The 264554-nt window shown below is 39.2% G+C and overlaps 13 protein-coding genes, 2 long non-coding RNA genes and 1 other non-coding gene across 33 annotated transcripts; 6 read left to right on the top strand and 10 right to left on the bottom strand.

The window, feature by feature from the left end:
• Positions 1 to 1692: 1692 nt before the first annotated feature.
• On the bottom strand, positions 1693 to 2900 carry LOC121648293. Of its 3 annotated transcripts, XR_006011946.1 has the most exons (6): positions 2844 to 2878; positions 2593 to 2653; positions 2446 to 2470; positions 2288 to 2372; positions 2148 to 2201; positions 1693 to 2058 (listed from the first exon to the last, which is right to left on the bottom strand). It is a non-coding gene; the product is annotated as an uncharacterized LOC121648293 (long non-coding RNA). The 3 variants fall into 3 exon arrangements; XR_006011947.1 differs by having other exon boundaries at positions 2288 to 2366; positions 2593 to 2900; XR_006011945.1 differs by lacking the exons at positions 2593 to 2653; positions 2844 to 2878 and having other exon boundaries at positions 2446 to 2574.
• A 998-nt stretch (positions 2901 to 3898) lies between these two features.
• LOC121648294 lies at positions 3899 to 4912 on the bottom strand. Its single transcript, XR_006011948.1, has 3 exons — positions 4888 to 4912; positions 4320 to 4422; positions 3899 to 3960 (listed from the first exon to the last, which is right to left on the bottom strand). It is a non-coding gene; the product is annotated as an uncharacterized LOC121648294 (long non-coding RNA).
• Positions 4913 to 44897: 39985 nt separating this feature from the next.
• Positions 44898 to 51448, bottom strand: unc45b (unc-45 myosin chaperone B). Its single transcript, XM_041999742.1, has 20 exons — positions 51338 to 51448; positions 50463 to 50624; positions 50349 to 50385; positions 50040 to 50215; positions 49823 to 49912; positions 49517 to 49684; positions 49209 to 49374; positions 48835 to 49005; positions 48581 to 48752; positions 48173 to 48473; positions 47949 to 48043; positions 47723 to 47864; positions 47259 to 47399; positions 47033 to 47160; positions 46706 to 46772; positions 46384 to 46497; positions 46117 to 46232; positions 45895 to 46012; positions 45645 to 45800; positions 44898 to 45504 (listed from the first exon to the last, which is right to left on the bottom strand). Exons 2-20 carry the CDS (start codon positions 50622 to 50624, stop codon positions 45232 to 45234), a joined length of 2793 nt encoding a protein of 930 aa, XP_041855676.1. The 5' UTR covers positions 51338 to 51448; the 3' UTR covers positions 44898 to 45231.
• Positions 51449 to 54999: 3551 nt separating this feature from the next.
• Positions 55000 to 74172, top strand: LOC121648622 (kinesin-like protein KIF2A). Of its 5 annotated transcripts, none has more exons than XM_041998840.1 (22): positions 55000 to 55181; positions 62176 to 62270; positions 64369 to 64491; positions 66203 to 66257; positions 66732 to 66848; positions 67140 to 67184; positions 68328 to 68428; positions 68542 to 68637; positions 68729 to 68783; positions 68876 to 69038; positions 69439 to 69529; positions 69673 to 69736; positions 69837 to 69928; positions 70009 to 70151; positions 70400 to 70604; positions 70742 to 70852; positions 70950 to 71017; positions 71309 to 71434; positions 72397 to 72544; positions 72657 to 72758; positions 72906 to 73041; positions 73267 to 74172. In XM_041998840.1, the coding sequence occupies exons 1-22, from the start codon at positions 55121 to 55123 to the stop codon at positions 73350 to 73352; spliced, it is 2283 nt and encodes a 760-aa protein (XP_041854774.1). In that variant the 5' UTR covers positions 55000 to 55120; the 3' UTR covers positions 73353 to 74172. The 5 variants fall into 5 exon arrangements, with proteins under 5 accessions (XP_041854774.1, XP_041854775.1, XP_041854776.1 ...); XM_041998843.1 differs by lacking the exon at positions 55000 to 55181 and adding an exon at positions 62349 to 62551; XM_041998841.1 differs by lacking the exon at positions 67140 to 67184.
• A 598-nt stretch (positions 74173 to 74770) lies between these two features.
• Positions 74771 to 80790, bottom strand: dimt1l (DIM1 dimethyladenosine transferase 1-like (S. cerevisiae)). Its single transcript, XM_041998845.1, has 12 exons — positions 80615 to 80790; positions 80055 to 80128; positions 78635 to 78721; positions 78157 to 78218; positions 77024 to 77117; positions 76892 to 76941; positions 76680 to 76803; positions 75504 to 75596; positions 75351 to 75415; positions 75205 to 75268; positions 75003 to 75109; positions 74771 to 74897 (listed from the first exon to the last, which is right to left on the bottom strand). The coding sequence occupies exons 1-12, from the start codon at positions 80670 to 80672 to the stop codon at positions 74855 to 74857; spliced, it is 921 nt and encodes a 306-aa protein (XP_041854779.1). The 5' UTR covers positions 80673 to 80790; the 3' UTR covers positions 74771 to 74854.
• A 70-nt stretch (positions 80791 to 80860) lies between these two features.
• On the bottom strand, positions 80861 to 84900 carry cenph (centromere protein H). Its single transcript, XM_041998846.1, has 10 exons — positions 84435 to 84900; positions 83830 to 83996; positions 83655 to 83710; positions 83521 to 83566; positions 83342 to 83410; positions 83186 to 83242; positions 83027 to 83090; positions 81427 to 81478; positions 81123 to 81283; positions 80861 to 81021 (listed from the first exon to the last, which is right to left on the bottom strand). Exons 2-10 carry the CDS (start codon positions 83949 to 83951, stop codon positions 80929 to 80931), a joined length of 720 nt encoding a protein of 239 aa, XP_041854780.1. The 5' UTR covers positions 83952 to 83996; positions 84435 to 84900; the 3' UTR covers positions 80861 to 80928.
• Positions 84901 to 87997: 3097 nt separating this feature from the next.
• Positions 87998 to 107496, top strand: LOC121648730 (junction-mediating and -regulatory protein-like). 3 transcript variants are annotated; one of them, XM_041999029.1, is made up of 11 exons: positions 87998 to 88796; positions 88899 to 89335; positions 92564 to 92737; positions 97842 to 97992; positions 98601 to 98770; positions 98892 to 99057; positions 100892 to 101061; positions 101474 to 101557; positions 103567 to 103662; positions 103754 to 104294; positions 104392 to 107496. In XM_041999029.1, the coding sequence occupies exons 1-11, from the start codon at positions 88520 to 88522 to the stop codon at positions 104697 to 104699; spliced, it is 2574 nt and encodes an 857-aa protein (XP_041854963.1). In that variant the 5' UTR covers positions 87998 to 88519; the 3' UTR covers positions 104700 to 107496. The 3 variants fall into 3 exon arrangements, with proteins under 3 accessions (XP_041854963.1, XP_041854962.1, XP_041854961.1); XM_041999028.1 differs by having other exon boundaries at positions 87998 to 89335; positions 104392 to 104484; positions 104561 to 107496; XM_041999027.1 differs by having other exon boundaries at positions 87998 to 89335.
• trnaq-cug lies at positions 96066 to 96137 on the bottom strand. Its single transcript has one exon. It is a non-coding gene; the product is annotated as a tRNA-Gln (tRNA).
• Positions 107497 to 107778: 282 nt separating the features above from the next.
• homer1b (homer scaffold protein 1b) lies at positions 107779 to 130272 on the bottom strand. Of its 4 annotated transcripts, XM_041999033.1 has the most exons (9): positions 129726 to 130268; positions 124332 to 124488; positions 122242 to 122373; positions 118996 to 119088; positions 116720 to 116868; positions 110756 to 110912; positions 110413 to 110523; positions 110249 to 110329; positions 107779 to 110164 (listed from the first exon to the last, which is right to left on the bottom strand). In XM_041999033.1, the coding sequence occupies exons 1-9, from the start codon at positions 129728 to 129730 to the stop codon at positions 109973 to 109975; spliced, it is 1077 nt and encodes a 358-aa protein (XP_041854967.1). In that variant the 5' UTR covers positions 129731 to 130268; the 3' UTR covers positions 107779 to 109972. The 4 variants fall into 4 exon arrangements, 3 of the variants coding, with proteins under 3 accessions (XP_041854967.1, XP_041854966.1, XP_041854968.1); XM_041999032.1 differs by lacking the exon at positions 129726 to 130268 and having other exon boundaries at positions 124332 to 124658; XR_006012023.1 differs by lacking the exon at positions 107779 to 110164 and having other exon boundaries at positions 110306 to 110329; positions 110413 to 110688; positions 129726 to 130271.
• Positions 130273 to 131628: 1356 nt separating this feature from the next.
• Positions 131629 to 137643, top strand: tent2 (terminal nucleotidyltransferase 2). Of its 2 annotated transcripts, XM_041999279.1 has the most exons (15): positions 131629 to 131705; positions 132046 to 132200; positions 132676 to 132783; positions 132911 to 133163; positions 133271 to 133385; positions 133470 to 133558; positions 133654 to 133711; positions 134206 to 134272; positions 134363 to 134439; positions 134604 to 134732; positions 134824 to 134867; positions 135060 to 135196; positions 135833 to 135924; positions 136675 to 136754; positions 136863 to 137643. In XM_041999279.1, exons 2-15 carry the CDS (start codon positions 132082 to 132084, stop codon positions 136947 to 136949), a joined length of 1455 nt encoding a protein of 484 aa, XP_041855213.1. In that variant the 5' UTR covers positions 131629 to 131705; positions 132046 to 132081; the 3' UTR covers positions 136950 to 137643. The 2 variants fall into 2 exon arrangements, with proteins under 2 accessions (XP_041855213.1, XP_041855212.1); XM_041999278.1 differs by lacking the exon at positions 131629 to 131705 and having other exon boundaries at positions 131736 to 132200.
• Positions 137644 to 139149: 1506 nt separating this feature from the next.
• cmya5 (cardiomyopathy associated 5) lies at positions 139150 to 150380 on the top strand. The gene is made up of 14 exons (XM_041999277.1): positions 139150 to 139327; positions 140162 to 140807; positions 140901 to 144053; positions 145763 to 145858; positions 145981 to 146199; positions 146311 to 146333; positions 147684 to 147808; positions 147908 to 148042; positions 148369 to 148515; positions 148696 to 148843; positions 149014 to 149147; positions 149248 to 149365; positions 149447 to 149623; positions 149727 to 150380. Exons 1-14 carry the CDS (start codon positions 139212 to 139214, stop codon positions 149977 to 149979), a joined length of 5490 nt encoding a protein of 1829 aa, XP_041855211.1. The 5' UTR covers positions 139150 to 139211; the 3' UTR covers positions 149980 to 150380.
• Positions 150381 to 152088: 1708 nt separating this feature from the next.
• Positions 152089 to 157297, bottom strand: mtx3 (metaxin 3). 3 transcript variants are annotated; one of them, XM_041999282.1, is made up of 9 exons: positions 157202 to 157297; positions 155733 to 155802; positions 155087 to 155163; positions 154893 to 154985; positions 154622 to 154804; positions 154442 to 154518; positions 154098 to 154255; positions 153756 to 153844; positions 152089 to 153584 (listed from the first exon to the last, which is right to left on the bottom strand). In XM_041999282.1, the coding sequence occupies exons 1-9, from the start codon at positions 157280 to 157282 to the stop codon at positions 153489 to 153491; spliced, it is 924 nt and encodes a 307-aa protein (XP_041855216.1). In that variant the 5' UTR covers positions 157283 to 157297; the 3' UTR covers positions 152089 to 153488. The 3 variants fall into 3 exon arrangements, with proteins under 3 accessions (XP_041855216.1, XP_041855215.1, XP_041855217.1); XM_041999281.1 differs by lacking the exon at positions 157202 to 157297 and adding an exon at positions 157061 to 157193; XM_041999283.1 differs by lacking the exons at positions 153756 to 153844; positions 157202 to 157297 and adding an exon at positions 157061 to 157193.
• Positions 157298 to 158920: 1623 nt separating this feature from the next.
• thbs4a (thrombospondin 4a) lies at positions 158921 to 166312 on the top strand. The gene is made up of 23 exons (XM_041999544.1): positions 158921 to 159127; positions 159856 to 160053; positions 160142 to 160389; positions 160534 to 160636; positions 160763 to 160854; positions 161476 to 161527; positions 161626 to 161828; positions 161906 to 162043; positions 162150 to 162230; positions 162310 to 162462; positions 162563 to 162667; positions 162755 to 162862; positions 162976 to 163135; positions 164049 to 164167; positions 164245 to 164297; positions 164388 to 164472; positions 164571 to 164667; positions 164752 to 164930; positions 165032 to 165080; positions 165190 to 165386; positions 165471 to 165643; positions 165729 to 165868; positions 165949 to 166312. Exons 1-23 carry the CDS (start codon positions 159046 to 159048, stop codon positions 166011 to 166013), a joined length of 2880 nt encoding a protein of 959 aa, XP_041855478.1. The 5' UTR covers positions 158921 to 159045; the 3' UTR covers positions 166014 to 166312.
• Positions 166313 to 166366: 54 nt separating this feature from the next.
• On the bottom strand, positions 166367 to 186911 carry serinc5 (serine incorporator 5). Of its 2 annotated transcripts, XM_041999545.1 has the most exons (13): positions 186752 to 186911; positions 178583 to 178750; positions 175870 to 176048; positions 175473 to 175555; positions 173194 to 173287; positions 172653 to 172667; positions 172316 to 172527; positions 172023 to 172115; positions 170750 to 170876; positions 169311 to 169380; positions 169058 to 169094; positions 168551 to 168692; positions 166367 to 168038 (listed from the first exon to the last, which is right to left on the bottom strand). In XM_041999545.1, the coding sequence occupies exons 1-13, from the start codon at positions 186776 to 186778 to the stop codon at positions 167894 to 167896; spliced, it is 1392 nt and encodes a 463-aa protein (XP_041855479.1). In that variant the 5' UTR covers positions 186779 to 186911; the 3' UTR covers positions 166367 to 167893. The 2 variants fall into 2 exon arrangements, with proteins under 2 accessions (XP_041855479.1, XP_041855480.1); XM_041999546.1 differs by lacking the exon at positions 172653 to 172667.
• Positions 186912 to 191340: 4429 nt separating this feature from the next.
• Positions 191341 to 197314, bottom strand: cdk7 (cyclin-dependent kinase 7). Of its 2 annotated transcripts, none has more exons than XM_042000592.1 (12): positions 197198 to 197314; positions 196905 to 196964; positions 196790 to 196823; positions 196646 to 196713; positions 196468 to 196536; positions 194788 to 194898; positions 194584 to 194702; positions 194222 to 194321; positions 194048 to 194134; positions 193806 to 193955; positions 193306 to 193444; positions 191341 to 191744 (listed from the first exon to the last, which is right to left on the bottom strand). In XM_042000592.1, the coding sequence occupies exons 1-12, from the start codon at positions 197261 to 197263 to the stop codon at positions 191716 to 191718; spliced, it is 1032 nt and encodes a 343-aa protein (XP_041856526.1). In that variant the 5' UTR covers positions 197264 to 197314; the 3' UTR covers positions 191341 to 191715. The 2 variants fall into 2 exon arrangements, with proteins under 2 accessions (XP_041856526.1, XP_041856527.1); XM_042000593.1 differs by having other exon boundaries at positions 197232 to 197251.
• A 10843-nt stretch (positions 197315 to 208157) lies between these two features.
• Positions 208158 to 241867, top strand: setbp1 (SET binding protein 1). 2 transcript variants are annotated; one of them, XM_041999047.1, is made up of 7 exons: positions 208158 to 208230; positions 214974 to 215566; positions 231317 to 231738; positions 231884 to 233812; positions 233928 to 234135; positions 234258 to 235323; positions 240338 to 241867. In XM_041999047.1, exons 2-7 carry the CDS (start codon positions 215132 to 215134, stop codon positions 240841 to 240843), a joined length of 4566 nt encoding a protein of 1521 aa, XP_041854981.1. In that variant the 5' UTR covers positions 208158 to 208230; positions 214974 to 215131; the 3' UTR covers positions 240844 to 241867. The 2 variants fall into 2 exon arrangements, with proteins under 2 accessions (XP_041854981.1, XP_041854980.1); XM_041999046.1 differs by having other exon boundaries at positions 208175 to 208933.
• The last annotated feature ends 22687 nt before the right edge of the window (positions 241868 to 264554 follow it).

Here is a 264554-nt window from a genome sequence, read left to right as displayed (position 1 = left end):
CAACAAAGAACACACCAGAAAAGACATGGTTAACATCACCTCCATTCTTAAGAATTTTTCTCTCATAAATCTTTTAATCCCCAAGGGGGTCCATCAGAATAAGTGTTTTCTCATCCACTTTGACATTCTATTGCAATGTTACAGCATCAGTTGATTAATATAATTAAAATTATATACAGTCCCAAAGGTGTATCAGTATATTATTAATAGAAAATTGATTGTAAATTTAGAATTAAGAAAAGAAGAAGTAGCTACCACTCAAATCCAGTGACCTCTGATGTTTACAGGACAAATCCAAGTTGATGGTGTGGGTAACTTCATCTTGAAATGGCAGAATGTACTTAAAATCCCAACTTCCAAAATTTTTGTGTATATCATTGCATAGTTTGCAATAAATTAAACTTACCTTTTGAACTACTGAACCAGTCAAGATAAAAGACAAAAGATCCAATTACTGCATCCAACCTTTGCATCTGTGATAGTATGGTTCTACTATAAAATATTTCTAAAAATACAGCAGAAACTATCACTGACAGATAAGTGATAAAATGTTATTCAGAAGCTACAGATGTGTTTACCGTGTTAGATTTCAGAATGCAATGTGGGTATGAATCAATGATCTGTGTAAAACAAAGAATAGGTCTTAAATTAATCAGACAGCAGTGAAACAGTAAACTTGCATGTAACAAAGATGAACCTTTAGATCATCTGAAAGAGAACCTTTTCAGACAATGTTTGAAAGGACGTATCATACAGTTTGTATGGTCCCATGATTGCTTCCACTTGTCATGTATCTTTAGAAGACCACATTTTGTGGACTGCAATATAAAACATTTCAAATTAGTCTTGTAAATATTAACAGAGCAAAAAACGCAGTTGTTTCCTTTTCCATAAAGAACACAGACAGACATGACCAAGAACAGGTTATGACACAAACATGCAAATAAATGACCAACCGGTCTGAGCCCATGACCAACAGGTCAGTACCTTGCTCTTGAAAACTACTTGAGGCAGAGGCCTGAAGACTGGACTGCAACCAGAAGACCATATAGTAATGATATATATAGGAATATAGTAATGATCACCACAGACAGTTATCATTTCAAACAGAGCCATTTTATTGTGATTGGGAACTGTTATTTCTAAAAAAAAAAATGGTAAGAAAGAAATTTACTAATTTTGTTGAGTTTTTGCATAAAACACAAATATTGGCTAAAATCTTAATATTGGCATTTGAGTTTAAACATCTGCACTTACTAACCAAATACACTATTTGTTTATAACCGGCAGGTCATGTTGGCATTTTACAGTTGTTTGGTCAAAGAAATGTGGGTAAAAAGTTATGAATGGATGAAACAAATTCAGATCACACGGACGGACAAACAGACAGATAGATAGATAGATAGATAGATAGATAGATAGATAGATAGATAGATAGATAGATAGATAGATAGATAGATAGATAGACAGACAGACAGACATTTGGTACACTTTAAGCGTTACGTTCATCATCTTTTTTCATTATCATTTACAGTAGTATTCCTTTTTTTTCCCAAGATAAACATTCCTGACAGCCAACCTCAGCTAAAAACTACATCTGATCGGCTTTCACCATATGAGCCACTGAGACTTCTAAAATCATCTGAGTCAATTTTGCTTTCCATTCTGTGGTAAAACTTAAAAAAATGCATTTAGGTTTTATGGTCATAATATCTGAAACAAACTACTAGAAAGACAGAAGCATCCTTAAACTTTGCCAGCTGAAACATGTCAGGTATGTTACAACATCCTACTATTGTTTTTAATAGAGGAAAAAAAAACATACCATTTAGAAAAGAAGACAAAATGAACATCTTTGATTTATTAAATCACTTACATCAGTCCAGTCTATTCTAACTGGTCAAGTAAGCCAATTGATCGATGATGATTGTCCTGTTAAGAAAACCAGTGGATTCCTTCAAATCTTCTTTGGTTCAATCCACATCCTAAGCGTGCTCAGGGTTGCGGTCACATTGAGTCAAGGTGCTGTCGTCCAGTCCGTTACCAGTGCGAGTGTCTCTAAAGATATGAAAAGTTATCTTTAAAATCAGTATTATAACATCTGTACAGAACAGTATGTTTATATATTACATCTAATGTTCACTGACTTCTCACTGACTCCAGAGGTTTGGACTTGTTGTAGAGGCACAGCCTCCCCAGAGCTGAAATAAAAGAGTTATTAATATGAAGGATATATATTTTAAATTAGATCATAATATCAAGATGAATGATGATATAGGTCAGTAACCTGGTTTGCTCCTGGCTTTGGTCTCTGTTCCGTCTCTTGTAACAATATATGGCCAGACCTATGGTTACTAGCAATGCAGCTACACCTGAAAAATAAAAAGTTTTTTATTTAAGAGGTGGTGAACGATTACAAAGAAGCACCATAAATTCAGATCTCACCTGCCTTTGAAAGTATATTTTGGCCCTCAGCAAAGCAGGAAGGTAGCAGAAAGACAAGGCAAGTTTATTTGTAAAACACATTTGATGTACAAGACTATTCAAAATGTTTTAGATAAAACAAAAACATTACATTTTCTATAATCTTACTAAGAAAGGGGAGGTTTGATATCGGCCTGTAGACTCGTCATTCATGAGCAGCTAAGTTTTTCTTTCTCAGTGGAGGAAAGCAGACGATAGAAAACAATCAAGGTTAGTAGCAAAAAGCCAGAGTTTCAAAAATCTAACATCACTTAAAACAAAAACAAAAGCAGAGGAGTTAAATTCAACACTGTAATGTTTCTTCAGACAGAGAAAAAACAGTGTTTAACGTGTCCCTCTAGAGAGTTTTCAGAACTTACCAAAGGAAATTATTATAGGTAGATGGTTCCTCACATTTTTCACATCCTTTGTGGTGACTGGTGGCTGCGTGGTAGCTTGAAGCGCGGTAGCTTGAAGAAATGAGTAAATGTCCAGTGAATGGTCAGCGAAAACAGTGATGAGGAAGTTCTAGATGTGTATCACGAGGAAATTGCTTACCAGCAGTAAAATCACAGGTGCCGTTCAGGTCTTTTTTAAGAAATGAGACAAAAGTTACAAAGCATTTGTAGACAGAAAAGCAACAGTTTTTCAACTAAAGTACAGATTGCATATATTAAAATTTGGTTACTCAGCTAGATCCAGTTAAAACACACACACACACAAACACACACACTGTATGCAAAAACAAAAAAAATGCAATCAGCCATCAAAAGAGATTTAAATGAGACATTTCAGTAGAAATAAACATAATTTGATTTAATATAATTGAATTGGATGTTTTGATGTTGTTTTTTTTGTAACTAGCACAATAATTTCAGGATTTAACAGCTTTTTTTGCAGCATTCAGTGATGGAATTTTCCTCTGGCTGTAAATTATTAGAAAACACTGACCCCTTGCTACCAAATCAGCAAATATCATGTGCAATCTGTTTTCTAGGGGTGGCCAAGAAATCTCATCTTAAGTCTAGAAGTTGTTGAGGACAGCCATTCATGATGGCAAGAATTTGGCAGGAATAATAATAAAAATAAATTAAATAAAACAAAAACATACCTGCATATCTTTCTGTTTCTATGTAAACATCTCCCTCAAACTCGCATCTACCACTTGTAGAGGTGGAAACGTATGCACGGCCGTCACACTGACAAACTGTATTTGGTGGAGGTTTGCCTGAGCAATCCATGATGGTACCGTTATCAAGGAGTTTCTCCTCATTGCAAAAGACGCGAGTAACTTTGGCAGCACACCCAGGGCTCTTGCAATAAAAGACCTGAGGGGTTCCACCTATAACATCATACAGAATATGCATAAAATATCTCGTAAAATCATTTTTTCTTTTTTAAATCAGAGCAGCCTAAACAAGAGAAGAAAGTCCTGACCTGTTGTGACTGGAAAGCTGAGAGCATGTCCAACTAACGACAGCAAAAAGATGATCAGCCCTGTAGAAACAAAACATATTAAATTAAAATCAATCAGTTAAATGTTACTAAACCATCAGAAACCTACCATCTGACCACATTAATTCTTGAAAATAAAATGTGATATTTTCTTCATTTAAGTGTTTCATCCATAAATTTACATGTTAAATCACTAAATCCTGTCATACATGAACTAAAAAGCCCAAATGTTATATTCTTAACTATGTAATTCTCATCTCTTTAAATGTCATGTCTTGCTTTAATGTGCTCCTTTGTGTTAGTTTCTTCTCTTTGCTTTTCTGAGGGTCTTTTTTTCTGACTGTTTTGCAGCCTGACTGTCTTCTGCTTTACATCCTGTATGTTGCTCATTAAAGACTTACTGTTCATGTTTGCATTAACTGCTCCTGATGGTTTCTGAGTGACAAGACACAGTCCTTCTCGCTCCACAAGTATTTTCTGGGTATCATATAATTCTCACACCATCTGTAAGGGTTACAGGAATAGAGACACATAAAAATAACTTTTACATTCATTTTAATAAAGCGATTAACTTGTAGCAACGATTCAGATTTGGATCCTGGAATCATTCATTCATAGCGGAGTTTAGCCTTTCTCTATTCAGTAGCTGGAGCCAATTCCAGCTGCTATCAGCTGAAAGACAAGGTATCTGGACAGCTTTTACATATAACTGGCATCAAATTAAAAACATAACATTTGATATGTTGTCTTCATTCAATTTGCAGTTAAATGTAGGATAACAATTACATGAATTACAGGATTATAAATGGATCCCCGAAGTGAATTAAGTGGGTCTGTCTAAACACAAAAACTTCTAAGCTTAAACTTAACCAAACTGTCCTGGAGCTCGTGAACTGTGCTACTTAAATCTGCAACATAAATTGTTTTTAAAGAAGACCCAAAATCTGTAAGTATGAATATGGGTATTACCAGAGCTTGCTGCGGAGCTCTCCTTTACGCGTCTCCTCAATACACAAGGAATACAGTGAGCCGAGGTTTAGAAGTATGGTTATCGTTGTGAAGTCCAAAGGCGAGCCGCCTCCCGAGGGAGTAAAGGCGTTGGTGTGCTGACAGGAAGGGTGTTGTTGCTTCAGGTGATGTGTATGCCCAAGTACTTTTAGACTGAGATTGAGATTATTATGTGTGCATTCTATCGTCCTACCACAGTAATAAACATATATGCTATTTTTACTTTTAGTAGTTGTAAAATGTCTTACGTCCAGCACTTTGTTCCAGGTGTGTTTAATATGCTTTACAAATAAAGATGAGTTCAGTATAATGTCGTGATTTAAATCATTTGACTGTAAGCACTCATTGCAAATTAAATATTTGAAGGCAGTGTCATTTGACCCGTCAGCCGTTTTCTTTTATTAGATGCGTTGGCACAAGCATGCCGGTCGATTATTCGACTCAGCCGCATTTGAACATCTACAAAAAAAGGCCAAAGGAAAAAAAACGTCCAGAATTGTGGCAAAAAGCTGGTGGTAAACAAAGCTTTTTTTTTTTTTTTTTTAACTTTATTTCAAAGTGTGTTGAATAGGTGGTAAACAAAGCGTCATTCCATTTTTATTTCCCACGGTTTAATAGAGGCTAATATTAAAAATGACCAATGGTCAACTGTTTTATTTACCATGTTTAAAACTATTACAAAAAATTATCTAAAGTGGTTGAAGATCTTTTGGAGTGAAGACCGACAAGGATTCAGGACAGTCACGCTTAACACAGGTATTTCCCCCCAGTTTGATTTCATAGGCAAGGCAAGGCAAGGCAGTTTATTTGTATAGCACATTTCATGTTCAGGACAATTCAAAGTGCTTTACATAAAACAAAGACATTACAGATATTAGAATAGTAAAAGGCATCAACACATAATCAACACATAATCACAATAAAATAATAAATTACATTAAAATGATTAAAAGCAAGATAAGTTAAAAAAAGTTACCGTGCAGATTTCATGCATAGGCGCATGAGAAAAGAAAAGTTTTTAACCTGGATTTAAAAATGTCTACATTTGGGGAAAGTTTAATCTTCACTGGCAGTTTGTTCCATTTGTTTGCAGCATAACAGCTAAATGCTGCTTCTCCATGTTTAGTCTGGACTCTGGCCTGGACTAGTTGACCAGAGTCTTTGGATCTAAGAGCTCTGCTAGGTTTATATTCTCTGAACATATCACAGATGTATTCTGGGCCTAAACCATTCTGGGATTTGTAAATGATCAGAAGGGTTTTAAAATCTATTCTGTGACTGACTGGAAGCCAGTGTAAAGATTTTAAAACTGGTGTGATGTGTTCAGATCTCTTAGTCCTGGTTAAAACTCTAGCAGCAGCGTTCTGGATGAGCTGCAGATGTTTAATGTTCTTTTTAGGAAGTCCTGTTAAAAGACCATTACAGTAATCCAGTCTACTGGAGATGAATGCATGGATGAGTTTCTCTTGGTCTTTCTGGGAGACTAAACTTTTAATTCTGTTGATGTTTCTGAGCTGGTAAAAAGCTTCTTATTGAAGCTTTGATGTGGCTGCTGAAAGTCAGATCTGAGTCTATCAACACTCCCAGGTTACGAACTTGGTTGGTAATTTTAAGAGCCCGAGTCTCCAGGTGTTTGCCAATGCTGACCCTCTTCTCTTTGCTACCAAACAGAATAATCTCAGTTTTGTCTTCATTTAATTGTAGGAAATTCTCCCTCATCCAGGTGTTTATTTGCTCCAGACACTGACACATTAAGTCTATTGGACTGCAGTCATCTGGTGACAGAGACACATAAAGTTGTGTATCATCTGCATAACTTTGATAACTAATGCTATAGTTTTGTAATATTTTACCCAAAGGGAGCATATACAAGTTGAACAGAAGAGGTCCAAGGACTGACCCCTGGGGGACTCCACAAGTCATGGCCACTCGCTCGGATTCATAGCTGCCGATCGTAACAAAATAACTCCGGCCTTCTAAATAGGACCTGAACCAGTTAAGGACCGCTCCAGAAAGTCCAACCCAGTTTTCCAGCCTGTGCAACAGGATTCTGTGATCTACAGTATCAAACGCAGCACTGAGATCCAACAGAACCAGGACTGATGTTTTTTAGCCAAAAAATTAAAACAATTAGGCAAAATATTAATTCCACACAGTCAAACAAGAAAATTAGTCTGTGTCTAAAACCCGGAAATAATTCTGATGTCATGTCACAATTTAAAATGGTGAATTTAAAAGTCCTACAAGAAACAGTTTGGCATTTGAAATCAACAACATGCACTCTGGACATGATACCATCCGACTTTTTAAAAACAGTTTTTACCTCAGTAGAAAGTGATCTCCTACTGATAGTTAACAGCTCGCTGGCATCAGGCATTTTTCCCAAGTCACTAAAGATAGCTGCTATTAAGCCACTCCTAAAGAAAAGGACTCTAGACGCCTCTATAATGAACAACTATAGACCTGTCTCTAACCTCTCTTTTATTTCCAAGATTATTGAAAAAGTTGTATTTCACCAGCTTCATGACTTTTTAAATGAAAGTGGAAATCTTGATAAATTTCAGTCCGGCTTCCGACCTCATCACAGCACTGAAACAGCTCTGGTCAAAGTGTTAAATGACATTAGGTTGAATACATGATGCTCCAATATAATCGACGCCTACTATGCCATGCTTAAATTGTATGTAATGCCATTTGTGATGATATACTGTAACTGTTTTATTAGTAGTAATAGTCGTATTTGTAGTAGCAGTGCTAGCAGTGTTACCTATTTTCTTTTAAATACATATTTCATAATATTTAAATTACAGTTTGGACTTATATTTTTGGTTTCGGCAGTACAGGCAGCCAGAGAGACAGATCAGAAAAGATTACTCAAATAGATGGAGAAGAGAATCAGGTCTGCAGTGTACACACAACAGACACACCAGCAAGTTAAGAAGACACAGTAACAAAAACACCGTCCATACGGGTGTTGAACAGCCACAGTCTTTCATAAAAGGACAAAAAAATGAACATAGATAAGACATCTAACAACACAAAATGTCTAAGAATGAAAAAAAATCTTGGTACAAGCAAATACAGGAAAGGAAAACAACAATGCAACAAAAGCAGATGGTTAACAAGAGCAAAGTGGCAAAGCAGGGCCAAAAGTTTTCTAAATTAAAATAAAAAGGAAACATTGGAAAAGTTTTTAGTTAGTTAGTTTTTTTTTTTTTTAACTTGTCCAGCATCATAGCAAGCAGAATGATGGTCTGGTTGCTGTATTGTGCCGAACAAGTTTGCTCTGCCAAGGGGAGGCTTATGGGTATAAGGCTCCTCTTGATAATCTGATTCATTATTTATTTATTTACTTTGAATCATGGAATCTATGTAATCTTGCTGGACCTGACGGGAGGGGACAGAAAAAGAAGGAAGACAGCAAAAAGAAGCAAAAGGCAAAGAAGAAAGAAGAAAGGAGACAAAAACACCACAGATCATGTCTATTTCAGAAGAGCAAGTCCCTCCTGCAGAGGGCAAGAAGGATAACTTTTTAACTCGAGTAAAAAATCAAGCCCAGTCAGGCATTGCAGGCAAAGAAAAGGAGTTTGATTCTTTTTGGTCAGATTGTGTGACTAGAATGCAGACAAGCCAGGTGAATGTTGAAAACCCTGATCCTCGGAAGGTACTGACATGGTTAAAAGGTGCAGAATCTCAGGCAGTAGGACCTAAGGAGGTTGTTAAGAAAGAAATGGAAAACACGGGTAGGATTATTAAGGGTAAGAAGAAGAAAAAATTTGAAGAAGCCGAGAATTGGAGAGCTTTTATTCATCATATATATATTACTGCAACGGCATTGTATGCACTCCAGCAACACCAGCGTAGCAGACACGGGGAGTCGAGCTTTTCTCCCTCCCGCCCTGGTCCACCTCCTTATCAGACCTCTCAAAGCCCTGCTCTTCAGGCTCCAATCCTTAATGTAAAGGGAGGATTTTTGGATTGTGGGGAGGCTCGGGAAGAGCCTTTGACTTCTCATACCAGCTTGTATCCATCACTTAGTTCTGCGGGACTTCTCCATTCTACACCAATGGAACAGGATGAGAGGGACAGTTCTAGCAGAAGGAATGTTACTAGTCAGCTGAAAGACCGACCTCAGGAGACTGAGGACACGTCTTGCTCCCAGACTGGACCACTTTCTGGCTCAGATGGAACATTTTCTATGACTGTGGCAGGAATTTTGAGTACCACTCCTGTCCAGAATTCCTCTAAATGCACTCCAGGGAATGCTCACATTACTACTCCACAAGTTTGCATGCCTGCAGTTGGTCGTTCCTCTTTTGGGCCTGGTCTGGTGGTGCTGATCCGCAGTTTCCTTTCATTATCTGTGAGAGAATCTTACTGTTCTTTCCCACCCTGTTCTGAGTCAGCCCGCTGTACAGAACGGGGTACTGATAACAAAGGACCGTTTGGATGCCTGCAGGCTTGTGTTGCTTGTTTAGGACCTCATCCCCTCCTTCGTATTATTCCTCTGACCCCGGTCCCATTTCAGTGTTTAGTAGAACTACTCTTTTACTCTATACTCTCTCAGAACTGCTCCTCCTGGTCCAATATTTATCCTGAAACTCCAGCCACCACTAAGGGTCCTGTCTTTGATTCTCACATACATAATGCTAATTATACATGTTTCTCTAGATGAGGTGGTTCCAGACCTGTGGGTGACTTTGACCCCTCTAAATGTTTGTCCCACTTTAACCTCACCACTTCTCTGATCAAACTTAGATCTGACATCTGGTGGCTGTGTGGTGGAGAAGGGGTGATGCGGGCCCCTCCTTATAATTGGTCTGGTACATGTGCAATTATCTCCTTTCTCTTGCCCCTCCATCTCTTCTCTGTTTCTGGCCAAGATTTGAGCTCGCCCCATCTTCTGACCCGATCTAAACGTTCTACACAGACTCATACTTTTCCTTGGGGACCACATACATAGATGCTATAGGCATACCTCGTGGGGTCCCAGATGAGTATAAATTAGCAGACCAGGTGGCTGGAGGGTTTGAGAGTTTGGCCTTATTCGTGACCGCTAATAAGAATATTGACAGAATAAATTATATGCATTATAATATCCAGCATTTGGCAAATCACACTGAGGCAGGATTTTCAGCTATTCATGAGCAACTCTCTGCCACCTCTTTGATGGCTTTCCAGAATCTCATAGCTGTAGACATGTTATTGGCAGAAAAGGGAGGAGTCTGTGTTATATTTGGCAATCAATGCTGTACGTTTATTATGGGTGCCAATGCTGTAAGGCATTGGCAACATATTGCTATTGCCTTTTTTTGTCCGCTCAAAACTTTGGCGACTATCTCCTCCTACAGCTTTCACTCTACCCCCACAAAAGTTATATCAAACTGTGCGTCTCGATCGGGACATGTGTGGTATGACTTTTCTTGTACAAAAGTCTGGCGGTTCTCGAGTAAATCGCAATAAACCGCGATTTTCGATCCCATAGGAATGAATGGGATTTGGGTCAGATCAGCCCAAAAACATAGGTCACTTTGGAAGCCTACAGCTCAGCCATACATTCACCTAGAAACGCCATTCAAAGTTTCTGGTCCGAAGGGCATTTTCATATCTCTTACAGTTTGTTCACAATCACTGTTCAAGTTTTAGCAAAAACTGCCAAAATCCTCTCCCTCTGCCTCACTCTAGCTTTTGCTTCAAAAAGACATGCTTAAACAAAGTTCTCTCACGGCCAGAGTTTTTGCTCTACAGACACAATTTTTACATCAAAACGTAGGTTTTTTTGTTGGCTTCAATTTATCATGAGCTCATTTTGGCCTAGGACGTACAGATTTGGAGCTACAGAGCTTGGAAAGACCCAAAGTTTTCTCTCCCCATGCAAAATCTCCATTGACTCTGCTGAGATGCAACCATTTTTAAAACTGCTGCCATTTAAGTTCTGTTTGCAGTACAGTGACAAGACTTATATCCTTGTGTTCCTCAAAGCCTCCTGCACGCAACGGTGAAAGAATTATTTTGATATGTATTACGGTTTGCTTTCAGCAGCAAGAAGTTTTGGAGGCTTGCACACAGTGATTTCACAGTGCTCTGTGTGTATGTGTAACCTGAGCCTGCCTGTCTGCTGATTGGGGGAAAGGGTGGGGGCATGGTTGCCATGGAAGCAGCTGCTGTCATTGCAAAGACCCACTGTTTATCCCTTTCATACCTGTCAATCTGCAGATTTTGCAATCATGCTGAGATTAACCTTTTTTTTTCTCTGTCACTTTTCATCCTGGACACATCTAGTCCCCCCCCCCCCCCGGAAACATGAAGTGACTCTAACTCTGGACTGGGTTGACCAAAGAACTTGAAACTTTCCAGTTTTACTGAAAGTCCCTATCTGAACATGTTTGTACAAGTAAAGTCACTGCAGCGCCACCTAGTGGCCGCCTGATTTCTGCAGATTTTCCGATCACGCTGATGTTTGGCAGTTTTCATCTGACGCCCGATCCGAGCACGCTCGTGCGCGCGTGGCGACTGCGGCGCCACCTAGTGGCCGTACGGGATATTTAATGGCGTCACATTCGCGGACGGGTTTGCCTCCGTCTCACGCCGTCTCCCTCGCGCCGGCTGGTTCCCTCGCGGCGGCAGCACGGCCGGCACGCCAGGGGGGCGGCGGGGCGACCGGCGCATTGGCACCCATCAAAATTTCTTTGAAATTTTCTAGTTACGCTTTCCGTTTCCGCTCCAAACTTTGGCGGCTATCTCCTCCTACAGCTTTCACTCTACCCCCACAAAAGTTATATCAAACTGTGCGTCTCGATCGGGACATGTGTGGTATGACTTTTCTCGTACAAAAGTCTGGGGGTTCTCGAGTAAATCGCAATAAACAGCGGTTTTCGGTCCCATTGGAATGAATGGGATTTGGGTCAGATCAGCCCAAAAACATACACTGTAACAAATTGTTGTAATTTCTACAGTAAAAAAAATACAGTAACCTCTTGTTCTGTCATTTTACAAAGTTTTATTGTATATCGCAATGCATTGTGGGCCATAAATAAATACAACTACTAACAGCAAAATTTTCATGTAAAGTATTGTAAAATTACATTTTAGTTGTCCCCTGACTGTAAAAGAATCGTTTTACAATTAGACGCTGTAATGACCGATTTTGCCGGTTGAATTTGAACGTCGCACTTCAACAGGACGAGGAACAGAGAAGCAGTACGGTTGACGATACCCGCACATCCACAATATCCTTGCAATAAGTTCATTTTTAACCATTGTACTTACATAAAAACGTAATATTATGATGTATATACTGTGCTTGAAAGCCAAATAGCAGCAAGCATGCAGGAAAAAACGCTAACGTCCACAAATGCATGTGTGTGTGTGTGTGTGTTGTTAAGATGCTAATGTTAGTTTGTTTACACTTAGGTTTTGACGACATCCAGTGACCGCGATTGAGGCACCTTGATCAACCAGTCATCAGTTAGGACAATAACAAGGTGAACTCGTTTGTCTTTTATGTGATATGCTAATTTTACAAGTTCGTTCTAGTAAGCTGGTGTATTGACGCCTTACATGAGTTAAATGCTCGCATCGCTCTGCTAGTTCAAATTTTCCCGCTGGAGAGGGGTTTGGTGGGTTGGAAGCTACACGTTTTCTTTTCAACCTCTACCGTTAGCTTGTTAGACTTATTTTGAATGGGCACTTTTCAGGCCAGAAATGTATTACTGCAAACAGTGTTCTCACGAGAGTAAAACTATAAGAAGTTTTACTCATCATATGAAACTTCACAGTAGTGCAGCAAACTGCCCTTTCACCTGCGGTATACCAGACTGTACACGTTCGTTTAAAAAATTTACAGCCTTCAAGTCTCATCTATACGGAGCCCCCCAGGTAACATGGACATTTTTTTTTATTTTGCGTGCCCACGCAATACTTTTGCATTCCCTCGCAATACTTTTGCGTGCCCACGCAATACTTTTGCGTGCTCTCGCACTACTTTTGCGTGCCCACGCAATACTTTTGCGTGCTCTCGCACTACTTTTTGCGTGCCCACGCAATACTTTTGCGTTCCCTCGCAATACTTTTGCGTGCCCATGCAATACGTGTGCTTTTCCTCGCATGCTGCAAGTCAAGTTAGTGTGCTGGATCGTTTGTAGACGGACCCGGAGAGTGTCAGGTAAACATCACAGTATAACAAACCACCGCATCCTAACTGTTTTGCTAATGCGGTTTCATTATTAGCTGCCAAATTTACGGTGTTTTAGGGCTGTTTACAGTTTTATATGTGTAAAGACACACAGTGTTTACAGTCTTATGTGTGTAAAGACACACAGTGTTTACAGTCTTATGTGTAAAGACACAGTTTACAGTTTTATATGTGTAAAGACACTTATGCAGTTTTGTATAGTTGCAATGTGTTTGTTGTATTCTGTCAAATTGTGCCATAAAAATGTTCTACCCTTAACTTGTTGTCATACTGTTATTGTCTTACTGAAAACATGTGGAAAGTGTCCCGTCCATCAGGTTCCTAGGCTCCACTGTCTCTTCAGATCTCTCTTGGTCTACCAACATCAGGGCCCTAGTGAAAAAGGCCCAACAACTGCTGCACTTCTGCCGCATCCTGAGGAAGTTCAGCATTAACCAGAGGCTTCTGGCCTTCTACCACTGCTCTGTGGAGAGTTCCTTCATCTACTCTCAGAGTGTGTGGAATCCAAGCTCCAAGGTTGAGGACAGGAAGGCTGTGCAGAGGGTCATAAAAACAACCCAAAAAATCATTGGCTGCCCCTGGCCTCCCTTCGAGGATATGTCCAGATCCCGCTGCCTAAAGAACATCAAGGCAATCCTGAGGAACCCTACCCACCCAACCTGTTTTACCTGCAGCCCTCAGGACGCTGCTACAGGACAATCAGATCACACACCACCAGATTAACAAACAGCTGCTTCCCCTGGGCCATCCATCCATCCATCCATTATCTTGACCGCTTATTCCATTTCGGGTCGCGGGTGAGCTGGAGCCTATCCCAGCATTTTAACAGGTGAGAGGCAGGGTACACCCTGGACAGGTCACCAGTCTGTCGCAGGGCCATATCGACTGTAAATCACGAGCAAAACATTTAATCCCAGGTACCTAGGTTTATGACGTTTTTAATGCTCTTTGATGATTTTTTTAATGATTTATTTATTTGATTTCTGTACATATTCCATGTTACAGCACACTGGCACTATAAATAAATTAATTATATATATGTATATATATATATATACATATATATATGTATATATATATATACATATATATATATGTATATATATTTATTATTATTATTATTATTATTTAAAAACACAGAAGGTACACAAGGTAAAGTCTTTGAGTCTTACGTTTTTCCCTCCTCGGAATACCTCCAACTATTCAGAGAACTGCACTGATGGCTTCTCTGAGACACATGTACAAGTCAATAGCCTGATATGGATCTGTTGGTGCCATCCGGCGGAACTCAGACATGAACAAATTGCACAGCTCATATACATCAGGATCACATGGTATGGTCAGCCGAAAGACACATTCATTTTTGCATAGTTGCACATGTTCATTTTCAGTAGGTGAAAGAAAATCTCTCGTCCTGTAGAGTTCCGGAAGAGCGTACATCACATTTGGACGGCCGCTGGGAACGTTTATGTTTTTCGATGGCCTGATTTGGTGTGCGTTCCAGACTTGTGCAGTGTCGTCCAGCTCATCCTGTGAGACAAACAGGAGTGAAGAGTATACAAATGTTAACTTTTAATGAGTTGAGATTCATGATATGATGGTTAATTATTTTATCTCACTTCACTCTTCCTGTCCTCTTACCCCCCCACCCCCAACCGACACACACACACACGACCTATAGGGACAAGGCTGCTCCTAATCCCCTATAAATTAATAAATCACTTTTTCGAAACTTTTCTAGCATACAGCATTCTCTAATATTCTTTCTAAATCTGTAAAATAAGCAGTGCCAGACGCATACTATAGTCCATTACATTCCATCGACTTACTTGTATAAGTCCCATACAGCAAAACTGAAGTATGCTTTTGTCCAGAAAACCACCGTCAAAATATCCATTGTCTCTGAGATCAGCAAACAGGGAGATCCAGAACTCCAAGCACTCGCTGCGAAGAAACCGCCACCAATATTCAATTCTTTGATTAGCGGTGCTTGCCCCTTCCAGGAAGCTCTCAGGAGCACCATCAGGAGTGCAGAGGAGACGCTGGAAGTCTCTGACGTGGCCGTTTTCTGTCACGTGATCAGTCCGGACGACTCTGGGGCAGCCTCCTAGGCGTTGCACTGCTTCCATGTAATATCCTCCGATCACCTTTGGATCACTGCTCGTCGTATATACGTTCAGCCAGATGATTTTCCTTGAAAATCCATCGATACTCCCATTTATACAAAGTCCGTATGGCTTAAGTTTATCGTAGGAGTCAACGTGCCAGATAAAGTTTGGGCCTTTACTAAAGTAGTTCCTTCGCCTGAGACGCCTTGCTTGCCTTCTTGAAACTCCTGAGGGATCAAGCTCTTTCAGCACCAGGCGCACATCTTCTTTCCTCACACAAAGTCCATGCTGCCTGCATTTAGCGTACATCCATCGGTACCCGTTAAGCTGTCCTGAATGCTGCAGCTCCCTTCGGATGAACTCGACCAGTACTGCAAGTTCTGAGTAGTCCTTTCGATGACATCCACTTAAATTCAGAAGTCTTTTCAAATGCGTCAAGCTTATATGTAACCCATGTTTTTGGGCAAGCACAGTACAATATCTTTATACTGCAGACCGATCTCAAAATAAAACTTAATAAACTTCTCCAGAGGGTGAGGAAACTCCATTGTGTCCACGGTGACGCAACTAACGAGTGTGTTGTACATCCTGCTTAATATAAAAGTATTGCGAGGGAACGCAAAAGTATTGCGAGGGAACGCAAAAGTATTGCGTGGGCACGCAAAAGTATTGCGAGGGAACGCAAAAGTATTGCGTGGGCACGCAAAATAAAAAAAAATGTCCATGTTACCTGGGGGGCTCCGTACATCTATACAGAGACCATAAAGATTCTAAGTCCCGCAGGAGTGCTGAGAACGAACATATTCTCAATTCTCCTTTGATTTGTGAAATCGAATGTTGTCAGACAAAATGTGAAAATCTGAAGAAGTTTCTTAATCATCTGAAAGGCCATATATTTGAGGGAAGGAAAGTAGCATGTCCATTCAGGGGTTGTGAGAAGACGTTTGGTGTAAAATCGACATTTGCTTCACATATTTCGAGATCACACAAAACCAGTTCAGCTGAACATACTGTATACAGCATCAGCACCAATCCGAAGAAGCACAGTTAGAGAGTCAGCCCTCAACCTCTCTCATTGATAATGACAACCAGCTAGAGACAGATGAACTTGATGATATTATGGATGAAAACCTCTTTCTAAAGAACATGTCAATGTTTTATTTGAAGCTTCAGGCTAAGCTACTTTTACCAGCATCAGTAATTCAGACAATCATTGAAGAGGTCCAAAATATTCATGATGTAGCCCAGTTGCACATTTATTCAAAACTAAAGGAGAAATTGTCTGTGCTTGGTGTGGCTGACATGACTATTGAAGATGTTATCAGGGAACTGACAAAACATGACATGTTAAAAAAGGGCAACAACATGTTAAGGACAGATCAGCGTCGGAAGTCTGTGTTTAAAAACACCTTCCATTACACTGACCATTCCTGTGTATCTTGGCATTAATGAATCAGGGAAAAAATGCTTTGCACACTATGTGCCAATAAAGGAAACTGTGACTTCTCTCTTTGAAAATGAGGATTTCAAACAGCAGTATGAAAAGACCCATTCTCGCATCTCTACACATGATCTGCTTGAGGATATATGGGATGGAAAGAATATCACAGAAAATATCTTACTTAAGACTGAAAAATCAGCCTTGGCCCTGATTCTTTATCAAGATGCTTTTGAGGTGGTCAATCCACTTGGATCAGGCCGAAAAAAACACAAGGTATTGGCAGTGTATCTGACACTTGGCAATATTTTGCCTCACAACAGATCAAATATTGATCAAATGCAGCTCGTTCTTCTCTGCAGGGAACAAGACTTCAAGTTTTTTGGACAGGAAATGACCTTCAGTCCTCTGTTGAAAGATCTCAAGGATCTAGAGGACACTGGTATTGCTTTGAAGGATGGCAAAATGATCAAAGGTTGCTTATATGCTATAGCAGGAGATAATCTTGGTTCTCATGCTATTGGAGGTTTTGTGGAAAACTTCAGTAGGACTACTTTTTTTTGTCGATTTTGTGACATAAATAGGCAAACATTTGAGCACACTCCATTGGCAAGTGGTTCTAAGAGAACAAAACAGTCCTATGAGAACCATGTCCAAGAACTAGGAGCAGGAGACAGAGACTCAGTGGGTGGCATAAAAGCTGATTCTGTGTTCAACCAGCTGCGTTACTTTCATGTTTGCCAGCCTGGTCTTTTTGAGGGAGTTGTTTCTGTTGACCTGGCGTTGTGCATCAACCATTTGGTGAATGAGGAGAAACATTTCAGTTATTTAGATTTGAACAGAAGTCTTAGTCAGTTTACCTTCCTTGGAAACGATGCAAATGACAAACCTCCAGCGTTTAACCCAGGCAGTGCAAAGCTAAGTGGTCATGCGGTCCAGAATTGGTGCCTGTTGAGAGTACTGCCTCTGTTGATTGGAGACAGGATCAAGAATCCTGCTGAAAATGGTGTCTGGAGGTTGATTTTAGTCATGAGAGAAATAGCTGCTCATGTGTGTGCACCAAAAATCACTGCCGACCAGATTGCCTACCTGAATGTTCTCATTGAGGAGTACATCCAGTCCAGGGTGGAGATTTTTCCACACCATCCCCTAAAACCAAAGCACCATTATCTCTGTCATTATCCTGAGCTTATTCTTCAGTTTGGACCTCTCATTCGTCTTTGGACATTGAGATTCGAAAGTAAGCATACTTTCTTCAAAGAGTGTGCCAGAAAACTGCACAACTTTAAGAACCTGTGTGCTACACTGGCGGAGCGACACCAGCTCCTTCAAGCATACTTGGGCGCTGGCAGTTTATTCCCTCCTGCCATTCAACTTGACAAAGGAACAGAATTCTACGCTGGTGATTTTAATGAGGACATCAAGTTAGCAACTGCACCATTCAACTTTGAACATGACACAACTGTAGCCACAAATGCTGTCACTGTCAAAGGGACAAAGTACAAAAAAGGAATGCATGTTGTTCTAGGGCGAGATGAGGAGTGTCTTCACATAGGCGAGATCATGTTGATTTTGATCGAGCAGAGCTGTTCTGTGTACTTTGTTGTGCAGAAGCACCAGGCTGTGGAGCTTGCTGATTTGGGTATATACAGTCTAAAAGCAGTAGTCCAGGAGTCAAACTTGATGTGTGTCAAGCAAGAATGCCTTCACGATTATTTTCCATTAGTGGGGTACAAGCTGAAAGGCATATCTGTTATTGTATTTCATCACTCCTTCCCAGATCTACACTGACATGGCAGTGCTGGAGGAGGATGTAAGACGCTCTGTGATGATGGTACTTCCTAGTTTTCCAGAGGATAAACTGCAGTCCCTACTGGTCAAGCTGGCATAGTATAGTAGTTTGAAACTTATGACAATTATATTGCTATGATGGTTGTATGATATTTTTTTTGTCTTTGTCTTTTAGACATTAGCAACACCAGCTGATGTGGAGAGAACACTGCGGATTCCTGATTCTCCAAGACTAATTGTCCTAGGTAGTATTTACCTTTTTCTTGAGTTAGAGTGTATTTTATCAGCACAAATTGCTCACAAAAAGCAGCATATCAACAAGAAAAGACATGCAGCTTCTTTTCTGTGGTTGTAATTTATGAATACTGTGGTTGTATGAAAGATATGTAACAGTTAAAGCTTTGCAAGAGCAAAAGCAATAATTAAAAATTTGCATGTCTGTTTCTTAAAGGTGAAGTTCTCACTGCCAACGACTGGATGCTGACCATTGAGGGTCAGGTGGTTTTGCCACCAAACACAAACTTTGTGGCTGGAATGGCTGCACTGTTTTCCAGCTACTACAATTTTAATCTGGTGTACCAGGAACAGGCATCATGCACGCTGGAATTCATTCAAAGGTAAGTACTTGCTTTGAGTGGGATTCTGGTGGTTTATCATCTTTTAAAGTTTGCCATCAAGAGCAACATTTTATCATGATTCATCAGATGACTTTGTCATTGCCCGATCTGAATTCCTGCCTGATCTGTATTTGTGTGGACTGCGCATGCGCATCACGTCCGCCATCTTTGACACAGAAATATGGCAACACCAACTATTCAGATCTAGTCGGTAAACGCATTTTCGCTTCTTCCTGTTACTTGTTATCATTTTCACAGTCCTGGCTGCATCAGCACGTGTTCTCCGCCTCTTACCGTTAATAAACTGACGCTGAACATTGATGGAAAAAAAAAACAATAAACTGGAGCTCAAAACATTTCCTTTATCAGACAGATAGATGAGACTAGGAGCCCCTCCATCTTAATATAATGAGATCCTGAAGCCGTGTCACGCTTCCCCGCATAAACACCACTCACAGACGGGCAGCAGATGGAGCTCTTTTAAATGGGAAACGTGTTGACATATTTACACTTTTTTAAGAAAAGTATTAAAAGCATGAGTTACTGACAATTCCAGAACGAAGTAAATGTGTTTACCAAACAGTTTGATCTAGTTGTTTTTGCCGTATTTCTGTGTCCAAGATGGAGAATATGATGCGCATGCACAGTCCACACAAATACAGATCAGGCAGAAATACAGATCAGGCAGCGACAGACTTAACATACAATATCAAGGACATTCTTAACCCTTTGATGCACAGCATGGGTCAAAATTGGCACACATTAATTTCCCATCTTATTTGACAATGGCTGATTTTTTTTTTTTTATTATTTGAAATCAGTTTATGTTATGATTGAGTATTCCAAGTATTCTTTAAATATCCTTTTTTTGAGTACCACAGATCATTGTTTCTATTTTCCTTTCATACTTCATGAACAAAATCAGTTTTTATATTAGTATAGCAAGTTTATTCACATGGGTCAAAAAATGACTCATTCATGCAAGCGTGATTTAAAATGAAACAACTTAATACTATGATAATTCTTTCAAGTCATTACTTGAAGAAGTGAGCGGGACCAAACATTTTTGTATGCAATACCTGTGACATGTTTATTTGTCATTTTGTCACAGAAAAAGAAAATACAGCTGTTGAACTGAGCTATTTCTCTAGTTTAACATCTGTACAGTGGTGAAATATGACCAAACGGAATAAGATTTAACTGTACACATAACTGGACCACAAACTGTCACCTCAGATCTTTTTTAAAAATAATCTGCTTATTGAAGGAAATCTTTTATAAATAGATTATACTAAAGTGAAAGTTCATTTCTTTCTTTTTTAAAAAAAAAAAATAAAAGCAGTATAGAACAACATGTTGTCAGGTTGCCTTTGAATCCAAATTTAGAGCTACAATTTCCTGTGATTTGGAAGGCTTCCTGATTGGGGGTATGTCTGGTTTGGCAAAGAGTGTCTACAATAGATACGGTACTTCAGTCATCTCTCACAACTGTCATGAAATAGGTTCTAAAGTAACAGGACAATGGAAGAACAATACTTACATGTAGTAGTTGCAAAGGGAGCTGAGCTGAGCTCATCCCATAGTTCACGTCAAGTTTGTGTGCATGTAAACTGTATGTGGAAATACAAAGCTGTATTTATTCATAAAGTAAGAAAGAAAAAGAAAAAATTATTTGTGTGAAACAAAAAACAATATTTACTGCAGAATTGGAATATTAAATTATAGGTTTATTCAAAGACCTACAGTATCATTGGAACATTAGATTCCATAGAAAATGAGTGCGGGTCATTTTTTACCCATGTTGTGCATTAGTAGGGTAGTGAATAAAAAGTGTTTTGTTAAAAAGTTAAAAGTAAAAACTAAAATAAGAATGTTTTATGATCAAAAACAAGTTAATTGAGGAATATTTTGAATCCTGAATGATGAAATTAATTTACTCCAAAGGTATAGAAAAGAAAAACTCATTTGGGTCACTTTTTTGGCCCATGTAATGTAATCAAAAGTTTACCCAAGTTTCGAAAGTGTATATTGTCCTCACATTGAACTGTATCTATCCTTGTACTTCATTTCTATGTCATGTTGTCTGGATTGTGCTGTCTTCTGTACACCAGCAGTCATTGCAGGTTTTTCATATTTCTCTTTATGTGATTTCAGATGTTTCTTGGGAATAAATCCAAGTCGTGGCACAAAGACGGAAAGGCAAGTTGGCCAGAAGAGTGGGAAGGTCCAGGAGAAGAGGAACAACACCGTCAATCTGCGGGTATCCTCACTCCTGAGGCGATTAATGGACTTTGAATGGCTTAGTGCCTAGGCCATTTTGGAAATGAGGTCTCCTCTCCTCCCTAATATGTTACATACTGTAACATGCCACTAGGGCGTGAATGTTTTTAGTTTACAAACTTTCTTGTTGATATGAGTTGTAACTCAGGTTCTGCATTTACTCGGAGAGTTCTCAGGTTCTTGCTATAGATGTTGCACTCTTTTACTGTAACTTGGCATACAGTACAGCATTTATCAGACAGCAGTTGAGGGGCTTCTCAGCCAGGGGGACACTCATAAAGAAGTTTGCCATTGTAATTTTGTGACCTACATTAAGTTAGGGGAAAAAAGATCTGAAATTTACTCAACATAGAATTCTGTAATTTCTAAGCCCATGATCTGCCCCATTACATCACTTCACATTTCATTCTGTTCTATGTTCCCTATTGAAATGAAGGACATCATGTAGGTATTGTGCCATTGTGTTTTTCTATATCTTACTGTATATTTACTGTCTGTTTCCACTGCATAATTGTTGGAGAATATTCTCCAAGGTTCCTCTAAATGTCCTCTCCATGCTGTCTAGAGCCTTAAAATTTTGGTGCTTACCAGTGTTTCTGAGGAATGTGCTAATAATGGTCATAATTGCAGATGTGCTGAACGGTATGTAAGGCTCTAATTATAGGAGTTGTTCAGGGAAATTGTTATTGAATAAAAACAAATTTTAAAAATTAGATCAAATGTAGTTTTTTTTTCTTTTTTGGGGGGGTGGGGGCATACTGTAATCTATAAACAACGAAAACCTGTAAAAGGTATTACTGTAATTTTTCAGTTACATATTGTATTAAAATTTTACAAGACTTAATTGGGAACCTTTTTGCCAGGGAGCTACTGTAGATGGGCTTACAGTATGTCACTGTAACTCAATTTTACAATATTTAATTGGCAATTTTTTGCTAAGAATTTACTGTAAAAAAATTACATTATATTGGAGTAATTCATTTTACAGTATATTTTACATGATTTTACTGGCAACTTTTTTGCCAAGTAGTTGCAGTAAATACTACAGGAAATTCGTTACAGTGTAGGTCACTTTGGAAGCCTACAGCTCAGCCATACATTCACCTAGAAACACCATTCAAAGTTTAAACGGGTCACGAAAGATAAATCTATCACTGGTCTGAAGGGCATTTTCATATCTCTTACAGTTTGTTCACAATCACTGTTTAAGTTTTAGCAAAAAGTGCCAAAATCCTCTCCCTCTGCTCCACTCTCCTCCACTCAAGCTTTTGCTTCAAAAAGACTTGCTTAAACAAAGTTCTCTCAGGGCCAGAGTTTTTGCTCTACAGACACAATTTTTACATCAAAACGTAGGTTTTTTTGTTGGCTTCAATTTATCATGAGCTCATTTTGGGCTAGGACGTACAGATTTGGAGCTACAGAGCTGCAAGCAGCAAGAAGTTCGGAGGCTTGCAGACAGTGACTTCCCTGTGCTCTACAGCAGCCTGTCTCTGTGTGAGTATGTGTAACCCGAGCCCCTACATGTGTGGCTGTCTGCTGCCTGTCTGGGGGAAAGGGTGGGGGCTTGGTTACCATGGAAACAATCTCAGCTGCTGTCATTCTGCAGATTGCCACTGTTTATCCCTTTCATACCTATCAATCTGCAGATTTTGCAATCATGCAAAGATTAAACTTTTTTTTTCTCTGTCACTTTTCTATCCTGGACACATCTAGTTTCCTCCTCCTCCCCGGAAACATAAAGTGCCTCTAACTCTGGACTGGGCTGAGCAAACAACTTGAAACTTGCCAGTTTTATTGAAAGTCCCTATGTAAACATTTCTGCACATGAACAATAACTACAGCGCCACCTAGTGGCCGCCTGATTTCTGCAGATTTTCCGATCACGCTGACGTTTGGCAGTTTTCATCTGACACCCGATCCGAGCACGCTCGTGCACGCGCGGCGGCTGTGGCGCCGACTACTGGCCGTACGGGATATTTATTGGCATCACATTCACGGGCGGGTTTGCCTCCGTCTCGCGCCGTCTCCCTCGCGCGGGCTGGCTGCCTCGCAGTGGCCGCACGCCCGGTGTCATGCCGAGAACTGCATGTCTGCCGAGATTTGCATGCCCATCGCGTGAACGCGCACCACTAAGCAAGCGTAATCGTGTCGTTGTTTGAAACATTTCACATCTAGAATCGATGTAGCTTTGATTGTTGTTCTTTTATAAGATAATAATGTATTTGAGAGATGTACTTTAGTAATATTTAGAGCTACACCACTGGGTAAAACATTCTTTATTTGCTTCTTTAACTCATTTAAGAAGTGTAACGTTTTTCTGTCCACAGAGTTTTTGGCAGCGGTTCACCTATGTAAATTTAGCCCGTAACTGGTTAAAAAACACGGCAAAATCTTCCACTCAAATGACCCAGACATTATGTTTTTTTTTTTTCTTCTTCTTCTTCTTTTGGTTTTTCTTTCATTGTCACATGTTTTGGTTGGTCAAAAATAACAACAAGGGAAATTAATAAAGGTGGAAGTACTGGTTACAGGTTTTATAGGGTTTATATGGCTCCCAATATTTAATGGCTAGTATTTCAATCAATCTGGTTTTATTTATACAACTCTAGTCAAAGTGCTGGACAGAGATAAAAACAGGAAAAAACAAAGTACACTTAACAATTATAAATATCACAACTTTCTCAACTGACACCCCTATCACGCATCAAAGGCTGATCTGACAAAATAGATTTTCAGTCTTTCTTAAACAGGGGCAGGGTTCACATATGTAGGTTACATGTAAGAAACACACACTGATCATGCATATTAGACTAGTTATAATGTGGGAAACACCATTTCAACCATACCTGTATGTCTTTAGGCTCGGGGGGGGGGGGGGTGCATATTCTGGCAATGCAGATTCAGTGCTTGCCGAGAAATGCATCCCCTGGTTTATTAGGCTACTGTGTAAGTTACATGTAAGAAACACACACTGATCAGTCATATTAGACTAGTTATAATGTGAGAAACACCATTTCAACCATACCTGTATGTCTTTAGGCTCCAGGGGGGGGTGATGCATATTCTGGCAATGCAGATTCAGTGCTTGCCGAGAAATGCATCCCCTGGTTTATTAGGCTACTGTGTAAGTTACATGTAAGAAACACACACTGATCAGTCATCATAGACTAGTTATAATGTGGGAAACACCATTTCAACCATACCTGTATGTCTTTAGGCTCCAGGGGGGGGGATGCATATTCTGGCAATGCAGATTCAGTGCTTGCCGAGAAATGCATCCCCTGGTTTATTAGGCTACCGTGTAAGTTACATGTAAGAAACACACACTGATCAGTCATCATAGACTAGGTATAATGTGGGAAACACCATTTCAACCATACCTGTATGTCTTTAGGCTCCGGGGGGGGATGCATATTCTGGCAATGCAGATTCAGTGCTTGCCGAGAAATGCATCCCCTGGTTTATTAACGTACCAGACATTAGCTACAACACAGTCTTTATTTTCCTAAAATTTGCGATTCCACTTCAATGTTGTTAGATGTACAATTAAAATGAGCACAGCTCACATAATCAAAAGAAATTGTTATGACAGGTATTACAGGTCTCATTGAAAATAATACTAAAGAGTCTTTCATGTTTAAGTTCCCAAATGTTTAAGTTTTTTATTGCAGACAGAACCAAAACAAATCTGGAGGTGACAGGTTTTATGTTAAATTTACATAAACGAATAAAATAGAAGTAAAAGAAATCCAGTCAAAATTTTAAAGAAAGCAAGGTAATCATGGAAGGCTCAGTTGCAATTCTCTGAGAAAAGAAAAACCTCCAAAATAAATGTTCATTTTTTTTGGGGTGGAAAGCTTTTTACAGACAGAAAGCACAAATGTACTCCACCTCCAGTGCTTGATTTTTGACACAGCCATGGTGGTACCACCTATCACAGCTGTCACAGGCAATCTGAAAATTTGAAAGACATTTGTGAATGTCAACATTCCCTTCCCATAATTCTTTACTTTCACTATGAGGATTACTTCCACTACACAATTAGAAAGCTAAATTCTTTAACCTTTAATGACACACTAACCTGTTAGAAAAATGTCTAATAATAACAGCAGACCCTCACCTATGGTCATGAGCTGTGGGTAATGACCGAAAGAACGAGATCTCGAATACAAGCGGCCGAAATGTGTTTCCTCCGCAGGGTGGCCGGGCTCTCCCGTAGAAATAGGGTGAGAAGCTCGGTGATCCGGGAGGGGCTCAGAGTAGAGCCGCTTCTCCTCCACATCGAGAGGAGCCAGATGAGGTGGCTCGGGCATCTGGTTAGGATGCCTCCTGGACGCCTCCCTGGTGAGGTGTTCCGGGCACGTCCCACCGGAAGGAGGCCCCGGGAATGACCCAGGACACGCTGGATAGACTACATCTCTCGGCTGGCCTGGGAAGTGTTTGTTTATATATATATATGTATATAAGAACAAGTTTTACATATGTTGGTATTCAGATTATGGATTTTTCTCAGCAGTGCCTTCTATTTTCATGTCATGCACTGCAAGTTGGATATTGTGTCACCAATGAGAAATTATTTTCTTTTCTTACAGAAACACTCAAGAACCTCTGCCATTACTGTGGCTTTGAGGAAACTGATGATCCACAATGGGTAATGACATTAAATTTATTAAATTGGGAATTAGAAATAGATATTGCATCTTAACAGACTGGTGTTATTCCATCCATCCATCCATCCATTCTCTTCCGCTTATCCGGAGTCGGGTAGCGGGGCCAGCTGCCTAAGCAGGGAAACCCAGACTTCCCTCTCCCTGGCCACATTCACCAGCTCATCCGAAGGGATCCCGAGGCGTTCCCAGGCCAGCCGAGAGATGTAGTCTATCCAGCGTGTCCTGGGTCATTCCCGGGGCCTCCTTCCGGTGGGACGTGCCCGGAACACCTCACCAGGGAGGCGTCCAGGAGGCATCCTAACCAGATGCCCGAGCCACCTCATCTGGCTCCTCTCGATGTGGAGGAGAAGCGGCTCTACTCTGAGCCCCTCCCGGATCACCGAGCTTCTCACCCTATTTCTACGGGAGAGCCCGGCCACCCTGCGGAGGAAACTCATTTCGGCCGCTTGTATTCGAGATCTCGTTCTTTCGGTCATTACCCACAGCTCATGACCATAGGTGAGGGTCTGCTGTTATTATTAGACATTTTTCTAACAGGTTAGTGTGTCATTAAAGGTTAAAGAATTTAGCTTTCTAATTGTGTAGTGGAAGTAATCCTCATAGTGAAAGTAAAGAATTATGGGAAGGGAATGTTGACATTCACAAATGTCTTTCAAATTTTCAGATTGCCTGTGACAGCTGTGATAGGTGGTACCACCATGGCTGTGTCAAAAATCAAGCACTGGAGGTGGAGTACATTTGTGCTTTCTGTCTGTAAAAAGCTTTCCACCCCAAAAAAAATGAACATTTATTTTGGAGGTTTTTCTTTTCTCAGAGAATTGCAACTGAGCCTTCCATGATTACCTTGCTTTCTTTAAAATTTTGACTGGATTTCTTTTACTTCTATTTTATTCGTTTATGTAAATTTAACATAAAACCTGTCACCTCCAGATTTGTTTTGGTTCTGTCTGCAATAAAAAACTTAAACATTTGGGAACTTAAACATGAAAGACTCTTTAGTATTATTTTCAATGAGACCTGTAATACCTGTCATAACAATTTCTTTTGATTATGTGAGCTGTGCTCATTTTAATTGTACATCTAACAACATTGAAGTGGAATCGCAAATTTTAGGAAAATAAAGACTGTGTTGTAGCTAATGTCTGGTACGTTAATAAACCAGGGGATGCATTTCTCGGCAAGCACTGAATCTGCATTGCCAGAATATGCATCCCCCCCCTGGAGCCTAAAGACATACAGGTATGGTTGAAATGGTGTTTCCCACATTATAACTAGTCTATGATGACTGATCAGTATGTGTTTCTTACATGTAACTTACACAGTAGCCTAATAAACCAGGGGATGCATTTCTCGGCAAGCACTGAATCTGCATTGCCAGAATATGCATCCCCCCCCCTGGAGCCTAAAGACATACAGGTATGGTTGAAATGGTGTTTCCCACATTATAACTAGTCTATGATGACTGATCAGTATGTGTTTCTTACATGTAACTTACACAGTAGCCTAATAAACCAGGGGATGCATTTCTCGGCAAGCACTGAATCTGCATTGCCAGAATATGCATCCCCCCCCCCGGAGCCTAAATACATACAGGTATGGTTGAAATGGTGTTTCCCACATTATAACTAGTCTAATATGACTGATCAGTATGTGTTTCTTACATGTAACTTACACAGTAGCCTAATAAACCAGGGGATGCATTTCTCGGCAAGCACTGAATCTGCATTGCCAGAATATGCATCCCCCCCCTGGAGCCTAAATACATACAGGTATGGTTGAAATGGTGTTTCCCACATTATAACTAGTCTATGATGACTGATCAGTGTGTGTTTCTTACATGTAACTTACACAGTAGCCTAATAAACCAGGGGATGCATTTCTCGGCAAGCACTGAATCTGCATTGCCAGAATATGCATCCCCCCCCGGAGCCTAAAGACATACAGGTATGGTTGAAATGGTGTTTCCCACATTATAACTAGTCTAATATGACTGATCAGTATGTGTTTCTTACATGTAACTTACACAGTAGCCTAATAAACCAGGGGATGCATTTCTCGGCAAGCACTGAATCTGCATTGCCAGAATATGCATCCCCCCCCCTGGAGCCTAAAGACATACAGGTATGGTTGAAATGGTGTTTCTCACATTATAACTAGTCTAATATGACTGATCAGTGTGTGTTTCTTACATGTAACTTACACAGTAGCCTAATAAACCAGGGGATGCATTTCTCGGCAAGCACTGAATCTGCATTGCCAGAATATGCACCCCCCCCCCCCCCCCCCCCCGGAGCCTAAATACATACAGGTATGGTTGAAATGGTGTTTCCCACATTATAACTAGTCTAATATGACTGATCAGTATGTGTTTCTTACATGTAACTTACACAGTAGCCTAATAAACCAGGGGATGCATTTCTCGGCAAGCACTGAATCTGCATTGCCAGAATATGCATCCCCCCCCGGAGCCTAAATACATACAGGTATGGTTGAAATGTTGTTTCCCACGTTATTACTAGTCTAATATGCATGATCAGTGTGTGTTTCTTACATGTAACCTACATATGTGAACCCTGCCCCTGTTTAAGAAAGACTGAAAATCTATTTTGTCAGATCAGCCTTTGATGCGTGATAGGGGTGTCAGTTGAGAAAGTTGTGATATTTATAATTGTTAAGTGTACTTTGTTTTTTCCTGTTTTTATCTCTGTCCAGCACTTTGACTAGAGTTGTATAAATAAAACCAGATTGATTGAAATACTAGCCATTAAATATTGGGAGCCATATAAACCCTATAAAACCTGTAACCAGTACTTCCACCTTTATTAATTTCCCTTGTTGTTATTTTTGACCAACCAAAACATGTGACAATGAAAGAAAAACCAAAAGAAGAAGAAGAAGAAAAAAAAAAAAAACATAATGTCTGGGTCATTTGAGTGGAAGATTTTGCCATGTTTTTTAACCAGTTACGGGCTAAATTTACATAGGTGAACCGCTGCCAAAAACTCTGTGGACAGAAAAACGTTACACTTCTTAAATGAGTTAAAGAAGCAAATAAAGAATGTTTTACCCAGTGGTGTAGCTCTAAATATTACTAAAGTACATCTCTCAAATACATTATTATCTTATAAAAGAACAACAATCAAAGCTACATCGATTCTAGATGTGAAATGTTTCAAACAACGACACGATTACGCTTGCTTAGTGGTGCGCGTTCACGCGATGGGCATGCAAATCTCGGCAGACATGCAGTTCTCGGCATGACACCGGCGCGCCACGGGGGGCGGCGGGGCGACGGGCGCATTGGCACCCATCAAAATTTCTTTGAAATTTTCTAGTTCCCAATAATACTGCCCCGGATGGGAAACTCACACAGGCTATTGGGGGTCTAAAAGCCCTGAATCATAAAATGTTAGATCATTCTGGTGTTAAAAATCCCCTTACTGATATTTTACAGCGTTGGTTTGGACAGTGGTCCACAGTTGTAGATTCTATCATCACTACTTTTCTTGTGGTTATGGCTATTTTCATGTTCTGTGGCTGTTGTTGTATTCCCCTAATCCGTTCTCTCTGTGAGCGCTCTATTCAGGCTGCGGTTGACAAAAAGTATTCTCCTCCACCGCCTTATTCAGCTCAGTTTCCCCTTCTGGATGTCCAGCCCCTGCTGGACTTTGATGACTGAGTCCAACATTCACAAAACTGGGAAAATATCAAGGGACCTTGAAACTGTTCTGGGTGTCCAGCAAGGGAGAAGCTACTGAAGAAGATAATTCAGAAAGTGTGATGGGGAAATATGCATAGGGAGGATCAAAATTGTTTTACAGATCTCACCCAAAGTGGACACCTGACTGTGAAAAAGAAAAAAGGAGCCTGGGAAGAAAAGTGACGGAAGAGGAGCAACACACCTTGCAAAAATACACATTCACATGAATGCACACAACATGCACGCACATAGCCACATGCATTGTACCAGTATAAAAATGAGGAGGATAACTTAGGTAGGCGGGTCTTTCTGGCTGAACCTGAGGACTCTGCACTTCTGTGCTAGAGCTCAGCAGCTAATGCTAAGACGGACCTCCTCTTAAGAGATATGTATTGCTCTCTTTTTGCTGGCTAAACAAAGAATTGTCAATTCTACTCAGTCTCTGGTGGTTTCTGCCTTTCTTTAAAAGTGGATTTTTGAACAAACTCCTTCTGATATAATTTTAACAGGTTGCGGAAAAAATCACAAACTTCATTGGCAACTCTAATTTAAAAAAGAAATAAAAGAAATAAATTTTAGTTTTTTTGCATAAAACACAAATATTTGCTGAAATCCAAATGTTGACATTAAGAATATCTGCAATTACTAACCAAATACACTATTGTTTATAATCAGCATGTCATGTTTGCACTTTACATTTGTTTGGTCAAAGAAATGTGGGTACAAAGTTATGAATGGGTGAAACAAATTCAGATTACAGACAGACAGACACTGAAACATTTGGACTTCAAATGGATATCAAATTCATACATTAGGACTTAGGACGTATAAACCATCAAATCATTCTTAAAGTATTAAATCACAGTTACTGTTCAACACTAAAAGAAACAATATATCTCTCATACCCCACTGCCTAAACCTAACAAGGTTGATCTTAAAAAAAAGAAAAGAAAGAAAAAGGAAATACAGATTTATACTATTAAGGAATTTGAAATCTGCGGCCTGGATAATGAGTCTTTATAAAAGCAATTGAAAAATAAACCTCTATTTAATAGAGGGAGAAACAAAAACGGCCCTTTTCCTGCTGTTTGGTTTGTTTCCAGCCTTTTAGGAAGTGCTGGAGAAAGGTTTGATGACACCGAGATCCATGGCTTTGATGAGACATGTGTGTGCTGCATCAATAGGCTCCTGCCTCTTGGGAGTGTCCTCTGCCTTTCCAATCACTGTGACGATTTCCAGCATTTCACTCTCGATCAGCTTCTTGGCCAGCTCGTTGTTGTCTGAGTTAAGCATGTTGTAAACAATCACAAGACCATGTAGTGGAATTTATTTATCAAAGATCACTCACTGAGTGAGAATCAAACAAAGTATTTAATTAAATTTATGTATTAAATTAAATCTCTGGTGTTTTTGCCTTCTTTTAAAAATGTGGATTTTTTGAACACTCTTCCTTCTGATGATTTATTTACAGGTGATGAACAAATCTTTTCAAAAACCAACAATTAAAAAACTTCAATACACATTATTTTTCTTACAGCACTGAACAGCCAACCGCAGCCAAAAACTACATCTGATCGGCTTTCACCATACGAGCCACTGAGACTTCTAAAATCATCGGAGTCAATTTTGTTTTCCATTCTTAGAGGTAAAACTTAAAAAAATGCATTTAGGTTTTATGCTCATAATATCTGAAACAAACTACTAGAAAGACAGAAGCATCCTTAAACTTTGCCAGCTGAAACATGTCAGGTATGTTAGTTTAGTTTAGTTTAGTTTAGAAAACTTTATTATCCCCTTGAGGGGCAATTTGTTGTGCAGCCAGCAATGACAATGAAAATGACGCCACATTCAATTTAAAAATAAAACAAGCAAACAAAACAAAACAACAACATCACACAGGTTAATTTAAACACCCACTATTCATTAAGCCAATGGAAGCCGGAATAAATGAATTTTTTAGTCTATTTGTCCGGCACCGTGGCATAGCATACCGGCGACCTGAGGGTAACAGCCTGTATTCATGGAACAGGGGATGGGTCGGGTCAGCAGCGACAGCTCTAACTTTCCTAATGACTCTGTTTCTATACAGGACAGAGAGCTCAGTGAAGCTGACCCCTGCTAACTTGCTGCATCTTTTAATGATGCTATTTAATCTATTTTTTTTTTTTTTTTTTTTTTTTACAACATTTGTTACAACATCCTACTATTGTTGTTTTTAATAGAAGAAAAAAAAACTTATATCATTTAGATAAGAAGACAAAATAACCTGGTGTGCTCCTGGCTTTGGCTTTATCTTTAAATCAGTATTATAACATCTGTACAGAACAGTATGTTTATATATTACATCTAATGTTCACTGACTTCTCACTGACTCCAGAGGTTTGGACTTGTTGTAGAGGCACAGCCTCCCCAGAGCTGAAATAAAAGAGTTATTAATATGAAGGATATACATTTTAAATTAGATCATAATATCAAGATGAATGATGATATAGGTCAGTAACCTGGTTTGCTCCTGGCTTTGGTCTCAGTTCAGTCTCTTGTAACAATATATGGCCAGAACTATGGTTACTAGCAATGCAGCTACACCTGAAAAATAAAAAAGATTTATATTTAAGAGGTGGTGAACGATTACAAAGAAGCACCATAAATTCAGATCTCACCTGACTGTCAGCCTTTGAAAGTATATTTTGACCCTCAGCAAAGCAGGAAGGTAGCAGAAAGACAAGGCAAGTTTATTTGTAAAACACATTTGATGTACAAGACTATTCAAAATGTTTTAGATAAAACAAAAACATTACATTTTCTATAATCTTACTAAGAAAGGGGAGGTTTGATATCGGCCTGTAGACTCGTCATTCATGAGCAGCTAAGTTTTTCTTTCTCAGTGGAGGAAAGCAGACGATACAAAACAATCAAGGTTAGTAGCAAAAAGCCAGAGTTTCAAAAATCTAACATCACTTAAAACAAAAACAAAAGCAGAGGAGTTAAATTCAACACTGTAATGTTTCTTCAGACAGAGAAAAAACAGTGTTTAATGTTTCCCTCTAGAGAGTTTTCAGAACTTACCAAAGGAAATTATCATAGATAGATGGTTCCTCACATTTTCCACATCCTTTGTGGTGACTGGTGGCTGCGTGGTAGCTTGAAGCGTGGTAGCTTGAAGAAATGAGTAAATGTCCAGTGAATGGTCAGTGAAAACAGTGATGAGGAAGTTCTAGATGTGTATCACGAGGAAATTGCTTACCAGCAGTAAAATCACAGATGGGGTTCAGCTCTTTTTGAGAAATGAGACAAAAGTTACAAAGCATTTGTAGACAGAAAAGCAACAGTTTTTCAACTAAAGTACAGACTGCATATATTAAAATTTGGTTACTCAGTTATATTCAGTTAAAAAAACACACACACACTGTATTCAAAAACAAAAAAAATGCAATCAGCTAACAAAAGAGATTTAAATGAGACATTTCAGTAGAAATAAACATAATTGGATTTAATATAATTGAATTGGATGTTTTGATGTTGTTGTTTTTTTTGTAACTAGCACAATAATTTCAGGATTTAGCAGCTTTTTTTGCAGCATTCAGTGATGGAATTTTCCTCTGGCTGTAAATTATTAGAAAACACTGACCCCTAGCTACCAAATCAGCAAATATCATGTGTAATCTGTTTTCTAGTGGTGGCCAAGAAATCTCATCTTAAGTCTAGAAGTTGTTGAGGACAGCCATTCATGATGGCAAGAATTTGGCAGGAATAATAATAAAAATAAATTAAATAAAAAAATAAAATAAAACAAAAACATACCTGCACATCTTTCTGTTTCTATGTAAACATCTCCCTCAAACTCGCATCTACCACTTGTAGAGGTGGAAACGTATGCACGGCCGTCACGCTGACAAACTGTATTTGGTGGAGGAGGTTTGCCTGAGCAATCCATGATGGTACCGTTATCAAGAAGTTTCTTGTCATTGCAAAAGACGCGAAAAACTCTGGCAGCACATCCAGGGATCTTGCAATAAAAGACCTGCGGGGTTCCACCTATAAATTCATACAGAATATGCATAAAATATCTTGGAAAAACTTTTTTTCTTTTTTAAATCAGAGCAGCCTAAACAAGAGAAGAAAGTCCTGACCTGTTGTGACTGGAAAGCTGAGAGCATGTCCAACTAACGACAGCAAAAAGATGATCAGCCCTGTAGAAACAAAATATATTAAATTAAAATCAAAATCAATCAGTTAAATGTTACTAAACTATCAGAAACCTACCATTTGACCACATTAATTCTTGAAAATAAAATGTGATATTTTCTTCATTTATGTGTTTCATCCATAAATTTACATGTTAAATCACTAAATCCTGTCATACATGAACTAAAAAGCTCAAATGTTATATTCTTAACTATGTAATTCTCATCTCTTTAAATGTCATGTCTTGCTTTAATGTGCTCCTTTGTGTTAGTTTCTTCTCTTTGCTTTTCTGAGGGTCTTTTTTCTGTTTCCTGCTATTCTTACCTCAATAGATTGACATGGTCTGAAAAAAACACTACTGACTGTTTTGCAGCCTGACTGTCTTCTGCTTTACATCCTGTATGTTGCTCATTAAAGACTTACAGTCCATGTTTGCATTAACTGCTCCTGATGGTTCCTGAGTAACAAGACACAGTCCTTCTCGCTCCACAAGTATTTTCTGGGTATCATATAATTCTCACACCATCTGTAAGAGTTATTAGATTAGAGGATTAGAGACACATAAAATTAACTTTTACATTCATTTTAATAAAGGGATTAACTTGTAGCAACAATTCAGATTTGGATCCTGGAATCATTCATTCATAGCGGAGTTTAGTCTTTCTCTATTCAGTAGCTGGAGCCAATTCCAGCTGCTATCAGCTGAAAGGCAAGGTATCTGGACAGCTTTTACATATAAATGGCATCAAATTAAAAACATAACATTTGATATGTTGTCTTCATTCAATTTGCAGTTAAATGTAGGATTACAACTACAATTACATGATTTACAGGATTAGAAATGGATCACCAAAGTGAATTAGGTGGGTGTATAACATGGATGTGTCTAAACACAAAAACTTCTAACCTTAAACTTAACCAAACTGTCCTGGAGCTCATGAACTCTGCTACTTAAATCTGCAACATAAATTGTTTTTAAACAAGAGTCAAAATCTGTACCTGCATGTTCATTAGAGCACAAAATATTGGCAACTTTATTTGCTTTGATTGTACCATCAAAGCTGAACAGTATCATATTATTATACTATATAACTATTATATTATTATACTATATAACAGTATTATATTATACTATATAATGTAACAGTATTTTATTATAGATTTTTTGGGTAACATAAGCTAACATGCAGATGAAAGAGGAAAATGCGAATAAACGGCAGCGGAAAATGACTAAATTGATGTTCTATTTTGGATACTATGGAGAGAAAACGTCGTTTAGGAAGGTATTGTAATAATAATGCCACCACCTTTGTTAATCTGGTCTGGTCCGGTTTCAGAGGCAAAAGAGCACCCACCACAGACAGGTGGTCAAAAATACTGAAAGTAAACATCTTTATTGAAATTGATTAAACTCATAAATGTCTGATTTAAGATGTCTGGGCAACCAGGTCAAAAAGGGCACTCCAGCAAACTAGGCAGCTACTTCACCATCCTGCACACCAACACTGCAAACAAAAAGAAAGTCACACACCCTAAAAAAGGAACAGCACACAGGTCTTTCTGCACTGCAACTGGTATGCTGCACACTGGGGATTCCCTTTTACACCACCCCTCTAAGGATTACTACATCTGTACATAGGCAAATCAGAACCCACTTGTCACTAGGAGGAAGCAGAGAGCTGCCCAACCAATCAGCTGCCGCTTTACACTTTTTTTCCATTGGTTTGGCTCATTTCTTGAAACAGAAATGACATTCTTATAACTATAAGATCATTTGGCCAAGCTCGCTAGCAAAAGCTCATCTCTCCCAAAACTGTTCACCCATGTGTCAAAACTAATTTCCTTTCTCATATAAATAGTCAATGCCCCCAAAATGTATCATCCCTTTGGCATTGTGTAACTGCAAGTCAAATTGGCTCGATGTCTTGTCACTATGGCAGATGTCTAGCTAACAGAATGCAATTATGTATAAAACTGAAAAAGAAAAAAAGGATTTCAGAGTAAGAGTGAGTACATCACACACACTGCACTCATACTGCCAAGGAAATTGTAATAATTTTTATTCACACACATAAAGTAACTTCCATACATTAGACTACATAAGAAAACATATACAGTATTCTGTACATGTACAAAATATAAACACAAACAAAGACAAAAGAAAAGAAAAATCATATCTAGCCTACAGTGCTGTAAATAAAGTTTCACTTTCACTGGTTGCTGTCGTCACCCTCCCCCTCCAGGCCACCATCCTCATCCTCCTGGCCATCCAGGCGCTGCTCTCTGTTTAGCCATAGATTTTCATGCACATCGCAGCAGATATCGTCCCTTGCGATGCAGCAAGGGAAGAAACGGCGCAAATGTCTCAACATCCCCTATACTGATCCCCTGTGATGTCCTCGCACGCAGCATCCATGACTAATTTTGACAACTGAACTATTTTTAACTTGTGCATATGATGACTTACACAATGAAATCATGCTGACATCTTTTGGAGAGAACACCCATTAGACTGAGAATCAACTAATCAGTTCAGATCAGCTACATTTATTTGGAAAATATGCTAAATGTGGGCTCATTGTGCTAACTGTAGGCTACTTGTACATTGTCCTGGACACTTAAGACATGTACCAAGACATTTGCAATTTGATAAAATCAATGAGAAATGCCATTCTGTTGAGAACAATTGCAAGGTGGTTTGGAGATTTGTCCATGTTATTTTGAGAATATCATTTCTGTTTCAAGAAATGAGCCAAACCAACGGAGAAAAAACTGTAAATGAACACCCGTCACAGATTATGTCATTTAAAAAAAAGTTAAAAGTATCAGGTAAAAAGTTGTTGGCATCCCTGCCTCACTCCACGTTTCCAAGAGAACCTTGAGGAAGTACCATTAGCAAGTTAAAATTAATCTTATTTTATTTGAAATATGACAATTTTACATAAATCCAGATTGGCTCTCATCATTAACTGTATCTAAAAATAGGTTTTACTCTATTTGCAAGAATCAGTGCCAATATTTTATAATCATTGTTCAATAAAGACATTGGTCGCCAATTATCTAAGAGCAAAGGGTCCTTTCTTGGTTTTGGGATCAGGGTGATTAGTTCCTGATTTAAAATAGCAGGAAGTGCTCCCCTATCAATGCTTTCCCTAAAGACCTCTAAAAGAAACGGGGCGAAGCTGTCAGAGAATAGTTTATATAGCTCGGCAGTTAAGAGGAGTCCCAGGACACTTGTTAACTTTTACATGCTTTATATCATCTGTGACTACGTTTGAAGAAATAACCCTGTCACAAGATTCACTATAAGCCTCACTCAGCTGAGTGATATTAACTATGGAGTTATAAAAAAAAGTAAAAGTAGCTTGTGGGCAATATTTGGAAGAATAAAGTTTACTATAGAAATCAGCACAATATTTAGCTGTGGTACTTTTATCAGTGGAAATTGTCCCATTAATATTTATGAACGGTGTTTCTCAGTCTGAAACAATATGCCGAATTCTGCTCGCCTTCCTCAAGCTGCTTTTTACGAGACCGTACAAATGCACCTTCAGCTTTGAGCTTATAAATCGCATCTAATCTGTGCTGCAAATCTATTAGTTCTTAATCTTATCAGATTCACTGAGAGCCTCGATTGGTTTGGAAGTGAAACATGAAATCTTACATATTATTTCTGTTTAGACAGCTCTTCTTCTCTTTGCCAAATCAGAGTTGTATTTTCTTGTTTTTTTTTTTTTTTCTTTAATTTCACAAAGTTCTTATTTCAAAAGCTCCCAGTTGTTACAGAACATATTTTCAGCTAGAGGTTTGTTCCAACAAAGCTTTATTGACATATGAACTTCAATAATCACTTCTTCATGTTCAAGGGTAGTAGCCTACTGTTAAGCTTCCAGTACGATGCTTTAGCACCAGAGGAGGACGACAAAGGGACAGTTAAATTTATTGTTCTGTGATCTGAAAGCGTGTAGGATGAATATCTGTTTTAGCTTCTTTTAGGTCTTTTGCAATAATCCAATAGTCAATGCGTGAGTGACTGGTCTGTGTCTTGTTGCACCAGCTATATGCTTTTTGAGCTGGATGAGAATCCCTCCAAGAATTAGGTAGGTTAAATCTTGTTGCAAACAACCTGACATATGAGTTAGAGGAGTCTAAACTCCTAGATGGCAGCCTATCCATACAGTTGCCAAACAAAACATTAAACTCGCCACCAAAGATTATGAAGGAATTTGGGTATTTGGATAACCAGTGTAGTAAACGTCCTTCCAACCTGTCACAATAGAGATTATTCTCTGTTTGACTGTTGAATCCATTCACAGTGACTAAAATATAGAATGTGCAATCTCAAGTATTAGAAAAATAGAATGACTATCTTTATCACAGTCAGAGGTAAAAATTCTTCCATTAAATCTGCTTTTCAGTATACATACACCAGCAGAACGCTCTACGTACCATGGGACATCCACAAGTCATCTCCCCACTGCGACACCTCCAAAAAGATTTGTCTTGTTCAATAGAGAGGGACTTGTTTAACGTTGTTTCTTACACTTCTCACATTTAAAGAGATAATAGAGAAGGACATAAGGATACAATAAGAACAAAAAAGAATGCCAAATAAATGAAAGCTTAGACCAAATAAGTGAAAAAGTAGCTAAGTTGAAAACCTGTGGTAACTTAAGAGACTACTGTTGAAAATGAGAACTACAAACCTTAAACACAGGACTGTGAACTTAAACTATAACAAAAACAAGTTTAGTAAGAAAATAAGGCCAATCTGGCATATAACCCATCTTATGTATATTCCTTTTTTCCTCTCTCCTCCTTCCTCTCCTCCCTTTCTTCCCCTCTTTTCTCTTTTCTCTCCTTCTTTACTTTCTTCCACTTCCTCTCTCACTTCCCATTCTTCCCTCTCTCCTCCCCTCTTCCTCCTCTCGCTCCCTCCTTTCTTTTTAGAAGAAAAAAAAAAAAAGACTGACAACTTTTTTCCTGAAGTTTACTTTGACATCTAACGACTTCTTGCCTGACACTTTATAACTTTTTCCTTATACCTGATGACTTTTGTCCTGACACTTGACTCTGATGACGAGGATGTCCTAAAATGTACATCGTACCCGCCCCGTGGGGTCTAGGTATTGGAATCTCCCACAGGACAGCAAACTGTCACGTGCTTGTCAAGGCAAAACGCGGAAAGCAGGACCTATCCGCTGTGCAGGCTAAACGGCGTCTCGTGCGGCTGCAACCACCAGGATGATAAAAGAGCTTGAAGACAAGGCACTCACAAAACCCCAGTCCATATAGCCTATAACTACCTAAAGGAGGCATCCAGCCTCCCCTCCTAGCAAGCATGTCGCAGCTCCACCACTCAGCTGTCATCAGCTGCGAACACTTTAGCTACAGCTTCTCCTGTCCGACGGAGGCACCTGCTTCCAGTCCAATCTCTCCTTTCTTTCTCATACCCCATTTATCTCCTCTGATTACAGACCCAGCGCCCACACGCGAACATCAGTCATCAATTTTGGGGAAACACACCCACACTACAATATTACCGTACTTCTTTTCGTTACAAGTGTAAATGCCATCACCCGACGACTTGTTCATCTACCCTCGTTAAATTGTTAGGTTGTGACTATGTCACCACAGATTAGCTTAATAAAACGAATGTATGTTGGTAAGTTTGAATATGGATATTACCAGAGCTTGTTATCCTTTCCCTTGTCGACGCGACGCTGAATTTAGCTTCCGTTTCGGCCAACAGACTCGGCTTTTCTCAACGCATACACAGCAACGTGCGAGCTACAATCGCACTTTCATCTAAACAAGCCGCCCTCTTAACTGGGAGACTTGAATTTGGCTCTATGAGGAACTTACCGGTGTTTGACTGGGCAGGAACCGTCTGCAAATTGTAACACCGAACGTCACACTGCCTTTAATAATTCTACTCACACTTTTTAACTCTTTCCTGGCCACCTGCTCTCTTGTGCCATATAATATTGCACCCGTGGTGTAGTGATTTAATTGGTACAATCGACCAGCAGTATCCTTTGCATTGACAATTACTCTTATATAACCTTCAATAACCTTTAGAAAAAAAAGGTTAGGAAATTAATTGGGACACATGGCAGGTAATTTTGAGAATAAAGACTTATACAGTAATTATTAATATGTTTGAAAATAGATCATATTTTTAAGCAACCATTAGTTTTGATTTAAAGTAAAACTCCAGACTTTCTTACAAGGACATCTAATTTAAAAGCATTGCAGCACAATATTAAAACACAACAGTTTCAACACAAATACAAGCTTACCTCTCCTATGAGCAGTTCAAGAGGCCTCAAACTCTGGAAATCCTTCTTTCTGAGTGTGACCTTTACCCTCTGTTGATCATTTTTCACAACAGCCATGACAACTTCACTTGGCTTACTAGTCCAAATACATTCAACCTGTATGATTAACAAAACTTTTCACCTTATAAAGTATTCACCTAGTCATTTGAAGTAAATTATCAAAACTTTGCTATTTCTTCACTTACCTGTAAGTACTTCAGGCTGTAAAATGACAGCGTATAGAAATTAATCAGCTGCTATAAATCTGCAACGATTACCTCCTTTGTTAGCTTGGTCTCATCACTTGTGGCTGTGTTGCTGCCATTCTTCCCATCCTTGGTCTTCTGTCCTTTGCCAGTGTTTCTGGCTGATTTTGCTGCTTGTGGAACAGGAACAGTTGAAGCCGTCGAGAAATAAAATAAAAGGAGTCGAGCTTCCAGTGCGGCGCTTGTTCCCATCTCTCTTTGCCCAGCTTTCCTGGGATTGTGTGATGTCACTGGAGATCCCATGTTTGAGGAGTAACTTTTCAGAGAGGTTATGACACATGATGTGTTCTCTGTACCTTCCTTGCAAAGTCCCGTACATTTTCCGGATGAAATTAGCTGGTGTCAGCTGTCTCTGCTTTTTTAGTATTGACTGCTTGATGATACCAAACCATCTCTCAACATGGCAGTTTTTGTCCCTTGTTTTCCTCTGTTCAAAGTTCTTTTCACATTTGTCTGATGCATGCCTTTTCAAATCTCCCAACAACAGACCACTCTAAAGTGGAAAAATTCCCAGGTAGCTTTCAAAAAGGTTGTCAACAATCCCAGGGCAGTAATAGGGATTCCCAGTTTGGACATCCTCGTTCTGCTTTCAACACATGTGCAGAGCACATACGCAACACAGTGAATGTCATGTCTTTCATCTTCATCTGTCCCGAACAAATAGCAAAAGCCCAGTCCAGGTAGCTGAAGACACTCACCTTGTTGAAGGACAGAAGAACACCATTTATCAGTGCCCAGCTGTAGTTCATTTTAACCTGATGAACTTTGAACTTTGTGTACTGTGACAGGTATCTGACAGAAACTGCATCAGCCAGAATGTGATGCGTAGTATTGAGTGTTGTGAGCATCTCACAGACTGGAAGGGGAGGTACACTCTTACCATCTCCAGGAAGAACGAGGGAATAATAAAGAAGTCTCCTAGTCTGACCAGGAACTTTGGATGCAACATTACCACTTGCATCTAGGTACAATTTCAGTGGGAATTTCTTTCTCAGATGTTGGACAAGAATGCTGATTCCTGTTTCTGTATACATATGTACACTAAAGGGATCAGTTTGCAGGTGCTGAATGTGTCCAGGAATTCTGTGAAATTGAGTGTCACATTCCTTGATGTTTTTTTGTGTGAGATACATCTCCATGAACGCATCATTATGACGTCTTTTCCTCTTGCTGAATTCTGAGCTGATCACTTTTAATACATTCTTATTCAGACTTCGGGTTATGTACCCAAAAATAAGTTGGCTCACTCCATTGCGTAGAGCCCTTACAATCCTCCCTCTTCTTGTATATGCTGCCCGTTTAAATTGCCTCTCACGTTTCTTGTGTTTTACTTGTCCCTTTTGTTGCACAGATATTTTGATTCTATTGTTCCCTGTTGGCTTTCTTTTCATTCTAAAAAAGTACTTAGCAAGCAAGAGTCCAACAGGGTTATTTTTTTTCCCGGAAGCTGTTGTATAAAATGTTGGTCCAAGGTCTTTTCAGTTTCAGTGACCCTTGAAAGGGGAGAATTTTCTACCATTTATCTGGTTTTATTGTAATGGTGAACTTTTGTGATACCGCTGGCAGCTTTCTCCATTGTTCAATGTTTTGTTTAAGCTTAACTTCAGTTTGTACAGACGTTTTCTTTCGTTTTTCTTCTTTTTCAGTGTTTTGCATGTCTTCAGCTGTGACATCACCCTCTGCTTGAAATTTTCGCTGGTTCGTCTTCTCTTGTATGTCTTCTTTAATATTTTGTATGTATTTATCTGGGCCTTTATTGTCTTTCCTCACTTGTAAATCTTCTTATGCGTTTTAGACATTTTCATCTAGGACATCATCATCTGTCTTGTCTTTTATGTCTTCTTTAGTGTTTTGAAAATTTCCTATTATGATTTCTACCTCTAACTAGTCATTGTCTTCCACTTCTTTTGACTTTTTCTGTTTTGGGCGTATCAAATCCTTGACTCCTCTCTGATTCTTGGTCCATACTACCCAGAGCCAATGACGATTTTTTTTGGATCATCTTCACCAAATAGGGCTAATGAAATTTCTGCCCAGATTTCTGAAGAGTAATCTGTATTTTGGCTTGTAATGCCTTTAATCTTCATTATTTTGACCAGGGCTGCTATTCCACCAGCGTTTGCCCATAAGTCTTTCCTAACAATAAGAAAGAAAAGTATTATGACTTACCAGTGACATCCTGTGGGTATTTCCATTGAATTCAGAGCAAAACACTGAAAAACGTCTTATCTCCTGAGAAAAGTCTCTCTCACTGATTTCTAAAAGATTATTGTACTGCTTAATTGATGGCTGTATATGATTGGCTAGTGCTTTGTTATACTGTGTATCCGTTTTCTGATTGGTTGAGAGACAGTGGACATGAGGCAGTCTTGAGGCAATAACCCAATAACACCCCTTTCTATCCACCATTATTAGATAAGTATCAAAAACACAAACATTATGAAAATACAGTGATAAATAATGACAACTCAACTGCTCAAAGAGAAATGCTAGTAGGCCCAATACTTGGTAACCCTATTACCTACAATAATGGCCTAAAAAAAAAGAATATATATATATATATATATATAAGTTATATCCGTGTGGGAAAAAAATCTATGAAATTAGAAATTTTTTTCCAAGGTATGTGTACTGTGGGTTTGGTGGTACTACAACATGTCATATTGTAGTTATTGCCCATTTATTACTTATTTACCCAAGTAAGAGCTGTAGTATGATCTATATGAGATTGTTTATTTGTACTGTGAGTTTGGGGGCAATAAAACATGTCATATTGTAGTTATTGCCCATTTATTAAATTTTTAAATGAAGAAAAAATCCACAAAATACATGTAATCATATTTTACCAAAGTAAGAGCTGTAGTATGGTCAATATTAGATGTTTTATTAGTGCTGTGAGTTTGGTGGCACTACAACATGTCATATTGTAGTTATTGAATATTTTCCTTTCATATCTTTTCGGTGTTACAATGTGCAGACGGTCCCTGCCTAGTGGAGCACTGACAGGGTCTGCAGCGAGCCTGTCAGTGCTCTACTGGGCTCGAGCTTATTTAAAAAAAAAAAAACTCTCGACGGATGTCTGATTCAAGAAGCATGCCGCTCTTACTAACACAGAAGGAGCGTTGAATTCTGCCTCTGTGTTTTTAAACCAGCTAGTGGAAAAAGTACTGCTTTAAATGGTTGTGAGATAATTTGCCCGACACTATAGTTGTTGGACCAGTATGCTCTGGAACCTGTAGCCTCTGAGTGACCTACCACGTATCTGTACCCTTTAACCTGAAGTCTTTGTGCTGCTAAAGATGGAAAACTTTAATTGTGTCATACATCTACTACTTCACACAGCACAATAGAAATACTCCTTATAAGTGGAAAGATGAGAGTTAATTATGTCGGCTGTTGGGTGGTTTATTTCAAACATGTTTTAACATATATACAATTTACACGATTACGTTTCATTTTCCTGTTTGAAAAGGAAAATGCATGAGTATGTATTTGTTATACACCACCTTTGTTGTATACCATTATATGGAATATACCATCCATTGTTGCGGTTTACAAAATTCTTGACCTTTTCCCCAGTTTTTACCATTTCATGTTCATCCACAAAACAAAAGATCAGAAAAACAGAAACACAAAATATTACATTTTAGGTATCTGATCACTGCATAGAATGAAAAGATTTGACGTTTCACAAATCAGAAACTGTGTTTTAATGAATTTGGATGCTGTTTAGGATATTTCAGTCCAGGTTTGAAGAGTCTAAGCACTGTAGCTTTTTAACAGGACCTGGTCTGCGGGAGTTCAGATGGCAAAATCGTCATAAAATGAGGCTATTTTTCATTTTCACAAATAGAATAGTGGCAGTGGCAGCTACTGCTACAAAAAGAACGAGAAATATCTAACCTGTCCAGATTTGACGAGTCTAAGTATTGTGATCTTTACTTGTTTCAACAAATTTTAAACATTGAAAAACAGACTGTATATGAACCTGGGACCTAAGCAGGTGATGACTTTGTCTATAATTAAAGTTAAGTTCAGTTTAGAGGTTAACAAGACAAGTTATCAGGTCAATGTAACCTGAATTAACGGAAACATGTCTCTAGTGTTGAAGGGCTCTGTTGATGATCACCACAGACACTTAACATTTCAGACAGAACCGTTTTATTGTGATTGTGAACTCTAATTTAAAAAAAAAGAGAAACAAATTTTAGTTGAGTTTTAGCATAAAAAACAAATATTTGCTGAAATCCAAATATTGACATTTGAGTTACAAACATCTGCAATTACTTACTAACCGAATACACTATTGTTTATAATCAGCATGTCATGTTTGCACTTTACATTTGTTTGGTCAAAGTAATGTGGGTACAAAGTTATGAATGGGTGAAACAAATTCAGATCAGACAGACAGACAGATTGAACTTTATCTCAAATTCATACATACATTAGGACTTAGTATAAACCATCAAATCATTCTTAAAATATTAAATCACAGTTACAGTTCAGCACTAACAGAAACAATATATCTCTCATACCCCACTGCCTAAACCTAACAAAGTTGATCTTTAAAAAAAAAAGGGAAAAAAAAGGAAATACAGATTTATACTATGAAGGAATTTGAGATCTGCGGCCTGGATAATGAGTCCTTATAAAATCAATTGGAAAATAAACCTCTATTTAATAGAGGGAGGAACACAAAGTGCCCTTTTCCTGCTGTTTGGTTTGTTTCCAGCCTTTTAGGAAGTGCTGGAGAAAGGTTTGATGAGACCGAGATCCATGGCTTTGATGAGACATGTGCGTGCTGCATCAATAGGCTCCTGCCTCTTGGGATTGTCCTCTGCCTTTCCAATCACTGTGAGGATTTCCAGAATTTCACTCTCGATCAGCTTCTTGGCCAGCTCGTTGTTGTCTGAGTTAAGCATGTTGTAAACAATCACAAGACCACGATGCTGGATTCTAGGGTTGGTGTGGAGACACAACCTCTGCAGGATTTCCAGCCACTGAACCGTCTGTTGGGACAAATCAGTCAGTCAGTGACACTGGTTTGGGATACTATAGATGTAAATTAGGTCCTTTGATGTTATGCTAAGATACATTTTCTGTGACATAAAAAGCACAAGTGTAAATAAACATAATAGTTGTCGCATACCACAACGGTAATTTTGGTGCACAGCTTCTTCTGAGCAGCAGTGAGCATGGCCAGAGCTCCAGCTGCAGCTATCTGAAGACCTTCATCATCTTCTCCACATAGCAACACCAGTAGCTTCAGCTTATCGTTACCATCCTCCAGGTAACGATCTTGGACCTAAAACACATGGAGTCCATCTGATATTCTAAAATCTTATTAAACAGCAATTTGTAAAAATTGACTGTAGTCCATAATACTTAAATGTTCTAACCTCTTTGCATGTCACAAGGTTGCACATGCATTCAGTGGCAGCCAGTCTAATCTTATCATTTTCCTCAAACATGTGGTTTTCAATCTCCGGCACAGCTTTTTCTCTCACAATCTTTGTCCTGTAGGTTGTTAAGATAAGAAACCACAACCACATGTGAAGTTGCTTTAGTGACGTTTTCTATATTAATCATCACTTTGCACTATGACACAGTTATAATGCCACCTTAGTTTTTCACTAAAAGCAGCGAAGTTGGTGAGGCTTCTTAGGGCTTCATAGTTCTGTGCTCCATCTTTGTCTGTGTGAAGGAGGCTGACTAAAGGCCGCACCACCTCATACATCTGTCAAGAAAAAGATTTCAAATGAGAGCTTTGAGTAAGGTGTAAGTATTTGGTAAAGTATAGCAAGAATGCAGGGCTTCTGTGAATTCTGATTCCAGATGGATTAGACTGACACTGAAGTATACAAAATAGCGATAGCTAAATGTCTTACCCTCTCACCGGGGAAGGCAATTTCGGGGTTGGATACAGCTGCTATTTTGGCAAGAGCGTGACTGGCTTTCACCTTACCGACATCTGTGCCTTCCAGGGCAAGTGGTATCAGAGCCTGAGGGCACGAGACAAGATAAAGAACAAATACTGTAGCACACAAAAACTGGTTCATCTCGGTCATCTCAATCTGCTGTCTGCTCTTCATTTTTCTGTTTGGTAAAATGTTTCGGGTGGGATTCAGTGATGTTATATGTTTGATATCATTTTACATTATAACATGTTATTGACTGATATGTATATTGATTTCCAAAACTAGGCCTCACCTTTCCACCACCCTGTGCAACAATAATACCACGATCTTTTGGATCTTCTGACAAAGCCAGGAAAACCCTAAAGGTGAAAGCAGAAAATGTTTTACTTAGTGTTCTAGTCCCCCCCTAAAGGTTGGGAATATTTAAAAATCAGTAAAGAGTCACATAATTATAAAACAAGGTTAAGTGGCATCTAAGCTGGAATGCCACCACAGAATGACACATCAAAAAATGTAAAAAAAAAAATTTAACTTTTCTTCTCTTTTTAAGAGGACGGTTGCATGATATGTAATAAATAATACATTGAAATACCTTCTCATCACATGCTTGCTGTCCTACCTTGCCAGCATCTCTTTGGTTTGGTCAGTCAAGATGGAGTTGTCTGCTTTCACCATGACAGCAAGTGCTGATGTGACTCCTGCCTTTAGCAGCCTTTTTACCCTCCTTTCAATAAAGTCCTTTTTGTCCTAAAAAAGAAAAAAACATAGAAATGTAAATGTGTGTGCATGCTTGCAACAATTCTTACACTATTTATGCCAAAAACTGGCTAGACTTTCCTCTTTACCTTAGGATGTTGTTCAGGGACATGTTGTTTTGAGAACTTAGCCAGCTGCACCAGCTCTGGGATGATTTCCTTCTTATCATAGCAGTTGGTGCAATTAATAAGGGTGCAAGCAACTGCATATAAGATTGTCTTATCCCGCGACTAAAAACACAGAGAGAAAAATAAATAAATGTTAATGTCCAATCAAATATTTTGCATGCAAAGGCATAACCAGCTAGTTGTACTGAGGCCCACAACAGTTTGAGACCCACAACTTTTTATTTATTGAACAAAAAACAAACAAAAGATGATAGAAATACACTAGAGATTTTTGTGGTCTATTGGATAATGGTTAATATGTGTGCTACTGTGTTGCAAAATCCACATTTTGCAACACAGCAAGCAGATGTATTTTAGGTTGACTCTGAACATCCTTTACGTGGGTGACTCATTGTGGTTCATTGTATGCTTCTTCCTGTTTGTACCTTAGCCAGTTCAAACATGGCTTTCATTGCAGGTTCATCCTCCACAAAGTCATCTTTCACATCAGCATCATTGGTCAGATATGCAAGACCCTCAATAGCCCACTTTTTTGTTTTGGTATCAATCTGGGGATTACAAAGCCACCTAAAAAGTAGAAAATAAGACATTTAACAGTGTTTATAGTGATAGTAGCCTTGTTGAATTGAATTGAATCATGTGAGCACTCACTTTCTGCACTGCTTGGCCAGCTTCTCTGTGGATCCCTCAGCAAACTGCCTTAAACTGTAATCATCACCTCCAGCTGAACCCAGTTTACATAGACCCTGGTGAAGAAGAGGAGACAATTTACATGCAGATCACCACTTTAACAGTAAAGTTTTTATCATGCTTTGTGTGGTTTATAATGTGTGGCTCATAGTGCTGAACATTAAAGTCCCTTCTAGCACACTCACCACAAGTGCACGGATTTTAATCTTCTCATTCTTTGTCTTCTTGTAGATGTCTTTGAGCAGTGACACACCGTTGGTTATAATAAAACTGGCCCGGCTCATCTTTGTGGAGGCATGGATCAGTGCCTCCACGGCAACCATCTGGTCCACCTCACGTTCAGAACTACACAGCGCTACCATCATCTCCATGATGCCTTGCTGTCCCACCAGGGCATTACCAACATCAAAGGGACCCTGTAAGAGCCCCGAGATAGTGTTGATCGCATGAAGGGTCTTGTCCATGTTGTTAGGGTCAATTTTGGATCTGTGGAAAAGGAAATATGCCATTTATTTACAAGTTTATTTGAGTGCCCAAGTACACTGTCTATATTCCAGTATTTGTCAGCTGGGGTCTCTTTTTTATGGACATACTTGATATATTCATCACAGATGTCCTTAAAGTTTGTCCTCTCTGGGTCACATTTAAGGTCATCATGAAGCTTATTAAGGAGCACACTAGCAATCAGCTGTGTGTTCTCTGTCATGGGCAACTGATCTGGCAGTTCAGACACCTGACCACATACTTTGAGGATCTTCTTCAGACCTGAAAAACAAATACATATATTATATTGATTCTGAGTTGGAGCAACAGACTTAAAATCACCCAGTGGAGCTTTCTTGCTAACCATGATCAATAGTGAAGAGAGTTCTTGAGTGATCTTTCTCTTTTTTGTCTTTGCGAGGTACATTCTTGGTTAGGAGGTTCAGTGCCTGATCTCTGCCATAACCAGACACCTTTGCATTGGCAATCATCTCCAGAAGAGCAAGAAGAATAGTTTTCAGGTCTTTAGATGCATCTGTAGAGGAACATCAAATGATAGAACATCAGTGTAAGTCTATGGTAATGTTAAAAGATTATCAACAGTAGCACAGTTGTCATTCATTTCCAAATATGTCTGGGTTATGTGGGATTTTGTCAAGGATTAAAAACTAAATGTTGCACAGTGTCCATGGTCAAATAAATCTTTTTTTTTTTTCAGAGATTGTTATTCTTTCTCACCCAAAACCAAGGATGCTTCTTTCCCATAATCCCTGGTATCTGCACCAGTGAGGGAGTCATTGATGCATTGAAACAGGTTGCAGGTTGCCAGTGCAATTTCTTCATTATCAATTGCCATGATGCTGCAAATCTTATCAACACCAACCATGTTAACAATAGCCATGGCCTGTTCAGAGGAAGTGAAAAAAAGATCATATGAATCTTATGATAGAAATTAAATGGACTTTAAATAAGTAGAAGCCTGTTTTTTTAAAGACTATTTGTTGAAACAAATTTTATTATTTCCCTTTGCCTGCATCTTGACTTACCCGAGCTTTGTGCCCTGTGCACATTCCTGACAGAGTACGGACAGCAGCCAGGATCATTTCTGGCTTGCCTGTCTCTATCATGTTAAGGAGCAGAGGCACGCCGTTATTCTGGAAGATTCTCTCTGATCCTGCATCCTCTCTTGACAGCACAATCAAGTTATTGGCAGCCTAGAAATTAAAGAAGATGCTTAGCTGCATCAAAACCTTAAGTTACTGTAACTTCTCATCCACAAGCTGACAAATGATAAATAAAAAAAAGGGAAGTAGTTCAAGACATTTCTGCCACAAATGGTTAATTATGCCCACTTTTTCCTTTTTGTCCTTCTCCATTTCTTCATCGAGAAGAATATCAAACATATTTTGTACCCTTGAATCAATGGAGAATGTTGTCTTGAGCTGAGAAGACAAAAGAATCAAGTTATATGTCCCAATCAGCAAACTTAATTCAGTTGAATATATATCCAGGAGGGCTAATTTCACATAGGTATAAGCTGTGTTAATATATCTGCTGCTCAATGCTGACCTTGGCCTGGATTTCAGCTCCCAGCCTGCGGAGAGTCTCAAGAAAGGTTTTATTCTTTGGTTCAAGGGTGGCGCACCTCTGCACATCTTTAAAGGCCATATCCAGTTTTCCTAGCTTCTCCAGAGCTTGGCAGCGACGATACAAAGCTTTAATATCTGCTGCATCCACATCGATTGCTATGAAAAAATGAAGAAAGGAATCGTAATGAACTTCAGGTAGTTGGTTTATGCTCATATTTATTTGTGTGGCATACATGAGTCCTGATACTGAATGTTAACAAGTGTTTGAATGCTTAATTTATTATTTCACCTTTGGATGCATCAGACACTGCATTGGCATAGCTTTCCTGTAAATAACAGACATTTTTTTTATTTGTGCATCATTTATTTATTTATTTAATTTGTATTTTTTTGAGATACTTACCTTTTTTAGGTAGCATGCAGCTCTGTTCCTGTGAATCACAGCCAGCACTTTTTTGTCGTTGCACACCTTAATGGCATTGGTGTAACATTCGATGGCCTTGTCAATATCTCCTGCCTGAAAGTGGTTGTTCCCCTCATCTTTTAACTGGATCGGGTCTCCCATCTGACAAAAAATTGTATTCTGCGTTAGGACGTGTGGAATTTAAAGATCACATAGTATTTGTTAGCAGTCAGACCTTTGTTTCATCACTTTTTATGTTTAACCGCATCCTTTCACCAATAGCTATTTAATTAATCAAAGGTAACGACAGTATCTTAAGAAATCAAGTCAAAGCCACAACTTTCATTTATGTAGTAAGATATCTAAACTAGAACAATGTTTCAAAAAGCGAAAGGTTAACCAACTGAACATGTGTTAAACTTCTGTCATTTAAAATGAGAAGACTGTTACAACAAAAGAATAGAGGCTGCATAAAACCTTTAAAGTTAAATGGTCTGGGCCATCATTTAAAATTCATATCGGAGCCTAGTGATCACTCTCTGTCATAAGAGGAATATCAATTAATACTATAGTCCAAAATTAAATTTAACTTAATTAAATTTTTGCTTAATTCTCACCGTTGCAAAGCACTTTCCCACTGTCCTACTGTCTCCTGGAGCAAATGGCCATCCACGTGTTATCTCTAACTTTAAATGGCCTCCTCTCAAACCTTATTTGGGCATGGTCTTGTACCTCAGTCTGAGCCTCACAACAAATGCCACTTTGCCAAATGACAAATGAACTCCTGCCTCTCTGAAAGGTATTGTCATGCTTCCCTACCCTAAGTATCCTAAACATAGCTGTTAACAAACATGTTTATGGAGGCTGCACTGTACCTTGATGTTGTGTCTTGTTTTATCCCCTTTTTCTTTCTTTGTGTCAAGTTGTCGTCCTGCGTGGATGATCTGGACCTTCAGTCTCACTGGTGCTTTCAACAGACTTTTGCTTTCTTTTGTAACCTTCCCCCACTAATGCTTCAGTTTATATTTATAGTGGATTTCAATGAGGTGGGACACGACTAAGGTGGATCATCCATGACATGAAGGGGTTCCTTCTAAAAAACATAAAATCCCCAAAGAATAACAGTATATTAAAGATTATCAGGAATAATGACCACTCATCCTACAGACAATTTAATTTTAGCATTGGTGTATGATTCAGGACTTAATGAATGAAACATTATTCTTTAAAAGCAGTATGTTAATTTTGAGTGACCCCCTCAGAGATGGTCTGCTCCTGATAAGGTCTATTTAGGGCACAGACAGCTGAGAACTCACCAGCAAATGCATGATGGGCAGGGAGGGGGGTTTAAAGGGTGGGTGTGAAGGCACACTGGTGGTAGTGCTGACAACTGTGGGACCACAAGAAACTAGTAGCTTCTGGAAAGAAACTGATCTCACACCTCATGAGCTGGTGTAGCTGTTTATTTACCTAAACATTAAGAAAAAAAAGGAAGTGGTTGGAGAATGGATTATTTGTGTCGAGACCCCACATACAGTGTGCACAATAAAAATTACAAAACTATGGAGAGACATTTGAATGTTTGACTCCATTCTGTTCAGTGCATAATGAGATGCCACTCTGATAATACACTTTGCCCGTTTTATTAATTTAGAAATGCACATGTTTAAATACTGTTAGCAATATAATTATGTTTTGATTCCTAAATAACCTAAAAATTTGGACTTTCCTCAACCCTACCTGTTTTAACCTCAGAGGGGACTTTCTCTGGTTAAAATGACCAGACAATAAAGTGAAAAATCAAGACTAATGAATGTCTTCTATAAGACAATTGTGTGACATTTGGAATGGAAGACAATGGAAAACAATAGGAGAAAGCGTTAGAAAGAAAAGAGTATGCAGAACATTTTGCTTTCCTTCAAGTTAGGGGTAATAGCACAATTTCAGCATGACCTTTCTCCCTTTAAGTTCTGTTTCCCACAATTAAGAGTATCTTTTTAAATAAATCTGTTTAGTCCTTCTTATTATTTAGTAAATCATTAATTGTGTTAAAATAACAGTTATTAAATAGTGACATGTGCATAACAAAATTATGCTTGTGATTATCTTTCATTGTTTCAATAAGTCATCATCTGTTGAAAATGGTTGAAGTGATTTTAATGACCTTATTTGATTTCCAAAGCCTTGCCTTGGTTTAGCTCTCCCTCTAGAAGTGTAAGGTTTTAGCTGCAACTGAAAAGGTAAAATAGCTTTCACTGGAGCTTGTTATAATGCTGCTGCTTTTAATGTTATTTGTTTATGTTTTTTATTCACATATGTTGGATATAATTTTATATATATTTGGAAATTTGTTGGATATCTTGGGCTTCATTTTGCTAGTCTGGTACAAGTGGAAGCCCCTTCCTTAAAAGGACGTTTTTCCTCTCTGTTGTCACTTGCTGCCTCTTGTATGCTCACTGAAGTGAACATTTAACACCATCTATTGAATTTCTAAGCTGGGCAAATTTTACAAATGTGCATGTGCTGTTTTGACTTCAACTAACTGAACTTGACAGATTTAAATTAAACTGGATTTAACTGGATTTAATTTAACTCATTCAATAAACTGAAGTACAGTGAAATGAAATTGGCTTGAGATAAATTTGATAATAAGGAAGGAGGAAACTATTGTTGGGCTTTAGGATGCAGCAAAGCTGGATTAGTTAAGTCTGCCACCAGGTGGTGTTATCCAGCTGTGTAGCGAATGGATGGCTGGATGATACAACCGGGTGGTATCATAAGGTTGGAGTAGCTGAGAATCTACTGCGGGCATGTCATTATAGCATCATCCATCCATTATATTTGAAGTCACAATGAAAGATTCTATTAAGTGAGGTAAAACACAATGTAAACACTTCATTATAAGAAAATCTTACATTTCAAGCAAAACACATTATTGGCATATGTATTTGAATAAAAGTGCCCAAATTGCACAATAATTGACTATTTGGCCATAAATTAACATTTATTATTACATTATTACGACAGATTTTAACCATGTGATTAGGACTGATGGGGCTGATACTAGTTATTTTACATACAGTAGAGTAGTTTATACCATTGATGGTAGTATGCTCTGGTTGGGTGGTCTGTTTTATCCTCCAGTGGACCCACACATTGTTGTATTCATGTTTATAAATTCCTTCTTTGTTTGCTCATATCTTCAAACCTGCAGTGCATCCTTCAAAAAGTATTCTACATTATTTTAATTTGGTTTGCGTTTGCTTTATTTGCTTGGATTCAATTGCAAAACCACCCAATTATGTGCAGCTAGTTTCATTCTTACTTTATGTACATATAGTTACTGTGTGACATTATAATGTGTATAAGGTGTATGGTTTGATGACTAATGATGAGCTGCTGTCTGTCTTGACCAGGAAATTCACACAAACAAAATTTTAAATCTTAACAGGCCTGTTTTCCTGATAGTATGTTGGTTAAATGAAGTGGAAGAAAATAAGTCAATTTGTGTTGGAGAGTACATCACCAATTCCATCACACTGTATAAATGATGTCAGGACTATGTGATCAGTCCATTGCTTATACATGACTGTGTTTCCAGACATGAGGAGAACCTGTTGGTCAAGTTTGCAGATGACACTACAATGGTGAGACTGATACGCAAAGATGATGAAACAATGTACAGGGAGTATGTTGAACAAACTGAAGGCTGGTGAAGGGTCAACAACATGGTACTCAGCGTGGACAAAACAAAAGCAATCATCAACTTTAAGAAGCTATGACCTAAGCACAGAGCCCTCGGCATCAGTGGAGAGAATGAAGAACATCAAGTTCTTAGAGGATCTCTGATAATCTGACATGGTCATAGAATATCTCTGTAGTGATGAAAAGGACCAAGCTGAGGATGAATGCCTGAGAAAACTGAAACAAGTATCACCTCTCACCAGCATCCTTAAAGTATTAAATTGAGGTGTGGTTGAGAGCGTGCTGACATATTACATTTCAGCCTGGTACTCCTGCTGCAGCATAGCAGAAAAGAAGGCTCTGTAAAGGGCAGTGAGGAGCTGAAAAAATTCATAGTTGTCTCCCATCCCTCTGTCTATAATCTTTTCTAGAGTCACTGTAGAAACAGGGTACTATGCAAAACATTGTGAGGGACCCCTCACATACTTTTTGTATTGCTACAACCAGGCAAAGATTTAGAAGCATTACATGCAAGACAACGAGATGCTACAATGCTTAACAGCTTTCTGCCACATGCTGTCAGGATACTGAACTCTAAACTTGAAGTTTATCTATCTCGGGAATGTTTGTAATAATTTGTGCTCACTGTGAACATAATATGTGTTTTTAAGTATTTTTTTTTATCGTGTTTATAAATTTTTTATTTTTTATTTTGCTGCTTGTGCTTCCAGGGAGAAAAGCTATTTCTTTTTTGTCTCTGTTACATTGTGGTTACAGAGAAAATAATTAAGTTTGGGTCTGATTCAGTTTTCTTTTGAAAATACCGGACCGGAAGTACTTCCTTATTCGTAGCGTTACCTCATTCTGTCCCTGTACCTTCCTCCCAAACCAAAGACTGACGAAGAAGCTGTATTTACCCGGCTTATAATAAGTCCATAGTCCTGTGTTTATTTTTCTTTTTAAGTGATGTAGTAATGGCGTCTGGTTTTGGGAAGATAGTCGTGGGTACTTATGTGGAGATAAAACGGAGTGATGGTAAGTTTCATCCTGTCTGCTCATTTTTCCGTCGCACTGTCTAAGTTGTGTAGGGATCTTTGTTGCTGCACTGCTGTTCAATATAGCAACCGTTGTTCCTGGCTGCAGAATGTATCGTTGATGTTAGCGTTAGCTTCACCAAGACTCAGGGCGGAGAGTACCACCATGGCCTTAGCGTTTGAATGGGTGCTTACCTTTGTTAGCAAACGTCAATGTGAATTAAAGCATTTTTTTAAATGTTGCTGTAAATTGACATTGTTTATATAATTTTGCTAATAGCATATGCTGTCAGTAGAAATTTAACAAGGCACAGTAGTACATTAACTGTACTACCTTATCATTATCTCAATTGTGTTTTTAACAAGAAATTAATCTCTTAGATTTATCAGGCTAGCTAGCTAAGCAAGTTAGCATTAGCGTATGGTTAGCTTAAACGGCTAACATGACTATTTCCCGGCTTTGTAACAGCAGTCAGCCGGGCTGGAACTTAACCATCATTATTCTGCTTAACTTGTTCATTGACTGTATTTTTATTTATTTGTTTTATTAACAGTCAAAGAGTTATAAAATATTTACAGAGTTAACACATGAGTTCCTGTTAAAACCATTAACAGGTCGAATATCTAGACTATTTTCAAACGTTGTTTTCCCATGTTATGCTGTGATAAAACCAAAGACAGGCGTGTCCCAAGATCTTTCTCACACTGGCTTTGTAGATGTGGATTATGCGTGAGGTTAAAGCTTTGTTGGATAAGATCTAAGAGAGAACATATTATACATAACATAAAGAAATAGTGAGATAGCGACTGAATGAAGATAAAGTGAGTAGAGCACCTTTTCCAGCGTTTTACTTATTAAAGCAGTACTGTTAAATGTAGTGGTTCAGGAAGAAAATTGGATTGAGCTTCAGTTTGATTTTAAAGATTAACAATTGAGTTGACAGAAATGAAGAGACTGCTTCTTCATTACTTTTCTAATGTGTGCCAGTCCATCAAAGACAAAGCCTTTAAAAGTTTATGTTTCTGGATATGTTTTGATTTCACCCACTTTTGTTTTGTTATAAACCCATATGATAATATTCATTATCAGAATACTTAAAATATAACCTTTTAGAAGCTACTGTTGGAGGTGTTTTCACCATTGTACTAGCAGTAAGTGATAGTAATAACTGGAGGTCCCCATCATCTGAGACTTTGTTATGAGCCTGAGATCAAGGATGAGATGTGAATTAAATGCACAGCAGGCCCAGAGAGGAAAGCTGTTTTGTTTGTCAGTTTTATGCTAGTTACTGTTGTATCCAGATCAGGGATTGCCCTGTCTCTGGGGGTTGGTGACAAGCTGGTCCAGATTCAGGCTATTAGCCACTACCCCATCTGTTGCAGCCAGCTCCCTGGATTTTGCCAGGACTCTCACTTGCTTCCACTGCTTCCATTTTCCTCCAGTTTCATAGCCATGCTTGTTGAGAGCAGGATCTTATACTGAATCTTTTTGAGCCATTTAATATACTATTTTTTCTTATTTATCAACTCTAACATAATAACTTGTTTATACTCTTCCTACTTGTGAAGATAAATTCCTTGTTTTATCTTTGGAGGGTATTTTGTGTTTGCATAATAGTTGTCAGTCTGTGATATGTTGATGTGCTTTTCAACTTTTTTAGTGTGTTTGGCTTTGTGTGTTTGGCTTGAAGGGCTTAGTAGAGCACCACATCTTAAGCCCCTTCAACTACTGGGAGGTGTGGGCATGCCCACTCAGCTCGATTTTGTATAAAAGTAGGACACTATCGATGGTGTATTCAGTTACAGAAAGTCAGCTATCAGCAGCTGTAAGACAAGCTAGTCTGTGTCTGACTTTGTATGTCAGCTTGTGAAAAAGCAACTAACCACTCATTGAATTCATAGCCAACTCCTACCCAACAGTGTATCTGGAACTTTTAGGTATACAATGTCAGCCACAGAACATATGCTGTGCCCTTGAAACCTGAGGCTCTGTGTTTTCGGTCAAAGGATTAATGAAAAGATAAATGAGATGATCAGCTGACAGAAAGATGAACAAATTAGATTACTGGTTAATGGTTGGTCTGTTGAAACACCAAATATCTATCTTGAGTTTTCAAAGTAAGTATATGTGTGCAATATGGACGCACACACACACACACATATATATATATATATATATATATATATATGTGTGTGTGTATATGTATGTATGTATGTGTGTATATGTATGTATGTATGTATAGATATATATATATATATATATATATATATTTAAAGTTGAAATGGTTAGTTCAATTATTTATCGAAAAAGACCAGTCTTCTGTTCTTATTGTTGCCACATTAAGGAGACAATGGCCTTCTGAGTTCTGTTTTAGCCTTTTAAAGATGTATTAATAACTCGTGCTTTCATTACCAATATTTGTACGTGTTGTCACACATTTTTAATTGAAAATCTTTGGAAATATGCACTGGAGGTTTTTGGAAGATATTAGATATGAAGGGTAGTCAGCATACATAAAGTGGCCACTTCTTGCAGGTTGATAAAATCATGTTGCTATGTGAGAATTCAGAGTTTTTGTTATTCTAGTTAAGCAATTTGGTTGCTTTGTCATTTTATGTAATTTCTGCTACGATGGAAGTAGGAGTGTTTTCATGAACGTTAATAATTAGTCTTTGTTGAAAAGTGTGATGGCCAACAAAACTTGACTCAAACCATTGATGTAAAACTGGTCCTCTAGGGCCACTGTCTTTCAGATTTTAGATATTTCCTTGCTTCAACACACCTAATTCAAATAAAATATATCCAAAGGCCCGTTGTCAAAGTTCTGCACAATGACCCATTAATTTGAGTCAGGTGTGTTGACACAGGGAAACATCTAAAAACATCTAAAACTTGCAGTGGGCCTTGAGGACCAAAGTTTACCATCCCTGGCCTAAACATATTGATTCTTAAGGTGGAGATGCATGGCTTGAAAATTTCTTGGCCTGTTTAGATTTTTATTTATTTATTTTTTTAAGTTTCGGCCAATACTAAGATTCTCAAGAAAAAATTTATAAAAAAAAAAAAACGAATGTGCATTGCACTTGATATTATTAATTAAAGTAGACAGTTTATATGCTATACTTACATATTGATAATACATTTGAAATTTGGGCTGTGCCCTTGAAAATCTTTTTCCTACTTGCTGGCTCACGTCCAGTATCTGAAAGAGGTCCTGTAATCTGCTGCCATTTTGAAGAAACTTGTAGTTGTAGTTGATCATTTCATGTGAACACACAGGTGAAATTTTAATTAAGATATATATAACTATGAAAAAGAAACAATAGAAAAAAATATTATTTTGTATGCCATTACTATAGTTCTTAGAAAATTCTAATTGGTCCAAATTGAATTTGGCAGTTCACAAAAACTGCAAGTTAAAATTGGCCTGCCACCTACAGAATTGCATCTGTTGTTTGCACAGACTGCATCTTCTGAAGACGCTGATGTACCATGCTTTTACACCCTTCACCCTTCAATACAGACACTTATTGCTGGTTTGTAATGGATGTTTCATGTGCATATCTGAAATCGAGTATAAATTTGCAGAAAGGAGATGTAATTATCATATTACATACTTTTTAAATTGCCAATTGCACTACAATTCTATATTTATGTAATTCTAAACTTGCAAGTTGTTTAGCAAGGTCTTTGAACACAAATCATTTCCAGGAAGTTGGTTTCTGCTTGGTTGCTGTTACGTATGCAATATTTAATTGAAGGAATCCTATGACTGAACCCACAGGAAGGCTGTGGTCTCTAACTTAACTGCTGAGATCAGTCAAACCACCACCCACACTTGCTTTTTCTTTTGTCTATTCTATACTGGTGGCTAATACCTATTATCAGCATGGAGACATGATTTGGGGGGACTCACTTGACAATAAGTACCACATGTTAAAAATCCTGTGAATGCTGCAGTGACTATTACAGAATGGCATGTTTTTGATACTCTTCAAGTAGAGGTGTAAAACCAAGACCTAATCCTTATTTACGTCCTTGGCCTTATATTTTAGCCCTTCTGTCCCGTTTTGTGGGGATTATATTATCTTTTTTTTTTTTTTTTTTTTTTTTTTTTGCAGTGCTTTTCTATTACACAGTACCTTATGGTACAGTATGACTAAGCTTTCCATCACATATTGTACCATCTCACTGTAGGTGAGACCAACTGTCTTATCAGCACAGCACATGTAAAGCTGTTTCACTATATGTGTATTTATTACATTACATTGATACTACAGATGCTTCTATCCAGTGTGACTTACAAGTAAGGAATACAGAGAAGTACAGAGTGGTTGTCGCTCTGAATTAATTTACTACTAGCTTTAAGTGTAAGTGTCTGCTATGAGTGATATTAACAGAGCTGGACTCTTGTCATTGAAGAAACGAAAATCAGTCTGTAAATCCAAACTCGCGCTTGATAAACATGGTCATATTCATTAGGTTTGCTGTCAGTATTTGATGGTGCACACCAATATTTATGTAATTTGTGTTAAAAATTGTGTGCTGGACTTTCAAACAACTTCATGGAAGTTGCTCTTATTTGTTTCCACTGTGTAGTCCTTGTAATGCTGTAACTCTGTAGAAGGAAAACTTGAGTTTAAAAAAAGAAAAAAATCAGACATTTCCATACGCTGCACAATGAATGACTGATGTTAGTATAAAAATTATGCCAATCTCTTTCTTATTTTTGGTTCGATCACTGAATTTGGATTCTAGGATCTGCTGATCCTGGATCATTCTTACACTGTTGTTAGATGTGAACATGTGTATACTATGCTGTTTTATTTTATAATACAGTTAAATTTAGATAATACACGTTAAGATTAGAAGAGATGGACTGATCTTTTCTCAATAATACACAAAGATGAATCTTCTTAAAAAGTTAGAAAGCTGCACTGTGTCCTGTACTTTGCTACTAACTGAACAACAGTCCAGTTGGCTGTTGCATAGATAATTAGTTGCACTTAAATGGGTAATACTTGCTATATTTCAGGTCATTTAGGTTGTGTAGACTGTGGTGAATACCTGCAGTTTGCTATGTGCTTTGTTGTTTCTGAGCATGATCATGTATTATTTGGGTTTGTGTGCACTGAGTGGCAGCCTGACAAATAGTTAAGCCTTCCCTTTGTCAGCTTGATAGCTAGTGTGTGCTGTGTAGAATATAGTCTTTAGTTGTTATTATTTTATTATGCAAAACAGCATGCACCTCTATATATCTAAATTAACAAAGAGTATTTATTATAACTATAAAGTCGACTATCAATACATCAGTTTATGATGTATCAGAACCTGATACAAGTGTTGGATAGGCCCCAACTCTAATACGTAAAAAAATAATCAAAACAAGTAAATACTGGAATTGTAGTTAATTGAGGATATGATCCTATCATGCTTATTAAAAACAAAAAGTTTATGAGAATTGATAAATAATTAGGTGGAGGATGGATCAAGACATAGTCCAGATATGTTTCATAATGAACACCTGCAGTCAACTTTGGACTGGTTCTCTCCACCGCAAAGCTAAATGATAGGGTTTTCTGAAAATATCTATGTTGTTCATTTGCTCAACAGTTATAGAGACATGAAAAATTAATCTTTTAGGTCTGTTGAAGCAGCTACACTTTTAATATGTTGCCCATCTGGCTTTGCACCAGTTTAACTAATGATAGAAACATTGTGCCTCAGAAAAAGCGGTATAATGAAGCGGTGATTGGCACTCCTTTGCCTTGCTATGTTTCTTCTGCACTGGTCATCCTAGACAGACCTATGGCTAGTCTTCTATAGGTCAGTAAGCCTTCATATCGTCCAGATTTGAGAAATATTTAATTTAGTTCATTTTACAGCATGAAACCAGTCAATTATTAGACACAGCCAAAGTTTAGTTAACAAACTAAAGCAAATTATTAATGCAGAGGTGAAGAATTTATCAGTTAATTTACTAATGCATTTGTTTCAGGTGCATATATATATTCACATATTATATTAATATTTCAATCATGGCAGTAAAATACCCCTCAAATGTTCGTAATAATCAGAGTACACAGTAGGGGTAGTGTTATTCTCCCACTGTTTAAAGACGACGACTCCACTTTTCCTGTGCTGTAAAATATCTGTGTAAAACCACTGCAGGCCAAATCAGTCAAATGTTCAGCAGTTAAGAACACTGAAAGCATCTTTTACTTGCTTGCTCCCAGTGTGTCACTAAATAATGGATACTGGAACACGGTCTTTCCTTAGAACTGTGAAGGGAACTAGCAGTGTGCAGTCAAATCCACACAGGCAAAAATGGGAGGACTTAACAGGCCTTTTACAGCTGCCGTCATTACACTGTAGAGAGAGTCCTGAAGGTTAACATCAGCCGTTGTTGACCACTCGTCATTATTACACCTAGTTTTGGAATTTACTAAGGGTAGCTCCTACATATCTCATTGTTCTCACATAATATTTACAGGAATTGTCACCTAATTCATTTTGCAAAATAAAACCAAATTAAACATTTTTTTATGTGAATGTTTATTATTATTTGGACAGGATTTTTCTTTTTTGTGTCATTCAAACTCTGTTTGGATTATCTGAAACCAAAATTCACATGATCACAAACTGAAAAGAATCACAGATGACTATTTTTACAACTTGGAAATGATGTTGAACAAAATTATTTTGTACAGGTGCAGTTTATTTTTTTGTACTTTTGTACCAATAAAATGTATTTAATACATTTAATTTCTCTGCTGTGTCATTACGATTTCAACATTTTAGATAACAGTAACATAGAACCATGGTCATCAAATAAAAACAGCAGTGTTATTGTTTTTAACAGTTAAATAAATAAATAAATAAAATACCAGTATTGTTAGTTCAAAAGTTGTTCTTTTTCTAAAAGTGTTCTTTTTTGTTGTTGTTATTCTGATTATATGATATTTGAGTTTTCTTGTCCCTGCTACTTTCACAGGACGTATACATCAGGCAATGGTGACCTCACTAAATGACGACAACGAGAGCGTCACCGTCGAGTGGATAGAAAACGGAGACACAAAAGGGAAAGAGGTAAATGACTATTTACCACCTTTTATTTCCTCTAAAAGCACCCTAACCAGCAGCTTCATTTGCTTTTTTTTTCCACAGTTGTGAATAATTCATCCAGACATTCCAGAAGTGCTGTGATTATGCAACTAGCCTACATGTCCTACAGTCACACTTAAGGCTGTTACATACTCCGCGAGAAGCCAGAGCTTTTTCTTGTTCTCGAGGCCACAAGAACAAAATGACATGATTTGTTTTCGCGGACGTGGTTGAGGACATCTTGCAGAGTGCTCTTGATGCATCAGGCGAGCAGAAATTTCTTCTTGTAGAGCTCTGAGAAATATTGTGTGATTTTTTGGACATTTGAGGTGGGCATGGTTAACACAGAAAAGCGGGAAGTGAAAAGTTGTCACTTACGCATTTCCAATGGTGCAAGATTGAACGGTTAGTTTTGATCAAGGTACGAAAATGATAAAGACACGGACACTGCTGCGTGCACAATCCTGTCCCGTCGTGGACGAAGCTTCTCGTGGAGTATGAATTGACCGCACCAAAACAAACTTTTTTTCTTGTTCTTGCGGCCTCGAGAATCAAGTTCTCGCGTAGTATGTAACAAGCTTTAGTCTTCTCCACACTAATGTGCATGAGCTTACACAGGTTGTTACTCTGATCAAGTCCCAAAATGTGAGTTGAACAATATATTTCAACATCCGCATTAAAAAAATAATCTTGATGAATATTATAAAAATTCCAAAGATTAAAAATGGTGAACTGATAAGTAATTTCAGTATTTCATCTGCATTCAGCCTTTCACTGTCATCCTCTTGGGTTCATATAAGACAGTTTATACATGCATACAAGCTAATAAAAAAAAAAACAATGATTAAAAAAAATAATTGCAACATTTAAAGTTTTAACAGCCCTTTGACTTTAAAATCAGCATTGAATTTGTTGGCCTAATCGAGGTTCTTTCTTGTATCAGCACAGGGAGCCTTTAAAGTTGGGACAAACCATCAAAGGGTAATTTATTGTTCTGGGGGCGGTTTCAAACCAGAAAACAAGTAATCCAAGATAAGACAAAAAAAGGGCTTGACAGGATATTGTCAGAGAATACTGGCTTAACTGGTTTCAAATACGTCAAGGTAGGCAAAAGAGGATTGACTAAAGTTTGGCAGACTAAAGGAAGCTTATGCATTTAATAATATTTACAAACACCAACAGAATATTTGTACAAGAAGTTAAAGGTTCCATATTATGCAAATCTCACTTTCTAAAGGTTTTCTACTTGTCATATGTGTCCAACAATGAGAAAATTCTGTCACCTTTCTCACTTGAAGACTTTTTAGTGAATGTGTGTTCAAACGTGTGAGTCTGAGACCTTTCCCTTTGTGACCTCATGAAGGGAAATAACCACTCTCCTCTGTAATGGATACTGCCATTGACCCACCTCCCTGGATAGCTTCCCTCTAAAATCACCAAGGAGGCGCCAGCGAAAGCTGGATCCTCTCCAAGATAGGGGTGTGGAGTGGGTGTGGTCAGGCACCACTCATTAACATTTAAAGGTTCAGACACAGAAAGAGGCTGTTATTGGTAGAGCTACTAAAGCCAGTTTTAGAATGGCTGAAATTAAGGACCAAGGTTGAGTTTGGGGTAATACATTTTGAGAACATTGTTGTTGGACCTTTGACACCCATATGAAGCTGTTGAAAATATTTATAATATGAGACCTTTAAGCATCTTCTACTTCATTCAAAAACATACATCTACAGAGGCAACATATCCCAGGCCCTGACAGTTGGTACCACTCATGCAGGTTGCTGTCTGAAAAAGCCAGGAAGCTAGAACACTCAGATAGCCCTTTTCAATATGTGTACTTTGTCATCAATCACGTCATCTGAAAATGGGTATGCCATTGTGAAGAGAGAAATCTCAACAACTGCAGTGATGCATGCCAGAGCTATTTGCATATATGGCATGTCAGTATAAACACAGACTTTATATAACTACATTGCTGTGACCTTACTAATTTACTACTAATTATTATTTTTTTACTCTAGCCCTGTCTAATGTTGTAGATCACAGTTTCATATATGTGAAATAACACTATCCTGTTTCTGGACAGATTGATTTGGAGAGCATATTTGCACTAAATCCTGATGTAGCTCCAGATGAAGAGATTGCCCCTAGTCCAGAGACCCCACCCCCTCCTACACCCACATCTGTAAAGGTCAACAAAATTGCAAAGGTAAGTACTGCTATGCCACCTTGTCAATTCAGCTTTATTTATATAGCACCAATTCACAACAAAGCCATCTCAAGGCACTTTACAATCAATTCAAGCCGATTCATTGTGGTCCAATTAAAACAATTCCACAATAGTCCATTTTATAATTACTGTCTTCATAGATGCTAATTCATAAAAAAATAATTGCTTAGCTAAGGGAAACTAACATGGCTGATATAGGTACATGGTATGATTTAGATTTTCTAAATAATAAAACATTTTGTTTCTCAGTATAAAATTCTGATTTAACATTATGGTCAGGGTGCTGTCTTGTGCAGAGTGTTAAATTGTGGCTCAGTCTGCTGGGCCTTATTATAGAGTCTGGATAATTCTGGGTAACCAGCTAATCAGTCTTGTTAAGTTCAATGTGTGCATTAGTGCTGGGATTGGGATATGCCAGAACTATCAGATCATTACACCAAATTTCACCATAACTTTGTCTTTATCATTTACATTAAGTAGTACATTTCATCTTTACTTACCAATCACTTGAGACCAAGCTGTCCATCCATTAACACACAGAAAGCCCCCCATTAACCCTTAATAATAATTAACCTAATGGAGTGTAATGACTAGTATCATACTTACCACAGACTGTTTCATACATTGTGAAAATGTTCATGTTGGCTTTACCTAAAAGTTTGTACTGGCCTTCATTTCTTTGTGTTTTTTGAGTTCCACACACACAAAAGTGTTTGTCTTTAACTATTAGCATCTAAGCTCACAGTATCCCAGATTGTACCGAAGCCTGACAGAGATCATTAACTCTTCTATTTTTTCATGGCAGTTGGCAAAGAGCTTGGTACATTACTGTCATCTTGTGGTGATAACAATGCATTACTGCTAGCGGATGGTTCAATCAATAATGGTTCCATAACAAGATGAGTATATAATCCATTCAGTGTCTAATATTTTTATGACTATTTAAAATTTTGGAACTAATTTCTTATCCCTAGTTCCAGTTTGTCCGGTTCGCCCAAGATAAACAGAAGAATGGAATAAATTGACCAATTGTCAGCTCTCAAGCTGTGTCCAGAGTCCACTAAAAAAATATTTTATATTAAGGGACCCAAAGAATCAGTCAGCTTGTTGGAGTGATCGGGTTTAAAGGTCTGGAGTGGTGCAACAACTGGGATTGTTTAGTTGAATATTGTTGTGATGCATTGTTTTAGCACATTGCTCTGTTTTGTTTTTTAAAACCAAAACTCTAATGTGAGTTGTGGTGTAATTCAGAATAGGCTTTTGTTGCTTAAAGTTTATTCTTTGAACAAAGGGTTTTTTTTTTATGTCATTCACAAGCTGTGGACTGACTGGTAAAATGCAGTGTTCCAGTTGAATGCCTGCACCTGGCACTCTTACATGATACTGTAATTTAACACCCGGAAGAATTCTGTGATGCTTTAATGTGAAGTATATGGAGGAGCTGCTTGCATTCATTTTCTTTGAAGTGTTCGTGTACCAGCAGCATGACCTAAGACATTTATAATAAGAAAAGAGACTTTTGTAATCTATAATCTCCACTAATCAGATTGTTAGGAATAGTCTATTTCTGTATCTCTAAGGAAAGACATAAACTCCCTCAGGGGTCACCATTAAGTGTAAAAACAGCATTTAGAATAGCACTGGTTGATTCAACATCTTACTTTTTTCTTTCTTCTTCATCTTCCTTTAGAACCGACGGACAATAGCACCTAATAAAATTGATGCGCCATCCAAAGACAATAGAGGTTTGTTCTATATGGTTTTAAATGTCATTTTGCACTTTTTTATGGAATAATCACTTCAGTGACCTGTTATTGGTTAGTTGTGTTTGTTTTTAATCTCTAGAAATGTCCATTCAGCTTGTTTCACACATTTTTGACCTGTTAGATCAGAAATATTGATCATAGGTTGTCCTGAGATGTATAGGGAAAAGAATTAGAGGAAGATGTTAATAATTTAGTACTGGGTCGAAATCGCTCGTGATTTTCGCTTAATATTAGGCAAACCTTTGGATGAAGATTTAAAAAACGGATTCTATTTTACAATGAATTATCAGAATTATAGTTATATTAGTTATTATAATATTTTTTTTGATTTCCCTCAGGGGTTTGATAAAGCAAATTTCATTATTCAGTTTACTATCACACTCAAATATTGTTTCTCAGTGACATCTGGACCAACACGTCTTTGTCTTAATATTTGTGGTTTTGTGTTCTCAGCAATTCCAACCCGGGCCAGACCACCTCAGCCTCAGCAGCCAGAACCTGCCCCACCTCCTCCAGTACCGCAGCCTGTACAGCCCACTCAGGCCCAGACACAACAGCAACTACAGAATGGTATAGTAACTAAGACTATTGTGTTTTCTTTTATAAATAGCTTGTAATTTTTCAGGAAAATATTGTCAGAGAGCTAGTTTCATTCATTCAAGCAACTGTCTCAAGATTAAATGCACTCTAATTAAATACAATACTCATGTTACATTTTTTTAATATGTTGTCAAATGAATGTTTGGAAAAACGCTAACGCTTTTTTTTTTTTGTGGTTGCAACATTTTTATTTATGGACACAATAACGCTGTCAAAATGTCTTTAATATTTCATGTTTTGTTGATCACGTATTTATCACAGAATCCCCACATCACCTGATATCCAGAAAGGAGTTTGGACAGCTTTGTATGTATCATCTGCATGTTACCCCTGCCCTCAGTGCTTTATGGTGATTCTGATAGGTTTCCCAATAGCCTGTGCGAGTCTTAGTCTTACAGGAAGATTGTACATTCAGATGTCTACTATCTGTTCAGTTTGCAAAAACGAGGCAGCACAAACAAAATCCATCCAGTAGGCATGCTTTCAGGGTATTAGGGAATTAAAACAAATGGAAAAAAGTGCTGCTGTTTGGCTGCTTCGTCTTTTCCAGATCTGATTTCTGCTGACTCACACACAAGTACACACATGAAACAGTGCACTGTGTGTTACTCAGACAGCATCAATAACCTTAAAGTGCTCACTGTCATTTGATGTCTAAGAGGAAGACAGAAACCTCCCTGTTCCCCCTCCTTCCCCATCAGGTGCTCCACTGAGTCCCTGTCAGACAGGACAACCCTCACGTATTGATGGTACTAGATTCCTCTTATACTTACTTTTCCTGGTGCTGACCCAGCTCATCATCTTCTCCCAGATTAGAGCAGATTATAAATCCCTCTGCTCTGATAGTCTGGGCTGTCTGGGTCTGGAGCCAGCAGGAGACTGGGACTGTATTACAGGGTTTTGGACAGGCTTTGCAGAGGGAAGCTGGGGCTGCAGGAGCAAGCCAGAGCTGCCAGGAATCAGAAGTGGCTTTCACTTACATTTTTCTATCTTGTGAATTACTGTGGTTACTAATTGTGTGATTGTGTGATTGAAACAACACTAATCAGTGGGTGTGCTGTGTTGGGAGCTTTTGGATAACTGGTTGATTGCTGGTTTATTAAGACTGTTTTATTAATTTAGAACAGCCCTCAAATAAGTACAATAATAAAAACAAGACTCCTCCATTGTAAATGACATGCTTTGATGTTCTTCAGTTCTTTTGTGATTGATGAAGCTGATAAAAGACGTTTTGAGCACACTAAAAATGTTTTTGTTAATGAAGAGAAAGCCGCCATTGTTATGCTGGAAACTCTGTGTGCCAGCCACTGCATCCTAGTCTGTGTTTCCATTATCAATGTTCTGCTTTGTTACAAGTATCCTGAAGTTTGTTTCTGTTTTGGCTGAATACCAGAGGCAATAAGGAAGCTTTGAAAAGTAGAGGAATTACTGTTCTTTTCTCAATGGCAGCGAGAAGGAAGTCGAATTGTGTGAAGGAGGTGGAGAAGCTGCAGGAGAAAAGAGAAAGACGCCGGCTTCAGCAGCAGGAGCTCAGGGAGAAGAGAGCCCAGGTACAGCAATGATATTCAGTTTTTCTTTATAATTAAATACATTTATTGGCTCTTAATTTCCAAAGAAATTTATGTTGAAATTACTCACCTTATCTCTTCTTTTTTCTTTTAAGGAGGTAGACACCACTATCCCCAACTATGAGATCATGTACATGATCCGAGATTTCCGAGCAAGTCTCGACTACCGGCCCCTGACTACCGCAGATGTAGTGAGTAAAGTGAAAATTCTCTTTCCATCTTGTTGTTAAAGCAGATTCTTAATAATAATATGAAAATGTACTCCTCTAATGCACTGACAAGATTGAAGAGCACAGAATATGCGTTTGTGTGAGGAAGCGTCCACTTAACAAAAAAGGTAAGGAAATTTATCTTCTTGTTTTTGGAAATGCTGCACTAATTTTCCACCAAAGTTGTTTTATAATTGGAGAGCTTCCTTCTTTGTTCCAGAGTTGTCCATGAAGGATCTAGATGTGATCACCATTCCTAGTAAAGATGTGGTGATGGTTCATGAACCTAAACAGAAAGTTGACCTGACCCGTTACCTGGAAAACCAGACCTTCCGCTTTGACTACGCCTTTGATGAGAGCACAACCAATGAGATGGTTTACAGGTTGGCAACATAAGAAAAAAAAACAACAACACACAGTTTTCTATGTCTTATTTTTTTTACAGTTGGTAGAAGTTCAATGCAACTTCTTTTTTTTACACCATCAGTTCATAGCATGTTTCATGTCAAGGTAATACACATAGTACATTTAAAACATTACAATATTCTAGAGACAAACTTGGCAATTTCCTGCATGAGCCAGTTCTTGACAACAATAGGGAACAAATATTTAGCAAGAGTTAACATTAATTGCAGGCTGTGCTTGTTAAATTTATTGTGATATCATTGTTCATAGCTTATATTTTTTATTACTGTTATGAAAGTGTGAATGCATGGCCATACAGAACTGTAGGTACTAACCAGTTTGTTCTACATGTGATAATTTTTATATCTTATTCTGCAGGTTCACTGCTAGACCTCTCGTGGAGACCATTTTTGAGAGGGGCATGGCCACCTGCTTTGCCTATGGACAGACAGGCAGTGGCAAAACGCATGTATGTTTCATGTGACTGAGAAAATCCAAACAACACTTGAAATAAATCAAACCTAATTGTTTGTGTTGAGAGTTGTGCAGCCTTTGAATACAGTTAGAAAATGATACATATTCATCTACACTGTGTTGTGTATTGTATTTTAGACTATGGGTGGAGACTTCTCTGGGAAGAACCAAGACTGCTCTAAAGGAATTTATGCATTAGCTGGTAAGTTAATGAGATAACATTTCCACCTTTTTTTTAACATGCTCTTTTGATTTAATAAAACTTTTCTAAGTTTTTAAAATCTCATCTTGTTTTTCTGCAGCTCGGGATGTATTTCTCATGTTGAAGAAACCCAACTACAAGAAGTTAGATTTGCAAGTGTATGCAACCTTCTTTGAAATCTACAGTGGAAAGGCAAGTGATAAATATGTTTATTATTTGTGCACTCAAACACAGCACTCTTCATTGCTGACTGTATATTTTCTGTTTAAAAGGTGTTTGACCTGCTGAATCGCAAGGCTAAACTGAGGGTGTTGGAAGATGGGAAACAGCAAGTGCAGGTTGTTGGGCTTCAGGAGAAAGAGGTTAAGTGCACAGAGGATGTCCTGAAACTTATTGAAGTGGGCAACAGCTGCAGGTAAGACAGTAGGGTCTTGTTGTTCAGGTTGTTTATTGTTTAGTTACAAATCCTTAAATTTGCTCAGTCCATGTACAAATATCTTGTTAGATTGTGTCACAGCTTTTGAACCACCTCATATTCCTTGTACGTTGTATTCTTACCAAATACAGAAAAACTTGTCATCTACTGCAGTTTTTTTTTTTTTCTTTTTTCTATTCTCCGGATTTGTGTGTTGCGTATAGTTATATCACTTTTATCTCTCCTAGAACATCTGGGCAGACATCGGCCAACGCTCACTCATCTCGCAGCCATGCTGTGTTCCAAATCATTATTCGGAGAAGGGGGAAAATGCATGGCAAGTTCTCCCTCATCGACCTTGCAGGGAATGAGAGGGGGGCGGACACGTCGAGTGCAGACAGGCAAACCCGTCTGGAAGGAGCTGAGATTAACAAAAGCCTGTTAGCCCTCAAGGTATTGTGGCTCTGTATTTGGTGTTTAAGCTATTTTATTCTTTTTTTTATATTGTTTTTGCTAAAAGACAAACATGCTGCAATTGCATTATTTTTCCATTTACCACATTCTGTGTCTTTCTCCTCATTTTGCTTCAGGAATGTATCCGAGCTCTTGGTCGTAACAAGCCCCACACTCCATTCAGGGCCAGTAAGCTGACTCAGGTCCTCAGAGACTCCTTCATTGGGGAGAATTCACGCACATGCATGGTCTGTTTTATTTCTAATTGCATTTGTACTTTTTGTTCATGTTGTTAAATCTCTACCATACATAATGGCCTAAAAGGTTTTGCCTTTCTCCCTATAGATTGCAACAATCTCTCCTGGCATGACGTCCTGTGAGAACACACTCAACACACTACGCTATGCCAACAGGTAGGGTTGACCTTCTTCTGTCTCTTTGAGAGTGTTCATGTGATAAAAGAATTAAAAATAAATTAGAATCTGCTAAGAAACTGTAGCTTCTTTATTTCCACTATAATGTTTAGTGACTTTAGTTTAGATGAACTTTAGCTATCAGAATGGTACTGTCAGTTTCTCTGCTTGCTCTCATTAGTTCTCTCTGACATTTTGTACCTTCCTCTTTCCTCTCCTTTCCTGCTGTTTCCTACTTCTTTCCAACCCTTTGCCCTTCTGTGCGCTGGTGTGACTGGTGCTGCCATGCAGAGTGAAAGAATTTGGGATTAGTCCATCAGACATCCCCTTCTCCCAGGGCAGTCAGGAAAGTCGCCCTGAGCACTCACCCACCAATACCTTTGAGTACGATGACTTTGCTGCCACCTCTCCCAGCAGGTTGAGCAATGCTTGTAGTATAACATTGCATGCACTGTCTTACATTAAAAACACCAATCTGTAAGCTCATTTTCTTTCATTTCATGCGCCATTCACTGTGGAAGTCTGTTCTTTATTTCTTTTTTCCTTTATTCATTTGTACGGTGTGCAAAGTTTCATCCTCTTGGAAAAATAGTACCTCCATCTGTCTGTGTTTGTGTGTGTTTTCAAATGCATGGTGGTTCAAAACGTGCCTTAGCTGTCCGTATTCGCATCCAGGATGAGCGTTTGTTTGAGCCAACTCACAGCAGGTAATCCCTCTTACAGTCCAAGTCTCAATTAATAAGCGCTGTACTTGGAGGTTGGCAGTACATGGCAGTAATCCCTCATCAGCTCTGTGACGCCTTGTTAAACACAAGCTCTGATCGTACAGACTCCAGCTAGCATGACAACCGATGTTGACAGATTGTAGAGCTAGAGGGATTCATTTATCTCCTTAAATGATGTCACTGCTGTCATGATGCTATAATAATGTACATGTTTTATAAACAATTGTACAAGGGAGTATCGAGGTCTCGGAGGAGGATTAAAATGACCTGTGAAATTTCAACAAAATAAACTGGTGGCATTGTTTCTTAAGAAAAGCAAAATGGATTCTTAGGATAAGTTTAGGTCGTATTACACTGCCATCATTTTTATTATGTGGATGGTAGCCCACTGTTGCATTATTTTCTCAACTCATTTTCACGTCCTGTGGATGTCCAGCTAGATTATTGTAGTAATATTTTAATTTTATCCTCAATATTTCAACTTTACTCTTTCTTCTTACCATGGCTTTATTCTTCAAATCATTCATTTAAAAAATATCCTTTTTTCCCCTCATTGACCACAATACTCTAATTTTTACTCCATACACCAGATGAAGCTGCGGTCGCGTTCATTCTGCCTGGTTGTCACCAGTTTAGTGTTCTTGTGGTCTGCAGGGTGAAGGAGCTGACAGTGGACCCCAACCAAGTGATGGAAGGAGGGCGACCTAACATTCATGCTGTCAACCAGCTGGATCTTTTGGATGAGGATTGGCTGAGTATCTCGCCTCAGAGAGATGACCTGAAACTGCTCTGTGAGCAGAATGTAAGGACAGGAACATGTGCTCCTTTCAACCAAAAATTTACTTTAAAATGTTTGTTTTTTGCATGGCGTATAATATTTACTGTTCTTTGCTGATTGTATTCATGTTTCCCAGGAGGAGGAAGTGTCCCCCCAGCTCTTCACCTTCCATGAGGCGGTGTCTCAGCTAGTTGAGATGGAGGAACAGGTCCTGGAAGACCACAGAGCTGTTTTCCAGGTTAAACAAATAAAAACACATCTTTCTGAAACCACTCCGGCTCTTTTATTATGTCCACGTAATGACAAATGCAAGTATAACACTGAGTTTGGAGAGATTTTATGTGAAAGCTACTTTGACAGTTATTTCTGCTGCTTTTCTGAGCAGGAGTCCATCCGGTGGCTGGAAGATGAGAAGGTGCTGCTAGAGATGACGGAGGAGGTGGACTATGATGTGGAGTCTTACGCCACTCAGCTGGAGCAGATACTAGACCAGAAAATAGAAATCCTTACTGAGCTCCGGGGTATGATTAAAACACAGACATGCATCACTGATAAAATATTACTTTTTTTTTATATATATATTCATTTTTATAAACACTTTTGGTAAAGCTGAAGCACATACTTTTTTTTTTTCATCTTTATTTTGTCATTATAGCTTTGATTTAGTTTTCTGATTGATACTTGGCTGTTCCACTTTGTGCATCAAACACTGATTGGTGGCATCTTTGGTTTTTCTTCTCAAACAGATAAAGTGAAGTCATTCCGTTCTGCACTTCAGGAGGAGGAACAAGCCAGTAAGCAGATCAATCCCAAGAGGCCACGTGCTCTTTAGAGACGGGAGGCTGAAGAAGTTTAAATGAAACATACATTAACATAACTACTAGATGTTTGGCACAAATCTAGCTGTCATTAGCAGCTGTGAAAACACAAATAAAATGACTGTCTAACATACCAACAGGCTCAAGGAAATGTATTATGATCACCCTTCTAACGGGCTCTTCATTCACTATGATCTTATTAGAAAAAAAAGGAAGGGAAATAGTCTTTCCTTCCATTTTAGGTTGTTTTTTTATGGCGAATGTTTAGTTTTCTTTTCCTGTTAAATTATTTTTGTTTTCTTTTATACTTGTTTATACCTCTTTTAGCTGAGTATTTTTGACCTGGTTTGACTATATCTCAATTTATCATGTCTCAGATTTTACCAGTATTTTGATTTCTGGTTGCTCTGGCCGACATTCTGCATGTGCACTCCAAATAGCTTATGTGTACCACTGTCTAAGAGTTCCCAGTTGGTATTGTGAGGCATATTTCATTGTGAGTTGATCTCTTTTCCTCTGAGTTTTAACCAGTCTGGAAGAAATCTTTTAACTCCACTGTTCTTTGTGTTTCTTTAATCATCACCCTGACAGGTTTTTACATGTAGTTTGTTTCCATTTGTGCCATGACATTTCATATGGCAACCAACTTATAAACTTTTACTTCATGCAAAACATGTTTCCACCCATTTATGTTCTTTATGAACAGAAACTAGAAAGAAAACTATTAATAAATGTATAGTGAAGACCACTGACCTACTGTTGGTTATGTTTCTCAGTGTTTGCACCAGATGTAATGTTGAAGTAATAAAAAAAAATTGTGTTTCATTAAAATGACCTCTGACTATTTTTTAAAATAAATGGATTAACCTCCATCACCTCAAACCTCACAAGTAGAAAAGGTCTCTAGAACTCAGTTTTTACATCCCATCAGCTTTAGTTTTATTATATTCTGACATTTTGACCAAAAGTGTGAAGTAATTTTTCTTTTAAATGAAGGGAACTGATTTTTTCTCAATTACGGAAACTGCTTATTAAATCAAGTAGATGCATCCTTCCGAAGTTTTTGGGGAATCTGAGTCATCCAACTTGTCAAATTACTTTTGAAAAAGTCGTCCATGACCTTCCTGCCAAGCTAGGACACAAGACAAAATAATTTGGGGAATATTACTTATTAAGCATTAATCCATAGATGTGATCATTACTCTATTAAGTAAATAAAGTGGCATTCCAAATATAGACAGGTGTAATTGTGGAATATACTTTAAATACAATAGATTTTTCTGTTGATTAAAATAACATTTTCCATGTCAAACTCACAATTTGTAGCTGGTAAGAGTCCATTGGTCAAAAAGCACTCAATATGAGCCGTTTAAAACAATTTAACACTGATTCAAACATTTCACTTGTAAAAATGTTCATTCAAGCAGAAGAGGAAGGATCAGTCTAACGTTTTTTAACATCTGACATCATGAAGGCAGGAGCCATACGGCTGAGTCTTGTTAGCTTCCTCTGCTACTTATGAAAAGTGGATTCCTGCTGAGTTGAAAGCATGCAGCAATCTGGAGGTGAGGAAAATACCCAAAGTTAAACGTGTACATTTTATAGCATTTAAGTATTCTTTCTCAATGATGAAATCACGCTTCAGTTCTCGATGTTCAACTTACACCATGAAGTCATCAATGTCCATGGACCTGGCCCTCTTTTCACTGAACTCAGCCTCTTTCAAAATGGACTCAATTTTCTTGCTGATACTGAAATCAGCTGGAACATCCTGTCCAGGTGGAGTAAAAAGTTAACATAAAGGGGGATTCCTTCTCTTTCTGATTGGATGGGAAATTAAAATTGTTCAAAGGAATATTCACTCACCACATTGTGCACAGAACAGTGAATTCTGTAGTTCTTTTCCAGCAGCTGCTCTACTGCAGTGGACCTGGAAATCGGAAACATGCATTAAATTTTCTACTTAAAACAGAACAATTTGAGGTTTGTGTTTACAGCAAGAAGTTTCTCACTTGAAAGCCGCACTGAGTGTTTTGTTCTTCCGAACAAAGGCTATTCTGACCAGGCCATCCCACTCCTATTAAAAAAATAAAAAAAAAAAAGACAAAGTTTATGACCAAACATTTTTCTTTCCTAAGCATGAATCATTAACAGTCAAACCTCACCTGGAAATTGACTGGAGGAGGAGGATTTTTTGGTTCTATCCTCACAACACTTGACTCCACTTTAGGAGGAGGACGGAAATTATTCTTCCCAACCTGGTAGAAGAAACATCATTACAGACACTGCTGTTGCAACGTAGAAAAACACTTAATATATATGAACCATCTGAAGATGGCACCGTCAGCTCTTATACACCAAACCGATGTGAAGAAAAAATGCACACTTCAAAGACGGCTTCCAACTGCCAGCCAGGACATAAAATCTGCACTTGTGGAAAAAAAACGATGCAGCTTACCAGTGCAAGTGGCAGTAAAACATACATCATACAATAAGGGAAACTAGAACATAATGTTTTTTGGTAAAGCCAAAAAGAGTTTGCCCATCTCATATCATGATTATCAGTTGGTCCGGTGTGTGCAAAGTTGAAGTAGCTGTTAGCTTTCTGTCCTCGCTGTCGCCTACCTTCTTGTGCACTCAACTACTACACTGTTAATGAACTCAAAATGAGCTTTCTCACCAACAGCTTCTGCACCTATCCTGCAAGGTGATTCAGCAAAATTACCAAACAGGCAAATGTTCACAGACATGCTTGATGGGCAAATGCCTGCTTGGTGTATAAGATCCTGAAAGGTGAAAACACACCAGGGGGCCTGCTTCTTGCACACGCAGGAAGCATCACACTGCAGCCCACATTCGACTGCACACACAGAAAACAGTCTGTGGTGAAGCTACCCTGATGTCAGTTCTTAAAAAGTTGTGATCAGTGATTTGTCCTAAAAATAAACAATGATAGCTGGTTGGTTATCATACATCAGCTGTTTTAAGCCACATCAATTTTAGGTGTATGTGACATACCAGAAGAGGAATGTTTCACATAGTTATTTCTCAAAGCCATTATTTAAAATCTCCTCATCAATCTTCTATCTTATTTGATGTATTGCGTTATAATAGCTGGATAAGAAAGAAAACACTAAAACCAAAGCTGCTGTGCAGTGGAGGCCTGGATGCAACAGCATGGAGCAGGTACAGCTGATTTTAAAAATGGCTTCTTTTTTATGTTTGTTAAGGTGCATCAATGCTTGAAATTAGACCAGTTTTGAAAGAGTGATGTGGGTTAAAGCATCATAAATCACCACTGTGCCACCGGGTGTTTTTTATAATAGAAAGTAAAGGGACACCTTCATTAGATGGTCAACACGAGCCAGTAGCTGTGTGTTGATGGACAGTCTGCAGTACAGCTTATCCCCAGGTTTGGCAACCAGTCGCATAGCAAACTCTCTCTGGAACATCAGCACAGCGCATCTGAACAAACGTGAAACACAAAGAGGCATTTAACCCTAAACGTAGACATGAGAACACAACTACAGATCATCAATGATCCATTTCTAACCTGAAGAAAGGTCGGTGCAACAGGAGCTTGAAAACAAATGGTGACGAAATCTGCACAAGTAGGAAAAATCAGCTTTGAGATTAAAATAACACAACGTTAAGTTAACTGTGTACAGCATGAAGAAGTCTTTACCTGGTAAGGTAAGTTAGCCACGCAGACATCAAAGAAAGGCAGATCTGTTTTTAATACATCACCAACTAATATCTGAAGTTTTGTCTGCAAGGGTCTGTTGAGGGAAAAAAGGTTCACATTAGGTCACATATTCACTCTTAGACCATTTTCACACACAAACTGGAATCCTGAAAAAGTTTTAGCAACGTTCCATAGTAATACCAAATGTCCACAACATTTCCACCCCAGCCCCTGGTAAAATCTCTGGATCCTCAGCAGATGAGATCATGTATGAAGCAAATATTTTCCGCTGCAGTGCACACGAACATGTCCTCGCTACTGACCTGGATGCTGTTATTTATGTGTTTCCTGCTATTGTGAATTTGTACAGATCATAGACTGTATATAAAAGATAAACAGAGCATCCGTGACGTCACCCGTAGGTTTCTGAAGAGCAAAAGTAAAGCTTGTTGGGTGTTCCTACTGTCGCCATCTTGGTAGTGTCACGCCTGCCGTCGCTCCCGGACAATGCAAAAATAGACAAAGTGGCGGAGCTGAGAGGGGGCTGTGAGCGTGGGGGTGGATGATTGACGTCCACCAAACTCCAAGCTGCCTGTGGCTAAGAGCTAACTGAGCCAACTGGGATCTAACGTGAGCTAACCTGCTAATGAAGGTAGAACGGACTCAAGCTAAGGCGAACTGTTAGCTGGCTAAAAACCGCGTTTGTGCAACACTCTCCCTCCTTGCTACAATACTGAATACATGTCAATCAAAAGGACACACCCATAATTATGCTGAATTTTAAGATTAAATAACATCCAAACAGAGGAGTTATAAAAATATTCACCCCCCTCACAGTAGTAATGAAGGTAAACTTCACCTTTTAATCCTAAAATGGATTTTTGTACCAGGCTTTAAACATGTTTATTTCTGCTGTGAAGTTTTGGAGCCAGCCCCTAGTGGATGAGGGGTGAACTGCAGTTTTTTGCACTTCCGCATAGGCTTCACATTTTACCGCCGAACGTTGCCGCTTGGTACAGATATAAGTTACTCAGATGCGTCTCACACTTTCATGAGTGAAAGTGGCTTTAGTTCGCTTATCACTATTATACATGAGGAGCTTAAAGCAACATGGCACTGCCGTCTTCACTCACGTGCATTGTACTCTTTTCTGAAGTTCGGCCACCAATCTACAGTCCAACTCACAAGCCACCACCTGCAAAAATAGAAAGGATTGTTTAGATGTAAGCAGGTAAAAATCTGTATTTACATGAACCTTTCACAAATGCAAAAAAAAAAAATGCAATAAACTCAATAAAAACAAAATACAAACACATTTATGACATAGTTTCCTATAAATGTATGATTTTAAATAACAAAAATAAGGGTTTTAGATGGTGAAGAGTGAGGACAGACTGCAACATCAGATGAGTATTACTATGACCCATCTGAGTAAATAACACTAACATGGTGGTTCACAAGTGAAACATCAGAGAGAGATCACAAACTTCAAACTCTGGTTGGCAGTGTTTATAGATATTTACAAAATAATTCATACAGCTTTTAATGCCTTCCAATACTTGAACTGACTCCAAGCTCTGGAAGCAAAACTACACTACACAAAAAGCTCACCTTCTTGGCTTTTTCCAGCAGTTTTACTGTCATATTACCAGTACCAGGTCCAACCTCCAGAACCACATCTGTTGGCCTCAGAGCAGCCTGAAAAAAACAACAACAAAAGAAAAAGATAAAACATTAAATATCAGATGCAAACACTATAAGAAAGCCTGTGTATCATGACTTTACATTTTTCTTTAGGATACAGTGGTGGAAAAAATATTTATTCTTTTTTTGTTTAGGGAAATTAGGAAAAAAAAATAGGAAAAATTTATTTTATACATTAAAGAGCGTGAGGATGAGGAACGTGTAGACCATCTCACAAACTCTTTATGTTGCTCCAGTCAGCTGGCCATGTCAAACAATAAAGCACCATCGCTTCAAATAAGCCATCAAAATAACATTCCCACTCCAGCTGCTATACGTCTGTGAAACACCGTGACTGTAAATGCAGATATACAATTAGACTGATAATCCAGTTTATAGACTGATCCCTCTCTAGTTTATTTGGCTCTGCTTGACTGAGATGATTTGTGGTCTCCCACAAGTCTGTGTACAGTCTCTGTGTAAACTTGTAAAAATAAAAATGACTTGCTACAGATCTGTATGAGAAGCAACTTTTTTAACCTTCTTTTCTGTGACCACTACTTTAATCTCTAATGTTTTTCTTCTTTGCAACTGGATTTGCCAGATGTTGACTGACCATGTGACAGGAGAGGTGTGTTAGCTTGCATAGTCATTTTTTAAAGAAACCAAGCCAGCGTTACTGGTTCATGCATCTGTGCTCAATTTCAATTCACAATCATATTTCTTTTTAAAGAAAGGTGACTGGGATCAGGTGGTGCACCATTGAGTACATGTTGATATTTCTTGGTATAAGTACTTTTACGGATTTCTGACTATTTTGCAAAGTTAACAGTAGGTTTCATTTTATTCTGAGGCCAATATCCTATTATTAGTGAAAAGCTTTTTTGATCTCATATGGGTTCACTGCAACAATTAAGCTTCCTAAAGCAAACCCAACACTAAAAAGAAAAAAAAAAACTCTAGATGAATTAAAACAGTGGAATATTTCATAGCGACAGATGTCTTGCCACCCTTTTTAAATAGTTACATATGATCTTATTTCTTTTTTTTGTTTTTTTAACAATAATTTTGTGTATTTTTTCATCCCTTTGCAGTGTTTTTATTTCAAGCACTTTTTAAGAAGGGTCAGTTTGAGTAATTTTTTCTTTCTCTCCACTTTAGTGTTTCTTATTTGGTGATTTAATTGGGTAGTCTGGTTTGGTGAATGTTTGTTTTTGTTTGATGTTGTAATGTCTTCCTTGAGGACTTCTCTGTAAACCAAGTTTCCCATTAGGGTGACGCTGACGGTGCATATTAACTTTTACTTCTCAGAGAACCAGAGTGCGCCAGTACTTCCAGTTCATCCCACCTTTTCGATTATTCCATTGACAACCAAAGGATTCTTCAGGATGTGCTGACCAATGCCAGTGTTAAACATGATGCCTGCAACAAAAAGCAAACACAGCACTGCATGCTGGACTTATCTCATCTAACAAGAGCAATTAATGGCAGAACTGACTGATTTTAACAGCCATATTGCCTTTTTTCTCTCCCCCTCCAACCATTTTTCTGGTGTAATTGTTTCTGAAACTAAAACCACAATTAAAACATTTTTCTGGACAATTCTTGTCTAATCTATGTGACATCAGTCTGTAAGGAGAAAACCCTGGGCTAACTTTTCAGATAATGGTTGTGTACATCAGAATTTCAATAAAATGGAGTGACATTTAAGCTTATTTATCTCAGTAAAATTAAACATGCTTCACTGGTAACAGTTTCAAGATGAGCTAGTAATTTGTTAACGTTATAGTTACGTTTATAGTGTTGGTGCTGCAGCTACATGATGACCCTTTTTTAACCCACTTCTCTCAACAGCTGACGGTGATAAAGCTAACATGCTAAAGCTAAACCCTCCTTGTAGAAGCATACCTTGGTTTTTAACCTCTTGGTGCTGCCTGCTTTTCTTCTCAGTCTTTACTTTCGGCATTTTTACTTGGTTTTAATCCACTTGTATAGATAGAAATTCAGATTTGTAACGAGAATCCAAAGTGTCTGACTGTAAACACGTGTAGATTTTTCTTCTTCACTAACAGGATGTGAAGTAGATTTTATATCTTTACCTCAGCTCCGTGGCGCCCTCTTGTGGTGTATAAAAGAAGAAATAAAAACAGGACATTTTTAAAACAGATTCTTTATTAGACAGCACGGGACAGACACAAATAAAAATGAGATAAAGGAATTCTCTAGTCAGAGATAGGAAACTCTTCCAGTGTCATGGCAATGTCTCGAAGTTTGGGATCATCCAGCCAGTTGACTTTACAGGCCAAGAGGATGCCCTGATGAGGAAAACACACACTAGTTGCAATGTATTTCATGTTATCAGACACTGTATGGTAATACATTCTACATGTTTTCTGTCAGTTTATGCTTAATTTACCCTGAGGACATTCTGAGTCATGATGGCCATCTTTTTATACTTCTCCAAGTTTGCTTGTCCTTTTTCCAATGCAGCTTTATACTTTTCTGCATCTGGATGCTCCTTCTTGGACATTAAGTCTTCCATTTCTTTCATTTTCTCATGCGTAAGTCGCTTCATCTCTGCACACAAAAGTAATTTAGTGACTGATTTACTCATATGTCAAAACAATAAGTTGACATAAATGCAAAGATGAACACTTGATAAAAAGTTTAAGTTCTACAAAGGGTGAGAGAAAAAAAAAATAAATCACCAAAAATCTTACCAAGTCTGCTCTTCTGTATTTCTGTAATTTCATCCTGTAGGCATTTGGTTTCCTGTTAAACAAAAATACAACAAGGACTTGCATCAGTTTCTGAAAGTCGGGGATAAGCTCCTCTTTCCAAATGCAATGAATAAATTCACAAAATTGTATTAAATCAAGTCCACCTAGTGCCCTAAATTCTGTCACTTCTATTATTTATAATTTTGCCAATCTTTTTGATATTGATCCCCAAAATGCTCAAAACCTGGAACAATATTTCATTCTGACCTTGGTTTTGATGCTCAGATGAAACATGAAGGTCAGTCTGTTTTTTTCCAGCAACAATCATGAACTTTCTTTCAGCTGCTGACATACTAAAGGTCATGCATGCTTTGTCTTTCCTCGACTTGATTACTGTAAATCATTGTACTCAGGTATCAGTCAGGGCTCCCTGTGCTGACAAATTTTTTTTCAAAATGCTGCAGTTAGACTCATTACTGACTTTAAAAAAAGGATGTGCACATCGGCCCTGTGCCTGCTTTTCCTCACTGTTTTTTGCTCACCTTTAAAGCCTTGAATGGCATTGTCCCGTGAGACCTCCTGACCACTGAGATCCACAGATAATACATTTTTACAATCCCCAGATCACAGCTTGTGACAAAAAGAGATCATACTTGTTTCATCAGAGCCTCCACCAAAAGGAACTCTTTGCACTCAGACACACAACATCTCTTAACACCTTAAATTCCTCCTTAAAACTTGTTGGAAGGGTTGTTGCTGTTGTCTGATGAATATATTACATATTTTATTGCTACTAATCTGGCTGTGTTGTCCTTTCCCCCCCCTGGGTTACGGTTATATACAAAACACCATGTTACTATTGTTGTTACTATATTTATTATTATTATTATTGTTGTTGTTGTTATAGAGCAGTAGGACAAAAAAAACAGGTCCACTTTTCTGTATGTTATTGTTACTTTTATGTCATTGCCTTTTTTAATAGTTTTTTTTATTCTGTGCTATGTAAAGCATTTGTAAAATTCTTTAGAAAAGAGCTAAATAATAAGGTTTTATTATTATTATTATTGTTGTTACAAAGCACTGTTCAATCTGATTTGCAAATACAAAAACCTTTCAGCAATGTATGACTGCTGTGTGTTCTTATATAAAATCTATTTAACAGTAAGTGGCCATGGCAGTCAGACTCAGTATGCGTCCCACTGCAAAGATTTTTGCTCTTATGAATCAGAGACAAGAACAATAGGACCCACATTATTAAAAATCATAACATTTTGCTTTTAGTTACTTTCGACAGTTCATTGATGTTTGTCATAATTTACATTTAGCAAATTTATTATTATTATTAGTCTTTAGTTAATAATACTCACAGTCCAACCAAGTTAGATTGCACATAATACTATACATTTTTATGTTTACACAACAACAACTGCAGATAAGAGTGTAAACATTAAAAGCACACACAGCATAACAATTAACCTAATGTAAGTGCTGGCTAAAACAAGCCTTTCAAATACAAAAAAACAGTATACCGAACACTTGGAATGATGGTTAGACGTTTTTTTTTTAGGGGGGGGGGGGGGGGGGGGGTGAGAGCACTTACTTGCTGAAGTTGTTTTATACGTGAACACAGAGACATGCAGCGATCACTCACAGCTTTCAGGGCACTAAAAGGAAAAACACAAAACCAAACAAATATTTGGCATATCAATTATCAGGAAAATAAATTATTGTTATTTTAATGTGTTGTGAACTAACTTACACCGCCTCTGGATCACTCTGTTTCATCTTCTCTCCCATTGCCTGCCAGATCTGCATCCTAACAAAGACACCAGCTGCATCAATAAACTTCTAGATTTTCTCAACCGTCAACTCCATTTTTTCTAGATACACTGATACTTTGCAAGGTGGCAATTACCTTTGCAGTGCCAGTGTGCTGTTAAAATGGACTGCCTTGACCCTTTCAAGCTCATTTATATAGTCAGGCCTGCAACATTAAAGATACAGTTATGTGTTAAATTAATTAATTTTGACATTTATTCAAAGATATATTAGATTTCATCTCCAGAGCCATAAACAGGAATTTCAAATACTCACAAGTTTCTCTCTGCTTCCGATGTACTGCAAGACCTTTTATTTTTCCCTGTAATGGCAAATTTTAAAAAATTGTTTTATTCTTTTTACTGTGTAGTTAAGTAAAGTATAATTTATTTATATCAATATACTGTTACCCGCATTGAGCTGTACTGTCATCTCAAAGCACTGGTTGGACATCTGCTGCTTTATTCTGAGAGGACAATAATGACATTCAATTATATGCACGATGGAGCTTTATTAACCTTAAATGCTGGTTTTGGGGATAAGATAAATCAAGACTTGGACATGTTATAGATGTGGTGGAAGAACCTCAGCATGTCTGCAGGCAAGGTATCCTTCTGTCCAGCGGAGCTCTCAGGACCAGGACCATCATTCAAGGCCACAGCCTCTACCATGTGATTTAGGCTCCCCATGTTATCAGATGGGTCCATGAGCGGAAAACACACCAACACCAACTAGAGTTAATGTGAGATCGCCTGTATTTGATCCAAAGTACAGAATTACTTCATTTTAATTGTTTCACAAACCTTTTGGTGACAATAATCTAAAACATGTTTTAAACTGTATAAATACAAAAGTCCTATAAACAATAATAACTGCTGCATTAACTGAAAGTGTTTGCATATAAGAAACCTCATATATATGCCTATTAATAATATAATAGTCGGCTATAAAGCAAGCTATTTGCTTCTACTTGAGCTGTAACACATAATAAAGAAAACACCGTGTTTCTCTAATCTGAGCGCAACTCCGCGGATTTACTGTATAATCCCCTCTGACGCTGCGCAACGCAAACGATCGTGTTGCTAAATCTACGTTAACATCACAGAAGGTCATTGTGTGAGATATTAACCTGAATTACTAACTTGAGTTGGCAACACTTAAACAAACGCGGATGATCTAAAACATCTTACCTTCTTATTACAGATGCGTTCAGCAGCGAAAATGTCCCGATTAATTTTTGTTCCAGGTTAACAGAATGTTTCTGTCATGCTAGCTAAAATCGCATTACTCGGTTAATATAACAACTCATTAAAACCCAAGAACCGGCTAAAATAAATTATTGTTGGCTGCAACATGTTCTTTATCACTAGTTAATGACGGCGCTCTTGTCAATTTTATCACAGATGTATGTAGGTCGCTAAATTTGTTTACATAATGATTCCTTCATGTGCCTCGGACCTATCAAAATAAACTGCGTAAATATTTTATTCACAACCTCCAAACCATGGCTGGCTCTGGTTTTGAGCCATCTATGCTGATTAACTGGTTAGAGAACGACAAACACTCTTTTACATATATGTAGCTCTTAAAACAAAAGTCCTGTACTGACTTTTTTAATTTGTTCCAATAATTTAAACTCAGAAATCCTATATTCCTAGTGTTATTAAATGTAACATAAGCTTTCAGATCCCGCCAGGAAATGACGTATTTTGTCCTTGTCATGGATAGTCTCCAAGAAATCTGCCAGCGCCCTCTATAGTCCAACATAGTATAGTACAAGTACGCTCCTGCACAAAATGACACTTGGGCTGAAGAAAGAAAGAAAGTAAGAAAGATAGAAAGTAAGAAAGAAAGAAAGAAAGAAAGAAAGAAAGAAAGAAAGAAAGAAAGAAAGAAAGAAAGAAAGAAAGAAAGAAAGAAAGAAAGAAAGAAAGAAAGAAAGAAAGAAAGAAAGAAAGAAAAGTAATATAATACTACCTAAATATTTGATTAGTTAGACTGTCTGGAAAAGTGGTAAAAATTATTGTTAATATTAACATTATTATTATTATTAATACGTACAACGTGCGTTCAGGTTACACCCTGGACAGGTCGCCAGTCCATCCATTGCATGGCCAACAAAGAGAGACAAACATTCACTCACTCCTACGAAGAATTTAGAGCAATTTAATGATGATTTAAACATCACATCTTAAACTTTTCACCCTGACAAAAACTCAAATAAATACAAAAATATGAACAGAAAAGCCAATCAAATAACAAAAAAGAGCAAGTAAAGAAACAGAGAGAATAAATGACAAGGCGGAGGGTTAGTTCAGTTTGACTGGGAAGCCAGAGATCGCCCTAAAACCAGCACACTGCTCCATAGATCATAGTCTAATTAAAACAGAGTAAGTGGGTAAGTAAAACAAACCCACACTTTGATCTGATTATCCAAGAAGACTAATTAGTAGTGAAGTGTGGATCAATACTAAAATATATATTCCTCATATACCAACATTTATAAAACTAAACTTTCAGGACAGGAAATACTTCTGCTTCTGCCTGACACTGGCAAATGCAAACCAAGGCACAGAGTAGCGTGGTAGTGTGGTTCACTCACTGCTCAGTGATCAGTCTTGCACGCAGTGATGAGTGGAGATATTTCAGCTGCAAAAAAAAAAAAAAAAAAAATGCACTGTTTGATGTGTGTGTAAAGACTTCTGGCGCTGCAGGCAGGTACTATCAGGTACTATCAAGGTACAGAAAGAGAAAATGTGGAGCTGTTGGCTATGTGTTTAACTGTCACTGGACACTGGGGAAGTGCTTTACATCTCACTGCTGCTAGGTTTAAATTTTTGAGCTGATGTTTAAACAGAAGTTCCCTGCACTTCTAAAACTAAGTTATCCTGTTTGGTTCAAATGTGCATTAAGTAATTAATAAAAATAAGTAATAAGTAATGCAATAAATGTTACAATAAATAGCTGCATGCATTCCTTGCAGTAAAATGTCCCAGAGGTTGCCTCACCTTAATTCAACAGGCCCAGATTTAGTCAGGTAAGATTACACACAGAGTAGACCATTACTTAGACCAGGTGTCATTAAAATATTCAGTTCTGGGAATAAAACAACCACTGTGACCTTTTAAAAGAAATAAATAGACTGAAAAATATTTAGTAGATATGATGGAAAATGACATCAATATGTCTAATTTGTTTTGTTTTTTTTGATAGTTAAACTGAATATTTTTAAATTTAGGGATAACTAGATGAGCTGAGGTGTATGTCTCTGTGTTGTTCAAAACAAACTAAACTGACCACCCAGTGTAGCTACCGACCACAGAGAAATCTGTTTAGTTATTCCAGAGGTATCTATAGGCAACATTTATGTGTGTGTTACTGAATAAATCCAATTTTCTTTATATTTCTTTTATCTTTATATACTAAAATGAACTCAGACATGAAGATGAACTAAAAAAGGTGTAGAAAACCTTACTATAAATATTTTCAGAGCCTTTTGATAGAAGAGACAGGCAGGGAGACAGGAAGGATGGAAGAAGATCGTTAAGAGGAGAGTGGAGGACAAAGAGAAGAGGACATGTGTGGTTTGTGAGAAACATAGGTTGCTTCTTTTTTAGATAAATTTTGGTCTTTATTTTTGTCTCTTGATATGTGTGAGTAATAACAGTCTCTTCATCGCTCTGTGTATTTAGCTTTTGTACCTGCTGCAAGTATTGGCCTTTTCATAATATGTTTAGCCAGTGTTTTTATAATCTGGTAAATTAAGGAAATAATGGTTTTAATGTCTTTCTTTTCACAATAAAAAACTACAGTTGTGGTCATGTTAGTAATAAAATCTACAGGATTGTAAATAGTCAGCAGATGTTTCATTTATCCAGTTTCCTCCACCTCAAAATGACGTGGACTGGTCATTACCTGACCCTGATTACACATCACCTTAGCTTCATTGGAAACAATTTAGCCTTATGAGGGATTCACTTTTATGTTTCGAAGCTGTCGAAAATGTCATTTATTCAGCGAATGTTAATTAAAATTACACTAGCTCTTACGTCAACCTGATGGCTAAAGGTCTCAACACACTCACTTTCGGTGTTTATTCACTTTATGGCTTTTAAATCCTCCGACGGTACAAACTCTTGCAGATTAGGGAAAGGGTATTTTGAGACAAGAATAACTGGGAGCACCATTTCTGCTATTAAACAACGCAAAAGCCCTAGATTTAATACATGTTACTTATTGTGACTGTGTCTGTTATTTTGTCATTTACTAATTTTTAAAATGTTTTAATTTGCATTTCTTTCAAGTAAATGTTTTATGGAGAATATTTGTATTTTCACCCCGCTTTTCTTATTGTTCTTGATGCCGCATCTGAAGTTATACTACTTGGAAAACACCGCAGACTGGACCAGAAACGTCACCGCGTCCTTACGTGCCCTGCTCACGTCGAGATTTTATTGTTGCATTCAAGTACTTTCGGAGAAGACGGTTTTCATTAAGCTTTTTACCTTTTTATACTTGATCGTGGCTCAGATCTACTTATATATTCTTACAACGTTTAATATAAACAATGTAAGTCAGTTTTATGTTTAGACAAATAAACAACAGAACCACGTTTATATTTGATTTAGTATTTTATATTGCCAGACTGTGTTTCTTTTTGTTTCTGACAAGTCGTACAGCACATGAAGGCAGCATTATTTTGCGTATGTGGTCATGTTCGGGTAAATCGTCAGAAAAACACGGTAATGTTGTGAGTCTGCAGACGATGCTGATCTTTCCGACAACAAAACCGTGGACAAAATCATATGTGTCGTCTGTGCCTTTACTGATTGTGTTGTACTTGAATGATGTACACCGCTGCTTTAGGGTCCCGCTGTTACTTTATGATAAGAAATGATGTTTGGAATAGAGGGATAGGGAATAACGGAACACAGCCGACCGGCGGATCGACTGGTAAACACACAGTCGCCTGTTGTGTGTCAGAGGCAAGTCTTGTGCAGTACGGAGGCTAATAACAAAGCTAACGGCTGCAAGAGGGATAGGCGAGGAGACGTCCGAGTTGGAGGCAGGTGGGCCAGAGATGGAAAATGACACCGCACTGCTCCACATTCATCCGCTCGAGCGAATGATAGCCCCGCAGGCGAAGTATCCTCGGAGAGAAAACGGTTTGGTTAATGTGGTTATAACACTGTAACGAACACCGTGAAACTACGCTGCATTTAGCTGTCTAGTTTTTACTGTCCGGTGATTATTTTTGTTTAATCACTTTGCAGAAATGTCCTTCACAATGGAGGATAATTTGGAGTCGGGATGGGTAGCCGTCCGCCCAAATGCGTTTGAGGAAAAGGAAAAGCATAAATTTGTTTTTATAGTCGCCTGGAATGAAGTTGAGGGTAAATTTGCCATTACGTGTCACAACCGGACGGTTCAAAGAAGAAGCTTTGGTAGGGATCCTCCGCTGGAGGTGACAAGCTTAGATGGGGACAAAACAAAATGGCCTGAAAGTCCCGTCAGGGATAAAGTATCTCGTAAAGGAGCCTCAGAGGCTGCGGGTAAAGGATGTAACACTACATCCAATTCCATGTTAGCATCAAAAACAAGTCCGGTCAGAATCCAGACAACTATGAAATCAGTTGCTTTTCCCATTGGTACAGATACTGAGATATTAGTAGAGAACCAGCTGTCTCCCTCACTGGACTGTCTGGACCTGGAGGAGGTGGAGAGTCTCAGCAGAGAAGACTGTAGCTGGGCTGGGCTCTTCTCCTTTCAGGACCTCCGGGCAATTCACCAGCAGCTTTGCTCGGTAAACTCAGTCCTGGAGCCCTGCCTCCCGGTGTTTCCAGAGGAGCCAGCCGGGATGTGGACGGTTCTGTTCGGCTCAACAGAAGTATCAGAGACAGAAATGGACGAGCTGTGCTACAGCTTACAGGTGTACCTCGGTCACGCGCTCGATACCTGTGGATGGAAGATCCTTTCGCAGGTTCTTTTTACGGAAAATGACGATCCGGATGAGTACTATGAGAGCCTGAGTGAGCTGAGGCAGTCCGGATACGAAGAGTCCCTGAGCCGTGCAACAAAACATCTACAAGAGGTGATTCATTTTATGATTTCACACCGATTCTGTAGTTTCTTGTAGACGTGTTCTGTGCATAATTAGCACATCTTGAAATATTAAGACTGCACCCCCCTCCATTGCTGCACTAACTAGACAACATGAACTGCACTAATAAATGCATATGATAAAATACTGTTTTGGAAAGTTATGACCAGTCGAAGAAAGATCATTATTTAAAAGGCAGAATGCCAGAATATCATCCAAATAAACCGAAAATTATGCTTTATACTCGTACAAAAAGTTGGACAATGTTTTTAACATGACATGGTATTGAAGATCTTTAAGCGTCTGTATGTTTATGAAATAATGGGATTTAAAAAAAAAAATAAAAAGTCCATATATGATATAAAAGCATTAAGGAGATTAAACTGTGACGAAATTAACAGTCACCCAGTTCCAGTAGAAAACAGACAGAAAATTGCTTCCATTTGTGAGACAGTGGAGGCAGCAATTCTACTGGTTAGTTAGTGAGAGAAGATTTTATAAAATTGGGTTGGAACTTTAAGCAAGTTCTCTTTGGAGTATTATAGACTCAGCATGGATGCTGTCTATTGCTTACACAGCTGAGAGATTAAAGTGCCAACTCACAAACACTGTTCAAGTGCTTCTTACTGTTTAGAGTTAGCTTGTTAAAATAATGTGCAAAGTCAAACTCCGATGTCTTCATCTGATGCCCTGACTTTACCTACTGGTAGCAATTACTTGCAGTGTCATTCAGATTATGATCCCCCACCTATAAACATATTGACATATTAAGTGAATAACATTGATCATCTCTTGTGTCCTGACATTCATGTGGGTTTTAGTTGATATGTGCTCCTCACCTTAACATTGCTGCACGAAGAGTTCAAGGTGCTGGCTCACAAAACTCCAGCCTCCACTGGCTGTGCTGGAAAAAGCCTAATCCACAGAGACTAGCTTATAAGAACCAAAAAGATCTGCAGTCAGCTTCCTGGCCCCAGATACCTCAGAGCCAGCTTAACATTCATGTGTCCAATATTTTTCAATTGTGCATCCAAGTTATATGTCAGACATTCCTGCCTCTTTTGTTATAAACATAAAATACCAGTCAAAGTTTGTGTCCAAACATCAGACTGGTTCTGTATATTATTCTAACACATTTAACTTTTGGTTAAAAATGATCTGGTTGTGACGAGTTAAATAAGTTGACAATGAATTACAAGTAAAAACATTCTGTTCTACTGTTGAACAAAGTTGGTGTATAGTTGTTGTTTTCATAAAAAAAAAAAAGGAAAAGGAGCAGCATAAAATTTTAAATGCACATACATGTTGCAAGTGATCTGACGTCTTAGGTTTATATCTTTTATTCTAGTCTTGTTTGTAGAATCAGCAGCCATGGGCACTTTCAAGCAGTTGCTTACAACTCTAAAAATTCAAATAATTGATGCCCTCATAGTAAAACTTAAGGCAGCAGATTCCTCTGTTTCTAGTAGATAATAAAAAGCAGATAGAGGAGTAGATTTTACTATAACATGGCATCTAATGCTAAAGTTTCAGTTAAACTGTATACCCCATTCTTCTTGTTGTATTTACAGAGGTTGTATAGGCTTTTTTGGGGGACATTTGACCTCTCTGTGCTACTGCAGTGGGCAGATCAACATGATGGAGAACACGTGATTTAAATAAATGGGCGATTCTATGGTCAAAAACACTATTTTTCTTTTGAGAAGATTTTGAATATGTGATCATTGTCTTACATTTTTACCCGCAAATGAATATAATGTGTTCTACATACGAACAGAGGAGGTCCAGTTCAGCCATTGAGTCAAAACCTCCCATTTTAGCTGCAAAAGACCTCAGGAAGATGATCAGAGTGGAGTAGCATGCTGTAGTAAGGGGCGTGTTCTGTCCTGCTGCACAGCAGCACCTGCATAAATAGTTTTTTTGTGGTTATGATTACAATGAATAGATGCATATATACACAGTCTGCATAGCTGCTTGCTTTATTGCATCTTTACCATAAAATTCTGTCTCACAAATTGTGAAAGAAAACATTACTTATTAAGATAAAAAGAGGATGGTTTCTGCACTATGATACTCTTCATTAATAGACTTCGGAATCCATAATGGATTAGTTGAAGAGGTGCAAGCTGAATGCTTTTCCATGACTCAAGATAATTTTTATCAATTTAGGTGTTTTGAACCGTTAAAGATACTAGGCTAAAGTTTCCAAACTAAAGGCATTAAATAAATGTGTCATTTTAGCATCTTAAAAAAGGCTGGAGGTGTTTCTTTGACACTCTCTTACGGTGGAGACTAACAGTGCTCCAGACAACACAGACATCAGGCCTGCTTGTGTTACATCCCAGCAGCAGTTAATGATTGATTTACTGCTCCTAATATAAACAGGCATTACACTGAAGCTCATTGGCTCTCACATTGTCCTTCTAATCAATGGCAGCAGATTAATGCATCCTCAACTCATGGAGGCAGACAGTGAAAGAGGTCCCCTGAGAGATAAGGCGAGAGTTGCTCAGTTGAGCATCACAAAGCATTACCCTACTGAGACCCCTTGTGTAAAAAATATGTTTTAGATATCTTGTACCACAGCCTGAGCTCTTCTTTCTAAAGTGGTAGTTCATTCAGAGACAGTTGCTCATCATTGTGTGGTTGGATTTCACACACATGCCCGGTACCATTGATCCTCCCACTCCATTTGAGGACTAAATTAATGGATATTTTAGAGTTTGCTGGTAGCCAGCTTGACAAAATGTGAGCGTATTGATCTTATTCCCAGTGTCAGATATGACTGCTTATTGAACCATGGAATGTACACAGAAAGACTGCACTGTACTTATATAGTATAGTATATATAGTTGCATAAAGCATCCCTGTAGTCACACAGTGAGTTGCAGGTTTTCTCTTAGTGCTGATTGACACTATAAGATGTATTATGTTCCTGGTGTACGCTCAGTTGATGTTGAAAAACATGTTACATCTACAGATTATATTTCAGTATGTTTGCCTTTTGCCTGTGTTGCTTTTTTGATTTGTTAATGTCAGATTGTTTAGTTAATATACTACCAGCTGTTTCAGTCCATTTCCCGCCACATTTCATGTGTATAATTGAAAGTATGTCATTAACAGGTGTTATTCAGTTGTTCTGATATAAAAAATGTTTTGAATTTGACAGCACTAAAGAATAGGTAGATGAGAAATATGTTGTTTGTGTCTGTGATGCAGCTGCTGGACAAGCACAAAAGCATGGAGAGCATGGTGGAGCTGCTGGAGCTGTATGAGGAGGAGGACCAGGCTTATGGGGGTCTGCTGGAGGCCTCCACACAGCTGTATCAGTACCTGCTGCAGCCCTTCAGAGACATGAGGGAACTAGCAATGCTACGCAGACAGCAGATAAAGGTAAGGAGCTTAAGTTTGCCATTTAAGTTCACAAGAAAAAGAAGGGCATCTTTGACTTTTCTTTTGTGGAAAGTTGTACCTAACCGGGGTTAGACCAAAATCCAGTTAGAACTAGTGAGTCACTGTGATCTTTAGGCATTTTGCCCTGCTGAGAACTAGAAATAAAAAAAGATATTTTTAAAAAATCCAGAACTTTGTCATATGTGGACGTAGCATAGGTTTAAATTTAAACAAATAGGGAAATGGTGTATTTCTCTATTTTCCTTAAGAGCACTGACCTGAGGGTCATAAAACACAATTGACAATCACAGGAAATTCTCATGTGACTTAAAATTGGTCGTCAGATTCACGTTGAGTGAGTGTGTCAGTGTGTGTGTACGTGCGACCACAGTTTATGTCAGACAAATAGTCTTTTATATTCTGATAAGAAGGAACACAGTAGGTGGAAGATGAGACTGAACTAATTACAAAGGGAAGAGGGAGGCTATTGAGTTGATGAATGGTGGAAAGCTTTGTTCAATCATTGCAGTACCAATGACATGTTTATATTTAGCTTCCTAACTCACACACAGCACATTTTTAGTCGGAAGACTACAGTGATACATGACCATCTAAAATCCATCAACAAAGAAAGCACACAATGGTTCACAACCTTTGTTATGAACAACCTCCTCACAGTTTTGTCCATTTTCCACAGTTTCTGAAACACTAATGTGGTGTGGTATGTGGCGTGAAATACTGCCACCTGGAATGAATCTCCGATTTCCCATAGTCTCAAAGAAACATGAATAAAATATGCTGTGTGCGGTCCTATAGGTTTACTGCAGGTGCAGGCCGATGCTAACATACATACTGACTTTAGCAGGCATGGCAGAAAAATAATAAGAAAATACTAATAAAATAAGAAATACTATATTTTATAAAGTTAGACTCTCCAGTTTAGGTGCAGACAGTGAAAGCTTGTAATGACATGGCATCACAGAGATGATGTCTTTTTTTCTAGAATAGGAGTGTACACACACACAACAAAACCACGAAAAAAAAATTACAGTAACTAAACCAACAAGCAAAAAAAACAAAACAAAGCAAAAAAACTAAAGAGTAACATGTGATTGTTGTAAAACCACCCAGGGCAGGACATATTCATGGTTTGCGTGTCCAAAAACGTGTATCAAAGGTGCAAAATAGCGCGTCTGCATCCAGTTCGTAAGTTGCCGCAATAATTTGCAATATGGGGCGTTCACACACAATTTTGCATGTGTTGGGAGGAGAAAATGTACATTTATGAATTTAGCCTCTGCAAAGTGATCTATCAAACCTGAGAGCAATTTTGCTAACAGAACCTGCGCCGGTATTTATCAGGTTACAAAGAGAGGTGCAAACAGTCTGTATGCGTAATTGCACACACATGCTGCGGTTATTGCTGCAGGAAGGGGGCATCGAAATGAAGCAAGGAGATGCAGAGAATGCATTTTTCACCCTTGTGTGAATATTTTTGGGATGAAAGGGGAAACATTGCCATTTTGAAGTTGTTGGAGGAGTTCAGGATGGATTTGGAGCCAGTCATGAGGAGGAGTCACGAAATACTTGCAATGACAAAACTCCTTGCAAGTCTGCACTTGTTTGCATTTGGGTCATTCCAGCGTACGGTAGCTGTCACAGCTGAGATCTCCCAATCCTGTTTTTAGCTGTCCGAAATACTATGTGTCACTGGATGGCCATGGTTATGACGTTTCTACAAGGCTATTTTGAAGTAGCTGGACTTCTCAGAGTAACAGGAGCAATTGATTGCACTGATTTGCCCTCACAGACACTGAGCATGTGTACAGAATAAGTATTATTAGTAGATCCTGCCCTCAGTGTATTATCTAACATTGTGAGGTAGTATGTAGTTTCTCGACTGTATTACTTCCAATGTGAAACAAACAGATCCCTCTTGTAATTCACATCTGCTGTTATTCTCTCCATCATGTAAACATTCATTGTGACGTCCATCCACATGTTCAAAGTTGGACTCTCCTGTGAAATGGGAGCGTTTTTGCTGTCACTCTTTGGCCTAACTCATTCATTAGGCATGAGTATAAAAACAATGTAATTTTATCTTCCAGTGGTAGGTTACTCCCAAATATTTCTTATATTGCATTATGTGTTCCCCTCTATTAACTTTGGATAACAGGACAGTCCAAAAAAACATGGTAATGATTTGCATTTCCACAATTTCTCCCGCAGGTCGGGGAGTTACCTTTAAAGGGAGATTTTTTACAAGGGTGCAATGAAATTATTTTTTTAGACTTTTCCAGCCAAATTCCTTCAATCTCTGTGAAGTGCGACACTTCCATTGATAAGCCCATATTGTTATCCACTTCCTTCCTTTTCCCATTTTGTTTTAACATATAGAGGTAAATGTTTTTCATGTTTATCTTTATACATTATAGACCTGAGATCATGCTTCTATCTTTGCAATGTCTCATCTGTAAGTAACTCTAAAAAGTCCTCTGCTTCCCGTGAGTATTTTTCCATAATCCTTTCAAAACTAAGTAGTATACGTTCCTTCATTGTCTTGCAAAAAAAACTTTATATGTCTCATCATTGAATCCACTATCTAATTTCTAAAATGTGTATCATATGCACACAATTACTATATCTGCCTCTAAATTGTATTCTGTTATTACTGTTCCCAGATTTTAAAGTCAACTTGATCCATGAGTTTTTAGTAGTTTTTAAAAGGTCTTGCCAGCTACAATCTGCTATTATTGCTAGTATGGAAATGGAGTTTAGACCCTGTCCACTGCTTTTCCCCTGAGCATCATATGAGGGATTACACTAGCATAACATTGACCTTAATTGTGCAGCCCAGTAGTAATCCCTGAGAGAAGGGAGGCCCCATCCTCCTTTTCCATAGGAGGTCAGTTTATGCTCTTTCCAATGAATATCAATGCCTTTTTATGTTTTGTTTCTTTTTTTTTGTCTTACATATTGGGGATAGTTCCACATACAAAAGTATTGTAATGTTAACTGTGTGTTAGGCTTTTGGTTCATTTAACAATTCCTTTGTTTCCTGGGGAATTTCCCATAGACTGAATTTTTGTGAAAAAGAGAGTAAGTCTGTCAAGGTCAGTGATGCAGATCCATGTCCACCGACAGCTCTTTCTAAGCAAGGAGCTGTTCCCAGACTTGACTGTTGTTTCTAGTTTGACAATAAGCTGCTTTTGTTCTCACTTAGTAGCTTCTTTATTAGTGATGTTTGCCAGAGCAGTTCATCATGATCTGAGTGGGGTTCACAGGTGGTCCAACAGGAGGAAGGGGGATAGTGGAGCCTGAAAACTGAAGGTCCCACCGAGATTTGAACTCAGATCGCTGGATTCAGAGTCCAGAGTGCTAACCATTACACCATGGAACCCCTCTGAACTGTGGGGCTGTGTCCATGTAGTATGTACTGCTGCATCTATTTTTGGTCTGCAGCATACTAGTATGCATATCATATTTACTGCTAGTCATCGTAGTGATTTCTGTAGTCTTTCTTAGGAGATTTTAATATTGGTTATTACATCTTTTTAGACAACAATTAATATCCAGCTTAAGCTAATATACATTTATATAAAACATATGTTTTGAACCTTAATGTCTAATTGTTTGACTTTCCTCCTTTCAAATCCAGAATTTCACAGATTTCGTTGACAAGTTATCAAAAAGAAGATGTAATAGTTTAATTTCAGTTTGCCTTATTTATTCTGACTAAGTTTTACAAGTGAGAGCAAGTAGCTATAATGTAAGGACCGTCAGTAAACATTATGTCTTTAACACAAATTCATTTCTTAGCTCATTAGGATGAGCTTAGAATTACTGGTACTTGCACTTTCTGAATGTTACATTGACCATAAATTATTTGTTGAAGTTTAAACCTAAGTTTACTCACTACAATCACTAGCTGTTTTGGGGACTTGACGGTCAAATTAAAAGCTCATTTACTGAGCAGGTAAAATCATTGGTACAGCAGTACCGCTAACTCCACAGGATCTGTTCCAACATACCACCCTTAGACAGACTGAGATTATCCTATCCGACACCTCACATATACTCAATACATTCTGAATACCACCACCTGTACTAAGGTAGAAACTACAGGGTGCCTTTTGTAAACATAATCAGTACAAACATTCATTCATCCGTCAGACGAAAGCGGATATGTCGGGAAGAACAGGTGAACAGGAAATCCTTGAAGCTAGGTAGATAACTGTAAGCCTAACTACTAAGCGAGCCCTGAAGTGGTCCTCTTTTAGTCCTTTTTTTAAAAATTATATATACATATATATATATATATATATATATATATATATATATATATATATATATATATATATATATATATATATATATATATATATATATATATTATACTTTTTAAAAAATGAAACAGTGTTTGGGGAGTGCAAATAATAAACTAAACTATCAAAAATAAAGATAAACGTTAAGATTAAACTTTCATCCTGACATCAGTAAATTGCAAAGTTAATTAGACAAATATACTTGTATAAAGAGCAAGTAAGGGCACTTACCATCGGTGGTTTTCACTACTGCTCTTTGTTATTCCTTTTTCTCTTTATTTAGCTGCTGCTAATTTTCTCTGAAGACAGTCATTCAAGGTTTCCTTCAGACCACATTTCATTCTTGAATAAGATGATTCACCACCATCCTTTCATGTTTTAACATTGCATTGGACAGTTCTGACAACTGTCCACTAATAAAACTGTGTTAGCACAGTTTTATTATTTTCTGCAATCTCTTTAGTTGCTGAGTTTCTTAATTTTCCTCTTTTTTTTAAACAGATAAACATCTACTCCACAACTACAGGATGCGTCTTCACACATTTAAAAAATGAGAAGTTATTCACTTTGAGATATTCATATAGGGAAATTTGCCTGGTTAGATCCAAATTCTGCCCCTTTTTTGTTGTTTTTTGTGCATTTGTATGAAATGGGAAAACCAAATTAACTTGTTAGCCTTTTATTTAAACTTAAGTTTTCACTGAATACACATTTTAAATTTATCAGAATTTAAATTTATTTCTGCATTTCTGACAAAAATGTTAATCCTCTCCCATCAGATTTCTATGGAAAATGACTACATGGGCCCCAGGAGGATTGAATCTCTAAAAAAAGAGGACTCTGACTGGCAGAGGAAAGCTCAGGAGGCGGTACTCAACATCCAGGAGTTTACTGTAAAATACTTTGAGATCACTGCCAGAGCACAGAAAGGTACTTCATGCCGTAACTGTGGTTGTCAATGTCAAGTCATTCAAAGTGGTAGAGGAATGACTTTGGCAGATCTCTCTCTCTCTCTCTCACACACGTACACATAGTAGTAATGTTAGCATGTTATTGACCTGTGTGTGGTTCTGAATCCCAGGGCTAGTGTGATTTTATATCAATGAGGCTCTGCAGGCAGGCATGCTTTGAACAAACAGGAGGCACAAGGACAAAACATTGATCAGTTCTGCCAGCATATTTTGTCTGTCAGGGTTATTCCTCTATGTGCCTATTTTTATCACAGTTTCCCTCCTCTACTGACTGATTCATGTATTTTTTTGACAACTCTAAGATAAAAAAATATAAAATTATTAAATTCAGCTGCACATCTGAAAGAAAGAAGCTGTAATATCCCAGTGTGGCCAGTAGATGCCTCTATGTGTTGTTGTAAGAAGCCTCAGCCCCCTGTGATGACTTCAGTTGCAACATCATAGGGAAAAGTAAGGGTGGGTGACATGCCCACTCACCGTAACAGTTTGTGACTCACCACATTGTGTTTAACAAGTTGTGTGAAGTTTTACTCTTTCTACTGCCTCACGCTTTGTTTGTTTATGTAGGAGTCTATGAGCGTATGAAACTGGACCAGCGAAAATTTGGTAAATCTTCATGGACCACAGCGGTGGAGCGCATGGAGCGACTACGCTACTGTGTCGCCAAGGAAACCCTACAGCTTCAGAGAGCCAGGGAGATCAGTCTGGAGCAGAGGAAACATACACTTCGAGAAGAGGTGTGGCGGTACACTTAACACCATATGAAACAAAAATGTTTAACCTACACTCAGAGACACAAGTGCATGTTTGCTTTTACCATTTTTTTTTACTTTCTTTTTTTTAAATCTATTCCCCCAGATGCAGGGTCTATGTAGCAGTGAGGACGCGATGGCCCTCTTAGACCACATGGAAACACAATACTATGAGCTCCAGCTCCAACTGTATGACATACAAGCTGAGATACTACAGTGTGAGGAGCTGCTTCTCACAGCACAACTTGACAGCATTCGCAGACAGATGACAGGTATTTTCAGTTAAGTGACTAAAGAAATATTACGTGGAAAGTTTTCTGATCCTTTTGCTTCTAGCATTTAGTTATGCTTCCTTTTTAAAATACTTTTGACTATTTTATTTTCTTCTCAGTTTGCTCACACTTCTCCACAATGACAAAAGACAGGTATTTCAAGTGCTGAAAGCCTGAAATTTCCCACTTACACTAATAATCCAACCCTCTATTGACATTACCATATTAACATTCACATTAATTCTGATTCAGTTCTGATTCAATACAGATTTATTTAAAGCTTCTCCATCATAACTACAAGTGTCTTCTGTTTGGCTTTCATGTTAATCCGACTGCCCACTGAGACAACCTGCATGTGCATTTCCATGTCATTTGTATAAAAACATCTTGCTTGAAAGACCACTGAGGAGATTAGATTAAGACAAATCTGTGGATGACATTTAGCTACCCAGGACAGCAAAACATTTCTCAGGCAGAATTTATTAAGAAAGACAAAAGAAAATGTTTAATTGGTTATTTTATTGGCTGTTTTATTGACTTTATATTGCAGTGTTTTAGTATTGCATACTAGATAAAATTTGATATAAGCATCCCTAATAATATTGCAAGGCCACATACCAGAAATATAGTAGATTTGGGAACACATGCTGATGTGACACAAATCAGATAAAAGTGGATTTGACATTAAGATTCCTGTATCCAAGCAAAAAAATAATCGCATTTGCATTACTTCAGCCTGGTAATGTGAGTGTAGCCTTACTTATGATTCTTTGAGCTGAATTTTGATGCATTACACTTCTATCAGTAGTTCATAACATTTATCTGCACTCAAATTATTTTATACAAATAGAAAAACACACATCTGTCACAAAAAGGTCTCACAGTTGAATGGGAATGTGAGAGTAAAAACAAGGTCATGCTGTTTAGATAATTGTCCAAAGACCCGTGAGGCAGTTTAAAAATTCAAAATCACCTGCAGACTTCCTCCATCTGCCTGCAGAGCCAGAGTAATTGGAGATGACAGCTTTTGATCAGGCAACTAACCAACAATCGGTACATGATAAATGCTAGAAGTACAGGACTTCACCAGTCAGGCCGTAATGGTAGAGAAGTCACACAACAGCAGCCCCACACCTGACAGCCAAAAGGTATCTGATTCGAAATAAATAAATACATAGTTGAATAATATTTACAGAAAATACAGAGCAATGAAAGTTCTAAAGTGACCCACCTAGAATCTGGAAACTGAGAATGTTTCTGGACATACCTCACATCCTCCACCCATCCTGTTTGATATTGAGTCATTCTGCCAAAAATAACAAAAAAATATTTTAAAGATCATCCCAAGACTATTTGAGGCTGCAATTACTGACAGTGGTGCTGTAAAGAAGAATATTATCATGGATCACTCTGTCCGAAAGGAAGAGAGAATAAGACAACATGAGCGTTTAACCAGAACTTGTTAATGTGAGCATGGGTTGAGGCAGAACAGATTCATGATAGCCATCGGTTTGTATCTAGTGGTTCATGTAAACAAACTTACTGACTTGTATAGTGTATTGAAATGTCTCTGTGATTCCCCAAATGGTCACAGTTTTGTATGTTGTTGATCTAAGCATTTCAGTGCTAATTTAGCTACAGAAAGATATTCCCTTATATACTCTTCTAACATTTCAAAACCCTGTTTCTGATTTGCTTTAGTGGACAATGTTTGATGAATGGTGGACTAAAAAAAACATTTTAAGATGAGTCAGAAAAAAAGAGAAAACTGTGGGCCACTGACAGCTACCCTGTGTCCATACAAACCTGAATGTTTATGGATTTGTACTTTCAGAGCGCCAGGATGAGGTGGTGTACTATGACACCTTTGAAACTGCAGATGATATAACAGAGGTTGATACTTCAGAGAGAGATGAGCTGCGCAGACTTCAGCTCAGCGCTCGGCAGCTTGAGGCAAGAAGAGGGCGTATCACTGCCAAGCGCTCCTACCTGAGGAACAAAAAGGTGTGTATCCTGTATGCACTCTGATTATTGTTTTTGAAGTATACCCTATATTCTACAATAGTTTGTGGAGGCTGTTCAGTACCTGGAAATGAAACACATTCTGGGGTTTGTAGAATCAAGATAAAGCTAAAAGATGCTATATAAGTCTGACCACCTAAAACTTCAATTTGTTTTGATGAGCCTAAAATCCAAACACAAGTGACCGTTAATAATCTGTTTCTGATCCTTCTCAATGTTGCTGCCATACCAAAATGCTGAATATTGTTTATGACAGAATTAAAAATGCACAAGTAATTATATGAACCCAATGAATTACATTGCATATAATGATTATGCAATATGACACAGATGTTTACCTTATGCATGATTCTGTGTAGATTGATTTGTTGATGTTTGCCCCCCCCCCATGCAGGAGATCTGTGTATCCAGCCACACTGAAAAACAACAGAGACACCAAGCCACTCTCAAGGACTCTTCTCCCCACCATGCCTTACAGGTACAAATATTTTATAATGATTTGGTGCTTTCAGACTGGGTCAAGGTGCACAGTGAAGGCAATTGGGACTGTAAAACTCCAGGATGGATGACAGAATTTCAAGGGCTTTCTCTGTTTTCATTTAAACAAAAGTCCCTTTGAGATTAAGTACCAGGTTTACAAAGGAGTACTGGCCCAAGACAGGCAGAAGCAAATACAGAAACACAGTCATATAAGTTACCCAGTTAAAACACACAAAAGATAAGTAAACCTTTACAAGCAAATTATGAAAAACAAGTGCATGTTGTGGAGTCGGGTCTCAAGAGTTCTTCGTTTGTATTTAAAAGTGCTTCATACAATCAATTCAGTTAGTTTCCAGTCCTACCCCAAGTGGAGGAGTTCACTTATCTCGATTAGAGATAGAGTGAGAAGCTCAGTAACCTGGGAGGGGCTCAGAGTAGAGCCGCTGCTCCTCCACATCGAGAGGAGCCAGATGAGGTGGCTCGGGCATCTGGTCAGGATGCCTCCTGGACACCTCCCTGGTGAGAGAGGCCCCGGGGAAGACCCAGGACACGCTGGGATCCCCCCGGATGAGCTGGTGAATGTGGCTGGGTAGAGAGAAGTCTGGGTTTCCCTGCTTAGGCAGCTGCCCCCGCAACCCGACTTCGGATGGATGGATAGATGGATGTTTTCCAGTCTTTTCCAAACAGAAGGTGCAGAGTGAACAAAAACGTTTTTACCAAATTCATATCAAGCATATGGAACAGGAAGCAACAACTGATCGTGTGATCTGGGAGAGAGAGTAAGAATCACAGTTTCTCTGAGCAATTACAGTACATGTGTCAATAGGCAGAAATCCAATGAGTGCCTTATAAATGAAAGTGTACCAGTGTCCGATCCTTCACCTGTCACAGTGGTGTGTCAACATTTTACATATTGTAAAAAAAAAAAAAATTCAGAGGCATTATAAACAGTGTCAATCATTCAAAGACATAAAGCTGATGTGTTCAAATACAGCAAATCTCCATAATCCAGCACAGACAAGAAAGTTGCAGCAGCACGCTGCTTTTTTTGCATTACAAGAAAAACACAACTTATTTTGAAAGTAAAAACCCAGTTTTAGCTGTAGCTTCTTCACAAGATTTTCAACATGTAAGGGAGTCACCAATCCAAATACCCAGGTATTTGTAGCTGTGAACCCCATCCATTTAATGTCTAGGGTGGACACTGACAAAATTATTTGTGGCTTCTTCCTCATATTGGAGAACAATATTAGTTTAGTCTTTTCTGCATTGTGAATAAGTGTGAGGTGAAGTAAAGAGTGCTGGAGAGCAACTTAGGCTTTCTGCAGAAATTCAATGGTCTGTATGAGTGTTGATTCAAAACAGTAAATAACTGTGTCATCAGCATAAAGGTGCAAATTAGCATTTGATACATTAACACTCAGACCGATGATATAAATTATAAATAAAAGGGACCTAAAACAGAACCCTGCGGCACCTCCTTGTGGACAGTAACAAATTTAGAACATGTACTATCATATTCAATGCACTGGGTCCTAAAACTGAGATATTTCGTGAACCAAGCAACTGTATGATCAGAGTCCCGATTCAAGGAGTCTACATTTTTAATGTCATGGTCCACAGTATCAAATTTTTTTGACAAATCAATCAAAAATTATGCACAATATATTAATAAACTATATATGGATGTTTTTTTCTGTAATGGCATTTGCCTGTGTTTTTTCAACCTGTAGCTGTACAGTTTTGTCAAGTCATCATATATGAGTCACAGATGGTAACCCTCATACAGGGAAAGTGCTTACTCAAAGTAGAAAATTACCTTACAAATAAAGCTTATAAACTAATATAATCTGTACATTCAGCAGTGTGAGCACAAAGAGAAGGGGGTACTTTAGTAGTTAAAAGGACTATGAAAGAGTTCTTGTGATCCAAAAGTATCTAATTTACAGTATAGACGTAAAACATATTTGGTAACTGTAACACTTTGTTAACATAAAACTTTTCCAGCTGAAAAATGAAGCGGAGGAAGATGAGGAAATGAAGAACAGCAGAGTGAGTCAGGAGAGGCAAAGAACGCTGGACAGACTACGTAGTTTTAAACAGGTATGCTCCCTCGTATATAATGAAAGAATCGTAACTTAGTTAATCGTTTTCATACTAAATGCTTCCTGTTTATCTTTGTGTCTCTGTCTAGCGGTACCCAGGTCAGGTCATCCTAAAGTCCACTCGGCTACGCTCCGCTCACACCAGAAGAAAAGAGCGAGGTAGAAGCATGGAAATGAGCGACATAAGTGAGCGGGAGGAGTGTGTGGACTCTGTCAGTGTCCAGACACAAGGCCAGCCACTGTGCCTCAGCACCAGTGTGCAGACAGATCCCAGCACCACTCTCACCACTCAACCCGTTGCAACATTCAGAACATCAGCTCCTCCTTTGCCTGTACCCAGTCCTGCAGACTCCTCCTGCTCCCCCTGCTCCTTCTCCTCACTGCTGGTGTCCCCGATCTCTCCTCCTCCCCCACCACCTCCACCACCTCCACCTCCAGCAAAAGAGGAGGTGTCACCTTCTGGGACCCCAAGCAAGCATGAACAAAAGGCTGAGGGGAAGACCTCAGAAGAAGAGCTCACGGTCTCCCCACTTGGCCCGTTTATTCCTCGCTTTTTTGACAGCAGCCAACTGGTGAGCGCACGAAAGAAGCTGAGAAAGACTCCAGAGTTTGACGCCCACAACAGAAGAGGTACAGAGGCCGTTAATTCCCATGACATCTTTCCATGTCTCTTTATATTACCTATTAACCAATCGTTTTCTTTATTCTTCTCCCCTCCTCCACACAGTGAGTTCACCCATGGATGAGGTGCTTGCCTCCCTGAAGAGAGGTAGCTTCCATTTGAAGAAGGTCGACCAGCGTTCTTTGCCTCCTACTAAAGGTGACGATGATCCCAACAGCATTTTGGCACAGATTCGCAAAGGGGTCAAGCTTAGACGTGTCCCCTGTAAAGACAGAAAAGACCAGAGAGAGCTTCCTGCATCCACTGACCCTCTCACCAGGAGCATCCACGAGGCACTGCGTCGCATCAAGGAGGCCTCACCAGAGTCTGACTCAGATGATGACGGGCTGGCAGGCCCCGACTGGGAAAGCTAGGGCTCCGTGTTCATCAGATAACATCACATAGATCACTGCACTCTCTGACACTACATGCACTGTACTGCACTGTGGATTGCTGCGCTGTACTGTAAAAACACAATTACTCACTCATACAAGTGCACACAGCCCAGTTACACATATATATGATGAATATAACATGACCAGGGTCATACCAATTGTCCCTGAATGCTACAGTTTGTTGCTTACTTTGTTAATTTGTTTTTCACATTACATTTACCATCAAGAACATTGTCTTTGTTATTTCTATTGTACATCACTGTGGTTCTATTCCTATAACCACACTGTAGTGATGCCATGTTTACTTTTTATGTTTGATCAATTGTACTGTTGAAGCTCTGCACTTAACATTGAGTAACCATGACTGACACAAGGCTGAAACCTTTCTGCTGAAAATTATTAGAGCTGATAGGTGTGCGATCATTTCCTTCAGTCGAGAGCATTACAAATAAGAAACTGCAGCAAAAGTATGCAACAAATACAGCTGATAGTATGGGGTCTTATGGGAGATTAAAAAAATCATTTGAAGATTACACATAGATTTAAACTGGGATCATTGGATTTACAGTCCAGATTGTAAATCATTACACCATTAAGCATAACCACCTCTCTTTTTATAAACCAGTCATTTAACTATGCCTCATTTTTGTCCCATCTCGTTCTCCTCCTGTCTTGTGGTTGTGTCACAGTTAAATGGACAGCTGCATGTCTAATCAGACAAATACCTATTTTCATTTAGTGTGTGACTTCAGATTTATGCCCCTCCCCCACTCCTGTTATCTTCTGGGTTGTACCACCCCCAGCTATCACCATCCTCTCTGGGTGAGGGAATATGTATCGACCCATCTGTTCACCCACAACTTATATTGAAGCTAGTAGCGGATATTGTGTCCAGTAGGTTTATCATTGTCTGCTACATCTCTAATTTAAAGCTGGTCATAGTTCGAGAGCTCAGAGTTACTGGAGTGCTTCAGTAGTCTGAGTCAAGTGTGGGCAGATTTGGTTGGTGATTCCCAATCTTCAAATGTGGGATGGTCACAGAAAGTTGACACTAGCTGTTAAAACTAGTCACGTTTCTTCGAATGATGGATGTTTTGTGGGAGGCTAGATTTTCTCAGTGCCGACGGGAGTGACTGTAGGCTGCAGAGCAGGCGGTCGTGATTGATGCGGTTCCTCCTGCCATCTTATTCCCTTTCCCTCCTCTCCTATATTGCATCTCTTCTCTGCACTCAGTGGGCAGAAGCACACAGAAGGAGGTCTGTTGCTCACAGTGCTGAAAACGTGCATATGCACACACCAACTCGCACACTGAATTCACAGCCAGTATGAGCAGAGGTAAAATGACTCCTCTCACAGCCTCCTTTTCTTTTTTTTTTTTCAAAGAATGCTTGAGCACTTTCTTAATATATACTTTCTGAATCACTTTATCTGTACTGTAACAAGTTTGCTGTTTAAATCACTGGTGAAACATAAAACTGTAGTAGTTCAATCTTTAAAAGCACTGAAGAGCTGAATGAGATGACAAGTGGGGAGCTGAGCAGCATAAGAATTCACAAACATGACTTGAAGCAAAAAAAATATGGATTCACTGTGTTTAACAGCTCCTCCTATGTATTCTTCCATGTTTGTATTTAAAATCATTCATGGATTAATTTATAGTCAGACACAAATGTACACACAGGTAACAAACAAACAAAACTTTAAAGTGAGGGGATTTGCTGTACTGTGGCTTGCTTTGGTGAAACGTTTCAACACATCCATACAAGTTTCACTGCATGGTTTGCTGAGTATAAAAATAATATGGTTCATAGTCCGTGGCCTTGCAGTCATCACTCCTCATCATCAAAACATCAAATAAGGAAATATTTTTGGAAGAACAGTGCTCAACCCTCCAGTAGACATTTGCAGATGCCAGAGAACATAGAGGCTAATCTGATAGCACATGAAGTTCCCTCACCAACAACCCTTTTGTTTTTTCTTTTAATTAGTCACTTTTCTTTAAAAAGATTAGGCACAGGCATATGATATGACACCGCTTGAGTCAGCTCAGTGCTTGAGAGAATTAATTTCTCTTCCTGGAGCAAACCTGTGGCACTGGTACATTCTACTTTAACTATCATTACAATGCTCTTCCATGGTTCACTTATCATGTAGCATGAGACACTGATCTAACCCTGACCTGACTCTCAACTTAAACCAAACAAAGACCATACCAGACTTAACTTTGCTGTAACTGACCAGAAAAACCTTAACCAAAAGATTTTGAATCCAGGGTTTTGCTCAAAACTTATAGGGAAGTGGGCTCAGAAGGTGGCACCTTTCCTCACCAGTTACTTACCTGTACCTGTATGTTACATTGACACATTGTTTGTCAGCTGACTGTTAATTTGCAGTGCATTTTATTTCTTTGCATATATTCTGTTTTATTTCTCCAAAGCCTTTCCAGCCAAATCTTTTTTTTTTTTTTTGTGTGAAGAATTTGCTTTTATCTGGGCAAACTGACTATGTGATCCTTTGTGTGAATACCAGTCGGCCTTTAAGACAATGTGCAATATCAAATTAGAGAAATACAAGAAAAGGGATGAAAACATTTCCTCTGATTGCTGAAACCAGTGGACTTAGTAAACATTACAATTGTTTTCACACCATAGTGTGCTGACAAACTGTTCCAAGAATACCCTTTTGCCTTTTGTCCTATCATTTTCATTTATTCTGAGCTTTCTTTTTTATTTTACAACCTCACACTTAAGATTGAATAAAACCTTGTAAAGCAGCAGTGGTTGTCTGTGAATAATTTAGTCATTAATGCATGTTTAAGGGTAAAAAAGACAAAACAAAAGTAATATGCAAACACTGAATTCTGTGGTCACTGTATTTGAAAAAAAAACATAGTATTTCTCAGTTCACAGAATTGTGTTTTCAGCCTAATGGAGCTGTTTATGAATTCAACAGAGGATTTATTTCAGCTGAAGCACCAACAGGTGTGTCTCCTGATCGTCTTTCATCAGCATTTGGCAAATCTTTGCACTTGCTAACACACACCAGTCTACAAACATTGTTAGCCTGAGGTACCTCTTTAATGTCATGAGTTCAAAATTACTTTAAATAGTCAAAAATATTGCCAGTCTTCTCATACCTCTAAATACAATAATAATACCTACATTGAAGTACCATAAGTTACAAAACAGGAGAATGAAAAGCTTCTTATTCACTACTGTACAAAGGCATTCATTAACAATAGCATTAATATTAAGGTATTTCGTCTCTGTCACGCGACTGTTTAAAGTTACACCAGACAGAAAAATAGGTAACATTCCCTTTCACATGAGTCTTATTCCAGTGTATTAACCTGTGTTACCAACTACAGAAAGTAATTTAACTACATAATTATACTGTGCTAATACTAAATGCAAATCTGTTGACATAAAATGGCGTTACAACAGTGTAATAACAGTGCAAACAGGGCGCTCTGTTGAAATATAAGATAGCAGCACCTTGTGAAGATATAGCTTCTTAGAAATTTAGAGGATTGAAGATTTTACCAGCGGAAGAGCTGCTTTATACAGCGAGAGTATATTTTGGTACAAAATGAATAAGACTACTGGATGTGTTTACATTGTGTCCTTATGCTTTTCAAATATACAGAAGAGGCTTTCAGTGTTTACCTACAGATGAGATACTCATGGGTTAATACACAACAATAAGCCACTGCAGGGTGTTACTGCATTTGATTTATCCATCCATCCATTCATTTACAATGCCGGCATGAGTAGAAAGTTGTCTCATACAATTCTATAATTATATTGTCACTATTATATATCCTGTGTAAAAAAGAATATAAACTGATTACAGTTCTGTATTCACCTGTGAAGAGTGACAATCTGTGGCCAGTTTCACTGAGGGTGGAGATTTACAAACATGAAGATGACACTCTGTAAGCCCTTCAGGATGCACTACTTTGACCACACAGGGCTGCCACACAGTTTTGCGGTCAACAGCGGTACACTTTCTTTTGGAAGGGAGGGAGGGGGTGGATTAGCTTAATTGCGTTTCACCTATCTGCATGAGTCCACTGAGTTGAGTACCTGATAGAGTTGGATAGAGGTGTTGTATAGAGCCTGTCTGGTTAACACTCAATGTGTATGTGTGGCCCTTGTTGTTGCAAAAACAAGGTCTCCTCTGTCTTACAGCATAAACATGTATTAAATACAAGCATGCCCATTTATGTGTGCCAGATAGGTATCCCAGACCTTATTTGGACACATGCCACACTGAGTATGGCAGGAAGACAGGTCAGTTGTCTGTGATGGTGGAAGAAGTCTGAGTACAGGAATTCTCATCTCAAATATAGTAATAAAATTTTCTGCCTCTGGAAGAATCAATACTCATCTATCATGTAGGATTTTTAATGGACAGTCCTTCATTTTCACCTAAGAAGTATTCCAGATGTCATTCACCAGCAGCCCTGTGAATCCAGGCTGGGAAGAGTGATGCCACAGCAGGCCAAAATAGCTAAGACTGACTAGTTTTTTGGAGCCATCCTATAATTCTCTGTTCCTAGTTACATTCTTCTGGCAGCCCGAGCTTAAACATGAGTTCTTCTGTTCAAATCTTCTCTGTACAGTAAGTCACTTTGGATCAAAGCATCTGCTAGTTAGAGGACAATATTTTCAGGAGATTTGGCAGCTTTGGCGCAGTTCTCTGAGTCTTAACAGCAATTATTTCCACATGACTTTCAACATTCCCCTGGTGGGGTAGTTTAGCGAGGGACGGAAAAGTGTGTGATTGTGTGCCTGTGCATGAGCGTGATGCTGCAAGTCGAGTGCAGCTCTCCTGGTTAAACAGTAGATGGCACTGAGGCACAGTTCTCAAGAGAATGTGTGTCTGTGTGAGGAGGGTGGAGGGTGGGGAGTTGCAGCTAAGCCACCACAGGCATCTCTACAACTGGAGTAACCAGTTCAACCAAGATTATGCCTATACCAGCCAATGAAAGCTCAAGCTGAGGTAGTCCCTGCGTCTTCTTGAACCACGGGAGTGCTTGTGGTTGATAGGAACTCAATGCCTGCAAGGTAAAAACGGGGAACCAGCTGCCCTTTTTGAGCAAAATATGAATGGGGGCAGTGCAATGTCTCATTTTGAATGTGTGTTGGGTGTATGAGGAAGGGAGGCATGAAGAGAAGGATTGAAGTGGGTTCATCGGGGGTGTAAGTAAATTATCATATGGCTCATATGAAGCTTAGGAACCTCTGTCTCTAGCTGGCCTCCTCTATGAGCCGAGCCAAGGTGTCTCTGAGCTCTGTCAGCTCAAAGATCTTGCCGTCGAGCAGCTCCAGTAGTGTCCGCAGGGTCTTTCTAAAATTCTCCTGTTCCTCTTGGTTCTCCTCCAGCCGTTGCTCAGCTCCTGCTAGCTGCTCCTCAAGCACCCGACTACGCAGCTCTGTCTCCTGTAGACAGTGAGATGAAGCTGTCAGTGTGTTGATGCCAAAACGTGGACATTTACTGTTCTTTTCAGGAGATATGTGGCTCACCTCAAGCTTCTGAGTAAGAGTGTCTTTCTGCTCCATCAGGTCATTCATGTTTTCTAGTTCTTCTTTCAATTTTTCCATTTCCTAAAGAGCATTAAAAGTTTTAAAGGGTGTTAAATAACTCCAAACAAGTCATTTCCATACTTTCTTATACACACACAACACACCTCTTCCTTATCTCGTAGTGTATTCTCCAGCTCCTCTATGGTTTGGTTGAGTTCAGTCTTCTGGGATTTGATCACCGGAGTTTGGTTGCTCTGACACTCAAGTTCCGTCACCTACAACACAAAATGGGCATCTTTATTTAGACTGGCACAACAGAATCCTGATCGCAATCTCATTCCCAACCTGCCTTGTCTTTACTCTCCCTTTACTCTCTCCTCAGTTTTTTTCCTCCCATCCTTTCATCCTGACTTCACAGCGTCCCTTCCAAATGAGTGCTCCTGTTTGATCAGAATGATTTAATCACACATGAAAACAAACAAGCACTCCTGTGCTCGCTTTGCTCACCCGTTTGTGTAATCTCTCTGCCTCCTCCTGGTAGGCAGCCAGTTGCTGTTTCCACTGTTTGACGTTGGCTGTGGATTCCAGCAGAGCCGCCGTTAGCTTGGCATTGTTCCCCTTTAGAGCCTCCAGCTCAGCTTCCCAGTGTTTAGTCATGGCCGGGCTGCAGAACCAAAAAAAAATAAATAAAATATACAGTACGTGCTGTCAGTTTGCCAGCAAAAGATGCTGATTTTAGGGATGTAAGTTGTAAACAGGGAATCAACAGAAACTGTAGGGGTTCTGGTGTAAATCCTCTTAATTTAGGTGCAACTAAACAAGTGTAAATATATTGAGTTTACAAGAGGCTAGATTAGGATAGAAGTGTAGAGTGGGCAGTCTTACAGTCAGAAGAAAGAGACTATACCAAAGTCTGGTGATGAAAAAGCAGAGGGTGACAAGCTGGGGCTCACATGCTCTAACCTCACAGATACCTGGTAAAAAGGCAACTGGGTGGTTTTAACCAAACTCTGCAGAGTCTTCCTCTTTTGTGGGGTGCAAATCCCATGCCACTTCAATTCAGCTTCATAGAGGTGATTATGCTAAACATTGGGTAGTAATCAACACACAGCATTCTGATGTAAGAGACGGAGTGGAGGGCAGGGGAGAACCTCTTTGGATCTGTTGGTTCTAAATGCAAACTGAAGGTCCAGGGATGCCAGTGCCACTGGAGGGCAAACTCATCATTGTTGGTGTAGAATCAGTTGAATTCTGTTCAGTTCAGTCTGGTTTGATTAAAAAGACTAAGGAGGGCATTCTGCTGTGCCTTAGGGACATTAAGGAGTGGCTGGCCTCCAACTTAGTTTTAATGAGAAGAAGACTGAGGTCATTTTGTTAGAAACTTAGTGGTCCCTCGACTGCTCTCCCTGCATATCTGGATTCTTTTGTCACCCTTTGTTAAGCCCATTGTTACTAGTCTGGTTGCAAATGTTGACTCTGAGTTAAAACTGGACAAACAGATTAATGATGTAGTCAAGTCCAGTTTCTTTCAATTCAGGCAGCTAGCCAAAATAAAGCTGCTTTAATTAAAAAACAGATTTTGAGAGACTCGTTCATGCTTTTATAACAAAAAGGTTGGACATATTGCTCTCTCTTGCCTGCAGATGGTCCAAAATGCTGCTGCTCGTTTGTTGACGGGCACCTGCAAGTCAGAGCTCATCTGATCTGTTCTGGCTTTACTTCACTGGCTTTCTGTTGGTTTTAGAGTCTACTTTAAAGTTCTTCTTTTAAAGTAGACTCACTCTTTGAATGATCAAGCACCACCCTATTTATCTGACCGGCTTCTGCCCTACACTCCATCACGACTTTTAAGGTCTGCCGACCAGCAGCTCCTGGTCATTCCTGAGATTAGGCTGAAGCTTAAAGGGGATCGGGCTTTCACTGTGGCAGCACCAAAGCTGCCCTCAAACATAAAACAGGCCTCCTTGCTGTCTGTTTTTAAAACTCTCCTTAAAACCCACTTATTTTCTTTGGCTTTTAACATTAGTCGAGGTGATGCATTTATGTTTTTGTATAATTTAATTGTTTTTGGTCATTTTATAATTTCTTGACTGTTACCTGGCCTATGTTTTAGTGTATTTATAGGTATACATGTTTTTTAAATGAGTTGTAGTTTTTCGGCACTTTGGTTAACAGAGTTGTGTTTAAAGTGCTCTATAAATAAATTGGACTGGATTGGATTAGATTGGATTCTGTTTGTTTGGCACCAAGTCATGACAAAATCACCTCAAGCCCCTTTGAGGATATAGTCCACTCCAATTACAATCCAATTCAGTCCAATTAGCTATCATCCAGTTATAATCTAATTAAATAAAATCTATTATACAATCAACATTAGTCCAATAGATAATAAATTTATTCACTTCAAAAATTACAAAACCAATGGACTATATTGAATCTTCTCTTTAATAAAGTCCTCTGTCCTGAGCATGCGTAGGGCAGCGGGTGACAGTGGAATGAAAAAAACCTCTAGCAGATTCTGGAGGAGCAGCTATCTGCCTCAATTGGTTGATCTTGCTTTGTTGTCAAATACATTGGATTTAAAAAGCATCGTAAATAATAGCTGTTATATTTTGTGGTTCTATATAGTATACTAAAATGCATATACTGCTACTTTATGAATAAATACAACTGTCTGGAGGGAAGTATTTAAATTGTGCACCTCATCTGTCAGATATATGCACAACATGGCATCATTTTAGATTTACATAATGTCCATTCCATGCCTCTCAGATAATGTCTAAGTTTGGCAGGAGACTGCATGAAACCTAATCTTTTTAGAGTACCAACACTGAATCAAATATCTCTGATAAGGAGTTCCAACTCCCACATCCTGCTCAGTAACGCTTCACAGCAGTGCAAACGCATACAAAAAAATCACAAAAGGAACTTAGCTCACTCAAGAGGTGCTGAGGGTCTCTCTGACCCATGCAGTCATAAAGTTATGTTCCACCCACTCACTGACACACACACACACACACACACACACATACTGTACTGTATATCCTCACACATTGCAGCAGCACTCCACTATGCCATAACGCCCACTCTGTGAAGTGTGAAAGAGAGAAAGCCCAGATAAAATTCATGCTGGACTCCCACGGCACCTTCAGTTCTTACACAACAGCCACCCCCTCTGTGAGTGCAAGTGTGTCTGCATGTGTGACGCATAGGAGGGAGACGACACTTCATCCTACACATGCACATATCAACTGACACACAACCACACACAGGCGTAGTCATACGGAAAGAGGAACGCTGCCACCAAGGCATGCATTGCCGCCCCACCAATGTATAAACCCTACACACCAGCTCAGAGAGCCAGAGTGCAAGCAAGACGTCAAGATGTGAAGATGGAGGCAGACAGAGAGAATAAGGAAGAGCGACGGAGGGAGAATGAGAAGAAAGAGAAGAGTGCAAGATGGTTTGACACTGGTGTTTGTCTTCATTAAATGAGTCTGGCTGAGAGGTTTCAGGGGGACACCTGAGCACAATTCTTGCTGAGGACAGCAGAGCAGAGACAAAGACACATGGAGGGTAAGTTAGTTGCTGCGGTGTTACTGAACTACTCATTGTGGAAATGATGTTATTATAAAAACAACATATATGTTTTATTCTAAGGATTTTATAGAGACAGAATCAGATAGTGACGTGGAATAAATAGTTTTTGCATTTTCCATTTTATTTATATTTGTAAAAATTTATATCTTTCATGTTTTTCACTCTACAATGTAATTGTCATGCCAATGCAGAAACAGAATTTTTAAAATTTCATTTATTTTTTCTGTGTGTGTATTAAATGATTTTTTTTTTGTTGTTCTTGTTGGAACATAACTTGTACATACTGCCAGTGCATCATAAGTCTTGAATAAAATATCAACACTCTATTTTGTGTTTTACTACTTTAAAATGTCAGGCATAATTTTTCTCCCATACTCAATAAAACCATCAAACGCAATGTGTAAACATGTGCGATACACAAAGGTTTTTCTACAGCTCTCCTATCTGCCTGGTGTGTCCTGACCGCTGTTCACTGTCAGGTAGGTTCTTCCTCCCCACACAATCCTTCAAGAACTAGGGAGGCACAGCAGTTGCCATGGCAGCACTGGAGGAACGGAGGAGACTTCGCCACAGTTTCCCATATCACACAAGCCTACTACAAACCCACAGACTTGACGCCTACATCCTCCAACACAAGAAGACCATTCACACACAACCGTGGCTGTCCCAACAAAAGGTCTTACAATATTCAGAAAACCATTCAAAATAAGTCCAGTGAAGATCTGCCAAACACACCTACACTTGGTGTAAGAAATTCACTCACTGCAATGTTGTCTTTCATCCTCCTCTCTTCTCATGTCCTCTGCACCCACACATGCCTGCCTACATAAACCTGCTAAGCAGCAGTGTGGTATATATTCTATGGCTACGAGTCATTGTCTAATTAAAGACAAATGGCCAAGAGACATGGCAAAATCACTGGGAATGTCTGTTAAAAAAAAAAAAAAAAAAAAAAAAACAGCAGGTGTTTGCTGTCTTATTAAATGTGGGTATAAATCTTTCTAAAATACACATACATATTCAAAATACTCTCCAAACATTTTATTCTCTCCTTTTGGTTTATGTTGTTTAACAAATAGTTAAATAGTCTAAGTCTGATGGTTCTTCTGTAAACGATACATGTGAGAGAATGTGGGTCATAGAGCAGAAGAAACCAAAAAAAAAGAGGGTTGTGTGGTAAAATATCAGGATGATCCTGCATCTACTGCCATCGCATATGCCTCTAAAAAAATGTGTCAGGTTTTGCTCATTATGTACACACTTGCCATTTGAATGCCAAGAGTCGACCCCATCTCCCACGCATGCAGCATTAATAGACACATCAGCAGCAGGGCTGCAGCAGGCAGTGGGTGTCCTCTCTATATATCACTCTTTCTGCACAAATCTGTGCAGCCCTACCAAGTTCATCATGTAGCGGTAAGTATTTCCAAGCACATACTCTGCAGATCTTTCTATAATACCATAAAATATCTCTGAAGATCTCCAAATAATCATTTATAATTATAAAAGAAGACAAAAAGATGAAGCTTCTTCACTCAGACACCAGCAAAAGAATAATACGTTTAGCCATAGATTGATATCTTTAATTAAAATGAATCTCAGCCAGGAAAAATAGTAAAATAAGCACAAGTTACAGTTATTTTACAAAGAAACAAACAACAACAAAAAAACTGTGTACAATCTACTACTAGAGAGCACTTATTTTAACAGCCCAAACTGATTCATTCCCTTCTTTTCAGTTTATTTACTGCAGTGATAGCGTGTGCTGTTTGTGGATGTTTAGGTATCAGTGACTCATGTACAGACTTTATACAATGCACGTCGCTCTCTGACACACACACTCTGTGTCTGTCTTGCTCTTTCTATGCCTCCCACTACCCACATTGAGTTACATAAGTCTTATATAAACGCTTCGTCGACACCTTTTTGGCAAAGAACCTCACAACCGCAACTTTTCAGTAAGCCATTTTACACAGATTTTTTAATCTACACACAGACTGCTGTATATAAATCAGATTTATAAATCACAAGGGACACAAATGATCCATTTTAATACTGAGTCTGCAAACTAGACACAAAGAGGAATGTATACAACAATAGTGGTGCATGCACAGAGGTGACACTAGCACCTACTCAGACAAGAGATTTAAATTTGCATTTATATTATTGCATTGCAGTAGGCATACATATAACTAGAAATGTGGGAGGTCCCTCACAGAGCATGCTCAGATTGAACAAAATGACTTGAATAGATCATCAATCCTGAGAAACACTCCAAGTTACATCTCTTCTGGTCCACATGAAGTAACAGTGTGAGAATACCACAAACAATCCCAGAAAAAAGTCCTATGCACCCATTTTATTGTATTCCTCCTCACTGGAGTTTCACTGTGCTTACTTTTTTTTTCTTATCCAACTTAGTGATTAGTTTCTAAACAGGTAGAACATTAAGCACCCTTCCTGTTGCTGATCTGCAACCAGGCACTTATTTTTGGGAAACTTTGTGCCCGAAAATATTTTTATTTTTGTAGTCATGGTGTTGCAGTACTCTGGACTTGCACTGACATTCCTATCAGAAAGAGCAGACTCGACAAGTCTTAAGCTGCTCCCTAGAGGGAAAAAAGCATGAGAGAGCAGCGATGAATAGAGGGCGATCACTAACATGCCGACATGCAACGTTTATAAAGGTGAACGCAGACAAAAAGAAAGACAGAGGAGAAGAGCGACCAATATGTCTGTACTGCAGATGAACAGCAGACAAGAATCAGTGTATATCCATTTATTGTTGTATTGCTTGTGTGGAATATCAAACTGTAACATTGTACTGTAATAATAGCAGGGACAGTGAACACAGCACAGTAAGGGATGTACCTGTGTGCGAAGGCCAGGGCATTCTGGGCAGGCTCTGTACGGGTGTCTGAGTTAGGAGTTGCGTCGCAGATCTCATCTGTGCCGTTAATATTTTCCATGGGCGGAGTCACAGGGGTCAGAGGTGAAGAGAGCTCACCTGCTGGAGACTCCTGCATGAGGAACACAATTTTACAGTGTTAATGTCAGGCCTATCAATTAAATAGGGCTTGATTATGCAGCACAATTTTAAGTTTGAATTTGGTTTTCCTTAAAATAAATAGTGTCAATTTATTGTTTAGCCAGTTAATAATAAATATAACTTTATTCCCATAAAAGAGATTATACATTGAAGTATTTGAGTATTTGGTGATTTTGCAGAATGTCAAGAAATGACAAAACCGATGCTGCTGTGCTGCTACAGATTTGTACATCTTAGTGAGTAATTCTACATTCCCATAGGCCATTAACTAGCTTGCTTTGGCACTGGGAAATTACAGAAGTACAGATTAATTCTTATCTTTATATCCCATACAACCACAGAATCATTCGAGAGACAAATCATTTAGTTGCTGCACTCACATAAAACAAAGCTATTAAGACTCTGGATTTTAGCACAATACAGTCGCACAATGACACTGCCTGTACTCTCCTAATGGGTAAGAAGGGAGAGAAAGATAAGAGGAAGATTATAGCTGGTTTTACATTCTGTATTCCACATCCATTAGTATATTATTTAATATCTATTCATGATGCGTTTCCACTGGGGCTTGGCCTGTTGGGACCAGCATATTGCATTTAGCTCTGTGTCTTCTCATCTTGTTTTAGAGAAATAATTTACCTCTAATAATATTTCTGTTCATTTGGAGGAGAGAAAAGTGACGATCTGGAGGTTAGAAGAAAGCCAGCTGGCATGTGGGTGAAACCCTGACTATCAGTGATGGAACAGAGTAGACAGCTTTAACAGTCCACTGCAGCCTTGTGTCAGCAAGGCTGTAGCCTTCACAGTTACAGCCTGTCTCTGCTTTCACCATCTCACACTATCATGGGGCGAGTGCGCATGCCCCCCCCACCTCACCCCCTCACAGCTCCTGGAGAGAACGAAGCTGTCCTCTTGGCTTCACTTAAAGACAACTTCTCATGGGAAAGTCCTGCAGCATTTCAGCCCAGATTGCAGTACAGTATGGGGGGGATGTTAACAGCCCTTAGATTAAAGAACACATTTCTCTGGGGATTATCCACTGAAACTGAAATTTGTCTCTCAGAGACAAAGTTAATTATACCCCAAAACACTCTTATATCTACATCCTTTGCGCAGAAGTACCCACAAACAGGTCAGGTATGTTCTCCAATTGATGGCAACTCAACAGCAATCTTATTTTTCTAATCTGTATAGTGGATACATTCAAAGAAAATAACCAAACTAGTTTAATATGACTACGATTTATAAATTAAAATTTACGGACTGAAACACATTACAGAAACCACCTGCACTTCACTTAAAAAAAATGAATACATAAATAAATAAATTAAGTTAGTAGTAGAAGTATTTTGATTTTTTTATTATATGTTTCAAAGAAAACAATGAAATGAAACAGGTAGTTTTTAGACATTACATTTAGAATCTTTAATGTTTAGACTTGTCAATCAATCATTACCTATTTAAGGTATTACTACACAGAAAACATTTAGTCACAGAAAACTTATTTAAACTTAAAAGTGACTTATCATCATTACCATTATTATTATTATTATTATTATTATTATTAATAATAATAATAATAATAATAATAATAATAATAATTTATTTTTAACTTACAACTTCGAACTGGAAGAGCCTAAAATAAAGGTTGGAAATGACCATATTATTAAGCTCTTTAGAGTACTGAAGCTTATACTTAAGCTTCATCAGCGAAAAACATACTAATATAAATTAGCCTTAGCAATATGACAGTGCTATGATAATTATGATAATCTAATTTTTACATCAAGGAGTCAAACGTAGTGAGTGAAAGTGTATAAATTAAACTTTCACATTCATTGAGGCTGAAGGATGTCTACTTTAAATGGAGCATTTTTGCAGTAAACCTGGTTAAACTTGGTACTGAAAGGATGTTGCTGTTATTTTCCTGCCAATAAAATCAATGTTTTTGAGTATTTTTTTGTTTGTTTGTTTATTTGTTTGTTTTTCTATCTTGTCTTTCCTTTTCCTGAATTTGCCTGTCTGGTCTGTTAAACATCTGTCCACAGCACAAGCCATTATTAGGAATGGTGATGCTACAGTAAACATTGTGAAGTACCTGAGAAGGAGATGTGGCCATCTCCATCTTCTCTTGACTCTTCTCCTTAGCAAGCCGTGCTGCCTCTTTGTACTCTGCAAACTTCTCTGCAAACTGGACACAGAAGAACTATCAGTGTGGACTGTAAATCCCACAGTAGTGGGGGTTAATCTGCTCAGTAAAGCCATGTGTGCGATATGGGTAAAGATCAGTATGTAATAGGTCAGCCATCAAACATAGGAAGAAGCTGTTGCCAATGACGACCCGCAGCTGAACTTAGAAGGATTACTCATAATTCTTCACAACCCAACAAGGTTTTCAGTGGTAAACTTTCCATTGCAAATATCCACCACCCACTTCACGCACACATATACAGTGCAAACTCCAGGGTATAATTGTGCGTTCCTATAATCAGAAGCTGTCAGTGTCTGCAGTTGATCTCCAGGGTTATTTTAGTCTGGCACATAGATACAGCCAACCATTTTATAGCTCAGCCCCCTCAGCTGGGTGGGGGTGTTGAGCAAATATAAACACTCACAAACTGTCACAGGAACCCAGTAGCACACATCCCTGCTTCCCTTTAGGGTGGGGTTCATCAATCACGCTTCTCCCACACTTTTACAGAGTAATTCAGTATACAATACTGCAGAGGGTTGAGAAGAGAGGAAATCTAATTGACGACTCCGCTGGAGCCAGTCTTGTGTCCGCCATTAGTGGAGTTGCAAAAAGTAACTCAATATCATTTCACTTCAGTGCAATAAAATAGCTCACCGACGGTGATTTAAATGCGGTAGCTCTGAATTTAAGTGCTGCAGGGTGTGGCCCAGTCGTTATCTGAGAAGTGAATTAGATTATTAAAACTTTCAGACAGAGAAAATACTTTAATTGGCGGGCAGGTGTTTGCCAAACTGCATCTCAATCCCCTTTAGACAGTTCCTGTGATCATTATTAATTGCCTAAATAAGCCTCCTACATTTTAAAGTTTTTCATTCATTTTGAATATTGCTTTTTTTCCTCTCTATTTTGTGGGCATGTTGTAAACATATGATAAACTGAACTTTAAATGGATACTTTAAATTACTACTTACTTAAGGCCAACTGTAAACTAAACTAAACTAAACTAAACTAAACTAAACTAAACTAAACTAAAATAAACTAAAATAAAATTAACTTGGAACTCATCACATTATAATGTGATAGTTTACTGTAAAAACGTGAAACTTATTACGTAATAACGTAATTCGTTTTGTGGTGAAAACATGGACTATAAACCGTGTTTGTCATTGTATGGGGAAACTGTGCATGCTATGGTGAGAGAAATGTCTAATTTACCAAATAGGATTAAGTTATACTTCAGTGGAGAGATTTGGTGAAGCCTAGAGGACACTGTGATATTGTTGATGTTGCACCTTTAAAGCAGACAGGAGTATGTCTTTATGTCGGCAACTTAACTGTCCCATTCCCGGCAGTGCATATAGCCTTTTTATTTTTATTTTCAGAAAACAGCCATAGGCGTAATCACTGGTACATGTTATTAACCAAAAGCAGCACACACACTATGGTAGGGCTGAGCGATATGGCCTAAAAGTAAAATCTCCGATTTTTTATAACCAAATCCGATTTCCGATTTTAATCGATTTTTTTTCCTTTTCTTTTACAAAACATAAATAAACTTATTAAAACATTCATTTGTTTATATAGATGAATGCTATCAAAAATAAAGCATATAATGTCATAGCTCTTCCACCATATAAACGACTTCATATCTTACATTGAAATATGCGACACAATGCATCCGTGATCTCTTTCCATCTGGATCCTTATCGTACAGGATCCACTGCAGGAATAATTCCCCTGATGAAGGTTGTCTCTTAACAAGGGTTTGCAGCATTTCTCACTGCAGTTATACGTACAGCTAAATCCCAGGCGCGAGTGAAGGGTCACTTTACTGAAAATCTGTCAGACAAACAACGTTCTGGTGTGGAGGGAGGGCTAAGTCTGCTGCTAACTAACTATGGAAAAAAATCCCGATTTTCAAAAAAATTAATCTCCAGAAATGAAAAATTCGATTTATCGATTTTATCGATTAATCGCCCAGCCCTACACTATGGCAACTCAAACACATGTATGCACTCAGGCAGGTGAGTGACATACCTGTCCCACATTTCTGTGTATACAACAGGAATCAGAGTAGAACAATAAATTCTTGACAAAAAGAGCTGAAATGTTTCTGCTTGATGAGAATAATTTCCATAAAATGTATTTTGCGCCAATATTTCTAGGTTGCAACATCAGCATACAGTACAGGCTACTTTGATTCATGTTCTTACAACAGAATTTATCACGTTTATGGTACGTTTCCTCGTTTTTAAAATAAACTATATATATATATATATATATATATATATATTTTATGGGCGACAACGCGCACATAGAGCAGAGACTACTTAGCAACACCTGATTTTTATGGTATCTCTACTTAATGAGCCCTTAATTCAAATAGGAAATAAGAAAAGATTGAGATATCTTTTTTGTTTTGTTTTGTTTTTTGTAACGTAAAATGAATCAATCACCAAAACCAAGCTAAAACTCAGACATTTTTTGTGCAATGATGAGGGGAGATTATCCCACTGTGTTTACAGGTTTGAGCTTCTTACAATCGGTAAACTATGGTAAATCAAAGTGAAATGCTTGGAAGGCCAGTTCAGCTTTGAAGCAGAACCACTAGGTCTCATATTTGTGCTTCAGGGAATTTGCATGAATTTCACGCTTAGGAAAAAAACTATGTTAATGTCAAGCACAAAATATGATTAACAGGTCTTTAATATGAAGAAATGTAAACATTGTTTTGCTGTTCAGTTGACACAAAGGATGAATCTGTAATGTTGAGTTTGGTTGTATTGTGTGTGTGCTGTTCCGACAGTTGGGATACCGTGAGCCTCTCCTGTTCACTGCAGGGCTTAATCACACTTCAGAGGTTAGAAATCCCCACATCACAAAGTGAGCACACTTGTGTACACAACTTTTATCAACACGCAGACACACACTGAAAAATGCCCCATCAGATGAGCTGTCAAGCCAGCCACTACACTTTGGGGAAAGCAGCTGGAGAGAGAAGAGAGCGGAAATGAATTTCTCTCACAGGGATTCAGGGGCAGAGGAAAACAGAAACTGCCCTGGGACTGATGCAAGGGAAGTGTACAGTAAATGTGGTTTGTGTGGGGGTGTTTAAACGTGTGTTGTTGGGCAGGTGAATGGGGTTTGTACCTTAGACAGATGATGCTCAGTGGAGAATCCCAGTCCGTAGACAGTGTTTGCTCGACTGTCTGCCCACTGGCCAAACTTCTGAGACGTTTTTGTGAACGTCATGTTGGGACTGATGGTGCTGTTGATTATTGCCTGAAAGAGAGCCAAGCCATTTAATATGTCACCTTAATCACTGATGTGTGTGCAACATTCTTATGTGTAATCAGACTGAGAGAGTATATTTATGTATGTGTGTAACAAGCAGTCTACACAATAGATAACAGGTTAGTTATTATAACTGTAGTTCTATCTTATAACCAGTGTGCTATTTCAGGCGTTTATTAATTGAAACTGCAAAGCATGGCAGCTCTTTAAATGCAGGAGCTTCCTGTTTTATCAGTTCTGCTAAGTTCTGGATGTTTGCTTAAATAAATACAGCTTCTGAATGTGTTAGCTATAGTTAATTATGGCTTTTTGAATGTTGTATTAACACTGGTACCATGTGGCACCATCATAAGACAGAATGATAGATAGATAGATAGATAGATAGATAGATAGATAGATAGATAGATAGATAGATAGATAGATAGATAGATAGATAGATAGATAGATAGATAGATAGATAGATAGATAGATAGATAGATAGATAGTAAGCTACATGTTTGCAGTGGATGACATGTTTCTTCATTCCTGAACACAGTTAGTTTATTTATTTAGTTTATTGTAAACGCCTTCCTGTAAATATTCACTACAGCACCAACGCTGCCAATTGACTGGCTTTCAACACACTATTTATAGACTGTTTGAGTAACACTTGTAATGTGTTCAACGGCTTTGGAATATTAGTGAACATGTGAGTTTAGGCAATCAGAGGATGATGAGAGGTAATTGCAATCATTTTTTTCTGCTCAACAGATTTATTGAAACAAAATAAAGAAAGAAAGAATTTGTTTTACAAAATTTTTATAATTCATAATTTACATAATTCAGCTTTGTTAATAATACTAATGCAAAAAAAAAAAAAAAAAAACATAATAGCTGATCAATTATCAGTGTTGTATGATGGGTGATATTCCTCTTGGCATCTGTACATGGGTTTGAAGAGGGAAACAATCAGTGAGTGTGTTTGCTGCACAACACAGTGATCAACTATTTGTTGCGTGCTGCATGATATGAGACGTTAACTCAGCTGACTGTCAAAGCTCAACAACACTGGACCAAACACAAAGACAGCAAATTTTTTGCAATAACAATGCAGAAAACACAAAGGCCAAATAGATTACACAACTATATTTTACATAGAATAAAAAAACATAACAAAACAGAAAACAACATTTCAGACAGGCAGAAATTTCACAAAACCCAGTGATGTTAAGGAACATCTACATTTCATTTAGAAAAATTATAGCTCAGAAAACACAAGTTTGTACAATTTGTTTTCTTTGTTTTTGTTGCGGTTTTTTTAAAACATAGGCAAGGTTTTTCTGAGATGTCATGTTTCTGAAATTCTGTTGTGTTTTGATATCGCAGAAACGATCCACACAATCACTAATTGCACAAACCCTGACCCTGTTGTTCACTGACTCCACACTTCTGCTGCTCACTAGTAATTTCCTCAGCCTCACATTCTTCTCACAGTTATCTGTTTTACAAGTGAACTTCGCCTCTTCTTTTTCCAAAACTAACAGACAGCATGTATGAGTGGAAGCAATTGGTCTTTAATGTGCCTTTAGTCATGCTAAGCTTCCTTAATCACCACCATACCTAGCAGGAATGCACCCCTGGGTCTCTAATAAGACATCCCTTCATATGTGTAGAGTCTCAATACAGATAGACACACAAATGCAGCAGTTGTATACACGAAATGAAACATGAGCCCTGAATCTTCAGGCATCCTGCAAATCTGAGCTCTTTTATGATGTGTCTGCTCATTAGTTTCAAGTGCAGAGCTTATTAACTGCATTAACACACAGTGGATCACAGTGACACTAAAATCTCCTGGAAGGCAGTGATGAAATGTGATGAGATCATTACGCTGAAACATACCCTAATAAAACCACCTCTGATGGCAAAGTTAAAACTGATTGCACAAGGTGTACAGTAACACTCACCTTGGTGCCATCCAGGCTTATGATGCGGTAGACATTGCGCGTGCTGTCGTAGAAGTAGGAGACAGTGACAGCATGTTTGCTGGTAGGCAGCCAGTTCTTCTTGGTGTTGGGGTCAATCTGGAAGACGTGGGCCCGCGTGCTGTAGATGGGCTGCTCCCTGAAGGGAACAAAGAAGAAGTTGTGAACTTCTTTGTGCCGCAACACCAGCGTCTCGCCAAAACCACCACCAGAACTGTTGCCTACAGGAGAGTCAGATCGCCCTGGCAACCTAATTACTAACTCGCCATCCTCCATTGTTAAGCCACTGATGCAGTTCACTGCAGTTTGCTAAATAAACTCATTGTCTTGTATACTTGGATAACAAGCTGACTTAACTTTAAAATGGCACCTTGAGCTTATTCTCATACATTTACCCTTTACTTGAAAACCAGCACACTAAATGCATGCAGCTACCAACAGAAACTCTCCCTGTCTGTGTTCAGATATGGGAGTGCCTGCAGCTCTGAGTGAGGGTCACACAGGGGAACACAGAGAAGGAGAGGGTTTCAGGCTAAATATAGACAGTAGGCCACGGTTAACTACTGTAGACACACCCCACAGAGCTGCAGTTTCTTATACACTGACACACACCATGCATAAACACAGTAACATGAATGTGTTGGAAAGCTGTAGAGAAAGCTGCACTGATGTGTGTTTAAGTAGATTTGCAGCTGTATAGCTTATATCTGTGGATGATAGAAGTCCAGTTGATCCATTTGCAATGGATTAATTCCTTATTGACCTCTGTGTGACACAAACTAGTGTTCATATTTATTGCCATTTGTGTTGGTTACTTTTTTATGCCCATTCACCCTTCACTAATACCCCACCTTTAAGGTTTCACCACCTCTCAGTTTGCTCTTCCAATGCCCTCATATATTGCAGCATTGTTGGGGTTTCTTGGGTAATATCTACAGTCAATACACACACACACATATACACACACATACACTCAAAAAGCAGGGTGCTGAGGGAGATATTCTGGGCTGGCAGTGCTGGCAGAACACGAGATAGAGAAATGCTTACACTGCACTGTGGGGGTGATGGGGGACATCAAAGGCTTGCTGTATAAATGAATATTAAAATTCAACAGCAGCACCCCTCCTGTGGGTGATTAGCCAAGACTGGAAAAGAAAGAAAAAACATGAAGACAAGGAGACAGAGAGGAATTTTAGACAGGAAGAGAAAGAAAATGATGGGGAATGGGGAATATAGCAAGTCAGAGAGTGAATCTAGGATGATTAATGCTGCTCCACAAAGCTGCTTGTGGAGTGCTGCGCGCGAATTATCATAATCATCGACAGCAGTGTAAGTGGTGGTACTGTGAGTCATTTTGACTCTTTCCCAGCACACATCATGCAAGCACAGCCTGTCTGTATGATCTGTGGAATAGCCGCTTGGCAACTGGCAGCGTTTTCATTGCATAATTTTCATGGAACTGTGGAAAATATTGCTGTTCTTGTTGCTTGATTGTGTTTGTATCAAACAGAGTGTTCTTGAGCTTTCATTTTTACATGAATGCCTGTGCCAATGAGTTTTCTTCCAAAACGACACCCACCAGTTGTCAAAAAAAGCAGCACTTACTCCTACAACTGAACTTTTAAAAAAGCCAGTAAAATAAATGAGGAGCTGCTGCAATTAAAGTTCAATACTGCTCTTCATTTACAATTTAATGTTGCTTCCTTAAAATAGAGGTACATCAATAACATTATAGTAAAGGTATCAGATACATCATATAAGGGTATCATTTAGTTTGCAGTTATGGGATTGCATAAAGGTCGGTTCAACATGTGGTAACCCTCTGGTGGCAAAGGGAAAGGTGTGTCAAAGAAGTGTGTATGAACTGTAAAAAGATTGCATAGTCACAGGAAATGGAATAAAAAGGATTTCAAGCAAAGCAGAAAACAGAATGGGGGAGGAGGGGATGGACGAGGAAGACTGAGGAAGAGGAGCAGGAGGTGTTTGGCATTCAGAGTGCACGGCGTGACACAAGGGCAGCTGATGGAACGTGAATGTTAAAAAAGAGAGAGGCAGAATGAGAGGAATAGTGATAGAAAAGTGAGAAAGGAGGGATGAGGAAAATGTGGAGGAGGTGATGAATGTAGGAGAAGCTGGAGTGCTGATTTATCCACCCATCTTCCAGGAGAAGAAGAAGGGAGTGGGAAGCTTCAAACTGCAACGCAGTGTGGTACAAGCAATTCTGTGAGCTACAGCTTTGTGCTGCTCCAACCTGCATGCTAAGGAGCACATGAGCAGCTACATGAGTAGGATGTCAGATACTTTAATGACTTCTGTAAGCAGATAATGATGATGATGATTATAGTGGACAAATGACTTATTAAGAGATATGTAAGGTTTTGATTATTAATTTAAAATGGTGTTTTTAAAGAAATGAAAATGAAAATTTTACTTTTGTTAATGTTTTGATTATTGATTTCAAGACACTCCTTCAATTTTACTGATGCACAGAACAACTTATATGATGAGGACATGGACTGAAACAGTTCATCTTACTCTGTACATGTCACAACGGAGTTACAGATTTTCAAGATTTACTGTGCTTGATACAATCACAGTAATTTCCTTTAAGCAGATTTTAATAAAGCTGTCTGTGGCAGATGATCTAAAAAGGACATATTGGCTTCCATGAGGCAGCGGTATTATGATTTAAAGGCTCAATAAAATCAGTGTAAAGTGGAAGTAGGTGGCAGCAGGCATGAAAAATTACAAAGAGCAAATCCAAAACCTATGGGTCGTTACTGTGTTTTGCATGTGTTTTGGACTTTAATTGACCTGCTGACACAGTGTAAGGTTCATAGGAGAAAACATTTAGAAACTCTGTTTGCAGTGTGACACATGGGTTAGAAAAGCAGTACTTTTAGCTTGTGAAGTTGGTGTCCATCTACATCTTCACATCAAGTGGTTGTACATGTTATTTCAAAAAGAAGAGAAGGGAGAATGTGATGTTGACTTGGCAAGATTTAGACTTGTATTTTCTTTTCTTTTTTTTTTTTACATATTAATTAAGATATATTTTTATGGACAGTTTTTTTTCCCCCACCACCTCACCAACGTGTATGTGGACTATAGGATTAAGTTAAAAGAAGGTGGTTTGTGTAAGGAGCTTATTCCAGCTGACAATGGTTGAGAGGTACCACAGGAAAAACTCTGGTCAGGTCATCAGCCCATTACAAAGACAGGCACCAGTGAAGTGCATGCTCACACTTATGGACAAGTTAGAAAAGTTATTTAACCCAATATACATGTCTGGAATGTGAAGGGAAGCTAGCTCACCTGGAGAAAAACAACACAGGAATAGGAACAACATGCAAACTCAAAGAATAAGTCCCTGGCCAACAACAAGGTTGCGACAACAGTGCTAGCCACTGCACCAAAGTGACACCTTTTATGGTTCATTGTTTCAAATTATCAATTGTGCAAAAGTTGTGGATAAGGCCACAACGTTGTACTTAGTTTGAAACAGTTGATGCAGATGTGAACACACTATAGAGCCACAGTATGTAACCAAACAGCTTGCCCCTGTGCCTCATTTTAGACCTTAAAAGGACATATTATATTTTCAACTTCAATGTGGTCCCTTTAACTGTGCAGTTCTCTCTGCAAATGCTGACAATGAAACAGAAGTATAATGAAACAGTGAGTCTCCTGAGATCTCACTTTCCCTCTTGCCTCTTCCACCATATCTCTCTTTTGAAATGTTGCTCTTATTTCCAGACACTTTCATTAACTAATCTGAGTAGTTCTAGAAGCAGGTCTTATTTAAGGTAGAGTGAGGTCAATAATGAGAAAGCTCCCTGTTGCTCCATCTGCTGGGAGTGGTTGGATGACCTAAGCTGTGGTGGTGCACACTTCCTCTTACACACACAATCAAGCAGAGACAAAGGGAAGAGGAAGAGATAGGACTGAAAGTATTGATAGGCATCTCCAGTTTTTTTGTCCACTATTCTCTGTGGCATTACCATTTGAACTGCAACAGACTTGACACTGAGCCAAAAGGCCGGAAGTGAAATATGACTCTGTCTGTGCCATTACTGCTAAACAGGCAGCCAGACAATAGAGCTGCACTTATATATCCTTTTTTATTTTATCCACAGCAGCACATATTCAGACTTTGTTACAAAAACTATAAGCAGGATAGTGCATTGTATCACAGTTAACAAAATATTCCACTGTGGATCAATTGAGTCATTGAATCTGTTGCATAACAGAAACTTAGTCACCACTGTGGTGGAGTCCAGTAGATAGCTGAAGCTGAGTGGGGCATGACTGAATGATGTGCTGCCCACAGAGTAGGAGGGCAAAGTGGGCGACTTGGAGGCCTCCAGAGGATTGTAAATAGTTAATGCAAGAGTTTTGGCTGATGCCTTGAAATAATGTCATGCCTGTGCCATAATGTTAAGATCCTGCCGAGTAATTAATCACAATGAACCACAGGCGACAGCTGTTAATGAACGGCAGGCTTGGTGAGGGAAACAGACTGCTGAGCTTAGGGTTAGGGGACATGCAAATGGGGAGTGCTGCGTGCACACTTGGCTTATGGGTGATTCACTTATGGGTGCCTGTGGTTGGGGATGTGTAAGGTAGCGGCTGCTCTGCTGCCATAGCGACAGAAAACTGCTTTCTGTCACTGGAGCCTGGTGCAGCTTTACAGACATTCCACCAAGTACTGTACAGTTCTCAACCCTGTAGAGCAGGATGAGGAACAGAGTGTACAGTTCATCAAACAGCTATCAGTGAGTGACAATATTTCAGACCAAATGTTGCACATGTACTCTGTCAGTGTTACATAACTGAAAGTATTTGTGGTGCACCTTGAAAAACCTGCATTTGTCTCTGTCTTCTGTGGCAGAAATTAAGATGGGGAGCCACAGAGACTTTAAAACTGGCTTCATTTTGATGAGCAAATCCAAAACCCATGGGTAGTTGGAAGTCAAAGCAGATTAATTGAATGCTTTGATTGAGAAAGTTTGATAATGAACTTTTGCCCCAACATTTGTGTCCACACGAAGCACTCTGGGCCAAAAGTGCAGGCCTTTTTTTTTAGAAAAACTAATCATCTATTTTAAGAGAGGATAATCAGTTGATTGTTTCATTATTGATTTCTCTGTTTTATAGTCCAGTACATCACTGCTTTGATGTGACAAAACACTTCATACAGTCATTCTTAACATGGAGCCATTTTCATATAAAACATAAATCTACTGTTAAGCCAGGTCATCATACCTGGCGCTCTTTCTGTAGAAGGGAAGTTCTACTATGAGGCAGCAAATATGTATGAAAAAAAGATGGGGGAATAACTCAGTTAGCCTGTGGAATAATATTAACCACACTTACCCCATTGTTGTGGTTGAAATAAAGCGACACCTGACCACAGATCCCTTTCCGCTGGCAATAAAAAATAATTTGATGGATTGGCTGCTGCGTATTTGAAGGTCTTCTCTCTACACGACAGCCTCCAATTTATCACCGTTTGTGCGTTTGCAGGAATATGCTGACAATGTCCCCCTGTCCATTCCCCCTCCTCTGTCACCGCTTGAATTCACACATATGTCGTTCTGCACATGGCACGATAATGAGCTCTTCTCCTTTGGCGCTTAGCGTTAGGTGCTGGAACAGCTCTGTGGTAGATCCAGCGCAGATGATGGAGAACCGACAGACGCCCTGCTGTTGTCGTGTAAATTACAGATCCTCGCTAGAAGGGTGGAGAAGCCCTGCTGCCTGAACTGGGAAAGACAACCCTCATTTAGTGAGCAGATAACGCGCAGCATCACTGTCCACGTCTCTCCCTCTCTGCCTCATAGCCTATTACCACAGGCTCACAGGCTACACCCCCACTCTTTCGTCCAGTCTCCAGCTTTTCCACACACTCTTTATTAGCTGTGCATTTCCTAATAAAGTAATCTCTTGTGCTTCTGCAACATCAACTAATGCATTTTTCCCTCCTCCACATAATCACGTGACAATGTCCAGGTATCCTTATCCATACTTTATGTTGAGACATTTGCACAAATTATTCTGCAGTGTGTGCCTTATTGATCCAATTCTTTCTATGCATAGACCCCTATTTGCACCCCGCCCACCAAAGCTCCACATCTGGATGTTGGATCCGCTTCCCTCCTACTCAGCTCGTCAGAACGCCAACGTCACATACCGTCCTCCGCAGTGACGTCACTGGGTGCTCAGGGGAATTATGCCATTTGATGCTTTTGTTGTTTTAAAATAAGTTTGTCGGAAAACATATTCACGAGGTCTTCCAAACAGACTGCAAAAATTTGACGAACAACACGAGCAAAAATCATTCTCCTAGAGTTATCTGGCCATTTGTCTTACAAGGAATTAGGCTATTTTACCCTTTTGTTAAGACAGCGCTCTCGGCACTTATCTTTAATTCGTCAATCACAGTATGATTTTTTTAACCTATTTGTGATTTATTTCGTATTCTCTGCTCGTGTATTGGGTCAGGCTCAGTTTTTATTACTACATAATCTAACAAGAGGGTCATATAATTATTAAGCTTATGGGTGCGAACAAATTGAACATCTTTAATAACCCCATTTGCTTAAAATTAAATGAATAAATAAAAGAGCCATCTCAGGCAAATATCAATTTGTAGAGAACAGATGAATTAATCGTTTTGGGTAACACATGATGCGAGCTAAAGAAAATAGTCCATTTAAAAGCTTGGTTCACAAAAATAGTCCTCTATTTCTTGTCTATGAATTTAGTGTCTGGGCGTAGATATGATGGACATTCTCGCCATTTACTACCTGTTAATCACTGGTGGGAAATAGAAATTGAATGCACCATGTAAAAAATAAATAAATAAATTAATTAATTAAAAAATGGAAAAAATAAAAAGACTCTTTCTGATTACAGAAAGAGTCTTTGTCATGTTCAGAACAACAGAAAAACTTAAGTGACAATGCCATTCCAATAGCCAAAAGCTTCTCAGGAAGACAATGGACTAAAGAAAAGGCGACAATAGCCGTGGTGATTTTCCTGAACTTATCTGATTAATAGCCTACATTCAAATTAAACTGATTTGGATACACAGTACAGCGGTCTATTATCTTTTAGAAACAAAAATGCAATTATGCACAGATACTCGCTTAGATTTGTATCTATTATACTGATCCAGTATCACGAACAAAGCACCCTTTAGCCACATTTATATTGCTTTTAGGTTATTTTTTTTCTTTAAAGCGCGCAAGTGCACGTCCCCTTTAAACCGAGTTCAATCGCCGTTGCCTCAATGCGGAAGTTCGTGTACAGGAAGTCAGTCCCCTGTTTTGTTTACATGTGACTTCCAATTTGGTAAGTATTGTGTCTTGTGTAAGGTCATTTTGCCAGTAAACATTTTCAAAAATTAATTACCCGTTAAAATGCGCGCCAATTCTTTTATTTAAACAGAGAGAAACGCCTTTAATTGAACAATGTAACGAGAGCTATAAAAGTTAACTAGCCAAGCGCTGCTAGCCAGCTAAACGTTAGCTTGGTAATGATAAGTTTTGTCAACGGCACTGAGTTTCGATTTCCCAGTAATTTATGTAGCTGTCATCACTCGTTTGGGAAATTGAGAACAGAACTAAATTCGTCACTGTTCCCCTTCAGTGATTAATTAGAACGTCTGTAATGTTTTCTCTTGCAATATCAGTAAAGTTGATGGTGAAGCTTCTTGAAGTACTACACCATGTTTCACCGCAACGCGGCTCCGGGAGTATGGAGAGCCCCAAGGGATGGCCTCTACCCGCCACCACAAGTATCTCGACATTATGAATACAACCATAAAAGACTGGAATGTGCTAACAGGTGAGTCTTACGAAAGGAAAGCTGCGATGATGTGCTAGACTTTATTTCAACGTTACATCTACCGTTGCCTTTAGTTATATATATTTATAGCAAAATTCAACCCAGTTTTTAGCTAAAGCGGTTTAATTCTCATAAAAACTTTACATAACTCACAAACAACTGTATATAATACTATATTAATATATAATATACATATTGTAATATACACAACCGAAGTCTGCAAATCATTATAAAATCACAACCGCTATCTTGGAATTCAACGGTTAAATTAGTTTAAATATTGTTTGAATCGGGGGGTGTTTAACTAAGGAACTTATGATTCTTTATGCATGCACTTTTCTGGCACCAGAATAAGAGAAGGTATTTTATAAGACAGTGGAGATCGGGAAGTTAGATTTTATTTGTCACTTACAAAATCTTACATGTTGGACATATGGTGTTAAGAACAGTAATATGTACATGTCTCTTTTGTAAGCTTCCAGCCTCTTGAACTTGAGAGGTTGTCTCAATATAAATGGAACTCTCCACCGTTTACTGCTACACCTGTCCCTCCTCCCAGACTGCCTATGACCAATGGACGCAAGTATGTAGTTTTAGCATTTATTAATGACTGAAGAAGTTATTTCTCATGGATCTTAACTTATCTTTATTTGATAAGCATTTACCTTTACATGTCCTCATATCTTTCTTTGTCATTCTTATTCCTTCAGGAGGCAGAATAACGAATACAGCCCTCATGCAGTGAAGAGACAACGCATCGACTCTTCCCACCCACAAGTCGTTTCTCCTTTACCATGGACTCCTCCTCATCCTCCTCGTCCCAACAAAGTGGTGGCAGAGTCTTCCAGATCATCGCTTGTTGATTTTGATCATTCTTCCCCCGGTCCATTCTTCCATTGTCACTCACAGGTGCTTGTTGTCCCAGAAAGCCCCAACAGTCTTCAGACCTTCGCCAAAGACAAGGTATTTTCCTGACTACATTAACCTGCAGCTGATATGTATTTACCATTAACATGTTTATGTACGGATGTGGTTGGTTCAGTCAGTGTTGCATATGTTTGTGCACTCAGCTGAGTAGTCAGATGGTGGAGCTATTTGAAGCATGCCAGCAGCAGCCTTTAGATTTGGAGCGGAAAGAGTTGTGCCGAGCTCAGCTGCAACAAGACATACAACGTGTCTATGCAGGTACATAGTAAGTACGCTGTCACTGTTTGTTCACAGCTTCATGTTGTGCTTATTCTTTCAACAAGTGTTTTTCTCTTGTCACAGTGGGGCGACTTTATTTGACCGGATCATCTATTAATGGATTGGGTTGTCGGACCAGTGATGCAGATCTTTGCCTTGTCATCCAGGGAAATGTAAGTATGCATTGCTATGTGTCGCACATTTCATTCAAATGTGCAACCATACACGCTCATTTCCTCCTAAACAGCTGTGTCTGTTTTCATTTCAGAAAAGACCGGATCCTATATCTGTCCTGTCTCGACTCAAAAATGTTTTCAGATCACTCTGTAAGTAATGTTGTCTACTATTAACTTTCACTTAGTGTTGCTCATAGACAGAATACTTTATTATTATCTGATTTGCTCACTTCTTGCCAAAAAAAGATCAACCACAACATTAAAACCACCTGTCTAATACAGATGAGGTGCCTCTTGTGCAGATAAACAGCTCTAAGCAGTTGGGGCAGGATGTTTCGGTGGCCATTTCTGTAGGTAGTGTTTAGGTGGGTTGTATTTCAGCTCCCATCTCATTCAGTGGATTTAATGTTGTGGTTGAATGTTGTATAATTTGTTTGATCACCTGAAAAAAGAAGCCAAAAAAAAATAAAAAATACCCCAAAAACTGTGGTTTATGGGCTCCCTGTTAGTGGATTGTGTTCCATGTATTCTTAATGCTCTTGTCAGCCTCCACTAGATGGAGCTGTTTACCCAGGTGAACATACCTACAGTTTTATGCAAATTGAACCATCAATAAATGTTATAATGTATATTTTAATTTCTAGCATATGTAGAACGGATTCAGCTGATAAGAGCCAAAGTACCAATCCTAAGATTCAGAGAGAAAGGCAGGTAGGAGCCAAGCAGTTGTTAGAGTCTGTTTGTACAACATCATCAAGTTATAGAAGTGTTATATTTGTGTAACTGTTTGACTTTTCTCAGTGAACTGGAGTTTGATCTGAATATCAACAACACAGTGGGCATCAGAAACACATTCCTTCTGAGGAGTTATGCCTATGGTGAGCGAATAGTCAATAAAACCTGAATTTTAAATCCAGAATAATGCCAGATGTTTTCTTTCTAATCTGAAATCAGCTTTGATTGTGACTTTTCTCTCTTTGTATAAATTCAGCTGTAAGCAGTAATTCATTTAGACCTGCTGTGTCTGTGTTGTCTCTCTCAGCTGATCTCAGGATAAGACCCATGATTCTTGTTGTGAAGAAATGGGCAAGGCAACATCAAATCAATGATGCCAGCAAAGGAACATTAAGCAGCTACACGCTGGTGCTTATGGTTCTTCACTACCTCCAGAGTTAGTATAATCACACATGCAAAAGAATTTTTCGTTTCTGTTTCTACTGACTTGGCAGTTTCAGTTTATTTGTGACATGTTTTGTTATCAGCTCGCAAGGAACCTGTCCTCCCATCTCTACAAAGGGATTACCCAGTAAGTATCTTGTTGCTTTTGCAGTCTCTTAATCTGTTGTTAACTATATATATATATATATATATATAATGTGTAAAAGGAAATTATTATTCACTTTTGAAATCATGGTAAACTATTTCAGATATATAGAAATGGCGATGTTACTCACTTTTAAATCTTTATACTTTTGTCTCGTGTTTTGATTTTTTTTAGGAGTGTTTTAATCCCTTCATGGAGGTAGACATGGTTCCAGAAGGACCCAAAAACATTCCTCCCTACATTTCAAGAAACCAGTCCTCTCTAGGACAGCTGCTGTTGGGCTTTCTGAAATACTACGCCACAGAGTTCAGGTATCTCCCAAAAACTTGACACTATGATTCATAGCAGTTCTGTTCATGGCTCTTTTCCCTTCTTATTTTCGTGATCTGTCCCTCAATCTTCACTCTCCCTGCCAATTTCATCTCCCCATCCAGTCCTCCATCTGTCCTCACCTTCCACTGTCCTGCATCCTCCTCTGGTTTCATGTTTCTGGCAGAGGAGCAGGAGCAGGTGGGACCTTTGGCCTTACACAGCACTAACATGACATACCTGTGTTTGCAGTACGTGTAATGCAGACCATGCCATGTTAAATTTAAACATGTAACATGGACATGCAAAGATTACTGCTTAATACAGTAATACTCAAACCAGGATATACCCACGCCAAGTGATTTTTGCTCATGGTTTTCACAGCGATGAGCATATTTTTCTAAGTGTTTTCACAGTGAGTTTACAGAACTGCTCCCACATAATTCCACAACAGTCATGTCCTGAAGGTGTCTGCTCATGTTGTCCCAATTTAAACTAAAAGGAACCTGGAAGGAATCATCTCTGTTTGCAAAACTTCTTGACTTGTAAATTATGTTGGATTTGCACTTCATCAGCTGAAATGTGTGAACAAGGAGGTGCTAAAAGCCTGTCTTGTTTTTTTTCTGTGTGTCTTTCAGGTGGGATAAACAGGTGATATCTGTGCGGGAGGCCACAGCTTTGCCCAAGACCAATTCTAATGAGTGGAAAAACAAATTCATTTGTGTGGAAGGTAAACATTTTAGGGGGCATAACATGGCACAGTCTGTAAAATACCTGTAATTTGTTTTTATTTTCACTCTTTTTCCTTCTTCTTCTTTTGTTAAAATAAAAAAATGAGCGTTTGGAAAAACAGAGCTCACATGTCCAAAGTTTGATTTTAGATTTGGGGATTTAAAACTGGTTTCTCTTATATTGCCACTTGGAAAATTTAAGAAACAAAAGATAAAAAGAAAGTTTGAACACTACTGCATTTTAAAAATAAATAAAAAATACCTGGTCAGATTCCCGAGACTGGTTGCTTTCAAATTTTAGTGAAATCAGTGATTCATGTCACACAGTGCAAGATACTCAGTATTATTTACCATCCTAAATGGGATTGTTTTCTGTGGATTCATTATTTTTCTGAATTATTATAATTTATTTTGCAATTAAACTGGATTATTGAGAAATGCACAAGACTGGGCATGATGTCTACTGAGTCAGTTCTAGTAGCCCACCAATCAGGAAATCCTTTGTCGCCTCCAATATTCTGATCCTGGGATTGAAAACTGACTCTTGGATAAACATTTCAAAACCCCAACGTTTTCATTTGAGAACACATAAATAATCAACTGGATATTTTAACTAAATGTTTGGTTTTTCCAAATGTTAGTTATTTGATAATTAAATTGATAAGAGTAACAGGATCCTGGACCACAAACACGTACAGTAACAACAGCTGAGTCATCCACAACACGCTTAGTGATTCTTTGTGTTTCAGAGCCATTTGAAAGAAACAACGTTGCCAGGGCAGTCCATGAGAAGATCAAGTTTGATGCCATTAAAGCCCAGTTTGCTGAGGTATATTACAGTCTTTATATACATTCCCTCCATGTTTCTCTCCTTCCTGAAGCCATGCAGGTCTGGCATGAGCTAATCTTAATCCCACTGCTTCTCGTGTCTGCACAGTCGTTCCGGATACTGAAGTTGAACATGGACCTGAACTCGATCCTCCCGATCAGAGCCATCATCAATAAAGAGTCATCCAGGAGATAAGCTGTTCCTTGGCTTAGATGAGCCGAGTTGCATCTTCTACCTCAAGATGAACCTGTCCTGATTCACGACCTGATCGAAGGATGAAAGATGTGGGGGAGAGAAGCTTCAACACTTGACAGCCAGAGGGGATCTGGTACTGAATGATCAGTGACCTGTGAGGCACAGTCTGTGTTTCCTGTGGCAGATTTATTTAGTGTTGCACTCATCATCCATTTCTTTCCTGCCTCTGCTATATATGTGCAATTGTTTTTTTTTTTTTTTTTTCTGTTTTTGTTTTTTTTTTTTATCAGTCAATAAGTAAGGATGACAAGTATTTGTGGAGTAAAACCAGAGGGCTTTGAAAGCAATATCCTGTCACTGAAAATGGTGACAGAGAGATGCTGCAATGAAGCAGGATAATAGTTTTTTTTTTTTTTTTTTTTGTTAATAAATGCTATTTGTATTGCTGCTACATGGCCATCTTTCCCAATCCACCTAGAAAATATCTAGGCTTAAATGAATTACATTTTGGTGTAAAAAAGGAAGTCTCAGCCTCTCGATCTCCTTCATTCTGTTTTAGTTACATCCTTGTTGCAATTGTACTGCACTGTTATCATCTAAAGATGCCAATTTTTTCCTGCACACATGTACATTGTATTTATATTGACTGTTTGTATCAAACTTGTGACATTAAAGCCCTGTTTCTATTTTTATAGGTCAGCATTGACAATATTGTGGTTTGGAGAGTGTAACCCCCCACCCCCCCTTTCCATTTTTGTTTTTTTGTTTGTTTTTTTTTTTTGTTTTTTGTTTTGTTTTTTTTTTTTATATATGTTGCAGCTGCATTGAAGACCCTCTGCTGTTTTTCAGTTTCAAAGCTTTTCTGTAAGTTGGGCTTGTGATGTTTAAGTGAGCATGAGGTTACCACTGAAAGCGCTGCAACTCTGGAAATTGTCAATTCTTCAAGTTATTGCTCCTCACTTTCAGCATTATTTCTTATTAACTGGTGTCAAAGATATCCATTTCCTGGCTTTATTTTGGGCAAAAACTGATTTTTAGTTAATACAATGGAAAATATATCTTTCTGAGTTTTTTTTCATCTATTTCCCATATTTTTTATGTTTCCTACATAACTGAACTTTAATGTTTATTTAAAAAAATAAACCTACAAATGTATGAGCATTTTCACTGTTTTTGAGCTCTGTATGAAGTCACCTGAAGTCTGGCTATGCTAATAGAAGTGCCAAAATCCAATTAAATTGTAATTTTGTCTGCATTTTTTCATATACTTTCATTTATCTTACAAATGCGATGAGAGTTGGTTACTAGTTTTTTTTGTTTTTTGTTGTTTTTGATTTTTTTGTAAAAAGAAGTTGGGTCGATTAGTCTAAATCAATTCAGGGGTATGTGTAGGTTCTCTCCAGGTGCTCTGGCTTCCTCCCACCGTCCAAAGACATACAAGGCAGGTCAAATGGTCACTAAATTCTCCCTAGGAGTGAGTGGTTGTCTCCCTGTTTTGGCCTTTATGATAGACTGGCAACCTGCCTGCTAGGATAGGCAGCTGTTAAATCTACAAATACAAACAATGTTGTTTCCTGGATACTGTCTTTCCATTTTCATCAGGAGTCTTAATTATTCAGTGTCCTTCACAGATACTGAAAAAAACAAACTAAAAATGACTGTAACAGCCTCACCTTGTATTTAAATACTACCTGCAGCTAGTTCTTGCACAAAGTGTGCTGATTACTTTTTGTTCTGTGGTTTGACGGATTATTACACCTAGTTTTATGACTTCTGCATAGTGCCAGCTCTTCTAGGCGTGTGTGTTACAAGAAGTGTGTCTGGCTTTGGTTAGTGTTACCACCAGCAGCAGAGAGCCAGGGGTACTGTTTCAGCAGAAGGTCTATATTTAACTGGGCAAAGGGGATTTTGCACTTAAAGCCACATCGCCTCAATCAGTGATTGACCACTGGAACAAATAAAGATACAATGTGATAAAAAAAAATCTTTTTACAGAAATCTAAAGAAAGACTGCAGTTAGCTGCTGGCATCTTTATTTCAATAGCTGGTAAAATTTACCTTTTCTGCTGTGTCCCTCTCTGTCTACAATGTCCTCTTTTCATTCCTCTCTATTTCTGTCCCTCGCTGAGTCAGATGGACAGCTCCCAACTTAGAATGACACAAACAGGCAGACCAACTCCCAATTCAGAGTGACTGAACTCTAAAACACTTAAAAAACAACACGGGGGGCTTTAAAGAGAAAATCTGGAGGAAATTAACAAGATGGATGAATGTGAGAGCCTGGATTCTGAGATGACTGAACTGCAGGAGTGTCAATATGAAGCCTCCGATGTCATGAGCCAGGATGATGAAGACGAAGTAGAAGAGCTACAAAACAGGTAGATTTGAAACCAGATCTTACTGGCTGAATCTCAACATGGCTCACTTTGTATGAAGAAAGGTTTATTTTCTGTTTTGAAACCAATCAGTTTTGATGTTGCTGTTGGTGTTTTGGGCTTCTCAATGCAAATACATGTAGTTTTAAAGAAGGAAAAGTGTGAATGGAGAAGAGTATCCGAGTATTACAAAGAAGACAGTTTTTTAAGAAGTACAAGTGTGCCATTGGAAACAGCTCTTTAATAATATTTCATATTATTCACCATTCCATATTTTACATCTCATTTATCATTCTTGTAACTGAGTGTTCTACCATTACTTGCAATGTCACAAATAGTAGAAGACACTGATATGTTGGCTGTATCAGAGAAGGCCAAGCATGTCTTCTCTAATATTACATGAATGACGCTTTAGGACATCACCTTGTTGTAACCCAGAAGGGGCTGAGATGTATTCATAGCCTGGGAGAGAGCTTAGAGTGCATTCGATCATAATTTTTTTGCAGATCATCGCTCACATTGGCATCCTGGCACCAGACACCTGGTCCAATATTGGAGGTCTACACTGCTCAAGTAATCCTCTTAAGAAATTAAGCTATGTGTTACCTTGTTTTCAGCTCACATTTGTTAAGTTGTAAAACATGAATGTAGGTAGATGTTGGTCAAACATGTTTTGATTTGATTCATTGGTTTGTCCTCTGCTTACATTTCCATGAACTGCGCCAAAAGGATCTCCTCTTGCAGTCAGACTGTTTAGTTATGCCCTTCTTCTTCTTAGGAGCGACACAAACAGCCTGCTTTCCTTCGTTTAACTTTGTCCATTCCTCTCTCCTTCAGTCTGCGAGAAGTAGTCCAGGACCAGTCAGTGAAGCCTAAACTCCAGTGCTTGATGGTAGATCCATCATTCTCTATGGTAACAGTCCAGAGTGAGGACAGCGGTATTGTTTGGGAGACGGCCTCTAGCCGCTGCTCTACTCCTTGGGCCTCTGAGACCAGCTCCACTTCTGAGGCTTATAGCATGGAGGGCTCTGGAGGTGCAGGAAAGATCACTATTGTCTTTGATGAAGAGAAAGTAGTTCGCAGGAGGACGAGGTCTGGAGGAAGAAGCAGCAGGCTGGGGGACAGGTTTAGCCGACCTGGTAGTTCCAGATCGGCTTCAGCTTTGGGAGTAGAGAGACCAGAGATGACAGAGGTTTCTCTTCCTAATGTCAAACAGGAGAAAACCAAACCAGAGACAGACTTGGAGGAAATAAAAACAAAGGATCAGCAGTTGTTTAGTTTAATTTCAGAAGGTTATGAGATTCTCAACATCAGAGTCCCCTCCAAGCTTCCCACTGTCGATGAGGAGGAAAGTACAGAGCTGCAGGACAATTTGTGTTATCTGGACCAGACTCCCAAGATCAGGTCCCATATCTACCAGGATTGGGCACAGCAACAGAGCCATAACCTGCCAGAGGAAGAGGAAATACCAGATCACACAGAGGTATTTACCTGAGATGTTTCATCTTCATTTCCATTTATTTTATTTGTTTAAATATTATAAAAGTTTGAGTTGCTGGCCTTAATATCTCCACAGACCTCGAAACAAGATTCTTCACAGCCATCAGCAGAAAGAAAGCATGGAGACACACCCACTCAGAAAGAGGACACTGGTGACATTGACTACTTTGAGAAGTTTACCCTTTTGGATGTGGTGGTTCCTGCAGAACAAACATCAGAGCTACAAGAGGAGGCAGAAAAGCCTGTAGCAAAACCCCAAACTGAGGAGCCAAAGCCTGCAAAGGAGGTAGCCACAGACAGTCCCTCTGCATCCGAAGATTCATTTGTGTTCGTTACAGATGTGGAGATAGTAGGGGAACACTTGGACGAGGTCTTCTATGGAGAGGGACCTCCTGCTGATGCACTGCAGCAAAGAGAAGAGGACAGGGAGGCAGCTGAAGCCAGGATGAGAGGAAGACGTGAGAGCCAGAGATCAACTAAGGAAAGCGGCGCAGTGTTGTTTGAGAGTGAGGAGACCACTCTTACTCCAATCTTTATCTCCCCTGGACCTCCTAAGATCATCGACCCCATTTTGCTGGAGGAGCCCACTGCCATGTCCTTCATGTACTCAGACCTCTATGAGGATGCTGTAGGTGAGAGGAGAAGGAGTGACGATGATTCAGAGGCCGAGAGCATGGCCTTTGAAAAGTCTTACAAGAGGCGTTTGTCAGATTCTGAGGAGGCAGACGGGTACTTGGAGAAGTTCATTTTAAAAGATGAAACACAAACAGTGGATGTTCAAGATGAGTCAGTGAAGGATAAGAGTGAAGGGAGAATGATGTGGCCACAGAGTAAGTTTGAAACGACAGGTTGTCTGATAAGAGTTGCAGAAGAAGACAACAAGGAACTAAAGATGCAGGAGGCTGGTACTGAAGAAGATTGTCACTCTGCAATAACTGAAGAGAAAAAGGACATTGTGACAGAAACAGAAGAAGAGAAGGGGGAAATACAACTCTCTGCTATGGCTTTTGAGCAGGCTGCAAGAGAAGTCTCAGACGATTTGATTCAGGAGCCTAAATTGATGAAGAAACTGATGGAGGCTGAACAAGAAAAACATGAGGTTAAAACAGATCAGTTGGAGCCACCTGAAGTAAACCTAGAAATGGCGAAAACAAAGACAGGCAAACCAAAGATGCTGGAGGCTGGTGTCGAAAAAGATTTTCACTCTGCAAAAACTCAAAGGGAAAAGGAAATTGTAACAGGAACAGAGGAAGAGAAAGAAGAAATACAACTTCCAAGGGTGTCTGATGAGCAGACTGCAAGAGAAGCTTCAGAAAATTTGACCCAAGAGACTAAATTGGTGGAGGAACAGATGGAAATTCAACAAGTACAACATGAGGTTGAAAGAGACCAGACGGAGTCTCTTGAGCCAAGCCCAGAAAAGCCACCTGAAGCTCAACAGATGGACATTAAAGCAGAGGAAACACATGAGATCATGGATCATCAGAGAGACGATAAAAACATTTGTGAAATGAGCTGTGTTGACACAGAGCAGCCGTGTGAACCACAAATGGTGGCTGAAAAAATGTCTGAAGTGCTTGTAGGGACTACAGACACAAAAGCTTTGATAGTACCTGTAAGTACAGAGAGGCTTCCAGAAAGCTCCAAATCTGATACAAAAACAGAAAACACTGAGAGGATTTTGTCTGAAGAGGATGCTGCTGACTCAAAGGTGGTGGCTGCTGATGAGAAACTAGTAACCGAAGCCGAAACAGAGGCCTCAGCTCAAGCGAAAGCACCTGAGACTGTAAAGCTCAGCTCAACTGAACCCCTTGGTGAGATGGAAAAACCAGCTGAAGCTCCTCTGAGTGAGGTAAAAGAAGCAGCACCTGAAGATGTTACACCTGTTGAGGTTTTCACGGACTGTGATTGTTCTGTGCAAACTGTGGTGGAGGTGACTGAAACAGCAGTGAATGAAAAAGAGATTCAAACCCAAGTTAAGATTAATCTTCAGGAGGTAACAAATGTGGAGGCAACAAATGCCCAAACAGATGTTCCTGAAAGAGAAAGAGAAACCAAGTTCCCCACAGAGGAAACTGCTGCTGAGGTCATGCTCCCTAAATATACAACCAAAGCTGAGATTGCTGATCAGGAGTCAGGGGATAAAACACAGATTTCAGCTGAAGTTATCAAATCTGTGATGCCAGAAAAGATAAACACAGAATCAGCCAAAAAACATCAAGAAATCATTGAAACTGAGCAAAAGCAACAAGAGTTGACTGACAAAACAAAGTCTGAATCAAACAAAACAAAGCTGATCCCAGAAGCCAACTCAGAAATGCCTGCAGATGACAACAAGGCCAGCAGTGTTCAGGACATAGTGAATGTAGGAGATGAGTTGATCCTTCTCGTTCCTAAAGGACAAGTGGTCGAGATGGATATAGAGATCAGTAAGTGGTCAGAGAAAACAGGGGAGGACACAGTTCCTGAACCTGATAACACATGTGATTTTAAGGCACTTGAACCTGAAACTGAAGTTGAACCAGAAACTGCAGTAAAGGAGAAAGAACTTCCCATAAACAGTCTTGATGGGGAGTACACATCACCTGTACCTGGAGAGGAGGTCAAGGCTGAGGAGCAGAAGATGGAGCTTGAGGAAGACAAAATCGCCTTGTCTAACCTCAGAAGCTTTACTCCTCTGGAGGATTTAACTGGGCTACACAAAGATGATGTACAGTCACCGGAGATAGATGCAGAACAAAAGGAAATGCAAGAACTAAAAGATGCACCAGAGACTAACATTTACACAGATGATACAGCTACATACATTGTTCTGGACAGGGAAGATGTGGGGAGTAAGAAAGAGCAAGATGAGAAAGTCTTGGAGTCTCCAGAGGTACCTGTTGACAAGCTGGGATATGAAGTGATTTCTAAGCAGGATGCAAAAGATATGCCACAATCTGAAATACAGATAGATGTAACGGAATCTGAGCAGAATCAGGAAGGAGAGATGGAAATTAAGGTAGAAATAGACCAGAAGGTAGAACTTGTTGCAGAAGAAGAGCTCAATGAGGCAGATTATGAAATAATTGATGCAGAGGAGGAAAGCCAAGCCCGGCTGGCTGCTGAGCTGGAAGGGATGGATTGGTTCTGTGTCACCTGTGGATGTCTGCTCTCAGAGGAGTACAAGTCTGCAGAGCATCAGGGCCATGAATTGAATTCTGTGGACAAAGCCTATGAGGAAATCAAGGTAATGAATATGGACAAACACATGTTATGCATTCCACATTATGTCTGGGTTTAACGTCTTTAACAGAAAGCCTGCTGAGTTTAATACAGGAGGTCTGGAGTTTGAAAAATGGGGACATGAAAGAGATAGGAAGTATTCAGATTACAGATGATCTCTTGCAAGTCCTCCAGTGTGATTTAAGTGCAGTGTGAAATCGCTGGGGTAATATGATGAATTGAATTAGATGTGTTTTTTTTTCTTTTTTCTTCTTTCTGTTTCCCAGATGTTTGTTTTTAATAAGCTGTTGCTGAAACAAAAGACAGAGAACCAGTGGAAATCATGCACTTCACCAGCTTCATTACAGTGGGATCATTAGACATATTTACTGCCCTTAGTTTGGGGTCATCAAATGGTCTTAATTTAGTCAGCTATAACTTTTCCATTCATCACAAGAGCTCTCATGCAGCTGGCTGCAGCCAAACACATTGACTTGTTGTGATGCAAAGCTCTGCTTTGATCAGTGGAAAGGTTCAGTGTGACATCAACCAAGCAGAGGCTGATATGTGATCTGCTCACACACACTTTTCCCCTTACTTTCCTTCTTTGTCCGCTCAGAGTGGGTCATCTGCTTTAAAAAAAAAAAAAAACTTGTCTTCTGCTATAAAAAAACATTGATTTACAGATTTCAGTTGTTTTCTTGAGCTTTTGTGGATGTAACATGAGCATTGTAATATATTTCATCATGTGTTGGAGACAATTTCCATAATGTGTCTGACATCTAAAGTAAAGCTGGAACAAACATCCAAAGATTCAAAGTAGCTCCAGATGATTTTAAAACCAGGTCTTGTGGATGGGTAACGTTGTATTTACAGTATGTGAAACACTGACCGCTGTACTGCAAATAAGACAAAGATCAAAGGTCTAATGCAGGTCTGACTTCAGCTCAAGTCAGTGCTGCTACATGGAGCAGAAAATTGATTCTGACAAGATCACCAAAACAACTCAGCAAAATTGCATCTAATTCAGTTCTCTGAGCAGAAACGAGTCATGCACCCCCACACTTTTTAACTGGGTGTGTGCAAGTATGCTCAAACACTCCCTTTCACATGAAACAAATTGGTTGTGACTCTTACTGGAGAGTCAGTCAGGGAGTGCTCAGCAACCATGTTTGACCATATTAAATGTGAGCAGCTGGTGTTTGGGTGGTGACTGCTGCTCCTCCTCCTGGATAATCTGTGCTGGTGGTTTACCTTGATGCTGCAGCAGGTCTTGTGGGTGACATAAACTGAATCTTTAGGGTAGGAGAATAGCTCAGTGTAGAGAGAGAAAGTCAAGAATTTAGATTAATTTACATGAATAATTTTTTTCTCTGTCATGCTGACCAACTAAAAGGAAGAGAGTCTTGGATGGAGTGTTTGTGTATAAAGCAATCAATGTCACGTGACAGAAAATCACTGTAAAAAAATGGTGTTAATTAGTTATTGAACGATAATCATGCCATGTCCTGACAAGTGATGCATTGTTTTCCACCACCTGTGAAAGACAAAACAACCTCTGACGTGAATGTCTAGCATGTTTTAAAACATTTTTTTTATTTAAAACTGTAGCATCCTTTGTGTGATAGTTCAGCAGATTTGAAGTCAACTTTATTATATTTTGTCAATTGCAGTTGTACATTGTTCTTAGAAGATTTACAGGTGATATTTTACCTGCGTCTGTTTATGCAACAGGATGCGCTGGGCGGCTGGATCTCAGAGCTACAAGCGCGATCAGAGAACATTGAGGACTTGGTGTCTGAGCTGGAGTTGGCCTACAATTCTGTAGAGGTACACACTGTCAACACTTGGTAGAGCAATGCATGGACATTAATTCAGTTGATGTTTCAAATCAGCCTTGATGTTTTGTGAAATCAAATGCATCTCTTAGTTGCTGTCCTCCTCTTGTTCAGGATCAGTTCGTGGAGAGTGAAGCTGTCATGCAGGCGCAGAATGAAGAGATGATGGCTCTGGTGATGGAGCAATACCATAACATGTCCGTGAGCATGGAGGAGGAGAAGAAGGCCAAGCTGGAACAGCTCTATGACAAGATTGTCTCCTTCCAGGAGAACATAGACTCTGCCAAAACCACGCTGGAAACCACGGTTAGAGAGGCTGAGACTGATGCACGAGTAAGTACTGAAGAATTGTTTATCTTTAGTCATTATTTTTAGCCAGTGGCTGGTCATTAGGATTTGTGTCAAATGTTTGATAAAATTATCTTTAATCTGCTCTTCCACTAGTCACCTGAAGACATTCATACAAGGTAATTTCCTGTCAGTAACAAGTGTGTGAGCTATTGTGATTTCTTAACAGCTGCATCATGACATGGTTGTGTTAACGAGAACTGCAAGATGATTGGCCTGCAGAAATGTAAAAACATAGAGTATGTCTGATCTTAAACTTTATATACAGTCATGCAAATGAAAAAGTACATAAAAAAATCTTCTGGTCCTTTTCAGTTCTTAAAATGCACCAAATAATTTAGCAACAGTAACAACATGTGCTGCTCAACAACACATGACACATGGCATCAAAGCCAAAATGCAGAAGCAGTGTCAGAAAAAAACACCTGATGATACAATAGTTTGTAGAACTGCATTAACAATAACTTGAATTTGTTGCTGCTTAAGCTGAAGTTGTTTTTGTGCATCACACAGTACTGATTTAGTTCAATGAGGTTTGCCAAGATTAATTTACACACAGCTCTCCAAAGATCTCACAGCATTTTAATCTGCTTTGGGTCTGGACTTAGATTGGGTTACTGCAGCACCTTGGCTCTCTTCTTCCTCTTCTCTGCTGTAGATTCACATCTGCTCTTTGGATCATTGTCCTGTAAAATAAGCCACTTTTGGCCAAACTTCAGTAGTTGCTTCACAGGTGACCCTAAATTACTTTTGTTTACAGAGGAATCATGATAGATTCCGTGAGTGCACATTGTCCAGGTCCTGTGGCTGCAAAATAGCCCAAATCATCAGCCCTCCACCACCGTGTTTGACAGTTGACAGTATGAAGTGTTTGTGTTGGTATGCTGTGTTTCATTTTTCGTAAATGTGGTGAAGTGCATTATGGCCACTTTGGTCATATCTGTCCAAAGAATATTGTTCCAGAAGTGATTTGATTTGTTCAGTTGTGGCTTTGCAAACCTAAGCCATGTTTCAGAGAAGAATCTTTCTCATTGCTGATGTCTTTCCTCCTTGGCATTGTGTTTACGTGCACCACACCCACAAACTGCAAAAAAAACTTTTATAGATATGTTTATTCTTGCTGATAATCAGTTGATCAAGTGCATTTGATCATCAGCATTGGCTGATCCTTATCCTCTCAACTCCTACAGAAGCAGTAAGGATTCCAACAATTTCTCAGACATTGCATTTTCTGCATTTTGGCTTAGTTTTTTATTAAATGAATAATGACACATGAGGATGTATTACCTAATTTTAAGATCTAGTAAGGGCCAGATTTTTTTCTTTTTAATTATTTCCTCATATATAAAACCTGAAAACTTAAAGAAAACTGACCTTTTTCACACAACTGTAGATTTAACAGGAGAAAAGGGTGTGGACATTGGCTTGTGGTCATGGCCAGAAGCTTAATATTGTACTTGTGTGGTTAGACTCAAAGGAGCTCTAGATTCAGCATTGTCTCTGGAACTGGGTCCCAAGGGACTGCTGGTATTTGAGGACTACGCCAAGGCCAACACTTCAAGTTCAAACCTCACACAACGCAAAGGAATCCCTGGTAAGTCTTCTGTGAACGTTCAGGATGCTTGCAGATGAATTTTCTACTCTTGTTTGCATTTATGGCGGTTACAAATCTTGCTGCTGGTGTGCGCTTCAGTGCCCCAGATGCCCACACTGCAGCCCCAGGAGTCAGGCTCAGCCACCAGCACCAGTGTCACCGTTTACTGGAAAGTCAACCCTGGAGATATTATAGACTGCTTTCAGGTCTATTGCATGGAGGATCCCCAAGGAGGTAACTATTTCCAGGAAGTTGCTTGAACCAAAAATGAGTTCTTTATCATCATATGTTTTTGTTTTTGTTTTTATCACCATGCAGGAGGTGCAGGCATTGATGAAAGAGTGATGTCTTAAATTATGCTTGAGAGCATAGAAACAAAAATATTTAGATGAGTCTTTTACAGGTGCTTTATCCTCTAATAGGCTTGGTTCTTGTTGATTAACAATTTATGGAAAAATATTTGAGATTTTTTTAATTATATACTGGATAATTGTACTGATTTGACTGGTTAGCGCAGTCAGCTAAGTGACTGTAATGTAATGTACTCATTTGGTCCACAGCTGTGACAGAGGAGTACCGTGTGACGGTGAAGGAGAGTTACTGCGTCTTGGAAGAACTGGAGCCTGACAAGATGTACAAGGTGTGGGTGATGGCTGTCAACTATACTGGCTGCTCTTTGCCCAGTGAGAGACTTGTCTTCAGAACTGGTTAGTCGACATACTGAAGTGTCAACTATAGAGCAAATTTCTCAGCTAAAGCTGAAAACACTGTTATTTTATCTTTGCTGGAGGGAGTTTAGATTTCAACAGTCAGTGTTCGCTCCTTGTGTTGTTGGCCTCTCAAAACATTTTCTTGTGAAAGCCACCCAATCATTGTTTGTCTGGCAGGTCCATCAGTGCCAGTGATCGACACAGAGCGCTGCACTGTTATGTGGGATTCAGCTACACTGAGGTGGAGCTCAACAAAACAGAGTCCAAGACAGACCTACACTTTGGAGTACTGCCGCCAGTATGAACTAGAGGGAGAAGGACTAAGGTAGGTATTTGCCTGGTCAGCAGCAAGAGAATGATGGAAAGTTATTCACTTCTGATCTGGTCGTTGTGGAAAAACCAAACTGTTATTGAATTTTATTGATACTGGTGTAAAATTTCTAACTGAATTTAAACAGATGTGTTATATATAGTATGTTTGTGGCATACTCCTAGATCTATCTCAGGAATCAAAACCTGTGAACAGAGGGTTTTCCTGCAACCCAAAGAGAATTACCTGTTCTACATCAAAGGTGTGAATGACGCAGGTGCCAGTGAACAAAGCGAGGCTGCACTTATTTCTACTAAAGGTAAAAAGCACTACGCTAACACAACCTCTCCAGTTCTGTATGGCTGAGCATTACCTAAATACAATTTTTTTAAATTTTTTACCTACTTTTTTTTTGGGAGGGACGAGATTCCACCTGTTGAGAAACTCAGCTCACCCTGCTCTGGAGCTATCAGAGGACCAGACCACTCTGCAATGTTCCCAAGATGCTCACAACAGCATTACACCCACAGACAAAGTGTGAGCTTAATGGAGAGCCCCTCTTTCAGAACCTGTTATGAAACCTCTCAGCAGATTTAATCCAGTGTTTGTGTTTTCTAGGTGTCCATCCATCCTGGGTGACTTGTTGCCAGCACGAGGGCTTTACTACTGGGAGACCGTTGTGTCAGGAAGTACAGCCTATAGAGTCGGAGTGGCGTACAACACAGCCAATAAAAACAGCTCACTAGGAGACAACAGCTCTTCATGGTGTTTGCAGTGTGTTCCCACAGAATCAGGGTATGCACAAGAAAAAAAATCCCTCCATTTTTATTTTTTGTTACTTCCTGTTAGTATTTATTCATTTATTTTATCCAAAACCTTTTTCGCTTTGTCTGTCCAGTTGCAGGTATCAGTTACTCCACAATGGCATTCAGTCCTCTATGTGTGTGATTAAGATACCTGAACGAGTGGGCACTCTCCTGGATTACCAGCAGGGCCTTTTATCTTTCTACAATGCCCAAAGTGGTCAGTTGTTAGGTACCTTCAGGCAGCACTTCACCCAGTCCTGCCATCCTGCTCTGGCCCTGGAGCGACCAGGGAGCCTGCAACTCTGCCTGGTGCTGGAGGTGCCAGAGTTTACCAAGGACAGCTAGTTCTGCCTCATCCTTCACTTACTGAGAAGTTTACAGATCAAGATGGACATTTGTTGATTTGAATGTTACATCTTTACACTGATCAAAGTGACCACTATTGAAAAATAAGGCAGAAGACATAAACAGGCACCACTGGACATAGTGACATTATTTATGGATTTCCGTTTTTTTTTTTTTTTTTTTTTTTTTTTGTTTTTAAAGCAAAAGAATGATCAAAGTTCAATTAAGCAACAAATGTCCTCAAGCAAACACAAAGTACATTTAAAGTGTTTTCATTTTTGGATATAGAAACTAAACTTAAATTGTAAATAGTAAAATTACAAGAAGTGAAAACGATGACTGGAATTTAGTACCTTGAATTTACAGGTGAGTTTTCTGTCTTTTTTTTTTTTTTTTTTTTTTTTTTTGCCCAGAGGTGACATGTATCATTTCGTAATTCTGACCATAAGGTATGTTGATGTGAGATTTTTTTTTTTTTTTTTTTTTACTGTTTTATATATGTTTTATTTCCAGCTGTGATTTGACTGATAAATGTTAGTAAATGCTCTGAGAACATATCTAACCCTCTGTGTAATTACCTGCTAAAGAATATTAGTTGAAGTCTCTTGTCTTTCCAAGTTTAAACAATGAGTTTATATCTCCAAACACACACTATAGCACCTTTTGAACCGTGTTTCATAATATGAAAGGGTCTGTTTTTGTGTAAATAGCCTTTTTAAACAAATGTGGTCTGCTCTCTCTTATGTTGTGTGCTAGTGGCTGTTAGCTTGTCCTTGTTTAACTATTTTATCATATGAACTTAAAGAATGTGATTATTTTTCTATTTCCTTACATAGACTGATTTGTTTTGACTCAATTACATTCATCAATTCTCCACCAGGGGGCCTCAGCAGTCCACTGGTTATATCATTGGATATAAAGTCCTTGTTCTCCTAATAAAACCAGCTTTTTGGATCTCACCTATAGAGATAAAAATTCTAGCCAGACTTTATTCTAAACCAGTAAATTTTGGATGTACAGAGCTTACACACATTTCCAGAAAGGTTTTGTTTACCTTATTGCTGACATTAAAAAAAAATCACCTAATAAACTTCTTGCATTATAAAACATTATAATTTATTAACAAAAGTGTAAATACCTAAGCTTACATGCAAAAATGAAATAAATTGTTGCTGCTACTAGTCAGCTCTATTATGTACTCAGCCTTTAACAGTAAACTTGGCTTTGTCATCCTTGCTACATACCTTCCCAGAAGACATGCTATTGCATACTTATTTTCTGGGCACTTGTGCTTTTTTCCTTACTCATATCCAACACCTTTTCTTATTTCTTGGAAAAAAGAGGGGAGGGAGAGTGTGAGGCAGGGCACACACACGCAACCCATAAGGGAACAGTTGCTGGCCTCCATGTGATGTGTTGTACTACTCAGCTGCAGCTCTTTGAAAAGTGTCAGCCTAATTTTTCTGGGACGGATTCTTTTCTGCCATTCTGTGGCTGTCTGAGTTGGGGCGACTTTACTTGCAGCTGAAGCATGGGACAGGATCTGTTGTTTTAAGGCAGTTTGCTAAAGGATACATCTGTAGTGCTGCAGTCAAGATTTTTAACCTTCACAAACAGAAGTCTGTGGCATTTGCCATATTTTTTACATCCTTATAATAGAAAAGGATGTGAGTATTGTCACATTTGCTATAAAAGCAACTGAAATCTGTTAATCAGAACATTGATAACAGATCAAAATGTGCCATTTCCAATTTCTGCAGTGACTTAATAACCCAGTAAGAGTCTCTCTGTCTCACGTTTAATGACTTGGCTATCTGATGTCAAGTATGCATCTTTGCCTCTCACATTAATTTTTTCTGTGTCTGCGGCCAAAACCAGACAGAGTTCTCTATTCTTGCAAGATTCAAACAAATGACTCCACTATCTCTGAGGTACAGTGGATAGTAATGAAATCTTCTGCAACATTAATGGGAAAATCAAGTCACTTAAAAGTATGCCTTAATGCAGTTAGCTGGAAGCTAAACAGTCAGCAAGAGCTACAACAGCTAGCAGATGTGAGGAAGGTCTACAATTTGAAAAATAAGAAAGAAAAACTACAACAGTTATTGCATCTTATTTGTATTTAAATAATGTGAAGACAGTTGTTACCAACCATCAACAGATTATGAACAAAAGCAAAATTGATGACAAAGACAACTTCTGACACATGTATAAAAATGATGTTAGCATTCTGAAACAAAGACACCAGCAGTCATGAAGGCACAGGGCACACATTTATAACAAGCAGCACACACCCCCAAATGAACACAGAAGATGATTCTTTAAGGGAATGTTTCCATGAAGTGATATATTGTTTTAAAGTTTCAAGAGTCAAAGTGTTTTCATACTTTTTAACCAAAACTGAAATACAGGAAAAATATTTCAATAAATAAGGTGGATAAGATCAAGCCTATTAATGCGTGATCTGTGAGGATACGTGAAAACATTTCAGTAATCACACTTTAAAAACAAACAGAAAAAGGCAGCAAATGAGACAGTTCCAGATTAAACAGATTAAACTTAAACACTTTAAACAAAGTGACAAACAGACAGCAAATAATACACAGAAAAAAAATCCAAATAAATGTACAAAAATGGCTATGGAAAATCAAGTCAACAACAGAAGTGATTGGATTATTAATGTCACACAATGTCTTCAACAACAAAATAATCAAAATAAACTCTGGCTTCTGATAGTCACACACTCACGCGCACAAACACACACACAAATTAGTCTCAAATATTAGGCATGAACAATTTAAAACAAAGTGTAAGGCTCTTTCCTTAGTGAATTAAATTAGTTATAATCATGACACTATTTACAACTATACAATTTACACAACAGTGGAGGTTAAACTAAAGCGGGTACATTTAACGGGACATTACTCTGGCCCTTAATGCTTCATATACACTTTACATCACACTAAGGGAAAGAACTTATAGAATATTTTACAGCGAGAAAGAGCATCTTCCATTATTAAATACAGAAATATAATGAAAAGGTTACTAGATACATTTCACCATATATATATCCCTTAAACAAAAATGGTAAAAGGTTAAAGCAAAAATCCAAGTAGCCCATTCAGAGGTTAAACTGCACCACTCAGCTTCTCTGCTGGACTCATTTCCTTTGTCGTCCCTTTAAACTTTCTGCATCTCTCTCATCGAGTACCACTTCACAGCATTCCATCCTCAACCACATACACACTCCTTTTTTCCCCAGAAATACATCACACATGCACTTTTCTTCTCTTTCAGACCAACATCTTAGAAATATATCATCATTACTATAAAATATTCTCTTGTATACATATATATAGTCATGCTCCAATTAAATAGTTTTTTTCCCATTTCAGTCACAGTCCAGCTTTATTCGTTTTTTTTTTTTTTCTTCCAGGATGTTGAGTCAGATTCAGAGCATGTGTTCCTCTGTGATTCATAAGGCAGGATCAGAGACTAAAGGTCAAGTGTTAGGCAGGGGTAGAGTTCTTCGAACTGGACAGACTGGATTTGGGGTCTGGTCTGTGTGGTTTGTGCTGTGGGCTGCTGCGAAGGTTGTCATCCATCTATAGTAAAAGATGCCAAATTTAGCTTGCTCCCATTTGTAAGAAGAAGAAATGTTAATGGCAAGAAGTGAGTAAGAAAAACTACAAACTACTGTGTGTACAACAGTGATGGTACCTGCTGAAAGTAACCATGAACCCATGCAAAAGAAGAGAAAAGGAAAGCAGGAGCACCTTTTCTATCAAGTTGGACTCTTTGTTTACAAGCTGTGTTAGTTTCTGGAGGTTGGCATCCATGGTTTCCTGAACAGGAGTGGGAGAACCTGGAAATAGATGAATGAAAGATGCCCCAAGAGAAGAAGGAAACAGCAGTGGAGCAGAAGCAGTGTTAGGTCATTTAACACCCAAAAGTAAAGCAGATGTAAAGCATTGTTGTAAAATCACGATATGAGAAGAACTGCTGTGCTGGTGATGTTAGTTTTGTTTCATTGCAATTTTTATGCATTCCCCACATGCATGCTGATTATACTAAAGTCTCAAAGGGTGAGTATTTCTAGTCTGTGCAAGAGATCTTACTAGAGTGGTCCAAGTTGAAGTAGACTGTAAGGATGTTGTCACAGAAGTGTGTGAGGTTATCCAGCAGTCTGAGGTGGTTCTGCAGAGAGCTGCTGGGAAGGCTGGCTTTGTAAAGAGGTGCCAAAAAACCAAACACAAAAGCATCCAGGCTGGTTGGCCTACAATCAAATATCCATAATTACATTCAGAAAAAACATAAATACACAAATATGCAATGAAAGGCTGTGATATCAAAACCAGCACATTTATATATCGTGAATTACAATTAATCATTTAAAAAGCTTTTATATTTTGCTTTCTAACCTCTTTTAAATAATTTACATAAGGATACACTAGAAACTCACGAGTTGCCAAAAAAGTGGTTTGCAGTTCCCAGTCTGTACGACAGGAGATTCAGGCACTCTTTAGCATCACTGTAGATCTGAGGGCGAGTGGAAAAACTTATCAGCATTGAAACAGAGAACTCTGCCCCATTAAACACTCACAGCTGACGTGCTTAAAACATACAAACAGAGCAGCATTACCCTTCCCTCAACTTCAGAAATTCTGTGTAATGGTGCCTCTCCTTTGGTCAGAAGGATGCGGGATAGAGCAATATTGGCATGGCGACATGGGACGAGAAAGTTGAGAGGGAATGGTGAGTGTGAAGCAAACCATGGTCGAGTCAAGTTGGCGTAGTTTTCTGCATCGACCCAGAATGTGTGCAGCTGTGGGATATAAACCATCACACTAAATATTAATAATATGCCCAAATAAATATTTGCCAGAAAAAGAGCAGAAGATAGACACAGTTACCAGAGCTGGTCGGAGTTTCTCTTCCAGCAGGGCGATATAAGCCATTGTGTCTGCTCCTTGTCTGGCTGTCAGGTCGTAGTCTGCATTAAACCTCTGCGAAAAAAAAAAAAAAGAAAAAGGGGCTACTGTACTTTACTGTAAATCCATTTAGTACATGGTTTGGAGCACATACTGAGAAAGCAGACAACTCTCACCTGTTTCCTCATAAAGTTGAGAATCTGTGTGGGTTCTTGAACTACAGAATCTCCACAAAGCAACTCTGGGACATTTGCTGTGGATAAATAAGAGAAAGTTACGTAGGCAGCACAAAGGAGAAAATATAGTCGTAGAGGAGGAGGAGGGGGATTGTTTTAACAAGTAAAACCTTGACATAGCCAACATGATCTTGGAACATACTAAGATACATAAAACTAGAGACTATTTTGTGATGGGATCAAACAGCTGTGACGATCATCAATATGCTGTCTTTATCGCCACTGTTATTGATCACATCACAGCCATCTCTAAGCCTTCTTTTTATTCTCAACTACATACCTGTTTATTGTACTGGTGCAATTCTACTAAATGTCTCACAGACAGACATATAAATACTTACATATAAACACAATCTTTGTCTCCAGAGAAACAGTTTGCCATAATGAAACAAACAGAGATAGACTCACAAGGTGAAAACAATACAGGCTATCCCACTGTGGTTAGCAAATGTTTTCCAGTCTGTTACAGCCCTATGTACTGTATATATATTCAAGAAATGTTTCTATTTGGGTCAGAGAATTCTCCTTTTGTGGCAACCGGACCAAAACATTGTAAAAATCTAGTTTATGAGAAACTGCAGCCCACCTGTTATAGTTTTCCATGTCCAGTCTACAGGAGAGATGGTAAGTTTTGCTCCAGAAAACTTGCTGTATGCCTGGAAGAAAACCCACATATTAGTCAGGACAGATAACAACAGAACACATCGGGAGCATTTATGATACAAAAGTCTCGCAAAAATGTTGCGCCACAACCAACAATCTCAAAGAAAACAAAAGTTCTGGGGCAAACAGCTTTCACTGAAAAATACATTAAACTGTTTAAAGCCCCAACAAAAGACTGAATCTTTGCAATGTAACCAAATGCTAGTTTAAATAAAAGTACCACCAGCAGAGACTTGGCACATTTACTTTTTTTAAATCTTTCTGCAATGCTGCTTTTAACAAAATCACAAAACTGGAAATGAAAACAAGTCAATCTGTAATTAAAATGTTCAGAATTGTAGCTGCAGTAAAACTTTACTCATTTCCTATTTTGTCTAAGCAACAAACCCTGGTCAATTTACAGCAGGGATGCCCAATTCTGATCCTCAAAGCCCATTATCCTGCAAGTTACAGTTGTTTTCCTGGTCCAACACATCTGATGTAAATTAAATGAATTTCTCAAACAACTTGTCAAGTTCTGCACCAGCTGAATCAGGGAAACATAAAACCAGCAGGACAGTGATGACCAGCACAGGATATCCCTAATTTACCACTAAATAAAAACCATAATAATGAGTGAATCATAATAGACATTTAACATAATAATAATACCTGAAGCAATAAAATGGTTAGTATATATAAAATTTAGATGCTTTATAAAATAAATGCTGCCAGACTTGTTTCTTAATAAGTAAATATTTGTAAAAACATACAATTTAGTTGAATAGCTCCATTTTTCTGAAATACATTTCATAAATACTGAACTCATCATTTATAGAATCTAAATAACTATCTGTAGGTATAACTAAATTAGAAACAAACCTTTTTAAGGTACCATAAATGACACCTTGTGGCTAGAGTTATTACTACATGTGTTCACTGATAGATAACATGTTTGACAGACAGAAATTACAACTCCAGTATTATTTTTCCTGCACGTTTATGGGCTCGGTCCTTGTCCACAGCCAGCTAAGGAAGAGGAAGGCAAAAATAATTATAAATAAAGTTTAATAAAGAGGTTGAACAAGCTGACCTTGAAGGACTATATATATATTTATATTTTTTTAATAGAAAGGGGGAGTCACTTTGAAAAAGCGAACACACGCGAAAGGCAGACGTTTGCAGTCAGCATAGTTGGTATTCTACTGCTGCGACATGATATTTAACTCTTAATGTTATTTTCTGTCCTGCACATGGACGCAGCTAACTTACCAAGCAAACTGCCGCAGCTGAGTTAGCATGGAGGCTAACGAGGAGGACGAAGGAGGAAGAAACGGAGAGTATAGCCCGGCATCTTAAAATAAGCATTGGAAACAGTGATTGATTTCTTTTCCAAACAGATGATAAGCTTACCAGGACTATGAGGGACTCGGTGTGTACAGAAGGCAAACCCCAGTCTCCTCCCCAGCATCTCAACTCCATGGCAGCCGCCATATTTTAATTCATACAGGGACCCGGTGACGTCACGTGATACCTGTCATATCAGAGCCTCAAAAAGAGGGAGAAAAGCAACCACTCACATACAAATACACATTTTATTAAAAAAAAATTCTAGAGAAAAGAAAAACACAGAAAACTAATAAAGCATGATCTATCTATCTATCTATCTATCTATCTATCTATCTATCTATCTATCTATCTATCTATCTATCTATCTATCTATCTATCTATCTATTACTTCTTTTACCACTGCCTGATTTTGCTCTGTTGTAAAAAAGTAAAATATCAGAAATAATCAAATTATCTGGTTGATGTTTCATGAGCAGTTTATCTTAAATCCATCCAGTTTCTATGCCTGCTTATTCCAGTGCAGGGTTGCAGAAGGGCTGGAGCTTATCCCAGCAGTTACTAGGCGAGAGGCAGGGTACACCCTGGGCAGGTTGCCAGTCTATTGCAGGGCCCACACAGAGAGACAAACAACCACTCACACTCACTCCTAGGGAGAATTTAAGGTTACCAATTAACCCAAGTATGCTTATGTTAAAAAAAAGTATGATGATACGTTCAATCCAAAAAACAACATGATCAAAAAGTCACATGTTAAAACAATCATATGAAGATTTTCTCTATAATGAAGCACAAACAAAATGATTAATTATTTCATATTTTGGTTTAATATCATAAACTACCATCTTTGTGTCCTTTTACTTGGTTTCATGATATGACATTTTGCTTTCAATGATAATATCACAACTGGTAGGCCCTTGATAACTGCCAGGTGTTTGTTCAGAGGCCAGATAGCCAGACACAGGCGGATATACAATGGAAACACACCGAGGGATGGTAAATGTCTCTTTTTGGCTCAGACCAGCAGCTGTTGAAATGTACTAGTTGAGAACATTTTCAGACAAGTACCAGACGTCTATCATTAAACGTTTCCAGAACTGAAAACTGCCTCAAGTCTCGGCCTTTTAGTCTTAGTTTCTCTATAATCTGCATTGGATTTAGCAAAAAAAAAAAAAAAAAAAAAAGGGGGGCAGTTGTATGAGGTGGCGTGTTGAACAAGTTAAATTAAATCATATTGAGATTAAAAACATATGTCACAGATTTACAAAGATCAACTGGCTTCTTAACAATTTGCTTGAGGGATCAAATCCACATTTATGACACAGTTTCATGATGTCTATGAAAAACAATGACCAGCTGTCTTCCCTTGAGCATTTCAGACATATTTTAGTGTTAGCTGGGGTTGATTTAAAGTCTTTTTCTTCTGGGTTATCCTAAATCTTGAAAACATAGCAGACACTAGACTCAAGGAATTATATGTCCGTCTTTTACTTCTACAACTCTACATAGGTGCCTATGTTTATGTCATGCAGCATGTGTGGCAACAATGTCAAACTTTTCTTTTCTAAAAACTTAAGTTAGTTTCAGATGTTGACATGTATATAGCATTGCCTAAAAAAGTACCTCAAGTTTTGTAGAGACAAAACACACCAGAAAACAGTTAAATCAGACAACAGTAGAAAGTAGCGACTCCCCCAAACTTTTAAAGAAACTATTCACTCACTATGCCACTAGCAAACGAGGACACTCCCCTTTGCTTTAAAAGCTGTGCCTGTGGACATAAAGCCATCTCACCTCTGCTGGGATTTTGCTTCATCATCATCGCTCTGTGGGAAATTAGTCTTAGACACACAGATATCCAGTAGGAGAGTTCTCAATCAAAACCAGGGCTGTCTTTCTCTGAAGTCCTGATGATGACTATGTGTGTCAGAGCGGCAGCTCTGTCTCTGGTGCTGCTGCAGCTGGCGCTCGCTGTCATGGCTCAGGGTATTGGTGAGTACTGGCTCTTCACTTTCCATGCCCTGTTGGACAGTTTATGTGGAATTTTTCTGTCTGCCTGTAGATGTTAAACTTTTTTCCATGCAACATATTTCTAATAATCTGTTATGTACATTCAAGCTGTAAATAAGGGCAATTATTTTAATTTAACTGGTAGTAATCCATATTTACGGCAGATATATATGGCTTGTAGAGTTGATGTTCCAGATAAAGTATCAGGCTGACCAAAATAAGTTAACGCTGCCACATGGGAAGTATACACAATTGTGTAAAATTTTCCATAAAAAGTCTTGTCACAAATTCAGCTATTGGCAGAATGACTTTTTGTGTGTCTGTACGTGCAAGTGTAAAGTAGCAGGTTTGTTCCAGTGGAAAGTTTACTGCTGCTCCCCCAACTACTCTATAAAACACAGCAGGATGCTAAAATGAGCATTCATTTACACAAAGATACATATGGGCCCATACCTAGTAATATAAACTGTCGCACATAATAAATTGCCATAGTGCAGTGCCTCAGCAGCCGTATCTGGAAGAAAGAACCACTCACAGTCTACCAGATGCTTTTAATAGGTATGCTGAACATTTTCTCTAGTTAACTTTGGTGTCCTGTTGACTTACCTCTGTCCTATGTTTCCCTTACTCTATGTGGTAGGTCATTTTCTCTCACAAATAAAATCAACAGCACTATCACAGAGTTTCCTAACAATCCTCTACTGTTTTAGTCTACGACCTGTTGGTTTCCCCGGACTGCCTGCCAGACTTGCTTCAAGGAAGCCTGAAGAACAAAGGGCGAGATGAAGCATTCCTCCTCTTGTCCTTCAGGCTCCAGACTAAGGCCCCCACCTCTCTGTTCAGTGTTATCAACCCCAAAGACAACACCAAGTACATGGAGCTTGGTGTGCAAGCCAAACTGAGTAAAGGTATTTTGTGATAGCAACACATATTACAGTGTCTTGTAAATACAGACTCTATTAATAGTTATTTTTCCATGCGTCTTTCCATTTCTAGTGACTCTTCGTTACCAGAAGACTGATGGTAGGTTTGGCACCACCAGTTTCAACCATGGATCCCTGGCAGATGGACGAGAGCACCATGTCATGCTTCATGCTAGTGGTCTACAGCATGGCCCTCCACGCCTCAACATCTATGTAGACTGCAGATTGGCTCACACTGTGAGTGATCTGCCGGCTGCGTTTGGATCACTCCCACCTGGTCCCAACAAAGTGGCTCTAAGGACCCTGCAGTCAAGCGGACAGGTGAACAAGAGGTTAAAATTTGAGAAAACAGATATGTTTTGTAATAGAAACAGTTGTATATTATTAATATGAATATAATTTCTGTAACACAACCAAAATCATGCTTTAATCCAGTGTTTTGTCTGTGTTTTATTCCTCTGTAAGGATGAACTGACAGACTTGAAGCTGGTTATAGAGGACACCATTGATAATGTAGCCACTCTGCAGGACTGCAGTGTTGAACCAACTGAATCTCTGCATGTGCTGGGTGAGAACAGCTACAACTGACTGCCTGGCAGAACATCACAAACACAACGCCATTTTAATCTGAGCCAGATACATGTGCTGTGTGGTTTAATGGATTGTTTAATCCTGATTAATGAAATGTGTTCAGGTATCCAGGGAGGTAGAGTGGTGCAAGATCAGACCACTATGCTGGAGCTGAAGACCATGTTGACTGAGATGAGAGGGCTGCTCCACCAGCAGGTTACCTGTTCAGTATCCCAGTCTCACATGCATGTTGTTACTCATAGATTGACGAAAAAGGAGGAAACAATAAAAGATAAATTGGCACAATAATGATACGATAACTGCAGACTGATGATGAGATAAAATGAGGTTGATGATATGGGAGAGTTGTTTTTGAGGAAGGTAGGGTAGCCCTACATGTAATGATGTCAAAAGGTGTCTTAATTTTAATAAACTATTTGGGTGTTCTAGATTACATCTACGTGCTGGATATGCATGTTCAGGTGTGGGAAGCAATAACTCCCTTTAGTGAGGACTTTAGGCTTTGTAACTTTTCACAAAAAACATACCTACAAAACATGTTATGTGACTTCTTTACAGCTGTTGATTAATATGGAGAGAAAACGTTTGACAGGGAGCCTGCGATAATATCTTACTTGTATTTGAACAATTATGAGATTCACTAAGATTCTGTTATGTAAGAAAACACAACTCAAATTTTCTCGTGCAAACATTTTATAGCTTTTTAAATCCAGAATCAAAATTTCTTTCTTTATTGAAAAATAAAATTGTGTTTTGCCTTTAACTTATTGCAAAGCATAAACTTAGTTTCCAATGTTCTGTTTCTGTCTGATTTAGATTAAAGAGACAAATTTTCTAAGGAATACCATTGCAGAGTGCCTGGCCTGTGGTAAGCAGTTTTCTTTTTCTTTTTTTTTTCTTATAGTATCAAGGCTCTAGACTGTAAATAAACATTTGAACCTTCTAAATGCAAACATGTGCTCATAGGCCTTGGGGGCAGTCCTACCAACCCAGGTCCTGTTCCAGGTCCTGGGCCGTTTGTCCCACAACCTCAGCATCTGATTCAGTGCCCATCTGGGACCTGTTTCAGACAGGACATGTGTATCCGCTCGGATTTAGGTGGTTTCAAATGTGCCCCGTGTCCTGACGGATATACAGGGGATGGAGTTCACTGTGATGACGTAGATGAGGTATGAATTATCAATTTCAAAGTCTGCTGCCACTACCAAGGGTAAACTAGCACTGGTCAGTTTGTTTGGTTTTTTAGTGCCAGTTTAACCCATGTTTCCCTGGAGTCCATTGCGTGAACACGGCTCCTGGTTTTCGTTGTGAGAAATGCCCTCTGGGATACACTGGACCAGAGATAAATGGGGTTGGAGTATCATATGCCAAGTCACACAAACAGGTACAACAAATAATACACATGAATCAATTAATTCTATTCAACTTAATAGTACCTGATGGAAAAAATTGTCCTTTTATCTTTGTTCTTTATTTATTGCTCAATTTAGGTGTGTGAAGATTTCGATGAATGCCTGGGCCCACCAGATAATGCAGGTTGCACTGCCAACTCACACTGCTACAACACTATAGTAAGACCCCAGGAAATGGTGCAAGGTTCTTATTATCTACAACCAAGGATTGTTTTTTGACTGTCTACTGTCCAAACAGGGTTCCTACCGCTGTGGTGAGTGTAAAGCTGGCTTCACAGGTGACCAGATAAGAGGCTGCCATGGCACCAGGCTTTGTCCCAATGGTCAGCCCAACCCTTGTGATATCAATGGCGAATGCATCATTGAAAGAGATGGCAGCATAAGCTGTGTGGTAAGAATTAACAACATAGACTAATAATGTGCTGTACTAAATTTTACTGTGTGCATAAAATGTAAATTCTACTCTTTTTCCTTTTATCATTTAATCTTAGTGCGGTGTTGGGTGGGCTGGGAATGGCTTTGTGTGCGGGCAGGATACAGATATTGATGCATATCCTGACAATAAACTGCAGTGCAGAGACAACACCTGTAAGAAGGTAATTATTTCTCCAGAACTTCTACATTTAATCTGTGCTTGTATTAAAAAGAAAACGACCCTGTGTGTTTTGCCATATTGTCTCCAGGACAACTGTGTGTTTGTGCCAAACTCTGGTCAAGAAGACGCAGACAGGGATGGAGTTGGTGATGCTTGTGATGATGATGCAGACAGTGATGGCATTATCAACATAGATGTAGGTGACCTAAGTTCTACAGGATTTCCTTAGTGGGCTCATTTAAATTGAAACATAGACATGTACCTCTGTCACTGAGTTTAGTCACCATAAACATTATTTGTCTACCCCAGGATAACTGCTGGTTGGTTCCCAATGTTGACCAGAGGAACAGCGATAAGGATCTCCATGGCGACGCCTGTGACAACTGCAAGACAACTGAAAATCCATCACAGAGAGATACAGACCAAGATGGTCTGGGCGATGAATGTGACGATGACATGGATGGGGATGGTAAGTGTATTCTGTGTTAATAAATTTTACTGCAATGGACAAATAGTTGCTATGTACTCAAAAAGTGCTTTGGAGTGCAATTAAACATACCAAGAGGGGCAACTTCATCTTTATACACAGTCACATTTGCTGGAGCAGGAGACGTGGTAAATGGATTTTCACTTTTATTGCATGAATTAAGTATAATAAAAATGTGAAACCAAAGGTCTGATAAAAGCATTAAGGTCTGTTTTTGTAAGCTTATCCAAACCACAGCCTGGACAGGACAGTCAAGACAAGAACCGACCTGTTCAGACGATGCAGACAGGGACATTTTTGCTGCTTTCACTGGCTTGGCAGTGCTTTATCTTTTCAAAACATCCTCTTTTTTTTCTTTTTATGGCGTCTGTTTGCAATTCACATCCTCTACCTGTTAGATCACTGCCTTTTTGGAATAACAACTCCGGCGTCATTAGAGACTGAAAAAAAAAGAAGAAGAACAGTAATAAATGTCTAAACCTTTTCCCACAAACCAAACTTAACCTAACTTTGGGCAACCTTTTGCTTGCTTCAGTGGAAAGTTCTTGCCTTTGCGTGTGCCCTCATATGTTGCATGTTTAGACTCTGTTTGGTGGCCCAGTATTTGTTCAGTTTGGCAGGGCTCCCACTTCTTGATCATTTGGTTATGTCTTTGACTCTGAGCTTAGATTGCTAAGCACTTGGTCATGTCTGTCTCCTCTGTTAAAGCATTTTTCCACGGTAAGCCTCGGCCAGGCGGTGAAGGCCATTGGAAACTATTTCACCTTTGTTTTAAACAAACTCTGCCATCTGGTGATACATTCGGACTGTGCTGTAGGCTTCTGTCATGCTTTTAAATCTCTGTCAACACTTTTACACGTGAGAGAAATTAAAAAAACTTGATTTATGGTAACAGGCGTGAAAAACATTCTGGACAACTGCCAGCGAGTCCCCAACCCAGACCAGACAGACAGAGACAAAGACGGGGTTGGGGACGCTTGTGACAGCTGTCCCAATATGTCCAACCCAAACCAGGTAAGAAACCAAAAAACAGCCTGCTAAAATGTCTCTGCTGTCATAACTCTGACCAACAGTGTTTGTTTTGTCTGCAGTCTGACTCAGATGACGACCTTGTAGGAGACACCTGTGATGACAACATTGACAGGTAGAACCTGCGTCATGGTTTGTATGACTGTTCTTAGACATCCAACACATTGTACCATTTGCTTTACCAACCCCATTTCCTTTCTGCCAGTGATGGTGATGGCCACCAAAACACAAAAGACAACTGTCCCACTGTTATCAACTCCTCTCAGCTGGACACAGACAAGGATGGAATGGTTTTATCTCCTTTTTCATATTCACTCATCTAACATTTTGTTTCATTGATCCGTCTTCTGCATGCTGTTTTCACCACTCCACACTTTCCTTTTGGCAGGGAGATGAATGTGATGATGATGATGATAATGATGGCATACTGGATGATGATGACAACTGCAGACTGGTTCCCAACTCAGACCAAAAGGACTCGGATAGTCTGTATCATATTTAACCTTCGTTATGTATGTGTATGTATACACAGTGTTGTGTGTTTACTAAGCTGTATCACCATGTTTCAGTGGACAAAGTTGGAGATGCATGTGAAGGAGATTTTGACCAAGATAATGTGATCGACATGATTGACCACTGCCCAGAGAATGCTGAGGTCACGCTGACTGACTTCAGAGCCTATCAGACCGTAGTGCTGGACCCAGAGGGAGACTCACAGATCGACCCCAACTGGGTGGTGCTCAATCAGGTAAGAAACAGAGAAAGTTTACATCCCTTTACATCCATACAAAGAATTTCTTTGTAATCAGTCTGTAAGTTGTTTCATGATGATTGTTTTGCTCTGGGTAGGGCATGGAGATAGTCCAGACCATGAACTCTGACCCTGGCCTTGCTGTAGGTAAGAACAGGAAAAGTTGGTAACAGCTCCATATTTTATCAAATAATTTATGTCCTATTTTCATCCATGAGTACTCTGATTTTATTAATTTAATTTTTTCCCTGTGCAGGCTATAAAGCATTCAGTGGTGTTGACTTTGAGGGAACATTCCATGTAAACACAGTGACAGATGATGACTATGCTGGCTTCATTTTTGGCTACCAGGACTCCTCCTCATTCTATGTAGTGATGTGGAAACAGACAGAACAAACCTACTGGCAGGCTGCACCCTTCAGAGCTGTTGCTGAGCCGGGAATCCAACTCAAGGTGTGAGGGGAAGTGTGTTTGCTGTCATCACCTGTTGCCTGTTGAGTGTTCTCACTCTGATCTTATGTGGCTTGTTATCAACAGGTGGTGAAATCAAAGACAGGTCCCGGTGAGTATATGAGGAACTCACTGTGGCACACAGGAAACACAACAGATCAGGTGCGTCTCCTGTGGAAAGACCCTAGAAATGTTGGCTGGAAGGACAAAGTTTCCTACCGCTGGTTCCTCCAGCACAGACCACAGGCTGGATACATCAGGTACAAACAGATATGCACCATCACAGACACATTATACATATGAATACTGCATGAAGTGACTAATTTCAGCTCATGTGCAACACAGGGCTCGCTTTTATGAAGGTTCAAAACTAGTGGCGGACACGGGGGTGATAATAGACACCAGTATGCGAGGTGGACGACTGGGTGTGTTCTGCTTCTCCCAGGAAAATATAATTTGGTCCAATTTGAAATACCGCTGCAATGGTAAGTTTCTGCAAGCTGTCCATTTAGTTATGACAGCTGTAAATATGCTAATGAGATCTGTTTCTTCCTCATTCCCACAGATACTATTCCTGATGATTACCAGGATCTGCCAGGGGCGCAGAGTTTAGCTGCAGAAGGGCAGTGATCTCAAAAATCAAGCATCACTGAGGGAAATGGCAAAAGTTGGAAAAAGACAGATGAGAGTGAGAAGAAACACGAAGGGAGCTGTTTTGGTGAATTAGAAAAGCAACACATTGGGCATTATGTCCTTGATTTTAGTGTAAAGCTATGTGCTTTAAAACATTGTAGTTTTTGCATATATCTATGCAGGATTACCTTAAAATTTACAGTACAGTTAAGGATACAACTAAATTTGTTTGTCTACCTACTTATTAAGTACAATAAAATCATCAGCATTTTTCAAAATTAAAACATTTACTCTCCTTTTTCTGGCATTTATTTGTATGAAAGAATATTGCATTGACAAAGACAACTTGGTTCATTATGGATGTTTTATTGAATGAATGTGGGCTGCATGTCAGCTTCATCTTTGTATTTGAAACATTTGGTCAAAGAGTGGTTTTGTGGTTCATGGTAGCCTACAAATTCTATTTCTGAAATGTTATTTTTAAATCTGCTGCCGAGACCATTTTACATTCATGGTAATAATTGAAATACAAAAATGTTAAAAAAAATGGCCAACAGATTTTGCAGGTATTTAAAGCAAACAAAATCAACTTACAGAGTGCAGAACTGTAGCAAAACTTGTGCACATAAGTTATTATAAAACATGTTAAGAATATAATTAGAAAAAAGAAATGACAGAGTGATAAACAAAGCTGAAGTCCTTAAGTCGGCAGTAAACTCAACATCCAGTGTTGAATAACTTGCTTATAAAAGCCATCTTGCTACCTAATTCAAACCACCACGATGTGCTGACACATGTAACAGACGAGGCAACAGGTAGAACTGTACAGACAACAGCTGGTTTCTATATGTGTGTGTGTGTGTGTGCACATGCAAAAACATAATGCTCTCAGCTGAACCCTTTTCTGTAACTGAGCAATCTGAAGAGTTTCTGGTTTTCTTACGTCTAACTTTGGCAAATGATTCTAAACTGAGTCACTGCAGCCATTTCACAAGGGTGTCCCTTCTCTTATAAGGCTGGTTGATTTGAGAGCTGCCAAGCACATCAACGCCTAACAATGTAGAAATGATATGGATTTTCATATCAAACAATTTGGCTCAAAGGGAGCACCGGCATTATTAAAACTTTATTCTGGTGATTTAAATGAAAACATAACACTGGCTGTCTGATATAAAGAAGAGCTTGTTCTGTTGCATAGAAAACTTCTACAAAACGGTGAAATTTAACAAAGCATCAACATATACAGCTTAACTGTGAGCCTGAGAAATGAGTTTTTAAACAGAGCTGGGGCCAAATCTAATTCAATTTACACCACATTCCTTCTTTGATTCACACTTAAATACATTTTTTCTTGTAACATCTCTTGAAATAAATTTGTCCCAAAAACTTTGCTACCATTTTATGGTTTGACTGCACAAAACTGAAACACCTGGCTGAGAGTATGAGTGAGAATCCAAGAAAATCACAGAAGAAATATTTACAAAATACAAACACTTTCAAGTCTTAAATTTTAGGAGGATCTACAGGGGCTGAATGTTTTTCCAGAGTTATTCAACTCCCTATAATTCTTCATCTAATTTCAGGCCTGCAAGTTATACAAAACTTCAGAAATCAGTGGTAGTAAAATAATAAAAAAAATAACCATCAAGGTATTAACAGCTTAACGTTGTAAAACAAAGACACTGGCATATAAAACAAAAGGCAACAGATACTCCTCCATTTCAAATGCTGAGGGTAGTGTAGGGTTGTGTTTCAAAGTAAAGCAGGGGGAGGGGAAGGGGGGGTTAATCTAGTGGTCCCTTGGCCCCACATGAGAGCTCATCCTGCCCACATCCTATAGATCAGAGCAGTCTGACTCTTGTGTGAAGAATCATGATCTAAGCCTCAAAGCGCTTTGGGCAGATCATAGGAGCAATGAGGGTCATCATGTAGAGGAAGAGACAGACCCAGCAAGAGGCCATCTTGATCCAGAACACCGACCAGCTTCCCTCCAACAGCTTCTCGATCTTGTGGTCGTCATAACTGCAAGAGAGGTGCAAAATTAAAGAACACAGCACAGACACACAGCAAGGCTGATCTTTTTTGTCTTTTGTTTTTTTTCCCTCAATTGAAAACTAATTGTCTTTAAACCACAAAGACAATAACTGACAACCTGTTATTGATGTGGTATAAAACACATCTTCACACACTTCAAACACATCAAGATACTATATTAAAAAAGAGGAAAACACAAGTAGATACTCAATGCACAAACACAGATGAATGAAAAAAGAAAACACAAGAAAATTCAGAAGCAAAAAAAAAATCTGATTGAATTATTTAGATAAGTTTGCTTATTAGTGATGTTGACCTTGCAGAGCATGTTCATTTTCAGTGCAGTGTACGCTGTATTTGCAGCATATCTCATTGAGACATACAAACTGGCCAAGTATTTAGAAATGCTGGTGGCATGACTCACACCATTAGCATTTCTAAGTACTTGGCCAGTTTGTTTGTCTCACATTGACATGTTTCTCCCTCAAAGTATCACTTACTGAAACCAGTTGGTGATGGTCATCATGACATAAAGAGAGCCCAGGAAGAAGACAAAGTGGAAGAAGGCATAACTATAGATGGTTCCTTCTCGCTCATCATACACCACGTTCTGGCCCGAGCCAGTCTTCTCTTCATAATCCTCTGAAAAGCACACAATACATAATGAAAAAATGGTGTGAGTCAGTGACAAATTAAAGAGGACATAATATTCAAATTCCAGTTATGTTTTCTAAATGAATGTATAACCGTCTTTAATTTCCAGTAGGTGGCAGTGTGATACTACACACATTTCTGTTTCGCACTGATCCTGCTTTACTGTCATACTAACCTCCTAGTAACAGTGACATCATCTGTGTTTGCTGACCAATGCTTTCTCACTACACTCAATCTGCCTTAGGAATAACAATAAGTAATGCCCCTGAGTGCATTACCCTTCCTCCTGATAGTGTCTGGAAGAAAGGTGAGATGAGACCATTGGTGAGGGGAAAATTATACACTTTGCTCACCTGTGTCATCTCCAAAGCAGAATAAACAGCGAGCTCTCTGCAAGGTAAACAAAACATAGAGGTTACCTTTGAGCTGTAAAACATACACATAAATACTCAATTTATATCTCACTGGTCTTCTCTTTTCAAACTGAATGTAACAACTAATCAGGAGTGTCTGAGTTGTGGGGTTTTCTGTTAATATGTTTTAACAAGTCTGAAAATGTCTGTAATGAAAACACACACCATGAGGTCTGAATATTTGTTTGTTTACCTCAATCTCTGGCTCACTGTTTCTATATACTCTGAGTGCGGCAGAACTGCGCCTACTGGTAGATGTCCAGCTGGAGGGAGGAAAAAAAAAGAAAGAAACGGAGATAAGAAGAAAAATGGAGGGAGAGGAAAACGGTTCTTATTCTGTCTTGTTTTTCCCCCAAAATTAGCAGTTTTAGACTGCTGCAGAGTTTAATTTTCCTCCTGTTCAGGGAACAACCACAGGAGACAGGATGCCTCCACTTGATGGGAAACACATGTGAACCAAAGCAAAAAGCCACAGTTCTTGTCTCTTACAGTCTTTGCTCGACCACAGCCAATCACATGCAGCTTTCTCAGAGTCACAGCCAATCCAGACTAAGTTGTCTGTGTCGCTATGTTATTCCAGGTTGCCTTTATTGTTAATGGGCTTGGATGGCAGTCATATTTCTTCACTTTATGATATCAATGAAATAACACTCCAAGAGATTTGCTTTAGAAAATCATGGCTTACACAGCTGCAGAAACTAAGGTTCTAAAACAAAGGGAAGCAAGATTTCTAAATGTGTGTGCATGAACAACTGTACATTTCAGAGAAAAAACATGTTGAGTCAGTTGAGACTGTCCTATGTTCATGTTAGCATTTACTATTAGAATATTTGATGTAGTTAAAAGTTCATATATGCAACTTTAGAAAGCTTTTGGGTAATGAAAAATCTCAGATGTGAACAAAGAGACCCAAAAGCTAAGCCTAACTTGGAGATGTTTAAGAAACTTGTAGTTCTGTTTGTTAGAAAAGAAAACCAGTGCTGACTTAGGCAGGGATATACTTTCACTACCATGTACAGGGGGTTGCACATGTCATAATTATGATCTCAGTTAACATTTATCATGCAATATATTTTTGTATTCATTCTCGAAGTGCCCCATCCTATATACTTAGAGAATTGTTTGAAAGTTTTAGCATTAAGTTGCCTGGATAGCTTTGGTAGTCATGCAAAGTTTGGTATTAGTGTGAGCTGGTAGATCTGTAGATGCCTTTTTTAGGTTAGTAGGTTAATAGAATAATGAAATCAATACATAAAAAAGCATGCCATTTGCACATGACTTGAAAATACACTGATAAAAATATGTATGAATCAAAAAGTTGAGTTTTGCAGCACTGAGGTATTTCAAGCATTAAGTTGTGATGGTCAAGGATAGACAGAGGATTTGTAATCCACCTGGTTTAAAAATGTCCACAACAAGGGCATTTTTTCTCTGTTAAATCTTTGTTAAAAACAGATGCTGGTAAGACATTCGGACCTGTTCTTACAATATTAAGTGACTGATTCAAAGTTAGGTAGTGGTTTCAAGTTTATAAGAAAAAAGACTGAGGTTATACGTTTAGTTATGATAGTTTAGGTGGATGTGAGATACTGAAAAGAGCCATTTGTCACTGTCTGCGTGTGTGAATCTTACCAGGAGTAAAGGATGCAGCCGAATAGGATAATAGTTCCCAAGATGATGACAATCTTCTTGTCGCTTTCTGTCCCAGAGTTGAAGGGGAACACGCATACAGTTTTGTTCTCGCCATCTATCATCACCACTAGACAGAAAGAATGTGCAAACATAGATGGAAGAGATTAAAGAAAAAAGTGAGGCATGTATTATGAAAGAGTAGGGGAACTGAAAAAGATGCAGCATATTTGTGTGTGTATGTTGGCATGGTGTTCTTCTGTGGGGAAAGAAGGGAAAATATGAAGCTACTACAACATGCTATAAGTTTTAAGTAATTGGCTTTTGCAACAATGTACAGTATGTCATGTCATGTTCAGGCATTAAATATTTAATTAACTCAATTTAGCACATATACTTAATTTCAGCATAGAGCACCAACTTGCTTTTGTTAAATCCATTTTTTATTTTTTTTTTATACATGACTTACTCTAAAGCTTTCAGGTAAAACCTGAGCACAGCAAATTAGAGGCTTAAATGGAAAGAGACTGCATGTTAGAACACACTCCTTCTGATCTTCATGTTCAGGATAAATTGGATGTGTTAGAAAACCACAACGCCACATGATGAAGTGGGGTATGTAATTAAGATGGCACTGCCCAATCATTATAATGATCTAAATACAACTGTGTATTAGACTTAAATTAACTAACTATGCTATCTCATGGCTATCAACCTAATTAAACTCTGCAGAACAAGTTGGGCTGCTTGATTAATTTACACAGAAATAATGAGATAAAGAAGCATGCATTAATTTTAAGTCATTAAAACCATAGATACTGCAAGCCTTTGCATGTATTCTGTATCTACTGAATGAATTTGTGATGTTCCATCTAAACTGTTGGATTAAGTTAAAACAAACTTCTTTTTGCCCAGTAAGTATGACTCATTTTAGGATGTCAGAGCTTTTAATCAGTGTCTTCAGCAAATCACTTTGTTCAGTTTTTCACCAAGACAACTATCTTAAACATTCATGTTAACACATCACACACAGACTGAAGACTTGGAATTAACGTATACACAGCTTGCTTTGTCATGGCTGAGTGTTGCTTAACTTTGAGTAATGCAACTAAAAAATAATTTGCAATAGAGATAGTTTATCTGCAGTACACAGCACACCCTGATTATAGCATTTCTAAACATAAAACTGTCAGTACAGGCCTAAGTGAAGATTAGCAAAGGCTAATGTGAACTTTGACTTGAATGGCTGTGGGTGAAGACGTGCATCTGTTCTTACTTTCTTTTGGTTTGCTGGAGAAGGCTGAGAAGGTGAGGTACATGACATACACACTGATGACTCCAGGCTGTAACAGACCTGATTTGGGTTGAACTGCAGGGACACAGACGTCAAAACAGAATTTTATAATCAAACTACCTGATTTAACAACATTTTTCTATGGACATTACACCACATATGTTGCCATTGGTTAACTTTTCTCATTCACAACGTTTTTATGAAGACTATTGCTTGAACCCTTGTGATTACGCAGTCGAATTAAATCATTTGACTTGTAGCTAACGAGTCCTTACGTCTCTGTATGAATGGGGAGATGGCCAGCAGAGAGATGATAAGGCAGAGGCTGCCGTTGATGCCAAGGAAAATCTTGTTCAGTAAACAGGCCTCAGGGTGAGTGTAGTACACGCCCATGAAAACCACAGCTCCCAAAGCAATACTGAACAGAAACAGAGTCACAAAGGCCAAGGCCGCGTACCACAGACGATTATACTCCACTCCTGAACTCCTGCAGACAGAGAGTGGGAAGGAAAGAGAAAACAGGTGGGAAAAAGGAAAAAAAGAACACGTGAACCAAGGGAAAGCAAATTAGACAAGTAAAATAGTTAAGTCATCAGGGGGAAAAAAACTGACTGAGGAGAGATTGACCTAAAGGAAAAATACAAAAAAGAAGAGAGAGAAAAGAGTCATGCTTAGTGAATTATAGCTTCCTTCCTCCTGAGGAGAGAAGAAGACAGGTTTACTGCTTACTGTTTAAGTGCTTTCACATCTCATTTCACTTTGGCTGGAAGTTTAAATTTCAGCTTTAATACAGTGGTTCTACGTGCACATACCAATACATACAGAGAAGTATGAGGAAAAAAACGCATGCACTGGTGGTCAAACCTTTAAACAAAAGGGAATTTCCTGAACCACATGCATCTTGTGAATCTGTCAAGCACAGCTTTGCTGCTAACCTGACCCCCACACACTAAAGAAAATAAAAAGCTGAACACCTCCCTTTCCACGTTTTTTTTTTCCAACTAAATAATCCCGCTGAAGAATACATCCCACCCTCTGAATCTCTCTAGAATAAAAAGAGTCTTGTGCTGCTCAAATTAAAATGATATCCACACAGTACGCTACTAAGTTCCTGACACAAGAGAAAGAAGAAAAGACGAGATGTAGCTCTCACCAGTTTGTGTTCCATCTGTGTGCAAACTCCACCAACAGCATGAGTTGGATCAGAAGGAAAATGAATCCGCCCGCAGCACCTATGTAGCGCCACACTGTGGTTATAAACAGAGGGAGAGACAGTGCGCAAGTTTAGATGATGACAAAAGCTGCATGTTAACTTACATGTCCTACAACACTGATTGAGACTGTGGATTTTTAAATGATAGTAAAAGTCGGGTTTATACTGTAAAAGACTTTGAGACTAATTTCACATAGCAGAGAAATGAGCAAGACCTGAGATAAACTGGTGTTTGGCGTAACCAAAGGTTTTAATGGAATGCTTCAGTGATAATTTGTAAAGGTCATGGACGCTTCAGACTTCAAAGAAATGATATATTTTAAGAAAAGTTGGCTGGAGAAGAAGTTAGCTATAAGAGAGGAAGAGAGAGAGAGAGAGAGAGAGAGAGAGAGAGAGAAGCACCAACAATGATTGTACTGTTGTGGAGGTCTGGGTGTAACATGATCTTGTTAGATTGCAATTAAGTTTACGTCAAGCTTGGTGAATCTTGGTGATACGCTTGAGGCATTTTTAGTAAATCCATCTACTGCACAAAGCAAGAGGTGCATCCCGTTGCTCCAGTCCACAAGTTGGTGGTAATGCTTCTGAGCTAAATGCGAAGAAAGCAAGAAAACAAACAAACAAAAAAAAATGAGACAAGAAGGGAACTGAGTAAAAACGTAAAAGTAAATAAAGGTAGCCGAAGAGAGCCATGAAAGCAGAGATGGGACTGAAGCTGAACCCACGTTACCTTCCACAACTTGGGCCCCACTAGGTCAGTAGTATGGACGTGGTTTGGATTCAACAAAAATGATGAAGAATTGTTTAATACAATGTGCAAGTCTTGTGAACAGTCGGAAAATGCCAAAGAAAACACTCCTAATTTGTTTAGCCACTTGAAAAGGGTTAACAGCTGAGTGGATTGGACATGTTGACCAACAGGACTCGTTGCTCCAGTTTTGTAGTGCAAGCATCAAACAAAAAAGTGTCATCTCATTATTTATTCAAAATAAAGTAGACGTTAGCCCCTTAACGCCAGAATTTATTTACAGTTATATAAAACAAAATAAATACAGGTAAAAAAAAAACAAAAAAAAAGTAAAAAAAAAAAACTGAAGAGATAAAAAGAAAAAAAAAATATAGTAAATAAATAAAACAATTACATTTTAAATGATTTCATAACAAATAATAAAAAACAAATATATAATATAAAAATAAATGCATAAATGAAATTGAATAAAATCAAATAAACAAAATAGATAAGAAATTAAAAAAAATAAATAAATAAAGGCCAGAAGCAGTCTATTGCAAATTAGCGAACATTAACTGATTTAATTCTATATTGTGATCAAGATTGATCAACAGAGAAAAAAATATTGTGATAATAATCATCGCCATGACGCCCACAGCCCGAAATTAATGACTTCTTGCATGCAGCTGGATCTGTTTGATAAAGATCTGTCAGATCAGTCTGCTGGAAAGGCTTGCAGTGCAATCCCACAATGCCTTGTCTTGTCCACGCATAGCAGGGTATCTCACAAGCGAAGATATTTTTCTACGATTTGGCCTGTCATTCACACAAAAATGCAGAGTTACGGCATTAAAAACGATTCTTTCAGAAACCTGTGACCCAAGTGAAGATTTGCAAATACTCCGTTGATGCGTCTGCATGGGGACGTAAATTACTGGGTTTTAGGATTTGAAATGTCACTGCCTCTGAAAATAAATGCTGTAACGTCACATGTGCAACCTGTGTTTACATTCAGAAAAAGGTCGTATTTACAAGCTTAAGTACTGCTCCATGTAGAAGACCAGAGGCAAAGGACGGCATTAAGGACAGGGTTAGTTTTCTGCCACCTAGCGTTTTCACATGCAAGGCATGTTCTTCATCATGTTTTGTGTAAACGACGCTGAGAGACAGAAGATTATTCTGATTGGATAGAATTGGGGGATTGAGCCACTGGCTAAATGTTTGGCATGCTTATGAATACGTTTGAGAACGCACTTATGGGGTTAGGTGTGGATGGATTTGTTTTCTAAAAACAAAGTTTTTTCTAGATGGCCTTAGAAACCTTCAATCAAAAGCCAAGTATGTCACAAAATGTGCACCAGTGAGCTCTTATTATAGTAACGTAACACTTTCTATACTTCGTTTAGGGACGGCAGAGTTATTTGTGTAACAGATGAGTTAACTATTACATTAGATGATATGCTGAAGGAGGTGAGCATCCAGTTTTTACCTTCAAGAAAGGTTTCCTCTTCTGGAAGAAAGAAGGCCCCAGCACAGCATGCCGCCAGCACAATAAACTTCAGCAACCAGAATCTGACATTTAAAGCAAAGAGAAAAAGAAAATAAATAAATAAATAAAAATATATGTTTTTGATAGCAATAGTGAGACATTCAACTCAGCCCTTTTCAGTGGGAAAAAAAATGTCATTAAGTTATCTGACGAAGCAAAGGTAAAAAAAAAAAAAGCTGTTTTCTTAGTATAAATACCTCCTCAGTTAACTCGGTCAGGATGAACTTTTTATTTAACAGAAAAAGCACCAGAAATTCAGGTTTTCTGCTAAATCTAAGATGACTGAAATTTGTTAAAGATACAGGGCAAAAGAGAAAACAAAATAACTTCTTCATACCCGTTATGTATGGCTGCCCGGCAGCCTGTGCTGTTCTTGATTCCTATGGTGATGAAACAGAAGAAAAGGAAGAAGCAGGCCATCCCAAAGCACATCTTGTAAACAGCGGAGTATCCAACCAGAGTTTTACAGTTTTCCCCTGCATTTATCTTCTCACACAGTTCGTTGTAGAAGGGGATCTGATGAGCAAAACCATAAACCACAAATGCCAAGATTAGATCATTGTAGTGTTAAAAAACCCACCTCAGCTCATGTTTGAGTGCACGGCCTCAATGACAGCACCCTAATGGTATCTACTCTCTGTGTCACGCCTTTGAAGGAGCAGAAAGAGAGAACAGGCAGCAACAACAAATGCTCTTTCTCTCCATGGAGCCCTTTTTAATCCTTCGTTCTCTACAGCCTGTTAGAGAGGCCTTACAACAAACTGTCAGTGTACACAAACAAAGGACACTGATGAATATATTAACTGTCTTTTGTCAGCAAGTCAGAAGGAAGGTGGAGAGAAAAAAAACACACCACATTAACTTTAAAGAAAGATTTAGAGTTCCCTTTTAACATTAAGTTATCAAAAACACTGTGATTATGAACAACAGTTGGCTACATTAAAAGGAAGAGACGCCAGCGATAAGGACCTTGCTGTGGCTTTCAACAGAAAACTGTTTCTGTGGCTGACAGCCAACCGGTGAGACAGCTTTTCAATTTTATAACCAAATAATGGAGATGAAAATATTACTTGCCTTCATTCACATCACCCTAACGTTAGAGATGTGAGTCAAAGTCAAAATGGAAAGATAATTTCTTAAAAAAACAAAACACTTTTGTAAAAGATCTAGACATTTGAACTTTGAGTTAATGAACAGTTTAACTTGGCTTATATTATTATTGGCAGAGTAATTTCATATTTAAAGTTGTACATAGACAACAGATTGAGTTGTCATTACCCCGGTGTGTTACACAGTTCGGAGCCAGATCACAACGTAAAGCCAAAAGCCTAGTTGGAGCTTTTGTCTCATACTGAAGAGCATATTAGCATGTCCATGGTGTTGTGATTGAGAGGAAAAGGGGCAGGCTGTTTCAGACTGCTGTAAATCTCTTGATAAAAGACCAGCACTCACATGTCCACAAAGGCTGCTCTCTTAGCTGGGACTTCCCACTGTGCTCAGTGCGCAACTGACACTGTGTGCATGTTTATATGAATGTATGTGTGTGTGTGTGTGTGTAACTGTTCAAGTTTGTGTGGGGCTATCAGAGGCCATTTTGTGCCTGGATGGGTCCTTTACAAGGTTCTCATCTCATGGAGAGACACACAGTAGGAAAAAGGTTTGAATAGTGTAGTTCAAATACTGGAAGACTAAACAGCAGACGATGATTGGTGGACAAATATCGCCCCCAAGCTTGGTCATTGCTATGGTAACATAGTAGGAAGAAAACACTCTTTCCACAAACATAAACATAATAATTCCCCATTTACTCCAGAGTATATGTTTAAAGTACATATACCATGATAACCTATAAGAGATCAGTTTCTTAACTCAACTTCAGTCGTTATCATAAAAATATACAAAAAGATAAGGTGTGTATCACTTCATCTAGTCAGACTTCAGTTTGACTCACCCAGATGACAAGGGTAACAGAACTCCAGTTACAGCTGGGTAACTTTCATGTCTACACTTATTGAGTCATAACAGCCATGGATTACACAAAAAAGCTGTTTTTATGGTCATTACCAGAGGCGCAGGGTATTAAAACAAAAAAACTTGCACAAGGGGTTATTGTGCAGCAGCAGAGAGGACGTTCAGCAAAACCCAACTGTGGGATGCTAGTCCCCCCACCCCCACACTTATCCTGTTTGCTACATACGCTGACCACACAGATCATCGTCTCTTTCTGCTCTACCATCTCTCTTTGTGAACAGTCCAGCTCCATCTTTTCCGACAGACTTGCACTTCTTGAACAGAGCAAAGAAGGACCACTGGACTTTCACACGAGATCAGGGAATGCAGCACTTTCTCGTAGGGTTGTGCAAAGGGTGGGCATGTTTCGGTTTACTTTAGAATGTAACCGCTGTGAAACAATTTGTAAATAACCTTGTTTCACTTCTCTGATTTGTTGCTTTCTTTTTAGTATCTCTTTAGCCTTCATTCCAGTAGGTGCAAGACAATGGTTTTCATTCAGTGAAGCTGAAGAGGAGAGCCCAAGTAAACATAATAAATATGTAAACTTACTAATTCAAGGCTATCCAGATGTTATTTTAGAGAAAATACACATATTTTCAAGTTCTGTCAGTAAGAGAAATTTTACATTCCCCTAAAGACCACAATAAACAATAAAACAATCACATGACAGACTGCAAACAACACACATGCCACCTCAGACTTTTAGTCAATCTTATCAAAGCAGATATTATAAATACTGAGTTATAGAAGAAATTATTTATAAGATGCTTTTAGGGTTGAGTTTTTAAAGCATCCCACTCAATCTCCATTTAAAATGCAGCTTTAATGGTGCACAGTTGAGAGCTTTAATTGTCAAACTGACTGACCGCAGCCCCCCACACACACACTCTTATTTAGTTGATGTTGCATGCAATTTTGCTTCCTTTTTAATAGGGAAACTCTTCATACAGTATATCCTATTCTGAGTCAGAGAACATGTGGGTGTCGGTAGTTTGAAGGAATTTGGTATTGGTATGGAGTGTGATTTATATACTCACATTGTCTCTCATCTCCTGCTCCACAGTAGGGGACATCATAATGACACAGATGATGGTGACCAACATGAAATAGACTGCATACATAATTCTGGTCCCAGTTGATTGTTTGATCTTTGGGCAGCAGTTACAGCAGCATGAGCAGGCCTCTGAGCCGCAGCAGCAGGCCAGCTACACAGAAGGCAATGGAAAAAAGAGACAGAAGAGAGAGATGGGAAACTTTATCATTCCTGTTCTAAAACTTTCCACACCATCTGACACAGACATCAGACAATAAAAAGGGAAATTTAGAAATAGACCAGAAATAGAGGGTATTTTTAAAGATATTGAACAAATATTGAATGGGCTTCAATATGTGAATAAAAACAGAATTATACTTAAAAAGATTAAAAGCATATAATTTGAATATATAAGTCAGAACAAACAAAGTCACAGCTTATTTGAACTTCAACTTAGGAGCCAAAAGGACTTACACACTGTGGAAGTAATTTTAATGCATATGATAATCGATCATATTTACTCATATAACAATCACAAGTGGAATCATTCTTGTATTCCTTTATTATCCTCAATTACATTTTATAATGTGTATTTTCCTTTATATAGAACACTGAAGTTATTATTCTCTTGGTGTGTTTTTGTGTGAGGTCAGGCTGACCACTTTCCTTCCAGACTTGTGATATGGGGAAAGGTTGGGACTGACGGGGCAGCAGCTTGATACGAACAGTTGTTTAGAAAATAGCAGCCTGTTTGGGAGAGACAATAAGGGAACGGCGCCTCACAGTCTCTCCTTCCTTTTATCAGTCCAGAGACTGGCCTTCAGCTTCGATCAGGTTGAATAAAACTGATTCGTAAAATGTAACAAATCAGAGTCCTCTTGTTTGCCCCCGGAGTTAACAAGACAGCTCTTGCAAATTTGCAACTTTGGTCTGTATTTTTCTTATACTTATACCTCATATACTTTTACTCATTCCGGGCTCTTGGTAATTCTTCTACAACACACACTTAATAGTATACTCAGGTTGAACAGATCTAAAGTCATATCAATTTTACATGGCTGTGTTCAGAACAGGATCAAGCCAAAAATTGTGGAGTAAAATCAAGTATTAAATAATGAAAATTCTCCAATGCAAGTATATTTGGCTCTTCTGATGTCAAAGGACTAAAGACCCTTTAAGAAAGTCTCCATGAGGCATTATCTGCCTTTTATTAAACTGGAGTTTTGTTTAATTTCAGTTATGGTGTCTAAGATACAGCAGCTGTATCAGATTTCACCACTTTATGAGAAAACCCACAAAGTTTCACTTTTAATTTCAGATGTGGGTCTTTGGTTTGATGAGTTTGCAGTGAGTATAACCCTTCCTGATTCAAACATGTTTTAGTAACTATATTTGCTTGGTTAATTACAGCTGTTTTTTGTTTGTTGGTTTTTTTAAATATTGGTCAAAGGTTAACCATTATGGGCAATTTTGTGTGTTGGTTGCACACCTTCTTCTGGTACATTTTTTTAGTAGATTCAGCTTTTGTATTTCTACCAAAAGACAAAATGATAGCAACTTACTGAACAGTGGAAAAAACTGGAACAGAAAATACAAAAAATGGCTATGCCTTTGTTTTTTTCTATCTGAGTTTTGATCATGAGGAACAAATTCCCTCCCTTTTTCACAGAAGAACCTTACAGTAAAGTCTATTGTCTAAAAACACACACACAAACACAGTTAACATAGAGGCCCACACTGTTTCTTGTGTCATGGTGTCATATACGAGGAGGATAAATACATAAAGGTATACCCAGTGTCCTATTTAGGAAAAAAAACGCTCTATAATTACTCACAAGGCCTTTCTGTAGCCACCCCACCCTGCTTGTGTAAACCTCCGACTCTGGATACTGCAGAGACAAACGCTGCTGTGGCATGAGGTAAAACTCTTGATGAATTCTGGTAACACTGGTACCAGTGCCGTGGCATTTAGACTAAACATTCACATTTTTACATAATACATCCCATATGTCGGGTTGCAATTTAGGTGACACTCAAAAGCGGAGAACATGTCAAAGCTTGCTTGGCAATAGTTAAACTATTAGAATATCAGGCCTCTAAGTATTGTAATTATTGGATTTTGTGCATGTAGTGCAAAAGAGACTGATGAAGTAAACGTTTTCTGGATTACATGAAGTTATTGCTGTTAAAGGGGGTTCTAGGGAAGGCAAGTTTATTTGTATAGCACAGTTCAACAACAGAGTGATTCAAAGTGCTTTACAGAAAATAAGAAGCATAATTTAACATTAAAAACAAAAGAGAAAGGAAAAAGAAAACACTAGATAAAAACAGTAATAAAAACATGATCAAGTTTAAAACTTCAAGCTTAAAAGAAAGAGATGTAGATCTGGACTTTTAAATAAAAACTACTGAAATGCAGCAGAGAACAGGTGGGTCTTAAACTTGGATTTAAATAAACAGTGTTTCAGCTGATCTGAGGCTTTCTGGGAGTTTGTTCCAGACATGTGGAGCATAGAAGCTGAATGCAGCTCCTCCATGTCTGGTTCTGACTCTGGGAACTGATAAGAAACTGGATCCAGATGACCTGAGGGGTCTGGCAGGTTCATACTGGGTCAAGAGGTCACTGATGTATGTTTGGTCTTAAACCATTCAGAGCTTTATAGACCAGCAGCAGAACTTTAAAGTCTATTCTCTGACGGACAGGCAGCCAGTGTAAAGACCTCAGAGCTGGACTGATGTGGTCCACTTTCTTGGTCTTAGTGAGGACTTGAGCAGCAGAGATCTGAATAAGCTGCAGGTGTCTAATTGATTTTTTAGGTAGAACCTGAAAAAACACTGTTACGATAATCAAGCCGACTAAAGATGAAAGCATGGACTAGTTTTTCCAGGTCCTGCGACAAGTTCACTATCTGCGACAGATCAGACTCCAGAGTCTGAGACCTTTTTGAAAAAGCTCGTGGGCAGGATGTCCAAACAGCAAGAAGAGGAGTTCAGCTGACATAAGATGTCCCCCAGATCTCTGGTGTTAATGGGATAAAACTGTGTCATAGTGTTTAAACTGGTTTTCAGTTACCACAGTATATTTCCCGAACCTGCTGTTGAACCAACCGTTAGCCTGATATTATGGATTTTGTCTGTGAAGAATTTAGCAAACTCATTGCAGGCCCGCAGATTCTAGTTGTTATTGAGTATACTTATACATATTTTACAAGCTGTCCACATTTTCCCTCAGTTTTTTTAAATAAATAATGACTGGGTGTACTGTATATCAGGTTGTGGTTACCCAATTTTTAACACTTGTTAAGGACCAGATGTTTTATTGTTTTTTCCAAATTCTGACCTCATACATAAAATCTTGGAATTGTACTTTTTGTACCTGGAAAGTGACTGGAAAGTTGTCATTCACTTTAAGTGTTTAACAATGGATGTCACATTTTAACAGCATGTCTTTTTAATCATACACACACTAATATGAAAACTTTAGGGTTTAGTATCTTTCTCAAGAACACTTTGATTTGCATATACTTAAGTGAAGTTGGGGATACTTTCTATTAGCCAAATGAGTGCAGGTGTGTTGCTCTGTGTACAACAATATCCACTTTGACTTGGTTGTGCTGCAGATGCCATGAAGCATATCATTAAAGTAAACAAGCACATGGTTAGGATCAGTATGTCAATATTTTCCACATGACTCTGCTTCTATGCTGGCTCTGCCCAAACATTTCCCTGACTATCTTCCCTGGACAACAGCTTTTTGTAGCTTTTTGCCCACAAGTTGAAGCCTGCTCATCTGTAGCCTTGTCATTCTGGGGCTAAAAACTGACTGTTTTCCACAACTCAAAGAGATTCTCTTATAAAACCAGACCCAATGTGTCCAACCAGTTCCCTGTTAAGAGTAGAGAAAAGTGTTGCTGCATTGGTAATATTCTAACTACAAAAGATCTGATTTAATCCTTTCACAAACGTGTAACCTTGATTTTATGCATGTGCCTTCTGGTCTCCATTTGAACCCACACAGCTAAACAGGATAAGCCGTTTCCTTTGTCTCTGCTGTGCTCACATGTCTCTACCAATGGCCGATTAATTAACCACAACAGACTGCAAGAAAGTAGGAAAGACAGAACAATTTAAGTTGTGAGGGTGTTTAGATTTCATTAGTTAGGGGGTGTTTCACCAGCGGACTGCACACAGAGAGGGGGCCAACAAGCTGAAGCAGAGCTGACGGGACACAGGAGAGGGGAATGTCTTCAGGAATTCCAGTGCACAAGGATGGATACAGAAGAAGTATCCATGGTAACCCATGCTAAACCTACCCACTTGATAGGCCATCCACTGCCCCACCAGCCCCACCAGCATAATGACAGGTGGTTGGCGTGTCTGAAGTTTACACCCCGACCTAAATATCAAATACAGCCTCCCAGCGGCTTGTCATACTTCTCTCACTATCCATCCACAGAGTCTTCCTTCATGTGCATGGCTTAAGTCTGGATTCTCACAACACAGTGATCGTGGAACTCTCACAAAACAAACACTCATCTCACTCATTTAGCTTGAAGCCATGTTTCACTCTCGTCATCTCAAATCCTCCCCCATCCTGTTACTCAGGGGTTTATTGTCATCATCTTTTGTCCTTTTTCCCTTATTTTCTCCTCCACACCCGTTCTTTGTTCTCTTTAGTTGACCTTTACCCTTTTGCCACTTACTCTTCGATGCTTGGTTACCTTTCAGCGGTTCTAGGGGTGAGAACAAAGATGATGTCTTCCCGTCCTTATTAAAAACATTCACATTCAGAAATCAGAATCAGCACTAAGAATAGACAACAGTAAAAAAAACTGCAAAAAACAAACAAATGCTGCACAGTCCGATGTAGTAAATTCAAAGACCATTTCTGCGAGTAGATTGAGCTTTTTATAAGAGAGCTGTTGATAATGATAATGTTTTAACCCTACTTAGATCTACAACCTCTTATTATCCTCACCCACATTGCAGTAGTGATGAAAACAATTTAAACATTTGGTGGAGAGGAAATGGAGGAGGTTACCTCAGTCAAAGCCACACTGTGCAGCATGTAGCCATTCAGACAACTGCCTACGCAATGCAAACAGGCCCGTCGCAAAAAATAGGTCACTCTATTACAGTATGCTCAGAACATATAATCAGGAGGTCAAATACAGAGCTAGTTAAGGAATTTCTCTGTTAGCAGGTCAACCTACCAACAAACATACATGTTGGGGACTGAGTACATGGTCATCAAAATTTATGTAGAATACCAAGAGCAGGATGAGCAAACCATTTAGCTCGTGGCTTTCTTAAAAATGTTTATGAAAAGTAGGAAACGCAGCTGACACACCCAACAGTAAACATTTTTCTCTGGAATAAATTAGACAAAATAACTCGCAACGGACTTGGGTTCTATAAAAACAACATGATCGCCCTATAGTTTAAACACATCTCATCACTCCCTGTCCTACATCCTGGAAGATAATTAGGCGTTTTACATGATGCCAGCTACCACTAGACTCGGTGAACTTCAGTGAATCATGGCAGACTAACGACTCAGATGAAACTACAGACACACCTCATCTCAAGTTACATTACTCTGTGTTGAAGGCAGTCACATGAAGCTAGCACAAGGGGAAATGAAAGAAAGGAAAAACAAAAACATGAGCCCAGTGAAACAAAGGTCTTTAATAACGACAACAGAACATGTTGAAGTTAGACCTTCTCCATTCATCCTTACACTGTAACTGACTGATCCACCATTGTGTATATATCTAGGCAGCTGTATACACACAGCAAGAATGTATCAATGCTCAGTTTCCTATGCACAAAGGTCTTTCCTTCTCTAGGCAAATATAGCCCCTAGCTACAACCAACAGTGAAAAACTTTAGTCCAGTGGAGCAAAAAGAAAAGAAAAAAGGAGAACTGAGGAACAGTAACGAGTAAAAAAAATGAAGGTAGTGATCTGACAATCTTTGCAGACAAAAGAAACAGACCAAACAAATACAGGAAGACCATCGAAATACAAGACAATCAGATCAACAGATACAGGCTAATCCATCGCCATGATGCCTTTATGCAGGGCTCCCAAAGTGTTTTTTTTTTACAAGAATGAGGCTTCAGTAACACAGAATGTGACTGAAAAGATATATTGCTGCAAATTCACACAGTTAAATCAGCACAAACTCAACTCTTGCACAACCGTTCTGACTCAATGGTCAAGACAGACATTATCACTGCTCTATGATAGTTCAGAGGGAGACAAAGGAGATGAAGGATTGCCAGTAATGTCCCTGTGAGAAAGCAAACTCCTGCTGCGGCTGCTGATCACAGCAAAATTCCTGAAGGGAAGTTGAAAACAGCGGACATGTCCTATGAAATGTTGGCCAGCAATTCTAATCAGGTGACTAATCCAGATTATTATTATTATTTCTTTTACTTTTCTATTTAAGTGGACTCTCACTAATGTGTAATGGAATGGCTATAGATTAATAGTTGATCAACACCTGTTGAAAGACCACTTATCTCCACCATTATGTTACAGACCTCGCCAATGTCTGCAAGCTGCCAGTTGATGGTTACAGCCTTCTTATTTTCTGAATGACAATGCTGTTTTTTTAAACACATTACAATAAGCTATTTGTGGAATGGAAATTAATAACTAGAACACAAAATTACTATCAATACCATTCCTATTTTCTTCCAACTGCTTTAGTTATTTCATGAGACTGTAATGACAGAGAAAGTAAAACATGGGAGACAAAGAAAGGATTCAGAAAAGGAGATGCAAAACATGCGGAACAATTAATTATTCACAAGAGCGTCGTTTTTCAAAGTCTAAAATGCACTTTTTTTTTTTTTACTTAATGGTACTTTATCAGGAAGATGCTTGCAGATTCATCATTTCTACCATACTCCTAAATCGAGGAGTGCTATGCCATATTTGTACTCATAGTTCCAGTACTGTCCCTGCACTCAGTCAACACTTAACACACTTTGGACAACATTCAGTAGTAATGTGAGGCCTACCCCCCACCACTTTAAACAACCCAACATGGTATACGTCGCTTATCCCACTGACAAAATTACAAGCAATACTCGCCCCTCTATTTAAATTCAACCCAAACAATTCCCACCCTTTTCTAATTTCTACCTTCAAACCAAGGAGGAAGTTAACAGACCACACACCAGCTTGGGCCTCTCTAAACCTCAAGTGTGTCCCTTATATCCACATCCAAAAAGTTAATTGGAAGTATACAAATAATTAGAGACTATGAAAAATCTAAATGGGGTGCCTGTGACTGGGATTAGCACACTACAAGCACAGCAACACACAGATGATCTCATTGTTTGTCTTCATTTTCTCTTAATCCTGCCCTGTTTCCATCATTCTCAGGCCTTGAAAAGAACAGGAAATGGAAGTGAGCCCCCCCTTAGATGAGGGATGTGCATGTGTAATTAAATTCCTGCTCTGACCAGCTCAGCAGTGGCGACCCTGTGGTCAAAAAAAAAAAAAAAAAACAAAAAAAAAAAAAAAAAAACATTAAAGTTTTGACATGCCTGTCTTTTTTGAATAATATGAAAATGAACCTTCTGTTACTTCCACGCAAACTGGTGACCTAATTGAGAGAAACAAAAGGCCTCATCTTATTATTATAATTATTATAGAAGGGCGCATATACTTACACATATTGCTGTTGAAAGAAGCATAGAGACTAAAGGATGTTCTTTAAAAGGGTAGGACAACTAGACAGCAATAAAAACCAGGCTGAATAAATATCTCACACCCTTACACAGGAAAGCACTGTCAATCCAGAATGTTTTACAGTCAACATTCAGTTAGGCTACTTTTGATGTCGCCCTCATTTCGCTTTGTCCTCGTACGTTTTGACGTTACTTACATTGAAGTTAATTATCTGGTTCAGTCAAAGGGATTATCTTTTTTAACTGCGGCGAGTTAATGACGATAACTGACAAGCGAAATTACCACGACACAGATAACTGTAAACACACATTAGATGTAAAACGGTGACAAATAGACCTTTTGATACAAACCGTAAAACAAAACTGTAATAATAACCGTCAGCGTCTGGACGCAGCAGACGCTTCACTGTAGGGTTTGTTAAACAACAATGAACACAAGCTGAAGTGCGAGCGGCTATTGTTCCTCACCTGCGATATACAGCACGGAGTACACATTCTGCTGGGACGAAATTAATAAAATCCGCTTCGGATGAAGAAGAACTCGGGGTTTTTCCAGTGAATGTCTTGCTCTTCCACATGAAATCCCCAGTACACTGCGAGCGCGCTCCTCCTTCCACAGCTCGGTCGTCCACTAGCTAGTGATGTGCGGATCGATACCAAAACATCTATTCTACCGATACCAGCTCTTTATGGTCTACATTCCATTTTCATGTTAGAATATCGACATTTGAGTGATTTGGGGTTAAAAAATATATGGTTTATCACCAACTGGGATACAGTAGAAAGTACCTATAATTTCAGGATCTTCTCTTAAATTAAACAAAGTTTACAGGAACTACTTTTTCTTCCATAATATGTGAAATGGCACAGGGAAGAAGTGCAGCAGCGGCCTCTCAGTCACTTAGTCCAGTCAGATGTGGAGCTGAACATCAACAGTGTGATGTATGATGTGTGTGGGAAGACATGGAGGTGTTGTATCAAAACCACAAACCTTCTTAAACATCTGAGTCAATCATAATACAGTATATATTCAAATTATGATGAGGAAAAGGTGGAGAGGAGAAGGCGCAGGTGTTGCAAGGGCAAGACACGTCACTCTTGGAGTCATTTGATGCTGCAGACAGAGCTATGTACCACTAATGCTAAATTTGGAGAAAACGACTTTCATTTGCTAGGTTGTTTTTTGTGTTGCTGTTCAAACATCAGAAGTTCCTTAGTTCTCAAGACTTTTGCATCATTTTTTGTTATGTAAAGTATTAAATATGGTTATGAAATAAAATGCTACAATAAATATCTGTATGAGTTTAGCATGGAGTGATATGTGTCCCTGAGATCCGCTCACATCAATTCAATAGACCTAGATTTAGTTGGTAAGGATGCCGCAGAGGCTGGTGTCATTAAAAATTCAATAAAACAGCCATTGTGGGGTTTTTGAAAATAAAAACATGGATGAAAAATATTTTATAGCCTAAAAATTTAAATAACATCACTCCCTCTCATTTGTTTAAACTGATTGTTAACTAAATGTTTTAATATGTAGGTGTTGACAAGCATGCAATTATTCATTTTACTGGTAATTTCATTTTGAGTCACAAAGTATTCTATGAAAATCCTAATTTCGTTTCCCCTGAGTGTAGGTTGCTGTGAAAGCGATTTTCCAAACACATAAAGTGTCTGTAAGTGTCTGTACAAAGTATCTATATCGGATCAGTATCGCCGATACTGGCTTATATTTTACTTGGTATCGGAAAGAAAATGAGTGGTATCGCACAGCACTACCACCCGCCCGCCTGCCTGTCCGCGGCTGTATTTCCTCCTCCCCCTCTGTCTCTCCTCCCACAGCACGTCGCGTGCTGCCTCCCCAGAGAGCATCAACAGCTAGTTGGGAAGTTAAGATTGTGAGAGTCCGTGTCAGGATACAGTCAGGATAGATACCGTTTTAAAGTCACAGAACTATACATTTACAATAAACGTTATGCCTTTTGCTTAACATTTCAACCTGGCTCAGAAAAGCAAAAATTTATGGCATCAGCTCATCAACTCAACTCCACTCAGGCTACATGTGAAGAGTTCTGATCTGTTCCTATCATCGTTTGTTTAATCTCTAAACTTTTTACAGTCACTTTATTTTCTTTCTGGAGTTGTTCTCTCTTTGTGGTTTAGTAATTTTAAAATAATTTTGACAGTGACATCTTTCAAGGAAAGCAAATTACTCTGGACAGTTGGACCCGAGCCAGGAAGCCCATTCAACTATTCATAGTAGACATGAAGACATGTCTATCATTAAAGTTCCACTCACAAAAAAGGGAATTTTTTAACCATCATCTAATAATATGATATTAATAATAGGCTCAATAAATATTCTCTGTACAAAGAAGGGAAATTCCACCTAACTCCTTCTGTATTAATCATACAATACATAAGTTTAATTTCCCCCCAATTTCATACATAAGTTTCATTTTCCCGAAAAGCTCCTGACTGGCAACAGTATGACTGTAACCATGTATTGAGTTCAGAAGTGGCCTTGACATGGCCTGCACTGATAAGACTGCTACTGATTCTCTGCCTGAAGCCATTTTAGCTGTTTGCAAAAACTGTCACATGACTCAGTAACCCCTTGATTCCAGTTAGCGGCCTAAAAACGTCCACAAGTGGGACCTGTGCTCACAATCCAACAACATAAAGCCCGATTGGCATTTGCCAGAGAACACTTTTGGCAGATTTTGCATTGGTGCCCTGTGATGTGCATGGACGAGAGCAGGTTCATATTGAGGACATATGACAGATGTAAGTGTCTGGAGATGCCATGGAGAATATTCTGCTGCCTGCAGCATCCTCCAGTATGACCAGTTTGGCAGTGGGTCAGTGACAGACTAGGGAGGCATATCCTTGGAGGGTCACACAGACCTCCATGTGCTAGCAAGAGGTACCCTGACTGCCATTAGGTACCAGGAAGAGAACATCAGACCCATTATTAGACCATATGCTGCTGCAGTGGGACCTGTGTTCTTCTGATGCATGACAATGCATTGTCTTATGTGGCTGGAGTGTCAGCAGTTCCTGCCTGACGAAGGCATTGATGTTATGGTCTGGCCTGCCCATTCACCATACCTGAATCCAATGGAGCAGCTCTGTGACATCATTTTGTTCCATTCACTTCCACCACATTAAACAACAGACTGTCCAGGGGTTGACTAATGCACTGATCAGGAGAACATCAGTCTTATAGGTGAATGCCCAGACGTTGTAGGGAGTGCATACAGGCACTCAGCAGATGGCATTCAGAAAATATAAATTTGCACTGGAATAAGAAAAGACATGATTAAACATGAAGACTTGCTCTCACATGTAAGACATACTAATCTCTTCCTTTTCCCTCATCTTCTCTAATCTGATTCAGTTTGACATGAAACCAAAAGGGCAGCACAGTGCCTGTCACAGCATCAAGACTCTGATATGACAGATTGTGTCAGATCACAGTGAAGTTGAAGAGACATGGAGGGAATCGTATCTAATGACACAGAGATGTACATCACTATCAAGCCTGTAGGATGACACTGTCTACTAGAGCAGGACTTTTAACTGCACCCACATTTCATTTAACATTTATTTAAAAAAACAAACAATAAAATGCACATAAATTTTAATAAATCATACATCAAAGTAAAATCCCTCTCAGGTGCCCATTAGGGAGACTTTGTAAACAGGAAATCATTTCAACAACATGACTTTAGGATATTGTCCATTAATGAAGACTCTACATTGATTGTGTGATGTGTATTGATTGGTTTAGTAGTTTCCATCTTATCATTTCATATGGTCTGCAAAGCTGACTGACTAATCAGCAATGGTCTGGCTCGGTCCATGACTCCTGAGTGTTTCGACTCTCTGCAGTCTATCAGCGCCTATCACAAGATAAGCCACACAACATCTAATAATAATCACTTTTAACATCATAAGTGTTTAAAAAATGTCCTATTTATGAGGTTGTAATGAAGATCTCTTGTATTTACATGTGAATTCTTTGGGGTCTTGCTGGCGGGCAGAGGGTATGCCTGCCAGCCTTTTTCTCCTGACACCGTTTGCAGACCCTCAGGAAGCAGCAGGTATATAATAATGCCCATGTCAGGATAAGGCATGGATAGGCACAATGTCAATGTCTTCACCACTTAAGGATCAGCCCAGGCAGGACATGGGACATCACAGTGGCATCTGCCATCCTGGCAATAAAGTAGCCATTATTTTAGTTCATTTCCATGCTTGTCAATTTAAGTTAGACATGACCTGCAATGGCAGGGGATTTGGTGTCATTTTAAATAGATGTTGCTTGTTATGTGTACTATGTACACAGGCCTGCAGGGAGGCGACCGCATCCATTCGTGTTAATTAGTTGTGTTTGGAACTGGCCTGCATTTATTTCAGTGTGCAGACATGAGGGATTTATTAAATACAGACCTTTTTTGAACATCTATCTTTTCTTGTGTTGCATAAAATGCTTTATTCTGTGCTTTCCATCATTTCTATCGCTCAACCTGGAGGTCCCAAATTAACTTTCAGAGGATCGTAGCGCTCTGTGTAACTGAGGTTTTGAACAGAGCTCATGGTTTAATAGCTTTATCTTTATTTAATAAAGGAAGATCATGTTACTCTTTGTGTATTTATATGGGATGTGTATTTTATATAGTCTGTGGGAAAGTGCAAATTATCTAATGATTGTAAAATCATTTATCTAAAATGATTAAATAATGACAGTGGGTCTTGCTGAATGTGATAACAATGTGTAGTGGGCAGGAGAATAAATATTGGTTTGTATTTGTGGTGACTGCTGATGATGAGATTAAATAAATCCTGGAACTTAGCCTGGACTGGAGCAGGCTAGCTCCAGAGTACATCTCCATGTTAACTTATGCCATAACATGTCACACTTTCCCCTATCCTGCTTTTGTGCAACCAGATCGCGGATAAGTTGATCCAGGATGACCAACATATCCCAGCTTAATCCCTTATCTTGGTTTTGTGCAATAGGCCCTGGAGACAAAATCACAACAACAAAAACATAAGTGCACTTGAACAATTTATTGGTCTAATACAAAAAATACATATACATGAAATAAAGCAGCCTTGGTATCTTGTTTGTTTCACAAGTCTCATAAATAAAAATATTCCAACAGGCTCCAATAGTTTAGACATCAGTGAAGAACCAGAGCCAACACTACTGACCATAAACAGTCTGCACATCAGCTGCTGGACATAAACAGCTCCGTGGATATTCCAAGCTAACCTTTAGGCACAATCCCCAAGGCTACAACTTCTAAAAAGTCTCAGTCATCTGAACCAGCCTCAGAATGTTTCGAACTTTATTTCATTCCAGTCGATAATCCTGAGTAATGCTGCAGCTGAGGCATGCAGAGCTCGGATCGGGTACCATCTGGTCAGAAAATGAGTTTCTTCTTTGTCACAGCTGTAAACATACAAACAAGATTCGTTATAGTTTTTAAAAAGCGCTTATAAAAAAAGACTACATTCATCTATGCTTTGAATACAGTATTCACATGGTGTTTCTATAACACACATACAAAACAAGCCTATAAATGAGAAACCTGTATATATAAAAAAAAAAAATCTCTTTAACATGGTGCACTACAGAACAGAGCAAACAGTCAAACCCAGATATTTTCCAAACCACAGGAGGAGCTGTGATGGCTTTGAACCTCCCATTAACACCAATGCTCTACTTTAGTGAAACATATCTTCCCACCATCCATAAAACTGTGTATGAAGTCTCTGCTTCACTTGACTGTGAACGTCTAATTTCAGGTATAGCCAACACCCACTGAAGTGCTAGGTTCACTCCAGTGGTATATTATAACTGTAAGAATGCAGGAGAACTGGAATAGTTTATTAAAAAAAAAACAACAACAACAAAAAACATGCTTAATTAAATTGTGGGTCTGTCTGGGATGTCCCTAAAGTTTCCACCACCTTTCAAAATCTAAACAAAATGTGCTCAAATGTACAGCGCCAAAAGTGGCCCCACATGGTGCGTCCAATCTGGCCCACAGGATGAATTTGGTAATTGTGAAATAGACAACATTATCTGCATTTTTTTTAAATAAAAGTCACTGCAATACATAATTTGTCCATTTGAGGCTGCTTTTATGTTTAAGTATTTTTCAAAGCAAGGGGATAACTCATAACACAACACATAAATAATACATTTTATATCTTGTTTTATAGATCTCACTTTGGTTTGTTTTATGAGGTGAGTCAGTTCAAGTGGTCAGGATTACTACACAGAGCTTCCAGCTCTTGAAAAGTCACTAATCATTATGTAAAAATACTGTTTTCAGTTTCAGATACTTGTGATTAAATATTTTGTGATTTGTAGATCCATTGTAATTTGTAACTTGTGATGTATGTTGAAGTTGAAACTACTATAATTTCTTTTCAAATTTCAGGTGGTTTACAATTTGCTTCCCTAATTGATAGTTTATTAAATGTAAACATCTTGATAACATTTTTTGTACTTTGCACTTAAAAAAGGAAAATTGTTATTTATAGGTTATTACAAATAATAAAAATTTATTTAAAAGCCCCTTTTTGTTACACCTATATTTTCAAGTATTAATATACTATACTGTATTTTGGAGAGGAATGGCAAATTACAATTAGGATGGAAATTATTTATGTCATTGGGGTCTAAATCAGGTTTTTTCAGTATGGGTGTAACAGCAGCAGTTTTGAAGGAAGCAGGAACAATTCCAGAATTGAGAAAGGAATGGATAATGGCAGAGATGAGGGGAAACAATCAACCAATAATGCGGTATTGGTTAAAGACCACATAATTATACTATTCTATTACTGGTCTGGTCCACTAGATTTGAAATTGTGCTGCATGTGGCCCCTGAACTAAAAAGAGTGTGACACCCCTGGCATAAACAAATCTTTGTCTTTGGTAATCAAGGATAAACTTAGCTCTTATGCACTTACATTGTAAATATGAGCCAAAAAGTTTTCCTTACTTGTCTCCAGGCCCTCTATTTTTCGCTTTAGCCCAACTGTTTCCTTTTCCTTCAAAGCCTCAGCTGAGCAGTTTGGTCGAGGGAGCTGGGGACCAGGGGTTGGACCTGGCCGATTACTGAAATACCTCATCTTTAAAGCCTGGAGAACAAAAGGACAACACTATTAACAAGGCACTTGCAGAGAGAAAGAGGCACTCTGCTCATACTGCATCATACAAGAGCAGGGAGCAGGGTTTGTTGTGTTGTATTTGTGTGCAAGATTTTTCTCTTTAATGAATAAAAAATGTTTCACATAAAAACAGAGCACAGCATCACCTTATAGATATTTACACTTGACTACAGATCAAATTTGATACTTAAATATACAAAAAAAAGCTGAAGAACATAAAATAACAGGCTAGATTCCACATTACATGGTATCCTTTTCTTTATGGCCTTTGAAATGAGCTTAAAAACAAAAAGCCCACTAATATGAGCAGCTCCTGGTCTCAACATATTACCTGAGTAGCTGTGGTTCTTGTTGAGGGATTAAAGGTAAAGAGGCCCTGCAGTAGCTCAAGTAAATCGTCTCCAGCTGCGCTAAATATGTGTTCCAGAGGTGTGCCTGGAAATATTTTGAATGACACGTAGTCTGGTAGACCACTCATTCCCTGTAGAGACATTTGACAAATAAATGTTTACAACAGTTCTCACATCTGACCTACATAAAGACAGTCTCAACTGGTGAAAAATAGATACCAACAGGCCATGTCTCCTCTTTAGGTGTTCCAAGAGCCTCAAAGATTTTCGCCAACTGGTCAAGATCTGAGTCTCCAGCAAGGAAAGGTATCTACAGCAAAGGAGAACATTAGCTTGGAAGATGAAATAACACAATCTGGTCACAGTGTGAATACTGTTTGAAGTAAGAATTATGTACCCGAAGCAGCAACTCTGCCAAAATACATCCCACTGCCCACATATCAACGCCCACACCGTACATCCTGGCACCAAACAGAAGCTCAGGAGAGCGATACCACCTGAGAAAGAGATCAATATTTTGTAACCACAAACGGCCAGATTAGGAGTCATGAAATTGGCTCCCTTCTATTAAAAAAGTACTTATGTAAAACACTGGATCAACACCAACATTTTCTACTGCTTGCTTTCTATGGTCCTACATTCAAGTAGATAAAGTACATTTTTATTTTGTTGTCTAAATGAATATTTAGAAACTTTTTATATACATTATTTTTAGATTCATTCATTCATTTGTATCTGTATCGGTACAAAAGTTCAGACCTGGTAACAACTTGATGTGTGTAGACTCTGTTGGGGCTGCCAAAAGCTTTGGCCAAACCAAAATCAGCCAACTTCAACACTCCGTTGCCATCTAACAGCAGATTATTGGGTTTCAGATCCTGGACATTAAGAAAAGCAAAATATGTACTGTCAAGTATGTGTGTACATATTTAGAGTGTGTATGTGGTGTTTAAGTGTTCTTACCCTGTGTAGGACCCAGTGTTGGTGCATGTACTCTAATCCCTGTAAAGTCATAAGGATGTAGGCTTTGATGTTGGCTGGAGTCAAAACCAGGCTAGTGTCTTTGATTATAACCTTTACAAAAAAACAAAAACAAAGACTCTTAAGAAAAGCTGGGCATCTGATATAATAATCTTCATCCGTTACGTCATACTTTCACAGAGCTGCAGGCAAAGCATTCACAATTAACTTGCACTTATCTGAGCCGATAATACAGCTAAAATGACAGGGCATATTAGAGGAAGTGGAAACAGCCGGATCAGACACAGACAGAGCAGTAAATGCTCAACATTACACTGAGAACTCCAACAGTTTCATCAGCTTCGAAAACACTAGTTACAGTGTCCTGCTGCCATACTACAGGTGGAAAAAACATCTATCATCTGTAGCTGATAAGATCATACAATCATAAGTAAGCATGTGAGTCTAAATATAGGCTCCCAGCACCGGTGAATAAGATGAATATTTTTTTTCCTCATGACTTTTGTTCTCATCTGTCGTCTCTCAGCAGCTAATGATATAAATTCATTCTGAGAGCCAAGAGCAGAGTGATATTGATTTTTTTAAAAGCATGTTTATCTTGTTTTCAACTGTTCTGTTGAGATCTGATGTATAAGAGGAGAGTGCCCATTTTGAGATTGGTTTGTCCTTAGGAAAGACGATGAAGAGAAAACAGGATGGACAAAAGATATAAATGACTTGGTGAACTCGTTGAGCATAGGTCACTCTACCATCTTTTTCTTTCAGCTCATGTTTTCTGTTCTTCTTTTATACGTGTTCTAATCTTACAATCACAGTTGTCTGTCTTTTGCTCAATTTTTCCTGCTTAGCTATTTACAGCACCAGCAGCTAAACATAGCTGCCACACAAGCTTCTAGTAATGTAGCACAAGAGTAATGTAGCATAATTTTTACCTGTATAATATCATGTAACTAGATTATAGTAGTTCATAGTTTGGTTAGATTTTACACTATTATTATAAGTAAACAATATAAATAAGTAAAAAAAAGAACCTCATAAAAGTCTATTTATTTTTTTTCCCTTCCCCATTTAAAAACACCATGACAATTATTTACACTACATTTTACATGCCAAAACAAGGACATTCTTCAAAAGACTTTTAATATCAACATATGTGAAGGTATCCACAATCATATTTTATAAAAGATATTCCTAAAACCTCTTTTTCAAAGTCACTACAGAGGTGTCCCTGTTGTGTAACCATTTACTATCTGTAGTAAAGTTCAAAATAAATAAATAGAAAGCTGTAGAGTTTGTGAAAATGACTGTCAAGGATACCTGTGTTTTCATTCTTGAGACACACATTGAGCAACTGTTTATTGAGAGACCTCTGCTTTGAGTAGGAAACATTCCTCTACACTGATGCTCATGATAAAACCAAAAACAATAGTAACAAAAAAATGAATACATTGCTGGTAAATTATCTTTAAAAAGAACAATGGCAATTACATGAATTTGAATCTTTTTAATTCATAAAAAAAAAAATAAAAGAACAGGAGGGAAAAATCTCATCAGAAAGCTGTATGGAAGTTCATTTGATGTACAAGTGTAATGTGCGCAGATAACAGAGCGAAAGAGGAAAAAGAACAGCCTAGTTTTTTCTAAAAATAGGTCAGTCCTCACCTCCAGGTCTGTTTCCATGAAGTCAAACACCAGGCTGATGTTTGATTTATGTCCAAATGCATCCAACAGCTTTACCATGTAATACAAAGACATATGGTCAGATTCAAAATAATGCCAGTTATATAACAGTATGGTCATGCTAAAATATGTATATATAAATTAATGAAAACATAACTACCCCAATGATGTTTGGATGATGCAGCTCCTGCAGCAGTTTGATTTCTCTAAGAGCAGTCCGATTTATACCTACAAATAAGTAACTACATAAACATAATCTGCAATGGTGATTAAAGTGTGTACCATAGAGGTGGTAGGCACTTACCATCTTTAGCCTCAGTTCTGTGGCCAACCTTAATCTGACAGAAAAAAAAGTATTGTGTTAGAAATCATAATATTCAGTTTACAGTACAATGCAAACGTATACACACTCCATGTACCTTTTTAATAGCAACTATTGTGTCAGTCATTTTATCCCTGGCCTTGTACACTGTGGCAAACTGGATAAAAAGAAAGAAGAGGATAAGTAGTGTGACACAAAGGCTTATAATTATGTTCTTCTTCATCACTTCTGCTGTAAGCACAAAAGACATGCAGTTGCAGCGACGCTTTGTTGACATTAGCAACCAGCTAAAGCTTGTTAGCTAGCTACAATGCAAAGTACAGAACTGAGGAAACAACGTGAGCACGAACAAAGCCATCGTTAAAATCATTTAAAAATCACGCAGCCCACCTGACCCTCTCCGAGGAAGTCTAGTTTCTCATACCGCTTGGCTCTAGTTTTTACATCTAGCGCCATGTTAGTTAACAGTAAGTTTCAGTAACACTTCCTGCATTGTTAAAGGTCCCTCAGCGATTGTTTCCGGGTTATAAAACAGGCTTTAAATTGACCAACAGCCCCACCTATCGATTTAATTTGTCCAATACTAGCAAAGCAAAGGGGTATGGCGAGAGGAAAAAGACACATGTGAATTTAAATTTTGATTTGTGTATAGGCTTGGGTCAAATTACTATGAAATGAACCATGGAAATAATTACACAGAATTTCTATGGTCCCCTGATGTAATCCACCCAGCTATATTTACAGTGTTTTTCAAGCACAAACACCACACACAGGGATTTTAAAAATGTGAAAATAACAACACCAACAACAACAACAATAATAACAGGTGAGATGCATCTGTAGATCAGTTTTTAATTTTTAAGCTATTTTTTTCAAAGACTACTACTAATGTCACAAAACTATGTTTTTTCTGTCATAAAATACTTTATGCTAACATGTTTTAATCCTAAAAAATCTTCAAAGGCAGGCATCTTAATCAGCGAGAGAAATCTAAATATAAACTCAGATCTTACATATCTCTGCCTTATCTAACATTTTGCTCTAATGATGCAATATGCAGTATTATTTTCCTCACAGTTTTCCTTTTCCCCTTTATTTTTGTTCCTACCAGTTTTGACATTGGTCCCCGGAGAGTCTCTTCTGTCAGTTAGAACTGTTTCGTGAACCATGCACCACTGAGCACATCTCTACATCCCATCTCCATTCACAGTAAGATACCCTCACATCCCACAGGATTAGGCATGGCTCCTCTCCTTTGACCCTCCTTGTCTCCTGCCTCACATGCCCGCAATCACACCGCCAACTGACACACAAACAAACACATACACATGGATGCTACACACTCACCACTGACTTTCATTTTAATGTTAAGTTTGACAAGATGAGTGTGAAGGATCAGCAGGCGTAATACACCCCTCATTCCCCCCTCACATGTATGCACATTTATAGTCTGACAGCTCACAGATGTGACTGACAGTATGTGCCTATGCAACCATGCAGAGAAGAGAAGCGAAGAGAAAAGAAGAGAAGAAAATTTTGACTTGTCCTTTAATGACACAAAAGTACATATCTACAACCTATTCCTTCCTCACAAGAGAAAAGAAACTCTCCAGTCTTCACTGCCAGTTAGTCAACCACCTTTAGGGACACAAAGTTGAGTTTTAACATGGAACATTAGTGTCCAGCGGGGGACATAACTCAGACCCACATAGATCAGAAGCTCTAAAACAAATGTGACATATTGATGCTGTTTAATTCTGATATGATTTGAGGGCTTACTTGTGCTCGTTCCCCTCAGTCTCTCGGTGAGGCAGTGGATGATGAGAGACATAAGTGATTCTGGTAGTGCTTACACAGTTTGTCACAGTAAATCTCATGCCGGGCAACACTGCACACAGTAACTCACTCTGGTTATATGTCACATTAGCAGATGGTGATGCTGTTGAGCTGTGTGTATGTGTGTGTATACACACGCCTGTTTGACAGCCAGGAGGTGAGTGAAACCACAAAGCTGTTTATCAAACTCATAGGAAGTGGGTGTTGTTGAGCGAGGACATGCCACACCACCACATCCGGCTGCTGGTAAGCAGTTTTAGATGGGACAGTATTCACACAATGTACAGTAAACAACAAATGCAGGCCAGGTGTCTTTTTTTCATTGTTGTGTGCTTAAGTGTGCATGTGGTATATGACTGCTTTAGACAATGTACACTGTATAGCTATGATAAACTAAGGGGGAGGATGTCGAGTGGACCCCCACAAAGGATTTTTAAAAATCTTATTACCTCTTTATCAAATTTCCTCTTTGTATCTTGCTGCTTCACACATACTGTTACTATTGCTCTTGAGTGCTGTAATGCATGCTCAAATATGGCAGTCAGATTTTTTTTAAGCCACTACCACCCACAAACCAAGCAAAACCTCTCAAAATGCTGAAGCCAAGACTGTAAAGGGGCAATTGAAGTGTGAAATCTTAAGCGGAAGTGAATTTTCTCTTAGAAAACTGTCAGAAAGTTCAGGTTTATCTCAAGCATGTCCCAAACTGATGACAACTGGTCTGTATAGAATTTACTTCAGTTTTTATTTTGTTATTGTCTGCTTTATTTCAGAAAATACTTCGTTACACACAATTCCTTCTTCATTTTAAAGTTTACAACAAACTTTGCTCTCATTAAGTGCGTAAGCCAGGAATGATTCAGCACCATCCTAATCAATGCTGTTTCATGCACCTGCTTTACATTTCTGTTTTCATTTTACTCACGTAGTCTCAGGGGAAGTGGCAGTGTTCTCTCATCTGGGGAGTTTTCCTCTTTGTTTCTCTTTCTGACTATTTCTCATAGGCATACACACACATACACACACAGATGCAGCTGTATCTGACCACATGCTCTGTTATAACACAACAGGATGTTGTAGGGTGGATGTTTGAGGTGTGAAGGTTCACACAAGCTGTGACAAACATCATCTGATTCTCAGAACTAATTATTTGTTATTCAAGGGTTTAATACATGCTGACACTCTTAATCTGTTGCTTGTGGGCTCTTTTTGTCCCCACCTACAGAATATCAAATAATCCAGGGTCGGAAACCGCATTTATGAAACCTGACTTATTTCTAGACATCTACCCTGCAGTATCCTCAACAGCGAAGAAACGCTTTGAAACGCTTTGCTCCTTTCTTTCATTGCAGATGTCTGTAGTGATGAGACAATAAAAAGCAGAGGGACAACAGAAGGGCAATCATTATCTTCCTTGCTGTGGTGTTTACAACCAACGCAGAGCTTCATTAGTCCCTGTCAGTCCAGCATTGCATTGTTAGATACCAGAGCTGTCAGTCTGAATACATATTAGGGTAGTTTTTTTTTTCTTTTTTCCTCCACTGTCTTCCTCCAGCATTTGACACATCAGTACACACCAGGGTTTGTGGGGGACTTCAAGATGAGCCCATTCTATAGATGAGCCAATACTATGATAATGTTCTCATAAGTAGCAGGGGGGGATGGGTGCAGTGTCATCTCTTCACATAGGCAGAGCCAGCGGGGAGTCCACAGTCAACTGCATTTAGGGTTGCTTTATTGTTGTTTTTGTTCAATTCTGATTGTTGTTTTGTTCTGGTCTGCATCTCCTCTCAGACATCATTACCACTCTCCGTAGAAGAAGCTCCATCTCAGCCCCAGACAGAAAAAGTATTGCAAAACCTCGTTTTCTCCCATTTGATTGTGTCTTTATGTAGTAGTTTGACTGCATATGCAAACTACACATGATCACTCAAGTCCTGCAGAGTTCATAAACTGCGTGCTGAGCAGCTCTGTTTTAATGAACAGCTAGAAATAGTCTGTTGTTTGCCCTATATCTTGCATAGACTTTTAAGTCTTGTATTTCCCAGAAGAAGGGTGCCACATCGCTGTTAAATGACAAAGAAAATATAAAAAGTGCCTCAGAACTGATTCAAACCCATGTTTCCATGAGAACACTGAATTTTTCTTATGCAACTAAGGGCAGCGAGGTGTTTAAGACAGTCATCTTTGGAAGCAAATGTAGTAGAAGAAGAGTCCATTCTGATTTGTCTGTGTGTATCAGGAGCTGGAGATGGCCCCAGTGGTGTGTTATCTAAGAAGCCATTTACTTCATTAACCCTGCCAGATCACTGAGGCCTCAGTAATCAGCCTCGTCACACGTCCCATTAACTTCCCATTCAATCAGCATGGTCCTCGCACCTTCTGATGGACGCACACGCACCTAATTTTGTTATGCACATTTCTATCTGCAACACACAAGTAGGCAGTGTGTGCTCCCTTGTAAGTATTTGCTGTCTTGCTCACAGCAAAGACCTTTCCTCCTGCACATGCACATATACACACTCCTCTCCGTCTGTCTCCGCTAACCCCATTACCTCTGTCAGTCCCAGGGGTCTCTCAGCTCTGATGAACCCTCAGCTGCCCTGTGAGATTAGTGGACTCCCTGAGAAAAGCCCCTTCATTGATTGAACGTGAGTCTCTGCCGCTCGCAATGTCAGCTCAAGGTTGGCACGTTGACTGTCTTCGCTCAGTGCAGTCAAGTGCTGCAGCTTTGTTATTAATATCAGCGTGTTAGTATTATTTCATCTCTGTTGACTCCACTGCCTATATTATTCATAGAGGCAGTAAAGCAATTATTGATATTCACCTTCAGAATCATCTTTGATTTTTCAGCTTTACTCTCCAGTGGCCCCACTTAAAGTATTTATTAATTGTTAACTAATTTTTTTCTCCACTTCTTCCTCACAGTCTTCCACTCTCCTTTCTCTCCATAGACTAAACCGCAGAGGAAATGTTGCCACATAAAAGCTTCAGCATTTGGTAAAGTGATTTGAATGTTTGAGATGACTCGCATGTATTGCGCGTCAAGAAAAAGGCAGCCTTTGCTTTGAATCCCACTTGAGGAAATGACGATCCTTCACACAAGAAAGGAGAAGACAGATGAAGGAATGGGGACAGCACTCTATCTGTAATAGAGATTTAGATAAATGGCTGGATCACTGAGACCGATTGATGTTTTTATTCTGAACCTGGTGAACGATGAATGATGCACCGGATTTCCTGTAGCGGTGAATAGAGATGAAAGGATTATCCAGATATTTAGATCATTCAGGCAGGAACGTTGCACTGCACTGCTGTCTCTTTCCTCCCAATAACAATTCAATATTTACAGTTTAAGCTGGAAAACTGCTCCCTCTTGGCCTCCTGTATCTGGTATCCATGGCAACAGAGAACAGAGTGCCGTCTTTATGTGCTCATGAGTATGTGTGTGTCTGAGTGTAATCTCTGCTGATACACTGGAATTGATTGGTTGTTAGGGAGCAGCTGTTGACCCCTCAATCTCAGGGGTCTCTTTGTGCTCTTGCACACATCCCAGATCAATGAATGTGAACATACGCACACAGAATAGCTATTCTAAATTTATTTTAGAGTCAACTTCTGTTTTTTTTTCCAGAAAATAACCAAAATGACCCAAATTTTTACTCAAATTAAACATATTATTAATGTGATTTAACACTTCTAAGCTTAATTAAAAATGACTATATTTGAGCAACTTAATTTATAACTCTAGCCCCTGAGGCTCTGAAATAATAAAGAAATATGAACTAAGGTTCATATTGCTATTTTGACATGATTTTTTTAAACCGAATGTTAAATTCAAAGCGTTAAAAATTGAAGTTATAGTGAATCCACAAAAAGACACACACAGCAATATAAACTAAAGGAGAAATGCGGAAAGAAGAATAGCTCATTTCACAAAGTGACATTGCTATGAAACACTCCCACTGAATTAGAAATCATACAAACTCTTAACATGCATACACACAAATTAGACATTTGTGAATCTGATGTATGTCAGCAGGGGAAGTGAAAAGTAACAGCGGATTTTCAACCACAAATTTGGAAATGACTGGCTAAATGCTACTGAGTGTGTACAATCAGCAGCCCCGCTAATGAAATATCTTCCTGTGGGCGTTCTGCATATGCACATAGATAAACACTTGCATAAGGCAGGATTGGGTAGCAACTGGCAGCAGTGGGGCACCAAGACAGAAAGGTCAGCTGACATCATTTGCATACCTTGTTAATGTTAAAGAATGTTTTCCATATAAGGAAGGTCAAGTTTTGCATGGAGACTAACTTCTGACAGCGATGAATTGCTGGCTTGTGGCTTGTTCCTGGCTGGTTAATGTGAGTTTTCCATCCTACAATTTGACATATTATGGGGAAAGCACCAGCTCTCATGCGCACATGCACACACCCACACATTAACAGAGCCACTTTATTTCTGTCTTCATATTCCCACTCAACCCCACGCACACACCCATGTTGTTTTACCCTGAAAAAGGTGTCAGTGATGTGTGGTATGTCAGCTTCTGAAACACTGGGCACACAGGTTGAAATGGAAAAAAAAACAAAAACTTCTTGTCAGATCACGTCATCACAAGTCATTCCAGGAGCGCTCTGCGTGCAAACCATTTCCTGTGTAGATAAAGATAATACACTTTATTTATAGGTTAGCCCAGAGGTTCGCAAAATATTTAATGCCAAAACACCCTTAAGTGTTTGCATCTGTGTATGCATCTGATAAACATCAGATAAGATTTGTTATAGCAGTGGCTGCAGGACATTTCCATTTTATAGAATTTATCTAAATAATTTTTTACTTATTAAAGAACTCTTCTGTGATGATCATCTATAAAGATGCTTAACTTCTGTGTATCTGTTTTATATATTAATGTTGTTATTTTGGCAGTCTTAGTCTATTTGTTCAGTTTTATTTGTTGAGATATTCTGTGATGATCTGGCCTGGGCTTTATACTGCTAGACAAGATCTACTGTGGAAATTTCAGTTGTTACAATAGTTGTAGAATATTATTTATTTTTGTCAAGCTAAAACAAACAATGTCCCTTACTAAAAAAGGGTCTGGTTAAAATGCAGAACACGTTGCCCTACAACATGTATACATCCTTTATTATTAAAGTGATATATTCACAGATGTGTGAGTCACACATGCCATGTGGACTAATGCTCCCTCATACCACTACAGATACCCACTATGACCTAATAACAAACCAGGAGCTCCATCTCCTTTTTATCCTCAGGGAACCAGCTTTCAAGAATTTTGTTTGCTTCACTACATAAAGTCAGGCCCAAAGCAGGAGGCTGCATTTCTGCCTCATCTTAATTACAGTGTGTGCAGAATTATTAGGCAAATGAGTATTTTGACCACATCATCCTCTTTATGCATGTTGTCCTACTCCAACCGGTACAGGCTTGAAAGCCTACTACCAATTAAGCATATCAGGTGATGTGCATCTCTGTAATGAGAAGGGGTGTGGTCTAATGACATCAACACCCTATATCAGGTGTGCATAATTATTAGGCAACTTCCATTCCTTTGGCAAAATGAGTCAGAAGAGAGATTTGATGGACTCTGAAAAGTCAAAAATAGTGAGATGTCTTGCAGAGGGATGCAGCACTCTTAAAACTGCCAAGCTTTTGAGGCGTGATCATCGAACAATCAAGCGTTTCATTCAAAATAGTCAACAGGGTCGCAAGAAGCGTGTTGAAAAAACAAGGCGCAAAATAACTGCCCATGAACTGAGGAAAATCAAGCATGAAGCTGCAAAGATGCCATTGGCCACCAGTTTTGCCATATTTCAGAGCTGCAACATCACTGGAGTGCCAAGAAGCACAAGGTGTGCAATACTCAGGGACATGGCCAAGGTAAGGAAGGCTGAAAAACGACCACCACTGAACAAGACACACAAGATAAAAAGTCAAGACTGGGCCAAGAAATATCATAAGACTGATTTTTCTAAGGTTTTATGGACTGATGAAATGAGAGTGAGTCTTGATGGGCCAGATGGATGGGCCCGTGGCTGGATCAGTACAGGGCAGAGAGCTCCACTCCGACTCAGACACCAGCAAGGTGGAGGTGGGATACTGGAATGGGCTGGTATCATCAAAGATGAGCTTGTGGGACCTTTTCGGGTTGAGGATGGAGTCAAGCTCAACTCCCAGTCCTACTGCCAGTTTCTGGAAGACACGTTCTTCAAGCAGTGGTACAGGAAGAAGTCAGCATCGTTCAAGAAAAACATGATTTTCATGCAGGACAATGCTCCATCACACGCATCCAAGTACTCCACTGCGTGGCTGGCCAGAAAAGGTCTAAAAGAAGAATGAAAATGACATAGCCTCCTTGTTCACCTGATCTTAACCCCATAGAGAACCTGTGGTCCCTCATGAAATGTGAGATCTACAGGGAGGGAAAACAGTACACCTCTCTGAACAGTGTCTGGGAAGCTGTGGTTGCTGCTGCACGCATTGTTGATCGTGAACAGATCAAGACACTGACAGAATCTATGGATGGCAGGCTTTTGAGTGTCCTCGCAAAGAAAGGTGGTTATATTGGTTACTAATTTGTTTATGTTTTTGAATGCCAGAAATGCAAATTTGTAAATTTTGAGTTGTTATATTGGTTTCCCTGGTGAAAATAAATAAGTGAAATGGGTATATATTTGGTTTTTGTTAGGTTGCCTAATAATTATGCACAGTAATAGTCACCTGCACACACAGATATCCTCCTAAGATACTAAAACTAAAAAAGCCCCACTCCAACTTCCAAAAATATTCAGCTTTGATATTTATGAGTCTTTTGTGTTCATTGCAAACATAGTTGTTGTTCTATAATAAAATTAATCCTCAAAAATACAACTTGCCTAATAATTCTGCACACCCTGTATAAAGAATTGTTTTTAATTAAATGAAAAATATTTTATTCATCCCCATGAGAAATTGTATTGTTAATTGTAATTGTAAAGTGTTTATTTTTAAGAATTAGAAATAATAAATAATTAATTGAGCCAATCTCTTGTTCTGAAGGGCAAAGCCTGCTGGCAGGAAAACCAATTCAATTAGCTCCAGTGGCTCCAAAGTTGTCCCTAGTACAGAATCAGTTTGATGTCCAACATCTTGGTGCAAACATTGAATTATCTTGGCTTCCTCAAGAATTTGAGTCTGCTCTGTCCCTTCTTGTAGATGCTTCTGTGTTGCGTTTCCAGGTGAACTTATTTGTATTCCTCTACTATTTCCACTTTTCCTTCCAGGGTGTAAACAGTGCTTTGCTTACTCCTGCTCCTCCTGAAGTCAACAAGCATTTTTTTTTGGTTTTCCAGAGGAGATGATTGTTACCAAACCATGTTACAAACTGACTGACCATTTGGCTGTCCTCAGCTTCTGGTCCATCACTGATACAAACCACAACTAGTCATCAGAGTATGACCGGACTCAGAGTTGTATTGGCAGTCTAAGGGTATAATGAGTGAAGAGAAATGGTGAGCGTGCAGTTCCTTGTGGTGCTCCACAACCTGGTCCTATGCTCAGACACACAATTTTTCAATCTCACAAACTGTGCTCTGTTAGGTAGTCATAAATCCAAGTGGTTGTGGAGGTATCCATCTGGAGTTTCTCACATAACAGTGCAAACTGAATTGTGTTAAAGAGACTTGAGACATGATGATACATGATCCTCACCATGCTGTCTAATTTGTCCAGATAAAAGTGGTGGGTTCATTGAAGCAGGTGGATGAAGACATCTTCAACTTTAAGCTCATTGCGATAAGAAACTGTAATGGGTCCTTTTCTTTGCATATGAGAATTTTAACCTGCATTTATGGATTCCGAGTAAACTGTATTAACTGACAAGGTTTTCATAGACCTTCTTGAGCTTTGCAATGATTTTCATATCTGTTGTATCTATTTTTATTGCAGGTCCCAAAGATCATTTATAAAGCTAATCAACATCTTTTTGGTCTTGTTTCATGGATACAGATAATTCTTTAGATTCTCTCAATTGTTCACAGACCCTAGTAACCTTGAATAGTTTGACATATGTTGGAAATGTAAAGGTGTGTCAGAGGTTGTCTTCTGATGCTGTGTTAGAAAGCTCATTTGTAAGTGTGGCATCACTATCAAATTATTATTAATTCCATCTTTGCTTTTCGTGCTCTGACAAAAATAAATAAATCAGGAGATAAGTAAAGATTTATAGTATTTCAATTACTTCTAGTATTTTAAAAATACCTGGATGTATTTCTAATTACATATCCACTTGACTTTTGTGTTAAAATATTGGTTCAGTGTTTCACCCACTCTGACCATAATGCAAACATGCACCTGAAGCTGAAAAAAGGTGGAAAACAATTTTCTCTTAACCCTTGTGATGTGTCCTCATACAAAAACTGCTATAAAATAATCATGCTACATAAATAATTTATACGACTCATGCTCAGAAATACAAAAAAATGTATTCATTTAATTAAGAATTTTTAGGATTTTAACCCCTTAAATGCCTGTTTAATATCTAAATTACTGGCCCATTCATTTAAAAAAAAACCCCCAAAAACCAAAAAACAAACAAACAAAAAAAAAAACAAACAAAACAAAAAAAACTAAACAAAACAACAGAAACAAAAAAAATATGCAAACTCAATAATTTTCCATAAAATAAATATTAAAGGGAATGGCGTGGTGATGATTAAACACTTGCATATACCAAATATTGGTAAATGATTTTATAGAGATTTTTTGCGCATGGTCTAGCCATGAGAGTTTCTGACACTACACAAAAAATATAGTTGTAATAAAATCAATTCTGTTTCTAATCTTTGACATGTGCAAGTGTCTGATCACTCTAATATCCCTTTCAAACATATATGGAAAATAATTCAATTTGGTGATTTTTTTCCGATAAATGAGGCAGTAATTTAAATATTCAAACTGTGATTTAAATGGTTAAAATCATGAAAATTATTTAATGTTTGGTATTTTTGAGGGGAATAGATAAATTATTTATGAGAAAAAGCAGAAAAAAAATATTGATGTATGACGATTTGCGTGGATACTAGGCCACGAAAATCGCCAGAGAGAAAATTCATCAACAGAGTATAAAAGATATGTGATAAAGACACTGGATTAAAAATAAAATAGCAAAAATTCATGCCACTGACCGGAACACAGCCGAAATTATCACCAGGTAAAATAAATAATCAAAAAATTAAGTTGAGGAAAATGGACAAACATTTTCCGAAGATGGCATAAGTTAACAGCAGTGGCTCAGTCAACAGAACAAGCTTTTGCCAAATGTTGCTTTCCCTATGCATTTATTTAAAATAACACCATGCCTGTATGAGCTGTACCTTAGGCGAAGACTGGGGGGAGGTTGGGAAAAGGGACGTGCTGAGCTTGCTTGCTGCCAGATGGAGGCGATGTCGCTCCTCCTCTCCTCTCCACTGATCTGCTCAGCTTGGCCAGAGCTTTCAGTCTGCTGGGTGAGATCATTACGAGACACCAGGCTACGGGACCTGACATTCAACGATCGGAAAAGCAGAGAGAAAGAGAGGTACACACGCACTGAGAGAAAATCCCTGATCCTGTGCAGCCGGTGACCAAAAGCGACCCAGACCCTCGGGTCCCCGGTTTTCTGCACTGACGGCTGAAAGCGCGGTCCTGTCGCTGAAATTTCCCCGCTGGATTTGGGCTTGTAGTCGGATGCGGGCTGCTTATTTTGACTGCAGTATTAGTCCTGCTCCCCCCTCCTCCTCAGATACAGCCGAGTAGCGGATTTGCGAGGGATCTCAGCGCTGTGCAGCTCCCCGAGTAACCAACGACCCCGCAAGACATCGGATACGCACTCTGCACCGCCGCGGCTCTCTACAACACCACTCCATCCGCTGGAGCCTCTGAAGGTTTTATTTCTGCGTGGAATTGGACGCGACCGGCAAGTTTCCGACTGGATTTTTTTTTTTTTTTTTTTTTTTTTTTTTGCGCCTGTGTGGCTACCTTGATTGTGTCATCGACTGCAAACCCCCTTTTTCCCCCTAAAGCACTGTTGACGCCATTTTCCCTAGGGTTTTCTGTAAACAAATAAAAAGAAATAAATAATATATATATAATAAATATATTCTGGCACCGTTTGACAGCTCTCCAGGAGGCTGTCATCCCCTCCGTCGCTGTGTAAAACGTGTCTAGGCTAAATGGATTGTAAATGATCTTGATGAAAAATTCACACGTTAGAGCCGACTGTGTGACAACATTAGACATGGGTAAGTAGCCTCGGTTGACTGGCCACATTCTACACCTGAACACACCTCTCCCGTAAATGTTATTCACGTTTGTGTTGAGGTTAGAAGCTGCTCTGACTGCTTTTCATGTGGGCTGTTTGCATGCCACCTTTACCGACAGTCATGTACCTTTTTTTCTGTGCCATTGTTGCTCCATAAATCAAGTATGTGAAATTGCTTGTAGTCACATGCCAGCAGGGAGGGGAGCAGGGGAGAGGATCGGGGGGGGGAGGGGTCGGGGTCGGCTGAGCACCCGCACGCGTTATCATATTCACGCCACAACGCGCAGATCCAGGCACGTAGACACCAAACATGGCTGTATCTCTCGAGCACGCACTTTTTACTATTACTGTGTAATACCTTGGTCATTCTAAGCTTAAACCCGCTGATTAGGCCAATGAGATGAAATGTCCACCACTGACCAAGGATCAACTCAATTACTGTCATTTTTGGTATGTGGGGGGTGGTCCTCCATTTTCACATTCTTGATAGTGGTGCATCACATAGCAGCACAACCTGTGACACTTCTTCAGGCTGCCCATGTTGCATCAAGCTGTTATTTGTGGATGCTTTTGGTTTAATTGTGTTTTCTTGTTGTTCTGGGGGAGTTGAAGGGGCCAGAGAGGGACAAATATGACAGGAAAAGTCAAGATTGTTCAGTTTGTTTCCTTTTTTACTTTGCATACTCTTCACAAATCCCACCATAGCATCAGTGCAGAGAATGTATACATGTGGCTTCCACTTTGCATGTAGTGGTGAGCATGATGAAAGGCAATGGCACTCCACTCAGGTTGTGTTTAGCTGATTGGTTTCATGCAAGGTGTCAGATAAAGTGTGGCCAAATGTGATGATCTTGCTGAGGAATGTGAGGGTTGAAAGTCAGTGGCAGTTTGCAGCTGTTATGAGCATCTCCCAGAAACCTCAGTCGCTACCAAAGAACCTGAAGATAAACAGGCAAGTTAAGGAAAGTGTGGAAATATGGTCATATCTCTTAGATATATGGGAGTGATGTTGTGGAAATGAGGACATGGTGTTAAAGGGCACAAGAGGAGAGGCCGCTGTAAGAGAGGTGTGGTGAGACAAGGTGGAAAAAAGATGAGGCTGAGAGATGGATAATAGAGGTGGTTCATCGATCTTGTCTTGTTAGCAGTTTTGGCTCCTCTCAAACCTGGAAACAATTTTGTGGCGTAAAAGTAGAGAACAGGCTATTATGCTCCCTGTTAGGTAACGAGATGCCCACGCCACCTTTAAATTAAAGCATGAGAAATCGATTAGGTGTATCCCATTCTGAGCTGGATACCTTGGGTCGAAATAGAATCACAGAGAGGGAGGGATGAGGGAATATGAACAGGATCCAAGGACAAATCTAACTGTTGGCAAGCTCTCTTAACAGAATATCAGCACTGGAGCACCTTTTGGCAGAGCACACAGAAAGAGGGAGAGGAGGCGACGAGGTGGAGGGTATAGGAAAGTGGTAGCACAGAGAGGAGAGAGAGATAGAACAGAGGTTGGGGGGGATGAGGGGAAGGAGGAAGACAGTTGGGGAGTAGGGGAGGTGTTTTTGCTGACAGCCATTTTGTGGCTTCTGCTGCAGTTAAACTGGTTTAACATTCATCTGCTTGTGCGGGGTAGTTAGGTGAGGATGGTTTTAGTGCTACCTGGCATATGGCTTGTTCAGAGGATGTGTGTGCAGGCTCCCGCATGAAGCAGCTTCAAGGCCATTATTTTCAATTATGATGGCTCAACACATGGTGTTTTATGATTGTCCTTTTAGGTACGCTATAGCTGAACATGTGTAGCTATCCCTGTAGAACAGAAGAGAGAAAAAGCTTTTTCTTTTTAAAATTCATCCTCAGCTCACCACTGAACTTGTGAGTACTAGAAGTTCTGGGCCAATGACATTTGATTAGTCTCCAAACCGAAGATTGGATCCTTTTTGAAACATTGTTTTTGTGACAGACCTTGGCTAAAGGGCTGGATAAAGACCAAAAGAAAACAAACAACAACAAAAAAAGAAACATTAAAAAAATATGTTAAGATGCTCAAACAGTCACAGAAATGGGTGCCTCTACTATCCTTACAGTACAAAAAAAGGAGGCAAATTACTGATGTGCTTTTTAATCTGAAAATGTGTGTGCACATGCATCTGCATGCATGAGCTATTTGTGAATCCACCTCAGGCCCTGAGCTGCTGGGTATGCAGCCTTAAAAGGTTGTGTTTCTGCTGCCATCCCTCTCTCCCCCCTTTCTTTCCATGTTCCTCATTCATACCCCTTCCCTCCTCAGTTTTCTCTGTGTATCTGCATCATTCACCATCTCTCTGCTGTCTATCTATATTCCATTACTGATGCTTTTTTATAATTGTTGGTAAGGCAAAATGTTGCAAGCCTGTCTCAGTCACAGCCTTTCACGTCCAGCACAGCGGCTGAGCTTATGCTGTTTGAGAGGGAAGCTGGTTAGTGCTGGCAGTTTTGAGAACATAATAAAGCTATTTATGCAGTGAGTCTGGCCTCTCACAATCAGCCTGCTGTCTGAGGCTAGTTGAGGTGTGTATGTGTGTGTTTGTGTGTATAAGAGAGAGAGGGAGAGGAGAGAGGAGACAGTGAGGCTCAGGCTAAGTAAGTGAGGGAGGCCCAAGGAGGGGTCAGCCTTACATAAACTCTCAGCCTGCCAGTAACAGTTCTAACACCGCTTAGGGCATCAAGAAGGGAGAGAGGAGGAATAATCATAACCCAGCAAAGTAGTTTAAGCACTAACAGCCCAGAATTAGGGCTGAACTTATGCACAACACCATTCTGCTGTCATACTGGGCGATAGTTGTAAAAGGGCACTATTAAGAGCATCACACAATGGGGTGTTTTTCTCTGAAGTTTTTAGTTTCTTTTGATCGTGTGTGCCACATTGTGTTTGGCAGCTGTCTCTTTTCCCTGTCATTGTCCGCACTCATGGACTATGTGTGGTATGTGCTAAAGCTACGGTGGCTTTCACACATGCCATTTGGAAGAGTCAACACACTGGCATTAGAGTCTGGGAGACTCCAGAAGGACCAAAGAGGGTCAAGCGGGTACTGTGTGAGAATAGGCTTGAACCAGGTGTAGTTTTATTATCTATAGTGTTTTTGCTGCAAAAATAAAAATACTTGCATTCTATCAACAACTACACTGGTGTGTGTGAGTGTGTGTGCGCATTTTTTACATCTTTTCCCAACTTCCTGGAAGCTGGTGGTTTCTATTGTTTTGAGCAGGCTATGAAAATCAGTCCTGAGATCACTAATCTATCAAACTAAACACTTGTCTGCTTTATTTATGAATAAGTGTTACTGATTGATTTACCTCCTGCTATTGTGTGGTTATAGAGTGTACAGAGCCTGATTTGATGGATGTTTAGTGGAAGATGTAAATAAAGGAGAATCTGACATCTGAGATTTCAAATTGCCAAAAAGCTTTGCATTAAAACTCTGGGGATCAACCACAAAAGAAAATAACAGTAGGCGGTTAAAGGAATGATGCGGGTTTGGTGCATTCCTTCATTAAGTAAGCTGTGGTTGGGCAGCTAAGTTTAAAAATCTTGGAGGATTTCTGAGAAGTACCAGTAATGTCAGAGTTATTGGTGCACTGAATCTCAAAATTCAAACTATCTTAAGCAAGAGATGCATCTAAACCAATATTGTATAATCTGAGTATTTAGTATTTAGGAGTATTTAATTATTGAAAATCTTTCAATTAATTTGGTTGCAAAACCTTGCACCTACCTAGTAGTTTCTGCCACGCTGTGTCTCTTACACACTTCAAGGAGGCAGGCTCTCTCTTAAGGGTATTTTAATGGGATTTACATCAGGACTAATTCCTGGCCACTTTGAAGTCCTGGTAAAAGATCCAGAACTCTCCTTACACCTAGTTTTCTGTTGAATGACACATTTGCAGATGCTTAGGAAATCCTCTGATTTTGTCATTTATTTAATACATTAAAGCCCTCCAGTATCAAAAGCAGCAAAGGAGCACCACAACATAGTATTATCCCCATGTTGTGCTTTAGTTAGGATGCTCTTTTTCCAATGGGCTTTATTTTGTCACCTGCATCTAAAGAAACTTTTCCAGATCTTTGCAAACTTTAATGTTACCCTGTCAGCAGGATTGTCCTCTTTGCCATGGAGTCCTACTTGGCTCATTTTGCAGCATATGATAGACTGAAACCACCACTCCAGATTGCTCCAGGTCAGCATGAATCTCTAGATGTCTCGTGTCGTATTTTTTCACATTCAGAACAAACCTTCAAATATTTCTGTTATTGCATTTCAAAGTGGCATATCAGCAACATATCATCCCAGTTTTCCAGCTTCTTGATAAGATTATGAGCTGTTGAAACAGGCATTCCATAATCTCTGGTAATTACCCTGTGGTGTTTTCAGTTGTCATGTCTTTATCACGTCTGATACTCTTAGAAAGCATACTTGTCTTAATCAACAATTCAGCACTTAAAACAGTACGGCTAAAGAGATGGACTGAAATAACAAGGCTTTCATTTTTTTTTTTTTATTTAAACAGGTCTATGCAAAAGTAAAATCACCAGCCACTGGCTTTCATCTCAGGTTTGGATGCTGTTTGTGTGTAGGCTTACACTGGCAAGTTTGTGGAAATACCATTGTGGATTATGATTTTTCAATCACACTGAAAGCATGTGCTGTGAGGCCTTTTGGGTATTGTGATGGGATCAGCTGTTTGTACAGTAGCAGTGGCTGGTACAGGAGGGCAAACTGAGAACCAGGTAATACAAAATGCCAACAGTAACCATGTTAGAGGGTTTATATGCTTTGGATGGTGGATGTATTCAGTTATTGTTTGGTGTACATACTGAGGTATTCATATGTTTGCAGGAAAGCTGTAAGCTCTTACTTGAGTCATGTTCACAGATAGTGATCCATTCTAGGTTCACATTGGTGTAAATGGTGTCAAACTAAGCTCAGCGTGTGAGACAGCATTCCCCACTTCCAGCTCAGTCATGCCTCATGTCATATTGACTGATGGGATTCCCTGGAGTTGTACTGAGAAGTGTAGTCCAGTGTTTGTTTTGATTGCTTTCTGTTTATACCCCTGTGTGTGAGCTGGCTAGTGTAAGTGCACATTGGAAAGTGAGTATGAACATGTGCAATTATCCAAAACAGATAACTTGAATACTGTGAGAAATGGCGACACAATTTCGTCTCTAAATAGCAGTGAGGTTGCAGAAGTGTAGCTTTCTCCGTGACAGCAACATTGTCATTTGGATGTGTATTTATGTGCATAAGTGTTTTATTTTTTGTTTGTTTTTTATGCATGTGTGTAGCAATGCTTCTGCATGCATGTGTAAAACAGTTCAGACACTGGTTTTTCCAGACCAGCTCGTAAACCACATCTGGGGAAAGAATTTAGATTCCTTCCCTCTGTCTTTCTTTGCTGCTTTTCATTTTCCCCCCTGTGTGATTCCTTCCCTGCTCTGGTGAGAAGAAGAAAAAAAGGACAGAAGTTAGCTTTGTTAGTTTTTGTTTTGTTTTTTTTTCTCCAGTTTAGTGTCCTCAGGCTAACTTCAAACTGGCTTTAGAGCACAGCAGAGTAACGTCTTATACCTAATGTTTTATGTAAAGCACTTTGAATGGTCTTGTATATGAAAATAAACTTGCCTTGCCTTATTTTGCACTGATCACTCAGGTACTTTTAATCAACATACGTCAGATCTGCTGTTGGGATAGAGCAAATGTGGATGGGAGGGATGGCTGGATGGAGAGACTGAAGTAGGGAGCAATGAGAGAAATGGCAAGCGATAATGAGAGTCAAAACTAATTTTTATATATACAAATGGGAGCCAGGCTGCATGTCTCTGCAACTCTGTGAGCCTCCTGTGTGCTTGCCTTCACTTTTAGCAGACAGGCAATGAGGTTGTTGACAGTGAATGAGCCTGTTCTAAAAGGTAGTGACGAACTGGAAGATGTAGAGATGACAAAATGCTTTTTCATTTTATTGATGTCAATCCCCTTCTCTGTCCACAGACTGTCCCTGGCTTCACTGTGTTCCTGTGGGACAACAAACACAACCCCAGTAGCTGACTGACAACACCCAACCAGTCCACCAGATCACTGCTCTCTGTTTTCCTATTGGCTGGCTAACACAGCTTCCCCGATCCTGACTGGCTCTGGCGGAAGCGTGGATGGAGCCAAGGGATCTGGTTGGCTCAGCCCGACCCAAGGAGGCGGACCTTCAAGGAGGTAGGGTAGGGCCAAATGAAGAGGACCAGCTAGGAGCAGGTGGCATTGGGTTGGTGCGCAGTGATGATGTGATTAATGGTGGCGTCAGTGAGGGGGAGGGCTTAGAGGAGCAGGGGGAGGGGCTTATGGAGGAGCAGGAGTTTTCCATCAAGGAAGCAAGTTTCCAGGAAGGAAGTCTAAAGTTGAAGATACAGACCACCAAGCGCACCAAGAAGCCCCCCAAGAGTCTTGAGAACTATATTTGCCCACCAGAGATCAGGATGACCATAAGACCGCCAGCTGGAGAGAGCAAAGGGGGACGGCAAGGGAGAACAGGAGGCGGAGCAGGAGCAGGGCGGGGCCCAAAGGACGAGGAACGAGGACCCCCTAGAAAACGGGTAAGACACAATTCTTGCTGCCTCTTATGCATGAAGAATGAGTCTATTTAGATGTAATGCAAATTAGTTTTTGTAAGTTTGAGTGAAAATCTTCTTTGGTCCATCTCTTTTTCCATTCCCAGTTTGATTACAAAGAGTCAAAGTTTGCTCTGTAATTGAAACCACTCGAACTGAGATCACACACTGATAGACACACACACAGACGCACACAACACACACACACATAGCAGCTGAGAATAGGGCTGACACAAGCAAGTGACAGCTGGTGTCTGCCCTCTCCATTTGTGGTCATACACACAGAGACCTTTCCTTTCCCCTCTCCTCATCTCTCGTTCCCTCTCCTCTTCTTCCCTCTCCTTTAATGAAATCTGCTGTCGTGGGCCACCTCATTCACCCTCCTCCTCCATCACCCTTCACTCAATATACTGGTTTTTTGGAGGGTGTGACACTGTGTATGTACAGGTCCTTGGGGGAATCTAGTGTTTGCGGGGTGTGTTGACCTACTCAGCGGTGTGTGTGTCCAAACCTGACAGTCATTTCAATGGCCCTGAGCCTGACAGGCCCAGCAGGACCAATGGCGGCATGTTGTCAACATGGTGCTGGGTCGTGTTTTGCTGTGTCGTTCTATGTTTTTGTGGTTTTTACTCAACTTCAAGGGGCATTTGATGTAACTGGGCCCCTTGATTGTTATTTTTACCAATCGTCAGCTTAATGTCTATTCACTTTTGGATTTGGGTGGCCCAGAAGTCTGATAGTAATTGTGGTATGTTGATCAAATTGTTACTGAGGGAAATTTGTGTATGGTAGATTTTGCACATGAAAACATCCTTTTTCATCTTTTCTTATTTTCTCATTGAGAAAAATAAACAATGCTCAGCCAATTAGAGGCTGAAGTAAAGATTACAGTAGTAAAGCTAAGAAATATTGAAAAAACAAAACACATTTTTACCACTTATTTCTTTTAAAACATGCTTCTTGTGTTAGTAATTATTTCTCTATTTATTTGTGCTTCCTAATTACAGAATAGTTTAATTTGTGGCTGATTGTAGATGTTGAATTGATGACACAGTGGAGATTCGTAACCAACAAGGATGAAACCATAGCTTTATTTCTTTGTTTATAGCACCCTTCAAACAATAGCAAAATTTGCTTGGAAAGAAAATATAGTACTGTAGCTTTGTAGCTGGCAGAATTTAGCTTAATCTCCAGCCAGAATTCCAGCTAGTAATCTGCAGGATGTGCACTCTCACCACAAAGCAGACTGAGCTGCCTGTATCATTCTGTAAATAAAGCATAAAATATGTGTTTACTACAGAAAATGATCTATTAGCTAGCTGAGTGGGCTGAGCCCAACTCTATGTTTGGGAAGCCATTTCTAATCTGGTGCCATCAGCCCCTAATTGGGAAGCCCACTGCTTGATGATGATTGACAGAGGTTGTCATAGTGACAGGATGAAAAGCTGGTGTCTGGTGAGACTTGAGGTTGATGGAGGGGAGGGAAGTGGAGTGGAGAATGTGTTGATGTTGGTTCAGATCAGTTTCAGCCCTTCATCCCCTCTGCTCTGTCCCTCAATCACCCCTAGTCCACTCTCTCTCCCTTTCACCCCCGACATCCTTTCCCTCCATCCACCCATCACCTGCCACCCCAAGGGTGTAATACAGACAGGCTCACTGGAGAGGAACGGGTTAAACAGAGAGGCTGGGCTGCCTCTTTTTCTCCCTCTCTTTCTGCGTTCCTGTGTGTGTGTTTGTGTGTGTGTTGAGGTTAAATACTCTCTTTGTGGTGGATGTGAGGCTGTGTGTCAGGAGGGGAGGGGATGTGAGGTGGGGAGCAGATGGACAGCCTCTCAACTCTCTTCTTTATTGTGTTCACATCTACTCTTTCCCGCTCTCCCTCTTTATCTTTTTATCTGTCTGTCTTTCCCCTCAAGTCTTCCTCTTTTCACTCACTCTTTTTCATCACTCTTTTCTTCCTCTTTTAGCCTCTCTTGTCTTGTAGCAGATGGCAGTGTGGGGCAGCAGCAGCAGAGCAGAAGCCAGAGCATGAGCAAGAGAAGGGAAAAGGAGAAGGGGGTTGTGGAAAGCAGTGGAGGAAAAGGGGAAAGGAGGTGGGGGTCAGGCATATGGAGAGCCTGGTTAAGGGGCCCCCTCAGAGGGAGTGTGTATGTGCGTGTGGTAGTGTGGTGAATAAAGGAGGGGGAGAGACAGGATACAATAGAAACCCATTAGGACAGAGATTTGACTCTAATAGACAGAGAAGGGGAGACACAGACAGATGATAAGAAGGCAAATGTGTACAAAGATGTGGAAATGGTGTTTTTTTGTCATTTTCTTGTGAATCTACTCTCGTCTTCTGTTCTTGCATTGCATAGTTGTAATTGTGAGAAGCTGTAGATGGAGGGTTGTATGTAATTGCTTGCAATTTACTGATTAGATGGTGGAAGTAGACTAGAGTAGGTGCTTGCATTGTCTAATAAAATGGATGTAAACATAAAATCACAGTCTGTTTGCTAATGCAGTAAATCATATTTACCTCATCCACTGTTGTCTGAATCTGTGTAAAAATGATGTGCCACATAGTTCTGGCTGCGGTGCTCCTGGCATGGATTATCCCACAGTGCAATGCATTTAATTGATTCAGAACTAAGACTCCTAATTCTACATTGGTCAGTAATGACACAAAATCCTTTTTTATTTACTACCAGCATTAAGGGAAATTTTTGGAGATCTATTCTATAGATAGTTGTGAAAAGAAGGACAGAAAGGAGAGAAAAAAAGTGTCATTTCCTTGTCTTAAAGGGAATCTCACTCTCTTATCATCTTCATAGCAGGCATTTATAACCAGGAGAGTCACTGAGCAAGTACGTCTTGTCAGGGGACAGACTCACATACACATTAATAGGATATGATGGGCTCCCCTTTTCTGTCTCCAGCTGACATCACACACATGCTGAACGTCTTCTCACACACAGCTCTTTGTCTCGGCATGCTGTGTGTGTTTGGAAGATGAATGTGTGTGTTTTAATACATTGGGTCCCAGGTCAACTGCTGCATCACTTCTCCAGACATGCATGTTCTCGTGCACACTAACAGATAGACCTGCAGTTATTGGTCCAATGCCTTCACATGGTGGAGCATGCACTAACTAAAGTGCTCCCTTTCTTCCCCACTCACACACATACAAAAACACACACACAAATCATGTCGAACGGTGATTGCAGTTAGAGAGTGTGTTTTCCTGGTTATCTGTCCAGTTCCAATATGGCTCTTAATCCATTTCACTATCTGTGGGGAGAGATAAGCCAGAGCTTTTCCAGGAGTCCAGGCTAGACTGTGTGCTGTTGTTGTTGTTCTTTGTGTGTGCACTATCATGAGTGTGTATTAGTGAGTGCATCCAAAAGCCTGACGCTAGATACACACTTATCTTGTCTTGACAGCCCTTCTGCCTGGTGGCCCTCCTGGCTATTTGTGTGTGTTGTTGCTTGGTGGTCTCCCAGCAGTGTTTGGGATTATTATGTGTTAGTCAAGTGCATTCACAGGGAAATTAATGCTACCACAGTCACCACACCAAGTGTGTGTGTGTATGCAATACGTGCACATGTGTGTGTGTGAAATGGTAGGCCTTTTGATGTGAGCTTTTTTATCCCTGTCTGAGATGGCGGTTGGTGACCTAAGGGACTTGATGAGCTCATAAAATAGGAGCGTATGTGTCAGCTTGTGTGTGATGCATCATGCTTACCCATAGAGAGCAATCCTTGACTGATTTATGAATATGTATGAATATGAAATGATCACCTCTGATATGGCCTGACCAAACTGTCATACCAGACTTTCTCTGGTGTCTGTCATTGTGGTTAGAATAACCAGACTTTCATTTTGGTGTCTGCTTGTGTGCCCTCAGTGTGCAGCCTTTGAGATTATGAACTGAAATGCTTTAAGGGGCGTTTCCCACTCATAGAAGGGGGGATGGGACATGTGAATGTGTTTGTGTGCATGTGAGCTGGGGAGGGGTGAGTGATTTAGCACCACGGAAACACCAGCTGTCCATCTGTGTCTGACCCCCATGCACACTTGAAACACACACCGACGCACACACATATGTGCCTCTTAGCATCTAGTCTCTGATCTGCTTTTCACTATCTCTTAAATCTTAAGAAAGTCCAGTCAAAATACAATCTGTTCACACGTCTCTCACCTGCCAAACATACACACACACACACTGACACACAGCAGTCACATTTCCATCTGGATAGAGATGCACCTTACTTACCCAAACTAAACCATAATCTATTTTTAAACCAATGCACTAATGAAATGTAGTGTTTTAGGTTATGATAACTTGCTAACATTTGTCCCCCAAAAGTGAGGTGAGTCCCTCTAAAACTGATCATGACTCTAGAGAATAAATAATAACACATTGTACAAGACTTCACTCATCACCTCTGCAGTAATGCTCTTTGCTGCAGCGTATCCACAATGAATGACTCTGCAAGGTCACTCCTAGTGAGCACATGTACATGCACACACTCACAGACACACACAGCTAAACAAAGGGAAGCTGGAGGGCAGCAGAAGAAGAAGAGGTGAACTTTGACCCCGCTGGACATTCAAAAGCTGAGGTGATGGCTGAAATGCAGTTGTGCAAGCCATAGTGTCTGCATGTGCAAGTCTGCCGTATTGTTTGTTTGTGCGAGTGGGTCAGGGTTGAGACAACTGGAGTCTGGCCTTTGCTTTCTTACCCTCAGGGCTGAATTTGGTGTCTGCGTGCATGCAAGTGTGTGCGTGTGCTTGTCTTGACCATTTGGTTGGAACTGTAGCTAATTTCTCAATCAGACACACACATACCATCTTCTCAATCCATCCCAAAGGTCAAGCCCTATTCATTCACTATTGTGTCCAGTCCCAGTGGGTTGCTGTTCCTCTCCAGGCAGATGCAGGGGGACTACAATAGCTAGTCTAGTTTAAGGTGCATTTTAGTAAAGACCCGAGGCACTTGCATTTAAATAAGTGCCAATGACGCAGTCCAGAACCAGTTTGCAATTAACATGGAGAACTGTTGTTGGATCCATTTTTTTACAGCGAAGTCTAGAATTTCAAGATGGTTTACAGGTGATAATGATTTTTATCATAATAAATGTTTGATTTTTTAATGTGATGAAAGAAAGTTAAACATATGGGAACATAACCCTATTTCATGAGATAACTATAGACACAATGCAGCCTTGGATTTGATTTTTGGACAGCAATTGATTTGACTCACTTCACTGTGAGATGATCTGGAGGGCTGCCATGTTTGAAGTCCTCTAGAGTCATGGAGCATTATTATCATCATGGCTCTGGTGACTGCTTTATCTCCATCATGTTTCTGTGGTTAGTCTGTGTATGTGTGTGTATGTGGAGAGCAGTGTATTCTGTGGTTTAAAGAGGAGGTTCGCCTGGAACAGAGGGCAATATTTGGAGCAGGGAGAGTAGGAATAGGGTTGAGGAGTCAAATAAAAGGAGAAGCAAGAGCAGAGTATTGACTTTCACTATGTCTCACTAAGTGCATTTGTTAGTGAAATCTGATGGCCCCATCAGCTGTCTGCCTGTGTGTGTGTGTGCATATTTTTGTGTGTCTGAAAGAAAAAGACAGGACCGTGTCCAATAGTCAAAAATGTGGTCCTGGTCAAAATGATAAGCTTTTCAGCACCTAATCTATATAAGCTTAAAAACTGGCTTCAGTGATTCTTCTTGTTGAGCACTCCAGACTGCTCCAGGTCAGCCTGAGGTGCTTCAGATGTCTTGCCAGGTGTTTTTTTTTTTTTTTTTCCACATTCTGTCCCAATCTTTGACTTCTGTCATTGAATTGTCATTAAATAGATATTTAATGGTTGTCTTGTAGCCTTTGGGATGATGTTTTATGACAAAAGGATTTCTGGTGCTCTTTGGCACATTTCTTGTTGTCCACTGCAAAATGAAAAAAGACACTGGAAACAATCAGCCCTATCTTATGATGTAGAAATATAATTTATTCATTGATAGTTCTCATGAACACTGGAAATAATTCACCAAAAAGTCTCATTTCACTTTTGTTTAGATAGGATATAGACACTTTAATAAGTTAAAGCAAACCATGGTTATGTGATGGACTTCATGTTTCTGAGCAGTAGTAACAACACTGCAAAGCAGCAGATACTTCCAGCTGCCCAGTGAATAGGTGAATGATCACAAAGCTCTCTTAGCCCCATTACCTATCTCTTCAATTAATATACCTGTGTATGAAATTAAACAAATAAAAAAAATGGCAACCGCCATTCAAAATATTTTTCTATACTGCCACCAGTGTATGTTTTATTTATTTCATTACTGCACATTAAAATAGACACGAATGAGCTCTTCATCGAGGAGTTCAAACGTAAGTTTACTTACTACGAAGTTCGTATCTTAAATAGTTGAAATTAAATCAGTGGCTAGTTTTTTTGTCGCGATACTGTTGATGCGTTCAAGTTTTCCTCAGAACTTGGAATTTTGAGGAGTTTTTGTCTAAAATGACAGTGATCTTGTTTTTCCGAGCAGCAAACTTGTAAATTTCGGAGGACCCAGAGATTCCAGATTTAAAGATAGCTGTGCCCAGTACCACTTCTAGTCTATTGTTGTCTTTATTAAAATTCTTTATGATGAATTTTGTGTCCGTTAACTTTCTAGTGTAAACATCAATGAGTTCTTGTTATTGATATTTACATTTTTTATGGCGGGTCGTTCATGCAAAATTGAGTTAATATGTGTGATTTTTTAATCCTTATCACCCGAATTGGCTGCTGTTCTAGTGGTGCACATTTTTGCTATGGATTTGGGATTTTCTAGTTTTTATAACACATTTGTAGATGCTCACAAATTGGTTGTTTTGGAGTTGGTGCAGCTGGATTGCCAACCACCTGTTAATGATGTCACCAACTCTCAAAATTCTGAGGCAATGGGAACGCACCATGTGTACATCTGTATGTCTTTTAGATGTGCAGATGGCTGGCCCAGCGCTTGCCTGGTCTGCTGACAACAAAGTTTCTTTTACTAGTTACTGTGATTTTAAACACGAGTTGTTCACAATTTTTCATGGGAAAAATTAGGTGGTCCCTGGGATGCATCGTCTTTTCAGATATTAAAGGGGTAGTGCATCCTAAAATGTGTTTTTTTGACTGTTAACTACATAGTATTACTTAATTGTGATGAAAACCACCTATACTATTGATAAAATTTGTCATTTTTTATTTATTTAAAAAATAGGATTTTGTGGGTCCGTAATAGCTCATAACGCCCTCTAAAGGGTAAAAACAGTTTTTTTACATGATGTAGAGCCGTACTTGAGCCATACTTGGTACTTCTCTAAGACCTCACAGCCCCCTCTCTCCAGATGCAAATTTCCTCGCCTTGCAGGCATAGGAAACCACGCCCACCAACTCATATGAAGGGATGTGAACTTATATGGTGTAGATTTGCAAGTTTCAGACTTCTATTCTTTCTGATGAAATATTCCTGCAATGTAACAGATTTGTGCTTTTGAGGGATGAACAAGTAACACCAGACATTATTCTTTATGTGCTGACCCTCAACTGGCGACAGACAGCAGCTCAAGTCGTAGCAGCGGCAACTTACAGCTGCACTTCCTGCAGCTGCCACAACCTGCCACGAGCTGCCACAGTTTTCCAAAATCTGCAGGAGCTGTTGACAGGCTGGCGCTACAGCTCAGACTAATACGATTCAGGACCACATTGTTCTTGTGTGGCTCAGGGGATTCTGGAGGGATCTGTTGCACTGCTCTGTTGCATATGTGTTTTGTGACTCTCGCTTTCCATCTTGCTAGTGGCCACTGAGCTGCTGTCTTTGATTCAATCATTTCTGCCTGTGTATCCTGAACTGCCTACTCTCCGCTCCCTGATTACCCCACATCTCCCACCACAACCCTTTTAGTTTCTGGCATTTTTCAAAATTTGGCAGTGGGTGGAGTTATGCAAAAAGTAGGGGGTGTAGTCACACTTAAATGTGTCAGGAACGCAGAATGTGCATCAAGCAACATGGCTGGAATTTCATGATTTTTGCACCTAAGATATGTTCACATCATCTGAAACAGCTTCAAATACCTCTTGAGGTTCAGAATCATATCCTTTTAGTTTTGGAACAGCCTCTTACTTTCACCCTCAATACAAAGCCAATGTTGTTTGGGGCCTCATTCATAAAACAATCATCGTTAAAGTGTAGCGAATAAATCCAAGCATTTTTTTTTAACTAGCTGGCCAGCAAAAACAAAATGCGTCCAATGATCCAACATTACTTGGTCTTTAAGGAACCCGAAAAGGGTCAACTTGCCCTTGCAACCAAAGCCACATGTTCTTGGAGACTTCTCCAAGAAAAAAAACAAGTCATAGTAGCTCACTTCATCATCGCGGCATAAAAATGTCTACTTTTAAAGTGGTTGCAGTGGACGCTGTATGTGCTGTAGCTCTCATGGATGCACACTGCAGTGCTTGAGCACTGCCTGGGGAATATGACCATACAAGGAAGTCTGGGAACTATGAGGTGGTAATGGCCAGGGCGCTGATACAAAGTGTAATATCCAGTGTAAGACTACTGGATAAATCGAGTTGCCTTTTGCATAAAAAATTATGAAATATGCATGTCCCTTTTTTAGCTTCAATTGAAATAATACCTTATTTTAAGACTGCAGATAAGCCAGGAAACAGAAAACGGTGCTGTGGGACCTTCTTAAATGTTTACTTCTATTATAGAAGTGTTAAGGCTTTCTATTTTTCTTGGTTTTATTGAAAAGTTTAACAACCATTGCCTTATAAAACCAAATTTTACAATTTCAAAATGTTTTGAAACCAAAAAACACATTATCATGCAAATCATTTTAAAAAAGCCAAACAAGTCCATTCAGAAACAGATTTTTCTATGTCATCCAACCTCGTTCTTTGCTGCTCTTCATGTCTTTACTCCAAGCTCTGTAAAATTATCTTTGTAGTTTGGCTGTTTATTTACACTTGCTGTCTCTTAAGTATGGACACTGACATGAATAAATGATACAAATGTGCCTGCCTGTCCTTCTGTCTGTCTGTCTGTCCCTCGGGGCAGCTCAGACTAAACAAACAGCTCTGTTTATGAAGCAAGGAAGAAGCCACAAGGGTGTTCTGTTTACTGCCTCATTTCACCACACACAGACACATACACATCCACACAGCAACACATCCTTGCGAATGTCCTGCGCTCTTCATCTTTTACCTGTCCCGCTATGTAGCATTTTTGACCCCTTGTTTTTCCTGTCCCACTCAGTCTCTCCCTCTGCCCCCTCTGCTCGGTGTAAAGCTTGTTCGCTCTCAGACCAAGAGGAATGCCGCTCCGTGTGACCTCTCACCCACAGCAAGGAGGGGTGCTGGTTTAGATGAGGGAGCAAGGGGGCAGCTGCAGTCATGTGCCCAGGCCTGCAAAGAAACTCACACACATGCACACAAAGCTAGGCTGTTAGTTAAAACACACACACTCTGATTTTTGCAGTTTTATATGCCTTGACGCAGCTCTGAATGTGCGGCTCTCCTTCAGTCAGTTCTCTAGGTGATCATCTCAGAAAGTGTAGGATGCTGAGCCTTGGTCTGTGTGTGTCTCTGAACACACGAGTGGAGTGCAGCCTCATACAAAGGCATTATTGTTGGTAAAAAAAAAGGGGGCCTGAGGGGAGGCAGGCAGTCTGATTGGTTAAGACTATTGTGTCTCACTTTGCCCATTGTCCGTGTTGCTCAGGATGTCATTACAGTGTCTGTCTAACGCTGTCTCTCCTCCCATCTCTTCCAAGCCTGAGATCATATGAGGACCCGAGTTATTCACAAAAATCTGGAGACTTAAGCAATGAAACTGTCACTTCACAAGTTTTAGAATGGGAATGCAGGGACTGGCGTCATTCTTCAAGACGCTGTGATGCTTCCATTGACAGCTGTTTCCAAGCATCACTTGTTAGAAAACAGTTTTGCTCTCCAGCGGTGTTGAATAATTTCCAGTGTTGATTTATACCTTAAAAGCTAAAAAGTGTCACAATGACCAGCTGCCCAAATTTCTTTTTTCCTTACATCACAGTCCAAAAATGTTTTAACCAATTAAATTCCACAGTTTGTAATGTTTTGGCATTTAAATATCAAAATGGTTGACTCTTCAGGGTTTCTGTGTTCACATGTGTAGACCTGTTGAGATGTTTTGTTTGCAGATGGAACTCCATTGAAGCTACAACTAAGATTTGACTGTTTGATGCATTGCATGCACACACACTAGTGAGGGGAATGATGAGCGGAGGAGCCCAGCAAAAACACAAATATTACACCAACCATGTATCTTTGTAGACCCACTCCTTTTTATATCATAAATAATAAATGTGTGAATAAGGAAATATTCTCTCTTTAGGCTACAAATGTGCTCATAGGACAGTCATAATACACTTGGTGTTTATACAGTGTGTATAGTCTGAATGACACAAATTTTGGGCAGGACACAGATGTAAATTTTATGATATTTACATGAAGTCCACAAAGATCCTTATAGATAGATAGATAGATAGATAGATAGATAGATAGATAGATAGATAGATAGATAGATAGATAGATAGATAGATAGATAGACAGAGAGAGAGAAAGAGAGAGAGAGAGAGAAAGAGTGAGTGAGTGAGTGAGTGAGTGAGTGAGTGAGTGAGTGAGTGAGTGAGTGAGTGAGTGAGTAAGTGAGTGTATGTGTGTGTGTTTGTGTGTGTATGTTATTTGTGAATAACTAAGTGGGGCTTTGCTGTTACAGACCAAAAAGAGGAAGTATTTAATCTCCACACAGCTTCTGTCTTGAATTACCCATCATTCCACACAGGAAGCCATCCCTTAGAGCAGCTCATTTGCTGTTAATTGTTTCCTGTTGTACAGATGTGCCACGATTGAGTCATATGGTGCGCATAGTACTCAAACAACAGGTCCTATAGGGTTTTATTCTTATTGCAATGCATGTGTCTGTGTTGTGTGCAGTTTACTTGCACCAAGAGATGCAAACACTGTTGCAGTGAATTGACTCATCATGAAACTGACGGCTTGTTCTGTTTGTCTTTGTTTTAGCTTGTGAGCTGACTGACGTGTAACACTGTTTGTGGAAGTTCACAAAAGGAACAATTGCCACATAATCGCTCTAATAATCCCTGTGAAAGAACTCTGATGCGACTCTTTGCATTATTCACTGGCAGGACTCACATATGCCTGTGCACACATTAATGCTAATGGTACGGATTAGATGTATACTTTGTGTAGTATGTAAATGTGTCTGCCATTACTGAGCGAGTGAAAACCTCCAATTGCACCATAATAATATGCTTCGGTTCAGCCAATCAGAGCCTTTTGTTCAAATTGAGTCATCAACTTCTGAGCGTGTCTGAGAAGAGTGTAACAAGGAGTCTCTTTGGTGTTTTGCTGCTATTTTTAGGAGCTCTCCAGTCTAAAGGATTACTGCAGTGGATGTATTGAGGGGGCATTTTACTTTAGACCTACTGCTGCGCTTTGAGTCTGGCTTGTGCGTTATAGTAATCTAAAGATTGAATACAGTTTAGAACGAAGGCTTATTCTACAGTTCACTGCCCATCAGAAAGGGTGCAAAATATCATGTAGGATTAATCACCTTTTCTCCTACTCCAGTGGCTCTAGGTTTAACTTGTTGTGAATGACAGAATTAGTCCAACAGTGTAAGTTCTGAATGGTGCCCAGTTTCCAAACTTTCCCACCCAACCTTCCCAGAAGCTGCTTTGTCTGGCACGGATGCCACCAGATTTGAGATAGTAATGCAGCTGAGGGAGAACATGCTGAAAACAGACTTACAGTACACACACACTGACACATACACGCACACAATTTTAGGCACTGGGTCTGATCCCAGTCATCCACAAACTGTCCCACCTTGAACAACCCCCCCTCTTTCCACCACTTTCTCCTCCCTCTCTTCTCTCTCCCGCTGTGGGTCTCCTCAGGCGCATGAATGGAAGTCTTTATTCCCGGGAGAACTGGTGGGAAGAACGAGGGAACGACAAACAGGGATGGGGGGGTCTGTGAGAGTGGCCACAAGATCAACACAGTGCCACGGCTCCTCTTTTCTCCTACATGCCACCCCCCCACCCCCACCCCCGACCCTCCATCCTCACCCCACCCCTCTTCCTACCCCGTTTTAAGTGCTGTGGATACAAAGCCCAGTTAGTATTCATGGTGTTTGTTTGCAGAGGAGCTGTATGTGTGTGTGTGTGTGTGTGCGTTCACAGAGCTGTCAGAAACACAGATCACAGGGAAGCAGCGCTCTGAATGGAGCTGGAGAGAAGCGGGCATAGAGGGGTGGTGTGGGGGGGTTGAGGGTGGTAGTTCCCACAGGAGGAGAATGGTTAGTTCCAGAAAAGAAAAAAATAAGAAGAAAAGGACGAAGAGTTGAGAAGGGGTGGGGGTGGGGTGGTGGTGGGGGGAGTGCACAAGTCCACAAGGGCAGAGGAGGTGGCGGTGGTAAAGGGGGGGGGATCACATGGTGTCAAGACCAAGAGAGTGTGTGTGTGACAAGGTGAGAGCAAGGGAAAAGACAGGATCATATCAATCATAAGGTCTCAGAGAGAACTAGCAGTAAACGAGTCCAGGCACCTCTCTCCTTGTTTTTCTGCTGTTCCACTTCTTCCCTCCCTTTCTGCAGTTCTCATTCTTTTAGTAACCCCCCTCCTCCCTCCCCTTTCTCCCTCTCTCCCTCTCTCTTTGTGTGTCTGTCTGGACAGCTGCCCAGTTCCATACACAGGGAAAAATGAAACACTCTAACCACTGGGCGTGCAGCCAAAAAAAGGCTGCAAAAAACTATTTGAAGGGCAGCGTGTTTGTGTGCGTCTGGGCATGGAGTTTGTGTATATGCTTGTTCGGGTATATGTGTGTGTATTTGTGTGGTGGATTGTGAGATTTGGGTGTGCCTGGTTAGGGTGTTCTTTTCCCAGAGTCACGGTGCAGCTAGGGTGCTCGGTCTGCATGTGCGCATGAGGAAGAAGTTCAGCTCGTCACCTCCTCTCACATCAAACTGGAAAACAGAAAAGTCAAATGTTTTACATCTAGACCTCGATTTATAGCTGCCTGCTGAGTGTGATGCTTTTAAACACACACACATATTTGTTAGTAAATATATGCTGACTCATTTGTTAAGTGCCTTTCAGTTGGGTGATTGCAGCGTTTAGTCACATATTATCCATGACCTCCTCTGCTGCTGCGCTCTGCCCTTATCTGATGGTTACATCACCACTGAAAAGGAATGTATAGCTCCAAGTCTGCCTGCAGTCAGGTGTTGGGCTTTTGTTTGCCTGAATCCCAAGTTGCTTCAGTGTTACTGACCCAGAGGAAGGAATCTTAGACATGGTTGTTGATCTAGCTGTGAAGCTACAGCTCCAGCTAGTGTATGAGATGAGTTTAGGGATCTAAACATGAGTTAGTGATCTTTATCTTTCGCTTTCTTTGGTTGGTTGGGGCTTGTAGATGAGGGACTTTGTGGGAAAGAGCCAAGTCTTACTGGTCTTGCGTTAGTGAGCTACATAAAGGTCAGAGTCCATGCTTGTGCTTATTCTCTGACCGCTGCCCCCTGCTGTAGGCCTGCAGTAACACGTGGAGATGATGGCTTATTGACAAAAGAGACATCAAGTCTATCAGAGCCAATCTGGCTTGTGCCACAATGTTTTTTTTCTGTTGCTCTGATATAACTTTGCAAACTTATTAATACAGACTTTTGAAGTCTTTGGGTGCTTATCACATGAAAAATGGATAAGTCTGTACGAGCAGTTAAGGCTGATCCAGTCAGGAAAGGGCAAGGACAGCAGTGAGTTCTTTTCAGCACTTTTCAGTACTATGTTGTCTAAAGCACAGACATGAGTTGCTCAGTTTTTATGACCACTATTTATGTTTGCTTGTGTGAGTATCAGACAGTGTGTGCATTTTCCCTGGAAATGCCTCATAGAGCGAGGCATGGAGGAGGGGTGGTGGGGGAGAGGGAGGTAGGGAGGAAACTAAGAACAAAAAGCTGAACTGGTGCCAATATAACCCAGCCTCAGCCGGAAAGGGTGAGGCTGGGTTTTTCATTTTTTTTCTTTTTCTTCCTTTTTGCTCTACAATCTCTAGTGGTAAAGGTGTCCATGCCTCCCTTTTTATTATCTGTCTGTGGTTGCTTTGTGGTCAGTAGGGAGGATGCATTTTATACTACTTGTGTGTGTGTGCGTGTGCATGTCTATCTCCGTCTTCTGTGCCCTCCTTTAACCCGAAACAGCAGGTATTCTATGACGGGTTAAATGAGAAAGCAAGCGTGTATCAGGTGTCTGTCATCTTATCCCTCTACGGACTCATGGTGGCTCTGCTCTGGTGTCACTGTGTACACGTGCACACACACTTCACAAATGAGAACACCATAGCATTCTGTTTGGGATGTGAATGGGAAAGTACATGCATTTGCTGGTTTTGTTAATCATTTACACTCCTCAGTGTTAGCTGGCTTGTGTGCAGTTTGTGTTTTCTACTGTGTTTTGAGTGTTGTACTTCTCTGTTCATGTGGATTTTTGCACTTGTGAGTTTGTGCTGTTTGCGTCTGGCAAGCAGCTTTTGCAGCGGCTATGGAAACAACTGTCACTACTTGACTACCAACAGTAGATGGTAGAAAAAGTAATAGAGAAGGGTTGAGGAGACAAAGGCAGAATGAAACATTTCTAAAGTAAAAGTTGGAGGGTATGCAATCATATACACTGTCCTAGGAGAACAATATATATTCCATTTCTGTGTGAATGACACTTTGATTGTGTAGTATATGTAGAGCATCTGCTCAAGCATTGGAATTTTGTGCTTCTGTGCATGATGCCAGGACTTTGTAAAGCCTGTGAAATGTGTACATCAACTGTATACAAATGTGAGTTAGTCTGTGTGCACTTGCACGCCTATGTGTACATGCTGAGAGGCAGGCCTGTGGTTAGGTTACATCGCCCTGCAGCGCAGCAGAACAGTGTCTTGTTGCGTCATACTGAGTCTGTTAATAACAGGCTAAACCACAAAGGCCATCCGCTGCTCTATTTCTCATCTTCCAGCAGTACACTGATTATGCGGCAGTGATCCATTAATCAGGGTTATCTTGCCTAATACAATATATCAAGCTCTCGCATATTCAGCTATGCACAGGTATGCAAGGTTCATTCATTTGTATGGCGTGGGGTTGTAAGTCAACAATATAAAGACAATATGTAGCAACTAATTCTGGATCTAGGGGAGGGACGTGGCTTAGTTAAGCTACTGTGCATAATACTGTGCGCATTCAGACCCCCCCACCCCCCAGCTTTCACAGCATGCAACATCCTTGCCACAGGAATTTAATTGCTCTGTAAACAAGCCTTTTGTTTTGTTGCACACTGTTTGCTCATGCACAAAAGATGTATTAAAGCATTCAGTTCTGCAGTGAAAAGAGATAAATGTCATATCGGAGCACAACAATTCAACCGATTCAATAAACGCTGACGAAATGAAAATGTTTGCTTAACCAGCTGTGCTACATTTGTTTTATCTCTGTGAAATCTTTCTAATGCAATGAAAACAGGAAACAGAGTAGTCAAGTTTTCTGATCACATTGTCATTATCATATCATTTGTCTGTTCCTGCAGCTATATAAAGCCAGCGTGCAATTGCTGTTTATATGTAGTAACCAATCTATGATTCTCTTCTCTGTTGTCCCCAGACATATGAGCGCCAGTTCAGGGTGCCAGAGCAGAGAGAGGGAGGCCTTCTGCAACTACTGGGAGATCACGTTCAGCCCAAACACCAGCTCCGTAGCTCCCTTCATCCTGCACACTCGCTCTCACACACACAGCAAACACAGCACACCCTAACACAGAAATTTCAGCACACTCATGCACATCAACACCAAATTAGTCCAGATTGGATTGAATCTACAGAAACTTCTCCATCACCAGCCCAACCTGCAGACTCTGAGCCAACCAGAGACTTGGCAGGAGCCAGCAGAGGTACATTGCTTTGTCCAACTCAACCTTTCTCACGAACAGCAATGCAGAGTCCTTCACCCCAGAGATCCCTAACTCCAGACCTGCAACTGCCAGTGGTTACAGATGCCAGTATTCTCAACCTCACCTCCCTGAGCAGGTATAGTCTGCTGTTGATACTATATTGTACAAGGCACAGTTGTTCATAGTAGTGCTGGTTGTGTGGTATTGGTAAAAAGTAAAATAAATTCTTTCTCCTTCTACTCTTATTCATTGTAGTAATCCTTCTTTATATATCTCTCCAGGGGAAAGGGTTTGCAAGAGGTCAGTGAGCAGCTCTTTGGGAACATCAAGAGGAAGTACGGCAGGAAGGACTCCCAGAGGATGCTCTGTAATCCCCACAGTGCTGATACACATTGGGGAAGGCAGCCAGAGGAAGGATCGGAGAGCCCAAGTAGTACAGAGGAGAGGCAGAAGTACAGGCAAGAGGAGATGGCTGAGTGGTTCCATGAGGAGAGAGAGGAAAGGAGAAAGGAGGAAAAAGAGCAAACAGTTGCTGGGAGGAGAGAAGATGAAGAGGAGAGAGGGATGTCTATGCTGACAGAGGATGGGAAAGGAAGAAAGAGACGGAGGAAGCCTTCTTTTAACGAGTCATTTTCTGTGGAGGACCAGTCACAGCAACAGACTCTAGATACTACAGAGAAACCCCAGAATGGGCCCCCTGAACCCAAAGTAGCACATAAGATAGAGAATCACAAAAAAGATTCTCATCTCACCAGTAAGGCTGATGGCAGTGGAGAGAGGGTAGAAAAAACAGAGAGAGCAGATAAAGGTGAAAAGAGAGAAAAAGGAGAGAGGGCTGAAAGAGGAGAGATAGTTGTAAGTGGGCCTGACCAGGAGTCAGCTGTGAGTGCAAGCAGAGTGAAAAAGAACCCTGTGGGTCGTCCTAAGAGTGGCACAGACATCCTTAAACTCAGAGAGCCTGTTTACAATCATAACAACAAACCCAGTCTTAGCACTAACTCCAGACTCCCTAGCCCCAACCCCAGCCCCAGCTCTAGAGGTAGCATCAGTCCTAACCCCAGTCCTAAATTTAGGGCTAACATTAGCCCAAGTCCAAGCCCTAGACCCAGGATGGACCTGAGTCCTAGTCCTAGCCACAGCACCAGCTCTGCAGCTAGTTCCAGACCAACCAAGGCTAATGACAGATGGTCCTACCTGAAAGCTAAAAGCCATGCCAGTCTCACTTCACCACAGAGAGACAACCTGAGTACGCCCTCCACTTTAGCAGATCCACCCTCTGCTTTCCCAATCACCCCCTCTAGTCCACTCTACACCAACACTGAAAGCCTAACAGTCCATGCACCCATTAAGAGAAAACGAGGACGCCCCAAGAAACAGCCACTCCTCACAGTTGAGACTATTCATGAAGGCACCTCCACTTCACCTCCAAGCCCACTAGCACAGGAAAACACTGCAGGGCTAAACTGTAGGAGAAAAATGCACTCACAAAACACATTAGTGCAAATGGCCTCCCCAATGTTGAATGGCAGTTCTAACAGTCTGAAACTAAAGCGTGGCAGGGGCTATTACAGGCCAGTGAGTAAGGTGAAGCTTGGAAAAATGCAAAGCATCCTGAATGAGATCCTTTCAGGATCAAATCAGAATGGCACTCTGGGTCTGAAGTCATCCTCCGCTCCTGTTACAACAGCTATGAGTGCCATGGCATCCACCATTGAGGCTCGACTGGGAAAACAGATAAATGTAAGCAAAAGAGGAACCATCTACATTGGTAAGAAGAGGGGGCGGAAACCCAGAACAGAAACCCAAGGCTCCATTCCTCCAAAAACCACTAGGGACAAGCCACCAATATCAATGTCCAGTCTCTATGAGAACCCTGCAGTGCCTTCCACCGCCTCATCTCCAAGTTCTAGTGCTCCATCTCTAAGAGCCAGCCACTCAGATGCCTCCATGCCTAGTTTGCAGCCCATCTCAGCCCTGCCCTCTAAACCACCAGGCAGGGGCTTTCTCTCAGGGGGTTGGAAACTTTCTCCTCCTCGCCTTTTGGCCAATTCACCCTCCCACCTGTCAGAGGGGGCATCAGTGAAAGAGGTCACCCTGTCTCCTATCAGCGAGTCCCACAGTGAGGAGACTATTCCTAGTGACAGTGGGATTGGGACAGACAACAACAGCACTTCGGATCAAACTGAAAAGGGGCATGCCTCTCGTCGCAGGTGCAGTACTCTACTGTAATACAACTTTACCCTCAGTTGAAGTTTCATTGGTTGTAGGCTGACACATAGTGGTGAATTTCTTGCCTTTTCAAGATGTTATGTTGTGTTCATATAGATACTCATTTGATCTGTGTGGGTTTGAGTCTGCGGAGGCTGCAGTCATTGACACAACCAACAGAGGCGGCAGAACACGCTGTGAACGGCAAGTTACTGCTGTCGATAACTTTCTGTCACAGCAGGAGAAGAAGCAAAAGCATCATCGGAGGAAGAGAAAGTGCCTACAGAGCCGTGATCATCTTCACTTTCTCTCTGAACTAGAGGAGGTTAGATATAATATGACACATCATGTCTTTATCCTTGGATTAATCATTGTATTGAAACAACCCTATACAGTTAGTATAGGGTGTGTTTTGCTAAATGTTTCCTTGTTTTAAATTCCCTCTAGGTTGTGTTAAAGCTCCAGCAGCTACGAGTGTCTCACAGACGATATACCTGCTACCCCCAGCATCCATATCCTTCCATTTTTCGCCTCAACTTCCATCATTACTATCCAGTTAGCTACGACTCCTACCCCTGTGACTCCAGCTCATACCTCCGCAGGAGCGCTGATCTGAAGGCCAAGAGGAGACGTGGTCGCCCAGCCAAAGCCAGCGAGCCAATCACATCAAAACTGCCTTTCGTTCAAGGATATGGTTATCCACTGGGAGGGGGAAATTACTATGCAGCACCGTATGCGATGCCTTATGCGCCCCCGCTGAGTCTGGGCTACTTTCCCCCCACTCCCCCATTTTACCTACCCCACCACTCACTTGGACCTGCACCTCCATCTCCCTTTATGAGACCTGCTGTCCCACCTCCTAAGGCTTTCCACTCTAGTGGACACTCAAAATTACAGGCAGCAGCCAAGATTCGCACAGCTAGTGGTTCACTTCAGGGGCCCACTGTAAGAGGAGAGGGTCTGGGATCCCTGAGCAGTGGCAGCGCAGGTGGTCTTGCAGGGGTCCGTCTTCATAAGAGGAAGCACAAACACAAGCATAAGCACAAAGACGAACCACTCCTCTCACCCCATGATCGGCAGGAGTTGGGTGGACTTTTCAGTGGAGCTAAGACCAGTGTGCGCCTCAGTGTGCTGAATGAGAGGAGGGACTTGGCCAATCAGGGTTCTTCAAAACATCTGGACAAGCAAAGGGGCACTAGTAGAGGCTCAAACCTGGGATTCAACCATGGGATTTTTGAGTCGGACCAGCTGTCTGCACACTCTCTTGCTGACAGTCAGTTTCTGTCCCGTCAGACTGCACAGCCCGTAAAGAGCTTCATGAGCAGCTACAGCAACCAATCACAGCGGTCAGAGTCAGCTAAGGACCTTTTTTTGGGGTCACGAGAGGATGAGTGTGTTGGGAGGAGCAGGAGGACAAGCCTCACAATGTTTGGAGATCAGGGCTTAATGTCATTCCAAGCAGCTGGGCAGGAACCAGAGCAGATCAACAAGTGTTCCAGTCCATCCCTCACTGGTAAGGACCACTTATGATGATTATTTTGACCATACTGTTTATTCTTAAGGGAAGTCATGATTCCAAAACCACAAACAGGAATTGTTTTTAATTTTGCATTGATCGTTGTGCTTCCTTTTCTTTATGGGACGGGTGTATTCATAGTTGAAAATCCTCTTGGTACCTCTCAATAAACCCATTTATGTTTTAGTTGTTGTAAGCTTCTGATATGGAGCATAAGCAGAAAATGTTCTCATATTACATCACTCCTTACATAAAGGAGCACGTTGTGCTTTATGTAAAGGGGTGCATTTGTGAACTTAAACTTAAACTTAAATGATCATTCTTTTTGTCATACAATAATAATTTTATTGAGAGGTTTTCTTGTAGTTGCCTGAGTTACCATGAATTCATTCAGTTAGTCTATCAAAAGGGTTACTTCATGTACATCCACTCCTGTCTCACTGATAAGGAAAATGTAAATCAATATAATATGCATTCAGGCTGCTTACATGACATTAAAAAGAGCAAATGTGGGTATTAGTTATACCAAAACCAGACTTTTAAAATGCATGAAATTATGTTAATCTGACCAAAATCATGCAAAATTAAAGCTTTGAAAGGTGAACAAACACATCCAGATAATACAACTGGGGATCAAATCACTACTGTGTGTATGTTCAACTTGAATCAAATGGGCCCAGCCACTCTGCGCTTACTCTAGAGTTGCATGTTTTTGCATCTATTTGTAAAAACATTAAAGTATAAGTTAATACAGCCGAATTTCCATTAAGGCTTCCCTTATTCATGTGTTTTTTGGTTTCTTTTGTCAGATAGTCAAATGCATTTGATATTGGTATTGAAAAGTAATCCATTAAGATTATATATCAATTTGTGGTTACTTGAATTTTTTTAAGAAAGTTGCTCTTCTCTGATAAAATGCTGTTTTTATAACCACAGTGTCATTTGACGGAATCCCCATTCAAATAACTTAAAGTGCTGGGATTTGAGTTACAATTATTTCTGCTATTATCTCCCATAGGGAAAATTAGAAGCAGCAGAATGTCTTGAAAGTTTTTTTTCACACAGTCTGCAGTGTTACAGCCTCAGATATGCTTCAGTATAATTCTCCGTATACACACACACACAAACACACACTTGAACCTACATACTTGGACAAGGACAGTTGTCCAATTAAACGATTAAATGGCAAGGTCAAACTTTAATTGTAACTTGACTCAACTGTGCTTGTCACTGCACTAACCGACCCACCTGCCCATTATGTGGGTTGTTTGGATCATCCATATGGGGGAAGTCGTGCTGTACCTGATCTAAACCTGTCAAGGCTGTAGAGCTGTTAACATAGCCAGACTGGGAGAATGTTTGCAAAAATAATTGGTTATAAAATATTATATTACTCTCTAACTTAATGAAAATAGACTTCCATTATCTGCTGGCTGTATAATGTTAGTCAGTGTTAATAGGGACTTCCAATTTAAAATGCAGTTGTATAGTGATCCCTATTTATGATTATGCTATGCACAGCATTATCCAGACTTAGAGCAGACAAAGAGGCAGGTTGAGTCCAAATTCTCACTACCAGAGTAATGTTTAATTTGGTACATTTTGTATTCTGCTGTCTTTGAGCACATCTGGCTGGGGATAAAGAGAACGTAATGCATGGATGAAGATGACTATAATTCACCAATCTCTCCTTTCTCCCCACACTCCCTCCCTTCCTCCTCTCCTGCCAATGCCTTTGCCGGAGATATATTATTCACACACTGTGATTTATTTTCTACAGACATGCCGTAAAAGGCCCTTGCCTGTGTTAAAAGAGCTGGCTGGCAGCCAGGGGTTTAATGACTGGGGCCTAGTCCAGTGGTGGGGAGGAGAAGGCAGGGGCCAGGGGCTCAGTTAGAATACCGCCCCCCTTCCCAGGGGATCCAGGACAGATGACTCATATACGCTCCCCTCACCCTACCTTCACCTGCATATCCATCCCTTTCCTTTTTGTTGCTTCTGAAGTTCTTGCCCTTGCTTACCTCCTTTACCTTTCGCACACAGTTTTGACATCCACACAGAAATTTCCCCTAATTTCACTGCCTCTCTCTTTCGCACTTCTCTTTCCCTTTTTGCTTTTTCCCCTTGTCACTCCACCCCCTCGCTTCCAGATTACCTTTTCTATTCCCCAATCCCCCTGCCCATCCTCTAGCATGACTTACTGCTTCACTTCACAGCTTTAGTCCAATTAAAGCGCAGGCGTGTGCATACGAATTCTTGTTGTGCATGCTTGCACATGTGGGCATGATAGATGCCCACATACACAACCTGACACAGATGCTAAATTTATATAATTTCAACTATGAGTTTGTAAATCAACATTTTTATTACTTTGGCATGTATGTCTTTGTTGTGTGTTTCTAATCAAGTCTCACTGCTTACATGGATACCAATAATTTCATTATATCAAGTCAAGTACATTTTTTTAGATAATCCAGTATCAAAAATTTCTCTAGAGGTCTCTAGAGGTTTTAAAATTTAGGGACCTTACAAAACTCTCTGCACTCCGACCCTCAGATCACATAAGCACTGAAAAATATTTGATGAAGAAACAGTGGAAGAGCAACAAAAGTGCCTCTGAAAAACATAAATAGGAAAAATGAAAGAAAAATGCAGGAATAAAGGGAGTTATGGACAACATGCACTCATTAAACACAGAGACAAGGTGCAAGATCTAAAACATCTGGAAAGCGCAGTGATAGCCTGGATCCAGTAAAGAGGACAAGTCACATGATTTACTGAAATGCAGGCATAAGATTCATCAAACATTGTTATTTTATCCACTCGGAAACCTGGTCTCAGCAATGACACAGGCTTTGTATAAGTGGGTATGAATCTCAGTACAGATGTGACTTCTTATTCCACAGAGAAACAGGTCCTCAGCGCTATATGGCCCCTCACACGGCTGAAGGTCACCGGTTTTATGTTCTGTGTATGGAGCTCATAAATTTCTGCTACTTTGTAGCGTGAGTGTGTGCGTGTGTGTGTGTGTGTGTGCTCACTTCTGGGCAGCTCATAAACTTCTGCTACTTAGTGCTTTCTGCATTAACTAATTTCTCTGCCTGCTCTGAATTCTTGAGCAACAATAGAGTGATGTATTTTGACAATGCAACAAATGTGAGCTCAGCCTGTTTGATATCACTTGAAATCAAATGTTATTTGGCAGGTATGTCATAGTTGACAACTAGAGCATTTCCTTTCATGAATCAAAAACTGTAAAAATGCTTGACTTTTTACCTTTGTGATCACTAAAGAGAATTGAGCATATATCTGATTTCTACTCAGTCTAACTGCTTGAACAGTTGAACTTTCTCATATTTGGACCTGTGTTTTGCTAGATGTTAAAGAGTGGCTAAACGAGCAAAAATAATCAATTGTAAAACAGCTGGAATAGAGCAGCAGCAGTAATCAGGATGTTTTAGAATCATTTATTGTACTGCTAATCAGCTTCCCAAATGTTGTAATGAAGAGTGCTACAAGATAGTCACCCTGCATAACATTAGCAAAAGTGTTGCAACATTAGTTCTTTGTTTAGACATGAGTGAGATATGCTTGTTTTGCTCAGATAAGGTTCAGCATCTTGAGCATGAATCTGAGCAGGACAACCAGGACTAGCAGTAGGACTAACAGAGCAAATGCATAATCCTGACAGGAAGGCACACTGATCCATGTAGAATGATACTGGGGATACATTTGCACAACAAAAGGTGTTGGCTTTTACATATGGCACCATAAATATGAGTGGTCATACCTAAATATAGTCTAAAAGAAGATTTCCAGTTTATAAAAACCCGGAATGAGGATATGTCAGCACAATAACACTCCAAAGCACACTGACTAAATTATATGTAGCTTCTATATAGGACCAAAATATTACTGGGAAAAACTGACCAAGCAGGTCACCTATCTTGAATCCATTTGATTCAAAACATTTGGAGCAACACACAAATATGTTCCACCGTAAGAACAGGGTTTATGTGCAAAAGATGGAAGTTCCATGAATACGAGTAAAACCCCTAGCAAAAGATACCAAGCATGCTGCACTTGCACTACTTGGGAACCAGTGGCTGATTTTCCTCCATTTTGGTTGTTGCTCACTCTGAGTCCCGGGAATTGTGCCCAGAGGTGTGCGTGTGTGTGTGTGTGTGTGTGTGTGTGTGTGTGTGTGTGTGTGTGTGTGTGTGTGTGTGTGTGTGTGTGTGAGAGAGAGAGAGAGAGAGAGAGACCAAGATCAGGAAGCAGTTTCTGAAATAAAAACGGAAATTAAATAGTGCAGTGTTACCATTTTAATTGAAAATGAGAGAGTGGCATATTGGTGCCCATGAAGAGTAAAGAGGAAAAGAGAATACGAGTGATGGGGAAAGGGGTAGAAAAGAAAGAATAGAGTAGCGTGTAAAGGGCATGCTGCCCAGTTCATCAGTGTGAAGGAAACAATATGGCTCCAGTTTCCTCTGCTCAGCCATTCTGAACTGCTGAATTCATTATTTCTGCATGTTGGGCATGTGTGTGTATGCATATGTGTGTTGGGTGTCCGTGTCAGTTGGTGGATAAGACTGTGGATTCGTGTTTGTACTGGTATGTGTGTTTGGCTTTTTGGCAGCCTGTGCTCCAGATGCACCGGGTTTTTATTGTGTGGCAACATATTAAATGGTTGAAGGAGACATTTCTTTGGGTTTCCTGCTAGCAGAATAGGATCTCCCCCTCTCCCCTCTCCTCTCTGCTCTCTAGTAGACAATTACAGGATAGGATCTGCTCTCCTGGCTCAGCTGGGCTTTGAAAAGCTTACATGAATATCTCAAAATTAGCAGGAAGCTCTTTAAGGAAAAAATGACATTCTCTCCATGAGCTAAATTGCATGGTGTCTTTCCTACTCTTTCTTCTAACATGAAATATCTTTCTCTTTAATGGTATTGCTTTGCTGTTTAGTTACCTTGAAACATCTTACCTCACTCATTTACTTTTCTTCTCCCAGGTGTTCCCAGTAAGCGGAGGTATAAACGACGTGAGGTGGAACAGATCCAGAAGGACGTTAGGAGGATGCACTCTTTGAACTTTGATCATGTGCAGAAGATCCTCCGTGCCAAGCGCCTGCAGCGACAAGCCAAAACAGGAAATAATGTCATCAAAAGACGGCCCGGACGGCCCCGAAAACAACCCTTAGAGGAATCAGAGCCTATCAACGTTAGGGAGGAAGATTGGGCTGATGCTCGGGGTTTGGACATACTGGCCAGTAGAAGAGGTGATGGTAGGACTCTGGGGATGCCTGTCCTCGAAAGGTGTGATAACCTGCCAGGTAGGCAGAGCAACAGATCAAGCTTGACCCCCGAGCCTCTAGAGTTCTCCAATCACGATTCCATCTCAGCAACCATTGAGACCGTGGTTCATCAAGCGCGGTCTGTACCTCCACCAGCTAAAGGGGGGAAACGCAGAGGCAGGGCCCACAGCAGGGACAAGTTATGGGCTCCAACCAGTCAATAGATCTGCAGAGCAATGCAACTGTAGAACTGAGCAGAGAGCAGTTAACAGAGTCACTGCTGTTTCAAGCCTATCAGATGCATTTAATTTTTGGGACTTTTTGGTGCACTTTGACTTGCTTCTCCTCTCTAATTTTGTCATGGGGAACTCAGTGGGTTAATGGTGGAGCAGAAGAAGAGAACACTTTCCTCAGCTTGCTAAACCCAACCAGATATGGGCCTTTCAAAGATTCATTGGACCTTCATTTACAATGGCACTATATGGTACTATTTGATACTGAATCTGATGCTATAAAAAGTGTGTGGTACTTATGATAGTGTAGGATTTTATGTGATTCTTTATGTATCTGATACAGTGATGTGTATGGTACTTTATGATACTGTATCTGAATGTGGCTTTAGCCATATATTTACCAGCAAGGGGAGGGGATATGGTTAATATAAAACTGTGCAGCTGTACTTATTTTTGCCTTTCAGAGGAAGCTTGTCAAAATATGTGGGATAATACATCAGCAATTAAACCACCTTACTATTTCTGTGTTTTACTCCTGTAGTACCTTCCCATATTTCCCCTCTATTAGAAGTAAATCATACTATCAGGCAGCTCCTCCTCCCAGCTTGACAACCTCAACTCCTTTTCCTTTTGATACACTTATCTGCTCCTTCTGATGTTTTGCAACTCCCATTTCTTGATATTCCTTGATTGACTCCCTGTGTCATGTATTTCTCCCTCCCTGCTCAGGCCTCTCCTGGGCAGTGACATAAAGGCAATATGGTGGATGAGACTGTCCCAGACTGTACATAGAAATAAAGTCCACTGTTCCCTGCCTTGTACAACAGGAAACCAGCTCATAGATGTGTACTGGCATACAGTATATTAAAAAGATTTGTTGTACCATAGACAATGAAAGTGTGTTATAACCAAAAACAGACATGGGTGTGACTCAAGACAAGTTTGTTTTCAGACAAAAAAAAACAAAAAAAAAAAACAAAAAAAAAACAAAAAAAAACAAACAAAAAAAACAAAACAAAACCACATATATTCATTCATAAACTCATTATTGTGTTTATATGCAGGGGAGGGGGGCATTGCATACAGTAAGGATGTCAGGTGTGTTTTTGGTAGACCTTAGAGTTGGTTTAATGCACTATGAAAATCCATTCACTTGCATCAATCAAATGCAGCACTTACATGCTTGTTCTAGCCTTATGTTTTGGCATTTTCTGGTTTGGGTATTCATTCCAGAGAACATGCATTGTTTTAATCAATTCATATATGCAGGCTGCGCAGCCAAAAGCGTAAAACTGAAGCCTGAGTCTGAATAGTGATTTCACAGTTCAGCAACAGAGGGCTTACATTCAGTATTTTTGAAAAGTTAACCCCTTTTTTCTGCTTAACGTGATTTTTCAATTCATATCCTTGAAAATATTTTTGGAAGTGAATCCAGTATTTAGATTTAGAAACCAAAGTCTCAGTATTCAGTGTAAGGATGTATTATTTATAAATGATCTAAATCAGAGTTTGACAAACTCTCCACCATGTTGGCAACGATGTAAAGCATTCCTATGTGCACTGTAGAATGTAGCCATTTTGGATTTTTGTGTCAATATGTCAAGCTTTTGTTAAACTCTATCTACAGTATCTGTGACTTTGGGTAGTTGTTGGAATTTTCTCGGATAAGTATTTCAGAGTATAAGCAATGGATCAGTGTTTCTCTAGCAACTTCTTGTTTCAGGAGATTCTGTTTTCTTTGGGTGGGTGGCATTCTCAGTTGCAGCAGTTCGACTTGTGCCTTATGTTTCTTTCTCTCACCAATTACATTTGACCTGATAAGTAGAAAGTTGCCCCAGGGAGTGACCCAAAACGTTCATGATTGTGCATATGACGCCTGTGTCTTAGTCTTCAGAGCCCTGACACTACACGTGTCCCTTCATCGCTTCCGTTGTCAGCATCCTCTGTCACCCGGCACTGAGTCTGTCTGTCTCCCAGCTTCCTCCTAGTTTTTTGACCCACATTGTCATTGCAGAGTTAGAGGGGTTGGCCTTACTGTATTAAATACACACCATGTATTGACCTAGATACTGCTGGACAGCAGCAGTGCAAACAGAAAGGCCCACTTGTACCAAAAGTGCGTCTATCCGGAGATACTGATTGTACTCATTGTCCTAGCTATATAATTGAAGATCACTAACTCTCCTCAGTACTTAGCAAGTTATTTATAACATATAACTGGTTACATACCTAGTAAAGGAGGAGGAGAGGCGGTTGTCATAGAAACCACATTCTCCTATATTGCTATGCATCAGGCCATACCTGGCAGTGACCTGAAAAGGAATATCTTTTTCTGGGTGCACCCTTCGACAAAGAGAAATAAGTGGTCTTATTTACTAAATAAAATTAATTCATGTAACAAGAATTGTGAATAATACCAATAATAATTTGTAATAAGTTGTGCAGAAAGTGACTATCATTTCATGAAAACTATAGTTACTGCCACTCTATGCAGTACAGCCTTAAACCGATGTAAAACTACAGTATTGACATGTTTGTTGTAAATAGTATTATGTCCTTCCTGAATAGATGCTGGTGGGGCTCAGCTGTGCTGAGGCTGTTTCCGAACACCACAGCAAGACCATCTAAACCCATCCAAACTGCTCAAGATCCAAGAAATTACTACAACAATGTGCAACCCCCTAAATGCAAGAAAAATTAGAACATTATGGGTAAATTTACAAAACCTCTTTCATTGCAAAAAGTGACCAGGATATTTTATATTTTCTATTCTCAGCTTCTTTCATTTTTTAAAATATAAATCCATATTTACATTTCAGGCCTGCAATGTAAAAATGTTATGACAGTTACATCTATCTTGTTTAAAATATTAATACATATTAAAAGACTTCAAAGAAGTTCTTGCATTGGAAATATAGGAAAGCACTGACGCCCCTCTGGTGTTATTTTGTCCCATTTTACCTGTAAACATGTCTTAAGGTGTACAAAGAATGGGGTTGTAGTCATTGCATTTTATTTCAAAATTTCACCAAACATTCTGTGTTAGATACAGATCAGCTACAGACAGGCAAGTCCAGCACTCGTATCCTTCCACAGCCACAGCTATTTATGACCTGTTAAGTAAAAAAAAAAAAAAAATAGGATGTCCCTGGAAAAATTATAGGATATAGACAAATTTGGCTTAGAAAGGTCAATGTACTTTATTGTATTGATGCTGCCATCAGCATTTGGACCTGTTGCTAATAACACAGTGGATGGTCCCTTTTGATATTTGTTCTGGATCATATGGTGTCCATTTCTCTCAAAACAAGATCATAGATACTGATCGGTCTGACCATGACATGTTTCAGTTGTGTAACGGTCCATCACAGATGCCTCCAAGCCCAGAGAAGTCACTGCCAACACTGGACCAGTTTAACATAAAGCTTCTTTCTTACACAGTAAAGTTTTAAATGAACCTTTCTGCATTGAAATCTTTCTAGATTTAAAAATAGTTTGGTAATAGAGAGAGAAATATGTAAAACTCTTCCAATCTATCTTTTAGGAACATTTTTTTAAACATTTCACTAATTATCTCCCCAGTGACACTTGATTAGAATAAGCAGGTATAGTCAAATGAATGGATTGATGATTTTCTCACTTGTCAAACATTTGTTGTCAAACTGCCATTTTTGCCACTCAACCTTTTGTTAGTATTGCTTTTGTACCAAAGCAACTCCTTACCTCACTTGTTTAATTATTTTCTTTTTTTTTTTTTTACATAATTACATAATTAAATTCTTGCAGGCCTAAAATGCAAAAATCTTTACATATTAGGTAAAAAGAAGTTAAGAAAGAAAACCATGAAAGATTTTGGGGTTGTGTCTGTAATGAAATAGTAGGAATCACTTCATTTTAATTAGTATTTTATTTACTGTCCCACCTTTTTCTGATTTGTATTTTTGTATTTGATATTCTATGATACATTAACAGTCATCTATATTAGTCTATTGAATTACAAAAAAAAAAAAAAAGAAGAAATAATCTGCTTTACAACACTTTTAAAAATTTGAGGAGCCCCATTGTAGTGTACTCAACCAAAAATAGGAATCCCAGCTCACTCGTAGCTCCTTTGCCTGCAGCCAGTTGGGGCGATGCTGTAGCGCGAGGAGTGAGCAAGAGGGTTGTGTGTAGGGGGACTTCTCAGAAGAAATAGCCAAAAATACTCTCATCCCAACGTTATGTGCTTAACCTCGCTTTGTTAGATTTCTTTTGGTGGGTTTGCAGTCTGTTGTGGTAAAGATGCGATCTAGACATGTGGGCCACTTACTCCTCCACGCTGTGGTCGGGCAGCAGTATCTGATGTTAGAGTTAAAGGCCCCAGGTATTGTATGTCCTGTCTGTCTCTCCAACCAGCCAATGCTCCGGTGCCTTCTAATACTGACAAGAATTGTCCTAATCCAGAGCTTTCACTCTGCATGGAGAAACTTCCGAGGGGATGTGGTTGTGAATAGGGTTCAAAATCACTGTTATGATGTAATAAGCAGCTATTCTGGACCAGTGGGTACCACTTAAAACTGATGTAAGGATCCTTCACCTTGTCTTTGGTTCTAGCACTAAGGGCAGCGCAGCAGTGTTTGATCTTACATTAGTGGGAGTGGTGTATTTACTGTGCAATTACTTCATATCCACCACTTCTATACAGCAACTAGTATGAGAAATTCCAGCACCTACATTTTGATTACCCTCCATTCCTTATGTAGCATGAAGTGATGAGTGTCTACACATAGAATGGGGGGGTCATGTAAAGCATAGCCTCATAAATGTACATGTAGTCATCCCCACAGCATATGTTACCATTCTAAGCTATAATGTTCAAAGCTGAAAGTGCAGATAAAGTATTGAGAAAACCAATAAATGTACTTCTGTAGAGCACAAAGTGAGCTCTTCTAAAAATGTGGGCATATTTTAGTTTGTATACATAGTGTATTTCAACCTTTTTCTAGAGTGGGTTTCCTTTATTTGCATGCTCAATTTGATTGTATGCATAAATATTTTAGACAAGCTGAAAGTTGAATTTCAATTGAATTTGAAGCAAGACTTGTACATTGTTTGATATGTTTCTTTTTGTAATGAATTTTTTAATTCATGAGGCATTTTTGTACATTGTATGAATATTAAAAACTGCAAATATTTGACATATAGAGTAAATACTAGATGCGCATGCATATGCATATATCCTTCACAGTATATATGTGTAAATGTACACATATATTTTGTATTTGCATTTGCCAGCATACAGATATATGTCTTAAGCACATATATACATGTAATATATATGTATATCCATGTCTGCTGGCATGCTTTTGGTCATGTTTATCTTTCATGATCTTGTAGGGTTTTTTTTTTTTTTTTTTTTTATTCCTCTTTCCTCAAGAAGAAAGGCTCATTCTCTTGCTACCCTTCTAATGGGTGGCAGCATTGAGCACTTATTACGAAGAACTACAGTTGAAGTTGTTCATGTTATCCATTGTGTGAAAATAATAAATGACTTTATTGACAGCTGACAGTGGCATGTGTTTTCTCCTTTTGGATTAAATAATATAGTATTAATTATAGTATTGGTTTATAGGTTTAATTATAGTTTTGATTATCTGATCACTGAGATTTGCCTGCCTGTGAGTATGTGCATCATGTGTGTGAATTTGTGATGGAGTAAGATGACAAGCAGGGGTTAGGTGCACTTTTAGTGCTGATTGTAGATAGTCTTAGTGACTGAGTGCTACTTTATGATGTGTCCCTGAGTTGTGGTAAAACCTGACGAGAGGATTCCCTCTCATCAGGTTTTACCGCAGCCTCACTTAGTAACACTCACACACACATACCTACACACTCACTCCCCTACTTCATTAGCCAAGCCTACATCTGTGAATCCTCCTTGCACAAGCCCATCAGTGTCAGTTCTAGGTGGGCTGGGCTGCAGGCTGTTCTGTTATTGGCCTAAGCTCAGTGGGAAGTGCCCCTCTATTGGCTAATGCCAACTAGTAAAATTCTTCTGTTACCATGGTTGCAGGGTGAGCTGCCCAAATGTGTTTCAGTGTGTGTAGTGGTGCTGATGGAACTGTTTGCACCACTGGTGTTATGCTAAGAGAAAAAATAAAAAAAAAAACCCTTTGATCGAAGTCAGAGCTGCAGTGAGGCTGTACCCACATCATTCTATACTAATTCCTGCGAATGAGCCCACATGACATCTCTCCACCCTCTACACATGGGAGAGGATGAGATAAATGACGATGAAAAATCACTTCGAAATGCATCCTGCATGATTGATGTACTCTTTAACCAGAGGGAAAAACAGAATAAACAATCTGATGGTCAATACATGGATTTGTTGTCAAGATGTTGAATACCCTATATGGTTACATTCAATATGTTGTTGTCCACAACAAAACCCCAGGTACAAAGATTACATAACATGACATTGTATTATAACATGAGTCTTGATATTAAAGAGGTTGTGATTTAAAGAACTTTCAGGAGCCACAGCATTCCCAAGTTTACCCCTGAGTCCAGCTGAGCTTTATAACATATGAACATCTATAAACATTACAAATAATTTATATTTAGAATTTTATTTTTGCAAAATAACTTTGTTGCAGACCGGGCGATTGACTGGCAACTTGTCCAGGGTAAAGCCTACCCCTAATCCTGTGACAACTAGTATAAACCCCAGCCCCTCCATGATCCTGAATAAGATAAAGTGGGTACAACCTACTCAATGAAAATATTATGTGCCTTTTTGTCTTTGATTAAGTAGTAGATATTTGACTTTATTAAACTGTGTTTTTTAATTTGTTTTCTCACAGTTTCTCACAAACCCTTTAGCTCTGCTGCAGTTTTCTATAAGTTTTTAAATGTTGCTTTTATGACATCTTTACATGGCAGAATTATTTCAGAACAATTAAGGAATCACATTTTGACACAAGCAGATATTTGCAGATTTGGATCAGTGCTCAATCAATCAATCAATCAGTCTTTATTTATAGAGCACTTTTCATACATAAATGCAGCCCAAAGTGCTTTCCATGGTTAAAACAATGCCCCCCCCCCACACACACACACATAAACACACACACAACTCCCTCTCTCCCCGCGTCCTCTCACATACCAGTATGTACAAGTAGGAATACACATTCACATACACACACACATACTTGCACATAATAAAAGACTAATGTGAGGTTGAGCACAGATGAGCCAGGTAAGGAAACATTATCAGTGCTGTGTTATTTGAACATTGCTTGCTCTTAGAAAATGTAGGAGGAAGATACGGTTTATGAATTGTGGCTCTTATACCTGGGGCCTGTAGGTTTACTCTCCTCAAACTTAAACAAAATGAGAACAAAATCAGTGAGGATCTTCCTCTCAGCCCTCTGTGGACCTTCCCTTCTGTGGAATTCTGTGTATGATTTAGTGTTGAGAGAACCTGACAGCATGTGAACCTAAAAACCTACTGCTCTTTTTGCAGGGAATCAAATTCAAGATCACTTAATACTAAAGGAGCTGACTTGATTGAATAAATTCAAAACTTGCGTGACTTCGAGGCAAAGGTTTAACATCTACATGCTTTGATTAATTAATTTTATTTTGGAATTTTTGACTTGGGATATTCATCTTTTAGTTTTATGTTTTATTAGCACGGCATAGTGTGTATGTGTACTGTGTCTTACCTGTGTTGTTCTGATGTCTTCTCTAGAACTTGTAAAATAAGTTTTTGATATTAACAAGATACTTTCCTGATAAAATAAATGTTGTATATAAACAATTCATTTACTTTCTATATTCAGTTTATCCAGTTCAGGGTCACTGGGAGTTTGGATCCTATCCCATCTGGTGTTGGGTGAGAGGGAGATAACACAGTAGACAGGTCACCAGTCCATCATAACAGCACTTGTAGTTATCACACTGATATAATTTTCACTACATTTATAGACAGAACACAGACGCCTCCTCACATAGCAAACACAGCAAATACAAGGAAAAAAGACAGTTAAATCCATCTATAAAATGAAAATGTGGAGGCAGGAGTGTTTGTGAAATGATAAAGCTAATTTAAAGCATATTCCATGCATATGAAGCATAGAAGAAGAAAACAGTTTTGCTTTTTGCTCAGACAGCACCGTAGGAGCAAGTAAAATAATTAGGTTTGTAGATCTAGTATCATATTGGCTAATATTATATATAAAAAGGGTTATAAATATAAGTCTGTAATTTAACCAACAATATCTTTGCAAGCACAGCATCTGCATTTAACTTCTCTGGTTCAGAAAAAATATATATATTCTAAAGAGTCATAAAAGTTCCAATAATGACTGCATGAGCCTACATTTGTTGCAAAGATAATGCATCATAACATGCTAAAACTAGAGTTTGAAGAAAAGATTAAGATGCATACATATAGATAATGTCACCAACCACTTATAAACACTGAGCTCATCTAACTCACATTTGGAGGATTATTGCTCATTGTAACCACAGCCACTGCATTCACTGCTATATCTGAAGTCTATCTAGAAGGTTATATTGATGTTCATGTCAGGGGCAGTGAGATCCATGACAAAACCCTCACCTTCATGACCAGTAGGCTGTCTTTTTTTCTTGCCTTTTCTTACAATCCAGGAAGTTCAGAGATCACTCAGCCCTTCAGACCTAAACATGACCTCCACCATTCCAGGTAACTGCTGAAACGCAATGTTATTATGAACTATGAAAACAGTAAGCTAAGCTAAAAAGTCTTTAATATCTTCTTTTAATACCTTCTCCTGTCTTGTGGGTATGAGTTATTTTTATTGTCAGACTGTTCTGCAGTTTCTTAGAGGAGCCCGTGCCTGCCAGTTGCTGGGACAAGGTTTGTGAGGAGTAGATGTATTGCTTGAAGAATAACTGGCATAACCTGGTCTAGTGATAAAGGTAAACAAAAAACCAGTTCTCATTCTTGAATGTGTAATTTGTCTCATTTTACAATGAAAGCTAAAAAAAAGAGTAAACTTACTAAACTTTCTGGGCTTTAAAATGATTGCATGTACACATTTGTCATGCATGATCAAAATCATAAGATTACATTCTCAAAGCATGCCCACAGTTTCTTTTAAAAAATATTGCATGCTTGCAATTTGCACCGAAGACACTCATGAAGGTAATATTACACAATGATAATACGCACCCTTAAATGGAGACAGTAGGAGTAGAAAATGACGTTAGACTGCAGACTGTTGCCCCAGAGAGCCGACTTCAACCCCTAAACCAACTCAATACTTATACAGCAGCCCAGTGTTTAGTTTTATAGTAGTCTTACATAAAGCAATAATGTTTGATCGTTTTTGAAAATCAGTTAATTTTCTAATCACTTAACCATTCAGAGTAAAAAGAAAATCTGAAAAAATGCAATGTCAAACAATGTCAAAGCATTTTTATCTCAATAACACATTACGTTTTAGAAATTTCACCTTTTCTTTTCATTTATTCAATTTATTTATTTAATTTATTCTTTTAATTGATTTAATTTAGTTTTCATACTGATGAAAACTACGTAAACTAATTTTTGGCTTTAGCTTCATGTTAACCAGAAAATGATGAGAATATATTTGATCCCATCCAACTGATCTTCTGCAACATAATATCAGCATTTCCCAAACATTGATTGGTTTGCTGTAATAGTATTTTTTCTAAATGTCCCAAGCACTGCAGTAAATAAATGCCTGATACAACAGAGCCACAACTGTTCCAATTCAGTTTTAAAAATTAATCTGAAATATCTTAAACTAACCTCTTTGCCATCAGCAATAGTATTCTGAGTAAAGAACCATGAGTGAATGCCAATACCAGGGACTGTTTCGTGCACATCCAAACAGAGCCATAAATTTACAATAGGTACTCCTGCAGTCTTGCCCAACTAACCAGGAAGCCTGCCGTAACAAAGCATCCCCTCAATTTATCTCTGTTGGTGTTTTCAGAGGATGGCTATTGCTTGTGTTTATGAAGATGGATAGAGCAGGCAACAACTAAGCACTCCTCCTTGCTCATTCTTCTCTGTGCGGCGATGGGAGACACCACCTGGTGGTGAAATGTTACAGTGCAACTTCATCCATCAGAAAACCTTCATGTCACATCTACAGGACACATAGCATCACCTATCTGACTGCGGTTGAAGCTAGTAATATGACAGCCTGCCACATGCAGTTTAAAAGAGAGGGAAGATGAAATGCCTTTTTAGGATTTCAGAGATAAAAATCTGTACTGTGACACGGAGGAGTCAAATGTGCACACCTGCAGTGCTTTATTCATTGATCCACTTGAGGGATCTGTGCAGAAATTATTGTAGCTGAACAATGGCTAAGACTGTGTGAAGAGCATGGAGGGGAAAAAAAAGAAGAAAACCCAGAGATATGACAGAATGTGTTCTGCATGGAGCCAGCCACTGTTGCCACGGTGACAGTGTGACTCATAGCAGTTTGATTTGGTTTTAGAGTGGTGCTCTGTTTTGTGTGAGATGTGTCTGTGTGTGTGTGTGTGGGTGTGTGTGTGTGTGTGTATTAGCATGTACCTGCCTGAATATTTTCTAATATTTCAATGTGTTTTGGTGTTAACATTAAACAGAAGCAGATAGCTATTGTCCACCTCTCTTATGTCACAGTTTAGAGCTTTTGTCTGGAGATTGACTCTGCCTGTGTCTTAGTAATGATGCCAACACTTAGGTAATGTGCCTTTTTGATGAGAGTAGGGCACTTAATCTCTCTATTTAGGCTCCATCTCTCTCATACACACTCTGTCTAACACACACACCTCCCCCTCAGTCCTCCTAATAAGCTGCCTCTCTGTCTCCTGTAATTTGGCAGATGAGTCTATTATATGATGCAGTCATATTTTATTAATGGACCCCCAAGGTGAACACACACACATGCCTCAGTGGATGACATTATGTGACGCACAGGGAGCGTGTTTCCATGTTAAAAATTATTTCATCTCCTAGGTTGGCTCTCATCTTCATCATTCGTCTGCTGCATTGTTAGCAATGGGGCTGAAGGGCTGAACCACAGGCATTTCTGCTGAAGTTGGCACTGTTCCTCCACACTTCATTATGCTTCCATCAGCTCTGTGATAGTATGGAACAGTGCAGCTTCAAAAGACAGAAAACAGCTAAATAAAAGCAAGTGTTCAATTATAGTTTAACATTTCGTGGAAATGTTCTTCATGTCTCTTTCTCTCTTTGTGCCTCTCTCCTCCACAGGGCTGTGCAGATAATTCATACCATATGCTTCAGCAGTGCCAGGCATTTCATGCAACTGTGGTGAAGTTTGCTCCTCCAAAGCTAATTTTCTCAAATAGTATATTGCTTCAGTGATATTTTGCCCTACAAATTCTGTATTTTTTCCACATATTTCCAGTCATAGGAAATGTACTGAATGTAATTTTCTTCTATTTGGCATCTATGTATAAATCTTTCAAAGCAACAAGATTTAGAGCCAACAGTGCATACAGAGGATATCTGAGTGACATTAACTCAAGCTGAAAGCCATAAACCACAGTTTGGGGAAATTAAAGTTTTTGGCATGATGATGACCAAAGTTTATTAACTTTTATGCTGTGGAGACGTGAATGTGCCAGTTTTCAAAGCAACCTATTAAGATGTTGAGATATTTAACTCAAAACTACAAATGCAAAAGCTTCACAGTGCCACAAAAGAAGTGTGAGGATCACCAAACTAATTAGGGTTTATACTCTTGGGATAACACAATTGCATGATAATCCCCCCATTAACCTGCAATAATTCAAGCTGGACAGACTAACAGACAGATAATGCCATCCCTGGAGACCCCTTACCAGAATGTTACTGAGAAAAACTAAATTAGAGGAATACAGTAGGCACACATTTGTTTCCTGGACATTTAAATTACACAAGATATAGTTGACTGACATTCATTTAATTATTGATAGTTTTGCTTTGATGCTAAAAATTTTAATTTTAAGAACACACACAGTGTCAAACAGTACTGAAATATCTCTATGTAATATTTCAAAATGCTGCAATGATGCCTTAGAGGACTGCCTCCGAGAACATCTGTACTTTCTGAGTAACTGTCTTCTAATGAGTCCAGGCGACAATGTCTGTAGTTGTATGGTCTTGTTGGAAAAGATTAACAGATTCAGTTCAGATCAGACTGTTGTACTAGTCCATTTTGTTGCTTTAATTCATGCAGCGGCTTGTTTTCATTGATCGAATGATAAGAAAAAAAAACGGATTCTTCAGGAAACAGTCCAACCCGCTGCAGCTAAATATCATAGCAACATCATACTGTCCAGCTTTTTTTCTTTTCTTTGTAGGTGTCAAATGCATGGAAAGTTGTGTGACAGTCAGGAGTTACATGCTGAGAAGAAACATATGATTAAAGCCACTGGACTGGAACTGTGAGGCGGCTCATTAAATACACCATGTGACAATGTTTGGTTGTGTATCTACATATAGAAATGTTTTCAGGCAGTCATTAGATGAAAACACCTGTGCAGACGCTTTGTGTGTCAACAGAAGTAAGATTGTGACATAGAGGGAGTGAGAAAAGAGAAAATTTAGCATCCAGTGTATGTGGCATTAAAAAAAAATAAAAATAAAAAAAAAACTTGCAGCTCATGAATTCTTTGTAATTGTTGGGATAAAAGTAAAACAAAAGGAAAGTTAAGAATTTGTCATCTGGAGCCAATGTTTGGTTCTACAACCTGCAAAAGTACTCTACAAAATTTTTGGGGGCCCGGAAGAAGAAAATTCTTGAATGCCACTTTTATAGAAAACAGTAGGTACACTCTGACCTCTGCTGCCCCCTCCATGGAGCCAGAGGTTTTGTTTTTTGTTTTTTTTCATTCTGTATGTGTCATTTCCAGAACTCCAAGGCACATTAACAGTACGTTATTATTTTTCCATCCCCTGAATCTTTCTGTAGCAAGAAAAACACAGATCCAAACAAGGGAGCAATTAGGACTCTTATGTTTTAGTCAAACTATTTGTCCCACCATGTCACACTATGCTCTGCCCAGGCTCTCTACCTCTCTCCTTCTTTCTCTGTTCTTTCCTTCTTTTGTCCCAGAATAAGTTTCCCTCTTCATCCAGTGTAGTACCCTGGCTTTCTATTTGTTAATTTCTCTTGCTCTCAGACTGTGTGTGTGCTCCTTGTATGCATGGGTGTGTGTTGTGTATGTACATGCGCACATGTGCATGTGTCTCCTGAGTCTCAGAACAGTATTATTGTAAACATATCATTTGATGGGACGAGAGGTTCAGGTTGTTGGCCGTCTGCCCTGTTTTCATTTGGAACTGGGCTGCCAACATCTGGACTGTGTCAACACTCTGACAGCATTTGTGTGTGCGTGTTTCTGTGTGTGTAATGGGGTCCCTGCCTCAGCCCCAAAGCTGTCAGCCATTGGATGGGAAACAGATTTGCAGAGATTAATCAAAGGTGTAGCATCAATAAAAGGATCCCTGTGCCTCCAAGCAACCATTTTAACAGCCTAGGAGAGCAGCTTTGCATCCTCCAGTCATAGACTTTTACATAAAAATGATTACAGTCTAACATAAATGTATGTTAATATTTTCATGTTAGATTGTGGAACGTGAAAGGTGAAAATGACTTGGTTCTTTTTTTTTGTTTCTGAATGACAGTGGAAGCTTTAAACAAGACGTTATATAAAAAAACAAAAGAAAAAAAAGACAAAGACAAACAAACTAAAGCACAGAAAAACAGATGAGAATTTGTGGCCACTCTGAATGAACAACATACTAACTCAACAGAGACACATATATGTGATTCATATGGTGAAAAATGTGCACAATTTTCTTCAGTGATTTATTTAAATCCAAATCAGGATGTGCTGCCATGGATGGATTATGAAACAACAGGCCTCTGGCCACAGATGTGTAAAAGCCCCCTCTGTCCCCAGCCCATCTTACCAAGAACTAGGATACAGTGAATTAACAAGAGACAAAAGCACCACTTAAGATAAACAGTGTAATTGTGGTTGCATCAGCAGTAATGCAGACGCTGTCCCAGTCTGCCGTCACGAACAGAGAGCTGAGTCAAAAGGCAAGACCATTGATTTACCGCTCAAACTTTGTTCCAGCTCTCACGAGTTGTGGCTCGTGTGGCAGAAAGACTGAACTGTGAATACAAGCCGCCAAAATGAGTTTTTTTTAGATGGCCGCTAGCCTCACCCTCGGTGATGGTTTGAGGACTTCAGCCATCTGTTAGAGCCTCTGAATAGAGTTCTTGCTCTTCTGCAGTGAAAGGAGGCAATCGAGATGTTGTGGGCATCTGATCAGGATTCCTTCTTAGTGTCTTCCACAAGAGGTATTTTGAACATGTTCCACAACAGAGGTCTCGGGGCAAGTTGTGGACTTGCTGAACAGATTGTATCTCTTGAGTGCTTTGGGGAACCACTCAGTGTGTGGAAGAGCTGGAGGAAGTGACAAGTAAGAGGGAGATTTGGAGATTTCTGTTCAAACTGCTGGCCCCACAACCCTAACCTGGATGCAGTTAAAAGAAATGGATAATTGAACTGACAAAGCCTATACAAACTATGCAGATACTAATTGTAGTTGTTTTGTATTTCCAACCGTACATCTTGTACTTGACAACATGATGTATCTCTTTATGGCATTTTGCTTCTTATTTAAACCCTTTTGAGACATGATCTGCAGCCCTGTTGGCTGGATCAAAGTCTGCATCAGAAGGACCAGACTTTTTTAGTGTCAAGTTCAAAATATACTCAGATTAGCCCAAGTATGCACAGAGCATGCAATTCTCTTGATAATTCTTATCAAAAAAGTCTTCATGCTACTACTACTAGTTGCCATGTTGCACACTTTTATGCATAACTATTCACTGCCTCCCTCCTCGTTGTCAATATTGTGCAAACATAAACATGTAAACAGGATATCAAAGCCAAAACTGTCACGATTTTGGATTAAAGTACATTTTCTTTCACCATCGTCAATGAGCTGTAAATAAAACACTATGATTTTCACAGTGCCATATTTTTCTGTGTACTCTAGCTCCTTGCTGTTCTGTATTTTTAGTTGTGAAAACACATCTCATATGAAAAATCTCCTACTTCATCAAGCATCAGAGAATAGAAAGCAGAGGAGAAAGTCTGGATCTAATCATCTTCATATTCTGCCCGACAAATGGACAGAAGTAACTCCTCTAGCTGTTAGTTTGTCATTTTTGTTAAACTGTTTGCCTCTTGACTTTTTCCTTTTTGTCTATTTTATCAGATTTTCATTGTGTGTTATTTATGTATAATTTTGATTTATTTATTTTTTTCTTTTCCCCATTCTTATCCCCTTGAAAAGACAAATTGGTCTCTTTGCCCCTGGGCCTGAGCCTTACTGGCAAGTTCAGTAATGTGTTTATGTGTGTAGTCACCACAGATGCAGGACCTTTAGATAGACGTGCTTAGTGGGAACAACAGAATTTACCTCATTATTTTATGCAAAATGAGAACAGAAGCATTTTAATTTTTGGTATATAAACAATGTTGTGAATACTGTAAAAGGAAGGAGTGACAGCAAAAAGGTGCAGAACTGCAACTTAGTTTTCTTAATCTTCACCTCATCATGCTTCATTCACTTCAGCTGTTGTTAGCACAAAGCCAAAGTTATTGTTTCCTTCCGTTTTTGAAACAGGCATATGCACAATTTATACGAGAAGTTAAAACCTTGTGGTTTCTTAAGCTCTCAAGGAAATAGTTTGCTCTTCTTTTTTTTCTGTTCAGTGATCTTTATCTCTGATTTAGTTTCTCATGGTTTTGCTCTCAGAAAACAATGTAGTCATGTGTTACTGTAAACTTTGCTGGTAACCGCCTCTTTGACTGACCCTGCAACCTCTGTCCATCTTCCATCTGAGTCACCCAGTAGTCTGGGCTGTTGGCTTTAGTGGGAAACCTGATCTGACCTGTCTGGGCTACAGATTTTTGGGTGTAGTGAGTGCTGGTGTTATTTCTGCGTTCTGGTGATGGCTGTGCTCAGATATATTTGGGTTGGCTGGCTGAGAGATGAAGTCTGTTTGCCTTCCGAGGCCGAAGACGCTGCAGGGGGCCTGCCTGATCTGCTCCACCATCCGACAGCTTAATTAGTGTTTCACTGCTGCACTCACATATAATCTGCACACACACATGCACATTTTCTCTTTTTCACACATGCACATCACACTGGGGTATAGCTCGTTAGTCTAATAAAGAGCCATCAGAAGGTTAAATGTAGGTCTCATTAAAGATTAGTCATTTACTACCATGCATAATAGGACTCTCTTGTGTGATTCTGATAACTGCTCATATGGCTGTGAAAGTGAAGAGTCAACTCATGCAATGTTAATTTACTATGCCACAGCCTGGGATTTGGCTCGTCTCCTGCTGAGAGTATAAACACCATGAGGAATGGATACATTCACTTCCTGTTACAGTCTAAAAGATTAAATGTCATTACATGATGGTCCCTTTATGTTGTGGGTGTGTTCTACACACTGTAAATTGTTTGAGATGATTTTGACAAGCACTGATCCAGGAAGCTTAAAGATGAAGAAGCTTATGCTACATGAAAAGGAGCCCAGATTAGCTTGAAACGATTTAGAAGCACTTGTGGTAGTGTGGTCTATGGACCATTCAAATGTCAGTGAAAATAATTTTATCGCTGTCAGTTGTGAAGATGCCTCTTCTATGACAATTTTAACACAAAGATGTGGATGGAAACAAATAGTTTTCCTATTAAACTTTTCCAACCCAAGCAGTGCTTTTTTCTTGAATTGGATTCCAAGGACATTGAAAAATGTGGGTAACATGAGGCATGAAGGGGGAAAAACTGTCTGTTTTTGGAGACAGAATTAAAATTGGAGCTGCTGTGTGTTTTTAATTAATAGATAACATCTTCAGGCAAGAAGCTGTGAGAATATTAGACAGTTGGTTTTATGGACTAAAGACTGGGCTTACCCATCCGAAGCCCTGTTTAGGAGTTCTAAGACCTTGAATTAAAGCAACTACACTTCTTTTATTGAAGATGCTTTGCCTATCATCTGAAAGGCTACTTCAATTCTCATGAATAGGCAGGTTTTAGCTAGTAGGTGTAAAAGGAACGTTCATGTGTCAAGGGACATTAAGGTCACATATGTTTCTGATTCAGCTGGATTTCCTTTGTTGTGTCATACATTTATGAAGTGTTTGTTTGGTTTCTCCTATATTAAAGTCTGAGCACTCCTCAATGTACTCCACCGTGTACACAACATGCTGTGTTTTGTTCTTTGGGTGCAGCAGCTTTTGTCTGAAGGTAATGTTAGATCTGAAACTCATTCTGGCACATGAGGAAAGATGCACTGTGGTACTCAATATAAACATATAGACAAAGGGATGAAGACTTTATTGAAGAGGTAAATTTTGTGTCCAGAGTACAGAGTTGAGGCATTGTAGAGCTCAGATGGGAGAGATTTCCAGAGGGTGGGATCTGCCACACTGAGACCTCTGTCCCCAAAAGAGAAGAAAAGGGACCAAATGAGCAGATAGAAGATGACAGTCATAGAGTCTCTAAAAATCAGAAAAGAGAAAACAGTCATTTGAGCGACCTGCATGTACATGCCTGGAGCTGACATTGCCCTGCAGCGTTCCGAGGCTGAGAAACTGAACTTCACAACTTTTTTCCCTTCCTGGAGCATCACAGCTGCATTTTGCTTTTCAGCACCGCATCACACTTCAGCAGCTGCATAGAGACACACTGGCTGTTTTTGGCACGCACCGTAGCTGATTCAGCAAAGAAATGCAAGTGGACATTACAGAAAGAAGAGAGAAAACGAAAGAAAGAAAGTGACATAGCAGGAGATAAAACAAGTGTAAACATCAGCCTGACTTTTAGTGGTTGGAGAGAAATCAGAGAAGAGACAGGATGCAAGATGCACACTGAATAAACCTTCTCTAAGGGACACCACAGTGTCTTGATATGTTAATGTTCCTTTTAACTGTTCAGAACGGGTCAGAACTGAGGAAGCCTTTTGGATGAGAGGTGAAAGAAACAAGAACCAAGAAGTCCAATTGCCTTTTTTCAGCCTATGACAAAAATTAACTAGATGACTGAGAATTTACACCAGCTTATTGTTTAGGAGGTACTGAACAGTCCAAGACTCGCTTGCAGTGTTAAACAAACTGCTGGCTAAATCTTAATTGGAAAGACTCACTTCAAAGCGAGACATGAGGGCTGAAGCTAAGTTGTTATACTGGCTAACAACGTTAACCCTAACCACCAAGTTCAGTTTTGTGCATAAGATAGTTAAAAAAGATGTGTTATAACTTCTGTGGTTTTATGTTCTGACTCTGGATAACAACTGCTGGTACAGCAGCTAGTTAGGACGACAGTGTCTGGTTGTCTCAGTAAATGATTGTAACTGTTGTAAAGCCTGTCTGTTTTTTTCAATTTACCCAGTGCTGTGGCAATAAATCTGGCAACACAAGGCTGGTTGAAAAGTCATTGGGTGAAACCTTTTTTAATACAAGGACAGAAAAGTAATAAAAAAATACCCTTTAATAGCAGAATGTGTCCCTGTGGGGCAAATAGGAAGTACTCAGTACTTCTGAGTAATAAAATATGCAGTAATCCAATATTAGTTTCTTTTTGGCATCTCCCTGCATGATAAGTTCATTTCTGCATGAAGAAATGGGTTTATTTCCAATATTGCCGTTCTTTTTTTTAAAATAAAAATCTGTGTGATTATGGTTGTAGTTTGTAAAATGATTAACTTGGCTCTGTCAGTGTCTTCAGTTTTTTTTTATTATACATATTTAATGTTTATGACAGCTTGTCTAATGATGATGTGGCTGTGATGCACTGTGCACTCTGTAGGTTGTGTTTCTTGTGTGCGTGATTGTGCACATGTCTGGGTGTGTGTGAGCAATTTGTTTTGAGTGACACTCCTCACAGGCAAGCTGGCAAATTTATGGTCTTCTAAACAGATGCTGTATTTTGCCTTCAATATTCACTTATACTTTATCTTGCAGTGTATCACATTCAAGTGCCTACACATCTGTCCATATGTGCAGCTGTCAGAGAATCCTCATCACTGGCAGCTGATGTCTTCAGAGTTTCAACTCTTGACAGAGAACTCATTACAAACAACTCACAAGATTTAAGTTACAACATATACAGATGACAGTTTTCTGTGTCTATGAAGGCTAAACAAAGATTGTGCTGCACAAAGTAAGACACTGAGTATATATGCCAATTAACCTATCATGCATGTCTTTTGACAGTTTTGGCAGAAATCATTGCACCTCAAGAAAGGCGAGGACAGGGGGGACATGCAACTTCAGATAGACTGCAAGACCTAAGTGCTAAATGTTAAAACATAATATGATTCATTTTGTAATATTGTATATGTGGTCCCATGCTTTCTGCACCCTAGTGGTAGATGGTGTGGCACTCAAGCTGCTTTAGTTTAGATATGTCTCTAAAAGAAACATTTTGGTACCTAAATTCTGCAAAACAATATGAAAAAAAAAAACACATTAATATTCTTGTTTTAAATTTTCAGCCACAAAAACAGGAAGATATATATTTCTCTTTAGTAATATCAGATCAGTGTATTAATCAAAAAGTACTTATTTTTTTTCTTTTTTACACTGAGCAACTGTTCATGTCACAGTTTCTAACATATATTGTCAGAAACGGCATAGATCTTGTGTTTATAGAGCAGTGTATCTGTATGTTTTTCTGCACAACAAAACTTACTTTTGGCTTGTGCCATACAGCTGGAAGCCATCATAGAACCAATTACTTTCTGTCTCGTGCTCTCCTTTGCTCAGTCTTTATTTCTTCCCTTTACTTGCTTGCTCGTTCACTTGATCTCTCTCTTCTCTCTGCTCTCATTTTCTCTGTCCTGATTTAAATTCTTCATGCCCGTCTCTTTGTGAACCAAGAGTTTGTTCCTGTCCTGCTAACTCCACATCATTGTATATAACTCATCATCAACCAACATCATGGACTCTGCACACCTAAATTATCCCCAACATCATCATCACTTTCCTCATCATCATCTTGAGTAAGTTTATTCTTAGGTGTGGACCACTCCTCATCTGTTATTATCACCTCCCTTTATTTGTTCCTGTGAAATGTTTGCAAGACTACGAGCTCAGGAAATGTGGCACACAAATTTACAGTAACATGTTGGAGCTGCAACTCATGACAGAAGAGAGGGGTGTAAACACTGATTACAAACTGTGTACTAAATGAATGTGTCACCACAGTGAGGGATTTAGGAAGTGAGAGAGTTAACGGTGTAAACAAATGAGGAACGTAATGAGGATAAAGCACTGCTGTGAACAAGTGAGCCTTTGTTTTCCCCCATACCTGCTGCTCTCTCCAAATCTCTTTCTGTCTCACACACACACACACACACACACACACACACAATCATTAATGAAAGCATCATGTTTGGGTCTGTGTAAAGTGTCGTTTATTAAATGTTAAAGACATAGAAGAGGAAGCAATGAATCAGTCCATCCTGCAAAGTTATTTGTCAACCAACCTAAAATGATATCTATTACAAAGGAGGTACAAAGACTGTTAGAAATTGCCAACCATAAGGGCAAAGACATACATTCCCCAAGAATATTTTATTTATTACTCACTTAAACAACTTGAGGCCTAATGTTTTCCAAATGTTTAATCCTCTGCTTTATATCTGTAATTAGAACAAGCCATATCCAGCGGCTGTGTGTGGACTATGGGCGAGTTGTTAAATGGTGGTATTATGACATCATACTACAAGTAGATCTGTCTCTTATACAATATAGATGCAATTTAATATGAATGTGTCCTTGTGGATTTTAATTTTAAAGGCAACATACTCGCAGCTTTGGTTTCAAAGCATACCATTGGTGCTTCATCCCTCATGGAGCTTATAATGCCATGGTTGGCAGTTTATAACAGGCTTAACTTTCAAGCCTTAAAATGAGGTAAATCTAAAAGCTTGTATTTCAAATGGACAAACTGCTTCTCACCCCTTCCTGTTAAACCTATTATACTTGCATATTCTGGGCCAATTATGACCATTTATCTAATGTGGATTAAATTTTATATAATGACTGTACAAATGCATGGTGTTCAAGTGACACACTTGAACGAGTCTGCATGGAGACCAAAGAAAATTGTTCAACTATCTTTAACCTCTTTAACTGGCTTAGGTCTTGCTTTTAGTCCTCTTTAGTCCTGTTTAGTTCTGTTTAAATCCAATCAAAATTGTCACTACAAAATTATTTCTAATCCAGTCTTCTGTTCTAACAGGGGAATGTGAAATTAAAGGAAAGGAGGACTGAAAAAAGGTGATTTTTGTTACAACTCATAATTAATCTGAAAAAGTATTAATAAAATTGTCACAGCAACAGCTCTCTGATACGGGGAAGACATTAGAGTGATGCATTGTTATCCTGCATTCAGAACACAAAAATGGCTAAGAGAGAGTACATCAGTTTTTATTAGACCGTTCTGGAGTTTTGTACTTTTCAGAGGTAGTGAAACTAAGATCTTTACCTGTAGGAGGTTGTAAGACTGCATTGCTATTTTATTGCCATGCTCTCCACAGAGTTGAGTTGTAGGGATTTGCTTTGGTTTGGATTAAGTTAATTCTACAGTATACTGCTTTATCCATTTCTCATCTGAGGTCAGGTGTCATTTTGGCTTACTATGACCATGCAATCCACTCTGCAAATATGAAGGTATTGCATTTGTTGATGAGAAACCATGAAACAAACATGGCAAATTGATGTTCGCTCATCACAAATTAGGAACAAGCTAGCAAAAATAGAGGAAAGGGAATTAAAGACACGTCCTTTAATTTTTTATTTATGTCTTTTTTTATGACTGTTTACCACAGCATGATAATGAATTTCCACCACACATGGTCTGATCGAGGCCAGACATCACATGCTTTTTATCACATTTCTTGCTTTTAGCTTTTTTGCATTTATTTCTCTTTTTAAATATTTACTTTAGTTTTAGAATCTCTGATCTGATTTAAGTGGATAAATTAATCCAGTGCGCTTTATATAGTACATAATAAAAACAACAACAACAAAAACACAAGGTAAGCAATGTGCTGTACATGTAGAACATAACTGTTGTACATATAGTGACACAAAGACATTTCGCCAGAGGTGGCACAACTGGAGGTATGGGTGGGATTCAAACTGTCAACTTTTTGGTCACTGGACGACCTGCTCCACCATGAGAGCCAGAGCTGCCTAAACAACAAGTTCTTTGGGTTTAAAAGGTGACACAACATGAGAAGATTCCACAGGTAGTGTGTAAAGCAGATAGTATAAACATTGCATTTATCTATTAATATTTTAACTCTGACTCATTGGTGATCTCACAATACAATCTGAAGAACTTACTGATTTTAAAACATATCCTGATGTGCAAACTGCAGTTGGCCCAATATGTTTGAGAAACAGTACATACACTCATTTTGTAAGGCTTTATTTCATGGCAATTGTTCAGTGCATTTGTCTTTTTTTGTCACAAATGCATTGAAACAATATTGTTGCTGTGCCAAAAGTTGCTAAAAAAAAACACCTTAAAAAATCTGAAATAAAATGCAGCAGACATCAGCTCCAAAATGTATTGCCTTTAACTTTTTTGGCTGCAAAACAGATATGTTTTGCTGAATACTGAGGAAGGCACCCAGAGATTAGCATTTTTGTCCACTTGTGTCTGTTTAACAAAGTTAAAATATGTTGAGCATGCAGATGGTGCTGAAAAAATGAGCACACATACACACATACTCAAACATCTATTCCTAGGAAGATAATATCTTTGTATTTGCTCAATCTGAACACCTAAAATCCAAAGTTAAATCCTGTTTTGATGATTCACTTTGGCAAATCCATCTACACCTGCAGAGCCTGCAGAGAAAATTATTGCAGCCACCTTGATTTCACCAGCTGGTTTGTAAACTTCTGTTTTGTAGTTTTATGTTTGGCGTTTCAGTCACAATTATGATTTTTAGGACAATTTGCACAATTATGTTGTGGACTTCTTCATACTGTATATTCCCAGGCCATTAGAACAATGCTGAAGATTAATTTAACAATATAAACTATATTATTTTAACACAATATCTGTTGTGCAATGGTTGGGTGTACTCAGGGATGTACTCAGTTGCACCATCGAGCAGAGATGTACCTAAAACAAAAACCCTAGGCCACGTCCATCACTCATAGATGATTAGACACCACTAGAGGTCAGCAGAGGTGTTGCTTTAATGGGTGTGTGTATCACTCTCTATCAACAGGCAATAAAAAGCCTAAAGACTGGAGGAAAATAATTATTCTTAGTTAAGTTATACCTGCATTCTAGTGAAACAAACATCGTAAGAGTTTTTTTTTTTTTTTTTTTTTTTTTTTTTTTTTTTTGCTCTTGCATTTAGAAACTTTTAGAAATATCTCTTTTACTTAGAAAAAAATGACAGCATTTTAGGAAAAGTTCAGACAACCATTGTACAAGGAATGTCTCACTGTGCTGAAAGAGGCCACTCATGAAAAAGGGGCAAATTGAAACAAGTAACACTCTCATACACACACAAACACACACACACAGATGGAGATGTGGCCGGGCGTCGGGCCAGATGCTCCAAGAGAAGGAAACT

Source organism: Melanotaenia boesemani, chromosome 11 (assembly GCF_017639745.1).
Source record: "Melanotaenia boesemani isolate fMelBoe1 chromosome 11, fMelBoe1.pri, whole genome shotgun sequence".
NCBI lineage: Eukaryota > Metazoa > Chordata > Actinopteri > Atheriniformes > Melanotaeniidae > Melanotaenia > Melanotaenia boesemani.
The sequence above is the reverse complement of the archived record's forward strand: the minus strand, read 5'-3'. Positions and strand labels throughout refer to the sequence as shown.

What these genes read in the sequence shown, in the direction of transcription:
- unc45b (XM_041999742.1), bottom strand. Translation starts at nt 50,624, where the DNA reads ATGGGAGACCCGATCCAGTTAAAAGATGAGGGGAACAACCACTTTCAG. An exon ending in TTGCCTTCCCCGGTGAGAGG is followed by an intron (nt 46,233 to 46,383) that starts GTAAGACATTTA and finishes TTTTCTTGACAG; the next exon opens with ATGTATGAGGTGGTGCGGCC. An exon ending in GCTTTTAGTGAAAAACTAAG is followed by an intron (nt 46,013 to 46,116) that starts GTGGCATTATAA and finishes AACAACCTACAG; the next exon opens with GACAAAGATTGTGAGAGAAA.
- LOC121648622 (XM_041998840.1), top strand. Translation starts at nt 55,121, where the DNA reads ATGGCGTCTGGTTTTGGGAAGATAGTCGTGGGTACTTATGTGGAGATA. An exon ending in GGAGATAAAACGGAGTGATG is followed by an intron (nt 55,182 to 62,175) that starts GTAAGTTTCATC and finishes CTACTTTCACAG; the next exon opens with GACGTATACATCAGGCAATG. An exon ending in ACACTACGCTATGCCAACAG is followed by an intron (nt 71,018 to 71,308) that starts GTAGGGTTGACC and finishes GCTGCCATGCAG; the next exon opens with AGTGAAAGAATTTGGGATTA.
- dimt1l (XM_041998845.1), bottom strand. Translation starts at nt 80,672, where the DNA reads ATGCCGAAAGTAAAGACTGAGAAGAAAAGCAGGCAGCACCAAGAGGTT. An exon ending in TGCTGGAAAAAGCCAAGAAG is followed by an intron (nt 78,219 to 78,634) that starts GTGAGCTTTTTG and finishes CTATTTTTGCAG; the next exon opens with GTGGTGGCTTGTGAGTTGGA. An exon ending in CAGAAAAGAGTACAATGCAC is followed by an intron (nt 77,118 to 78,156) that starts GTGAGTGAAGAC and finishes TTCCCTCAACAG; the next exon opens with ACCCTTGCAGACAAAACTTC.
- cenph (XM_041998846.1), bottom strand. Translation starts at nt 83,951, where the DNA reads ATGGACCCATCTGATAACATGGGGAGCCTAAATCACATGGTAGAGGCT. An exon ending in AATACAGAAGAGCAGACTTG is followed by an intron (nt 81,284 to 81,426) that starts GTAAGATTTTTG and finishes TTTTGTGTGCAG; the next exon opens with AGATGAAGCGACTTACGCAT. An exon ending in TGACTCAGAATGTCCTCAGG is followed by an intron (nt 81,022 to 81,122) that starts GTAAATTAAGCA and finishes TTTCCTCATCAG; the next exon opens with GGCATCCTCTTGGCCTGTAA.
- LOC121648730 (XM_041999027.1), top strand. Translation starts at nt 88,520, where the DNA reads ATGTCCTTCACAATGGAGGATAATTTGGAGTCGGGATGGGTAGCCGTC. An exon ending in CAACAAAACATCTACAAGAG is followed by an intron (nt 89,336 to 92,563) that starts GTGATTCATTTT and finishes TCTGTGATGCAG; the next exon opens with CTGCTGGACAAGCACAAAAG. An exon ending in AACATACACTTCGAGAAGAG is followed by an intron (nt 98,771 to 98,891) that starts GTGTGGCGGTAC and finishes CTATTCCCCCAG; the next exon opens with ATGCAGGGTCTATGTAGCAG.
- homer1b (XM_041999032.1), bottom strand. Translation starts at nt 124,625, where the DNA reads ATGGAGGATGGCGAGTTAGTAATTAGGTTGCCAGGGCGATCTGACTCT. An exon ending in GCCCTGGCCTTCGCACACAG is followed by an intron (nt 110,913 to 116,719) that starts GTACATCCCTTA and finishes TTGGTTCTGCAG; the next exon opens with CCCGGCCATGACTAAACACT. An exon ending in CAGAGAGATTACACAAACGG is followed by an intron (nt 110,524 to 110,755) that starts GTGAGCAAAGCG and finishes TTTGTGTTGTAG; the next exon opens with GTGACGGAACTTGAGTGTCA.
- tent2 (XM_041999279.1), top strand. Translation starts at nt 132,082, where the DNA reads ATGTTTCACCGCAACGCGGCTCCGGGAGTATGGAGAGCCCCAAGGGAT. An exon ending in GGTTCTTCACTACCTCCAGA is followed by an intron (nt 134,733 to 134,823) that starts GTTAGTATAATC and finishes TTTTGTTATCAG; the next exon opens with CTCGCAAGGAACCTGTCCTC. An exon ending in TTAAAGCCCAGTTTGCTGAG is followed by an intron (nt 136,755 to 136,862) that starts GTATATTACAGT and finishes GTGTCTGCACAG; the next exon opens with TCGTTCCGGATACTGAAGTT.
- cmya5 (XM_041999277.1), top strand. Translation starts at nt 139,212, where the DNA reads ATGGATGAATGTGAGAGCCTGGATTCTGAGATGACTGAACTGCAGGAG. An exon ending in CCTGAAGACATTCATACAAG is followed by an intron (nt 146,334 to 147,683) that starts GTAATTTCCTGT and finishes TTGTGTGGTTAG; the next exon opens with ACTCAAAGGAGCTCTAGATT. An exon ending in TGTGTTCCCACAGAATCAGG is followed by an intron (nt 149,624 to 149,726) that starts GTATGCACAAGA and finishes TTGTCTGTCCAG; the next exon opens with TTGCAGGTATCAGTTACTCC.
- mtx3 (XM_041999281.1), bottom strand. Translation starts at nt 157,156, where the DNA reads ATGCTTATTTTAAGATGCCGGGCTATACTCTCCGTTTCTTCCTCCTTC. An exon ending in CAGCTGCGGCAGTTTGCTTG is followed by an intron (nt 155,803 to 157,060) that starts GTAAGTTAGCTG and finishes GTTTTCTTCCAG; the next exon opens with GCATACAGCAAGTTTTCTGG. An exon ending in CTTCAACTTGGACCACTCTA is followed by an intron (nt 153,845 to 154,097) that starts GTAAGATCTCTT and finishes ATCTATTTCCAG; the next exon opens with GTTCTCCCACTCCTGTTCAG.
- thbs4a (XM_041999544.1), top strand. Translation starts at nt 159,046, where the DNA reads ATGATGACTATGTGTGTCAGAGCGGCAGCTCTGTCTCTGGTGCTGCTG. An exon ending in TGCAGAGTGCCTGGCCTGTG is followed by an intron (nt 161,528 to 161,625) that starts GTAAGCAGTTTT and finishes ATGTGCTCATAG; the next exon opens with GCCTTGGGGGCAGTCCTACC. An exon ending in CGATGACATGGATGGGGATG is followed by an intron (nt 163,136 to 164,048) that starts GTAAGTGTATTC and finishes TTATGGTAACAG; the next exon opens with GCGTGAAAAACATTCTGGAC.
- serinc5 (XM_041999545.1), bottom strand. Translation starts at nt 186,778, where the DNA reads ATGTGTACTCCGTGCTGTATATCGCAG. An exon ending in AGAGGAAACCTTTCTTGAAG is followed by an intron (nt 173,288 to 175,472) that starts GTAAAAACTGGA and finishes TTATAACCACAG; the next exon opens with TGTGGCGCTACATAGGTGCT. An exon ending in GGCTGCATCCTTTACTCCTG is followed by an intron (nt 169,381 to 170,749) that starts GTAAGATTCACA and finishes TCCTCCCTCCAG; the next exon opens with CTGGACATCTACCAGTAGGC.
- cdk7 (XM_042000592.1), bottom strand. Translation starts at nt 197,263, where the DNA reads ATGGCGCTAGATGTAAAAACTAGAGCCAAGCGGTATGAGAAACTAGAC. An exon ending in CAATAGTTGCTATTAAAAAG is followed by an intron (nt 196,824 to 196,904) that starts GTACATGGAGTG and finishes TTTTTCTGTCAG; the next exon opens with ATTAAGGTTGGCCACAGAAC. An exon ending in AATAGAGGGCCTGGAGACAA is followed by an intron (nt 191,745 to 193,305) that starts GTAAGGAAAACT and finishes GTATGTTTACAG; the next exon opens with CTGTGACAAAGAAGAAACTC.
- setbp1 (XM_041999047.1), top strand. Translation starts at nt 215,132, where the DNA reads ATGGAGCCAAGGGATCTGGTTGGCTCAGCCCGACCCAAGGAGGCGGAC. An exon ending in GGGCATGCCTCTCGTCGCAG is followed by an intron (nt 233,813 to 233,927) that starts GTGCAGTACTCT and finishes GTGTTCATATAG; the next exon opens with ATACTCATTTGATCTGTGTG. An exon ending in TTCCAGTCCATCCCTCACTG is followed by an intron (nt 235,324 to 240,337) that starts GTAAGGACCACT and finishes TTCTTCTCCCAG; the next exon opens with GTGTTCCCAGTAAGCGGAGG.